The sequence below is a fragment of the Phascolarctos cinereus genome, unplaced genomic scaffold, assembly GCF_003287225.1.
Source record: "Phascolarctos cinereus isolate Bilbo 61053 unplaced genomic scaffold, phaCin_HiC Scaffold_4;HRSCAF=312, whole genome shotgun sequence".
Taxonomy (NCBI): Eukaryota; Metazoa; Chordata; class Mammalia; order Diprotodontia; family Phascolarctidae; genus Phascolarctos; species Phascolarctos cinereus.
Window position 1 is genome coordinate 326,346,318 of NW_027555847.1, and position 259,418 is coordinate 326,605,735.

The following is a 259,418-nucleotide window of genomic DNA, read 5'->3' on the forward strand; positions in this document are numbered from 1 at the left end:
GTTGCAGAGCTTTCTCTCATCAAGACAGAGGGAGAGGGGTGTCCTTGACCAGCCCAAGAACTCTTCCTCTTGCCAGACTTCAAAGATCCATCCCCCTCCCTGTCCTGTATACTCCCTGTACTTTCCCATCCATAGCCCCCAAAGACACCTGCATCTTTGGATTACCTCATCAGTGTTTCTCGCATTTCTTTCCCATGCTCTTTTCTATATAAACACCAGCTCGACCCCTGATGGGGGCTGCTTGATTTGGATGTAAATACCCCTGGCAGCCCCGTGCTAATAAATCCACATCTTAAATTATGCCTGGATCTCACTCGCTGATTTCTCGGTACAACACACGGGCCATAGAATGTATTAGGCCAAACCGCACAATGACCATGCTAAGGCATACAAGGCCTCTGACCCCTGGGAGTTTAAAGAAAAGTAGGGTTTCTGGGGAGGAAAGGTGAAGGAGCTGCAAAAGACTGTGGGCCCAGGCCACAAAACCAGGAAGAAACCCCATTCATGACCCCTTCCTTGGACCTCTCCATCTCTCTGATTGTGGAGGGTGGACTTCTGAGGGATCCCAGATGCTTTCTTTAAGGAGGGGCCCTAGGCAGACACCTCATAATATCCCACCTGGTTGGAGGACTTTATGGTGGGCTGAGCCTGGTGTCCTCTCTCCCCCTACTCCTCCCCAACCTCTCATCCCTTTTCAGCTTGTTTTTATGTGCTGTTTTCTCTTCAGATTATGAGCTGCTGGAGGGCAGGGACAATCTGGCCTTTTTTTGTATCCCCAGCGCTTAACACAGTGCCTGAACAGTAGGCCTTTAATAAAGATTTACTGACTTTCTATGGAAAGCCTTTCTCCTTAATTAGGCACCTTCCCTCTGTTGACATTTCCACATAATTTTGTGTATAACTTCGTAGTTGTTTGTATGTTGTCTCTACCATTAAATGACTGGGATTTTGCCTGGATTTTTTGCCTTTCTTTATATCCGCAGTGTTTAGCGTAGCAGGTGAGCTGCTTGTTGTTCAGTCCTGTCCAACTTCATGACCCTATTTGGGGTTTCCGTGGCAAAGACACTGGAGTGGTTTGCCATTTCCAGCTCATTTTACAGATGAGGAAACTGAGACAAACAGGGTGAAGTGACTTGCCCAGGGTCATACAGTGACAGAAGTGTCTGACACCAGATTTGAACTCAGGAAGATGAGTTTTCTTGACTCAAGGCCTGGCACCTTATCCACTCCGACACCCATCTGCCCTAGTTGTTGTTTGTCCTTCATGAGGAAGACCATGACATCAGGAAGGTGATGCCATGACCTGCAAGTGAATTAGATTCAAGTGAGGCAGGGCTATGCAAAGTCATCAGCCTCACTCTCTCCTCTGGAGCCATCTAGGTCCAGTGGCAAGATATAGATCAGGACATCTAGACCTTAGCCTTTTTAAGCTAAGGTCTTTCCCAGGTCTCAGTTTGACTGAGGCAAGACCCATTCATTGATTAAGGCTAGGCAAGAAATGTGGCAAAGAATAGCCTCTTTTATCTAGTCAAAAAAAAAATCAATCTGGGAGATGAAGACCCTCAGGGAAACCTTAGAGTTTCTGGCCAAACAATTTCTATTTAGAGTCACTCTGAGCCGTCAGGGCTGAAACAAAGACCAAGGGAGGCCTGGGCTGAGAACTATTATTGGCCAGTCAATGAGAGCTGGAGTGATTTGGCTTTAAGGCATGGTTCTTTGTTTTCTAGAGAGGCAATCCTGGCTAAGTGACTCCGGCAGAGTCACACAGCTAGTTAAGTGTCAAGTGTCTGAGGCTGGATTTGAACTCAGGTCCTGACTCCAGAACTGGTGCTCTGCCCATTGCACCACCTAGCTGCCCCCAAGGCATGGTTCTTAAGAAAGAAATCTAGCCTGTAGACCCCAAGATATCTTGCAAGGTTTCATCCATCAAAATTTACATTCCTTTGGGCAGAACATCAGCAGGTAAGGTTATGATACCCTATGTGGACAGAGGGAGAGGAAGGAAGGAAAAATGGTCAGATGGAAGAAGAAAGGAAGGAAGGAGCTGCGTTGCCCAACTAGAACTGGCCGGTTGGGTGCCCAGTAGGGCAGCTCCTGGTACTCAAAGGTTGTTGTTTGTCCTTTGTTCTCCGAGAGGACCATGACATCAGAAAGGGGATACCAAGACTTCCAAGTGAACTGAATTGAAGTGAGAGAGCTGTGCAACATCACCAGTCTCACTCTCTCCTATGGAGCCATCTAGCAGCTGCCCTAGTAGGTGCTTAATAAATGCTTGTTGACTGTGATTTCCTAGCACTATACTCAGCCTCTGGAGATACAAAGAAAGGCAAAAACAGTTCTTGCCTGCCCTCAAGTAACTTATAGTCTAATAAGGGAGACAACATGCAAACAACCTTGTGCAAACAACCTTGTACAAACAAGCTATATACAAGATAAGTTGGAGATCATCTCTGAGGAAAAGGCATCATCATTAAGTGGGATTGGGAAGTCCTCTTGCAGAAGATGAGATTTTAGCTAAGAATTTAATTTTTTTTTTTTTGCTTTTAGGCAATTGGGGTTAAGTGACTTGCCCAGGGTCACACAGCTAGTAAGTGTCAAGTGTTTGGTCTCAGGCCACATTTGAACTCAGGTCCTCCTGACTTCAGGGCCTGTGCTCTATCCACTGCGCCACCTAGCTGCCCCTTTAGCTAAGAATTTAAGAAAGATGAGTTGGAGATGAGAAAGAAGAGAATTCCAGGCGTGGGCAAGAGTCTACGATTTAAATCTTATGGGTTTTAAAACATCATTTTGAATAGGGATCCATAGGCTTCACTAGACTGCCAAAAGGGTGCAGGTCACACACACAAAGGTCACAAATTCCTTATATAGAAAGTACTAGAGTAGAATTTTTAAGGGAACAATAAAAGTAATAGCTAACATTTGTCAAGCAATTTTAGGTTTTTTCATCCTCACAATAACCCTGTGAGGGAGATGCTATTATTATCTCCAGGAAACTGAGAGTAAGAAATGCTCCTGGTCACGTAGACGATAAATATCTGCCTGATTCCAAGTTCAGCGCTCTATTCAATGTTCACCTAGCAGCCTGGGATATTAAAAGGTAGAGATGAGGAGAGAGTGCATTCCAGGCAGGAGGGAAATACTAGTACAAATCCATGAAGAGAAAGAGGGGTCTTGTGAGGAAAGTCAAGGGCAAGTGGATGAAGCTGGTGTGGGAATACTCTTAAGAATAGGCAAAGAAGGGGCAGCTAGGTGGTACAATGGATAGAGTACCAGCCCTGGAGTCAGGAGGACCTGAGTTCAAATGTGGCCTCAGATACATAATACTTCCTAGCTGTGTGACTCTTGGTAAGTCACTTAACTCCAATTGCCTCATTAAAAAAAAATAGGCAAAGAAGCATAGAAAGGATAACAACCAACCCTAGATCAGGAAAGGAGGAAACCTTTCTTCTTCCGATAAGGAAGAATTCCCAGGTCCTCAATTTCATATTACATAGACTTCTATTGGCTAGTCAAGCAATATAGCCACTATTTATTACATTTTTATGAGGATGTTTTTGAGGTCCAAACAACTGATTTAAAAATGAACTTTTGGAAAGTTGTGGGTTGTTTCTTTTTAAAGTGCTGGGCACTAACCAGTCCTTATCAAATAGCATTTAAAACAACCCTATTCACAGGGTACAAGGCTGGGTTGAGTACAAGGAAAATTAAAGTGACGGATCTTTATCTAGGACTTTACTGAATAAGACACTGTAACTCAAGTATCTTGTTTGGTGGGGTGGTACAGGAAGGAAGGTAAAAGATGTTCCAAATGACACTCCCCTGTGGCTGTTGTTTTTGGCTGCAGTGCTTAATTCCCAGACCTCAGCTTCAAATTCCACAGATAATTTCTAACAATCTATTAACATTCATGCATATAGTTCCTAGGGCAAGCAGAGCCAAAAAAAACCCATGGGCAGGCACAAGAGAAAAAAACAGAGGATAAGAAATAGTAAAAGGGACTAATGAACATGGGGAATTTGATTGGAGAAATACTACTCTGCTTGCAGGAACCTTTCCATTTCCTCTTTCCTACGTTCCTGGCAGGACTGCAATTTAGGCAGCTAACATTTTGTAGTGGAGGAAATCCATTTGTCCAGTATTAAAGGAAGAGAGGCAAAATTAAATGGATGTACTTGGCCAGGCAAGAAGAAGAAAAGGGATGTGGCTATGTAATCACCTGTGAGTGAAGCCAATGTTCAAAGAAAGAGATGCAGAGCACTCATTAAACTGATCCACCTGCATTAAAATTATCCCATTCTGGCTAGAGTAAGAGGCGCTACCCTTTGGGAGCTTTTGTTCTGCCTGCCACTGTGGAGCTGATGCAAGAATTGGACAGGGCAAAGGCTGAGAAGACACACTCAGTGCGATGATAACAAGCTGCTTTAATTTATTGCTGTTATTTGGATTAAAGCTCTGGTGAGTTAAGTTAATTGAGACAAAGTGGGTACAAGGCAAAAGGGGGCTATTTTCCCAAGCTATATGGTGACTGAGTCATGCTATTTGATTACATAGTCCAGACCTGTCATCTATGCTAACATAAGAACATCCATGTTAGGCACAGAGTGGAAGAGAAGGGTAATGAGCAGCTGTTCTCTCCAACAGCCTGAGAATGCCTACCCCCAGAGTACCCCCTGTGAATGGTGTGAATGACACAAGTGAGGCTGAGTGCTTGAGTGACTTCCACCATTCACTCAAGGCCCTGACTGCCATGCTGTATAAAACCAAACACCCACTGGCCCCAGCACTCTCTACCAGTCAGTTATCCCTTCTGTTACCTTCGGTCTCCCCTCATTGACACCTTCCCCTTTACTTTCAAACACAGGTATCTATGTTGATAAAGATTTGTATTTGATCTCTTCCTTCCCTTTCACTACCAAAAGCTTCTAACTCTTAACTGCTATGACTCTAATTAATTAAGCAAAATTAAAGGGTGTATTTTAAAGAATAAGAGAAAGAAAGTATTTAAATTATACAAACCGTTTTCCACTTATTTCAAAAAGACTATATATGACCAAGTCTTTGAAAGAAGGAGTAGGGAGAAGGGAGATTGCATGGCAAATTTAGGTGTCCAGTTTGTTTTTCACCTGAAGTTTTAAGGAAGCTGCTAAGTAGCAGCTGCTATAGAAAGAGCCAGTAAGGGTAAGTACTCTAATCTAAATGCTGGGTGTTTAAGTTCATACAAAAATATATGATATGTTTATTATAAAGGTAATAAAAATTATCAAATATGGGAGTCTGTCTTTAAGAGAACCCAACATACAAAAAAATCTTAACTACCAAACAGATAAGAGCAATTTTCATATAATAACAGGATGTTTCATTATACTATAGGATTCCTTTAAATTCTAAGCTTTTTTATGTGGAGTTAAAATGAAGTTTATTTGCAGATTACTTCTGTACAGTTATATGTAATTATATTTAAACTTTAATGATATAGCAGAAACAGGAGAACAATTTACATGATGTCCACAATAATGGAAAGGAAAACAGCTACAAAAAGATTGCGATTCTGTTCAATACAATGATCAACCATGACTTCAAAAGATGAAGGATGAAGCATACTATCTCTCTTCTGTCAGAGAAAAGGGACTAGCAGTATGTAGACTGAGACATACATTTTCAGACGTGACCAATGTGGGAGCTCTACTGGGGAAAAGCCATAATGCACAGCAAGAACTGAAAGCCATTAACTTAAACTCTCTGAAAGGTAGAAGCCCAAACATGGTGACCTGTTAAAAATTATAACTTAGAGACAAAAATCATAATTTGGACGCTAAGTCATAACTTAGGTAGTATGAGCTGTACATGACCGGTACCTGACCAGTTCCCAACCTTGAGTGCCTGAGCGTTTATCCAACCTGGATGGGTAAACACCTAGATGTCTGGGAACCAGGTTCAATACTAAGTATAAACTAAAATGTTAGCCAAAACATAACAGAAAAACCCAAAATATCCACCAGTTTGCAATGAAGCACTCTGTGGTTCTTCCTCCCTTTGTCTGATTTCTGTAATTACCACAGGGATTTTAGGGAGTCTTTGCAGGGATGTGCTGAATTGTCTGGCAGCTGCCCCAGATTGCCTCTGTTTGTAAGTATTCATAATGATTGATTAAACTCCTATAATCAATCTGGAGCTTCTTGGCCTCTTGCTTTGGTATCAGACTTACCCCGTGGTTATAGGGGAGGTACAAGATTCCCTAGTCAGGGTAATTCCAGACCTTACAACCAATGTGTTGACTTTTTTTCTTTTTTTGTCTGATTATATTTATTACAAGGTGGGACATCTATTTGGGGTGGTTAGTGGATAGTGATAGAAATGCAAAAGAAGAAAGAAAAGACCATCCATGAAACATTTAAAATTCACAGAAGAAAACTAAAAGTTCAAAAGGAGGGAACACAAGCACAGCAAATTTGTAATTTCTATGTTACTTTGAATAAGCACTCTGAGGGGCAGCTAGGTGGCACAATGGATAGAGCTCCAGCCTTGGAGTCAGGAGGACCTGAGTTCCAATCCTACCTCAGACAGTTGACAGTTATTAGCTGTGTGACCCTGGGCAAGTCATTTAACCCCATTGCCTAGCCAAAAAAAAAAACACTGGAAAAAGCAGTAACAGAAGTCCACAATTTCATTCATAATCTCCTTTTTTTTTTGGTTTTTATGTATTGAAATGTTCATTTAAAATTATTTCTTATAAATTCTTAGTAGAATTTATTTCAAAAACAAGAAAAATGTTTTTAGCAATATGTACATAGCAGGATGTGCTTTTGAATGAAGAATTATAGAATATTAGAGTTGAACTAGATCATATAAATCAGTCCCCTACCTGAACATTCCCTTCCCAGCATTCCTAGCAAATGGCCCATCCATTGATGGACCAGTTCTCATTCCATTTTCAGGTAGGTCCAATTGTTACAAAGTTCTTCCTTTGATAGTAATAATAATAACTAGTAGTTATATAATACTTGAAGTTTCACAAAAAGCTTTACAGAGGTCTCATTTTATCCTCACAATAAGTCTAGGAGATTGGTACTGTTATTATCCCCATTTTACAGATGAGTAAACTGAGATTGACAGAAGTGAATTGCCCAGGGTCACACAGAAGGTATCTGAGGCTGGACTTGAACTCAGATCTTCCTAAGTTCAGATAGAAATGTATGTGTTTCATTACCTAGCTTCCAAAAGCTCCTTAAAGTGAGCCTCCCTGAATTCTGTTTGTATAATTTCTACCCAGTGGTACTAGTTTTGCCCTCTGAAACTACACAGAAATGTAGTATATCTTTCATGTGACACCTTTTAAATTTTTGAAGGCAGCTATCAAACTCTGTCATTCCCCATCCCCCCCCAGTCTTCTCCAGAATTTGCATTCCCACTTCTTTCAACCATTGCTCTTAAAATTTTAAGTTTTTCAAAAGGCAAAAATGAAAAATAAATCTTGGTGAAAAAGAATTAAGCATTTTCGATTAAACTTTTCCCTTTATATTCTAAGAAGAGAAATTATTTTGTAAGTCTGTTTGCAATTCAGTTGACTAGATATTTATTAAGCATCTACTACATTGTGCAAGGAAGGCACTGTTCTGGATGATCACCAAGAGTACACTAACAACTGGAAGATTAGGAAAGACATCATAAAAAAGATAGCCCTTGGACTGAAACATGAAGACAAAGGAGGGAGGAAACAAGCATTTATTAAGCCCGTATATGTGCTACTCACAGTGCTAGGTTTAGCACTTTACAGTTATCTCACTTCTCAGGAAGAGAAGAAAGAAACAAAGTAAGGAAGGAGTGAATTCTATGTTGTGAGGACAATATTTGAAAATATTTTGCAGATATTAAAGTGTTATATGAATGCTTTGTATGAATATTCTGCAATGCTTCTAGGTAGGGGTGGTTGTACATTCAGAGAAGTGAGAAGATGAAGAAAAGAAAAAGAAGAAAAAGAAGGAGTGAAGAAGAAGAAAAAGAAGAAGGAGGGGCAGCTAGGTGGTGCAGTGGATACAGCACCAGCCCTGAAATCAGGACGACCTAAGTTCAAATCTGGCCTCAGATCAAACACTTGACATTTACTACCTGTGTGACCCTGGGTAAATCACTTAACCCTAATTGCCAAAAAAAATTTAAAAAAAGAAGATGATGATGATGGTGATGATACAAAAAGAGACTCGAGATTGTACTATGTCCAAGGAGAAGTTCCCACTGAAGGAAATGTGCTTGAAGTTGCCTGTCACTGTAGCAGCCTGAGATCCAGGACTTCCATGATTGTTCTCAGCATCAATAAAATCGTCATGTAACTTTGGCACAGGCCCACATAAAGGATCTTGGAAGAACAATGTCCACTGGAAGCAAGATTGCATAGTAGCAGCAAGGTGACAATACACGAGTGTGATGAAGGGTCAGAGCTGTTGAGATTCTGAGATGCATTAGGAAAGAAAGATCAGAAAGCCTGTGATTGCATGCTATAAGATCCTGCAAAGTTTAATTTTGTACCCTACCTGTTCATCCTCAGTAGTTCATCTGGAGATTTCTCAGCCACCTAATTCATGTATCCTGTCTGGGATCCTTCTCTGGTCAACTCCATGCCCTTCTTACAAGACCTATACAATGCCACATAACCAGAACTTTTCCTGATTGACAACTACCATGAAGTGTATCTTTGGCAAGGCTGGTGGCCAGTCGAGAACAAGATAACAGGCTTTGCCAGGATTCACTGCACCAGTGACCAAAAATGTGCCATGGAGATGGTGTTTCAGTACTACAAAGGAAAAAATGTCAAGAAACCCCCCCAAGTCCTACCTTCTTCATGCTGGTTTAGAACCTCTGACCTTCACCAATATGTTTCCTGGTTGGGAATGTAGAAAAGACATTGCTGAAATCACAGAAATGGATGTAGAAGTTTCTAATTGGCTAATCTTTGTGGAAGACGTGTTAGCCAAGCTTTGTAAAGCCATTTATTCACTGGCTGATCTCTTAGCCATTGCTCCTGAAGGAGTGGATCCTTTGAAGCTTGAATTTTACCTTAGTGATGAAGACTTTGAAGTTGCACTAGACATGATCAGAGAAGAATATAGCATGCTGCCATCATGGAAACAGGTAAATCTTAAGAAAGCAAAAGGGCTTTTCTAAGCATTACTGCTGCCAGTGGAAGATAAGGCCAGAAGAATCTCTATTGTCACTTTCAGTACCATTGGGATAGGAAGATGGACATCTATTTGGACTGGTCTTCAATTTTTTTTTTTTGGCTAGGCAATGGGGTTAAGTGACTTGTCCAGGGTCACACAGCTAGTAAGTGTTATGTGTCTGAGGCCGGATCTGAACTCAGGTTCTCCTGAATCCAGGGCCGGTGCTCTATCCATTGCACCACCTAGCTGCCCCCTGGTTTTCAACTTTTTAAAAGTCAAAGTGGAAATGATCTGGAGTTATAATATACTTCCTGAGCTGGAGTTGTGTTAATTTTGTAAATGTGTAAGAAAACTCTCTGAAAACTTTCTCCCTGCTGACTCTGAGGGTACTTCCTGTTTGTGAACTTGGTTCTCCTGCGCACTTAAAGTAGTAACACCTCACAGCCTCCACCCAGCCCTCCTCTGGCTCCGTCCAGGCTTTGCCTATTCATTTTTGAAGAAGCTGTCTTTGTAAAGTGTTATTTTGTTAGCTAGTAGATTATTTAAATATATATATATATATATATATATATATATATATATATATATATATATAATATTAATATTTCAAGTACATATTTAACAAAACAATATGTATTCACTTTAAAAAATATATTTTTTGGTGTCAGAGCAATACCAGGAAGTAGATGGAGTAGCTTCTACTGAATTATGTCTCCCACCAGTATATGCATCTTATACACATTTTGACATGTTTCCTTTGGCAAGGAGCTGTTCTAAGGACTGCTGCTGGTGCTGAAAGGTTCTGTTGAACCTTTGTACTTATGACTGGGACTCTTGAGAAACTCTATGACCTTCATACCTTAATATCAAAAAACAAAAAAAAAAAGTATAGTGCCTTGTTTTGTGTATAGTCTATATATAGAAAAGTTTGGGTCTGCATTTTTGAAAATGGTTTGGAATAGTATCTACAATTTTACTTCACAATGATAGAAGTTTTTTAAAAATCTCAGTTTATGAATATAAATAATAAAATACATAATATAAATATAAAGCTGGAAGGGTAGATTTCAGCAAGATTAAAGGTCAGACTGAAAGGGTTGTATTAAATTTGTATATGTGGTGCTTTTAATCTGGGATTTGTGGATTTGTTTTAGTTTTTTGATGTTTTAAATATATATGTTTATAATTGCATTATGTTGTAAATTATTTTCTTTGTACTCCTTTTTAAAAAATTTTATGAATTTAAAAACATTATGCTGAGAAGGTGTCTGTAGAGTTCACCAGATTGCCAAAGGAGCCCATTAAACAAAAAAAAAGTTAAGAACCCTGACCTAGAGATTATGGAGTACAGAAGAGAAGCAATCAGACCTGTATTTTAAGAATATTAATTTGGCATCTATGTGTAGGATGAATTGAAAAAGGTGAAGACAGGAAGAACAATTTGGAAAATATTATGGTCACTCCATTGGAAGATGAATAGAGCCTGAACTAAGTTTGCTGCAGTGTGAGTAAAGACAGAGGCAGAAGACATTGTGTTAATCAATAAGATTTAGCAACTGATCAAGCCATAAATCAACAAGCTCCTACTTAATAGGGAGGTCTATTAAATACTGGTACTTAATATGCCAGACACTATTACTGATTAGAAATGAGAGACAGTAGATAAATGGTCAAAGGATACAGATAGGCAGTTCTCAAAGGAAGAAATCTAAGCTAATAATGATATGAAAAGGGACTCCAAATAATTAATAAAGAAATTCAAATGAAAGCAACTCCGAGGTTCTACATCATAGCTATCAGACTGGCAAAGATGACAAAAAAGGAAATGGTCACTGATGGAGGCCCTGCAGGAAAACAGATAACACTAATGTACTGGAACAGTGAATTGGTCCAGTCATTCTGTAAACTAATTTGAAACTATGCCCCCAAAAGACACTAAACTGTTTATTCCCTTTGATAACACTTTGATACCACTTTGGTAGCCAGCCATAACTCTACGAGGTATGTACCCAAAAGATATCAAAGAGAGAGGAAAAGGACTCATATGCACAAAAATATTTATAGTAGCTCCTTTTGTAATATCAAAGAACAGGAAACTAAAGAAGTGCCTACATAGTGAAGAAGGGTTTTAAAAAATGTGGTATATGAATGTAGAATATTACTGCTCCATAAGAAATTATAGTTTCAGGGCAACTAGGTGGCACAGTGAATAGAGCTCTGGCCTTGCAGTCAGAAGGACCTGAGTTCAAATCCAGCCTCAGACACTTAACACTTACTAGCTGTGTGACCTTGGGCAAGTCACTTAACCCTGATTGCCTCACCAAAAAAAAAAAGGCAAAAAAAAAATTTTAGTTTCAGAGAGAACTAGGAAGACCTCTTATAAAGCAATACATAGTGAAGTGAGCAGAACTCAGAGAACAATTTATAGAATGATAGCAGTTATAAAGAAACAAAATCTTTGAAAGATTTAAGAATTCTGATCAATTCCAAAGGACTGAAAATGAAACACTACAGCCACTGTCTGATAAAGAGATGATGGATTTAAAATTCAGAATGAGTCATACATTTTTGGATATGATCAATGTGTGTTTTGTTTGTCAATGCATATTTGTTATGAGAGGTTTCTCTTTTTTTATTGTTCATGGGGGGGTAGGAAGAGAAAATAAATAACTGTTAATGGGGGGAAATTATAAGTTTAAATTTTTAAAAAGACATGAAAGAGAAGGAAAAGTCAAGGATGACTCCAAAGTTATGAACTTAGGTCACTGTGGGAGGACGGTGATGCCCTCAAGAGAAATAAAAAATTGGGGAGGAAAGGAGATTTTTAGAGGGTAAGATAATGTGTTCTGTTTGGGACATGATGAGTTTGAAATACTGATAGGACATCCAGATATCTCGTTGGTAGTTAAGGACAGAACTAAAGTCCCAAAGAAAGATCAGGGTTAGATCTACAGATTTGGACGTGTGTTCCTAGTCTTAAAGCTGGAAGGGACCTTCAGAATCCGCTAGTTAAACCCCCAAATTGTACACATGATGAAACTGAGGCCCAGACTTAGGCTTAGACTAACTTGTCTAAGGTCACATAGGTAGTAAGTAAGTGGAAGAGCTGAGATGTGAAACAAAGTCTTTTGACTTTAAATCCAGTACTTTTTTTACTATCCCCCTAAATGATTATTGAATCCATAACAGCTGGTGATGTCACCAAGCAATGACTATAGATCAGAAGTATCAAACTACCCATAAAAAGTTCCGGATCTCAGTGCCAGGGGCAGGGAAGAGTTCTTGTGCTTGTGACTGCAAGAGAGCAGAGGGCCTGGTCATAGTTCCAGGGCTAAAAGGAGTGCTAGCACTTGTGGCTACAGAGGACCAGGAGCCCTACTTAGATAAAAACCAGGAGAGCAGTGACCTCACCTCTTCCATTATCACACCATCTTGGAAGCACCAAAAACTTGTAGTCCCCCAGAACTAGCTCTGAAAATGGTAGCAGGAAAAAGCCTGAAACTTGGGACAGTGCCTCCCCACCTCAAGGGTAGCAGAGCCCAACTTGAACATGAAGTTCAAAGTCATGAAATAGGCTAGAAAAATGAGGGGAAAAAATCCACCATAAAAAGCTATTATAGTATAAAGGAAGACCAAAAAATAAACTCAGAAGAAGACAACAATGTGAAAACAAATACAAGCAAAGCCTCAAAGAAAGATGCTAATTGAGCCCAAGCTCAACAAGAATTCCTGCAAGAGTTAAAGAAAGAGTGATAAAGGGAAAATCAGGGAAAGAAATGAGAGTGATGCAAGAAAATTATGAAAAGAGAATTAATACCTTGGTAAAAGAGGCACAAAAATACTGAAGAAAATACCTTTAAAAACAGAATTGGTGGTGTCATGGATAGGACATTGACCGTGGAGTCAGGAGGACCTGAGTTCAAATCTGGCATGAGATACATGACACTGACTAACTGTTTGACTCTGAACAAGTCACTTTCCCTAATTGCCTTGCACCCCCCCAAAAAAAAAACAGAATTGGCATAATGATAAAAGAGATGCAAAAATTCACTGAAAAAAAAAAGAACTCCTTAAAAAGCAGAATTGGTCAAATAGAAAAAGAGATGCAGAAGCTCACTGAAGGAAAAAAATTCCTTAAAAATTGGAATTGGGCAAATGCAAGCTATTGACTCCATGAGACATCAAGAAACAATAAAGCAAAGTCAAAAGAATGAAATGAAATAGAAGAAAATGTGAAATACCTCATCAGAAAAGCAACTAACCTGGAAAATAGATTGAGGAGAGATAATTTAAAGATTGTTGGACTACCTGAAAGTGACTATCCAAAAAAAAGGTAAACATCATCTTTCAAGAAATTACAGTGGAAAACTGCCCCAACATCTAGGTAAAATAGAAATTGAAAGAATCCACCAATCACCTCTTAAAAGAGATCCCCAAATAAAAACTCCCAGGAATATTATAGCCAAATTCCAGAGCTCCTAGGTCAAAGAGAAAACACTGGAAGCCAGGAAGATTCAATTCCAATATTGTGGAGCCATAGTCAGAATCACATAAGATTTAGCAGCTTCCATGTTAAAGGATCAGAGGACTTGGAAAATGATACTCTTTAGGGCAAAGAAGGCTAGGATTATAACCAAAAATAACCTACCCAGCAAAAATGGGTATAGTCCTTCTGAGGGAAAATGGATATTTAATGAAACAGAGGACTGTCATGCATTACTGATTAAAAAAAAAAGACCAGAGCTGAATAGAAAATTTGACTCTCAAATACATGACTCAAGAGAGGCATAAAAAGGTAAACATGAAAGAGTAATCATTCCTATATGGGAAGATGACACATGTAACTCCTAAGAACTTTATCATTATCAGGATAGTTAGAAGGAGTCTACATAGACAGAGGGCACCAGTATGAGTCAATTATGTTGGGGTGATCTCAAAAAAAATGAGGTGGTGAGAAAAGAGATTCACTGAGAGAGAGTGAAGGGAGGGGTAAAATGGGGGAAATTTTCTCATAAAAAAGAGCCGTTGCAAGGAAAAGCTTTTATAATGGGGAGGGAAATGGGGGGATGGGCAATGCTTGAACCTCACTCTCATCAGAATTGGTTCAAGGGGGGAAGAATATTCATGTATTTAGTTGGGTATAGAAACCTATCTGACCCAACAGGGAAGTAGAGAGGAAGGGGATGTGAGAAAGGAGGGGGTGATAAAAGGTAGGGCAGCTAATCAGAAGCAAAACTGACTTTTCAGAAGGGACAGTATAAAAAGAGAGAGAGAAGGATAAACAGAAGAAAATCAGATGGAGTCATCATATCTGTGAATGTGAAAGGGATCAGCTCACCCACAAAACAGATGTAGATCACAGAATGGTTTAGAAACCAGAGTCCAACAAAATTTCATTTATAGGAGACATACTTAAAACAGAAAAACAAACAGTTAAAATAAAGGGCTGGAGCAGAATCTATTATGTTTCAGCTAAAGTAAAAAGGCAGGAGTAGCCATCGTAATCTCAGATAAAGCAAAAGCAAAAATAGACCTAATTAAAAGAATTAATTAGAGAAATTACATTTTGTTTAAAAAGTACAATAGACAATGAAGTAATAATAAAACTTTTAACTACAAGCTTCTCTAACAAAGGCCTCATTTCTCAAACACATAGGAACTGAGACAAATTTATAAAAAATAAGAGCCATTTCCCAACTAATAAATGGTTAAAAGACATGAACAGGCAATTTTCAGAAGAAATCAAAGCTATTTATAGTCATATGAAAAAATGCTCAAATTGCTATTGATTAGAGAAATGATAACAACTCTGAGGCACCACCTCACACATATCAGAAATCAGAAATGCTAGAAGGGGTGAGGAGAAATAGTTACATTGATAAACCATTGGTGGAGTAGTGAACTGTTCCACCATTCTGGAGAACAATTTGGAACTATGCCCTCTAAAGGGCTATAAAACTGTGCATACCTATTGACCCACCAATATCAGTACTAGGTCTGTGCCCTAAAGAGATCAAGGAAAAGGAGAAAAGAATCACATGTCCTAAAATATTTATAGCTGCTTTTTTTTATATTGTGGGGATGTTCATCATTTTGGAAATGGCTGAATAACTTGTGGCATACATTGTACTATAAGAAATGAAAATGGGAATTGTTTCCGAAAAAAAAAAAACACAAACAGATGCAAAGTGAAGTGAGAAGAACTGGGAGGTTATTGTGCATAGTAACAGCAATATTGTAATGATGATCAACTGTGAAAGATTTGACTACTCTGATCAACACAATGATCCAAGACAATTCCAAAGGACTCAGGATGAAAAAATGCTATCTACCTCTAGAGAAATAGCTAATGAACTCTGAGTGCAATTTGAAGTATAATTTTCTCATTTTTAAAAATTTTTTTGCTTTTATGTGATAAGGTTAATGAAAATAAGTTTTGCATGATTTCATATGTATGATTAATTGGTATCATTTTCCTTGCCTTAGTGAATGGGGAAGGGATAGGAGGGAGGGGAAGAATTTGGAAATCAAAATTTAAAAAGAAAAGGAATGTTAAAAAGAAATGTTTAAAAGGAAAAAAGTGGCATCAGAAGAATGATTTCTCTTTTTCTGGGGAGTGAGAATTTAATAATAATAATAACTAACATTAATAATAACTATGGGCCAAGTATTGTGCCAAGCATACAATTATCACCCCATTTGATGCCCACAACAACCCTGGGAGGTAGGTGCTGTTATTATCTTCATTTTACAGTTGAGGAAACTGAGGCAAACAGAGATTTAAGTGACTGGCCCAAGGTCACACAGCTATTATCTAAGCCCAGATTGGAATTCATGTCTTCTTGATTCTAGGCCTAGCACTTTATCAACTAGCTGCCCAAATTTATTTGAAACAAATGAAAGTATTCTAGGCCTGAAAATTATTAAGATCCAATTATTTTAATACAGTCCTGGAATTTTCCCATAGAATCAGCACTTAAAAGTTGGGGTCAGAAAGTAAAGGCCTCTTCAATTCTTCTGCTTTAATTTTCTTCCCCCACTTCTGAATGACTATAAATTGCCCTGAACCAAGCAGCAAAGCCTATCTCTTTTCTTTCTTTCCTCCTTTCCCAACAACCACCAAGCTTTACTAGGCCAATGAAGGACAAGAGCCATGTCTGGATTTGGTTTCCAGTGGAGGAAGGGGGAAATAATTCCACTTTCTTTTTATTTCTAACTTAAGCATGGCTCACAATGTATTCTGCAGCAGAAGTGTTGTTTGTCCTTCCTTCTCGAAGAGGACCAATGACATTAGGAAGGTGGTGTCTTGACTTGCATTGGATTTAAGTGAAGCAGGGCTATGCAGAGTTGCCAGTCTCACTCTCTACTCCAGAGCCATCTAGGTACCATGGCCAGATATAGATCAGGACAACTGGAGATGGTCCAGGATGCAGTGGGGAGGGAACCTTGGCCTTTTCAAGCTAAGGTCTTTAATAGATCTCAGTTTGACTGAGGCAAATCCTATTCAATGATTAGGACTAATAAGAAACTAGGCAAAGAATGGCCTCTTTAAAAAAAAAAAATAAGATCTGGGAGGGAAAGACCCTCAGGGCTTCTGGCCAAAACAGAAACAATTGCCATTTACATTCATTCTGAGCCAATGACTAGCCTGAGACCTATTATTGGCCAATTAATGAGAGCAAGAGTGATTTGAAGCGCCAAAGTGATTTGGGGTTAAGGCTGGTCTTTAAGGGAGAAGGAGGGGCAGCTAGGTGGCACAGTGGATAGAGCACTGGCCCTGAAGTCAGGAGGACCTGAGTTTAAAATCGACCTCAGACCAAACACTTGATACTTACTAGCTGTGTGACCCTGGGCAAGTCACTTAACCCCAATGTACATTCCCTTTGGGCAAAGCACCCACAAGTAAGGGTGTGAAGAAAGGAAAAGGAAGAAAAAAAGAAAGCCCCAATGTCAGAAAGAAAGAAAGCCATGTTGTCAGCTGGCCAGTTCCAGTTTGGTTCCCAGCAGGCATCTCCTTTTCTACTCAAAGAGGTTGCAAAGTCACTTTCACCTTTGGAGCCATCTGGGTCCAGTGGCCAGATAGATATTAGGACAAGGAACCTTGACCTTTTCAAGCTAAGGTCTTTAATAGGTCTCAGTTTGACTGAGGCAAAGCTTATTCAGTGATTAGGCTTAATAGGAAATGAGACAAAGAATGACCTCTTTTACCTAGTCAAAAAAAAATCAATCTGGGAGAGGAAGATCCTCAGGGTTTCTGTACAAAACAGAAACAATTGCTATTTACACTTACTCTGAGCCATCAAATCCCAAACAATGGGCAGATGGATCCTTTTCCCATTTTTATGACCTCTTTGGAATACAGACTGAGAAGTGGTATTGCTGGGTCAAAGGGTATACACATTTTTATTGTCCTTTGGGCATAGTTTCAAATTGCTCTCCAAAATGATTGGATCAGTTCACAACTCCACCAACAATGCATTGGTGTCCAAATTTTTCCACATCTTTTCCAACATTTATCATTTTCCTGTTTTGTCATGTTAGACAATCTGATAGGTGTGATGTGGTACCTCAGAGTTGTTTTGATTTGCGTAAAAGAACTTATTTGTACAAAAACATTTATAACAGCTCTTTCACTGGTGGCAAAGAATTGGAAGTTGAGGGGATGTCCATCAACTGAGGAATGGCTGAACAAGTTGTTGTATATAAATGTAATGAAATATTATTGTGCTATAAGAAATGATGAACAGGCAGATTTCAGAAAAAGCTGGAAAGACTTACATGAACTGATACAAAGTGAAATCAGCAAAACTAGGAGACTATTGTACACAGTAACAGCAACATTTTGCAATGATCAACTATATAACTTTCCTCTTCTCAGTGATACAATGACCCAAGATAATTCCAAAGGGCTCATGATGGAAAATGCTATCCACAGCCAGAGAAAGAACTGATAGAGTCTGAATGCAAATCAAGACATACTATTTTCATTTTATTTTCTCATGGTTTTTTTCCTTTTGGCTTATTTCTTTTTTTATGACATGACTAATATGGAAATGTGTTTAATATTATTTTACATGTATAATCTACATCAAATTGCTTACCATTTTGGGGAGGGAGTAAAGGGAAAAAATCTGGAACTCAAAAATGTTTTTAAAAAATGAATGTTAAAAATTGTCTTTACTTGCAACTGGAAAAAACTAAATACTATTAGAAATGTTTAGAGTTCCAAATTCTGCTCTTTCCCTCCCTTTTCCCCTTCCTGAGGTGGTAAGCAATCTCATATAGATTAAACATATGTAATTATGTAAAACATATTTTTCATTTTGTGGAAGAAAACTGGAAGAAAGAAAGAAAGAAAAAGTGAAAGTAGTATGTGTCAGTCTGTATTCAGATACTATCATTTCTTTCTCTGGAGGCATTTTTCATCATGAGTCCTTTGGGATTGTATTCGGTTCTTGTATTGCTGAGAAAAGCCAGTCATTCACAGTTGTTCATCATTACAATACTGCTGTTACTGTGTACAATGTTCTCTTGGTTCTGCTCACTCCACTTTGCATTAGTTTGTGTAAATCTTTCCAGGTTTTTCTGAAATTTGCCTGTTTGTCATTTCTTATAGCACAATAATAGTCCATTACAATCATTTCCACAACTTGTTCAGCCATTCACCAATTGTTGGGCATCCCCTCAATACCCAATTCTTTGCCACACTAAAAGAGCTGCTATCAATATTTTTGTAGGTTCTTTCCCCTTTTTAAAAAATCTCTTTGTCGATACAGACCTAGTAATGGTATTGCAGGATCAAAACATATGCAGTTTTATAGTCCTTTGGTCAAAGTTCCAAATTGCTTTCCAGAATGATTCAATCGGTTCACAACTCCATCAACGATGCATTGATGTCCCAGTTTTCCCACATCCCCTCCAACATTTGTAATTTTCTTTTTCTGTCATATTAGCCAATCTGATAGATATGAGGTAGTACCTCATAGTTGCTTTAATTTGCATTTCTCCAATCAATAGTGATTTAGAGCATTTATTCATATAATTATAGATAGCTCTCTGATTTTTTTCATCTTCATTTTCATCAATCAGAGACACTTGCTACAAAAAATTATTTCCCAGCTTTCTGCTTTCCTACTAATTTTGGTTGCACTGGTTTTATTTGTGCAAAACCTTTTTAATTTAATATAATTAAAATTATCCATTCTACATCTTGTAATGTCCTCTATCTCTTGTTTGGTCCTAAATTCTTCCCTTCTATTTCATGCTCTCCTACTTTTTTATGATATCATCTTTATGTCTAAAATTACATATCCATTTTGACCTTACCTTGGTATATGGTGTAAGATGTTAGTCTATACTAAGTCTATATTATACAGAGGAGGCTGAGGGAGATAGTATCAATGGAGCCTTGAGTTATCAGCCTGGTGGTGAGATTAGAAGTGAAGCATATCATGGAAGAGGTATCTTGTTCTGTGGAGTAAAAACAGGCAGAACAGGAGAAAGCAGAAGCAGATAAAGAGTAGAGTGAGTCCATAAAATCCAGTTTCTGCCCTCTATAATAGAAGGTATTAGGAGGAGTTTGGCATGGCACTCTCCATCCCTCCAATCAGAGGGGAGAGGAGGCTGAAGGAGTAGTGTTAGTCAAGGATCCAAAAAAAACAGTAATTAGGCTTTTAGAATTGTAGGTGTAGCTCTGGTATGGTGCCAACCCACTCATCCTGACAGTAGCGTATATGAAGGCATGGCACTAACTGCAACTCTCCTCAGGCTCTCTCTATTCCTGACCTGGAGCTGACTCACTTATTCCACCTGTACCTACAGGTCAGGGTGATGTCACCAGAGGAGCAGCCAAATAGCTAAAACTCAGAGTGCGGCAAATGACAGGCAGTCAGAGGGCTCAGTGTATAGAACAGAGGCCTGGAGTTGGGAAGCTCTGAATTCAAATTTGACCTCAGTTACTTACTAGTTGTGTGACCCTGGGTATGTCACTGAACCCCTATTTACCTCCGTTTCTCAACTGTAAAACAGGGAAACACTGGAGAAGGAAATGGTAAGCCGCTCTATATCTTTGCCAAGAAAATCTCGTGGCTTGTCCTTGGGATCACAGGGAATCCGAAAGACTGAACAGCAGCTGAAGATAACCCTGATGTGGGGGAATATACTCCTATTCCTTACCACTGTCACTTCCAAGCCTCTACTTGTCTGTTTCCTTTTTACAAAAATTCAGCCGCAGTTGATACCATCAACTTTTAAACATCAGACGTTTATTAAATGGGAAGTCAAAATCAATAACAATGATAGCATATTTATTCAATGGAGTAAGGAAATGGCAAACCATTCCAGGTTCTTTATCAAGAAAACTCCAAATGAGGTCACAAAGAGCCAGACACGACCGAACCAACTGAACAATAACAATTTACTCAATAGAAGGAAAAAGTAGGAATAATAAAATTATGAGTCTATACATAACCTGAATTACACACTCTCGCCAATGAGGCATATAGGTGAGCAAACCTGTGCGCCCGGGGCAACTCGTAACTCTGGAAGGCAGATTTGGAAGCCTGTGGTGGATCTTTGGGAACAGTACGCATCATGAGTCACCTTCTCCTCTTGTAAACCTCCCTGCTCTCCTTGTGGATGAATCTTCTTTTCTCTTTTCAGCTATTAGGGAGTTTCAAGATGCTGATCCATGATCTCTAGGGAGTCAGTCTGCAGACTCTCCTTTATTTGGGTGATTCTGGTTCATTGTCCTTCCTAGTATAAATGGATATGTTCACGTGCCTGACGGTTAGCCTTCCACTTATCTGATCTCCTATGGAGATGTGTGACCCTGAAACTTACAGTGTTGAGTCTGGACGGACATGCTAGCCCTTCCCATCTTCAGAGTTTGGGGGAGTGGAAGCCAAATGCCAGAAGAGCAGTAGCACTAAGAGGAGAGTATGCAGGAAAGGTAGAGGGCAGCAGTAACAAGAGGTAGAAAACCTGAAAAAAGAAACTTCAAGGAGCTGTGGAAAACAATCACAGGAGAACAAGAGCTGCAGTGATGACATCTCCAGCACTGGATTCTGGAGTTCCACAGCATAATTGGACAGATGCTGAGTTATTTTATTTTTAGGTAATCAGGGTTAAGTGACTTACCCAGGGTCACACAACTAGTAAGTATCTGAGGTCAGATTAGAACTCAGGTCCTCCTGACTCCAGGACTGGTGCTCTATCCATTGTCACCTAGTTGCCCCTAGGTCCTGATTCACTGAAGCTCATATCTGTTCCTTTTGTCTTTTAAGATGGCATTATGATAGATATGGTTAACTATTGTGTTATAAAACTATTTATGTCTTTGCTTAACTGAAATGGAGAGGTGCCACAAGGGAGTGTCTAAGATAGGAAAGAAGATTTGAGAATGCAGTATTTGGCCAGAGTGACTATTTGGATGGGAGCCAGGAGCTATAGAAATGAGGAGTATTGATTCATTTTCCAAGAAGAGTCCTATTTTTTTCCAGAGGTGGAAATCTTTCATGCCCACGCACCAGAAGTAGCAGCTATCTGATTTCATTCATGGAGGCGCAAGAAGAGAGCAAGGTGAGAATCTTCCCAGAACTTTTGGACTAAATAATCCCAGCATCACTTCACTCCTGTACGAGAACAGTCAACGTTCCTCTTAGTTTTCAGTGGTCTGATAGTCATTTGCAAGGGACTGATGTGAGGAATCATGTTCTGTGGAGTTGAAACCAAGCAGGGCCGCACATGCAAACTGGCATTGCCTTCATTACTCTTGATAGAAAACTCTCTAAAATATATTAGCCACTTCCTTGCCTTCTTAAAGAGAATTTAGGCATACTCAGCATACCCTATGTATTTGAGCCAACATTATTTTGCTTCAACGAAGCTGATGGATTGCAATTACATCCTTTAGTAACTTTGCACAACATCTTGCTATAATGACACTTTGGATGGTGACTTTCTCATTGAACAGTACAAAGGAAGTCTCTACCCTCTGATTGGTGGGATCTACTGAATCAGAAAACTATTCCTGTGCAAATCTCAAAGAGAACTTCCATTTTTCACTACATGGTGAAGAGAAAAGTGTTTCCAGCCTGATAACAGTCCAACTTTATCTCCACTATAGTCTCCTATTTTAAGTTTTTATATAGTTCACATTTTGACTGCCTAGGAAGTCATGTGCCATTTAGAACATTGTTCGTATGTTACTGACTGTGCTCTATAATGCTATGGGTTTTTTTTCTTTTTTTGTGTATGTTATTCTCTCTTTTTAATTTTTTTTGTTTTGTTTTTAAGATTCATTAATTTATTTTTCATTTTTGACATTCACATCCACAAGATTTTGAGTTCCAAATTTTCTCCCCATCTCGTCCCTCCCCCCATCCCAATATGGCATGCGTTCAGAATATCCTTTCCCCTAATCTGCTCTCCTTTCTATCTCCCCCCCCACCCTTTCTCCTATCCTTTCCCCTTCTGTTTTCCTGTAGGGCAGTATAGATCTCTGTACCCCATTGCCTGTATATCTTATTTCCCAGTTGCATGTGAAAACAATTTTTAACATTTGTTTTTAAAACTTTAGGTTCCAAATTTTCTCCCTTCCTCCCTCCCTACCCACTCTCATTGAGAAGGCAAGCAACTTGATACAGGTTATAGTTGTGTAGTCATGCAAAACACTTCCGTGGTAGTCATGCTGTGGAAAACTATATTTCCCTTCATCTTGTCCTGCCCCCCCCATTTATTCTATTCTCTCTTTTGACCCTGTCCCTCCTGAGAAGTGTTTGCTTCTGATTATGCCCCAATCTGCCGTCCCTTCTATCATCCCCCTGCTCTCTTAGCCGCTTCCCCCCCATTTTCCCGTATGGTAAGATAGCTTTCCATACCTAATTGAGTGTGTGTGGTATTCCCTCCTTAAGCCAGATCTTATGAGAATAAGATTCACTCATACCCTCTCACCTTCCCCCCATTTCCCCTCCACTGTAAAAGCCTCTTCTTGTCTGTTTTATGTGAGATAACTTACCCCATTCTACCTCTTCCTTTCTCCTTCTCCCAGTATAATCCTCTCTCACCCCTTAATTTTATTCTCCAGATATCACCCATTCATCTTCAACTCACCCTGTACCCTCTATCCACCAATCTATTTAGACATATAACTTTTTCCCCTCCAACTACCCTAATACTGAAAAAGGTCTCATGAGTTATAAATATCATCTTTCTGTGCAGGAAAGTAAATAGACAAACCTTAATAAGTCCTTTATGATTTCTCTTTCCTGTTTACCTCTTCAGGCTTCTCTTGAGTCTTGTATTTGAAAGTCAAATTTTCTATTCAGCTCTGGTCTTTTCATCAAGAATGCTTGAAAGTCCTCTATTTCACTGAATGACCATTTTTTCTACTGAAGGATTATACTCAGTTTTGCTGGGTAGGTGATTCTTGGATGTAATCCTATCTCCTTTGCCCTCTGGACTATTATATTCCAAGCCCTGTGTTCCCTTAGTGTAGAAGCTGCTAAATCCTATGTTATCCTGATTGTGTTTCCACAATACTTGAATTGTTTCTTTCTGGCTGCTTGCAATATTTTCTCCTTGACCTGGGAACTCTAGAATTTGGCTATAATATTCCTAGAAGTTTTCCTTTGGGGATCTCTTTCAGGAAGTGATCAGTGGATTCTTTCCATTTCTATTTTACCCTCTGCTTCTAGAATATCAGGGCAGTTTTCCTTGATACTTTCTTGAAAGATGATGTCTAGGTTCTTTTTTTGATCATGGCTTTCAGACAGTCCAATAAGTTTTAAATTATCTCTCCTGGACCTATTTTCCAGGTCAGTTGTTTTTCCAGTGAGATATTTCATATTGTCTTCTATTTTTTTCATTCTTTTGGTTTTGTTTTACGTCTTGATTTCTCATAAAGTCACTACCTTCCAATTGCTCCATTCTAATTTTTAAGGAAATATTTTCTTCAATGAGCTTTTGGATCTCCTTTTCCATTTGGCCAATTCTGCTTTTGAAGGCATTCTTCTCCTCATGGCTTTTTGGACCTCTTTTGCTATTTGGGTTAGGCTATTTTTTAAGGTGTTATTTTCTTCAGTATTTTTTGGGTCTCCTTTAGCAAGCTATTGACTCATCTTTCATCTTGCATCACTGTCATTTTTCTTCCCAGTTTTTCCTCTACTTCTCTTACTTGCTTCTCAAAATCCTTTTTGAGCTCTTTCATGGCCTGGGACTGACTGATTCCTATTTTTCTTGAAGGCTTTGGATGAAGGAGTTTTGACTTTGTTGTCTTCTTCTGGTTGTATGTTTTGATCTTTGTCATCCAAGAAAGATTCTATAGTCTGACTTTTTTGTGCTGTTTGCTCATGATCCCAGCCAATTACTTGAGTTTTAAACTCTTTGTTAAGGTAGGGGTCTGCTTCCAGTGTGGCGAATGTACTATCCCAAGTTTGGGGGGTTTTGTGCAGCTGGGTTTTTTTATAATTTTTTAATATATTTTTTTAAAATGTTACGTGCAGCTGTTTTTAGAGATACTTCTAGGGACCTGTAAATTTTCAGTTCTTCCAAGGTGGTATGATCAGGGGCGAGGTGTTTACTCCTTTCCTGGACTGTGCTCTGCTCTATGAGTGACCACAAGCACTCTTTTCTTTTTTTTTTCCTTTTTTTTTTTAAAGGCAATTGGGGTTAAGTGACTTACCCAGGGTCACACAGCTAGTAAGTGTCAAGTGTTTGGTCTGAGGACACATTTGAACTCAGGTCCTCCTGACTTCAGGGCCCATGCTCTATCCCCTGTGCCACCTAGCTGCCCCCCACAAGCACTCTTTTCTGCCTTGGAACTGTGAGGAGAATTCTCTCTCCACCGCCACCACGAGCTCTGCCATGCCCACACTCCTCCTTGCCCCAGGACTGCCACTTAGAACTGTGACCCAGATCCAAGCACAGGCAAAGCAAGAGAATCCTGCCTCAGAGCCAGCAAAGAGATCCCTGCAATCCCCCTCTCATCAGCCACTCAATTCCCCCTCAGTCTGTGGGCCAGAAGCTCCAGAAGCAACCTCCACCCCAGGGCCATGCGGGACTTGGGTTGGGACTAATCTTCTCTCTCACCGTGGTCACAGACTTTTCCTAATGACCTTCTAAGTTGTCTTTGGCATATCAAAACTACTGATCTATGTTTACTTTTTTAAATGCCTCCTTTTTTAACTGTAAAATCTTTTTTTCCTTAATAGTATTATATATTTTCTAATTATATGTAAAGATAGTTTTCATTGTTTTTTTGTAAGATTTTGAGTTCCAAATTTTTTCTCCCTCCCATCTCCCCTCTCCAACACAGTAAGCAATCTCATATAGATTATACATGTGCAATCATGTAAATGTATTTCCACATTACTCATGTTGTAAAAGAAGAAACAGAACAAAAGGGGAAAACCACGAGAAAGGAAAAAGCAAAAACAAAAAACAAAAAACAAATGAAAATAGTATGCTTTGATCTGTATTCAGACTCCATAGTTCTTTCTCTGGATGCGGATAGCATTTTCTATCGTGAGTCTTTTGGAATTATCTTGGATCATTGTATTACTGAGAAGAGCTAAGTCTATCATAGCTAATCACTGTACAATGTGGCTGTTACAGTGTACAGTTTTCTCCTGTCTGCTCACTTCACTCAATATCAGTTCATATAAGCCTTTCCAGGTTTTTCTGAAATCCACCTGCTCATCATTTCTTATACCACAATAGTATTCCATTACATTCATATATCATAACTTGTTCAGCATTCCCTCAATTTCCAATTCTTTGCCACCACAAAAAGAGCTGCTATAAATATTTTTATACTTGTGAGTCCTTTTCCCATTTTTATGATCTCTTTGGGATATAAACCTAGAAGTGGTATTGCTGGATCAAAGTGTATGCACAGTTTGATTTCCCTTTGGGCATATTTCCAAATTGCACTTCAGAATGGTTGGATCAGTTTACAAGTCCACCAACAATGCAATGTGTTCCAATTTTCCCATATCTTCTCCACCATTTATCATTTTCCTTTTCTGTCATATCAGCCAATATGATGGGTGTGCTATGACACCTCAGAGTTGTTTTTACATTTCTCTAATCAATAGTGATTTAGAGCATTTTTTCATATAACATGGATAGCTTTAATTTCTTCCTCTGAAAACTGCCTATTCATATCATTTGACCTTTTATCAATTGGGGAATGACTTGTATTCTTATAAATTTGACTTAGTTATCTATTTATTTGAGAAATGAGGCCTTTATCAGAAACATTGGCTGTAAAAATTGTTTCCCAGCTTTCTGCTTTCCTTCTAATCTTGATTGCATTGGTTTTGTTTTTGCAAAACCTTTTTAATTTAATGTAACCAAAATGATCCATTTTGCATTTCATAATGTTATCTATCTCTTGTTTGGTCACAAATTCCTCCCTTTTCTATAGATCTGACAGGTAAACTATTCCTTGCTCTCCTAATTTGCTTATATTATTATCCCTTATGTCTAAATCATGTACCCATTTTGAACTTATCTTGGTCTAGGGTATGAGATGTTGGTCTATGCCTAGTTTCTTCCTACTACTTTCTAGTTTTCCCATTAGCTTTTGTCAAACAGTGAGTTCTTATCCCAGAAGCTGGAGTCTTTGGGTTTATCAAACAGTAGATTACTATAGTCATTTACTACTGTGTCTTATATACCTAATCTATTCCACCACTCTATTTCTTAGCCAGTACCAAATAGTTTTGATGATTTTTGCTTTATAATATAGTTTTAGATCTGGTATGGCTAGACCACCTTCCTTTGCATTTTTTCCCCATTCATTCCCTTGATATTTTTGACCTTTTGTTTTCCAGATGAATTTTGTTATTATTTTTTCTAGCTCTATAATTTTTGGTAGTCAGATTGGTATGGCACTGAACATGTAAATTAATTTAAGTAGAATAGTAATTTTTATTATATTAGCTTGGCCTACCCATAAGCAACTGATTTTTTCCAGTTATTTAAATCTGACTTTATTTGTATGAAAAGTGTTTTGTAATTGTTTTCATATAGTTCCCAGGTTTGTCTTGGCAGGTAGACTCCCAAATACTTTATATTGTTTACAGTTATTTTCAATGGAATTTCTCTGTTGCTGCTGGGCTTTGTTAGTAATATATGTATAGAAATGCTGATGCTTTACCTGGGTTTATTTTATATCCTGCAGCTTTGTTAAAGTTGTTAATTTTTTCAAGTAGTTTTTTAGTTGATTCTCTAGGATTCTCTAAGTATACCATCATATCATTTGCAAAGAGTGATAGTTTTGTTTCCTCATTGCCTAGTCCAGTTCCTTCAGGTTCTTTTATTGCTAAAGCTAACATTTCTAGTTCAGTATTGAATAATAGTGGTGATAACATGCATTCTTGTTTCGCCCTGATCTTATTGGGAAACTTCTAGCTTAACTTTGTAAAATCTTTGGGAGAATTAGTTATGCATATGTCAAGCTTATCTTTATGAAAATGTAAGAAGGGAATAGGTAAATTTTTATTAGCAAAGCATATCTCTACAATCTTAAAAATGATAGCTTCATAGAATATGGATCACAGCTTTCTCCCTCACACGAAGGCCCACTTTCTTAACACCAATATTCTTTTGGTGGTTTTTTATGTCAGCCAGCCATTGTACTCTGGCAGCAGATGATAGCTCTGATGGTCTCCTGCCTCTCTACAGAGAGGAGGGATGTGTGTTTCATCCTCTGTTCTCCAGGACAAAGAGTGCTGTAGGTAATCTGAGTTTAGTTGCCCTTTCATATTGCTTTCATTTACACGGCTGCAGTCATTGCATACATTGTCTTTTTGGTTTTGTTTTGTTGTTTTGTTTTTTTGCCCCATTTCCCTTTCTCTAAATTTCTTCTGTTTGTTGTTTCTTGGGCATATTCATATTCCCCATTTTGCAGATGAGGAAACTGAGACCCAAAGAAGTAGATGACTTTCACACATTCAATTAGTTAAATTGTAGGATCAGGAAATGAATTCAGATATCCTGACTCTAAGTTAAGCCCTCTTTTCACTATACCATCTTGCCTGATTAACATTAACAAACGGGAAGAGTCTGTTTGCTGATTAATTTTGGACTCTATATTCTAAATTACCATATCTCTTAATGTAGCATATTTGAAAAGAATTGAACACAAATGTTTTTCACAGCAATTATACCATTAACTGAGATTATTTCTCAATATTCTATAAACCCCTTTCCAGAGATTTCCAGGGATAAATTTGTTGGCCTGTTTTGCTGCTGGCAAAAACGGAGTATTTGTCTCTCCAGTTGTTAAATCCAAATGCATGTGTATTTTATTTAGTCTTGCAGTTCACCAGAGACGTCCTTCTTTGATGACTTAATTGTTACACATAGGTGACCCTGGGTTCTTTACCCTTACACTAACAGAGAAAAAGCTCTGACAAGCTTGACCAACCTTTGAGCCCAGCCTGAAGACTGATAATTTAATTTCATGCATTTTTGGGGTAATTTCTTTGAATTTTTTAACAGATTATCCAAAGCAGCAGCACAGGGTTATGATTTAAAAAAAGAAACAAAATGATGTTACTTTTCTCTACAAAATCTTTTCTAAAACAATTTCTATAGAAAAGGTTTCTATATGCTCTGATTGCATACATACCAGTTTGATAGAAGTAGCAAGTGTTGCTTGCTAAACTAGCAAAACCTAGCTTATTTTAAGGTCTCAGACTGGGGGGGCCCCAAAGTAAAGATGTTTGCTCTTGTTGTAAAAAGATAATGAACATATAGTAGAACTGTGCAGAAACTCGGGGACGAGAACAGATGGGATTTTTGGCAAATGAGTGGGAAGTCTGACGGCTGGCAGCATGGGTTGGGCTGATGCCATGGCATATGGTGCTGATAATATTTCATTCAGTTAAAGGAAGTGCTGCTTAGTCATTGCCAGTCCGAAGATATCTTAACCACGTTAAAAAAAATGTAACCAGCCAAGGCAGCCATGTTGCCAAACATCTCTTCTGACAGTTTTCTGATGTCAATTTCTGATGTCCAAAGAGTATGTTCTTATCTGAAATCTTTGCTAATGTGAGATGTTGTTTTCTGTACTATTATATCTGGGCTCATAGAACACACACAATGCAAAGATGGTAATGTTGATGGTGAGCGTGATCTTCAGGTTTGTCTGTGGCCGAAAAGAAAATCGTGGGAACAAGTAGCTCTTTGTCACACTGAGCAGAGCATTCAGTCACTAACTATTATTCAGTACCTACTACGTGCCTAGCACAGTGCTAGGCACCATGAGAAACCCCACTTAAAATTGCCTTCCTAGAGCTTACCATCCAGTATCAGAGTAAAGATTAACATATATGAAACAGTAAACAACACATCTTGAATACTTCAAAAGACCCGTGATTTGACTGGTGTAGATACTCCCACTGTTGACTGCAACCTTTCTATACAGTTCCATGAGTTTCTGTGGCCAAAAATAAAAATCATGGCAGCTAACCTCCTTGCGTGAAACCTCTCTGACCTTAGGCTGATCCTCAGATGATAGACATACCATCTGTCACCTGGCCCATACCTGAAGTTTTTCCAATTGGGTAGGCCTAGCCAGAGCTTGGACTCAGAACTGCCTCTGAGAATCCAAGTCAACACCATGAGGCATCAAAATAGAACATTAGTGAGGAATACAAGCATATAATTATGTGCCAAGTCATGGCAAGGAGGTTGAAGGAAGAGAAAGAGAGAGTCAAAGTTAGGGTAAGGGGTTTTAGTTATAATGACAAAAAGGAAATAATTTAAAATTCATTTTCTTCTAAGTTAGGCTCCTGATTTCATTGTCTCCAGTTTTTAAAGAGCATTGATCATGTTCTTTCTTTTATATCATCCAGAGTGCCTCATGTAGTTTTTTTCCAGAAGCCAATTAGCCAAACATTTCAGAAGCAGGAGTTGAAGCCCAGTCTGCCTGTGTCCAAGGTGAGCTCTCTATCCACTATGCCTCACTTTTTGTATATTCTTCAAAAATGACAAATCTCTCAACACTGATTAGCTAAGACATGGTCAATGCCTGTAAGAAACTCAAGACAATTCAAACTTGAAAACATGGGACTTAAGTGACATAATCTCTCAGTGTCTCAGGATACTCTAAAACTATTTTATATGGACATTGTTCCCATGACCCTAAGTAATAGTGTTTAAAAGGTTGTCAGGGTCTATGTAGGCAAGAAATTTGCTATATATAGAATTAACAATACAGTCTTCACAGGAGACTGTACTGACATGACTCAATGCAAGCTAGCTTTTTCTTCTGAGATGAAGTGAGATAGTGGTAGTCAGAGTAGTCAATAACCAGTAAAACACTAGTCCATATATACGATCTTCTATCTAGGTATGGAAGGCCTTAAGAGATCATATAGTGCAACCCCCTCATTTTATAGTTGAGGCCCAATGAGCTTGAGTGACACAGATGAAGTAGAACAGCCAGAATTCAAATTCAAGTCCCATGATTCCAAGCTCAGCATTTCTTCCACTGGACTAACATCAAACTTAAACATGCAAAGTGCTGTGACTTCAGTACCTCACAGCTATATATTAAAAATCAACATGGTGGTTTGGGAATTATATTAGATATTGTGGAAAAATTAAGTGGCTTATTCACACATCTGTACAATATTGTTTTTGTCAGAGAAAAATAATATACGGTGACTTGATCCTAGGTTAACAAATATCAAACTGAAAGCTTTATTATTTCCAGCCACATGGCTACCTCATTAGATTTAACTGAGGAAACAAAAATTAAAAAAAAAAAAAGGAAAAGCTAGTTCTTGTATCCTACCACATAGTATCACAACAGGACCACAAGGCCTGATCTACCTTCTAATTTGGAGAGGCAACTTGGGCAACCGTTAGTGGCCCTCTTGTATGTTTCATTATATGCACCACTTCTTTTCTTTTTAAAATTATATTTTGCATTCACTTTTAAAAACTTTGAGTTCCAAATTCTCTCCCTCCCTTTAGCTCGCCTCCCACCCATTGAGAAAGCAAACAATATAGTATCAATTATACATAAGTCATGCAAACCATATTTCTTTTTTAAATTTTTTTAATATAAATTTATTTATTTTCAGTTTTCAATATTTACTTCCACAAGATTTTGAGTTCCAAATTTTCACCCCATCTCGCCCCCCCCCCACCTCAAGATGGCATGCATTCTGAATATCCCTTCCCCTAGTCTGCCCTCACTTCTATCTCTCCCCCCCTTCTCTTATCCTCTTCCCCTATTTTCCTGTAGAGCAGGATAGACTTCTGTACCCCATTTCCTGTATTTCTTATTTCCCAGTTGCATGTGAAAACATCTTTTTTAAATGTATGTTTTTAAAACTTTAGGTTTCAAATATTCTCCCTTCCTCCCTCCCCACCCACCCTCATTGAAAAGGCAAGCAACTCAATATAGGTTATACATGTGCAGTTATGCAAAACATTCCATAGTAGACATGTTGTGAAAAACTCTTACTTCCCTTAATCCTATCCTGCCCTACCATTTATTCTATTCTTTCTTTTGACCCTGTCCCTCCTCAGAAGTATTTGCTTCTGATTACCCCTTTCCCAATCTGCCCTCCTCTCTATCATCCCCCTGCTCTCTTGTCCCCTTCTCCCCCTATTTTCCTTAGGGTAAGACAGATTTCCATACCCAATTGAATGTGTATGTTATTCCCTCCTTAAGCCAAATCCTATGAGAATAAGATTCACTCATTCCCTCTCACCTTCCCCATTTCCCCTCCACTGTAAGAGATTTTCTTTTCTGTTTTTTTTGTGAGATAATTTACCCCATTCTACCTTTCCCTTTCTTCTTCTCCCAGTATAATCCTCTCTCATCCCTTAATTTTATTCTCCAGATATGACCCCTTAATCTTTCAACTCACCCTGTGCCCTCTCTCTCTCTCTCTTTCTCTCTCTCTCTCTCCCTATACATACATATAATTTTTTTCTTCCAACTATGCTAATACTGACAAAGGTCTCATGAGTTAAATATCATCTTTCCATGCAGGAATGTAAACAGTTCAACCTTAATAAGTCTCTTATGATTTCTCTTTCTTGTTTACCTCTTCATGTTCTACTTGAGTCTTGTATTTGAAAGTCAAATTTTCTATTCAGCTCTGGTCTTTTCATCATGCTTGAAAGTCCTCTATTTCACTGAATTACCACTTTTTCACCTGAAGGATTATACTCAGTTTTGCTGGGTAGGTGATTCTTGGTTGTAATCCTATCTCCTTTGCCCTCTGGAATATTATATTCCATGCCCTGTAGAAGCTGCTAAATCTTGTGTTATCCTGATTGTGTTTCCACAATACTTGAATTGTTTCTTTCTGGCAGCTTGTAATATTTTCTCCTTGACCTGGGAACTCTGGAATTTGGCTACAATATTCCTAGGAGTTTTCCTTTGGGGATCTCTTTCAGGGGGAGATTGGTGGGTTCTTTCAATTTCTATTTTGCTCTCTGGTTCTACTATATCAGGGCAGTTTTCCTTGATACTTTCTTGAAAGATGATGTCTAGGTTCTTTTTTTGATCATGGCTGTCAGGTAGTCCAATAATTTTAAAATTATCTCTCCTGGACCTATTTTCCAGGTCAGTTGTTTTTCCAGTGAGATATTTCACATTATCTTCTATTTTTTCATTCTTTTGGTTTTGTTTTACAATGTCTTGATTTCTCATAAAGTCACTAGCTTCCAATTGCTCTATTCTAATTTTTAAGGAAGTATTTTCTTCAGTAAGCTTTTGGACTTCCTTTTCCATTTCGCCAATTTTGCTTTTTAGGGCATTCTACTCCTCATTGGCTTTTTGGACCTCTTTTGCCATTTGGGTTAGGCTATTTTTCAAGGTGTTACTTTCTTCAGTATTTTTTTTGGGTCTCCTTTAGCAAGCTGTTGACTTGTTCTTCATGATTTTCTTGCATCACTCTCATTTCTCTTCCCAGTTTTTCCTTTACTTCCCTTACTTGCTTCTCAAAATCCCTTTTGAGCTCTTCCAAGGCCTGGGACTGATTCATATTTTTCTTGGAGGCTTTGGATGCACGAGCTTTGATTTTGTTATCTTCTTCTGGTTGTATATTTTGATCTTTTTTGTCTCCAAAGTAAGATAATATAGTCTGACTTTTTTGTGCTGCTTGCTCATGATCCCAGCCAATTACTTGAGTTATAAACTCTTTGTTAACGTAAGAGTCTGCTTCCAATGTGGAGAATGTATTGCCCCAAGCTTTGGGGGTTTATAAGTTTCAGAGATACTTCTAGGGACGTGTAAATTTTCAGTTCTTGCAAGGTGGTATAAGGGGCAATGTATTTACTCCTTTCCTGGCCTGTGCTGTGGTTTATTAGTGACCACAAGCACTCCTTTCTGTCCTGGAACTGTGAGGAAGGTTTCCTGTCCACAGCCACTACAAGTTCCACCACGCCAGCACTCCTTCTCACCCCAGTACCCCCGTCCAGAACTGTGACTCAGATCCAAGCACAGGCAAAGCAAGAGATTCCTGCCTCAGCACCAGCGGAGAGATCCCTGCAATCCCCCCTCTGATCAGCCACTCGATTCCCCCTGTCTGCGGGCCAGAAGCTCAGGAAGCAGCTGCCCACCCCAGGGCCGCGTTCTCAGGGAACTGGAGCTCAGACCCCACCTTCCTCTCTCAGCACTGCAGAAACAGACTTTTCCCACTGACCTTCTAAGTTGTCTTTGGCACTCGTGGATTGAGGAGTCTGGACACCGCCACAGCTGCCTGCGATTCAGTCCTCTGAGGCCTGCTCCAGGTTTGCCATGGCCTGTGCGCTCATGCTGCACTGCACTCTGCTCCCAGCCCAGAGTGATATACCTTTCTCTTGGGCTGGAAATTTGTTTCACTCTGTCTTTTTGTGGGTTCTGCTGCCTTAGAATTTGTTTAGACCCATTGTATAGGTATTTGGAGGGGTTTGGGGGAGAGCTCAAGCAAGTTCTGCTTTCACTCCACCATCTTGGCTCTGCCTAACTACCTCTTTTCATGCAAACCATATTTCCTTATCTGTGTTGCAAAAACATAAAAAGCAAGAAAAACCTTTTATTTTTTTAAAAGAAGTTCTTAGTTCTTAGTTGATAGCCATAGCTATCAATTAGCAACACTCAGGGTCAAAAGATTGATGACTGAATCTATGAATTTTTATTGCATGAGTTGAAATGTCCATAACCACATTGTACATGGTGTCTTGGTAGCATGAGAAAGGATTGTTGCAAGGAAAACCCTTTGTAAACTCTATAACCACCTTGAACATCAATCACCTTCCTTCAGACTCATGATGGAAGCAGTTCAGGACCTCTCCAGGACATTGTGAAAGGCAGCAACTTTTGTGGAGACTGGAACTAGCACTGCTTCTGCAGGTGCCGCAGTCCCACCCTACCCTGCCCCCTCCTAAGCAGCCAGTTTTTGAAGACCCAGAAAAATTTCTCCTCACTGCAGACCACTAATGGTTCAAGATTAGAAATGATTATGGATCTATTAATGGGAATGAAACTGAAGATGCATTATCATCTGCCTTGGTGCTGCACCCCAAGAACCGGGAGTCTTTCAACCTGACTTGAAGCTGAAATCTGTTATCTGTTGTTTGCACTATTAGCCTGAGTGTTCCTTGACAGCAGTGACTATCTTGTTTTTCTATTTGTATGCCCAGCACTTAGCACAAAGGAAGCATTACCTTCCACCCTTTCATCCATCCATGCATCCATCCAATCACCTCTTTAAAACATTGAAGTCTTTATGTAGAAGACCTCTCTAGTTCTCTTCCATAAGATGCAGAAACACAACCTTATTCAACTGGTCCTCAAGGTCTAGATTTCTCAAGTTCAAGACTCTCTTTTCCTCTGGAATTATCTTGAGACTTTTCCGTCTTGGAGGATCTGTTATTTTTTACATAGTGGTGGATCACATATGTTATCTACTTTCAAATATCTTCTACCCTTTTATATGCTCAAGGATTCAAATGATTTTTGATTTTCCCTTACCCATGTCCATTTCTCTAAAACCAAGGCTGAGGGCAGGTCTGTGGGCCACAAATAAGGGAATCTTTGCCTTCAGCATTAAAGCTCTATTTTTTTTTGGTCAATTCACAAATTAATATTATGCTCCCCCACAGTCAGGTTCAATGAAGCTGCTTTAATAAAACACTACCTTCAAATTAAAAAAAAACACATTATGTTCTAGTCACACATCCTAGAAATGTTATATCAAAAAATTTCTTGAGGTAGTGCTGCTGCTTCCCTGCTTCTCTTCTTTCTCCTCAGATTGCTTCATTTTGCCAAGAAATTCCACTTGTAGTTCTTTTGCTGAGTGGTGGCAGTGCTATGCAGATAGGACAAAAGCATAATACCTGTATTTAATGTTATACACAGGCTTCTTCTGTCATCTACTTTGTTTTTCTACCCTTCACATTCTGCACCTTCCCCACTGTTTATGGCTATTTGCATCCATATTATCAAGCATCTTAATAATTTGTACTTGTTGGTGCGTTGGTGGATCTAGAAAATAATGTTATAAAAAAAACTTACTCTTCAATCTTTTTTTCCCCTTACATTTTGATATATTTCATTGAAGACATGTAGGAAAAGAATTGAGTATTTAAATGCCAGCAACACGTGAACAAGGAGTTTATTTCTTAAATTTAACTTTTTTCTCTTAGTTGGTTCAGAAAAAAAAAACACACCCCAATTTGTAACTCAGCCAACTGCCCTTTTCCTTGCCATGAGGAAGACATATTTTGAAATTAAGGGCTCTGAATGTAAGAGAGAAAAAAATGCCATATTTCCTTTCTTCCTTGAGAATTCTACTAAGTTGATTCGGCTGACTCAGTATTAGGATATCGAATCAGGAGGATATATAAAACTTAAAACATAAACCACACAGCTTTAAAGATCATTAGTTTATTATCTATTCTTCAGGTGTTACCTCAGAAACAATCTAGTTATATACAAAAATTTGGAATGTTGAATAAATGCTGATCGATAAAAACATTACATAGCTGCTGACATGGGAAAATTTGGGGAAAAAATTACAGCAAATTAATATTAAAGGCTCAATTCTGTGTTGCTTATTGCTATGATTGTGTTCAGAAGATGCTTTCAAGTATATATAACATATATATATATATATATATATACACACACACACATACACATACATATACACACATCCCCACTCATTCTCATTCATATCCACACCCACACTTTTCAAAACTCCAGTCCAAATAGGTCAGAAAAATATTTACAAAATAAATACGAGGGTAATTTCAAATTTCTCTATATCATTCAAACCAATTCTTTAATGAGCTGTCACAAAATATGAAGATATCTTGTGTTTGTGGAAACAACTTCATATTGAATAAATTATTCTAGTTTCATTTTTATTAGTTTAAAAAATCCCAGATAAGAAACATGCTATTGAAAAATATTGATTCTGGCTTCAGATTTTCTACCATATATTCATTAAAATGAAATTAAGTATTGGGGGTGATGGTCCTTACATGGACTGGATTTTAAACTAAGAATGACTTTACAACTTTCCTAAAGCTACTCATACCTATAGGTTTCCTTTCCTTTCTCTTTCCAAATGGAAACAATCATCAAAACACTATAATTATATAAAAATCTATACTCCCTAAGCAAAATGACATTTGATGTTAAGATTTTTGATATTTTGGGAATGAGTTTCGGGTTGAACAATAAATAAGTAATGTGGAACCTGTGCAGTTTCATACCTTATTGCACATTCCTGATAACAAAAACTGGGGTACTCTATGAATTACTGGTTAAATTGAAATAAAAGGTCTAGAAACCATTAATTTAATACAGAATAATTTATAACTTGTTGCACTTGTGGTATTTAAATCAGTTATATGGTATATGGAAATTAAGTTAAGGCCAGCTCAGCAAAGAATCAGTTCTTTAGGACTTTTTTTCACTCTTTAAGATTATAGGCTGCGTAGATGATCAAATTAAATTAGCAGATACAGAAAAAAAAACCAAAACACACATATTCTGTGTAATCCCTTTTCAAAGGCAGAATGTGATTTAAAGCAATGAAATGTGAAGATTGTTGCAAATGTCAAAATAAAGTCAGAAAAGAAATCTGAGAATAAAGGGAACACTGAGGCTTATAATATAGAAGCTCTGTCATTCTTTTCTTTAGAGATTACAACACACATACAATAAGTGGATTTTATCAAAATACAGCACATTTCTTCTAATATATCCAAAAAAAAATTCCTATGTAAATATTACTGAAAATCAACTAAAATGAGTTAAAATATACAAAGAGTTGTTAAAGGGTTTCAATTAAATTTTTAAAACTATACAGTACAATAAGCCATAACAACTTGAAAGAAGTGCAATAATATTTGAGTTCATGTATTTAAAAAGTACTGCCTATTTACTTTATTTTGACTAGCAAAGAAGGAACGTTTCTTTCCAACTCACTTTTCCAAAAAAACAAAGTAGGTTGGTTTTTTTTTTCACTAGCCCTATATAAAAAGTCTTCATTACATTTGGGTTGAAGAACAATGTATATCAGTTAGTTTAAAATCATCAACTTACATTTCTTAATTAAAAATGAACTGCAATAACTGACTATTGCTCTCATGGAAGGCTAATGATTAGCCTTGATTAAAAACAGTTATTGGTCTTCTATGGCACTTTTCCCTGGTCCAAACAACCATGCATTATTTCTTACCACTGTACATTATTCAATCTCTACTCAATTACAAAGGAGAAATGATAAAACAAAATAGTTCTGGTGAACAAAATTAATAAACATATCATCAAGTATTTTATACAGTAATAAGGAACAAAGGCAGCCGGTGGTAAATTACAATTACATTAATAGTTAAGAAACCCTTTAATGACTCTGAAGTGTCTAGTTCACATTTAATGTTACCTGTAGGAACAGCCCTTAATCGAAGATCATTACAAACCGGTAGGTCTAACAGACCCATCCCCTTGCTAAATAACTTCCCACAGCAATTCTCCATCACTGTGCCACTATTTCACAAACTTGCTTTGGTTACCTAGCTCCATGCGTATTGTTTCTTTTTAATTTAACAAGGCAATGCAAGGCCAAACAAAATCAAGATGGCTTTCCTGACCCTTCCTGCATCATGCATTCCATGAGTGTTACAGGTAACACGTCTTAAAAACTGGCCATTTCAGTTTCATTTAAAAACAAAATGAAAAAAACATCTATAAATAAGCTTAAAATGGAGTACTGATTACAGATCAGATTAAAAAGTACCACCATTTGCACAAAATCAGGGGATTTTCATGGCAAAGAAAAATGTATGGGGATATAGACAATAAGAGGTAAAAAATTTTTTGTGACTAAAAAAATAAAACTTCAATCACCAATAGCAGATGAATAGTCAATGGCTACGGCAAAAACAGATCTTGTAGAGCTCATAAAATGTAATTATAGTCTTTTTATTTAAAAAAAAAGACATTACATGTTTTATTGCATTATTCTTTTGGTAGACAAGCATTTTTTTTCCCATTCTCTTTGCTTCCAGACTGTGATTGGAAATAACTTTTATCTAGCCTTGGAAATGAACGCAACCAACACCACCTTCATCTACCCATTCATCTATACAATGTGCACGTAGCAAAAACCAACATTTCAAATCTCTTGCCCACATTTATGTAAGTGGTTTCAGCAGAAAAGATTAATACCAGGTGAGGTGAATAAAAATAAAGGCATAAACAGCTACAGGACAGACAGCTCTGCCATCAGTCCAAAGCCTTGAACAAAGTTTAGTAACGTGTATGAGTTATCAAAAAATAAATCTACAATCTATACAAGAACAATACAGGTTTGTTCTTGTAACCTTGATTGTTATAATGTTTAAAAATCTAATGAGATTTATTCACCAGATGATTCTCCAAACAGTTTCCTGTATGTTCCATACAGTGGTTCTTGCCCTCTAACCACAAGTTCAGAATTTCATTAATGTACAAATTTTTCACATAATCTTTCAAGTTCCTTTTCATATATAAAAATAGTCTATTCAGTTTCCCCACAGATGTCTTGCAATAAACCTTGCTGACTTTTCCTTTAGTCCACAGTGCTTATGAAGAAATCTCTCGTATAATGATGAGTTCAACTGTGTTCTGGAAAGTTTTTAGCAAGGATACTGCTTGTCCATGATCAATATTGATAAAACTGTAGCCATTAGCCTAAAATGAGAAAGAAAATTTCTTTTTGAAAAACACTCCCACAGTAACTTATTTGCATGTATTCTTTTGCCAATAAATGCCTCTAGATGGCTTCTCCTATCAATAGATATTTTTAGATGGTTTATTACATGAGGAGAAATAATGAATAACAAGAGAGAAAACTCAGTCATTTTTCACAACACTGATTTTCTAAGGAATCATCTATTATCAGGACTCACTACAATATTCCCAGTTATCTTTTCAATAAAGATGTATAGTTTTTTTTTCCTGGTTCCTCCCATATTTCATTCAGAAGATTACAATTAGATTACACTTAGAATGCCTGTTCTTGGGACAAGGATGGGAAATACAAGAAGTAGTTTGCTTGTTTTTTTCCCTAGCAGGAAGCAAAAGGGGGTGATCCAGGTTGTATATTTTTTTCTCTGTGTTTCTTCTACAAATAGGGAACCTATTTGTAATCTCTACTCCTGCCTAATTGTGAGCCCCATTTCTGTTTCCAACCACCCAGAGGGGAGGAAGATGCCTTTCCACAGATGAAGAGAGATGCAGGACTTTCCAAGGTATGTGAGTCTACCTTTTTTTAAAAACTTTGCTCAGCTTTGATCGGACAATATGGACTTAACCCAGCCCTACTTGAACCCTAATCATCACTTCCTTTAGATGGTGTTCAGTCTTTACCCTTAGCAAAACCCCAGTAAAAAATTCCAAGCACCTGTTTGTTATACAACTTCTTACACATAATTTTCCAAGATAAGTGAAAGAATTTCAAATTTGAAAATATTAAATGAATCAATTAAAATGCCAGTAAATATAGGAAATACTTCTTTCCTGACTCTGCTTATTAACTATATTAAATTTTATTAAACTACTATATTCAGGCTGCTATATAACATGCAACTCAAGAATTTTAGGACAGAAACATGAAAAAAATTATAAAAAGATATACAACAATCACCTGAATAATTTTGTCTCCAGGTTGCAATAGTTTTGATGCTGGTCCTTCAGGCTGTACCCTGGTAACAAATATGCCCTTTAACCAAGAAAAAAAAAGAAAATGAAAATTTAACTGAAAACATAAATAACAAAGTAGTGAGGAGCACTCTTTTCTTTCTCTTGAGTTAACACAACATTTAATAACTTTTCTATTTCCACTTTAACATCCTATCCTCTTATAATTATGGTTGTTCATCCTTCTTTTTCTTTTTTTTTGGCTAGGCAATGGGGTTAAGAGACTTGCCCAGCTAGTTAAGTATTAAGTGTCTGAGGCTGGATTTGAACTCAGGTCCTCCTGAATCCAGGGCCGGTGCTCTATGCACTGCACCACCTAGCTGCCTCTCACCTTTGTTTTTCAATGAGGTCCAATGACATCACAGGGTGATGTCTTGACTCGTGCATGATTTAGATTTAAGTGAAGCAGAATTGCACAAAGTCATCAGCCTCACTCCTCCTCAGTCATCAAAATCTAGTGGCAGGATAAAAGTGAAGATGACTGGTGATGGCCCAGGATGAAGTGGATGACCTTGGCGGCTTCAATGTCTGACCAAGCTTTAAGCACTCCAGAGAGCCTGTCTCACCTGCCATCACGTCCATTTGGAGCTACAGATAAGAGTTGGGTGACAGGTGGACACCAAAGGCAGATGAACAGGCCTGAAAAGGGCTAAGCAAACCCTCATACCAGAGGGGCTAGTCCTCTACCCCTATCATTATTGTGACTGGGAAGCAGAGTGGATAGAAGACTGGCCTGAAGTGGCAAAAACTGAGTCCAAGACCTGTCTGTAACATACACTAGATCTGAGTGTTGCCACAGACCAAGTCACTTAATCTTTCTGTGTTCTAAGAAATTTTCTAAGACTATATGTTGCAGATGAATTTTGATCTGTGTAAATGGAGGAGTTTCACCACTAGGAGTTCCCTACACAAATTAAATCACTGTAGATTAAAAAGAGAGTGTTTGTGTCATTTATCTAACTAGAACAGATGTTTCTTTAGAAGGGGCTATACCTTATACGTTGTGGTATCTCATGGGGAACCTTGTACTCACAGGTGCTCCTTAAATACTTGTAGAGCTGAAATGAAGAACTGGGATTTCTGAGTCTAGAGAAGCCTTGGAGATCTCGGCAGCTGCCTACAAATCCCAGGCCTGACCAGCATCAGAAGCAAGGGGACCCCTGAAAGGCTAAACACCTCCTCGTCTTGTGAAAGTAGAGATGACTTGCCAAAGCCACGCACCTAATTATCAGCAGAACCAAGGTCTTTGGGCGCTAATTCACCATTTTTAAGGAAATGTTACAAATAAGACAGAACAGACCTGACTTTGTCTATTCCAGAAGGCAGAACTAAGACCAAAGGTTAGCAATTACAAGTGAGGTTGAAGAGTCTCAGGGCTATTCAGAAATTCTTTGATTGAGTTGAAATTAGCTCTTTATGAAGTTATCCATAGCAACTTTTTCACAGTCCTCCTTAGCTTTTCTTCCTATCAGCATATTATCTTTCAACTCCTACTTTACTGAGAAGATCAAGGCCTTCTAACATAAGTTCCTCAAAAACTCAAAATTTCTCTCCATTTTGATAAAGAATTTCCTTCCTTCCTTCCCTTTTGAGGTGTATCCCTCCCATTCCCCAAGGCTGACATTCTGCTTTTTCCTGTTCATGTTCAAATCTACCCCATGCAGCCCCTTGAATTACCACATTTTATTGCCAAACTTCTAATAAAAGTAGCCTCTACTCAATCAATCTATAAACATTTATTAAGTGCCTACTTCAGGGAGATGCTAAGGATACAAAGAATGGAATCATTTTCCTATGCAAGGGGCTACATGCTGTCAGTATACATAGAAAAATATGAACAGAAAAAGAAGTACTCTGGGAAGGAGGGCACTATCAATCAGAGAATCAGGAAAGCTTCATGTATCGGTGCAAACTCAAAGAGGTGAGGGTGAGCGAGGAGGGAGGGCATTATAGGCAGAGGGAATGGCAACTGCAAAGGCAGAAAGATGGGAGGAGAGTTGTAGTGAAGTACCATGAGAAAGTCAGTGGGGCTGGACTCCAGAATGTAGGAATAATGTGAAATGGGGATGGAGACGTTGGTTGGGGCCAGGTTGTGAAAACTTCAAAAATGAGATTATATTTGATATGAGAGGCCACAGGGAGCCACTGGAGTTTAATGAGTAGGGAAATGAAATGGTTAGATCTGTGCTTAAGGTAAATCAGGTCTGAACTAAGGTGGAGAGAAGGGGTCAGATTCCAGAGAGATGTTGTGGAGAGACAAGATGACTACATGTATAGGGTGAGGGAGCAAAGTCAAGGATAATTCTGAGGTTGGGGACCTGGGACACTGAAGCAATGGTGGGGCTTTCGAGAGAGATGTGGCAGTCAGGGAGAGAAATGCGTGTGAAGTATATGGGCAAGAAAATAAGTTCAGTTTTGCACATGCTGAATTTGGAATTTCTCCAGCATATCCAGTTTGAATTGGCCTTTATTCCTCATCCTTTTGGACTTCTCTGCAGTGTCTGGAATTACTGTTGTCATTTCTCACACCATAAGAGAAAGATTCTTTACCCTTGAGTCCTATTCTTAATTCTCCAAGTAATTAATGACTTGAGACAGGATGATGGATGAGATAATTTCTTAGGTCTTCTCCAGCTTAAAATTTCTAGGATTTTATGAATTATTTCTCCTAGTGACTACATTTCCAGTCTGCTTTCCTGGCTCTTTTTCTGTCCTTGACTTCCTTCTCTTCTTCATACTCTCTCCTTTGGTGATCCCATTGGCTTCAACCATCCAGACAATTCACCAACATGTTATACTAGCCCAACCATCATCCCAAGTTCCAGCTTTGAGCTAAAATCTTTCTGGATGTCATGTCGGCATCTGAATCTGAACATGTTTAATACTGAAGTTCTTATCCTTTCCCCCAAACCTGCTTACCTCTTGCACTTCAGAGTTTTATGTGGAATTTATTATTACACATTCAATCAATTATCAAGGCTCAAAATCTCAGAATTCAATCACTATTCCCTCTTCTTTAACCAACCCTCTCCCCAAATCCAGTCGCCAAATCCTGCCAGTTCTGCCCTGCAAAAATCTTTTACATTTAATTCTTCTTTTCCATTCCCATTGCCCTAGTCCATGAGCTTACTACCTCTTACCTACTGCAGTAACTTCCTAATTTGTTTCTCTGACTTTAGTCTCTCCCCTACCTAACCTGTCTGAGTCATCTTGTAAAAGCGTTATCATGTTAATCCCTTGTTCTAACAATCTTCAGTGTCTTTCCAAACTGCTAAGCATATTATTCAAGGTCTTCCATTATTTGGCACAAACCTCCTTTTCTAGTCTAATCTTCTACTACTCTTCTACTAATACTTCCACAATTTGCCCAGGAGTCCAATGATACATAATGACTCATCATTTCTCAAACACACCTCACATTTTCCCACTCTTGTATTTTTAGTCAAAAGTGTTTTTTGCCTAGAATGATCTTATCTATCAAAATTCCACCTATCCTTTTAAGGAACAGTTTTATTTGTACCTTTATGTATGAAACCTTCCCTGAGCCAATGAGCCAGGTATAGTCTCTCCTTTCTTGATGAACTTGCTGTTCCCCTCGTTGTACTTATTACAATCTGTATATCATTATAGTTATTACATGCATATCTTTTCTGCTCTAGTTTAAGCTTTTTGGTCATCTTCGTCTTTTCCACAGAGTCATACAATATAATCATTTGCACATAACAAGCATCCAGTAACTGTTTAAAAATTGAAACAATACGGGGGCAGCTAGGTGGTGCAGTGGATAGAGCACTGGCCCTGGAGTCAGAAGGACCTGAGTTCAAATCCAGCCTCAGACACATAACAATTACTAGCTGTGTGACTAGGCAAATCACTTAACCCCAAATTGCCTCACCAAAAAAAAAAAAGAAACAACATATAGGGCTATCTTAAAGGGATAATGAAACTCATCGTCACAGCAAAGGCCAGACTACCTGTCAGAGATGCTATAAGAAAGAGCCTTAAGACCCCTTTGAACTTGACCTTGAGAAAATCACTTTCCTTCTTTAAGACTTCAGTTTTTTCATCTAGAAAAGTGAGAGGGCTAAAATGGATACCCTTGAAGGTCCCTACTAGCCTTCAATCTATAAACTTTTTACTCTAAGACTTTATGATTCTAATAGACTACTCTTGTAGCCAATAGTATCAAAAGAACTTGTTATAATTCAATATCTGATACATGTAAATTTGGGGAAATTTTTAGAAATATTTTTAAAACTAAGATTTTCAATATTTTAAAATTCTCATTCCCTTAAAATTAACTTCCCACCAAAAATACCACCATTAATAATTATATTATTATATTAATATTATTACATATAATATTAATTATATTATAATAACATATTATTATTATTAAATATTATGTTGGTGGTCTTAAATTTAAAATGTTCTTTATACATAAAGATCTTATTTGAAATCAATTATCTAAATAAAACCATGGGTAATGCTGATAGAATCTAAAAGGTAAAACCTTCCCTGTTCATACCTCTGAGGCATGATGGTATAGTGGAAAGCTCATTAGATTTAATAACATAAGACCTGAGTTCAAGTGCTAGCTCTGTTATTAAATGTGTTCTTGTAAACAAGTTACTTAACCTGAGTTCCAATTTCCTCATCTGTAAAAAAGAATCACAATCACATACTTGTGAATGGAAAAGACACCTAATCTAGAAGTGGTCATCCAGTACGCAACTCCTGCATTTTATACATGAGGAAACCGAGACTCAGAGGATGTTAAATGACTTGCCTAAGGTCACAAACATAGTAATCAGCAGAACCAGGATACAATCTTAGATTTTCTGACTCCAGATTCAGGACTCACTCCATTATACAATGATAATAATAATAATAATAATACTTGCATAACTTAACTCATAAAGTTGTTATAAACTTTTAGAGATAAGTCATTTTTAAAAAGACATGTATGTAGCTGGTGAAAATTCACAGGACATTTTGAAAACAAATACACACAAAACTTACATCATCATCAGGTCTGAAAGGATTTCCTCTTCCCCCAACACCTCCTGATATGCTAAATCCAAGCTCAGGATCCTTTTCAACTCTTACTCGAATCTGAATTTATGAAAATAAAATGAACTATTATTGTTTTGCTTCAAAGAGACTCACAGTAAACTGAATACTTACCATCTAACATACCCTTAACTTCTCAAAATTCCAAATCTAAAATGTCTAAAAATGACAGTTATCTACAGATTCTTTTAAATTAAATAAGTAGGTCACTGACAATGTGAAACTAAGGCAGACAGTGAATTAAATAATACACTGTTAATTAGTTAGTGAGTTAATAGCATTGCTGGGATTATAAAGCATGGCTTCTAAATTTGTCTACTGCTTAGAGTTCATGAAAATATGCTAGAAATTAATAGTAGCCCTATTATATTTTTTACATTTAATGGACAGATTAAAAGCAATAGATTTGTATTAAATGAGCATTCAGGGTATCAGATAGAGAACATGGAAGTATACATGCACATGGCCATTCTCTATTTATTATGAAACTAATGTGTCATACTCTGTTTATTGCTTTGTGAAATGTCTGCTTAAAGATCCCTAGGTGATTTTTGAAAAGAAGAGTTCATTTTTTTGGATTTGACTATGTCCTTTCAAAGAGTTGGGTGTTTTAAACTTAATAAGCCAATAATTATCCCCATAAACTAGCTCTGTTAATAAGATACTGAGCTAAACTTTTATGCTACTAGAAAAGGATCAACCAAAAAGCCAATAGCATTTTTTTCTTTCCCTGAATTTCTAGTGATACTGATAGCTCACCATCACTCCAGGATCACACACAGAATGACTGAGAATATTTTTTAAAATTTCATTCTCAGGGAGGGTGTGGAAAACATAATGAAATTCTAAAATCTAAAAACCTAAGCTCTAATATCAATTTTTAAAAAATAGCCCATAATGCTCAATATTCTGCTAGTCAGCTAGTATTTATCAGGTCAAATCACTATTATAAGCAGGACAGAACTTGGGAAAACATTTGCTTTCTAAGACACAGTGATGCCTAAGACTCTAAATTCCCTGAGTTAATCAGAAAGTAACAAAGGGAAAACAGGAGAAAACTTATCTTCCTGAGAAACCTATGGATTCATGTACAAAACTTAACATATGAAAACATCTTAGCATACAGACAAAATTACAGTAACTATGCTAATGAGAATCCTATATGGATTCATTTACAATAACATTAAAAAGTTATCAATGTCTATAATTCCTAGGTGAAATACATTAAAGGCTCATTCTAATACTTGAAATTTTTAAAAATTGTTCTTACCTCTTGTTTTGCCAGTTCATGGACTTGTCTAGGAGAACATTGGGACTGTATATATGGAGGCTGGTGGGCCACTTTCAGCATCAAGTAATCAATTAGTTGTTCTCTAGAGGGATGCCTTGCCACAGATGCCTGAGGAGGGGGGTGATGGACTTGACTATAATTTGCCTGAGGCCTGGGAGGCTGGCACATCTGTCCATTACTCAAAGGCATCTAAGGAAAACATGGAAGTGTCTTCAAATGACCAATAATAATGTTTTAACACATTCTTGGAATTTCTTCTTAGAATAATGAAAATATTTGTGTTTAGCATTATGAAAACACAAGATGTCATTTAGTAACACTTTTAGTATAATTTTTAGCATTAAACTATTAAGAAAAAAAGCTAAACTATTTCCCCTAGTATCTTAACATAAAAATATCAACCCCTTTAGTTAAAACAAGCACTTGATAAATACTTGAGTGATTTCTGATTACAGAAAGATAAAATTTCTCCCCATATGTATGTAACTTCTTTTAGCTTCCCACTAACAATGATTAATTTTATAAAAACAGGTTTGCCTTAGAATCATTGTATTTTCCAATTCAATTAAGTAACATCTTTGAAACACCTCTATTTCTCCATCACAGAGAAATCTGTGATTCAGCCAACTAGGTAATTTGAAATTGATTTACTTTTCCCAAACACGATTAATTAGCGATTCTAAATTCCTTAAGTCTTTAACAGACAAAATAATCTCAAAGTGCTATTCTCTTTAAGTTGGTGAAGCTTTCAGGAGATCGCTTTATTTTACAAAATAAGATTGAAAAAAAAAAAAAAAAGAACTACCCTTACCATACAGCAATCCTTTCTTTGTGGACTAAATAAATTCTGTACTCAATTTTTAGAAATGATGACTGAAAACTGTCTTTGTAAGAAGTGTTAAAAATAACATCATCCATATATGCTTTGTTAAATACAATTAGTCTTTTCTATATGAGAGGGAAAAAATGGCCTGGGTAGTCTTAGAGGTTTAAGATTTTCTTAATGATCATGAACAACAGCAATACCCTCTTCCATATGAAAACAAAGCCAGAAAAAAAAACTCCCCCAAAACACAAAACCAACCACGAAGATAATATAATAAACCCCTTCCCTTTAAGTGAGTAGAGGTAGATAAAATTTATCATGCAAATCTCCAGAGTAGCATGTTCCTCAGAATTTCCTTCTCATCTAAAGGGCAAAAGTTAATTGGGAAGGACTGTGGAGGTTCAGGTATTGTGGAAGGACAGCTGTCAACTAATGTAAAGGAAGCCCTTTTTAAAGGTATTTTTCTATAAAGCTGTATTTATTGTACTATACTTAATCTATACTCAAGACTAGGGTTCTGAAAGAAAAATGGGTGTTTTTGTGAAAAAGGGCATAGAAAGAATAATACCCCCTTTCTTGACTCCTACCTTACGAGACAAAACCATACTGGCTGGTTCCAATATGCCTACTATAGATTTAATATAATTTATCTGTACTGGTACAACTTTGAGTTATCCTATTACCTTTCAGTGGATGACAATTACTTTCTAGCCAAGATTCTTCCTGTAAATATTAGATATTGATCCTATATTTCCTGTTGATATACTATTTTTTGCAAAATATATATATATCTCATATATATATACATATATATATGTATATATATATACATATATATATATGAATTCATTTGATCGTCACTAAATTTCTATGAAGTAGATGATAAAATCATTATTCCTTTTTTTTTTTTAAGAGATGAAGAAATTTGTGGTCAGAGAAGCTGAAGAGCAAACTCTCAAACCTAGGACTTAAATTTAGGTCCTACAACTACAAATTTTGGGTTCTGGCCACTGTACCACGCAGGGAAGAAGCTATGTTCACACAGGAAGGGAAAATTATCCCTGTAAAAGAAAGCATAGGTAATCACCAAATGAGTGGTCTAGAAAGAGCTGCAGGAGCTCACAGGAGGAAAGGATCACTGAAGTGATAAAGGATTGACATAAGTACAAGATAAACCCAGGGATCCCTCTGTCAGTAATGAAAGTGATCGTGGAAAATGAGAAGAGTCTGTAGATGGAGTTAGTTTCAGTTCATGGCAATATTCTACAATATGACAAAAGAACATTTAGAAAATGAACATCTAGAAAAGGAAGATACGATCACAGAGAGCATGGTTTCATCGAGAACAGGCCATGACAAACTAACCTAAAGTTCATTTTCTCTTGACAGGGTCATTATACTGATAGATGGAGGAATTCAACAGATTTAGGTAAACAGAGTTTACCTAAATTTCAGTGTAATGGAGAGGTCTGGCCAAAGAAGGATTTGTCCTTAAGAGTATGCTCAATATCCTTTGTATACTGCCAATTCACAAAGGCTTGGTAAATTAGCTTTCAGAAATGAGTGGTGGAGGGCACTTTTCTCTCCTATGTGTAGGTATTCTCTGTTTCCTGTTAACTTACTGTAGAAGATGAGAACACTCTCTCTAGGTGGTAAATGGAGCAACAATTGCTAAGCTCTACCCCTGTCACTCCAAGCTGACTCCCCCCCCCCCAGCTCCTGCTGCTGGCTGCCCGATCTCCCTACCCAGTGGCCGTGTGCCCTGAATGCATAATTATTGATTAGAGAAATGCAAATTAAAACAACTGAGATACCATCTCACACCTATCAGATTAGCTAAAATGATGTGAAGGGAAATGACAAATGCTGGAGGGGATGTGGGGAAAAATTGGGATGCTAATAATACATTGGTGGTGGAATTGTGAAATGATCCAACCATTTTGGAGAGCAATTTGGTGTTATGCACAAAATGTTATAAAAGTATATATACCTTTTGACCCAGCAATACCTATTAGGCCTGTTTTCCAAGGTGATCAGGAAAAAGGAAAAGAACTATATGTTCTAAAATATTTATAGTAGCTCTCCCTTTGCAGTGGCAAACAATTGGAAATTGAGGGGATGCTCATCAATTGGGGAATGGCTGAATAAGCTGTGGTATACGATTGTGATGGAATACTACAGTGCTGTCAGAAATGACAAGCAGGTTAGTTTTAGAAAGAAATGTTAAGACTTGCAAGAAATAATGCAGAGTGAAACGAGCAAAACCAAAAGAACATTGTATGCGGTTAAGAGCAATACTGTGGAAGAGTATTTGTGAATGACCAAGCTATTCTGAGTAATATGATCATTTATGCCAAATACGAAGGACTTATGATGGAAAATGCTATCCATCTCCAAAGAACTGATATATGGAAACATCAATTGTATGGTTCCACATGTATATCTAAATAAAATGTTGGCCTTCTGTGATGTGAGGCTTAGGAGGGAGAGAACTGAGAAATCAAAATATAATCAAAAAGAAAATAACCAAATAAACTTTAAATGAAAAACTGAGATGTGAAAGAAGACAGATGACAGAATTCAACTATTAACCAAGAACAATGGAGGTTAAGGGGTAAAAAAGCAGATAGAAAAATACACTTAAACACCTATACTAGGCGGGCTAGGGAACTATTCTCAAAATGAACACTACTGGTTTCACATTAAAATATCCCAGAAATTATTATGTGCGTACTAGCATTTCAGAAACATTGAATTTTTAAAATTCTTTTGGAACATAGTTAAGGAAAAACAACCAGACCATATACATTCTATGCTCAAGATCCTTCAGTGGTTTCTGAATTATTACCTAGAGAACAAAATGCAAACTCTAAGATCTTTCTACCTTGTATCCAAATCTATTTGTTTATCTTTCTCCCTTATTATATTGTAAACTCCTTGGAAGCAAGGACTTGGTCATTTTTCACCCCCAGTGCCTATCATAGGGCTTTGCAGAGGGTAGGTATTTAATAAATATTTTTTATTGATTAACAGAGGAGAAAAAAGAATAAGTGAATGATAAAGGAGGCTGTGTGTTATGTTATCTAAATGCACATGGCTTTTTAAAAAATCTCCAAGCAAGATTTACCCTAGAAAAACCCTAAAAAAAAAAAACCAAAACCAAAACCAAATCAATCCAGATACTTGAGGTATAATGAGTGAAAACCTCAAATTTACTGTCACTAATTACAAACAGCTTATAAATTAAGGTAACTTAATAATACTGAAATATCTTAAACCCAGTTTCATAAGATCAGAGATTCATCTACTCTAGCCCCTTCATTACATAGATGAGGGCTGCATCCCACAGAGATGAAGTGATTTGTTCAAGGTAACAAATCCAGTAAGGGGTAGAGAGTTAAGATTCAAACTCACCTCCTTGATTAAATATTAGGAGTCTTCCATTGTATGTTCAGCCTCAGGAACACCCATCTAATTAGGTATGTAAAATAGGACTCTATGCAAGGGCATTTAGCTACTTAAGTAGGAAAAGGACTTCATCAAGAGGACTCCAGCAATACCCAGGAGGCAGCCTCCAAAGAGGACATCACTTGTGTTATTATCTTAACACCTCAAATCTTTGAAGACACTGGGAAGCAACACTATAGTAAAATCAAAATCCTACTTTAACTTTTCAATTATGAAAGATATGTTCACTATTTAGAAAATCTCAAGTAATTTCAACGTCAAATTCTAGATTTGTTTTTATGACTTATAACCTAAAAAGTATAAGTTTACAGATACTATACTGTTTATTTCCTGAACACCTACTTTCTTCAAGCTGTCTGGAGGAACATCTTTGTGACTATGTGTAGCAGATGAGTAGTTCTGCTGTCCTGAAAGGAATACATCATCTTGGCATGGATCTCCAGGACTATCGCATGTCTGGGGATGCTTGAAATGAGGGGGGAAAATAAAAAAAAATTAAACAAATGTGCCTTTAAAATGTTAAAGCAATAAGATAATTCCGAAGAAAAAGTTAGGAAAGGGTAGGTGATTAATTAATAAGGTGATATGGATCCAAATCAAATACTCAATCACTTCTATACTGATAAAGTCATCACTACACTTCCAAAATTACATGGCAAGGTTTATTCTAACAAAGCATACCTGTACAGTGATCAGGTATATACACATGTAGACTAAAACAGACTTCTTTATAATATTATTTTTTGTTTGATTGGTTGGTTGAATGACTGGTTGAAAACAGCTTATATCCTGTTAAAGTAAGTAGTCTTATAAACTTTTTTTTGGGGGGGGTGTTCCCACAACAGTTTACTATTTACTATTATCTCATATTTTCATACAATACAACAATGACAACAAAACCTGTATGATAACAGAATTAAAAAAACATTATGACCTAGGTAGTTCTGAAAATAGGTAGCTATAAAATATATACATAAATACATATATGTGGTTTTAGATAAGTGAGCAGATTTTGATGTTCTTTCAAGAAAAGTATAAAACCAACTTTGTACAATTCAATATTACTGTTAAAGTTTTAGGAAATTCACTTCATCCTAAAATCTCACAGGTTATTTATAAACCCTTAGGTGTTTGGTTTGATTTAGAAATTAAATACTAGCCAGCCCTGCCCAGTGTGGCTGCTAGTTTAAACTCTGGCATTAATGTTCAAGTTGAAGTTTCAACCAGTTTTGACAGTCCTGGTTAATACTGCTTCTCCCTGTCCTGAGACTGTTTTTATAACAAACCTTACTGATTAATTTAAATCACGAGCATAAATTTCAAGTTCATTTGCAACTATTTTCTAACCCTTCAAACAGGCAGAGAGATCATATATTTGTTCACTAAAAGCAAAAGAAGAAATTGGGCTCAGAGCCCCAGAGTTAAAAAGTAAGGGAATAAATATGGCTGATGGGAGGTCATGGCTACTAGACACTTAGCCTGTGGTGGCAGAGATTCAGGAAATCTAAAACAGTGGTTTTAGAGTTTTTATTTCCCCCTCAATCTTTTTTCCCATATTTGAAAGGTCAAGGAAATTAAGAAAGAGTGAGTTCTATCCAAGACAGAATGAACCCAGGAACCAAGAGTTACTATTATGGAGGGTGGACATAGGAAGCCAACAGGAAACAGAAAATCAAAAAGGAAATGTTGGACTCATCCTAGCACAGGGGCTGAGTAGGTCAGTCCCTTAAAGAGAGATAAAGGTGAGATCACAAAGTCTCATTGCAGAATAGATTAAGAAAAGGTCACATCAGACTGGAGAGAAGTTCCTTCAGAAACTTTTGTTTGCAGACCTCAAATTCTTGCTATGCCACTAGCTGTTTGAAGGCTAAAGGTTGATATAAAGAGAACATGAAAATGGACCTTGGTTTACGTGCCTCTGCCCTTCCTCCAATTCAGGACAGCCAAGAATTATGGGTTAGAGATAATGAGAATGGGCATTGTGGACTATGATCTTTCCACAGTATGTAAGATTTATCTTAACCAGTCTCATATTTAACTATATTGAGAAACTTCTAAGAATTCATTCACTTATTAAATCTCAGAACCTCTGGGTATTAGGTTGTATTTTTAATTAGCTAATTCTTAATTATCTAAGTATGCCTCATCATTCTCGGATTATATATGACTTCTACCTTAAATTCTAGCAGGTTTTTCTTCACTGCTAAAGTGTATTCCTGGAAAGTACACAGGGAATGAAAACAAATTTTAAAATTAGAAGACAGAGAAATACTGCCAAAATAAAAAAATTTCCAAGTTAAAAAGAATTTTTAAAGAAACTTTACTACTCTTCACATATACGTGTGGATAACTGATAGCTTATCATATTACTTCTTTTATAACTGAAATTTAAAGCTAAGGAGTTTAAATAAACCTTGAATGTTTAGTGCTGAGCAGCAGCATAACTGGTAGGACATCAGGATTTCTAACTAAAAGAAGAGAAAGTCACTTTATTAGTGATGAACAGAACACTTTAAACTTCTTTTTCTTCTATGTAAAGAAAAGACTGATCTACCGTAGGTACTCACACGAAAAATGTGCCCACCAGAACCTCTTCCGTCTGCAACACTCAAGGCAAGACTGCCTTGGCTGCTGTGCAGATCCCTAGAGCTGCCATAGTGAAAGCTGCTTACTGCAGCAAAATTGGAATTAAAGGACCTAGACAGCATGCTCTGAATAAAGAGGGGACAGATTTAACAGAGATTAGTGCAGCATGCAAAAACCACAGGACATGTTATATACACAGACTTATACACAAGTATACTCAGTGTCATGCAGAAGTAATACCATGCAAAACAAGTCAACTGTCAATGCCACTGTGACATATAACTTTGATGCCTATTACAAATTAAGACATACAAAGTACACAGAAATTACATGTAAATAAAATCATTTACATATTTGAACATTAAGGGAGACAATACATGAATAATGCTTATTTATGTAATAATGATTATTTATTCCCAACATGTCTTATACAAAGAGTTAGGAAGCAGAAACTGAAGGCACTTCTAAAAGACATTCGTCCAGCCATATTTATAGCTATAAACATTTAAATATACAGTCCCCATCCCAGGGCACATAATATATTTTTGAAAGTTATCTGGTCTTTACTTATTTCAGTTAATTTAAAAAAACAGTTTCTACTCAAGAAAAATATCCTTAGGTGGAAATGAGTTTGACAAACATACTGTAATACGATGATTAAAATGAGATTTTCTGTACTTTGACCATCAAGGCTAAAAGAAATAGAAACCTGATATATAGGAATAATTTTTCCTTCTACATGAAAAACCATAATGATAAATAGCTTTGTCTTTTATATATCACACATTATTACCACTTAAAGAATCTGGGGGTCATTTTTTTTCTTAAAGGGACAAGAATAGCGTAGAAATAAAAGCTGATGAAAAAGAATAGATTTATGGGAATGAAGTAACCCGTTTCACAATCACAAATGGTTTTATCAATGTGAGAAGAGAACTAAAAGTATATTAATACAATGTACATGATTGCTTATTGTTTCTTTCTGATTAAAATTATGGTGTTCAAAAGAAAACTCATAAGCTAAGAAAAGATGAAAAGCTCTCAACACAATATGCAGTATTTATTATATAGGCTTTCTTGAAATGGAAATTTATTGCTGTATATTTTGAATCCTCTCACATTCTGCTGTGCACACGGTAATTTTTTTTTTCTTTTCTTATTTTGTATTATTTTAGTTTAAAATAAAATTTACAAAGAAAAAATAAAATAAAGTAAAATTAAGGTATTAAATAAGCTGTTATAGTTGCTTATTTAACTGGCCTTTCATATAGATTTGTCTAGAAGTCAAAGGAATGTTAAAGTAGGGGCAGCTAGGTGGCACAGCGGACAGAGCACTGGTGCTGGAGTCAGAAGGACTTGAGTTCAAATGCGGCCTGAGACACTCGAAGCTTACTAGCTGTGTGCCTAGCGCTCTGCGCCTCCCCCCCCCATGCTAAAATACTGTCTGTACTGGGCTTGGTTACTAAAGAGGGGGCAACCAGATTTGTGGCATATTTAATATATACAAATATCACTTCAAGAATGTAAAAAGTTAGTATGCAGTAACTTCTCAATTTAATGGGGGTATGCAACTTTTAGCATATTTTAATATCTAATTCAAGTACCATGAAAAATTAATCTTGACATTCCTCTCTTAGATTTTAGAAAAAAAATAGGTAAATTACCATTTGGCTTTAAAGAATAAATTAAAACATTTACATAAAAGACTAGCTCTATTTTATTCTCAGTTACTTGTCTGTCACTCTAATATTAAACCCCCAGGATAAACAAATGATTATTTTTGCTTTGAGGAAGCAAAAAAAAAAAGCAGTTTAACAGTAACACATCTTCTCTCATTCATTTAAGCCATGAAATATCATTCTGACCAATATAGCTAACCATGGAACCAGTATGTGGTTTAGAAGGGCTGTAAGGGCAGTTTACGCTACCAAAAAAACCACAAAAACCAAAACCCAAAAAAGTATTATTAAAAGTACTATTATATTATTGTACATATTTTAAACCTTTAAAATATTATATTTAAATTTGTGGGAACTTTTAGGCCAGTCAAAAGTATGTATTAAAGTTTTCCAAATCCTATTTATTAGCAGCCAAGAGGTCTTTCGAGAAATAAAATATGCCAATATTACATGTACATTATTAAGCATATTCCAATATGCTACAAATATATTGCTGATTGAAATCACTATTTCTTTTCAAAGTAGCTGGCAGGGTAGGGGGGAAATTAATCTCAGACACATATTCTACATCATTTTGAGGACAGAACTTTAAAATATAATATAAAAATCAAACTTTTTTTAAAGTAAAAAATATCACTATATTTAAAGTTTCTCTTTTATCTAATGCCCCTTTCTCTTCTCTCTATATACTTACTTTCATGCAGACTTCATCTAATATATGTATTCAACTGATATTTCTAGGTATCTGATTCTAACATCTATACTTGCACATGTACTCAAATCCTTTATTTCCAACTGGGCAAGTGATGTTCTACCTACCAACACCTTAAACAACGTATCTCCACAGTTACTTCATTATCCCTCCTACCGTTCTCTTCCTAATTTACATCTGCAGTGATACCAGTATCAACCCAATACTAGGCTGGAACATTTGGAATCATTCGTTCTTTTGCCCTTTAATCTCTATAACCATGTATCACCTCACTATTGTTTACATGGTTGTTTCCTAACCGATCTTTGAGTTTAGTCTTCCTATATACTAATCCAATTCCTACTGATTGCCAGCTAAATACTTCAAGAACATCATGTCATTCTTTATTCAAAAACCTATTACAGCTTTCCCCTGCCCATCACAAGTACCAAAGAACCTGTTATCTGATCCTATCCCAACCTATCAACATTATGACTGAGCCATAATTATGAATTGCTGTTAATCCTAAAGCACATGCCTGCCTGCTTTTCTTGAAAGCATATGCCTTAACATTCTCTCACTCCACAAAAGCCTCTGGCTTCAGCCATGCTTGTCACTTTTGTACATATGATGTGCCCCTGACCTGGAATTCTCTTATTTTTTCTCCATCTACACACATTCTACCTATTCTTACAGGCCCTGTTCAAGTTCAATCTCCTGAATGAAATATGCCTATCTCCAAGTACTCTATCCTACCTGCAATCACTCCCTTCTCTGAACATTTAGTGTCTATATTCCTATCACTTTTAGTACTTGATCTTAATTGGCCATTAATGCAAATCTAATAATTAGACAGAGATAAAACAATAAATCTGCTTCTTAAAAATTCTCACCTTTTGACTCATATGATTTTGAATCAATTTACAATTACAAATTTAAAGTGACAGCAATGCCTAGACCAACAGGTAAACAAGAATTTTGCTAAATGTTAGATGTTTAATTTCGACAAAGTTAAAAGTTTATTTGTATAGTTTTAGAGGTAGTAAAATTTCTGACAGCAGTTAACTTATCTACAATTTTTCTTTTCTGAATTTTACCTCAGGTAGCAAATATTAAAAAGTATAAAAACAGAGAAAAATGTGAAATGAATTAAAATTTCTATTACTGTAAACCATTGAGATAAATTTAAAGTGACTAACCAAGGATCACAACACTTCATAAGCTCCACATGAATCAAAAGTCAAATAAGGAGAAAACACATCAAGAAAACAGGCAACTAGTCCCCAGAATTGTTATTCTACAGTCAATGTGGACTGTTTACAACTATTGTCTAGATATATGTTGTTACTTACTCTATTAAATTTTACTCTGGGGTCGTTATTCCCCTTAAAACTGTAACTGTCTAAAAGCAGAAGCATTAGCAAGAAAAAAAAATAAGCAAATACTACATCTTGATATTCTTTTTACAAAATATACATTCTTTTACAATCCTTTTAACTTTAGTTTAAAATGTTGAGCTTTTTATAATTGATAAGCTCAGTTCAAGAAAACACACACATACCCGTGATCAAGTATTTTAGACAGTGTGTATGTGTGTAGATAGCTAGCTAGATAGATATGGATAGCCATTTTCTTTTTTTGCATTTTTGGTGAGGCAAATGTGACTTGTCCAGGGTCACACAGCTACTAAGTGTCAAGTGTCTGAGGCCAGATTTGAACTTAGGTCCTCCTGACTCCAAGGCCGGAGCTGAATCCACTGTGCCACCTAGCTGCCCCAGCCATTTTCACTACTATAGAGAAAGTTTAAGCTTTAAGACATTTCAGAGTACATAATATAATAATGCATAATGTAGTGTATCATAGGAGTGGAAAAACAGGTATATATGTATGTATATATGCACAACAGGGTCCTCTCTTCACAAGTTACAATTAAATCCACTCCAAAAGACAAAAATGAAAAGAACAGAAGTGGAGATTGCAGTACTTGGACAGTCTTCCTGAAGCAAAGAGCCAGATCACAGTATACTGAATATACCAGTAGTTCCTCACTTTCCAGCAGTCACAAAGAAGAAAGGGAGTTCGGGCATATATTAACAGAACTAATATTAACATTGATTGCTGAGGCTAAGTGTCCCCTTGAAAATCACATGCTTCCTGCTTTCAAAAGCTAGGAGGGCAGTAGAAACACAAACTCTCTCCTTGCAGTCTACAGCGTGCACAGTCTTTCTCTTCTCCAAGTTCCTACATCTTAACTCCAAGTCATCAATATTTATCAGCAGGATGTCAGGACAATTCTGCTCACATCTTATCTGGACACTTGAAATAGCCTCAGTTTTGGTCTCTTTGCTTCAAGTCTCTGCCCAGTGTAATCCATATTCCACACAGCTACCAAAGTGATTTTCCTAAAAAAAGGTCTGATCATGTCAAACAATCCCTCAAATATGAACTCGCCTATCTGTCATTAAAAACTGGCCCATTTCTACTCTTCCAGTCTCACACAATGCTACATCCTCTACCTCTATGCTGCTGAAAGTGGCTGCTCCCCATGCCTGAATGCCTTATTTCCTTATCTCCACCTCCTCAAATCCCTGCTTTCTTTCACTTAACTCAAGAAGCCTTTAATGGTCCCCCTATAGCAACAGTGCTCCCTCCTCAAATCTTATATTCATTCTATAACTATGCATGGGTATCTGTTGCCTTTCTCCATTACAATGAGTTTCTTGAGTGCTTAAAGCCACTGTGCCTTGCATATACTAAGCACTTAATAAATGCTTACTGACTGATCTTGAACCCTCCACGTAGTCTATGATAAATTTTAAAACTTCACAAACATGTCATTAGAATAAAAAATGTAGAACAACACTGTCCATAAAGAGTAACAGGATTGCTGTTGGCATTTTATTTACTAAAACCCAGTAGAATTCAAGCAAATTCTGGACAGAAAAGGTCTGGTTTTGCCTTAGTATCTCTTGATACATAGTTGGTGATTAATAAATGCTTGCAGACTGATTGACTTCCAAGAACATTTTTCTTTGACCAAAGAGTAGTGTCAACATCAGCTAAGCAAGATGGAAACTTAAATGGGCCCCAAAAGGAAAACATCAGTGTTTATAGAAAAAATCTTTTAGAATTTAGTCTGTTCACCAAGAGAGAGCATGGGCTTCATCCATAACACATAAGGTAAATAATGTATACATTGACCTTATGCAAAAAAAGTTAACTACTCCTTAAGTGACCTAAATAAGATTTTGAGTAGTCTCCATGAAAATGAACTGGTATTGCTTCTTATCTCATTACAAAGAATAAAAGCAGAAGTCTTACAGATATAGTTAGCACTTAACATATATATTTGCTGAATTTGCTGAAGAAGCATTGGGCCAAAAGAAATGCTGGGGGGGAAACCCTGTGCATTCTTCAAATAATCTGATTGTGGAATTATGTTTTTTTCTTACCACAATACATATTCTGATGAATATTTCATATACTGATGGACCAAACTTAAGTCTACAAGTGTAATGTCAAATTCTAATTGAGGCTGAACTACATGTGATAATATGTAATCTAAATTCATTTAGTAAACACCGTAAAAATGGAAAGCACATCTAACTTGTAATCCATGTATACTTCTTGACCTGTTTTAGGAAAATTACTTATCAGACTAATAGAACTAAAAGCAACACTAAACATTACATAAACACTTTCCAAATACTGATTCACAAGTAAATATAGACCAGGAAGTGCTGTTACTACCACCTGAATGTTCATATGTCATTATATGTGTATGAGATTCACCACATTAAAATATATAAAAATCATTTAAAAATACTGTTCAAGAAGCTGCCAATTATTTATAGATAAACTCAGTACACAAATGTTGCGAGTTTATACATGTACTTCCTTTGAGCTTTTTACAATGTTCCCTGGAAGAAAGGAGATAGATATGTGTGTGTGTGTGTGTGTGTGTGTGTGTGTATGTATACACACACACACACCACACACACACACACACACACATAAAAAAAACTTAAGCTATTTTCCCACTCCCTCTATCTCACTCCCAGGGAACTGATGCTACCATGCTAGAGGGATGACAGTGGCCTTCTAATGCTGGGGGTGAGGATGGCGATACAGCTTTTAGGATCATAGCTGTGGATCCCCACAGTCTCATAGGTTTGCAGTAGTAGCACAATGGAATGTATGGGAATAACATAAAATACAATTTATGACAATTGTATTGTACTATTTCTCTACTTCCTCTATAGCTCTCCTTTGATGCTTCACTGTGACATGAAAGTGATCCTCAATTCTTGAAGGCTGTAATGGCACAATTATAACAGGGGCACAGCTAGGTGGTGGAATGGATAGAGGTCTAGGCCTGGAGTTCAGAAGACCTGAGTTCAAATCTGGCCTCAAACACTTACTAGCTGTGTGACCCTGGACAAGTCACTTCACCCTGTTTGCCTCAGTTTCCTCATCTGTAAAATGAGCTGGAGAAGGCAATGGCAAATCACTTTAGTATCTTCGCCAAGAAAACCCCAAATGGGGTCTCAGAGAGTTGGACATGACAAATAATTCAACAACATTACAGCACAGTGTATACTTTGGCAAATCCTACTAAGCTAGAAACCCTTCAGATACACGTCTGGTGGTGCATTGTATGTTTGTTGTCTAAATATGGCCTAGGTAAGTGCAAAAAGGTCCATCACATTTTTCTGCCATAACAATTTTGAAATAACATCAATTAAGTCAATTAAGGAATTACGATCTGTGTCAATAGTATAACCACGCCAACAAAATCACAGATCTTCAAAGTATTTAGGTACTCTTCTGAATTGTTTCATGTGTATAAATCTTGTCTTCTGGACAAGATAGGAAAGATCCTTGAGGTGGGGAACTTGATACTATACTTCTTTTGTTTACCTCATAGTACTCAACTTACATTCTAAAGGGGGAGACAATATGTAAATATTTAGGATATATAGAGAATATATAAGAGCAATCAAAGACTTACTATGTTTTTTCAAAGCTGTCTTGAGTAGCTGGGTTTTGCACTTACCTTCATTTTGTCCTTTCCTCTGTGCTTCTGAAATGCTTTGATGAACTACTTTTTCTTTTTTTAAATTTTGGTATCCCCTTGCTCCTTTCAAACAGTCCCCTCCCCCTAATTCTTAAAACTTTATCCCCTTACTCTCACTTTGCCAAGGGTACTCATACCTTAAACTTGACTCAGACTTCTATTATCAAAATCCTAAACTCAGAACTTTCTCTCTGACCATAATCTCTTCTCCTTTCCCCACTTCATCTCTACATGTGCTCTTCAGTTTTATTGTGACTGCTGGTGCTGTTTTGATTCCTCCCTTTTCCCCCAGTTCATTAATGATGTTACAGTTTCACTTCCCTCTCATCGATGACATCATGACTCAATGATGAACCATTTCAACAATGATCAAATCTCCACCTTTGAATCATAAATCTCTAACCTTCAACCGCTGTCACTGTTTTCAACTCTACATAGCCCACACTCATCTGCACTGTTATTCTTGACCTGCCTATCAATGCTGGAGGATGTTATGAAACTATGTTGACTAGGTCAACTACAGAATTTATTCTTTCTCCTCATCTGGCTCCTCATAGCTTCATCTCTTAAAGTTCCACAATTGCATCCCTCACAGTTACTCCAAATTCACTATATTTTACTCAAATCTACAAACCAATCTGTCAGCATGAGTTTGCCTCTTATTTGATTGGAAAGATCTTTACATAAAAAATTAATGACTAACTTTTTTCTTTTTCTCTCCTATTGAGGAAAGTGAGGTGGTCCTCTTCCTTGTCAAAGCTGCCCTTGATTCCATCCATAATCAAATGTCTAATCTAGGATCATATTCCTTTAGTCATCCTCCCTCTTTCCTCTTTTTTCATCTTCAATCTCTCTACTGGCTCCTTCCCTTCTTATCTATCCTTTTTTTAAAATAAAAGCCTCCACTCCACACTTTATCATGTATCTTCAAGCTTTCATTTTTTCTCTTTCATCCCACTTCACTGACAAACCCCAATCATTCCTCAGCATCCTGCAATTATGCCTTTTTCTCTACCTCTAATGAAACTGCTCCAAGAATGACCTTCTTATCATCAAATACGACAGCCTCTCTTCTGATCACTCCCTCTGTTTGACCTATCCTTTCTAGAATTCCAAGTTCCTCAGCTGACAACTTTTCTTTCTTTTGTTTTGTAAATCTGAGCATTTTCCCCATCCCTCCCCCCAAATCTGTCCTTTCTCATTTCTCTAAATTCTTATACTTAGAAACCAATTCAACCACAGCTTTAATAATCACATCTATTCAGATGATTACTCAATCTAAATTTCCAGCTCTTTGTTGAATATTTTAGTGTCACCTCAAACTCAACATATACAAAACTGAAATCATCTTGCCTCCTTAACTCTATCCATCCCTTAACCTGACTTTTGCATGGACAGCTTTTGACTCTTTCCTTTCCCTTAACCGCCATATCTGTTTTGTGGCTAAGTCCCTTCATTTTTACCTTTACAATATCTTTTGCTTCTTCTTTTCCTTCCTTCACTTTCCTCCTCTCCTTTTTACTTCGCATTGTAGCCACTCTAGTTCAGGTCCTCATACCTCTTAAGTGATCTCCTTCCCTCTGGTTTTTCAATCTTTTCAACTTATTCTACATACAGCCGACAGGATAATTTTTCTAATGTGCAAATCTCACCACATCCCTTCTCTCTTCAAAAACTTCCAAAAAAACTTGGCTCCAAACTATCTTTCCAAGTTGATCACATCTTCCATACTCTACATCCCAGCCAAACTTGACTGCTTGCTAGGCCCGATCTCACCCTACCCCTTCTTGACTCTGTGCCTGTGTTCAAGCCATTACTCATTCTCTGCACATCTTTCCTCTTGAAATTCTTCCTAATCTAGGTGATTTCTCTCTGGATGTTCTCATTATGCCTGAATCCCTCCTATGCTCTTTAACATTGTATAAGCTGTATAACACTTACTCATGTATATGTTTCCTCTACGCTCTTCGACTACAAGCTCTAAGAGGACAGGTATTGTCCTTTATTTCAACTCTGAATAATTAAATGAATAAAACCGAGTAATTAATAAATGTTTGTTAAGCTGGAGGCACCAAGTGTAGCAGATGCTATGTGAAGAACAGTCCTCTGAGAAGAGACAGGACAAATGCTGTTGATGTTCACTTTTCAACTGCCATATGCTTAGTTAGTGATAAGCCACTTCCACAATGCCCTCTCCTTTCCCATTATGTGTACATCAACAATGCCACCTCCCCTTGACTTTCTATTACTTCCATTCTGTTAATGGTCAACCCTTCATAATCCTCCCCAACTTGCACTGTTACTCATAAGCGCCTGGGCAGTGCTGGAGGATGTCAAGATAACATGCTAAACAGGCTGAATACAAATGTATTGCTTCCAACCCTAATTGGACCATCACTGCTTCATCTTATAGATTCCTTATCTCACTCAGCACAGTGGCTACTCCAGATTTCTTCTCTTATTACTTGAATTTTCTATCACCTAAAGAAATCCCTGTCTTGATGAAACTCACGTTTATTGGAAGTACTCTCATCAAAGATGGAAAGAGGGAGGGTGCAGTTTGATTTTTCTATCAAAATGGTAATATACTTTTGAATGAGGAAAAGTACATAAAAAAGTTGAATACTTTTATTAGCAAAAATCCTTAGTTCACTCTCTTTTCAGAGTAGGGAAAAGAAGCAAGAGTTCTATGGAGGCCGAAAAGCTTTAAGGACATCCCTGTGCCTAACTCAAATAACCTGCAAAATGTGTATTAACTACTTTTGGCTAAGAGAGAAAGAAAGTGGCTTATGTTCAAAGATCAAAGATGCTTTGAAACTGAGTTAACCCCAAAGCTAAGGCCTTCTTAATGTGAAATTTTTGTTTTTAAGATAAGGCTTAAGCTAATAAAGGAAAAACTAATGATTAGTGAGAAATATATTCAATTGTACTATAGGCTTTTATAAAGTTTAGCTAAAATATAATTCTAAACATGATTAGTTAAGGTTACTTACACATTCAAATGCTTTCATAGTTTTATTTTTGATGGGTTAGGTATAGAAAATAAACAGTTTAAAATCAGTAGGTATTTGAATCAATTATAGGGAAAGTATATGATATTCTGCACTTTGGATTTTGTAATTGAAGCATTCCCTCCATGTGATGGCAGCATAGCAGAGTTGCATTTCTAGGGTTGTTTTCTAGGAAGTGAATAAATGTCTTTTAAAGACTGAACTCACAAATTCATAGATATAAATGTACACAAACATCCCACTGGCCACAAACTTAGGTGAAATAAAAAAAGCTAGGATTACAATCTAATGAATAGGTCCCTGCAAGTTTTTAATAGGCACAAAACCACTGAGGTGTAAGCAAGAGGATTAGTTTGTATAACATAAAGCAACATAAAAACAATTACAAAAGCTATTTGTATTTGCAATAATATGTTTTTCGTTTTGTTAAATGGTATTTATGACTTTCAGCAGTAAAATCTTACTTAATTTTATGTTATATATTGATCAAGTCCTCTTTATGTTCATTTTGAAGGAAAAACAGTAGGCAAATGTTCATGCAAAGCAAAAAATTCACAACTCCCTGACCCATTAGCATGTGGTAAGAATATGAGGGACAAAAGGACTAGGAAGGAAAACTTGTTCTGGAGCTACCTTAACAGATGTAACCCACATGAATGTGCCTTAATGGTCAAATGAATCAGCTGAAATCCTACTCTGATGGAATCAAAGATTTTGAAAGCTGAAGCAATCTCTGGGATAAATCCACACACTAAAGGAATCCCCAATGTTATATCTCAATCCAGAATAAAAAAGTTTAGCTCCGGTTTTACTTTGTCTTAACACACAGACACAAACATGTACACGCAGTGCAAAATCAACCTGATCAGGAGAAAACAAAAAAATAAATTCATGAAGAAAACAAACAACTAAGTTACCTTTTCTAGTTTTTTAGCCTCAATGTGTCGCAGTACTTGTTCTCTCCAATCATGAGGGACTTTACTTTTTCCTGGAGGTTCTAACAAAGAATGCTCAGAGCTAACTCTTGGATTTGGTCTTTTTGAAGGACTAGTCCGTGAATAATTAAAATCACTAATTGACATAGTTCTTTCTGGTATTTCATTAACAGAGGGTCGAGCACTTTGAGGCCGAGGTACATTTGGACCATCTATACTATAGGCTCTTGCAGAAAGGGGTCTCTGTGATCCTGACATCATCAGTGGAGCTCTTCCCACCGAATGCAATTCTCGATATGTTAAATAATCTCCTTCAGGAATCTGGGGTCTCCGAGTGGGACCTGGGTCACCAAGATTTACAGAGGCTGTAGAGGAGATGCTACTTTGTCTCTGAAGTGTATTTCGGCTTGCTCCAGGAACCAGTCTATCATTTGGTGGGACTGCCCACATCTCCATGTGCCTTGCTGGTCCCATCCTTTGATGTAAGTTGTATGAAGCATTAGCTCGAACATTGTTATGGTTAGAGAAATTCATGTTTGCAGAATGTTTAGCATAATTAGGGTTTTCTGTGCTTTCTGATCTAAGAAGACGTGGAGGAGGTAAATTGCCTTGATCAACTTGGGTATTCTGTTTGGAGTGCCACAAAGTATCCTTGACTGCAGCATTACTACTGTACTGGACGTTATATTGTGGGGGACCATACATTTGAGGTGCAAACTGTGTACCAGATGTTCCAGAACTCCTTCTTATATTAATGTCTTCTGGGTTGTGATTTGAATCAAACTTGTATATGGCTTTTGTACATGACATTAAGTCAGAAGATGAGGAGGAGCCGGCAAACACTTGCAAAGGCTGATCGTAGAGAAGTGTAGCCGACTTACTCCGGACTATGTTTTTTCCATCAATGCCAGACGAGACTGCTTTAACTGCTAAGTTTGGCTGCTGTGGACCATTATCACTCAAAATTTCATATATTTTCAGTCCTCCAGTCTCCATATTTGTTATACTATGAGATTTTATAACAGCTCCTACTGGTCCACTTCGTTGGGGGGACAAATCTTCAGTACTTTTGGAAACACATATATCCACAGAAGGTTCAGAATCAATGGCAGGGTCCTTTAGTTGTTCAGTCCTCTGAGGAGACTCTGCAATGTCTAGAGAATGTCCATTAAGTTTACTTATAGTATCTAAATTTGGATACTTATTTCCATTTTCCAAGTGCTCAGTTTCCTCTTTAGCATTATTAATTAAAAGGCCTTTTCCTGATCCTAGTTCTTGAGTTATCTTTGATCTTTCCATTGTATCTGATTGAAATGTATTATTAATTGTGAGTTTATTAAGATTTCTGTTGATTTCGTCTAATTCTTGAGAATCTTCAGTAGTGGTTTTTAGATCAACATCCTTCTCTAATAGAGCCAATCTTTCTTCAATGTTCAATTCATATTCGGTCAAATTGAAAATTTTTTTCTCATGGACTTTGCATTTTTCTTCTGTTGAGTTGCTTAAATCACTACCATTTTGCAAAAGGTTATTAAAATTTTCATCTTCTTGCCTAAAACAAAGAACAATTCTTTGAAATGAAAAACACAGCTTTTATAAATGTTGGCAATTAAGATCTAATTAGTCATTTGTCTTTAGTTTTTAAAAATCAAAAGTATAGAGTCAGATTAAAGCAATAGTAAAATCTAAGAGCTATTATCAATAAGATTAAAATTAAAAATAATAAAATCCTATGTATTATATTAATTACCACCAAGAAAACCAATATGAAGAAAAATCTAATATTCTTCAAATCTAATTTTTGCTAATAACCTCAAGCATCTGTCACATAAATCTGTGTGAAATGAGAAACAAAAAAGACTAAGTTTCCTCTGTTTTTACTATACTGGTGAATAAACTGAAGTCATGAAATGCTATAAAATGAGATAGTTTAAAGTAGAGAAAAAAGGGGTAAATGCCTTTATGAGGTTAAGAGACTGCCACCTCATATTTCTATCCTCAAATTATTCATATCAAATAGTTAATTATGCCAATATGTGGATGATGAAATTAGCAACTAACAGCCTAAATAATTTTCCAAAGACCTATAACAGAGAATAAAAGAGAACTTAAGTCTTTTAATTCCCTATTACTAGGCTGTACTTAATTGCCCACAAATGTTGTTACAAAATTATACAAGATATATACTTACATAAGCAAACAAATAAAATACCTATACAGTCTTAACATGAATATTCAAATTACTGATCTCCAAATCATTCTTTGGTAGCTAATCTTACTCTCAGGTAGCACAGAATAAAATAAATATTCTTTACTAATAAGCCACCAGGGAACTAGCACAATAAAAATATAGTAGTAAGCTCTCTTACTTAGTTTTTACTTCATTAAATGACTAACATGATTCGTAAAAGAGTATAAACATTTGCATGTCAAATAATAAATTTAACAGTTAAATTCATAGGTCAGTTACACTGTTGCTATTTTGTGGCAAATGAAATTAACAATTTCAATCCTTGCTTAAATAACATTGCAGGATGAGAGTCAATATGTGAAATGTGTACAGATATGCTTCCCCCTAGGTAAAGTGGACCTGGGGTCCACAGACAAAAAGGGGCTGTGGATGGGTTTTGGGGGGTTCTATCCCTATGCATAGGAAAATATTACATCTTTATTTTCATTAACTGCTTATGTCTCATTTAAAACTATTCAAATTGAAGGAATCAAAATAGTTTTCCTTCAAAATGCCTGAAAAAAGAATATAATTTAGTAGTAAAATACTATGTAATATTAACTCAATGTGAACTTTTAGTTTAAAAGTTACCAGGCTTTGGTGTTTAAATTAAACAGCTATTTCTCCCTTGCTTCAGTGTTTAAATGGCACCTTAATTAATGTGGCTTTAAAATTATTATCAATTATTTATTGTTACTAGGTCAAATTTATTTAATTTCCTCTGTGCTTTAGCTTGTTTTTATAAAGTCACATTTAATAAACACCAACATAAAGGAACTATTAATCACATATTAATCACTCTTTCAAGGAGGAGTTTGACTAACACATTCCCCCCCCCACCAATTATATTGATTACAAAGCTCAACAAGCAATGATGGCCAATCATGATGTGAATTTGATTTAGTAATCCATCATACTTCCCTTTCCCACAAATCTTTTTAAATTTGAAAATTAAAAAAAAAGTTTTTGGGTTAGAATTTGCCAGATTGGCTATTAATAGCACACCAGGCAGGTGCGTTGGCTAACTATTAAACTTTCTGTTTCATTTTGGCTATCTATAGGCCAAAATGGTCATAGGCCAAAAATCTGTTTTTAGTCTTTAGTCATATAAAAGGCACTAAGAAGACTAAAAACTTATATGTACAGTTAGTGATAAAATAAAGAAATCATACAAGTAATTGTTCAAAAAAGCATTTAGCAGTATTGGGCCTTCATTTTTGAGCATTACTTTTATTTGCTATCTTATGACATCTAAAGGCTACTGTTAGTTACAAATATAAGTCATTTTATTCTACAGAAGTTCACAGACCTTATTTGGGAAATAACAGCAATATGTGTTTCTTCCAATGGAGAGCACAATGAAATGTCTTGGCTACTATCAGTATTAAGAGAAACTGAATCTGACATTCGAGATGGAGAGGAGCAATTGCTGTTATTTTGGTTGCTGTTGTGTGTGGCTTCATCTGATAAAGAATCAGTATCCTTATCATCTGGAAGAAAAATTTATCAGATCAGTCCAACATACCACCATATGATTTTAGGCAGTGCATTTTATAGAAAAATGCAATTACATACATATGATTCTCTCATTTATAGGGAAAAAAATCTTCTTAGATAAAGGCAAATAGTTTATAAAAGGAAACCTTAAAAATTATATCTTATTCATACAAAGACTAAGAAATAAGTCACTGACCATACTTACTTGTTAAAGAAACCATTCTAATTGTTACTAATCAAATAATAAAGCTATTACATGTACACTTCTAAAATGTCATTAAATATATCATAACATCTATTACATATTCTTTCTAATTCTGCTTATAAATCATATTGAGGGAGAGAGAAAACTGTTAACATACAACTAATACAGAGGGTATCAAGTATGGCAGTAGAGAATAACAATGGAGATGATCAGTAAATCACAATACAGGGAACTGGGGCACTCATATGATAATAAATGATGTGAAATAGAGAACTTAACTCAAGGAGATAAAACAGACTTTAATATCACTGAGCTTTCAAACAAATAGGTATATTATCATCCTCCTAGTCACTCAGGTTCACAACCTTAGTATCATGCTCAATTCCTCACTCATATTCATCCCTACACATCTAAATCTGTTGTTAAATATTATCATGGCTATTTTTACATCTACTATTCCAGAGGCTCCGTTACTCTAATCATAGCTACTACCCAGAGTCAGGCCCCTTATCACTTTTCACCTGGAATTTTACAACAGCCTTCCCATTGGTTTCCCTACTTCAAGTCTGTCCCCACTAATTTTCCTAGAGCGTGGATCTGACCAAGTCATCTCATGCTGACCACTTACTAGACTCAACTGGTTCCTTCTTACCTCCAGGATCAAATATAAATCCTCTGGCTTCTGAAGGCTTTCACAACTTAACTTGGTCCCTTCCTACCTTTCTAGTCTTCCTATACATATGCTCCGATGCAGCTATACAGCCCACTTGATAGCGCACGCACGTGCGCGCACGCGCGTGCACACACACACACACACACACACACACACACACTCCCACTCTCACTCTCTCCCTCCCATCTATCTCTGCTCCCTCCCCACCCCTCATCTCCAATACCCTCCTCATCTGCTTTTTGTGGCTCCCTTCGACTTAGCAAGAAGACCTTTCCTGGTACTCTCTCCATGCCCCAGCCTAACCCAGTCCCATCCCTCTGAGATTACCTTTCATTTGCACTGTATATATCTTTTATGTACATAGATATTTATGTGTTTTTGCATTTCTTTGTACCCACATTACTTAGCACATTGCCTGGTGAACAGTAAATGCTTAATAACGACTTATTGACTTGAATGGAATCGTTAGTGCCAATGCTCTAATAATGTAAGATTACTGTGCTTTTTGAGTACATACGTCTCCCTCTTAGACTTTCTGTCTTCTTGTTGGACTACCACCTGCTACTTCTCACTGCTGTCAGGATTACTATAGCAATCCCATTACCTCTTTCTGTTTTACTGTTTCTGATTTGCAAGTGACCTGGTACCTCTGAGTATGACCAGGGCAGATCACTTAACCTCTAAGTGTCCCAGGCAACTCTCTCAAGAGTAAAAGTTGCAGAGCAAAGACAATCAGCATTGTACTGGCAACTTGTACACCAAGAGATCTTTAACAGGTTTAGTTCCTATTTTCTTCTTTTTATTTTTTTGGCTAAGCAATGGGAGTAAGTGACTTGCCCAGGGTCACACAGCTAGTTCGTGTCAAGTGTCTGAGCCCAGATTTGAACTCAGGTTCTTCTGACTCCACGGCCGGTGCTCTATCCACTGCACCACCTAGCTGCCCCTATTTTATTCTTTTTAAAATCCCATTATTTTCTGAGAAAGTAGAATACCGGGCTTGTTAAACTGTATGTAAATAGCAGGAGGCGGCTATGAAGTGCTCTTTAAAGAATAAATCTTAAGGGTTTTAAATGTATGAAACTAGTGACATCTATTTTGACTTCTAAAGTCTTTTCACCTTTCCTTTCATCCTTATTCTTGATTATATTTTGGATGGATGAAGCAGAGATTTACAGAATCTTTGTGAAATTTCTGTGTGTTTTCTGTACCTTTGTATCAACTGTATGATTGCAAATATGTGGCCTGCTATGGTAATTATTTGTAAAAGCTTTGCTGTTTTTTTCTGATATTTTCATCAAGAATGCCTTTGACACAAGTACATCCATAGAAAAGGTAATGAAACATACTTCCAACAGAGTAGAAGGGTAGAGAGATTATGTCATCTCTGAATTGAAGGTTTTTCTCTAATTGATTTTCTTTGTTAGAAGAGACAATTCAGTTGAGTTTACTGGTTAGGAATGTGTATGACTGGGTTGTAAAGACAAAAATTATCAATAAAGCATTTTTAAAAATAGAATTGAATCAAGGCAAGATTCTATCAGCACTTCTGCTTTTAGCAGAGAGACAGAGATAGAAATGGGGGAAGGGTAGAGGGAAGAGGTAGGAGATCAAAACACATTCAGATAGTTGAGGTCTATAATCAAGTTATATCAGGCCTCTGTGAGTGCTTTGTAATCTGGTTTATAAACTCATAATCCTTCCTACTAGGCAGTCTGTAGGTCACAGTATTACTTTTGTTCCTTCCTCAAATAATCTCAGCCACGTTTCCCCCTCAGGTTCATGGATTTCTACATTGGAGTATATATATTCTCAATATATTAGATCATTTCACTTCCTTTTTATCGGGTCTATTAGTTTAAATCAAGATAGATGCTTATATTTGCTATCTCAGCTATGAGTGAGGGGTGAGGAGGTCATGACCTCAGGCAGCAGCTATAAGTGGAGGAAAAGGACCATAGACAAGGGATGCTGCAGAAGTAGTAAACATAAGATATGACAACAGATCACATAGTGGGATAAGTGTGAGGAGCTGAACTGAAACCAAGACTTCAAGCCTAGGTGATAAACCTCCTAAGAGTATAACTATACTAGAGAGCTCAACTGATACTCAAAATAATTATTCTCAATTTATATAGTAAGGATTAAACTGTAAGCAATTGAAGATGCTGGGGAATTGTATATAAATATCTTTTATAAAGTTTCTATGTAAAGACTGTTAAAAATAAAAGCCTTGGCATTTAAAAGAGTAAACCCTCAACTACTGGGGAATAAAAAGAAAAAACTTACTGAAAAATGTCTACCAGGTAAGGGTTATCAATAATTCAAGTAATTTTTCTTTTAATATAATTAGAAATTTAAGTCAGGATGACTTACTCCTGGTAAGTATCCTAGTAAGATAGGATACTTTCTACCTATATATGCCACAGCTTTCTAGCTAGTGACTCTAGGTCAAGTCACTAAAACTCCCTATGTGCCACAGGCAACCCTCTAGGAATCATTTACTAAGTAATTATTTTTGGAGTTTCTTAACATGGTCTAAATTATAGGTCTTTCAAATATCTTTTTAAGAGGATGTGATATTGTTAATAGTTACAACATTAACTTACAAAAGAGATATAAGGAGAATTACTAGACATCATTTTAAAAAATTTTCTTCTTTATATATTCAATGAAACATATAAGAGAAAGGGTAGGAAGTTAAGAAAAACTTAGCTAAATGAATAAATTTCCTGGAGATGAATTGATATAACCTTTCTTTAAAGTGAGAAAGGCAAGGAATCAAAACTTTTAGAGAAGCAAATTATGAAATATTAAATCCCAACTAAATCAAGTTTTAAAAATAATGTTATTACTTTAAATTACATTATATTCATAAGATCTCAATGGTACATAACACCAACTATGTATTCTTGGTATTTTGTTTCAACATCTGACCTTTTTTGTTATTGCTAAGTGCCACCACTTTTGGCTGATTAATTGAAGTTTCAATTAATGGCGGTCGCATCTCTGCCATTTTCATCTCTTCATCAGAAGAAAGCTCTTCAGACTCCTGTTTAAAAAGGAAACATATTTACTTAAATTTCTACTTGAGTTTCTTAAGAATTTTTCAAATTAAATGTATGGTTGTAAAGGTAAAAGAACTACAAAAACAGAGAGGAAGAATGCCTATAACATGATTTGGGTTATTGAGATATACAATGATACAACTACAAGCATCAGTAACCTTTAGCACACGTGGCAAAAGGCACATTGGCTACCTCTCATTAGCATACCAAGCAGCTGGTGACAATAGGTCCCAAGCCAAATTAGGTGGTGAGTGAAATCTGTCTTTGGTGCTTTCTTACTTCTCCTATACCTGACCTTCCCACTTGTAAGAGGCCCCTTTTCTTCTAGCCCTCCCTTCTCCATCTTGCTCAATATTCTTTCCAGTTATTTATGGAACCTGAAGGTCCCCCTACAGACTTGCCTTTCCTCAAACTCTAAAATTGCCCTTTTCCTTATTCCTGTATGGATTATCAAAGCTACATGTTATGGATTCTAATTAGCTGATTAAAGTTGTTCATATTACAGGTCTATAACATATAAATATATATAATTTTTTTTTGGGGGGGGGAGCTAGGCAATGGAGTTAAGTGACTTGCCCACGGTCACATAGCTAGTTAGTGTCAAGTGTCCGAGGCCAGAGTTGAACTCTAGTCCTCCTGAGTCCAGGGCCAATGCTCTAGCCGCTGCATCACCCAGCTGCCCCTTAAACTGATATATTTTAAAGGCTTATTATTACCCCAAATGAATCTTTAATAGGGAGAATGTGTCACTGAGATACTTCTCATTAGGGCACAATTCTTCAGGTGACCCTTGTCTAGTCCAGTTAGTTCTAATCAATTATGCTATTAGTACTTGAGCATCTATACAGCATTATGAAATCTACCAATAATTTCAGATTTTTTGGTAGTTAAACTCATTCCAGATGTGGTCCAACTTCTCATTTTTGGTGATGTTTTAGTGTGAACCTAAATACCCCTAATCATCTAATAAACTCTTGACCAATGCAATATTTGGTATGCTCTGGAAACTCATCATCAAAACCCCTCATAAAATAAGTAATATTTTTCTTCTACCTAATGCACAAAGATTCATTCTATGAAGAAACTGAGGCCTAGAAAAGTTAAGTAATTTGCCCAAGGTCAAAAAAGAGTAGTAGGTGGTATGCAGGAAAACCAGAATTTGAACCCACATCCTCTGACTCTGATGTTGTTCTTTCCATTAGAGCTTGTTACCTTCCAAAAGCCTGAAGTAAAAGTGGGACTCACCAGAATGTCACCAGGTTGCTTTTCTATCAGGCCCAAAGTTTGTTTCCTTTGTTAGAGAAGTGCAAACCCTTTATCTAGTACTGTATGGGTAGAAGCTGTTCCTGGGGTGAAGGCAGGGCTAACCAGAAAGGGGAGAAAGCTGACTGTTTATGGGCTGCTCTGATTCTTTCTGCAAAAGGCTTTGCTGGTCCCCTGAGTTGGTAATGACTTTCCTCCTAAGATTTTATTGGTGTATTCTCTCTCTATATATACACACATGGTATGTTAGCAGTCATGTTAACTCTCATGTATTATCAGTTCTATATTATCAACACTTCTGTGCTTGAGGGAAACAAATGTAACATGACATTAAAGCAACTCTCCTTAAGATCACTACTGCAGAAAAGTCAACACAGTGTCATACCTCAAGCAAGTCCTCTTGGTTGACAATTTTCTTTGTGTTCTCAGAAGTTTTACCCTGGGGGATCATTTGTGGACTTCTAGCACTGTTCTCCCCTCAGGCTCACTGTTCTTTTGTATGCAGTTTCCCATTATATACTTTTCTCTATCTTCTGCTTTGCTTTTTATTGGAGTAGTTTCTGAAGTCTAATAATAAAGAAAGCAAAAACACAAACAATTTTGGTTCAAAATTAAGAATTAAAAAATTAACTTAATACCTCATTCTGGGGGGGAAATGTCATCAGTATTAAAAGTTTTCTTTATGTTTCAGTGAGCAAAAATATATTGTATGAAAACTAAAAAATTAATGGTCTAAGTTACTTGTTATGCATGATGCTTAGTAGCTCATGCTTTCTTCCAGGACATAAAAAAGGCTATATATAGGATTAGGTCTTGGTTTTTTGGGTTATCGTTTATCCTGAAATCAAACAACTTTTCTTTCTGTAATGTATATTCCCTGCAGGTAAATAATTTAGGTTTTATAATCTTTGCTGGCAAAGCTGATAAAGGATCTGATAATCTTATTATATAGTCAAAGGGCTCTGAATGTGTAGAACTGCACTGATTTCTGTCAAGAATGTTCGATCAAGAGTATATTTGACATGGTTGATTAGTAAGAATTAGGGCTAAATAACCAGCTTTTTGTAAAAATTTATACCCCACCTTCTTGAAAGGATATTAAATCTAATTTAAATGTATTAAAGGAATTTACAGTTTTAAAAGGAACGGAGAGACTGAAGAATTGCTCTTTAATTTGAATTTAAAAACAGGTATCAGGTTTGCTTAAAGTGAGGTAGCAACAAAATTTACTGTTATGAAATAAAATTTAAATTATTAAGTGCTGTGTTTTTACTTTTAAGCTCCTCAAAACAATACAGTTGTACTGAAACAATTAAACAAATAGTTGTATAGTACCTAGTGAGAATGGTATATGTCCAGGAAGATGGGAAAAGGTACATATGGATAGGTGAGTGAGAGATTTATATACTAGTGTGAGTAAAAACAACTACATCAAGACCGAATCAGATCTACCAAGAAAGCTGGGTTCCCAAAGGTCTCATAAGAGATTTTAAATGGCTACCTCTATCACATCAGGGAGTTCTTTACTTGAGGATGGCATCATTAAAACATTGACAAATTAAATTATTGAAATTTAGCACAACAGTGCACCCAATATATGTGCTTGAGATGGGTATTTCAGGATAAGCAGATAGCAATGTTACAAAAAAGCAACCACAGCAGGCATTAGCAATTAATAGAATGGGCGCTTATTACTATCACCTTTCCCTCTTCTTCACCTCAACATTCACTATTACTTATGACAATTTTTGTAGATCACCCCACTATCAGAGTGAGCTGCTTTACTCAGGCACACCAGTTAGCGCAACTTTGGCATATTTCTTTTCAAAAGTTATTAATTCCTGAAATGCTGTGTTTCTATAGGTTGTTGCTACAGTGCCTCTCCTCCAGAAGTCCCACCCTAACCCCAACAACATTCTCCTTCTCTGCACACACCCTTCTCTCAGATGAGCAGTTATAGGAGCAGAGTTGGGAGCCCTGAAATGTGGAAGTGAAATTTTGTTTGATGTGAAGGATAATTATACCAACTGTCATTTTCTTAAAAAAAAATTAAGCAGGTTTTTGTTTTTCTTTTAGAATTCCAAGGTGACTTATTTCTCTAACCTTCACACCGACATCTCTTATGGCATTTTGCTGATCATCAGGAGGCTGTGAATCTTTCCCAGAGCTCTCGGTCATTTCTTCCTCTTTTAATCTATGGACAATTGTTTGAACTGTTTTGACCATATTTTTAAGTTCATCGGGATATGGTGTTGGATATCTCTTCAGATTTCCCTCCTATATGTATAAGGAAATAAAAATGAAACCATGGAGAGTAAAAACACCAACAGTTTTACTGTGATAAAATGAAATTTATCTTTTGTGTGTTACAAAGATTATGCTTCAAAATGTTAAAGCTGAATTAGCTAGTACTCAAAAATTAATCTTATCAAAAAACAGTAAATCATTTCAACAGACATTAAAATGCAACTTCATAATTTCTTAAAAACAAAACAAAACAAAAACAAAAACAAAAAAACTAAACACCAAAGCATAATTGACTTTCAAATGTCCCTTTCTTTCTGGAGGGCAGTGAATGAAGTTATAGCTGACTCCAAGTTACATGCAGACAACATCACACTTCAAAGATTAATGTGGATATATTCTTTGTGCCAGTGCCCAAATACCTTCTGGCTTAGTTTTTATTATCATTGACTAGAAATCTGGGTTAGCTCATGATGGGCAAAAAATTAATTAATTTCCCTCTAAAATTTTAAAGCATATCAACAATGACTTTCGGTAATATCAATTCTATTACTTCTAATCCATTGCTCAACAACTAAAACAAGAGTATGGAAAAAGAAAACTCAGGGTGAAAATAACCACCTTACCTCATACTAATTTCTCTCTTCTTTTAACTCATAACATTTGTCTATACCACCCACTTTGGCACTTAATTTACCCACCATTTTGTATTGCTTTTCACTCATTCCAGTTGTGCAAGGGCTTATCTTTCCAGTGAGATTAGAAGTTCCTTGAGGGATTCTTTTTCAATCTCCTAACTACTCAGGGCAAAGCCAGGCACATAGTATTGAATAAATACTTGCTGATTTAACTTCACATTTGGAAAGAGAAGAGAAAATACTAACCCTGGGAGGTGCTTCCCTTTCATCTTTGTCTTCATCACATTCAAATGCCACTTGAGCCCGCTGCTTCCTTTGTTCCTCCCACAAAGAAGGATTAAAACTTTCATTATCTGATATGAACATAACTAAGGGGAAAGGGGGGAAGAGAGTAATTATTATTTACTACAATTATAGGAAATAATTTCTTACTCATTGCTTTGAGTAATTCATGTAAATCTGTGTCTAAGCCAATCAAAGCTAAGCCAGGCCAGAAGCCTTGGACTATCAGCACCTGTGCAGCACATTGTCTTTCACAACAATGACATGAATTCTAACTGAGGGAAAATCCTCCCTACAGCAGTGCTTGTCTCAGTGCTTTGTCATCATCTTCCTAAATGGAGATGGCCAACTCTAACACATTACATACGCTGCTTTTACACTGTAGCTTATTAAAGAGAGATATGGCAGCATCTAAATTCTTTCAGGTAAAATCTGAATATTAATTGTTACAAAAATGCATACAGTATGATACACAGAGAATACAAGTGTCACATAATATGTAGGAAAGTTTTATGAAGATGAGAAGTCATAGGATCATGCAATCACAGGTTTTGGAAATAACTTCAGAGATCAATGGATCATGTATTTAGAACTGGGATTCCTGAGAGATGAAAGAGGGTAGCACTTAGGGTCAGATGACCTGAAATGGATTCCTGACTTTGCCACCTACTACTTCGTGACCTTAGGCAAACCTCTGTTTCCTCAATCGTATAACAAGGAATGGAAGACCACCATGGGGCCCTCCCATTATAAATCGATGACTCTCAAAGGTCATGTTGTCTAGTTCCTTTGTTAAAGTACATAATAACATAAATATAAACAGATTATATTGTGTCTAATTACATCTTGAAATCATATACAAAGAATAAGGAAGATTTCAATTAATGCAGACTTCACAGCTTTCCATTTAAAATTTATTAGAATATTTTTCAGATTTGCTGTGTCCTAAGAATTCACCAGTCTGAAGCCAACCTGGTGATATATTTCTCTGAACTTAGTGACATTTGTCCATAGATAGTAGATATATTGTCTGTCACCAGACTCAAAGTTAAAGTAAGTAATTAATTCTATGATTCATATTAGCAGCTAAAGTACCCATTAAAAAAGTCAAGTAAAAAATAAAAATCAATACAAAATGTAAACATGCATAGGTTTTGTTATTTAACATGACACAGAGGACGCACAGAGCTAAATGATGGGATTTTTCTTGGTAAAAGCAAAGCAAAAAGATATGCTAAAAATTTGGAAAGAAAAAAAGGGAAGAGGAATTCCTAAGGATTAATTAACATAATTAATTAACATCACTGTTATAGTTCACCTCCTACTAGTACAAAGGGCACTGTAAAATTAGGTCCTGGCTTGTCTTTCAAATACAAAACAAATTATTCACGCAGTCTAAAACTAAAAGATGTTATTGTACCAGAAAGAAGTGAATATAAAATCTTTAATTCCCTTCTTGTTAAACACAGTCAAGTTCAATCTAAATTATTATTGTCAATAGTTTAAAGAATCCAAATCATCAGATAATACAATTGGTTGCATATTTTGGACAAACATTCATCTTTTTCTTCCCTTCTTCTTTCCAAATCCATACCAAGAGGGGCCTTCTGACAAAGTATTGGAAAGGCTATAGAATTGGGGGGAGGAGAGAATTAGTTCTAATTATTTTGCTTAAAGTTGTTTTCGTCTTTTCAGTTATTTTATATTCTTGGTTTCTTTCTCACGTTATACCTTTGCAGTAGTGGAAATGCCTTTAAAGGTGAGAACCTTTTCATGTACCTTACTGATACCACTTTTAAAACTTAGATACACACACACACACACACACACACACACACACACACACACACACGTGTCATGTACCTTACTGATAGCAGTTTAAAACTTGGACACACACACAGTGTGTGTGTAGGTATTATCAACTTCTTTCACCCCGATGCACTATGCCAGTCTAAGAACTGTCCATTTAATAATTCAAGTATTTCTAAGATACACTGGGAAGCATGTTCAGGATTAAAGTGTTTGGGATTTAAAGGGCTCTTTTAAGAGTTGAAAAGAACATCTTTGTTGCATTGGAATTTAACAAGAAATAAAGAGCCAACATTTACCTCAGATGTTAATAATAAAAGATGGTATTTATAGCAGGATTGATACACTTTCCCATACATTGTGCTTTTCATCATCAGACAATCAATTATGCTGGTAGGTTATCATCATTTTACATGTGAAGAAACTGAGACTATGGATTGGTTACGTGCCTTGCCTAAGATCACACAGCTGAGGTCAGGCTTGAACCCAAGTTTTCTAACTAGAAAACCAACGAATGCTTTTTTCCCACTATACTACCCACCCCAGCATGACAGCTGTGGTCAACTACATGAAGGGCTGTCAAAAGGAAAAGGGATTAAAAGGATTAAATGTACTATGCCTGGCCTTACAGGGCAGAACTAAGAGTAACAGGAAGAAGTGGCAAAGAAAAAATTTAGGCTTGGCCTGCTGTCTTGGAAGATAGTAGTAGATTTCCTCTCATTGGAAGTATTCAAGTACGAATTGTCAACAGGCAATCATGATGTCATGAGACTTATGTAAAACCAGGTTTATTACAAGAGAAATGAACATGCATATGGAACCCAAAGGGTTCCCAGTCTTTACTGAACTTTACATTTTTATAATAGCAGGACAAAGGGAGGAGGGGATACCAAGAAGGAGTGTGACATGGGAGGGGGAACTGTACAGCAAAAGTGAGAAAAAAAGATAAAACCACTCTCCATGGGAAGGAACAAGGTGATGGCAAAAGCCTCATTCTCTTCTCTTGGGAACTACTAGACTCTGAAGATAGGAGGGTCTGCTCATCTGCAAAGGACCCCAGCTGCACAAGCATTATCCTAACCTAGCACAGACTGGCTGTCACCTGTCTTGCCCCGCCGAGGACAGACAGGGAGTCCAGCTTAGGGTGCAACAACAAATTATGTCAGCTTAGGGAGAGCTTCATCCTTGACATATTCAAGGCCTCCTGCATGCTCTGGGTCCAGTGTTTGTGGAAAATATAGTACTCAAAAAGACAAGTTCAGGGGACCCCAGGGGACCCCTTAACAGAATCATTTCATTCTTTGTACTTGTAACACTTCATCCAGGGGATACATGTGCCAGGGACTGACATATGTAAGACACTTAAACATACGCTTCCTGATTATGTTGCAGAGGGCATTTTTTGGTGCATGTACAAGTTATGGATTCTGAAGGTATTTCCAGTTGTGAAATTCTGTGATTTTAACTAGCTTGCTAAGCATAGGCTTGCTAAGCAAAAAAATCACAGGGAAAAAGAAAATCAAGCTGTACAGGATAGATCCACAGCATGATATGCAAAACTATTTCATTCTTGATATATGTAAATATTTGTGTTTGTTTATGATGGTCAAGTTGGTAATTTTAAAACATATATTTAAATTTTTTTAAAGAAAGATCAATGCTAATTACTCCTGATATTATGAGATGGCTAGATAGGGGAATATTAATTTAATATACCCAACTTTTAAGAAGGCTTCTCACAAGATCCTGGTAAATAAGATGGAGAGGTAGAATGGGACAAGAGGAAAGTCATCTGTATTTGGTATTCACTCAATTATCAAGCTGAAAGACAACTACTAACTTCAATGTGGATTTTTCTTTGGTTTCAGTTCTGTTCGTTATTTTCATTAATGCTTTGGATGACATAGATATGGCATGCTTATAAAAATTTCTAATTACATAAATCTGGGAAAGATGGAGAAAAAATTGGATTATTCAGAATCCAAAAAGAATTTGAGGGTGACATTACTGTTTTAGGATATCTGAAGGGTTATAATACATTAGAGGGACTGGATTTTTACTGTTAGTAACAGAGGGAAAACTAAGACCAGAAGGGACATGTTAACAAGAATGGATATTTCAAATAAAGTTAAGAAAATTTCCTAAAAATCGGAGCTGACTAAATACGTAACCTGCAACCTAGACAAATGGGGATCTTCAAGTCAAGGCTGACCAAATTAAGCACTGATCTACAGGATGCTCTCTCAGTCAGTCAGTCAATAAGCATCAATTAAGCATTAGCCAAGTACTGTGCTAAGTGCCAGGGGATCCAAAGAAAGGCAGACACAGTTCTTGCCCTCAAGAAGCTCACCCTCTAACAGGTAAGACAGGGATGCTAGACCCATGGTTTCACTGGCACAGGGAGCTCTCAGGTAAGGAATCCCTTTCTATTAAGGTAGGTCTGTGATGTCTCTTCCTCTAGAGAGGGGTTGGGGGAGTCCAACTCAAACAGAAAGAGAGGCCATTAAATGTACATAAGATCTCTGGGGACACATATGGACTTAGAAAATCACATATTAATATTACCTATGTTCTATGGTATTTGTATTTTTTTTAAACATTTCCCAATTGCACTTTAATCTGTGCTGAGCTGAAGCACTAAGGAGTATTGTAGACCACACATGTGTTTGATACCTCTGATCTAGAGCCATGACAGGTTAAGCGACTTGCCAAGGTGATGAAGTCAATGTGTGTCAAAGGCAGAAACTGAACATAGGTCTCCCTGGCTTCAAGGCTGGATTTACCTATCTAACAATTGTCAACTTTCAGTGAGAGAGACAACACATAAATGAATTTGTAGAAAATTTGTAAATAATTAATGGAAGGTAACCCTAGAGTGAAAGGACCCAACAGTCAGAGAGAGAACCTGGAGAAGGTGGGAAAATTTTGAAAATTTCAGAGATTTCTGAGTTGGGGTGAGGGACAGAACATTTCAGGCATGGGCGAACACACAGGGACAAAACATGGATTGCTGTGTGCAAGTAACAGCAAGGAGGCCTGTGTAGGCAGCAGGAAGCAACTCAAAGGGCTTTAAATGCTAAACAGAGGAAAGAGAATTTATTGCAATCATATCAATGAGACTTTTAAATCCACAGGGACAGAAAAATAGTTTTGTTATTTAGATACCTTTGTTTAGAATGGAATTTTATCCATACTCAACCCTCTCTAGTGCCTTTGCATTTTAAACCTGAAACTTCGGTGTCAAGTTACTTTCACATTATTTAGCCAGGCATTTCTGATGAACTCCCCAAATTCCCTTCAAAAGATCTTAGGTCTTAAACTGAACAACAACAACAACAAAAACTCTATAAGCTTCCTTGTAAATGGTCAAGCATGTAAAAAAAATTAAACTCCTACCATCCTCAGTCCTCGGCTGCTGAGGGAACATGTAGTTTGTAAGCACCATTTTCTGTGTTTCTGGATCAGTCTCTTTTTGAAGAGGTATTAGGGGTTTGGACTAGAAAAAGAAAACAGGGGATTAAATATTAATTTTCCAATAATGTTCCTACCCGGATTTTTCCAAGTAACCATTTCTCCCAGGGTGTCCACATATGCTACCTTTTAGTAACTTTTTTTAAACAACAATATCTACAAAAATCTGTTAGATAAAATCTAAATTAGTCTTCTGAAAAGGCAAGCTCACATTATTTTATCATCTTTAATGAAATAATAATATATTTATAGCTAATATTCATTCAGCAAATGTTAAGCATATAGTATTATTACTAAATCCTGGATAAAATAAAAGGTTTAGATAAAGACATGATTCCTACCCTCACATAGCTTGTAGTCTAATAGAGGAAATTTAATAGTAAGAAAAATAATAGCAGCTTTATGGTTCAAAGCACTTTCAGATATATTGTATCATCTGTGATACAAAACAAGCCTGTGGGAAAGACAGTGCATTATCCTTATTTTATAGATAAGAAAACTGATGCTCAAAAGTGAGGATAGTCAATAATCTCTCAAGTCCCTTTAACTATGAATTCTACAACCTATCAGTAACAATGAGTGGGAGGTGATCTCACCAATTAACAACAGAAAATTATACCATTTCCAAGATCCAAATTTTATACTCCAAACTCAATCTTTTCTATTTTTTGCCTCACTCACTTTCTCATTAACACTAAAATTGCTTTTTCTCCTCACTAGGATGTCAAAAACCACTGTCCTTATTACCCTGATCCATCTCCCTAGTCTCCCTTCATCCCCCATGCCCAGGCTGCCATGTGGACATTTCACTGGAAACTGCCCTGGAATTTCAAACCCTGAATATTCCCATGCACATCCCTGGGCAACTCCTTCCATGAGATTTCTCTATTTCTACTGTAGGGCTACTGAACATTGCTAGATAAAGTCAGGCTGCTCTTCATCTGAATATGGATCAATAAGAAGATGACTTTATTCATATAAATCCCCATACCAACCACTGCAAACCTTTCTTTCCAAGCTTGAACTTATCCTTCCCCACCCAACCCATGAGAGAAGATGACTGAGCTTCCTACTTGACTGACAAGTCTTAAGAAATTTAATTAAGAAATTAACTCTCCTCCTCCAATCTTCAGAATTTCTCAGATCCATCACCTACTCTCTCTTCCTCTGTTATTTCAGAGGAAGAACTTCCCCTACTGCTTAAGAAGGCTAATAATCCCTCTAACCTATACCCTTGATACTCATTCACCTGAAGATCTTGCTTCAGCATTGTCTCCTTGCACTCACACACCCTCTACAAAGAAGCCCAGGTCTGCCTAATCCTTAAAAAGAAAACTGCCAGTGACTTTTCTACTCATTAATCTACCATCCTCCTTTCTCTTTCCTTTCCAAAATACTAGGAAAAATTTTCAACATTTAGTCTTAACTTTTTACCATCTCTCTTCTCCTCAACTCCTTGCAATTCTTCCACCACCATTCTATGGAAATGGCTCCATACAGATCATCAATAACCACTAATGACCAAATTCAAAATGAACTTTTGTTTTTCAGTAGTTAACAGAAGTTTATGTTTATAAACCACTCCAGTGTCTTTGCCAAGAAAAGTCCAAACAGGGTCACAAAGAGGGGGACACTACTGAAAATGACTGAACAATAAAACATGAATAATAACTATAAAAAATTTACTTTCCAGTTTCATGACTGGGAAAGTGTATATTCTAGACATTATGCAGTATCAAATTAATATGCTAGTAAAATGAAAGAAATGCATTAACATTTACCAAAGAGAAATATTCTAGTAATATGCTAGTAAAATGAAAGAAATGCATTAACATTTACCAAAGAGAAATATTCTATGTGTAGCTTAGCTTTTTTTGTATCTCACATGTTGATAAGTAAACTAAGAATAACAGTAGTGTGAATTATAAGAAAAAAATTAATGCCTGTAATCCACCTTAAATATATAAATGTTAATAGTATCATTAATTTAGATAACTGAAATGAATCATCATATTAAAATTATACATATTATTATCAGCCCCCTGGAGATTAATTCCATTCTGTAGTTGGGAAATCTAAATATACTACATTTAACTGATGTATCTAAGGTACAGAATGAATCAGAAAGGTGAAAAAAAAAATTAAATTTAAAATTGACTTCCAAGATTATATTTGGTCAAAATATATGATGTTTCTCACAAGTTTAAAAAAAAAACCGAAATTTTAGTTTATCAAAAGTGACATTCTAAAGAAATGAACAGTAAGAAGATACGTAATTATACAAATTAAAATCTAGCTAGAAGAGCATAGGTATTTTTAGCTATAGAAAAACTATGACAGGACTTTAAGAGATTGAATTCTGCCAAAGTTGGCTGCCATAAAAGTATACTGTATCCCAACATAAACCAACATTCTGACAAAAATCTAACTTAATTTTGTCTCTCAAAATAAAAATGATATTGGCAATCACTAATGTATCTTTTTCAGTATGAAGATCTCTGCCACTTATTATTTCTGTGACTTTGATAGGTTAATTTCACTGCTGTGACCCTCAGTTTCCTCATCTGTAAAATGAGGATCTTGGACTGGATGATATTTAAGGTTTCTCTTCTGGCTCTAAATCTCAAGATATGATTGCCCTAAATTTGCCATTATGGCAAAGACTTTGCCAGCTTAATTTATAAGTTATATAAGAAGATGGTTCACTTCTGAAAACTTTTATCATTCAAATGTAATAAGGTGAATAATAGCATATTGATCTGTACTTCTGATCTCTTTTCCTCTTGCAATATGGCTTGTATGAAACCTGAGTATAACCTACAATAATGTTCTAAGGACAAGATACAGCTTAAGCCTCTCTTGTCTCTGTAGCTTCCCAACTGAACCTCATACATATAATAAGTATCTCTGTCAAATGTCCCCCTTGATACCGGACAAGGTCCTTCCCACCTACCAACTACAAGTGGTTACCTGTATCTCTGATCCAAGTCTCTTAAAGATAAGGGTGTCACTCATCAGCATCACTCTTCCCTCTTACACTCTTAAGGCTAGAGAGGACTGCTAAGAATACATTACTAGGATCATCACCTTCCCAAAGGGTTTACATTTTGTGCATCGGTCTTTGCTACCACTCCCTAATAAATAACTTCAGAGATACTACTTGATGATGCAAAGATGGCTCCATGGAGCTCTGTGTCAGAGTGGAAAAGTAGACAGAGGAGTGGCTCCCTCAGAAAAAAATAGATCTAATATCTCATCCCACTCTAGTCCCACATTTTCTTTTTCTTTTTCTTTTTCTTTTTTTTTGCTTCTTGGTGAGGGCTGAGTGGCTTGGCCAGGGTCACACAGCTAGTAAGTGTCAAGTGTCTGAGGCTGATTTGAACTCAGGTCCTCCTGACTCGAAGGCCAAAGCTCTATCCACTGCGCCACCTAGCTGCTCCACTAGTCCCACATTTTCAAGAAGAGAAACTGAGGCCTGAGGAAGTTAAATGGCTTGCCCAAAGTCACACAGGATTGGAATAGCACCGCAGGGATACAAACCCAAGTATTCTGAACTCCATATCCACTGCTATTTCCACTCCATCATATTTCAATTGAGCAACAGACTGTCCTGAGAGTACTGTGAGAAAAAGGCATGTGGGAAGGACCCATTTGTGTCTGGTCTTGGTTGAAAAAACATCAAGTTCAGAGCTCCAAGTACTCTGTCTCAAAAACTAGAGAGTTGTAGAAAGTAATAATGTTTTGTATATGTCTGTGGGTTCTTTTTTTTCTATCTAAGAGACTTTATTTTAGGGTAACAGCCTATTTTTAGACCAATGTGGATATTAATTGCCACAAAATCATAGGGCCAAAATGGTTTCCTAGTATTAAGCCTACTGCAGATAGTTTAAAAAGACGCCAAGCCTGCTATAAGACATCACAAACAAGAGTATTATATATCTGCATGGTGACTTGAGATACTATTTGTAAAGCATTTAGCAGAATGCCTGGCACATAGCAGGCATTTAATGCTTATTCCCTTCTGCTCTCCTCTGTCCTCCATTATCAGAAGCCAGACTGCTCAACAATATAGGTTCAGACTAAAAGTGCAATACAGGGAACCCTCACCTTAATTCTCTTGCAAGAAGAACAGTTTTCTTAAAAGTTCTGCACCTACCCTGGTAAAATAACTTAAACCACATGTTCTCAATTTCTTGAGGGGTAGGAAGATCAAAATTAGAACCTCAGTAAAGACCCAGCATTTCCCTCACAATCCATGTATCAGATCATTCTTAAAGAAAAGACTTAGGTTATTCTAATATGTGCCTTTCATAAAGCCCTGTACCCTTTTAATTTATGCTACAGCAAAACTATTTCTAAATATCTTCTTTATAAAATAATTAAGATAATAATATACCAGTGAAGTAGCAAAACTGGTTTTCCTACCTGGTTATCTGAGAGCCACATAGCAGTCAGCTGCTGTAGCTTTGTAAAACTAAAGGGCAAATTCTTCATCCTGTCAAAGAAAAAGAAGAAAATTGAACAAAAATGTGGGAATGTTCTAATACACAACAATGCGGCACTTGTAATATATAAAAAGCTTGGAAAACATTTTAAAAACAGGATCTTATAATAACAGCTGACATCTGTCTACTGCTTTAAAGGTGTGCAAAGTACTTTACATATATTTTCTCATTTGAGCATATTTACAACCTTGTGAAATAAACTCAATAGATATTACTATCTTCATTTTACAAACAAAAACACAGTGGCTCAATGAGATTAAATGATTTGACAAGAGTCACACCACTAATAAGGGTAAGGAACATGATTAAAACCCAGATTTCTTCTGACTCCAAAGTTAGGAATCTTTCCATTACACCAATGTTTTAAAGTACTAATTACATTGGAATGTTTAACACACATATGAACCACAAACAGCCAGCTTATAACATAACTATGGATAGCACCTAGACAAAATAGTATCCGATGTCTGAGGGTCTTTTTATGGTTTAAAAAGCTACTATTTTTTTCCAGTTGAACTAACTCAAGTATAGCTAAGAAAGCTGTTGTGTTGTTTTATAAAGTTAGTCAATGCTAATTTAGAAAGAAGCCAAACAAAATATTACATGGAGTAACATAAAAAAATACAATGGAAGATTTTTTAAAAAAATCAAATCTTTTTTGCTTAGAGATGTCCATACTTTCTGTTGAGCACTCTCTAAAAGAGTTATTTACATTTCTTTATATCATAGAACTGTACAAAAGTCACATTGTTTAGGTGAATAGGTATTTTATACTTATGACTATTTTCCAGACTGATAACAAACCAGAGAAAACGGAAAGGTTCAATAAAATCTCCTAAGCTAAAATGTCAACACCTAAGCATTCTTAGAAATATTTTTATCTAATGAGTGTGATATTAAGTCAAAGTTCTAGTTCTTACACAGGAAATCTGGATTATAGTTGGACAGAAATGAAATGACTATTACGGGTATACAATATTCCTTTACTAATCTCCATCATTCTATCTGGTAAATCTGTTGTCACCGCTATACAGGGAAATGCCGAATCTCATTTATGGCCAAAAATATCTCGCGTTCAAAAGCAGTACTGTTTAATACAGTAACAATGTGACATTTTCTGCCACAATATGTCACAAAAGTAACTTCATATAGACAATGAAATTTCTACAACACGTTTGAGGAAACAGTGGCAAGTAAAACTGCTTGTAATATGATAAATAACCAATATCAGATAAACCAGGATAATTTTTTCATATGAAAACCAAATCTGCCAAGCAAAGCATTCAGGAAAGTACAAGGATTACATTTCATATGTTTTAATAAATTTTAAAAACAAAAAAATGGATAGTAACACTTATTTCTATTCAGTATCTATACCACAAGACATATAGAACCACAAACCTGTTGTCACTCAAATTGATGACTTTTAATTTTTGCATATCACCCATTTCTTCTGGAAGAGTCTCAAGTTTATTAGAATGGAGAAAAAGCACGGTAACATATTTCCAGCTGCCAATCTGAAATAGCAAAATGATGAGTTTCTCAATTGTAGAGATAAAGAATTTAGAATATTTGAAAAGAAGATTTATATTTTATATTCAATAATTTTAATTAATGATAATTTAATGATTTTAAAATTAAAATAGTACTATCTAGTTTCATAAAAAAACATGTTTCCTTTTCAATTTTTATTTTGTTTATGAAGAAAACATTTTTATCTTTCTACTAAATAACTCATGGTTAATTAGTTGAGAAGACAAACTAATAAAGTTTTATTAAAATATTTATGAATCATTCACATTTCAGTATATATCCTTTTGGGATGAGCAGCGAAAGAAGTAATTTCTCTAAACAAAGAGTGAAATAAAAATTACAAGCTGACCAAAATTGCGTTTTTGTAGTTAAATATTAAACACAAGGTATTAGAAAAAGGCAAATAAGCTCTAAAATACATAAATCTAATTTAAATACATAAATCTAATTTAGTACCTCTGGTGGTAACTGCTGTAAGTAATTGTGATCTGCTGCAAACGTTCTTATGTTAGAAAGCTGCCCAATGGAGGAGGGCAAAGCTTCTATTTCATTGAAACTACAGTCTAATTCTTCTATTGATACGAGTCTGCAATGAGAAAATTTTAAGTTTACATTTTTCAAGTATGCATAATCCAAAATCTTCTAATATTCTTATATATATAAGAATCCTTTAATTCTTTATCTTGTTCTTAACCAAACATATGTCAATCCTGTATTTCAAATTATAGGCCAGCCCAATATTGACAAAAAAGCTTCAATGACTTCACTACCCACGTCCACTTATCTTGATAATTCTTATACTTCAACAGCTCTACAATTTTATCAGTCCACCACAGATTCAGATTGTAACCTCTCCATTTCATCTTATCCTATGCAATTTCTTTTCTGATTTTCCATGAATCCTCCATACAGAATTTACCTCATACCTTAGAGATCTCTTATCTCCACTGTACTCATGTTGTTTAGTTTCTTTGATGTTTCCCAAAGTAAATCTCTTGCTATTGGTACTTTGTCTTTACATCACAGTCACTTCCAAACATAACTGACCAACTGAAGTCTCTTTGAGACAAAGAAAAACAATGTAGCAAAAGACTGATGGAGAAACCTTTGTATGACAGCATATACAATATTGTTTTCTGGTAGTCTTTCCACCTTTACGCTTGTGAATGAGGAGTATTACACTATCTCTTCTCCAGGACGTTGTTGGTTTTTAATTACTCAAAGTTAAACTTCTTTTTAATAATGTTACAGTTACATTAATTATAGTATATATTGGGGTTTTTTTGCTTCTACTCATTTTGTTGTGCATCATTCTGAATACATGTCATTTCTTAAAACACAATAATATTTTATTATTCATTCACTATAGTTTTTTTTCAGTCATTCCCACACATTTTATTTCCAATGCTTTGCTATCACAAAGAATGCTGCAATAAGTGTGTGTGCTTACACACCCTTTTCTATATTTGATTTCCTTGGGGCAGTGGGATACCTAAGTCAAAAAGTAAAGGGAGTTTAGTCACTGTCCTTGTAGAATTCCAAATTCAAAGCTCTAATGGTTGTACTATGCAAACTTAACAAACAATAGAACTCCAAGACAAAGACAAGGCATGGGGGAACAGAAGCTCTTGGGAAACATCTTTTTTTGCATTTAATGCTAGATGGCCCACAGACAGGGATTCTAAGTGTCTAGTGATGAGAAAGGGAGCTCTAGGATAGGGTCTAGACAATATGTATCCCTAAAGACCAGAGGTATCAAATTCATATGTAGCCTGAAGCAGATGAAAATGTAACTGGGAAATGTTCAACAAAAGCAAAAATATAATATATGGATAATGTTAATTTGTGGTTTTCTAAATCACTATGTGACCACAACTCTTATCTGAATTTGACAGCACTGCTGGAGACCACAGAGATTTGTGGTGGAGGGATGGGCCAAATGACTACTGTGGACTCATCTTTGCACAGCTAATTTTGCACGCCACCAGACTAGGGTCCGAAGAAGTTCCCTGCTATAGAAAAAAGGCTTCTCCATTTGTATCTACACACTGCTGTTAAGAAGGAACCCAGCCTAGATCTTTCTAGTTTCCCCAAAGAAGGTAGTTCCAAGGTATCAAGGTGAGCGATATGAGGTCTCATATCTCATGACCTAAGAGATCATTAAAAAAAGGCAGAATTAAAAAAAAAAAAGGCAGAGGGAGAGGGGGGCTGATGTTTTAACTGATATGTTCTTTCTTCCTCCTATTCATTTCTCATTTAGTTTCTAACAGAATTATACCACCTGGATGCCCATTAGTAACTTCAACACAGGGCCAGATCCTACCAATCATTCTATTCTCAAATCATCAACTACTCACAAAGTAAGATGATGAGCTGGAATATGCTATCTCATGAAAAAATGACATTGGTAGCATGGCTTAGAAGAGCATCAGAGCATCCAAATCCATACCCAGTGTGCCTGTTAATTAGCAACCCCACTTAAGTCTCTTCAGGAACTCAGAGTTAAGGGTCCAATGGAATGGAAAAGGAATGCTTATGGAATCCACATGAGAAATAATTGCTCTGGAGGATAATGGCTAAGAGAACAGGGTTCAGTGTCTATGTCAATGTAATCTTTCTCTTTAACCTGATGCTCCTCACTCTTCAGAAGTATTTTTACTTACACACACACACACACACACACACACACGAGTTGTTGGTCAGTCATTTCAGTCACGTCTGACTCCCATTTGGGGTTTTCTTGGCAAAGACACTGGAGTGGTTTGCCATTTCCTTCTCCAGCTCGTTTTACAGGTAAGGAAACTAAGGCAAAGTTAGGTGACTTGCACAGGGTCACACAGCTATTAAGTGTCTGAGGCCACATTCGAACTCAGGAAGTTGAGTCCTCCTGACTCTAGGACTGGTTCTCTATCCAATGTGCCATCCAGCTGACCCCTCCCACATACACACTGCAAAAAGTCATGTTATCTATTTTGTGACTAATGATATTTGTACAGTATGAAATTATTTTGTAGAAAGCAATTTTTTTTACTTTAAATTTTTCCCATTGAGTAAATTGAAAAACAAAACAAAAAAATAAAGTATTTAATACACAGATGTATTTTACCACAAAATAAATTCCCACAGTGGCCATGTGCGAAAACATGTCTCTTTCTGCATTTTAAATTTGTCACTTCTTTGGCAGGAGGTGATGTTGATGTCATCTCATTCATTTGAATTCATGGTTTATCACTGCACTGATCAGTGTTCTTAAGTCTTTCTAAGTTCTTTTTCTCTATGATGCTGTCCTCATTGTATAAAGTGATCTACTTCTGCTCACTTAACTCTGATCAGTTCAGAGATCTTCACTGTTCCCTCTTAAATTTCATGTTGTCATTTCTTATGGCACAATAATATTCCATTACACTGACATGCCTAAGTTTTTTCGGCCATTCCCAACAGAGGACACCATCTTGGTCTTAAGCTTTTGGCTACAATGAAAATAGCTGCTATAAGTATTTTTGTACACAGAAATCTTTTTCCTCTGTTTGATTTCTTGGTAGCATAGGCGTAAGGAGCAATATATGCTGAGTGAGCTAAATTGCTTTACAAAATTGCTGGACGAGACTTGTGCCCATCCAATGTTTCATCATTTTTGTCTTTTGTCTTCTTTGCCAGTCTGGTGGTAGAATATAAAAACTCCTTGAATTTGCATTTCTCTATTAGTTACTTAGAGCATTTTTGCATAAGATTCTTGATAGCTTGGATTTATTTCTTTGAAAACTTCCTATTCATAGCCTTTGATAATTTTATCTATTTGGGAATGGCTCATGAATTTGAATCAGCACCTCATACATTCTGAATGGCTGATCTAGAGATATGAAACTAGCTGTAAAGATTTTTTTCCTCAATTACCTCTTTCCCTTCTAATTTTAACTACATTTCTTTGCGCAAAAGCTTTTAAACTGTTTGTAATAATCAAAGTGTCCATTTTATTTTATGTGATTCCTTCTGTCACTTGTTTAGTCATGATCCACAGATGTGAAATTTGCTAATATTACAATATTCAATTAAGTTAATGGGAAAAGGTGAACAGTTCAACTCAATTCAGGAAACTTTGATTAAACACTTATGACTGTCTTAGGTGTGGAGGGCTAGGAAGACAAAAATGAAACCCTCCCTATCCTTGGGGAATTTATATTCTACTTTCATGTTTTTATGCTTAAACAGAGATCTCCAGCATCAAATTTATTAGAATTTCATGTAATTTTTAACATATGCATGGAGTCATGTTTTTTTTTCTTTGTGTCATTTTTTTTTTAAGGAAAATCTTCAAAGGCTGCATTTTGCTATACTGAATCAAATGCTTTTTTTTTTAAAACAATAGTTAAGATTTATAAAGCACTTCAACTTTTGCAAAGCGCTTTACATAGATTATCTCAACTTTGTAAGGTAGGTGGTATTATTATCCCTATTTTACAGATGAGGAAACTGAGGCTTAGAAAAATGACTACCCAGAATCACATAGATAGTAAAGTATCAGAGGCAAGATTCAAATTGGTCTCAATTGACTTCAAAATCAAATGCTCTATTCAATTCATTTAAAAATAGTAACTAAAAAACTAGCAAACATAAATAACATTTTATTAATATATTTTAAAAACACATAACTATATATACTTTTAAAAATACTGAGAATAGTGGCATTGTTTTACATGCTTCTGTCAATCTCCACATTCAATCTGTTGCAATGACACTCTGCTGTTGTTTTGGTTGAAAACGCAGCCTGACACAGATATAGAGTTGGAAAAGAAGTGAATGTTTTAATAGACAGATAACATCTTAGAATTACTATGAAGTATATTTTGACATCTTTAACCCTCTTGAAAGGCTCCTTGAGAGCTCCCAGGGGTATATGGGTCATGCTTTAAGAACCAGTGCAACAGCTAATAGACGTAATGGGATCATATTTTTTTCCACTAATTCAGTCAGATACCCAGAATGATGTGGTTTGCTGTAGAAAATCACCTACCAAATTCTACCTGTTCCCTTCTCATGTTTTCATCAAGTATATTCATAAAGCAGGCCTATAAAATTCTCAAAGATTTTAGAGATGAGAACACAAGAATATGGGGTCAGCAATTGCTGATATCACCTTTTTCCTCCCAGTGACAACTTTATCTGTCAACTTTTCCATTCTTTTGAAATCCTCCACTTAGAAATGCCTTGAAAATCAATCTCTAAAGGCTTTTTAATTTGTGTCTCCTTCAGCATAGACTGTCAGGTTGAACTACTATTCCTGATTACATCTTTTCAAATGTTGCTTTCACTACTTTACACAAAGTATCAGGAAATTATTTCAGTGTTGAATATCATGAAAGCTAATATTGACTATAATCATTTTAAGACCAGATTAGAAGATGAAAAACTTCATCCAATACAAGAAAGCTTAAAGTGTTTTAAAAAACCCAACCAAACAAAAGAACAATAATTAAAAAAAAACCCAAAAAACAGGGTCAGCTATCTATTTTCTAAATGTAAGAGCATGGCATACAAAGGCAATACTGCTTTTGAGTATTTATTTATATGCAAAATATATGTGAGATGAGGGTGTTAGACTATGAACATGAAAACTTCTCATGAAACATGGAAAAGCAATTAGGAAGAAAATAAGCCTGAAAAGAGCTAAAGAATACAGCTAAGCTAGCTCATCCTGAAGTCATTTGCAAATGAAAACATAAGCAAAATAAACAGATATGAAATGGAAAAGACCTACTGGCTTTTTTATACTAATTTATTTTCATCAGAGAATTAGAACCAATGTCTTTATCCAATGTGCTACATATGAAGAAAAGTCTACAGCATTCAAGAAGGTGAAGCACACCCATCAATCAATCAATCATTTTAACACATATGGAATCTCCTTTGATGATTCTTTATAAAAACAAATGCTGATTGGGCCTGCTGGATTGAATTAAACTTTTTTCTAACCTTGATATTTCATGAAAAACTTACCCTCCTATTGAGTCTGGTAAATACATTAACTGGTTTTCATCTATTTTAAGTGTTGTTAATTTCTTTAATGATCCTGTTGAAAAAAGACAGAGAATACTATATAAAATGAAGTTAAATGTGCTTTCTTTGTATAAAAAGCACCGTCTAGAAATCAATAATTATTTTATATTGGATTTCTATTAACTTGGTCAAAACAGGCAGCTAGAACTAAAAATATTCTTCTACTAGCATTAAGTTCTAACATTCAACACTAAAATAAAAATATCTGTGGTACATCTCTATAGAAAGTAGGGCAATTCATAGACAACATGTGTGAAAGAAGTTATTAACATTTTATTTACCAATAAGTGATAAGCATTAGGCAGTAAACGGGAAATAATAAAGTTTTCCAACTGGGAATGAATGAAATCTAATTCATGGAGAGAATGAAAAAAGTCAGGTGCTGAGAACAGTAAATAATGACATCGCCAAAGAAAGTTAAAATTGATACTCTCAAACTCTCATTTTGAACTCTATGCACACCAAGAATAAAATTTTAAAAATGGATTTTTAGTGAGAAGATAAGTGTGTTTATTAGATTGGATTAGAAGAAAATTCTCAATAAAACTATACTTGTATGCTATCAGGAAAGAGGAAAAGACTTAAATTACAAAATTCAAAATGAGAAATTGCTAATTTTTTTTGCTTTTGTTAAAGAAAGATGAAATTAATGATGCTTTAGATTTTGATCATTTCACTGACATAATTCAGTCTAAGAAATCAAATTTAATTCAGCTATATTATAAGAATAACTATTGTATCCAAGATAAATTCTCCATCTGCCATATTTATAAGTTACCTGATTGGGTTATGTTTTCTTACCACAATTCTTTGTTAAACTGAGGTTTTAAAAATGAGCTATGAAATAAAAGGGAATTAAACTTTATACCAAAGTCCTTAGAAATTACTCTCTACAGGAGAAAACTATATTTACTATAACTTGGATACAAAAACAATTTACTTATATTACATACTTTCCTTTGATTAGAGTAAAAACATTTTATTTCAAGAAAGTGTAGAAAAAATAGGTTTCACTGAAAGAGGCATTAGAATCAAGGAGCACAATTTAATTTGGTACACTATGTTTTAAATTTTGGAATGTAATAGCAATGGAAATTTGTACTATCATAATTCAAAACAAGGTAACAAAAAGATGAAAGATAATAAAATCATATTCCACCTTAAATATATCTTGTATTTAGATTTTTATACAGATATATTTTATATTCTAAGAATCAACAACACTTTTAAATAATTAAATGATGCTGTTAAGATCATTTTGAAGAAGAACTAATAAGTTTGCCAGACTTCATCAGAATTCACTACCCTCCATTTCTATTCTGGGGAGGAAGAGACAGCTCTCTTAAGAGAGATGGCAAAGCATTAAATGCTAAAAAGATTAATGGAGATAATGTGTGTAAAGTGCTTTGGAAAATTTAAAGTGCTATACGAATACTAATAATTGCTATTTTTATTAATAACACTCTTCTCTTAGATTGTGATTCCTGCCCTGGTTTGCCTAGTAAACTCCTTTCCTTGGGAATGGGAAAGGCCATTATATGATCTGGTTTTCAGTCATTTTCATGGTAACCAAACAAGGAAAGTGAGGAAACATGGCCTAAATCCCCCCCCCCCCTCCTCCCAGTTCCTAAAGGAATGATACCACCACAGAAAGTAAAACTACCATGGAAAGTAAAGGAAACCAGTGATGGTAATGTCAACAAAGGAGTTAAATAATGAATGGAAGTGAAAATGTCACCAAAAAGAAAAAAAAAAGCAAAATTTCCTGCTGTGAAATATAAATAATTTGCCTTAAAAAACAATGAGATTTTAGATTTAGTACAGGTATGGCAGCTAAATGTATATGTTTTTTAGTAAAAGATGAATATATTAATTAGTAGGCAATACAAACCAATAGACTCTGGCAGCTGTTGAAGTGAATTGCTAGACAGTAACAAGTCTTCAAGGCTTTCACATCCTGAAATTCCTTCTTCAACCATTTCAATGTTGTTCTTTGAAACATCCAAGTAAGTTAACTGCTTCAAACTACCAATCAACTATGAGTGAAAAAGAATTGATTAACCTGAAATAACTTGATCCACAAAAAAAGCAGTAAGAAAAGTTTAGGTATCAAAATGAACACTAACTTAAAACCCAAAATTAAGTTTAAAAGAGAAATTTAAATAATTTTTAAACATACAACTGTTACAGTCTAGGGGTGCTAGGAACCCCAAAATTCAAGGGCAGAAGATGCGAGTACTGCCTCAAATGAATTTGACTCAAGCATTCTTTCAGTCAGAGACAAGGTTTATTAAAACACTGATTGAGGAGGGCAAGATTTTAAGAATCTACACTACTGGCCAAATTTTAAGAATCTGAGCCTTTGTAATGAGAATACAAACAGACCTGACTCTTAAGGAATCTGAACACCTTAATGGAGACAAGATGGATCTTTTACAAAGTAAGACTGTAGGAAGAACTGGATGGGAGTGCACAGTGCGCTGGGGTGACTGGGACATAACAGAGAGGTGGTTTAGATGGAATCAAGGAGTGGCGATATAGAGTGGGGCCAGGTACAGATAATGAGGGCCACTATGAAATGGCAGTTGAATGGATTAACTGGGAAGGTCAAAGGCCAGGGACCTAAGCCAGGTGTCCGCCTAAGTCCAGGGCTTTTTAGGGGTCCATAATTAATGCCCCATCACGACCATAAGAGACATATTGACATTGCTTTTAAAACAGCCAAAATAATATACAAAGAAGGACAAAAAAGAGGACTATATATCAAATTGTGAATCTATTCTATCAACTTGTATTTAAATACAAACACACATATCCTCTTATCTGGCTCCTTTTAATCTTCCTACTCTTTTCTGTGTATTTTTAATGTTTCATTGATAGTGTTATTTCTTTGTTTTTCCTACATCACTATCCCACAATCTTCCCCCACAAATTTTCCCCTTCCTTCCTGCTGCTCCAATAAAGTCCTTCCCTGTGAAAAATAAATGCCAATTATCACCATTTCAAAGAACAGTCAGGAAGACTTAAAATTTTCAGCCAATGTTATGCAGGCAAATCTTTGTCCAGAAATTAGGCAAAGGGCACCTGTTACTGTCAGTGCATTTATGGACAAAGAATGTACTCTTTTGAACCTTCTGCAAAAATTAGGCTTTGGGCAGGCAGGCTGCTGCATACTTGGGAAAAAAGATGTATGTGGTCTTTGGGGCTCTGTGAACTAATTAGCTTGTCAATTGAGAAGCAGCACAACGAGAAACATGAAAACTTAAGCAGTCCAGGGCAAATGCCCTTACGACCAGGTTTGAGTCATCTTGAGTGCATCCTTTTAGCAGTCTGGAAAATGGTGAGACTCAGAGATACTGATAGTACCCATCTTATTCCCTGGAAAATGGATAGGGGACATGGCACGGCTACTGCACTCTATGTAGGCTGGCTTCAATATTTGGAAACCAGAAATACTATTTGAAACATCCCACCAATGAGAAAATTAGGAAAAAATATGCAAGTGTTATTAATTACACATCAAACCAGTACAGTTTACATGGAAAGAAGTGACTAGAAGAAAAAACATCTGAATTCTAGTTCCAATTTGGCATAACCATAGTCACTTAAAGCAAGTCATTTTAATTTTCTGTGTTTCAATTAAAACTCATCTGTAAAACAAAAAGGTTGTACTAGAGGATGCCAGAGATCTCTTCCAGCTCTAAGATTCTATGACGTAATTATTAATATTAATTCTTAAACTATACATACACTATGTGAATTATAAAATCAATAGGGCTTAACAGTTGTTATTACAGAAAAAGACTAGCACTAAAAACTACCATGTCATTTATAAGGCTTATTTTGGGTAATGAAAGATATTATTACTCTACAAAGTAAAATTATTTTCTAACAGATAAAGTAACTGACAATTGACTAAAAATTTCTAATTATGTGAAGGAAAAATTCCCAGTGTACTAGAAACATTTTCTAAGAAGAATTTATAGTAATGCATCCACATAGGATAAGAAAGTCTGGAGGAACTGTGATCTGTGTTGTCAGAGGGAATATCTCCATTGGGAAAATCAAAGATCACTTAAAGTATAATGATAATAACCACAAAAGAGTAGAGGAAGAACATTTATAGAAACAAGTAGAGAAAGATAAAATAAAAAGTTGATTGAATAGATTAGGACAAGTATGAAATATTAAACTTATCTTATTTAACTATTTTATAACTTGCCCTTTTATGTCTTTAAAATTTTTATTCATTCATTTATTTTAAAAATTTTTGAGTTCCAAATTTTCTCTCTCTGTATCATTACACTCCCATCCATTGAAAGACAAGCAATATACCAATTGCACATGTAAAGTCATACAAAACATATTTCCATACTGGCCATGTTGCAAAAAACAAACCATCCTTTCCCCCACTTCCTATACAAAGGTGAAAAATAATGAAAGAAAAAAGTATGCTTCAATCTGCAGTGAGTTCATCAGTTCTCTCTATGGGTGGACAGATTCTTCAACATGGGTCCTCTAGAATTGTCTTGAATCTTTGTGCAAGGTTATATCTTTCTCAGTTGGTTGTCATTACAATATTACTATTACTGTGTACAATGTTCTTCTGGTTCTGCTTACTTCACTTTGCATCAGTTTATATAAATCTTTCCAGGTTTTATTTGAAACCATCCTGCTCATCATTTCTAACAGCACAATAGTATCCCATCACAATCACATACAACAACTTGTTCAGCCATTCCCCAACTGATAGGCATCCTTTAATTTAGCAAGTTTTATATTCAAAGAATTTATTAAAGACAAATGCAGGGTGATGTACCTGGAAAGGTAAGCTAATCACAAAAGGGGAAGCAAATTGATCAGTGTTCAACAATGAAATGAGAGAATCACTGTCTTGGGTTATATACATGGAAGTATATCTCCTAACATGGGTATAATTTGCTTTTGATACACAGCCCATATAATTGGTAAAAATAACTAGTACAAAATGGACATTTATAACTTCAGATACATACCCCTGGAATAAAAGTCAGTCTATTACCATCCATCCAAAATTCTTTCAACCCATTAAGTTGTTCAAGTACTTCAGGCTGTTTGGAAAGAAAAGGATAATAATATAGCCAAATAAACACGAGAAATATTTGAAAAACTTTGTTTAGAACATTTCAGGGGCAATGTGGCATAGTAGATAGAGAATTAGCACTATAGCCAGTAATACTGGTCCTTCACTGGAAAGATGGACGGGAGGGCATTCCCAAGAGGGAATAATGTACACCAAAATTTGGGCACAGGGTGCAAGCATGTGTCATGTTCAATTTGGCTCAATATAAGGTAAATACGGGGAAAGGGTTGATAAGGTTACAATGGGGAGATTTGGATCAGATTGTAGACCATGCTGATGGTTAAGCTAAGGATTTTGAATTTTAGTATCTATCCCAGAGAAATCAAACATGAACATGACACACCCAAGCATGAACTAGAATAAAATATAATTTGGCAATATTTTATGAAATAAACAAAAATACAACAAAACACAGATACTCTTAATGTGTGCTTTCTGAAGTCAGTTAGTGGCCCCCTTTTCTGAGTTTGACCCTGCTGCTCTACAGAGTCGACAGCCATTAAACTAAGTTTTTGAGCCCACACATGATGGGAACAGAGCTATTCTTTAGGAAATTATTCTGACAACATTAACAAGGAAAGGTTGGAGGGGGCAGAGACTAGAGGAAGGAATATAAATTAGAAGATTACTGCCATAGTCAAGTAAGAGGAAATGAGAGTTCAAATTAAGGTAGTAGGAATGAAATAAAATAGATGGGGTACTGGAAAGAACATTGGATTAGCAATCAGGGAATCTAGTTCAAATACTAACCCTACTACTTACCAGTAAAACCATGGGAAAATCATTTTATCCCTGTTGGCCTTGATTTCCTCATCTGCGAAATGAATGTGTTAGACTAGGATCATGTCTCTAAACCTATGATCTTATGAAGAATTATTGGATATGAAAGCCACTGCTGAATTAGAACTGGAAGGATTTGGCAAATGATTGGATGTAAGGATCAAGGGAGTGGCAGCAAAGGATTCTGAGATTTTGAGCCTCAGTGATTTGAAGGATAGTGACACCATTGATAAAATTAGGGAAGTCAGGATAATTAGCTGATTCAAGGATGAAAATGATGAAATCAATTTTGCATATATTGAGTTGCGAAATGGACATACTTATAGATCATAAGATCACAGATTTAGAACTTGAAGGCACAGGCCCTCTAGTCCAACTTATCATTTTACAGATGAGGTAACAGAGGTGCTAAGGTTCAGTGGCTTGCCCAAGATCAGAAATGTAGTAAGTAAATGGAATATAATTACAAATCTTAAATCTTAGATCAGTGAGAATCTGAATCCAGGTCCTCTGCTTCCAAATCTAGCCTTCTTTCCACTGCAATATGGTAGGAATGTTGCTGCAATATGGCAGGGAAATGGACTTATATTTGACCATGACGTTGATGCCTCTTGTTTACAGTGTGGGAAATATTGTGCATGTTGTTCTAATGCCTAAGGCAGATCTGATACAACAGAAAGAAGCTGTGGCAGATTGAAGAATTACATATAGAGGGTGAACAATAGATCTTTGGAGAAAACCTACGGCCAGGAGGTGGATTCTACAAAACTGATTTACACTCACTAATTTTGCTTAAGGTAACATTAAATTTAATGTAATTGCTGGAGAATTTATTAAATAATGGCCTGAGTTTTTTGGCTCAGAGGGCCTGCTATATGGCAGAGAAACCAGTCTAGGATTTTAAACTTGCACTGAGTAGGTATTCAAGTGTTATTTTTTCAACAAAAACGTCAAATGCCTAAAATCAGATTGTGCACTACACTTAAGAATTTTCTTTTTTTAATTACTGCTACTTGTTCTTCAAGATTTCTTTTTCTAAATAATGCTAAGTTGATTTTCGTAGCACCCAGTGTCCAGTTTTTCTGTCGTCCTCTGGCCAAATACTACATCACACTCTGTTAAACTGAAAGGTCTCAATATGTAACTCAGAGCTGCATTCCTTATTGACCCATTCCTTATGTATCTTCTCATATTCCTATGGCGCACATACTTTCTTATCGTTGAATGAAATTAAAAGAGTAGAGAGGGCAAAGCAGGAACAATTTAGGTTTGTAAGTGTGCTGTACCAACATGCTGAATTAGACATACATTTGAATGCTTCAACTTTCACAATCTTTTCCCAAATCTTCCTTCTTTTAATTTCTAAATAATAAAGTTTTTAGCTCCTGGTCATCTTTAAAATGAAATTTCCTTTTTTATTTTAATTTTTAGATCCTAGAACCTTGTTCATAGTTTTCCATTTTCTCTATAAGATACTTTATCTTTGGCCCTTTGACAACCTTATGAATACATTTATCTAAATTTGCTAGTCCTATTTAGGCTAAAAGCTTTATAATAGGGAAAGGGGGAACAAAGGAAAAAACATAAATATTTTAAAGATATCTTGAAAAACTTTACAAACAACATTTATTTTAGCAAGTATTTGCTTATAGGGTGATTTTAATATCTTATCTTTTTATTATAAATACATTTCAGGTACTACTTAGCTTAACTTACCACTTCTGTGAATTCATTACTTCCCAAATCCAATCTTTCCAGCTGAGTAAGTCTATTCATGGTTCTGTGTGACCAGATTAAAAAGGAATTATTATAAAAATAATAACATTTAAACGTTCAGCATTCTAGTGGATTATTAAAGTCAGCAGTGTTCTGTAAGGATCAGGGATATTTTCAGAGCCAGAGAATCTGGGTTCAAGACTATTTCTAACACCTAATGGGCAAATCACTTCACTTGTCAATTTCCTAGGCCATTCATCAAGACTAAAAGAAATAGGATCCTAATATTCAGTTTATATAATGATAAGTTGGTTCAAAGTCTTTCAAAAATGAAATTAAAATAAATTTAGTACTATTGTCTCCAATTTTGGTCTTTTTGAATTTCTCTCAAATGAAATCAAGTAATAATAAGAAAAAACTAGCCACAGCCATTATACTTGAATAAATTCAAAATGAAATTTTACAGAGAACGATTGTTTTAATTCTGTAGATCAGCCAATAGATGTTCAAAAGTTTGAGGTAAATATTAGCCCTTTTCAAGGTTGCTAATATGTTGTTAATCATCTTTTATACATGTACATTCCTCTGAAAATCCATAATCTCAACAAAAAGAAGTGATTGTCTCCCTTAAAATTATAGGCTGTGTGGTACAATGCACAGGATATGTTGACAAAGGATTTAGAACTGAATCCTATCTCTTTCACTCACTATACCTTTATACTGGGGTAAAATATTTCATCTCTCTAGCTTCAGTTTCCTCATCTGCAAAAAACGAGGAAGTAGGTACCCTCTAAGGTTCTTCTAAGCTCTAAATCTAAATGCTCTGAAATTCTAAAGTATTATCCAATAATTTTTTAAATCACTCAAAAGAAAACTTTTAAAAATCAAGTATGTTTAGCTGACAATAAGGTCTAACCAATTTAAAACTATAAAGAGTACATCTTTCTTTCCTCCAACTTAACACCCACATTTTCTCTGTAGCTACCTGAATTTGAACAATGCAAAAATATCCAAATGGTTTCATAATAGAATAATTCAACAGTTGTACTTTAATATCTCCTTATTTCTAAGGCATCTAGTTCATCTAAAGTCACTTAAATAAGTTGCCTGTTTATGCTATTGAGATACTATTCTATGTAAAAACTATATTATGTAACATATTGACTATATTAAAAACCACTTGCCAATAGTAGGGCTATTTAAAAAAAACTTTTTTACTCTATTTTCTAGAATGTATCAAACTGATAACTTTATAGGCAATATAAATACTTCGCAGTAACACCACACTAATACAAATAACATAAAAATATCAACGAGACTTATCTATTGAGTTGTCATGTAGACAAAGTTTATGAATTGGAATTCATAAACTAAACTAAAAGATTCACTAAAAATTATTTTAGAATTTTGAGGGGTTAAGTATGAGAAAATAAAACATAACAAAATACGTTATAACCCTACAGATGCAAATGAACCTACTTTCCTCCCTAACCTTTTACTTTTATCCATACCGTTTTATATTATCCCTCTTTTCCAAATTAAATTTCCTTATCATTCTTGTGCTTAATTCTTTTTCTATTTTTTTTTTCTGTAGAAAATGACAAGATGACTAGAAGAATGTTGATGCTAGTAACTGAAACAGGGGAGTCAGAAATACCAACTTGACAGAGGGCAATTTGTAAACAAACATTTACAAAGCACCCATCATGTGCTAAGCTAAGTGTTGAGGATACAATGACATGCAAAATATTCCCTGCTCCCAAGGAACTCACATTCTAATGGGAAAGACAATATGTACATATATGCATATATACAAGATACATACAAAGTAGATACAAGGTAACATTAAAGAAGAAAGGCATTAGTAAAAGACCTCATGAAGATACTGTATTATCTGAGACCTGAAGAAAACCAGGGATTATTGTCAGATTTTAAGATTTTTGTAAACCCTAACGCATCTTATAAACATGAATTATCAAAAGGTGTTGACCAAATGGGAGAGACATGATTTCATGAGAGCCTTTGCAAGGATGAAGGAGGGGGAACTAATACTGGTATAACGAGCAAAAACAAGTAGGATATATTACTTCTACTCTGCTGTTTGGAGGTAGAAGAGAAATGAAGCAGTAAACCAGAAATTCCTCAGCTATACTCTTTGAAAAAGCCTTTTGCCCTTGGTGCTTCTAACTTAGTCATGCTCCTCATTATCTTCTAAAATGGCTTCCAAGCTCAGCAACTAAACCCTCCTGTCTCCAAAATTACCAGCCCTCTCTTAATTGGCAAATCTTACAGCCTTTTCTTAATCCTCATCCTGTCTGATCTTCCTTTCAGCATTTATACTACCCAGGGTTTGATTATTACCTGGATGCAGTTCCCAGAACTGCACATTGAACCCTTGTCTTTCTTCTGAACTCCAGTCCAACATTCTGAACTGTCTATATCTCATAAGTATTTTTTCAAATCAACATGTCAAAGATAGAACTCAGCTTCCCTCAAACCTACCCCATCTCCAAAATTCTCTTTTCTTTTGCATGCACTACCATGCTTCTAGTCATTCAGGTTTGCGACCTTGGTTTCATCATCAACTCATAATTCACACTCACCCCACATAACCAATCAGTTGTCAAATTTTATCTCCACAACACCTTTCATCTGTTCCTTTTTCCCTATTCACATAGCAACCACTCTAGTTTAAGCCCTCATCACCAATAACCTGGATTACCTCAATAATCTTTCCAATTGTTCTTTCTGCCTTATCTCTATCCAGACTAGGCTATCTCCCACCCAGCTACCACAATGATTTTTCAATGGCACAGGTCTGATGATGTCCCTCACTTCTCTACTACTTCAGAGACAACTAGCTAATGCAGTATATGAGGGTGCTAAGCCTGGAGTAAGATCTGAATTCAAATATGGCCTCAGATTCTTAACCAACTATAACCCTGGACAGGTCAATGAACTCCTATATGCCTCAGTTTCCTCAACTGTAAAAAGGTGAAAGTAACAGCACATACCCTCAACAGGGCTTTTGTTAGGATCAACAAGATAAAAAAAGTGCACAGCACAATGCCTGGCACATGGTAGATCCTTAATAAATGTTAGCTGACTATTATGGCCTCCATCCCAATTTCATGTTATACAAAATCTGGAGATCATTATTCATGACTTTGGGGTTTCAGTTATATCATCATTTCACTGTGCAAATTGACATCAATAAAATAATGAAATATTTATTAATCATGGAAGCAAAAGATAAAAATACAGTAAATCTGATAAAAATCAAAGGTGAGATAACAGATAACTGCAACAGTCAGAGCAACTAAAAATTCTTCTTATACTGAAACTTACAATTTACTGCTCTGTAATACAATTATACATACAGTGGACCTTACCTCTGGACTACAGAGTAAACTCCTTTAGAGTAAGGGCTCTATGTCTTTAAATCCACGTGCAAAATAAGCACTAAAAATATGTGAAGAATGAATGAAAATTAAGTTCTATCCAGGTTAAAAAAGAGTAGGTACTGAGAAGCAGAAGTATAGATTGCAGACAATTGGGGATGCAAATACACTGAAGTGAAAGAAAATCTGGAATTAGAGAAGCAAAAAGCAATAATGTTAAAAGATAATATGATCTCCATATAAGCTAAACATATTGACCCTGAAGACAGGATGCATAGAGACAACTTAAGGATTACAAAACTCCCAGAAGAACATAACAAATCAAAAAACCTGAATACCATGATACAAGAAAAGAAAACTGCCCCAAACTTCTAAGCACAATAAACAAAGTATCAACCAAAAGAATACACTGGTAACCTCCAGAAAAACATTCTTATGCCGCAAATTCCAAGATGGTTAAATTCCAAATTCCAATGGTTAAATTTAATAAGTCCAGTGAGGAGCAAAAAAATTCTGCAAGCAACCAGGAAAAAACCTTCAAATATAAAAGAAAGAAAATTCAAATAACACAAAACTTTTCTCTCCCCACCAGAAACCATATGAGGGAGTGGAATGTGCTCCAAGGAGGAAAGGAGCTCAAAATACAATCCAAGGTGACCTACCCTGCTTAACCATTAATGAAAAGAAATGGACATTCATCAGTAAAAGAGATATTTGAAACATTTCTAGAAAGAAAATCAGACCTGAAGAAATTATTTGCTTCCCAAATGCCTCAGAAAAAATAAACATAAGAAAGACAAATAAAAACAGTAACTTTCTTTTAAATGTACACCAGGAGACAAGGGTGAAAACAGTAAAACTGAAGTGACAGTAGAGAAACAGGCTTGAAACATTATGGATAAACCTCATGACAAACTGCCTACAAGCAAAATCAATAATTTTTGGTGGGAATAAATTACAGCACGGGAAAGGTACATAAAAGGAGGATCAGGAGTGAGATGATAGACAAAAATATGAGAGAAACTCTAATCAAGGAAAAACCTAATGATAAAGGGAAAATAATTCCTATAGTCTCTCAGGACAAAGGGAAAGGTGTGAGGGAGCAAAGCAAAGAATAAAAAAGGTGGGGGAAGAAATGGAGTGAGATCTTGTTTCAGTGTTGAGAGTATATACCACTGACAAATGCTCCCATGGGAGATATTCTAGAAAGTGAGATCACAGCTTTACGATGGCTATAATCTATAGGGATTTGGTGCTTAAAGAGACTGCTTAGCCTACCTTAGGAAAGGAGGAATCAGAGCTCTGTGATACATATGTGTATGCACACCCTGAGTACGCATATATAAACGACATCCAGACAAGTGGGAAGACTTGTATGCAAGGAGCAGATTGCAAGGCAAATGAAGTAAAATGCCTATGGAGAGGGGAATAATGAACTGTACAATCAAGGGACATAGGACAATTCCTACCATGCGAAAACATCCTTTCTATCACCTGGAAGAATTGGCATTTCTAAAAAGGAGACTTAGAGACAAGATCTACAAGGTAAAAACACGGAAACAGTTAAGAAGAAGGAACTCAAAATGGGCACCTTAGAAGTTTTAATTACATGATGCATACTAAGACTAAAGGACTAAATAAATATAAATGTCATGAATCAAAAAACAAAAGTTTAGATTTAACAGAAAGGGAAGAGAAATAATGAAGAGAATGAGGGAAAGATGCTTTTTGGAAAAAGAAGCAGAAAATTAAAGTTTAAAGGCTAATTAAACAAGTTGAAGAGGAGGAGAGGAAATGAAGATTTTACTTGACTACTTAATTGCGAAGGAGAAAAAAAGAGGAAAAATTAAATAACTACATGAAATCAAGAACGAAAAAGGAACTAGAAAGCAAAACTGAAAAACTAGAGAAAGAAATAACAAGAGGGAGAGGATAGGAGACTTGAGAGTAAGGGGAAGAGAGATAGTGGAAGTAGGGTTTCCTTACGAGAGCTTAAACCAGAATAAATAAAGAGACACAGAAGTGTGTACGCAGAGGTATAGGGATAAGAATATAAAGGATGAAATAATTCCAACTTGCAAGAAGCTTCCATTTCAATATGAGCGACAAGATATACATGTATCACATACACACATACATAGCATTTAAGTATAAGGTAATTTGGGAGGGGAGCAGTAGGAGTTGGGGGGCAACAGGGAAGATTAGTGTCCTTTCACTTAGGAAGAGTTCAAGCAAAGGTCTTCAAGGAGAGGATGGATGGTCAACTAATGGTACCATTGGAGTGAGGAGTGATTCTTTGGTTAAGATCTAGATTATATGACTTTTGATGTACTCTGTAATTCTATGATCTGATTATATCTGTATAGCAGTGCCATTCCTCCCTTTTAATTTTTTGCTTCTGACCTGCTGTAGGACTGGAAGTCAAATAGTTAACTTCTTTGAAAAACTGTATACATAAAAGAGTGACTACTAAATGAAATTGATGAGAAAAAGGTATATAAGATTTGGGGCATGGAATCTGTAACCTTAAGTTGCTTGGAAATCTTTTTTGCTTCCTTCCTGGTTCACATTTGTTATGGATGGATCAGGTTTCTGGTAGCTGACGTACAAATAATATTATATACATAATGTAGCATGTACTATTCATACTGAAGCATGAATGTTTAAATATAACATCACTAGTGACCACAAAAAATATATTAACTAATATTCTCTGAAATACATATTATTTATTTAAATAATTCATATTTCTGCTTGGATAAAAAGCCATAATCTCATAACATGACCAAATATAACCACAAACATAATCTAAAAATTTTTAAGGGAATCACACATTAAGTATCAAATTACCAAAGGATTACTTTATGGAAGTAGAAAAAATAATAACTAAATTCATCTAGAGGAAAAGGACAAGACTCTTAAGAGAAATAATGAAAAAAAAAAGTAGGAAGGAAACCAGATGGCAAATATACTACAAACAGCAAGAAGAAAAACAATTTGGTACTGGTTAAAAAACAAGAGAGTTCAATCAACCTAACAGATTAAGTAAGTACACACCTACAGAAACAAACAAATCTAATGGACTAGTGTTTGACAAACTTAAAGACCCCAGCTACTAGGACAAAAATATAGTATTTGAAAAAAACTGCTAGAAAACCCAGACCACATTTGGAAAGAAACTAGATTTAGAATAATGCCTCATACCATATAGAAAGATAATCTCCAAATTGATACATGATCTAGATAAAAGAGGTCACACTATAAAAAAATTAAAGGAACAGGGATGAATTTACCTTTTGGATGTATGGATAGGAGAACAGTTCGTGACCAAATAAATAATAGAGAAGATAACAGAATATAAAGTGGACAATTTTGATCATGTAAAATTTAAAAGTTTTTGCACAAACAGATTCAATGTAATTAAGAGAACAAGTAAAAGGGGAAAAAATTTGCAGCAAATTTCTCTGAAAAATGTCTCATTTCAAAGATATAAGGAACTAGGGGCAGCTAGGTGGTGCAGTAGATAGAGTACTGGCTCTGGAGTCAAGAGTACCTGAGTTCAAATCCAGCCTCAGACACATAACACTCACTAGCTGGGTGACTCTGGGCAAGTCACTTAACCCCAATTGCCTCAGCAAAAACAAAAACACAAAGATATAGGGAACTGATTCAAATTTACGAAAATAAAAATCATTTGCCAATTGATAAATGATCAAAGAATATGAAGTTCTTAAGGAATTATATTATCAAAGCTATATATAGCTGTTAGTAAAAATGTTTCAAATCATTAATAATTACAGAAATACACATTAAACAACTCTGAGGTTCTACTTAAACTAATAAGATTAACAAAGTAGACAAAAAAGGAAAACGAAAATTGTTGGGAGAGGCATTCCTGGTAGAGACGCAAACTGATCCAGCCATTCTAAAAAGCAATTTGAAACTATGCTCCCAAAGTTACTAATATATGCATACTCTTTGACCCAGAGATACAACTACTATGCTTATCAAACACCAAAGAAAGAAGGAAAAATTCTACAAAATCTCGTATAAAAATCACAAACAAAAATTTTAATGGCTGCTCTTTTTATAACAGCAAATAACTGGAAATTAAGGGGAGGCATATTGATTAGGGAATTACAGTATGAACTGTAAGAATGTGATGGAATACTAATGTGCTGGAATGGAGAAACTTTCAGAGGAATCTGCAAAGATTTGTATAAACTGATGCATTATGAGGTGAACAGAAATAGGGAAAAAATTTATACTATAATACAAAAAAGAACAATTCTGAAAGATTTAAGAACTCTGACCAATGAAAATTAATCATGATTCCAAAGAAATCAAAGATGAAGCTCAATATTCAGAATGTGACACACTTTGGGTTATGGCCAATAAGAGCTGCTTTGCTTGACGATGTTTGTTACAAATGTTCTCTTTTACTTTGCTTTGCCCATACCATAACAGGGGGATGGTGGGAATGGGAACAGAAAAAAAAAAGTTTTATAACTGAAAAAAAAAGTTAATTAAAAAAAGAAATCACACAAACTTAATGGTATATCTTTACTTACTTTGGCAACATTTTTAACTGGTTTTCTCTAAGTTCCAAAATCTGAAGTTTTGTTAACCTGTTAAATTAAAAAGAGAGAGAGATTAAAACCAAAATCTGATTACTTTTTATAGAACAATGGCCAACAAAGTGACCACATTAAGGCTGTACTATAATATAAATATAAATAAGGCATTTATTATATGTTCACTAAGTACCATACACTTACTAAGTAAAAAAATTTTATTGTGTAATTACAATGAGGCATATATATTATATATATATATATATGTTATACATATATATAATATATATATATATAAATAAAATACATAGACAAGGAACAAAAAGATAATAGAAACTTATAAAAGCTTGAGGAGCAAAAATATACTTAATATAATTAAGAATACTTTCAAGGCTATCTTTTTGAGGGCCTCCTTTTCTCACTGTTTGTTCATGTTTAACTTTTTGTTTTTCTTTCACTCCTTTGTTTGAATTTCAAAGTTTGTACACAGTTCTGGTCTTTTCATCAGGAATGCTAGGAAGTCTTCTATCTCATTAAAGATCCATTTTTCCTCCTGTAGTATTACACTCAATTTTGATAGGTAAGTTATTTTTGACCATTAAGTTCTCTGCTCCTTTAAAGTGGTGACTGCTAAATTGTGTATGATCTTGTCTGTGTCTCCTTGGTACTTGAATTTCTTTTTCTGACTGTTCACAGTATTTTTGTCTGAACAGGATGATTTGGCTTTCAACTACAGTGTTCTTGGCACTTTCCATTTGGAAATTTCTTTCAGGAGGTGACTGGTGGATTCTACTCCTACATTCCCACTGGTTCTAAAAGATTTCTTGATATATGATGCCTAGGCTCTTTTATTTTGCTCATGACAATCAGATAATCCACTGATTTTTTTTCTCTTCAATCTGTTTTCCAGGTCAGTTGTTTCTGCTGTGAAATCTTCTATTTTCAGCCTTTTTGCTTTGTTTTAATGTTTTTTGTTGCTTCATGGATTGACAATTTGTGTTTTGAGATAAGTCTCCTCTTTGGAAATGAGACAACTGAACCAGAGATATCCTTTGAAATACCTTTTAACTCAGGTTCTAAGAATTCTACTCTAATCAACTGTAAATAACAATCTCACACCAAAAGAACTGATAAAAAAAACATTGCTTCTTCCTTTTAGAAGAGGAGTAAGAGCCTATGTAAGTATAATATGGTATAAATTGTCAGATCTAGTCTCCATGTGGGGTGGTTTGTCTTTAAAAAGATGTTAGCTATTACAAAGTAATTTATAAATACAAGGAAGGGTTAAAGGAAAACGACTAGTAGAAAAACAAAACGTAACTATAACACTTAAAAATATGCTGACTAGAAATAACTGATTAATAATACAGAAGTCATTTCCAAATCAGCTGTCTTTGTACACTCAACTTATTAAAGTAAAGTCAAAATCAATACCAAATTAGAATAATAAAAATGAGATAAATATAAAATATGTGCAATTGAGGCAACTTCAAACTGAACTATTTAAACAAAATAGACTCAAAATGGGCAGAAAAAAGAATAGACTACACACATGTTATCATAATTTGTTTAGGAAATTTAACTTATACAAGTCAATGGAAACAATGAGGGCAATTAAAGAACCTAGAAAATGTCTTAGTCAGCAAACATTTTTTACGTCACTGCCAAGTAGAGAAACATGAATTTAAACACCTTTGTAAAATGTTACAAAGAAGAATGACATAAGATTACACATTGCAGTAACTTACAAAATAGCACAAAATAGTGAAGGGAATAAATAAGTTTACAGAAAGAAAGCTGGGCAGGTCATCCAATTAAGCCAGCTCATGAGCATCCAAAACCAGAAAATGAAAAACAAAAGAAAATCTGTCAAGATTTACATAACTATATTCTGAAACAATGATAGCAGAGTCAACATATTTGAAAGAAGAGGAAGCAGAAATTCATTCAAGCATGTGGAGAATAAGAGAAGTTCTAAAAGAACCAAAACACAAAGAGTTCCATGATGATAGGACAATTTTAGGTTGTTGAGAAATCAATTAACTAATAATTATTTATTAATCATCTATTATGTGCCAAGCAAGACATCTGAAAGAGAGAAGAATTTTAAATACTTGGGGGAAAACACAGAACTTATTAACAGCAACAACAAAACAACTGAGAAAACATCCAATTTTTCCCTTGATATAGAGTTAAATATAATACCAGGCAAAATAAAGAGAAAGATAACTGAATGTAGGGGGTTGGGGACAAGTTTTCAAGGAAGTATCATTTGAACCAAATTGTAAAGGAAGACACAAACTGAGAGGCACAGAAAAGCTAAGAAGGCATTGAAGTCAATCAGTCCACATTCTACGGGGAGGAGACAACATGTAAATAACCAGGTATATGAAAGATGCACATGGTAGAGGGAAGATAATCTCAGAAAGGAAGGTACTAACTGGGGGACTGGGAAAAGCCTCCTGAAGGTGAGATTTGAGGTGAGTCTTAAGGAAGCTAAAGAAACTACAAGTTGGCAGTGAGGCAGTAGACCACCCCAGGAATGGAGGGGCAGCCAGTGCAAGGGAAGGAAAGAGGAAATGGAGTGTTCTGTCTGAGTAACATGAAGCAGGCCAGTATGGATGGAATGCCAATGAAATAAAGGGGAGGCAGGAATAAAAGGCAGGAAGAGGCCAGGTAATGAAGAGCTTTAAATGCCAAAGATAGCTTATATTTGACTCTGGTGCTAACAGAGAGCCAACTCGGTTTTCAAATGTATTCAGTTACTGAATGGAAGGAAGTAACATGGTTAGACTCATGCTTTATAAAGAACACATTGGCAGCTAGCTGTGTGGAGAGTGGATTAGAGAAGGGAGAGACATGAGGCACAGAGACCAATTAAAAAGGGACAGAAAGTTTATTATCCAGGAGAGAAATAATCAGGGCTTCAACTGTGTTAAGCAGAGACAAGGTAAGTGATGGTGTGTACATAACAAGATTTGACAAAAGACACAATGCAAGCCTGGGTGATTAAAGAACCTTTGACAGGAAAGTTAGGAAGAAGTGGGAGGCTTGGGTGTGGGGAAGAGATAATGAGCTCTGTTTTAGCTATTTTGATTATAAAATGCCTACAAGGCTATCCAACTAGAGATGTACAAACGACAACTGTTAATGCAGGGTGGAACTAAGGAGAAAAATTAGAAGGCTCAATACGGATCTGGGAAACATCAGCAAAGAAATAATAACTAAACCCACAAGAGCTAATGTATATAGTACAAAAACAGAAGAGGGCCCAACAAAGAAGACTGACTGACACACACCTAAAGTTAGCGGGACTGGCATGAAAAACCAACAAAGGATACTAGGAAGGAGTACCTGCAAGAGTAGTGTCACAAGAACCTCAAGAAGAGAGAGTATATTAGATAAGCAAATTATCATCAGTGTCAAATGCTGAACAGAGGTCAAGAAGGGGGAAAACTGAGGAAAAGCCATGAGATACAATAATTAAAAGTTGATTGGCAAATCAACTTTTTTATTGGAGACAATAGTTTCAGCTGAAAGATGAGGGCAGAAGCCCAACTACAGGGCATTTAAAAGAGTAAGAAGAAGTAGAAATACAGGGAACCATCTTTCTTTTTTTTTCTTTTCTTTTTTTCCCAGGCAATTGGGGGTTAAGTGACTTGCCTAGGGTCACACAGCTAGTAAGTGTCAGGTGTTTGGTCTGAGGCCGGATTTGAACTCAGGTCCTCCTGACTTCAGGGCCGGTGCTCTATCCACTGTGCCACCTAGCTGCCCCCAGGGAACCATCTTTCTTAAGGAGTTTAGGCAAAATGGAGGAATAGCATGATCAAATAAGGGTTTCTTAAAGATAGGGTAGATACATAAATGTTTGCAGGCATCTGGGAATAGCCCGAGCAGGGGAGAGACTGAAGAGGAAAAAATAGGGAATCCAGTGGGGGCAATATGTGGAAAAAGAGGGGAGAGGTTTGAATCTATAGTGCATATAGAGGGGTGGGCCTTTGCAAGGAGAATAGCCTGAGACCAGAAAGAAAAGAGAGATAGCAGGGGAAAATGTCTGAGTAATGTAAGATGATAAAACAGAAGAGGGAGCCCTTAGCAAATAGCCTCAATTTTCTATGAGGCAAAGTTCTCAGCAAAAACTAAAGGGAGTGGTGATATTGGAACCCTGGGGACAGAAATTTGGGTACAGTACTTCTCCAGGAGAGAAGTAATGAGGACTTGAACTATCATGGTAACTGTGTTAAGCAGAGACAAGGTAAGTGATGGAGTATATATAACAAGATTTGACAAAAGACACAATGCAAGCCTGGTTGATTAGAGGACCCTGTGGAGTGGAACAATGATTCAATTAAGGAGAAGTCGAATATCTAGTAAGGGCCTAGCTATGATTAGATAACATAAATTTGTAGCGGAGTTAATGAACTCGGTTTCATTTCTTCCAGGTCCATTTAAAATACAAATATGATAGGTTTGAAGCTGAAAGAAATCCAGGTTTGGATTTTGGCAGGGTGTGTTCAGTGATAAGACAAGAAAGCAAGGGATTCCACAGTAGATGACTGTACAACTGAATGGTTTGACCAAGTTTCCAGGATAATGAAAAGATAATGGTATGGCCAATGTTAGAATGAAGACCTAAAAAAGAACTATTGGCTAGAAGGAAATGAAGTCATGTTGCTGGGGAAGAACAAGGCCAGTCATTATAGAAAGTATGCTAACCACCATGCAATGAGTCCAGGCAGAACACCGGTGGTTGAAAAGAAATCTATTGACTGCAACATGTAATGTATAAGGATCTTCCTCAAAATTTAACCTCGTGGCAGGTGGTAATGCCTGAGTCCCCCAGGAGGCCGGCCTCATAAGAGGTGAGAATGGAAGGGGTTAGTCATGCAGGGTTAAGTGGATGGAAACCAGCAATCAGGTCTTCTCTGAGACAAGACCTCAGGGGCCAACCAATGAAGAAGATTCAAGACAGAGCCAACTGAAGCAGGGAACTTGCTTGGGGGATGGCTGCAAGGACCAAGTTCCGCAGAAAGTCCTAACAAAGAGCCTAACAAAACTAAGAAGTAAGATCTAGTAGTCCTGTGCAAATACACAGAAATAAGAGGTGGTGAGTTAAGTTTAAGAAATAGTAAGTTGTCTAGTTCGCCAGCATATAGAAATAAGAATGTAGAGGCAGAAGTCAGACTGAGACAAAAGACTGAAGTATTTGTATTTTAATCTAAAAACAACATGGAGACACTGAAAGGTTCTGAGCAGAGAAGTGAAGGAACACTCAAACTTCTATATTAGGAAGAAGAAAACATTTTCCACTAATGATCAATTTTTATTTTACATTCAATTACAAATTTGCTGGAGGCCAGGTGGGGAGAGCTCTCATTGTTTCCATTTCTTGGTTTTTGGGGGTTTTGGTAGTTTCATCTTGTTGTGGAAGAAGGACAGGCAGAGTAAAAAGAAAGACATTCACATTTCTTGTCACTTAAGCAATATGGTTTAGTACAGAACCCTCGTTCCTAGTCCCAACTTGATTCCTGATTCAATAAGCAAACCTCACTGCCTCCTTAGGACTCAGTTTTCCTATCTCTGAAATAAGAACAAGAGGATAAAATGAGAATAAATGGCAAATTGTAATGATTATAATGGAATAAGAACCAATGAGAATCACAAACAATAGCTGTGTTAGGATGACTGTTGGGGAGGTGAAAAACAATGTGCAAAGAAATGATTACAAAAATACAGTTTCTGAGGGGCAGCTAGGTGGCACAATGGATAGAGTGCCAGCCCTGAAGTCAGGAGGACCTGAGTTCAATTCCGGCCTCAGACCAAACACCTGACACTTACTAGCTGTGTGACCCTGGGCAAGTCACTTAACCCCAATTGCAAAAAAAAAAAAAATATCTGCTATCTGAAAAAACACTTTGTGGGGAGTCTGATAACACCCTTTGGTATAGGCATGAAATTAAATTTACCAGGTTTTTTTTAAAAAATTCTAAATATTATCACAATCAAAAAGCAAGATGATACAGTGGAAAGAGCACTGAAATTGGAGTACGTAACCTCTTCAATCCAGGTCCTGCCCACCTAAAAGCTTTGTGAGCTTGGATAAGTCATTTCCATCCTATAGGTCTCAGTTTGTCCATCTGTGAAAGGATGATGTAGTTGGATCTTACAATCTATGAAGTCCCTTTTCAACTCTAAAATCCCACAATCTTACTATTCAGAGTATACAGTATACATATTAAAAATAACCACTATGCTGTTTTTTTTTCCCCATTACAATTTACTTAGGAAAATGTACAGTGCAGGCAAACTAAAGGAAAAAAAATTGGAAAAAATATAACTGGAAAAATGACATTAATTTTAATAAACTAAAAATTCTGAAAAGTTAATTAAAAGAACTAAGAAAGGTACTTGTGTTATTATATGTACTTGAAAAAATTAAATGTATATATATCAATACCACTTACCTGCCAAAATTGGCTGGCAAGAACTCAAGGAAAGCATCATTCAGATACAGCTGAGTTAGGTTTAAAAGTTGAGAAAATCCATCCGGAAGTCTGTACGAAAAACAACATCTTCAATTTAATTCATGTGCAGCATTTTAACGTGAACTTTTTTCGGTATTAAAGTCATCAAGATTTTTTAAAGAACACATGATACTGGTATGCATCTCTTTAATTCTTCTATCTGTGCTTCTCCAATTGAGATTCCTTTTTGTTGTGATTTAATAATAAAACATATACATTTAAACAACATTTGAAAGTTTATGACAAACTTTCTTGTTGATCTTTATAATACAAAAAATTATACCAAGTAGCCATCTATGTCAATTCAGGGTAAGTCAGGGTAAGACAAAACCCACAAATAATCTCCAAACTTCTTACTTCTTTCAAGGGTCAATGACTTACTTCATTGGTATAGGTACCTCCTTCTACCAATGCAGATAAGAGTCATTCCATAATTTGACAGGTGGCTAAACAAAAATAATTACCCAGGTAGGGCAAATACAATTTAGATGAAAAGCAGTGTGGCATGGCAGATAAAGGTGCAGCCTTCCTGGAGTAAGGAAGACTTGCATTCAAAGTCCTCCAACTGATATATACTAGCTATGTGTCACCTAGTAATTTTTTATAACATTTCAGTGTCCCTTCAGCTATCGACTGAACAATATGTATTTATTAAGCACCTTTATACACCAAGTGCTAGAAATAAAAATGAAAAGAAGAAAAGAATCCCTGCTTACGAGAAACTTATAATTTGGTGAAGGGGGAGGGGAGACAAATAGATACAAAACTTATAGGCAACAAATAAAAGGTGGTTAGAGAAGGAAGGCCTAAGTAGTTGTGGGGATAGGGAATGGGTTCACATGCAGAACGTGTTACATGAACTGTGTCCTGAAGAAAGAGAGGTGTTCGATAAGGTGGATTTGAGGAGGGAGAACCTTCCAAACAAAGGGGACAGGAAATGAAGTTGTATGTGAGAGGTACAGAGATAAGGCCAATGTGGCTGGTTCATAGAGTACAGAAAGTAGAATAGTGTACAACGAAATTGGAAAGATATATTGTGAATAACATTAAAAGCCAAAAAGAATTCTTCTTTTAACCTAGAAACAATAGGAAGCCACTGGAGAGTGTTAAATAGGGTAATAATATGGTTAAAATCTGCTCTTAAGGAAAATAACTTTAGCAGAAGTATAGAAGAAATATGGAAGTGGAGAGACTTGAAGCAGGGAAACCAACATAGAAGCCATTGCAGTAATCTAGGCATGAGGTGATGAGGACCAGAACTAAGGCAGAGCTGTGTGAGTAGAATTGGGGGTGGGAGTGGGGAGAATGGGAAGGAGAGAGGGAGAGGGAGAGAGAGAGAGAGAGAGAGAGAGAGAGAGAGAGAGAGAGAGAGAGAGAGAGAGAGAGAGAGAGAGAGAGAGAGAGAGCGCGAGCAAGCAAAATCTGAGAAATGATTAGACATGCAGGGTGAGTGGAAGAGGAGACAAAAAAGAAAGCTAAAGTTGAAAACCTTGGGGACTGGAAGGATGGTAGTGTCCTCAACAGAAAGAGGAAACTTTGGAAGAGAGGTACATTTCAAGAGGAAGGAGTTTTGTATTGGAGATATTAACCTTGAAATGTCTCTTAGACATCCACTTTGAAATAGCCAGTAGGTAGTTGGTGACTGCTGAACTTGAGGGGAGAAACTGGAGTTGGATATATAGATCTTTTAGTTGATCTTTACTTGCTCTTTAGTTGTCTGGAGATAATAATTAAACCATAAAAGATGATAAAGTCACCAAGAGAGTGTGTACAGGGACAGAAGAGGGTAATATCCATACTCAGAGGGCATGATATAAATAATAAGCCAGCAAAGGATACTAAGCAGTTGTATAGGGAGAAGGAAAATCAAGAGAGAGTAGTAGTGCCATGAAAACCCAGAAAGAGAGAGTATCTAGGAGAAGGTAATCAATAGTGTTAAATGGGGCAAAGCAATCAAAAAGAATGAGGACTGAGAAAAAACAACCAGATTTGGTAATTAAAAGATCACTGACAACCTTGAAGAAAATAATTTCAGCTGGGCAATGGGTAAGAGCCAGGTAAGAGAGAAGTAGAGGCAATGAGTACAGACAATTTCAAAGAGTTTAGAAAAGAAAGTCTGAAAGATACACAATGATAGCTTAAGGAGATGATGGAGTCTAAGGATAAAATTTGGGAATATCTAAAGGCAGTTGAGAAAGAATCAATAGATAGATGGTTGAAAATTAAGAGTGGAGGGAGGATGTGGGAATGACTTCAGAGGAAATCAACTGAAGAAGACAGGATGGTTTTAGATAAATCGCCCAGGTGTATGAGCGGAAGAAGTTTGTCAGAATTCCTCATCCTGAGGAATTACCACATGTTTTTTATTACCACATGGATTGCCCCCTAAATTCCTTCCCCAAAACTTGGTAATATGTCCCAAATACAAAGAAAAATTATCAAGAAACAGACTCAATACCCAATGATTAAAAAAAATCTAACTAGATAGGAAAAATTTTTAAATGTACAGGTTTAGCAACTAATTTTAATGTAAAATTGATTGGTGCTAGTCAAAAAACTGTAACTGATAAACCATACTATAAAATTAACATTCATTATAATATTTAAAATTATATTTAATTGGACTTAAGGGCACAAATTTTATTGGTTTTCAATAATTATTTTTGGTGCTATATAAAAACCAGAGAAGCAGGATGGTACAGAGGCTAGAGAGTCAGTATCATGAGTCAGAAATGAATGAAAATGAATGAAAAAGTAATCATTAAATTGTGCAAAGCACTGTGCTAAGCACTGGGAATATAAATAGAAAAACAGATGCCTCTAATATATGCAAGCTATGACACTGGGCAAACTTTTCAATATGCCCTAAGGCAATGCTCTAAGAGAGAACACTTTGCAAAAATAAATGAAGTACAATGGAAGATGGAAGTTTCTTGGTCACCAGCTCCCTTATACCCAGGAAATAACAAGTCTAGTCCAACAAATAAAAATGCTAATGCTTGCAGCCTATAAGTTAGTTACTAAGAAGACAAGGTAACAATCACATAATAGCTAAACAGTTAAAAAACAGTCCGTTAAAAATTCTGCAGATGAATTCTGATAAAGATAAATTGAATACTAAGTAATTTTATCAGTACAAATACTCAAAAACTGTTGTTAAAAGTAAAAGATAAAGTCCTATGTAAAAAATCCTAAGTTGTATCATAATTCTTATTTAAAATAGTACTATCTGAAATACGAATATTCATAACCTAACATGCAATGTCCTGTAGATATCTCAAACTCAGCACAGTCAAAAAAGAACTAGTTATCTTTCCCCATAAACCTCTATCCTCTACTGACCTTCCCTATTTTTACTGAAGGCAACACCAGACTTCCAGTCATTCAGGTTCATAATCTTGCCATCACTCTTAACCCCACAGAAATTTCTAGCTGTATCTATCTATTCTTTCTTCTCTATTGACAAGGTCATAACTCTAACTTTCAAGCTTTCATTATCTCTAGCCCAAACAATTTCAAAGGTTAGCTCTATAACTCAAATCTATACTCACTCAAATGATCCTCCACATAGCTGCTAAAATGATTTTCAAATGTTGGACTGCCCAGGCCACTTTCCTTCTCAAACTCCAAGGGTTCCCTGTTGCCTTTAAGATCAAATCTGAATTATGGTTTGGCTTTCAAACCCCTTCACAACCCGGTCCTAATCTACCTTTCCAACTTTCCTACACTTGTTGGTCAAGTCGGACTTGGCCTTTTTTTGCTATTATTCCTCACATGTTCTACCCTATCTCCCATCGTTGTGCCTTCGCTCAGTGGTTTTTCTCTATGCCTAGAACGCAGTCCCAGCTAATCTCTGCCTTTCAAAGCCCTTGCTTCCTTCAAAACTAAGATCAATTACCATTTCCATATGAAGCTCCTTCCCTGATCTCCTGCAGATGCTATAGCCACCCTTGTTATACTTTTATGTACGTTTGCCTACTCCTACAGAATGTAAGCTTCTTGGGGGCAGTGAGGTGGTGCAGTAGATAGAGCACCAGCCCTGGATTCAGGAGGGCCTGAGTTCAAATTGGACCTCAGACAAATAACACTTACTAGCTGTGTGACCCTGGGCAAGTCATATAACCCCACTGCCTAGCAAAAAAAAAAAAAAAAGAACGTAAGCTTCTTGAGGGCAGTGTCAATTTCACTTCTGTGTTTGTATACCCTCTGTCCTGGCACATAATAAGCATTTAATAAATGCTTATTTGTGCACATACAAATATCCCTCTGTTTAGACACACAGACAAACATTTATAAACATAATACTTCTGACTATATAGTAAATGAACCAGAATGACTACACAGCTACTGTGGAGTTTCGATAAAATGTTTAAAATGGGGGTGGGGAGTTTTATATTCAATTTTGATCCCAATGGATAAGGATTTGATTACTAAAACTCAGAGTAAATGAGCTTTGTCTTCCTTTCACATTTTTACTGACACTTTCATCTATATATATATAATTAGTTGGTAACAAAAAAAAAATCATTTTCCATTCTCCAACCCAGTAGGAGTACCAGACGAACTTTTAAGTGAAAACAATTCTGAAGATAAAAGCCTATACATTTATAAAGAAAGGGTAGAGTTCTGCTATTCTTTTATATCATTTGGAGAGGTGAGGCAATCTATTCTCCTCATGAAGTGGACAACCAAAGCAGACTGTAAAAGAGGGAGAGGAAAAGACACAGACCACAGGCAAGTGGATCAAGACCTTCACTACTTTAATTAAATGCAATTCCATTCCATCTAAACATTTATAAAACAACTACATTATGTGAAGGGAACCATACTAGCCAAAAAACAACAAATACTACTACTACAACAACTACTACCACCATTAACATAATATTTTAAGGTCTGTAAAGGTCTTCACATTATTATATGTTTATATTAGTATTACCTCATTTGTTCCTCAAAACAAACCTGTAAATAGTTTTTATTATTATCTCCATTTACAAGAAGAAACTGAAGCTGAAAGAGTGTAAGTGAATTGACCAGTGTCACACAGTCTTTTCTGAGGTAGCATTTGAACTTCATTCTTCTCGACTTCCTAGTCTAGCACCTTATCCACCAAAACTCATACACACAGGTAACCTCAGACAGTTTCTGAATTCAAGAATCTAACAATGCAGAAAGGGGTAGGGAAGAGGATCACATTTATTCGGTTTGCCCCCAGAACACAAACCTAGGAACAATTTTAAGAGTTGGAAAGGGGTAAACTTAAGATTGATTTTAGGGGAAATTCTGTAACAATTAGATATCCAAAACCAAAATGGGTTGCTGGAAGAGGTAACAGGCTCCCCACCTCAATGTATGTCAATCAAGCAGGCACTACATAACCACTTAAGTTGAGGTGAGTATACATTTTTGGGTATAATTTAGACTAGCTAGTCACTCAGGTCCCTTCCTACTCTGAAATTTTGTTATGTGAAACATATATGCAAAATAACTATAACAAAAATTAGGAAAGTGTACAAAACAGATATTCATACATGCTATAATAAATTTGAGGAGAAACAGCTCACATTTCAAAATGGAATACGTCAGGACAGCTTCACAGTGAAAAATGAGACCTAGGTTGTGCCTTAAAGGAAGGGAAAAATTTCAAAAAGCAGGAATGAGTAGGTGTCCTTTGCAAGTAGGGGAGAATATGAGCAAAAGCACCAACATATCATATGGCAAGAGAACAGAGGAAAATTGAGTTCAGCTAGAACATAGAGGAACAAATGGTAAGAGTATTAAAAAATGCTTGACAGGTATGCTAGAGATAAACCATTGAGGGTTTTGAATGTAAGACAATGGAATTTGGAATCTTCTCAGTAGGCAAAAGGGAGGCATGAATGGTATAACAGGCAGTGATGTGATTGATCACAGCATTAGCATGTTTATGAAGAATGGGTGATACAGATAGACAGAGGACCCACCAATGGAAACTGTGAAGTTAGGAGGATGGGGAAGCTTTGAGGGGTAATAAGATGAATTCACTTTTGGCCATAGTGAAACTTGTGTATCAAAGGGATATATAAACTGACTGTAGAATATATATCTCCCAGGAGAACAGAAGATTGGGGGTGGGGAGGACAAGACTTAGAACTTGAGAGCTAACTCTTAGTACATGAAAAGTTGTCATGTAGAAGAGTGATCAATCAGCCATCTGCTTTGCCCTAGAAGGCAAAACTAGGAGCAATGAGTAAAAGTTGCAGAGGAGCTAATTTAACCAATTTAGTTAGCAAAACCTTCCTAACACTTGGCACTACCCGAAAGTGGAATGGAAACCTCAGGACATCTTCAACCTAGGGCTGAATGACTACATCTGAGGGATATTGTAAAAGTATACTTTAGAGGAGATATATTTGATAATACAAATTCAACTGACTGTCCCTATTTTGGTGCTACACAAAATCAGTCAAAGTTTACAGTGATTGACTCTGGAGTCCTTGCAGTACTAAGACTGCTTTGTGATCCCACAGAAATGGGTAACTCTTGATGTTGGTGGAAGTTACAATTCATAAGCTGTCTATTACTGTGTGATTTTTGTCCATAGAGCCTTTCTTGAGGGGGATCTATCCAATGAGCTCAAATCTTCTTTAAAGATTTTGGAGATAGCAATATAAGATACAAAGTATCTATTGTCCTTTGTTCTTGCAACTTGACTAGCCTACTTTCTTTTCTAGTTATATGTTTTTTATGCCATCTCCTGTGCATTAGTCATAACTGGTAACAGGCTACCAGCTATTTATACCCACCACAGACTTCTATTTACTGCCCTCTGGGTCTTCTGCAATTACCAAAATGTTCAGAGATACTGAAATTTCATTACTTGTGGCTATATAACAACAGCAGGAGAATACAAGGGTCGAAAAGATCCCTAGGTGCCAGAGTGGCTTAGGGTGACTACAATGCCTTGTGTTTTTAGACCTTAAACACTTCAAATGCAAATCAGTCCTGCCTCCTCTTCCTATCAACAGATTGAATCAAATGGCTAACTGTAAATCACTATAAAAATGTTAAGTATGGCTACAGCAAATTTTTTATTCTCTGATTCTTATAGACTGGCAAAAACTAAGAGATGCTGTATGTCTCAAAGTTCAGCAGCTTAGAGGTCATTTTGTAACAAAAATGGGAAGAAAAAAGCATTTAAAGGAAAAATAATGAATTGGTAACATATTTTAAAATAAAGATAATTTCATCAGCAAATCAAGTTATAACATAATTGCATTTTTAAATTTATTTTGAATTAATTTTAATTTTTTATACTATAAAGAAAAAAATACATTTAAAAAAAAGAAAACTTACTTTGAAATGGGATTTACGCTGGCCTCAACAATCGTCAGAACCTTACAGTTCTTTATATTTTCTGGAAACTCCTGAATTCCTAGAAAATGAACAAAAAAAACCAAAACAACACCACCAACAACAAAACAAAACCGAAAACTAAATTTACACGGAAAATCATACCCCTCACCCCAATTATTCCACTGTTAGGAACATACTCTGAAAGTGTTATTAAGAACAAAAACGTTATCTGTACAAATATTTTCATTAATATTTTCAACATTATATATATTTTTTCAAATAAGCAACCTAATGTCCAATAAAGAGGGATGAGTTAAATAAATTTTGGTAATGTAATGAAACCAAGAGGCATAAAAAATACAAGGAAATCCGGGGAAATCAAATATTAAACAATGCAAAAGGGAAAAGGAAGATAAACAGCAAGGAATGATGGATAGAAAACTGGTCTTAGAACCAGGAATAACTAGAGTCAAGTCTCATTGTTGACACATACTTATTGTGTGATCCTGGGCAAGTCACCTAACTCCCCGGTGGTCCAGGTCAGAGGTGCCTAACTCACAGGTCCATCAAAACTCTTGGGTCAGGACAGTCAGGTGGCGCAGTGGATAGAGCGCTGGCCCTGGATTCAGGAGGACCTGAGTTCAAATCTGGCCTCAGACACATAACACTTACTAGCTGTGTGACCCTGGGCAAATAACGTAATCCTACTGTCCAGCCAAAAACAACCCCCCCCCCGCCAAAAAAAGGAAACTCTCGGGTGCAGTGGAACTAGATTAAAATGTAACTGAGAAATGTTTAACAAAATAAATAAAAATATAACATGATGCAGATAATATTAATTTGGGTTTTTCTTTCTGTTTTTTAAGTCAATATGCGGCCTGCAGGGATCCATTTCTATTTAACACCATTGGTTTAGGGAGCTTTCTAAGACTCTAAGGTGCAAAGGAGCTATAGATCTGCTTTGGTAGAAAAAATTATTTTAGAGGAAGTTCACCATACCAACAAAATCACAGGCCCAGTACTTAAGAATAGTATTAGGGACACTTAAAAGTTAACATCACATCTAATGTGTATATGGCACTTGAAGGTTTATTTACATGTATTATCTCATTTAATCATTGAAGTAACTTTGTAAGGTAGTAGTTTCTAGCATTCTGGGCATGGAGAAAAGCCACTGAGTAAAGACACAATGATGGGAGATAGGGTACAACATGTGAGGAATGAAGAAAAAAAAAAAAGCCAGTCCTACTTTATTAATGAGTGTAGGAAAGTTAGAAAGGCAGATTAGGACCAGGTTGTGAAGGACTTTAAAAGCCAAACCATAATTTAGATTTGATTTTGAAGGCAACAGGGAATACTTGGAATTTGAGGAGAGTGGTCTGGCAGTCCAACATTAGAAAATCACCTTAGCAGCTATGTGGAGGATCATTTGAGCGGGTACAGATTACAGAGGTAAATTAAAAGGCCAATGAAAATATCCCCAGAGGAACCACCTTCTGACAGAAATATGACAGACTCCAGCTACAGAAAAAAATATATATTTATAGGTATGATAAAAATATATTTATAAATTATTTATATGATGAACCTATTTCTAGATATTACCACTATGTGGATTGATTTAATTTCACTATGCTCACTTATGAGTATTTGCTTTTCTTTATCGCTATTTTTAATTGGGGGTAGAGACTGAAGAAGAAAAGTGAAACAGCAAAAGTGATTCAAAACAGAAAGTCTAAAATATTTTTTAAAATATAGAAGATAATAGAAGGAGGTTGAGGAGGAGGCACAAACACAAGCCAAATTTAAAAGTAATGTGTGGAATTATTATATATTTCTCTAAAAAAAGCAAATGTATGAAATACTGAAATACAGTTTCACGTAGAATCCTATTTTTGCATCTTGCTGTGAATGTGGAATTTTTTTTTAATTTAAGCTTAGGATTTTAAATATGTATATTTATATACATTTTTACATATTATATATTGAAATTATATATATACACATACATACATACATACACACACACACACACACACACACACACACACACACACACACACACATATAAAAATAAAAGGAGGGCCAAAGATGTATGTCTATGTGGAAGGTATCTATGGTACAGTAGGAAGACTTTCCCTATGTGAACTAGAAGGAAACAAAACTACATCGGTAACGATGGTTTACTGGGGAAGAAGTGTTTGGGTAGTATGTTCTTACTCCATGATCACTTTTATTCTTAGAAGCTTACATTTATATAATATTTTGCAGTTTAAGATACTATCTCAGGTTGAGGCAGGTTGCACAAGTATTGTCATTCACAATTTAAAGATAAGGGTAAAGAAGTGAGATTATTGCTTGCTTTAAGCTAAACAACTAGTCAAATGAAAGAGCAAAGACCCAAAATTAGGTCTCCTGATACAAAGTCCAGTTATCTTAAAGGATAGTCCTAACATCCTACTCTGAACACACATGTGTTCACACAAAAAGGTCTGTCAGTCTAAAATAGACCATAAGAATTTATCGTTAAAATGGGAAGTTGAGGGGCAGCTAGGTGGTGCAGTGGATAGAGCACTGGCCCTGAAGTCAGAAGTTCAAATCCAGCCTCAGACCAAACACTTGACACTTATTAGCTGTGAGACCCTGGGCAAGTCACTTAACCCCAACTGCCTAAATATACAAATAAATAAAAATAAAATAAAATGGGAAGTTGACTGTATTTCTAAGGCTCATTACAAGCTGAAGAACTCACAATTTTAAATGCAATGGCTGACTATACTTCTTACTGACTTAAAAGATAATGGCTTTTATATGCATAATGAAGGACTATTTATAAGTTTATAAGAAAATTTGTAAGAAAAGCTGTCACTCTCCAACAGACAAATGAGCATAGAATATGAACAGGTAGTTCTCAAAGGAAGAAATTCAAATAATCAATAACCACAGAAATGATCTAAATAATTAATAATTAGAGAAATACAAATTAAAACAACTCTGAGGTTCCTCCTCACTCATCAGACTGGCAAAGATGACAAGAAAGGAAAAATGCCAATTTCTGGAGGTGCCTTGGAAAGACAGGAACACAACTGCATTGCTAGTCTAGCTTGTTAGAAAGTAATTTGGAACTATAGCACACAAGTCACTAAAGTGTGCACACAAAACAGCAATATTATGCCTAACCTCTCAAAGAGATCAAAGAAAGACTAAAAGGACACATAGATATAAACCACTCTTTTTGTAGTGGCAGAGAAAATGGAAATTAAAGGGTGATGGTCAACTTAGAAATAAACAAATTATGGTCTTTGAATGTAATAGAATATCATTTGATTGTAAGAAATGATGAAAGGAAAGTTTCAAAGAAAGCTAGGAAGACTTATATGATCTGATGAAAAGTAAAATGAGTAGAACCAAAAGAATACTTTCTGCAGTTATCAACAAGCCTGTTGAGAAAAAACCAAGTAAGAAGAATTTAAGAACTCTATAATCAATGCAAAGACTGACCATTATTCCACAGGAATGATGATGAAACATAATGATGAAATGCTTCACCATTATCCCCCTGCCCCAACCCTCTGACTGAGGGTGATGTACTTATAGTATAAAATAAGACATACATTTTCAGAATGGCCAAAACGTGGATTATTATTATTTTGCTGTACAATGTTATTGGGGTTGTTGGGTTTTTTTAAGCCTATAGGTGTCTTTCTTTTTCTAGTATATTTTTCCTATTTTTAAAGGGGAATTTATTAGGTTTCCTTTTATTACTTGGCTGCTCTGTTTTTTAGGGTATCTGGCAAAGCAATTAATCTGCTCAAATATGGTGTTTGAGGGATAGGAATGCTACAAATATCTCTCTTTAGATGAATTGTTCATTGATGATTAGCCTCAGGATTGCAGCTGCTTTGTTATTATTATATTAACATATTATTCTATTCCCTTCTATGATTTCTGGTGGTGCAAAGTAGACTTGTGATGTCTGAAATTCCTTTAATTATATTTTAAGTTCTTTCTCCTGATCACTTAGGGATTTGTTGTTTGTCACTGGAATTGTTAAATTTAATTATTATGGAAGGAGGAGCTAAGATGGTGAAGAAAAAGCAGTGACTTGCCTGAGTTCTCCCCAACCCCCCTCGAACACCTTTAAATAATGCCATAAAACAATCCCTAAAGGGGCAGAACCCACAAAAAGACAGGGTGAAATAATTTTTTAGCCAAAGACAATTTAGAAGATTGGCAGGATAAGTCTGTTGCACCTAGCTGAGAGTGGAGCATGGTCCAGCTCAGCACAGACTGAGTCTCAGCAAACCAGGAACAAGACTTCGGAGTGACTGAATCAGCAGCAGCTGCTTTTGGAGGTCTCAGCCCATGGAAGTAAGAGGTCAAGATTACAAGGGCCTCTTTGCTGGCTCTGGGAGCAAGACTCTGTTGCTTTGGAGGCAATCAGTAGATTTTTTCTATTTCACCTGAGTTTTTTTTATAATACACCATACTATGGTTTTGTGCATTCTGACAACTTTTCTTTCTTAGCATTACTATGACTACAATTATCCCATTCAATTACAAAATATTTTTGTTCTAGTATAACACACCTTTTCTTTTTTCCCCCCACTGGCAGTGTTTCCAGCTTAAGTACTGTTTCTCTTATCTGTTTTGTTAAAGAATCTTTTAAAAAAATTAACAGAATTGTTTGTAATAAGTAGACAGCAGCACATCCCATCCACATGCAATGACAACAAGCACATAATAATGTGTTAAAACCTTTGACTAGCTTGCAATTGAATTTTGGCTCACATTAAATGTGACCTGGTATCATTTTATAATTTGCACTAGCTAAAATTTTGCATTACTTGAATTCACATTAACTATGACCTAACTGGAGTTCTAGAAATTCCAGCAATAATAAGACAAGAGAAAGAAATTAAAGGTGGAAAGGAAGGCAAAGGAAATAAACTATCTCTATTTGCTGTTAGAATGATGGTTTACTTAGAAAATCCTAGAGAATCAGCAAAGATATCAATTGAAACAAGTAAAAGACTCAGCAAAGTTGGAGGCTAGAAAAGAAACCCTCAAATATCAACAGCATTTCTACATACTAATAACAAAATTCAAGAGGCAATAAGATATAGGGAAACATCATTAAAATAATAACTACAAAATGTACAAAATTGGGGATTGGTTTTTTATTTTAAATTTTACTTTCAGTTCTGAATTCTCTCCTTCTACCCCACCCCCACCTTGAGAAAGCAAGAAAAATGAAACTTATTACAAATACATGTGATCATACAAAACAAATTCCTGGGTTAGCCAAAGAGGGGGAGGAAAGCAGAGTAGAGAGGGAGGGGAAGAAAGAGAGGAGGGAAGAGAAGAGGGAGAGAAGGGAAGGCAGAGAAGAGGGAAAGGAAGGAGAGGGGAGAGAAAGTAGAGAGGAAGGGAAGGGGAGAGGGTAAAAAAGGAGAGAGGGAAGGAAAAAATGGGGAGGGGAAATAGAGAGAAAGGAGATCAGAGGACAGGGAAAGGGAAATGGTGGAGGAATAGTGGGGAAGGAAGAGAGGGAAAGAGGAAGGGGAAGGGGAAAAGAAGGGAAGAAAGATGGCAGGTGGAAGGGAGAAGAGACTATACTCTGGGTATATAAATTCTCTACATAGAGTTGTATAGCATGCTTCATCATGAATCCTTTGGAATTATGGTTTGATCATTGTGTTAATCAGAATTTCTAAGTCTTTAAAAGTTGATTATCTATAATGTTATATCAATCAATTTATCAGAAGAATACTTCACAGAATTTGATTAGATAAACTTATTTCTATGAAATTCATGTGTAGAAACAAAAGATCTAAAATATCAATACAAATAATGAAAATCGACATGGATGAAGAAGAATGGACACTTTAAAACCTCAAACAATATTATAAAATAGCAGTCAACAAAACTATTTGGCATTGGTTAAAAAATAATGTAAACAAGTGGAACAAAGTATAAAATAGACAATCAAAGACAATGTGAATCAATAACATACAATTTAACACAAAACATAAATTGCTTAAAAATTTCCTATTTGCTGGGTCCAAGTGTATGTACAGTTTTATAGCCCTTTGGGCACAGTTCTAAATTGCTCTCCAGAATGGTTAGATCAGTTCACAACTCCATCAACAATGCATTTTGGAACTATGCCCAAAGGGCTATAAAAACTGTACATATCCTTTGACCTAGCAATACCACTTCTAGGGCTGTATCCCAAACAGATCATAAAAATGGGAAAAGGACCCACATGTACAAAAATATTAATAGCAGCTCTTTCTGTGAGGGCAAAGAATTAGAAATTGAGGGGATGCCCATCACTTGGGGAATGGCTGAACAAGTTACGGCATATTAATGTGATAGAATACTATTGTTCCATAAGAAATGATGAGCAGGCAGACTTCAGAAAAACCTGCAAAGACTTACATGAATGGATACTGAGTGAAGTGATGCAGGAGAACACTGTACACAGTTAACAGCAACACTGTGCAGTGACTAACTCTGATAGACTTAGTTCTTTTCAGCAATGCAAGGATCTAAGACATCTCCAAAAAACTCATGATGGAAAAGGCTATTTACAACCAGAGAAAGAACTATGAAGTTTGAATATGGATCAAAGCATACTATTTGCTCTTTTTGTTGTTGGTATTTCTTCTTTCTCATGGTTCCTCCCATTGGTTCTAATTCTTCTTTACAACATGACCAATGTAAAAATGTTTAATATGAATGTATTTTATATTAGATTGCATGCTGTCTTAAGGCGGGGGGGAGAAAATTTAGAACTCAAAATCTTATGGAAATGAATGCTGAAAACTAAAATTAATTAATTAAATAATTTCATATTTGGTAAAAATTGCAGGGAAAACAGTAAAGCTGTTTGAAAGTTTCTGGCTTAGACAACAGCTTATGCACATTCCACAATATATTCAAAACAGATGCATGACCTTAATATTAAATCACACTATAAAAAATACTAGAAGAGAAACAAATCATATGCTTCTCATAGTTAGGGGTAGGAGATACAGTCTTAACTGAACGAGGGATAGATGCAATTATGAAAGATAAAAGAGAATTTGATTACATCAAACTTAAAAGCTTCTGCACAAAAAAAAAATTAGTGCATCTAGGATAAGAGAAGCAGTCACATCGGGGAAAAAATCTTCACATAAAATTTCCCCAAAAAGGATTTGGTATCTAAATATACACAACTAACACATATACAGGGTGTTTCAAAGGTCTTCAGGACCTTTTACTTCATACCCTGAAAATTGGCAAAGAGGACAAAAGATAGTCCATCTTGCAGGGGTTACGAGAAGACACTTGTGACTGCTGATGGAGCTGAGAATCGGCATCCATTTGGAAAGCAATTTGGAATTATGTATATAAATCAACTAAAATGTACATAACCAATGACCCAGAGAGTCCACTACTCAAGTCAGTAATAAGAAGAAAAGTCCCAATATGTAGCAGCAAAGAACTAGAGAATTGCTAAATGAACTGTGGTATGTGAAAGCAATGAAATATTGCTATGTATAACTGATGAATACAGAAGTATGAAAAGATTTATATGAACTGACAGAGTAAAATAAGCAAAGGAAATAAAACACATATAAGTGGAATATAACAGTGTTAAGTGGAAAGAACCAAAAAAAACAAGCAAAAGTAAGTGTTACAAAATTACAAAGAAGAAGCCTGCCCCCAACAAAGAAATGAGAAGACACTCTCATCTGTTCTTTGTAGACATAGGTATGACATATTGCATATTTTAAGGCTCTTGCAATATATTGATTAGTTTTGCTGTTCCCTCTTTTCATTTAAAAAACAGTGTTTATTATATAAAATTGCTCTCTGGGAGGGGGAAAAGGGCAGTGGGAGAAATTCTGGTGATACAAAAAATAAAATATATAAAAATTAATTTTAAAAATAATTTGCAATTCTTTAAGGATTGTTTCTTTATATCTTTTGACCACTTATCTAAAAGGGAATAGCTGATGGTTTTATATACTTTATTCATTCTCTATATTATTTAGGATATCAGACCTGTATCATGGATTTTAAAGCTTTTTTTTCCCAAATGAGATTTTTTTCATTGTCACCTGAATTTTGTTTTTGCAAAAAAAAAAAAGTTTTGGTTTTTCTTTTTTTTTTTTTAATTTCATGGAATAAAGCTTTTCTCTTAGCTTTTGAGACTTCTATCCCTTGTATGGTCAGGAACTGTCCTGCTAGCCACTAACTGAGAAAGCTACATCTATCTCTTTTGTTTCAAAAAAATTTTTTTAATGAAGTGACCTTTTTACATTTAGGATTGTATCTTATAATTTTATTGGAGCATATGGTATAACATGCCTGTCTAAACCTACTTTTTTTCAACCAAACTTTTCAAGTTTCCAAAACTTATTCGTTAAGAAAAAAGTAAATGATGGCTTTTGTCTTTATATCAGTTATTTCAATTGCTCCTAACTTACAGACTGAACCCTCCTTTGTGATAAAGAAAAACAACTAAGCAAAAGTGTGTGACAGAATAACTTAATCTGATAATGTATACAATATACTACAGTTCATTCTTTGTATTTATAACCCCAGTGCCTAGCACATGGTAGACACTTAATAAATACTGATTGATTGCTATTCTCTTCTACAAAATATTCTGATTGTGAAGATGGAGATAAGCGTCATCATCTGTCTCAATTTTCCATTTAGATGAGTTTGGCTTCTTTTAAAAAGTTTTTCATTTACATTTTTTGAGTCATTTTGCATATTAGTCTCTTGCTTTTTGTTCATTTTATTCTGTCCCAGCTCATAAAAAATTTCCTATGTTTCTTTAAATTCCTAATATTTATCAATTTGCCAATTACATATATATTCCACTACATTTTGTTACACAGATTTTTCATCCATTTCCCAAACAATAGGCAAAACTTTGTTTCTAGTTTTTTGCTACTACAGAGTACTGCTATGAATATTTTTGTATATATATTGGACTTTGTTTCTATCTTTGTCTTCCTAGGGGAACATGCCTTGTAATAGGATGATCCATTAAATTTTTAACCACATTTACCTGAAACCAAATAGTAAATTTTTAAAAAATGTAATGAGCTTGAAATCTCAGATATATGCAATCTCTCTCTGAAGATGCCAAAGCAAACAAACAACAACAACAACAAAAAAACACCCAACCTTCAGTTGGCATAATATTGAAAAATAATTATATACAGACAAGTATTAGGCTGTTTAAAAATGTTAGACTACATTTACTTCTCTTTTAGATATGAAAGAGATATGAAACACATGCTCACATTGATGACCAAGAATGATAAGGCCACACATTAGTTATGTTAAGGGTTAGCCTGATGTGGACAGGAATGCATTAGAGGTGTTAGGTCAGAGCAGCAATGTGGTTATCTGGGACCAATGAAAGTGTTACAGGCTGCATCAGAGGAGATGGAAAGGAAAAAAAAGGTTCTCAAATAAGTGAGGAAAAACAATACATTCAAAGAGCAAAGTTGCCTCAAACCACAAGTTTCACACTAAATTAAAAGAACTCCCATTTAGTGATTTTATTTGTTATTATAGTCAGAACACCTGAAAAGAATGAAGATGAAAACTTAGCTACTGAGAATCAGGAATTACATGTTCTACATTTCTGTACTCTAAATTTCAAGAGAAGATATGAGAGGACGTCTTCTTGTCAATGACTTCTGCTTCCTATTCTGTGTTTTTTCATTCAAGCTAGAGCCAAAGAGTGAAGTCGGAGCAAGAAAACGTATGGACACAGAACCTGTTATCTCTTAGTAAATTAACAGAGTGCTCACATCAATAGGAAATAGGAGTATGGACATAGGGAAAATAGAAATTTTGTTACACAGAGAGAGATAAGTGAATAATGCTATAGACTTTAATCATCTGTGTAAAAAAGTCTTTATAAAAACCCTTTTATAAAATAAAAGGTCAATTCTCTTACACATTATCTTTTTCACTTAAGCTGAATAATTCTCAACTACTAAGATTTATGTAATTTTGAAGCAAAGTTTCTTGGAAGCTACATATTACTCTATTTGCTTTTCAATTCAGTCGCTATTAAAAAAAAAAAGCTTATATTTCACCAGCACCTAGCTATTATAATTGACAAGAATTAGATGGTATTTATCATTAAAACATTTCCTGTATCAATTTAAAGCAACCATTTAAAATGTATTATTTTACTGAAATCAATAAGCCTGTCATGTCATTCAATAATATTTAATCCATTTGAGGGAAAGATTATATGCTACCAAAAAAATTGCATAATTTGTTGTGGTTTGATTAATTCATTTTTGCCCATACCTTTTCAAATGTAATTTGATTTCCAAGTAGTTCTTTTTTTATTTATACATAGATGTAGAGCATAATCTACTCATATCCCTATTGAGCTTTACAAATGCCATGGGTTAACCAGTTAATTTATTGTATAACCCAAAGAGGCAAGAAGCAACATAGTATGGCAAACACCTAGCCTCATACTGAGGAAATTCTGAGATTAAGTCTGACCTCTGACACACAATTCACTACACGAACCTGAGAACATTATACACAGTAACATCAATATTGTATGACAAACTGTGAATGACTCAGCTATTCTCAGCAATACAATGATTCAAGACAATCCCACAGAATTGATGATTAAATACGCTATTCTGCCTCCAGAGAAAGAACTGATATTATCTGAATAAAGACTGAAGCATACTATTTTTCTCATTCTTACTTTCTTTTTTTGGCTTTGAGTCTTCTTGTACAACATGACTAATATGGAAATGTTTTACAAGCTGAACATGTGTAGCCTATATCAGATTCCTTACCATCTCAGAGAGAGGAAAGAAAGGGAAGAACAGAATTTGGAACTCAAAACTTAAAAAAAAAACCCAAATGCTAAAAATTGTTTTAACACATAATTGGGGAAAAATAAAATATTATTTTAAAAATAAAGTAGGTAGAAAAAAATTTTATTTAGGGAATAAATTCTTGTAAGCTTATCATATAATAATTTCAAAGATTGTAGTGAAGAGCTTTTTTTGAACCTTATAACAAAGAGTCTATTTATAAAGTATTTTTCTTTCTTGGCATACCAGTGTTTTATGAAGGTCACCTAATTAACACTTGTAAAATCAGTAATTTCTATTCTCCACTTAATAGATAATGGTCATAAATTCATGCTATATAAAAATGAATCATAAGTACAAAACGTGAAGTGTGGTCCTGTAGATCATTTTTGGTTAATTTGAATCCAATTACAAATTGCTGAAATTAATAAGTGGCTCAACTAACACTTAACATCTACCATATACAAGGAACCATGCTAGGTGCTTAATACAGGAACTATATTTCTGTAAAGTGTGATTTAGAAGGAAAACATAATAGGAAGACAGGATTAAAAATCAGAAAAGGACCTTAGGGACTATCTTGTCTAACCTAGCATCTTACACATGGCCCAGAGAAATTAAGTGAGTTGTCCTAGCTCACAGTGATAATTAGTAACATAACTGGAATACATTAGAGAAGGAAGGAAATACAATGCATAGTCCACTGTTGATCTATCAGTATACATATATTGGCATATTTGAGAGAAACATGAGAAAGGAAATGTAAAATGACCTGCAAATTTTGACATAAGATATTCTTTCCTTTAAAGCTTTCTTCATAGAGATATAAATTAACTCAGATAAATTTCAACTACACGTCCTGTTTCTGCCAGTAAAGAAAAACTGGGTAGGTACTGCAGATCCAACATCCTTCCATACAGTTGGAGGTACATAAAAACAGCTTACTCAAAATTTGGCCAAGCATTGCACCTTCAGCTGAAGACTGCTGTTACTGCTATGATGATTTTGGTTTCCTTCAACTGTCATACAACTCAGATAAGAGAAAGAATAAAGGTAAAGGAGAAGCCAGGTAGAAGTAAAAAGAAGCAAAAAAAGAAGCTCTCATATTACTCCAAGTAGGTAGAAACAGCTAGGAACTATGTGACGCTCTTTTAACCTCAATACACAAGACTGTCAAGTACTTGAGGGCAAGGTCAGGGTCATATCTATCTATTTATCCTTGTATACAAAAATTATGCCCTAACAGAAAAAATACATGATAGAGGATAGAACCAAGATGAAGGACTAGAGGAAGCTCTTTATACCCAGGCTCTTTCAACATTCCCCTCCAAACAACTTTAAAATAACGCCTCAAACTAAATTCTGGAGTGGTATAATCAGCAAAAGGGTGAAACATTTTTCCAGTGCAAGACCTATATGAACTAATCCAAAACAAAGTGACCACAACCAGGAAAATACTGTACATGCTAACAGCAATACTGCAATGATGACCAACTATGAAAGACTTAGCTATTCTGATCAGTACAAAGATCCAAGACAACTTCAAAGGAACCACGATGAAAAATGCTATCAACTTCCACAGAGAGAGAACTGATGAACTCTGAGCAGAGACTAAAGCATTCATTGTTTACTTTCTTTATTTTTCGTGCCGGGGGGGGGGAGGTACCGGTGGCAATATATGAATATAGAAATATTTTGCATGACTTCACATGTATAATGGGTATCATATTGCTTGCCTTCTCAGTGGGTGAGGGATGGGCTGCAGAGAGGGAGATAATCTGGGAACTAAAAAAGGTTTTAAAATAAATGTTAAAATAGATATCAATTAATAAATTTAAGAAAAAGCACAAAGATAATCCCTGCCCTCAAGAAACTTACATTCTTGGGGGAGGCAGGGTATTAAATAGAGAAGTAAATAAAAATTAATATAAAGTAATTTCAAGAGGGCAAAAAAAAAAAGGTAGGAGGAGGGAGAGATCTACATAAGTGTCATGTAAAGGTCCACCAGAGCAGCCTTCTAAAGAAGGAAGGGCTTCTCTGCAATAAACATGAAAATGGACAACAGCAAAGAGGCAGCAGATGGAACAATGTGTATGGGTGTCATGGCCAACATTTAGTATCCCATTCTGTCTACAGGAGAGAGATTAGAATGGAGAAAAAGTTAGAGGGAACCAAATTATGGAGAATTTTAATTAACAGACTCATGATTTTGTATTTGAGTGGCAGTAGGAAGGCATTACAGATTTTTCATGTGGAGAGGGGAGAAGTCAGTTGGATATGTCTTAGGCACATAATGTCAGTTGCGTAGAGGAGTGACTGGAGAAGGGACAAATAGAAAGCTAAAAGACTGACTAGAGAGTTCCTACAATAGTCTGGTCAAAAGGTGAATAAAGAACTGAACTGGGAAAAAGCCTGGGTTAGTGAAGAGAAGAAGGGAAGGACTTTAAACACAGAAGTTATCAGAAAGACTTGTTAGCAAATTAGATAAGAGGGTGAGTAAAAGGAAAGAGAGTCAAAATTGACTCCAATGTGTGAATGAGGCTGACCTAAAAGATAGTGACCACTTTCAGTAAGTTTGGAGGAAGGTTGAGTTTTGGAGAAAATATAATTTTTGCATTTTAAAAAAATTTTTGGATAAAGTACCATAAATTTAGAGCTAGGGAAAAATAATTAACAATCCTCAAGTCCAATATTCTTTACATAAGAAAAAACTGAAGGCTAGATGTTAAGGGATTTGCCCAGTCACATAGCTAGGAAGAGTCTGAGGAAGGATTTGAATCCAGCTCTTCAAAACTTCCTGAGGATTAGATGAAGAATAGAAATTTTCCTTGTTGGGTCTTTCAATTTTGGAGGATGAAAGGCACATTAAAGCAAGTCAGTGACATGCTTTTAAAATATTTTCTTAAAAGGTTACAGAAGTATACAGTTTTAAATATTACTCAGCAAACAGAATGCCAATATGGCGATATGGTAAACACCAGAGCTATTTTAAACTTTCTGTTTTGTTTACACAGTATTTTAGCCAATAATCTTATGTAAAAAAGCAAAACTTTAAAAAGTTCACATACTCTGGTCCTTCAAGAGTTTTTCATTTTTTAATGTATTCAGGTACAAAAAATTAAGTAACTTACCATTTTTGCTGACATCTAGTTCCCTGAGATTTATGAGATTTGCAATGGATGCTGGCAATGTTGTTAAATCATTGTCTGGCAAACTCAGTTTGTGTAGAGACTGACAGTTAAAAAGTTGCTGATAAAAAAAAAAGAAAGAAAGAAAATTATTATGTTTTCTTCCGGAATTTTTGAAATACACATACACAATCATTTTTTTTAAAACTCTCTTTCACCCTCCCACACAGTGAATATTATTAGTCTCACTGAGTGAGGGAGAGAGGGAGGGAGGGAGACCTAGGACTTTGCCTTCTCAACTCAGTGGGTGGCAGAAGGAGAGACCAGCAACCCTTATTGCCACAAAAGAGAACCATAGCCTTTTCACTTCCCAAAGGCCAAGTTCCCACCAGGTGCAGGAGACAACTTCCAGTTGGATGTTGATCCCATGATCCCTCCTAGAAAGAAACCAGAGCCCATCTAACCTTTGAACCCCTTACGTGCCGGGTAGGGGCACATTATGTCCCACGATTCTCAAGGTCTTGCCATCTGCCCTGATACTTTCCCTACATACCTGGGTTTTCCATCTATCATGAACTGAATATAAATGTTAACTTTCTTTTATATGCTGTCTCCTCCAATTAGAATGTGAGCTTCCTGAGAGTGATGACTGTCTCAATTTTATATTTGTATAATCAACACTTAGATTAATGCTTGGCACAGAGTAGTTGCTGAATAAAGGCTTTTTTATTAACTTCATTCTAATTCTCTATTGAGGATAAGCAACCTATGGCCAGCACCAATCTGTCTTTTTTATGTATGACTTAAAAGCCAAGAGTGGTTTTTACATTTATAAATACAATAAAACATTTTAAAATGCCCAAAAATTATTTAGAGCTTGCAGGCCAAAGAAAAGCAGATATAGTGTCAAGCTTCTGAATTATTTTGCTGATCTTACTCTATACTCTGTTCCCATTAGTTACGGGCTTTCTAACTTCCTTTCACTCTTCTAAGGTGGAAAATCAGGAATAATTATCATTTCCATAAGATAAATGAGCATATATATAGGAGTAAAATAATGCAGGCAATTATAATAAGAGTGATATGGGGCTTTATGCATTAAACATCAAGTCTTTCCTTTCCAAACGAATAGTCTGTGAAACAAATTAATTTGTAAGTCCCTCCTATAATCCATGTCAGATTTGGGGAACTAGTAGTCTTACATGATTAGACTATATGGTGAGTAAGGGGAGTAATATGAAATAAGGGTAGATAGGCCAATTTTTAAAAAAGGAAAGGAAACAGATTATGTTTTCCATTAAATGTTAGGAAAAGGAGTAGCTACAGTACCGTACACTGGAAAGAATCAGAACAACTGAATTTAAATCCTGTTTCTTACAGCCTGTGTAATCTAGGTTCTAGGACAAGTCACTTAATCTCCTGGGCCTCATTTTCTTAAATCTATAAAATTAGGATGTCAAACCCAATTGTTTCTAAGGTCCCTTGCAGCTTTAAACTTATGATTCTATGGGTAGATGGCTATTATGTCCCATTCTGCTTTAGGTCTATGATACCATTTTACTGGTAGCAGAAAGCAATATAAGGTTTTTGAGAAGAAGAGTAATGATCAGAACTACAACTAGGTACCTCTGTGGGCAGAGTGCCAGGCCTAAAGTCAGTTAGACCAGAGTTTAAATAATGGCCTCAGACACTTTCTAGCTGTGTGACCCTGGGCAAGTCATTCAAATCTGTTAGCCACAGTTTCTTCATCTGTAAAATAGAGATAACAATAGTACCTAAATCCCAGGATTTTTGTGAGGATGAGGTATTTATAAAATGTCACTTTTTTTTCCAATTGTGCCTGTCACATAGTAGGCACTATGTAAATGTTAGCTGCTTTCATTATTATTGTTGCTGTTATTAAAGAGATTATCTTGGCACCTTTGTGAAGGATGGAGAGGAAAATCCTGGAAAGATGGAGAGGTTAAGAATTGATTACAGCTTACATAAGAAACAATGAGAGCCAGAAATGACGTGGCAGTGTGAGTAGAGAGAAAGCAATGAATGAAAGATGTTACAGCAGTTTTCCAAATGTGATCCAAAGAAGACAGAGGAAAGCAAGACTATCAATCCCCTTGGTTTGGCTTACATTTCTATTATTACAGATGAATAACCTATTATCTATTTTGGCATCTGCATAACATTACACATGGAAGCCATTGAGGAGTAGAGGCATACTTCATTTTATTGTGCTTTGCTTTGTTGCACTTCACAGATAATTGTGTTGTTTTTCACAAATTGAAGGTTTGTGGCAATGCTGTATCAAGCAAGTCTATTGGTGTTTTTTTTTTCAACAGCATTTTTTCAACAGCACATGCTTACATGATGTCTCTGTCACATTTTGGTCATATCTGTGACCAGTCATCTTTGATGTTACTACTATATTGTTTTGGGGTACCATAAACCACACCCATATAAAGCAGAAAACTCAATCAATAAATGCTTTGTGTTTTGACTGCTCCACTGACCATCTGTTCTGTCTTTCCCTTTCCTACAGCCTCTCTATACCCTGATATTCAATACCTAATTGAAATTAGGCCAATTTATAACCCTACAATGGCCCCTAAGTGTTCTAGTGAAAGGAAGACTCAATCAATGGGACAAACTTCATTGCTGTCTTATTTTAAGAAATTGCCACAGCCACCTCAACCATCAGCAACCACCGCACTGATCAGTCAGAAGCCATCAGCATCGAAGCAAAATCCTCCGCCAGCAAAAAGATTAAGACTTGCTGAAGGCTCAGATGATGGCTAGCATTTTTTAGCAATAGAGTATTTTTAATTAAGATATGTATACTTTTTAGACATATAGCACACTTAATAGACTGCAATATAGCATAACTATAACCTTCAGATGTACTAGAAAACAAAAAAAATTCATTTAACTTTTTTGGTGTGATATTTGTTTTACTGCAGTAGTCTGGAACTGAGCCCATACTATCTCTGAGGTATGTCTGTATATCACAAAAATTAGAAAGGAGACATGAGAAAAAGGAACTATATTTCTTAAGTTATTTCACCTTCTTCTGTTCTCCACTGTACACTCCCCCCTCAATATCTTATGCAGCTTTAACATTTATATTCTATTGGGGAGCAAACTAAATGAACAGATAAGTAAATCCAAGGAAAATTAAAGAGAGAGATCTAAGGATAGGAGGGTAAAGGTAGGGTTAGCAGTGAAAGAAGAGACATAAATCTGGAAGGAAACAAAGGATTCTAATAGGCAAAGTTGAGGAGATGCATAAAAGACAATATATGCAAAGACAAGGAGGTAGAAGATTATCAGCTGGTGAAAACTAGCTGACTGGCACAGCCCTAACCCCCCATTTCAGTACCATTAGGGTTAACTTTCCTTCTTTGTTACTCTTTATTCCTGTCTTGCTGCACATTCCAATCTCTTTATTAGGAGGTAATTAGAAAATATCTTCATTTTACTATCCTATAAATAACAGAGCACTCTCCCAATGGTATCCTATTGGCACGTCGTATAAAACGATATATAAGATCAAGTCCTCAAAGTCTCTGTGCCTTCAACTGGAACATGGATAACCTGCCTCTGTTCTGCAATGTGCTGCCAACTGTACACATGGAATACCACATAAAGACAGTCCATGACAGCAGCTTTTTCCTTCTTTCCTTTGTTAGTAGCAATAAAGTTTGTTAAAGTTATCTCTGTGAGGGATGATGCTTTTCATCTGAACTCACCTGCACTACAAAAATGGAATGCTAAGTTTGGGAACAGCAAGTTTCAATGTAGGTAGAATACAGACACTGTCAAGGAGAGCAATATGAAAAAAGTAAGCAAATATAGGCTGGAGCCACAATATAAAGGGCTCTAAAAGCTAAAATGAGAATTTTGTACTTTATCCTAGAGGCAGCAAGAGAATAAGACAGCAAGAGCTGAGCCCTGAAAAGATTATTTTGGCAATTGTGTGGAAGATGAATTGGAAAGGAGAGAGACTGGAGACAGAGAGGACAATAAGGAGGTTATGGTAATTGTATTTATTTGTTTTTATTTATTTTTAATTTTTTTTTTCCTGAGGCAATTGGGGTTAAGTGACTTGCCCAGAGTCACACAGCTAGTGAGTGTTATGTGTCTGAGGCTGGATTTGAACTCAAGTCCTCCTTACTCCAGAGCCAGTGTTCTATCCACTGTGCCACCTAGCTGCCCTGAGGTTATGGTAATTGTAAAGGCCAAAGGTGATGACAGTCTAAACAGGAGAGATGGACTTGTTAATAGAGAAAAGATGTGGCTATAAAATTGACAAGAGTCAAAGAAAATAATGAGGTCATGAACAAAGGTGAGTAGATGAAAGTGGGTACCTGTAACAGAAATAAGTATTAAGGAAGAACAGGTTTGGGGGAGATCTTTTGGGGAGTATTATTTTAGACACAATTTTGGACTGTCTGGGGTGCCTATTGGATGCCCAGATGAAGCGGTGTAGCAGGCACTTGGCAATGCTACACTTGGATTTAAAGAGATGGATGAGAACTGAACTTTTAAGTCATGAGCAGAGGAATAATTAAACACATGGGAGCTGATGAGATCATCAAAAGAGAGGATGCAGAGAGAAAAGAACAGAGGGTCCAGGACAGTATCATGCGGACCCACCCAGGTGGGGCAGGAAATGGATTATAATGGCAGCAGCTCAAGAGACTAAGAGGGATCAGGCAGGCAGGATAAAAATCAAGAGAGAATGGTGTCACAGAAGTTGGGGTGGAAGCAGGGAGAGAGGAGCACTGGTTACTCAACAGTGTCAAAAGCTACTTAGAAGTCAAAAGGGTTGAATAAGAAAAGGTCAGATTTCAGCAATGAAATAATGAGTGGAAATGAAAGATTTTGTGGAAAGTGGAAAAGAAAATTTGCAGTGAAAATATGTGTAAGAGCAGCATCCTATCAATATTAAAATTAAATATCCATCATGCTGACTATTCAACATCCAGAAACAATACATTCCCATAATGACCACAAAAAAATGATTATAAACTGCAGATTTCTAGGTCATTTGTAAGGTAAGCTAAATGTCTCCAAAACAACAAAAAAATAGTAACTCTAACATCTTTTGGTGTACTATAAGACATAAAAAAAAATGAAAGAAAGTAAACTCCGAACTCAAATGGTAATTAATTACAGCATATGGGTGTTACTGTATTGTTATTCTCAAACAGGCATAAAGTAACCTGAGTAAAATCAATAAACAAAATACATGCATACCTTAGGAAGCTCTTCAATCTGATTAGCATCTAAATAAAGTTCTTCCAAGGTTTTTTCAAAAGTGAAAATTTCCTTGGGCACCTGTTCCAAACTACAATGAGAGTAATCGAGGGTGGTGACTGGTTCTTCTTCTCCTCGAAGACAACGACATGGGACCAACCGCACAAACAAATTTCGCTTTGTAGTCATTTTCAGGCACTGCAAAATCCAAAACAAAAATAAATTTTAAAATAAGACTGAAAATATCTTCTACCAAAACCTTATACCAGTGCCTCATTAGGGTGAAGTGCCACACAATGGGTGGCAATGTGGCAAATCCTATAACAAACTAAAAATAACTGCAAAGCATGGGCCAAAGCACATACTATGTATCCCTTGTCTGAGAACAAGCATTACTAAATGCAAAAAAGATAATCACCAGAAGGCTGGGTCTCAAATGAGGCTTTTTTTTTAATCTACCCAAGGGGTTCATCAAATCAAGTGAAGTCAAGAAGCATTATTTCCAGGCAAGTGTCTTAACCTTTTTGTGTATCATGAATCCCTTTATCAGTCTGGTGAAATCTGTGAATCCCTTCAAAGAATGTTTTCAAATAAAAATAAAATAAACAGGATTACCAAGGAACTAGTTATTATCAATATAGTTATCTATATTTTTTAAAATTAAAAATGTATTATGTAGAGAGACCTCCTGATATCAATTTGTGGATCCCTTAGAAATCTGTAGACTCCAAGTTAAGAACCCACCGTATAATTGAGATTTATTACAAAATTGTATTTTACATGAAGGAGAGGCATTGTGGAGTAAGAAACTAGCTTTTGAATTTGGAAGACATGAGTTGAAAATCTTGCCTCTGATACATGCTAGCTATATGATCACAGGCCTAGCTAGTCACGACCTCTCAGAGCCTCAGATAACTCTCTCTCTCTCTCTCTCTCTCTCTCTCTCTCTCTCTCTCTCTCTCGGGGGAGGGGGGAGTGGGGCTAGGCAATGGGGTTAAGTGACTTGCCCAGGGTCACACAGCTCTAAGTGTCAAGGATCTGAGGCCGGTTTGAATTCAGGTCCTCCTGACTCCAGGGCTGGAGCTCTATCCACTGCCCCTTCAGGTAACTCTCTAAGCTTACAAGTTTGTACATGACTTGCCAATTTGCACCAGTGTGTGAAAAGTTTCTATACTAGGACACTGAAAAAAAAAAAATCAGGTGAGGAGATATAATAAAAAACTTTACAAATTTATGTCAATAGATAGATTTGTGGCAAAATGACATACTTTTAAAAAAAATACAACCAATATGAAAGTTTATTTGGTTAGACTATGTATATGTGTCATATATGTTTTATTGTTTTTAATGAATGAAGTGGAAGAGAAAATTAATGCTCATTAACTAACAAAAAGTAAAATTAAAGTTTTTTAAAAAAAGAGGTAATAACTGAATGCGGGGAGACTATTAGGAAGTTATTACAACAATTCAGGAAAAAGATTAAGTCCTATACTAGAGTAGTGACCATATGAATGGACAGAAGCAATGCAAGAAATATGGAAATGGAATCAACTGTAGGCAACCGATTAAATAGTGAGGAGATGGGAGACAGAAGATGCCAAGTTGATTTGAAGGCTGCAAACTTCAACAGAAATAGCAAAGTCTGGAGGAAAAATAAGGTGTGCGGGTTAATGTGAGTTCTGTTTCAAACATGTTAAGTTTGAGATTCCTACATGACATCCAGATGGATATGTCCTGTGAGCAGTCAGGACTACAGGACTGGAGTTGAAGATTACAGCAATATCCAAGATGGTACCCCTTATCTCCTCCACTAAATAAAATTCTTCCTTAACAATCAATAATCAAAAAGTACAATTATTCCTTTAAGTCATCCATCTGACTTTTTTAAAAAATGCAGTTTCCTGTGGAATATCACCAGTGAAAGGCTGACACCCTCTTACACCTTCATCAAAAATGCCCTCAAGATGTATATAGATTATTATCTTACAGATTTTGGAGAGATAGGAAAGAAGGAATATAAGTTCATACTAATTGCTTTTTTTGATCACCCTCTGGCAATAGAGTAAAATGAGTGATTTCCCACAGATTCCTAGTATTTTCCTCTCCTTTACATACCCTAAAAATTGACTTTCTATGTGTCCCAAACTATGTCAACTTCAGTATACATCCCTCCATCCACATGTGGACAAGTCCAACTCTTTCTCATCTGATCTCTAAGTGTCTGGTTTTTGGTTTCCTCATTACATACATAGATGGATTTATATTAATTCAATTTTCTTAGAAATGGTAATAATGTTTATTGATGTTTGTTTTTTTAATTCAGATTCCATTTTTGGTACCAACAGTATGTTTAAATAGGTCAGCTTAAAACTGTTTTTATTAAAAATGACATTTTCTCATTCGAAAAAATTTGCATGAATGGGTATTATAAAGGCAAGGAAAAATAAACCATTTTTCATATCCAAGAACTAATATACCTTACTTTTATAAGCACATTGTAACTAAAATATAAGCTTTGAGGTCAGTAAGGACTGGATTCAAATCCTAACTTTGACACTAGCTGTCAGATTGTGGGCAAGTCACTTAACCTCTGTGAGCCTCAGGTCTCTCATCTGTAATAAAAAAAAAATTGTTCAGTTGTTTCAGTCATATTAGACTCTTTGTAACTCCATTTGGGCTTTCTTGGCAAAAATATTGGAGTGGTTTGCCATTTCCTTCAGCTCATTTTACAGATGAGGAAACTGAGGCAAACAAAGTTAAATGACTTCACCAGGATCACATAGCTAGTAAGTGTCTGAGGCCACATTCCAACTCAGGTCTTCCTGACTGCAGGCCTGGCACTCTAACCACTATGCAACCAAGCTGTAAAATAACACCTGTAATAGTTATATGTCTAAACACACACACAAACAAGAAAAATTTTAAATCTTATATAAAGTCAGCCATCATTATAATCTAGCACTAGACACCTTCATATGCTTTATCTCATTCAATTTGGTCCCCACAACAGCCTCATTGCATATTCGTAGAACTAGTGTATTTACAATGTATAGTTTGTACTCATAGAGATACTTTCATAATTTAATAAAGATTATATGCCTAAACACAAGAAAGGTGTGATATTAACACACACAAAAAAGAAAAGGCTATAAACCCAAACATATTTCTTTAAAGGAAAATCTGGTTTTTACTTCCCCCCAGTGGCAAGAGACAGCTAGACAGAGCAACATTAAGTGGGAGCCAAGCTTAAGGGCTGTGGGATTGCAAGTTATATTTCCTTTAAAAAAAAAAAAACAAAACACCTTGCTCAAACAGCAACAGTTTATCAGTTGCTCAAGTTGAAGAGAATATCATGTGTTTTCTTTAGTACTGGAATATTTGTCTGTGTGTGTATGGCTGATGAAAATGAGATGTGGTGAAATAATCTTTTCTCATTACAGAGAAGTGCCTCATTCCTCATTCTTGTCTACCAGACAGATATCTTAACAGCAATATATTTAGTTACACAATTTTACCTAAGTTGTACTTCTAGAAATTTCACCATCTTTATACTAACTGTGTTTGTTCCACTTCTGTTCAGCAAATACAAGTACTGAGGTAGCGTGCAACTCATTTCATATGCAGGTCTAGCCCAGGGAAAACACATACTTTCAGATGAACACTGGTTCTCAGTTGGTAGATTAGCTACCATAGAGAACCACTTCATTAGCGATGCTATGCTTCTCCTTAATGTTCAATCATAGCAGATTGTCTACTGTTCTTCAAATAACTTACATTCCTGTAAGAATACAGGTGCACAAAACCCTTTCCTAATAACAATTCTGTAAGGAAAGTATTAAAATCATTATTATTACCCTCATTTTACAGATGATACAAAAAAAGGATCAAATAGGATAACTTTATGAAAGTCACATATAGCTAGCAATAATATATTATAAAGAAATATATAAACACCTAAAAACTACCTGGCAATCTATAAACTGCAATATGGGGTCATGAAAAATCACATGATTAGGATGGGTACTACAGCTAGCTGTCATTAAAGAGTTGTTTGAACGTGGGTAAATTATTTAAGACCATCTGTAAAATTAAGAGGTTGAATTAAAACTAGAATAGATTAGAAATTATCTAACATTCTATAATCTCTCAGTTAATTGCCACTATTAAAATTATATGAGTGGTAGAGTGCTCTTCAGAGCCTTAAAGCTATAGCTCCACCTTAGCACTGAACCAATCAGACTTCTTTTACGTCTTACGCCAACTCTGTGAATAAGGACACCAAAATACTGACAGTTCAGAAATTCTGAGGGGAGGAGAAGCGAGGAAAGAAATGAACTAGATTTTTGGATTTTCAAAGGTTTCCATTAATTGTGCTTAAAGGGGTTTAATTTGCTTACTCCTAAAGTTGAACATTATGGAATTTTAATTTTCCTTCAGGAAATATTTCTGAAATAGTTAATATGCTATACTTTAAATAACATTTTCTAAAGTTAACTTTTACAATAAAGGCTTTTTTCTACTGCATATTTTCTCAAATAAAAAAGCATAATCCAACTTGCAAACATTCATCTACAACTTGAACACTCAACATTTTTTAACTTTAGAATCTTTAAGGGAAAATGTTACACAGAAACAGCATTGGGAGAGAAGTCGTAAAAATTCTTAAGGCACTGAACTTCATCAGATGAATTGAAACAGCTAAGTTTTTGAAGTCTGAGTAGCAACAGGTGCATCAAGATTGTTTTCTGTACTAGTTGTTATGAATCCATATGCTTATGAAATATAAAATGTTCTTTCAAATTTATATATTCATTACAATTAACTATGATATTTCAATCAAATGAAATTCAAGTTACTCACCACTGGATTGCGGTTATCTCCCTGATGTTACTTCCCTGAGCTCTAAAAGCCAACATTCTATAAAGAGCAAAGAAAGATAAGTTTAGCTTGGCAGTCCCAAATTGAAACTAAGCAATAATCATCAAAATTATTTGATACTGGTTAAAAACTAGAGAAGTTACCAGTGGAACATATTAGGTATACAACAAACAAAAGCAAACAAAGTAGCATTTCGTTCAATATACTCAAAGACCCCAGCTACTAAGACAAGAACTCACTATTCTACAAAAATTACTGGAAAAACTAGAAAGCAGGAATTAGGTATACCATTCACATGATGTATAGGCTTCTCTAAACCAGGTCTGCCTGCACAACGTGTAGCCCACCAAAGGATTTCGGGCAGCCTGCAAAAAAACGCAGAGGATATAAATACAGGCCTGCACAACATATCGCCGGTGGGCCGCTTTGGCAGGCTGCAAGAGGTCTCTGAGCCACATATTGTGCAGGCCCGGTCTAAACAGTGTTCTTTGACCAAGTGATATCACTATTTGGTCTATACCTCAAAGAGAACAAAGACCCCATCAAAGAGCTCATATGCACACAAATACTTATAGCAGTTCTTTCTGTACTGACAAAGAACTGAAAAATATGGGAGTGCCGATTAACTGCGGAATGCATGAATATACTATGGTACATGAATTAATGAATTATGGTATATGAAATTTTGATAGACCAATTTAATCCCCAACCATGATTCCAGAGGATGGATGATAATCTATGTTATCTACCTCCTTACAGACAGGTAATAGATTCAAGAAGAATGAAAACAAAAAGGTAATAAGGAACCAACGTAATATAATTAGTAGGAAAGTGACACAGTCAGACCTGAGCTTTAGGAATATCATCTAGGCAGCAGAACAGAGGAGAAATATGGGGAAGAAAGATCAATTAGGTGGCTACTACAATAGTTTAGGCGAGAGGGGATAAGACCCTAAACTAGGGTGGTAGCTATGCGCATAGTGAGACAGATGTGATATGTATTATTCAGGTAAGATTACCAAGATTTGGCAATTGCCTACTGATGTGGGTTGAAGGTGAGTGAAAAGTCAAAGATGGTTCTAAGGCTATGAAAAACCTTGGTATCCAGAAGGATGGTGCTACTTATCCTCCAGAAAACTAGAGAAGTCTTGGAAAAGGGAAAGTTTATGGGGTAAGGGTTGTTAAAAAAAATTAATTCTGTTAGCATATTAATGTACTGTCCAACATAAATTTCAAGTATACAAAAAGATCCAATCATGGTAGCATATGCACGTTAACACCTGATAAACAGGAAGGCTAAGGTTGGTAGATGACCTGAATGAAGGAGTTCTGTACTGTAGCGGACTGAGATAATTGGGGGCACCCCCACAAAGTTAAGCACCAATATGGTTAGCCCCTTGAGAGCAGGAGACACCAGTCTGCATAAGGAAGGATGCCCCAGCCCAAGTTGGAAACCAAGTAGGTCAAATGTAGATGGTTAGATTAGGTTGTGAGAAGCCCCTATACATCCAGCCTAAGTGAGCTAGGGAGACCTATTCTCAAAAAACCAAAAATACTAAAAGAGTATTCATTTCTCTCTCTCTCTCTCTCTCTCTCTCTCTCTCTCTCTCACACACACACACACACACACACACACACACAGTCACACACAGCCCAATAAATAATTTTTGAGAGCAGGAATGTATAGGGCATAGAATTACAGAATACAAACACTATAAAGTAGTAATTATTAAAAATATTTGGCACTGCTTAAAAAACAGAAAATGTATCAATAAAATAAACTCATAAACAAAATATAGAATTGAGTGAAATACAGTAGGTAAAAACAGGGACAATGCCTACTAGAGTAAAGATTATTATTCAACAAAAACTACTCAGAAAACTAGAAAACAATCTTAAGAAATGAAGATTTAGACTATTTTTTGTCATAGACTCCTTTGTCAGTCTGGAATAATATTTGTGTGTGTGTGTGTGTGTGTGTGTGTGTGTGTGTGTGTGTGTGTGTCTGTGTGTTGTATAGTTATCAGCATATATTTTTTAAGTATGTGGATCCCAAGTTAAGAACACTTGCTAAGGTCAACAATTTACACCATATGGGATAATAAGCTCCAAACGGATATATCTTGATAAATACTAAAAAATATATAAAAATTGGAAGAAAATGGAAGGCGATAACTTACTCAACTATGGCTAATGAAACAAAGAGCTGGCATGTATAGCTAGTCATGTATATATATGGCTTTAAGGTTTCCAAAGTGCTTTCTATACATTATCTCATGTGATTCAAGAAAACCCTGTGAGGTTGATGCTATTATTAACCCCTAAATGAGAAAACTGAGATCAAAAGAAGAAAAATGATTTAGCCAAGATCACACAGCTATAGTCACCTCATGCCTAGACAATTTGCAACAGCCTTCTTAGTTAGTCTACTTGCTTCCAGTCTATCCTGCCAAAAATGATCATCCTTTCAATAAACTCCAGTGACTCTCTATTATTTCTAGTATCAAATATAAAATCCTCTATTTTGCATACAAAGCTCTTCATAACCTGGCCCCTGGTCTTCTTACACCTTACTTCCCCTATCAACGTGTTCTACAATCTAGTGTCAGGGGCCTCTTTGAAGTTCCTTGAACAAAACACTCCATATTTTCATACTCCATACGTTTTCAGTGCCTGTCCCCCATGCCTCAAATGTTTGGCACTCTCATTTCCCAACTTCCCTGGCTTCTTCAAATCTTAGCAAAATAATTTTTGACTTAACAATATTGTCATATTTTAGTTGAAGAGAAGTATTTTGGCAATGCAATGACCAGTGCAGTATAGGAATAGACAAATTTTTTCTCAAAAATGAGTCACATACTACCCTTCACAAACTCTATAGTTCAGCCACCGGCCTTCTCCCTATTCCACACATATACAACACTCCACCTCTCATCTTTATGTCTTTCCACTGTGACTCCTCCTCACCTTTATCTCATAGAAGCCAAAATGTCCTTCAAAATTTAACTAAAATATGGTGTCCTACTTGATGTCTTTCCTGATAACCCTCAAACTGCTAGTGCTCTTTCTCACCTTCTTGTTTTTATTTTGAATTTATCTCATACATATATGTGTGTGTGTGTGTGTATATATGTATATGTATAGGTATGTATACACACACACACACACTCAGCAGTTAAATATGTACATTTCTCCCTTGACAGAATCTAAGCTCCATGAGAACACTGATTGTTTTACATTTTGTCTTTATATTTCTAGAAGGCAGTATAGTACTTGGCACAAGATAAACACTTAAGAACTGTGTGTTGATTAAGAAACATCCACAGCATCATGATAAAGTCATCAAAATACTGAATGATTATCAAACAGGTGAATAGATTTTTTATCTTTAGGTACCTTAAGTGGTATATTGCCCCCTTAAGCCACAAATTCTAAATTCCACCTTCACAAGTCCAAGACAGTCTAGCTAATACAAGTAAAATCCCATTGCAATGAATATCATTACCTCCACACAGTCAGTACATTTCCAGATTTCACTGAAAGTTTCAAGGTTCTCTTCATTCGATTACAAAAATAGTTTTGTACAATGAATAATCTTACATAGCAAACAATTTCTTCTGCTCTTAACTCTTTGACAGTCATGCTCTCTAACAAACATAAATGATATAGGTTACTTTTATTACAGGTTAGAAAAAGGGAAGAAACCTAGGTTGTTGCAATAATACCCTGTGATTCTGCCACCAAGAGGCAATTTCCCAACTCTACTTCACAATTACTCTCTAATAAGAATAAAGAAAAAACAAACTCACCTATACAGACAAAAGACAAAAAACAGAATCAGGAAATTTTTAAAATGTGGTTTGTATACAACACTTCTCACTTCCAAGCACTGAATTCAGACCCAGCAGTTACTTACCTGCATTTCCAAAATAAATGGGTGAATAAATGAAATGAACAACCAGAAAAGCATTTAAGCCCTTACTTTGCGCCAAGCATTGTGTTAAGAGATAAGAATACAAACAGAAAACTGAAACAATCCTTTTTCTCAAGGAGATCCCATTTTAATTGGGCAAAGGACATAAAAAGTAGGCTTCAGCTTCAGAGCAGGAAAAAAAGGACAGATGGTCTTTGGAAGGCCATGAAAGGGGAAAGAGAAAGGCCTAGGCAAACTTATGTTTACTGTCAGCTCACATGACAATGAAATGTCTGAGGTTATAGCAAATACGGGTAGACAGATAAGGCCTAGTGATCCTCCATCTTACCAGAAAAAGATGGTAACTCCCTGCCCATTCATGTAACATGTGCATTCATGTCCATCCCAAAGGGGAGGGAGGGAGGATCAAGGGCTCCAGCTCAATACACAATAGGAAGTGGGGAGGAGGGTGCTGAAGATCAAGTTGATGGGGATGATTAACTATTAGCAAATCAGTCCATAGGAGGATGAGTTAGAATTGAAAAGGCCCTTAAAGATCATCTGAGCAATTTTTTCCCAAGAAAATAATTGTTTAAACGGTAAATTGTCCAGGCCAATCCAAAAAATCTTTAATACCTGAAATATTTTGCACAATTACAATGAAAATTAATACAAGTTACAATACTAATTAAAAATAACAAGATAAAATAAAATATAAAATAATTTATAAACATAATATATTTATAACATATAAAACTAGAAAAATATATAAAAAATTAATGGATGACTTTAAGAATCACTTGTATGCCAGAAGAAAAACAGGTTTAACTAGCTAGAATAGGAAGGCTAGGAGACTTATAAAGGTTTGAAATGGTGCTTCTGTAAATTTTCCTGGGCTTTCAACTAAACTCTAAGGATAGTTGCTTTTTTCCCCTATAACAGCTAATTTTAGTTTCAGACTTATGGCTTTCCTTTTCTTTCTGATTCAGATGAACAGTATCGTGGCATAAATTTTGAATCAAAAAGCCTGAGGTTCAAATCCTGACTCTACCATATACCACTATGACTTTAGGCAAATCTGTTAACCTTTCTATGAGGACAAATTTCCTCAAGCTATTGTGAGGATTGAATGAGATAGGAGATAGTAAAATATGGAAAGCACCTCATGATGATAGATTAATATGGGCTATGACTCTTATTAGCTATGACTAGCTCACAAATACCAGTGGGAAGTCGCGATAGGGATATAAATTTTTCTGAATTAACCGAGAAAGAGCTGAGAGTGGAAGGAAGAATACATACCCAGAACTAAGAAAAAGAGATTGACTTAAACAGAATTAAGCAATACGGCTGGTGACAGAAGAGAGTGTCAAACAGTTCACCACTTTGGCCACAAGGTGGGTGTGTGTGCCCAAGAACAAATGGGCTGTTTATTTCGACAGTTTTTAGAAGAGGTTGAGATGTAGACAATGAAAAATTTGGGTGCAAGGGAAGAAAAAGGGAAAAAAGCAGCCAAGAAGTAGGTACAATACATTCACAAGTAAACTCTTCATAATTTTTAAGTGCCTATATTCATTTTCACTTTGCTAATTTCCAGACAAACTGGGTATCAGTTATTTTGTTTCTAGAGATGTCACATTAAGGTATAGTGGAAAGAGGAATCCTAGCTCTGCTACTTATCATCTCTTATGACCTTGGGCAAATAATTTAACCTCTCAAGCCTCAGTCCTCTCAGCTATAAATAAGACTGTATTAGATAATCTAGTACAGTGCCCTACATGGTCACTTTATGTCGGTTAATAGGTTTGTCAATTATCTCTATGATCCTTTCTAATGTCAAAATCTATTATCCCAGAAGTATTAGCAAAAATTCCTCTATAACAACAAAGAAATGCCCTGTAGAGTACACCATACGCTTACTGACAATATTTCCCCAGCAAATTATTGCAGAAACCTGAGTATTTCTTTTTTTTAAAATAATCTTCAGTCTAGGCACAAAACACATTCTCTTTTGTAAGACATTACTATTTATTTCATGCTTTCTACTTTAAATTGTTGCAAGATCTCATTATTGTCTCTGACAAGAGACACTGTTTTGAATGTTAAATATAAAAGAGGGTATTTCACTATCTGACAATTGCTTCCTGGTCACATACACTCTTAGACAGTCAAACATCTATTAAAGCATTGTTTTAAATACAGGAAAAGAAGTAACAGCAACTACTTAATTTCTTATTTGTTTTTGCTGAAAATAAAACAAACTGTCCAAGTATCAAAATCTTCTTCCTTGCATAGTATACATTTCTAAGCCTCATATCATAGCCAAAAGATATTAACAGAAAAGTGGCTCATTAAAAAATATTTAGCCATTTATTCTTAAATTATTTCTATCAGCATAGTCACAGTCATTCAGTCTCTGGTATACAGGTAGCTACGTGGCAGTAGATAAAGTACTAGAAATATCAGGAAAACCTAAGTGCAAATTCTGCCTTTGACACTAGCTGTGTGGCTCTGAGCAAATCACTTCACTGCTATCTGCCTCAGTTTCCCCATTTATAAAATGGGAATAACACCTACTTCCCAGGGTTGTTGGGAGGATAAAAGCAGGTAATAACTGTAAAGCACCCTGCAAAACCTAAAGCACTATATAAATACAATTATTATCATCCTCATCATCTTCTATCTAAAGTCCCTATGAGGCCAAGTAATAATCATCATCTTTATGACAACTCCTTTCTTTAGATCTCCAAAGAGGATCCACAACCCAATATACCCTAGCATCTTCCTTCTACTTTTTCTTACCTTCATAGGGTCCCAATGGAGCACTTGTGCTATGAAACAGATACGGATCCATGTGCAAAAAAGTAGAAAATACTGTCTAGTAGTTTCTCTCACTTTCACTAGAATCCTGCTGCTATCATTCCTACTACTCTTCTCTGCTCCCTTCCACAACTTCCACTGTCACTGCCCCGTCAGACACAGCCATACCACAATGGTCTTCCTGCTGTTTTTCACATAGGACTCTCTACTTCCCATTTCCATGCCACTCAATACACTGACTTATTCCCCAACATGGAATGCCTTACTTCTCCTCCATTCTGCCTCTTCACATGCCTAATATACTTCAAAAATCAGCTCAAGCCCTACTTTCTACATGAAGTTTTCCCCAATCACTGAGTTCCCTCTGCCACAAAATTATCTTTCATTTAATTTTCTTTATGTTCTGTGCAGGTATTTTTGTTCTTTTATCCTCCAGTGCCTAACAAAGTGCCTGATACACAGTATGTTCTTAATACATGCTTGTTGATTGACTGAAATGGACAAGGGCAATAGAATGAGGTAGAAATGTGTCTTCGGAAATGATGAAGCACAATACATAGTTTTAAGTACAGAGATCAGGAGTACATAGTACAAGAGATGTCCCAAGGGTAGAAAGGGGTATAGTTCTTACAATTTTATTCAGCTACAAAAATTCTGTTTCTCCCTTCAAAGATCAATGAGCACATTTCAAAGTCAAGGTGTTAGAGATACAAAAAAATAAATAGTCTTTCCCCTTGAGGAGCTTAAAATGAGTCCCTTGTTAGTTTCTTCTCCCCTACCTGATACCATAAAGTGCTATTTTGTTCCATTTTCTCTTTCATTGCTCTGATCTTTCTTTGTACAAGATCCAACAAGATCCTTGCCAAAGCCAACACCCCTCCTTGAATTTTTGATCCCATCTTCTCCTATCTTCTCTGGGATGTAGTCCCTTTAAACATTCCCCTTCTTTCATTTTCAGTTTCTCCTTACTCTTTCCTCAAGGCCTGTAAGGCAGAGACCTGCCCCAGCCATTAAAAACAAAAACAAAACAAATAAAAATCTTCTGCATTTCATCCTATAAATTTTTTAAACTATTGCCTTTTCACCCCTAACAGTCAAATTATTTAAGAGTCTCCTACAATTGCAGTCTCTATTCTGACTCACTTAAACCCCTTGCAATCAAGGCTCCTGATCAACTCTACTGAATCTGTTCTCTCAATGATAAACAAGAAATTCTTTAATTATCCTATGGCCTTTTATCATCCTACCTAACTCCGATATCAAAACTATCAACCACATTCCCCTCCTCCATAATTTCTCCTCTCTGAGTTTTTGTGATACTCCTATCTCTTCTGTCTTCTCTTACCTATCATGTCAAGGACCTTCTCTGATGGATTCATCATTTTTTTCTTACCCCCTAACTGATAGTCAACCATCAACAAGGTGCTTACAAAGTGTCAAGCATTGTATTAAGTCCTGGGGATATGAAGAAAGGCTAAAACATTCACTGACCTCAAGGAGCTCAAATTCTAATGAGGAAGACAACATGCAATCAACTATGATATAGATATAATCAATACTGATATAATCAAGTAAATAAAAGAGAAAGTACTAGTGGAACCAGGAACTTTGCCTTTCTGTAGCCTTTGCAGAAGGTGGAACTTTGGCTGAGATTTGAAAGACAAGAAAGCCAGGAGTAAGGAAAGAGAATTTCTGAATTAACCAGGAAGAAAGGATTAAGAGTGGATGGAAGGATAGCTATTTTAAGAAAAAGAGATTGCTTCAATTGGAATTAAGCAATATGGATGGTGAAAGAGGTAGTGTTAGGATCATAGAGACATTTATTAGAGATATTTATTGACTTAACCTGTAAGACACTGTGCTAGGTCATCTAGTACCATATCTCTTATTTATAGATGAGAAAGCATCTGAGGCATGAGGGACAGCCAGTGAAAAAACATGATAGAGTCTGAAGATGGAATGCTTTGTTTGAGGAACAACAAGGAGGCCATTATCAGTGGATTGCAGAGGGGACATGAGGCGGGGAGGAGACATGGTCAGACCTATACTTTAGGACGATCACATAGGTAGCTGAGAACTGGAGTAGAGAGACCTGAGACAGGAAGATTAGCCAGAAGGCTACTGCAGTAGCCCAGGCATGATGTGTTGGGGAGCCTACACCAGAGTCTTGGAAGTGTCAGAAGTGAAAAAGATGTATAAGCAATATTGTAAATGTAGGAGAATCAAGAAGACCTGGCAATCAATTGGATTGGGGCGAGAAGGGGCACCATGGTGGCGAAAGTAAGAAGTCACAGATGGCATAGAGGTTATGAGCCCAGATGACTGAGAAAATGGCAGTGTCATCTACAATAATAGGGAAGTTTGGAAGAGGGAAGAGTTTGAGGAGAAAGATAATGAGTTCTGGTTTGGAAACATTGAGTGCAAGATGTCTACTAGATATCCAGTTCAAGATGTCCAATAAGTAGCTGGAGATGTAAGATTGAAGAGCAGGAGGGAGGTTAATTCTGAATTAAATGGTCTGAAAAGATATGTCTCCGAAGTTTTGTCCCAGGTACTCTTTTTTTTCTACCTTAAAGAGGTCATCCACTACTATGGGTTCAAAATATCTCTGTGCGGATAACTTCCAAATCAATATATTCAACCATAATGTCTCAACTCTAGTCCTGCATTGCCACGTACTTGCTGGACATCTCCAACTGTATTTCCCACCAGCATCTTAAATGTGACAGCTTTGAAAAACAGAAGTCATTATCTTCCTTCCCCTCCTCATTTGTATCTTACTTTCTGAATTTCTGTTTATAACATCAGGATGTTTTGGTCATTCATCTTTACAACCTTTTACTCAAACTAGATTCTTCCTTCTCCTTCACTTCCCATATACAAAAAGTTGCCAATCTTTTCAATTCTGCCTACACAAAATTTCATACCTGTTTCCTTCCCTGCACTCCCAAGGTTCAGGTTCTCATCATATCACCAGTATCTGTGTATCCCAGTGCCTCCTAATTGGTATTTCTCTTTCTAGTATCTCCCTTCTCCTCCCCACCCAGCTGCCAAAATAATCTTCTTAAGAGAGGTTTAACCACACAAATCCCATAATTCAAGAAGCTTTGGTGGCTCTCTATTTTATCTAAGGTAAAATATTAACTGCTTGAACTAGCATTTAAAGACTTTCAAAGTCTGGTTTTCAACTACTTTTTCAGACATTTCATATTCCTCCATTTTACACAGTAATGTTTCAGTCAAACTGTATGACTAACTAACTTTTCTCTGAACCTGGCATTGTATCTCCCATCTCTGTGACTATGGCACCAGCTCTCCTTCGGGGCATGGATTAGACTCCCTCTTTACCTCTACTTCCTAAAAATCCTTCTCTAGGGGGCAGCTAGGTGGCACAGTAGATAGAGCTCTGGCCTTGGAATCAGGAGGACCTGAGTTCAAATTTGGCCTCAGACACTTGATGCTAACTAGTTACGTGACCCTGGGCAAGTCACTTAACCCCAATTGCCTTACCCAAAACAAAACAAAAAAATCCTTCTCTAGGCTTAAAGTTTCTTAAACTGAAAAATGAAGGCCTGGGGAAGAGGAGGGGCATTCTGGCTCAAAGTAGATTTATATAGAAAGTGAAAAAATCAACTACTTATCATAACCCTGGAAGAAAAATGACTTTTAAAATATAAAATTAGAATTATTAGGACAATATTGATATGTTTGCCTATACATATACACACACACACACACACACACACACACACATATACATTAAAGGAAGAGTAAGATTTGTGAAAATATACATACCCATCAAATTGACAAAGACGTTAAAAAACTGAAACAAGTCAATGTTAGAGAAGGTATAGGAAGATAGTTACACTAATGAGCTGTTGGAAAAGCTGTGATTTTCAACCTTCTAAAAAAAACTCAGAATTATTCAATAAAAGTTGATAACCTTTGTCCCCACAACCCCATTAATAGGCATCTATCTTAGGAGTTATCAATGGCAAAAAGATCCCACATATCAAAAAATGTTTACATTAATATCGTTTGTGGCAGCAAGAAGTTGAAAACAAAATAGGTACTCAAAGATTGGGAACAGCTAATCTTTAGAGTACCACTTTTTTATGATACTATGATAATTATTAATTAATTCCATAATTATCTATGAAATAAACTTTTAAAGTTGATCTGAGCACATCATCATGTGCTCTTTGTGGTAAAAATCGCCTGATATGCTCATCTTAACCTTACAGATACAGGTCTTAATTTTTTAAACACAGTAACATTCCAGAACATAACTTTTTCTATCACTGTGTTTCACACAAACATGTACCATCTGCTACTGTGGAATTATCCTCTATGATCTTCTATGTGGAATTATCTCTTTTGCTTGAGAAGAATAATGCTATAGTTTAATCCCATTACTATAGCTAATTCACAAACATCAATCCTTGGCTCTACTCCAAAATTCCTAGTTATGTGACCCATAAACAATTCAATGAGTGAAACAGTTGCCTTTTACCACACAATTTCCAGCAATTTTAGAGTAGAATAATAATAATATTCAATCAAGATAGAAAGTTCCATTTTTTTTAAAACAGTATATGAAAATAATTTATGGCCAATATAAACAAATCCTATGCCTCTGATTTTTACAAAGTAAGTTCTGTGAAGTCTTTCTCATTTCATGAGTTATATTCAAATAAAGAAAACAACTTTATAATAGGCAGTGATACAAAGAAACATATTGACTTTCAGCCAATTTGTATCAAAATTAAAATTAAATCAAGGATATTAAATTGCCTAAGATATAAACCATCAATATTCTGCTAACATTGTAGCTAAGGCCAATTTCTATTAGCTGCATGGGACAGACCACCCCATACTTCCCCAGACTATAAACCTGGTCTGGATAGCAAGACACTTTCAATATTCAAAGAGTAGACTCTCAATTAATGGAGCAAGGCTAAACTTTCTATAATCTTGGGGAAATAAAATCAAAGGATGAAAGACTCATAAACAAAACAATAGGAGATCTGATACAAAAATAACTAGAGCAAAAAGTTGACAGTAATGAATCTATAGAACTATTCATGAAATTAAAGGATACTGTATTAAGCACCTACGATGCACCAAGCACTATGCTAAACTTTAAGGAAACAAGTCCCTATTTTCAAAGAGTTTACAATCTAATCCAACTTTCAAAGAAAGAAACAGTACTAACAGATAATAGATTATCAAAATCGTATAAGCAAGTAAAATAAGTCTTTCATTTCTTAGGGGAAAAAAGAGGACTTACTAAGCATCTATATGCCAGGTACTATTCTAGATACTTTATAAATATTATCTCATATGATTCTCACACAAACAGAAAGTAGGTGTCATTATTACCTCCATTTAACAATTGAGGAAACTGAGACAAACAAGTCAAATGACATGATTAGAATCAGGTAACCAGTAATTGTCTGATCCTGGATTTGAACTAAGGCCCAGTCCTCTATCAACAAAATCACCTACTTGTCTGTAAGCAAAAAGGTTTCCCTTAGCTTCTTCAGGCAAGATTAATATTGTTCAGCAGTTCCCAACTTTTTGGTCTTAAGATCCATTTATACTCTTACATATTATTGAGGATTCTCCCCCCACTCCAGCAAAGAGCTTTTGTTTTATGGGTTATATTTATCGGTATTTATTGTATTAGAAATTAAAACACTTTAGTATTATTATGAAAATAGTTTTGATCTTGCAGACCCCCTGAAAGGGTCTTTGGAAGCCCCAAGGGTACCTGGACTCTGAGAAGCATTCAGTCTAACCATAGACCTTTATGGCAATAACAAGCTCTCTAGAAGCATGACAGAAAAGGGAGTCCTTGAGCCTCGATTTCATTACTGTGTGATAGTTAAAGTGCTTTTAAAACTAATATTTAAAAACTTCAAAACTTACAGCAATTTTTTAAAAATTATCAAAATAAAAAAAATTTTAAGTTATATGATGCTTTATTTAACAATTTATTGTGTCACTATTCAAGTATTATTTCATTTTCAAATGGTAATTATTTTCCAGAAAGAACATTTAATGATATAATAATTACATGTTAAGACACCAGTAACCAATCAAGCTTTATAAAACATTTAATTGCCAAGCACTATACTAAATGATGAGGGTATAAATAGAAAATAAAAACAGTCTCTGTCCTCAAGGACCTTATATCCTAATGGATGAGATAACATATATATAAATCAGTATCTACAAGATAAACATGACATAGATGGAAGATAAGCAACAAATGTAAAATGTTATACTAAGACATTTAGCATTACTATAAGAAAACGAACATCCCCCCATCCTATGTGTAAAAATTGTCAGTTGATTCAACAAAATGTCTGTAGTTTACCTTAAGAATGGTATCATTGTAAGGGAAGAATCTGTGACCAAACAAGAATTAGAGAGCATTGTGAGTTGTAAAATGATTAAGTTTGATTATATTAAACTAAAAAGGTTCTACACAAACAAAATCAGTGCAACCAAGATTAGAAGGCAGAAAGCTGAGAGGAAAATTTTTTACAGCCAAGTATCTCTGATAAAGTCCTCATTTCCCATAGAGATAGAGATGTGAGTTAAATTTATAAGAGTACAAGTCATTCCCTAATTGATAAATTGTCAAAGGATATGAACAGGCAGTTTTCAGATGAAGAAATCAAAGCTATCTATAGTCATCTCTAAATCACTACTGACTAGAGAAATATAAAGTAAAATGATTATGAGGTGCCACACACCTATCAGATGGGAAATAATAGATATTGGAGGAGATGTGGGAAAATTGGGACATTGCTGGTAGAATTGTGAACTGATCCAACCATTCTGGAGAGTAATCTGAAGCTATGCCCAAAGGGTAATAAAACTGCATACCCTTCGATCCAGCAACATCACTACTAGGTCTGTATCCCAAAGAGATTTTTTAAAAAGTGTAAAGGACTTATATGTACAAAAATATTTGTGGCACTCTTTTTGTGGTGGCAAAGAACTGGAAATTGAGGGGACACTCATCCACTGGAAAACAGCTGAACAAGTTGTGGTATATGACTGTGATGGAATACTACTGCACTATGAGAAATGACAAGCAGATCCACATTCAGAGAAAGAACTACAGAGTCTAAATGCAGATCGAAGCATACTATTTGTTCTTTTTTGTTGTTTTGTTTTGTTTCTACTTTCTCGTGGTTCCTCCTATTCATTTTAATTCTTCTTTACAACATGACTAATGTGAAAATATAATTAATAAGAATGTATATGTAAGGCCTATATCAGATTGCACGCCATCTTGGGGAGGAGGAAAAGGAGGGAGGTGGAGAAAATTTAAAATTCAAAAGCTTATGGAAGTGATTGTTGAAAACTAAAAATAAATTTAAAAAATGAATGACAAGCAGGATGATTTCAGAAACACCTGGACTTACATGAAGTGATGCAAAGTGAAATGAGCAGAACCAAGAGACCATTCTACACAATACTGAACAATGATCAACTGTGAATGACTTGCCTATTCTCAATAATAGAAAGATCCAAGACAATTCCAAAGTACTCATGATGAAAAATGCTATCCCCCTCCTGAGAAAAAAACTGATAAAGCCTGAATGCCAGTTGGGCATACTATTTTTTATTTTATTTTCTGTGAGGGTTTTTTGGGGGATGGTCTGTGTTTTCTTTCACAACATGACTAATATAGAAATATGTTTTGCATGGCTGCACATGTATAACCTATATCAAATTGCTTACATCTCAAGGAGGGGTGAGGGAAAGAATTTGAAACTTAAAATTTTAAAAACAGATGTTAAAATTTTTTTTCACATGTAATTGGGGGGGAAATCGTAAATTCTTATTTTTTTTAAAAATAATTTTATCATCACCCACGAGAAGCAGAATGTGATCCTTTAATAAATAACCAAAATTGAAGGAAATACAGGTAATACCTAATTCTATTCAGCAAACATCTGGCCATGTATGTGCTAGTCATGTATGGCTAGTGCTGGCCACGTATCAGGCTCGGTGCTGGGAACACAGAGACCAAAACAAAACAAAAACCCATTCTCTATCTTCAAACATTTTACGTTCTACAATGAGGATATATAACTTAAACACTAATAATAGATATAGGGACTAGACACTTGTAGTTTTGCCAGTAAAAGGAACCCCTACAAATGTAGGTAGGCGTCTTCTCTTTGTTGCATTGAGTAACTTGTACAGGGTTGCTCACAAAGTGCAGGTCAGAGACTTGAACACAGGTGGTCATGCTGGCAGGTTTTTTACGCACTCTACCATATTATCTACTAAACTACTAATAATCCCTTAAAGACCAAACTGTAGGACCTATTGCGGGGAAATGGGAACTCACAATAGCTAAGTAAAGGAACAATGCCAGTGATGCACAAAAAGGACTCTGTGTACCTTGAGTCTACTACAGCATCTGTGAAGGATGAGAAGGACCTTAGTTGAGCTCTGGTCATACCACTGACTAGGTTAACACCCTGCCCAGTAAGATGTCATTGTTATTATAAATCTTTAAAAAAAAAAAATAGGACAGTAGGAATTTGAAAAACAGCCCTATTAGAAACTGTCCTGATGATCAACTTGGCCCAAAAGTAAGAGTGGTACTTTGTGTTATGGTATCTGAAGATGGCAAAAAATACACGAGAACAAAACAGAAATAACCTCACCCACTAGAAAATGCTACAGGGCAAATGATGCTGACAACTTAAACAGGCAAACTACAAAAAACTGAAGACATGAATTCTTTCCTTAGGTGTCAGTATTATAACAAAGATGAAAATAAATCTAATTATAGGGAAAGGCTTCACGCTATTTTTTTGGTCCATGATACATACCCTCAGGTATAAATCACACAATGTATTGCTGACAAATGCAAGGCAATCCTATTTTAAGTATCCCTAAGTCTGAAAAGAAGTTGAGAAGCTACTAAAAATTTTGAGAGGGTAAAAAGCTGAGATCACTGAAAATCTTCACTTATTATACCTAATAATGACATAATAAAAACATCACTGATGTCCCAAATGATCTTGAAAAGGAAATGGGCAAACTTTGATTGGAATTCAGAAAAGCCTATTTTAAGTTTGATGGTATGAATTAAACTATCAGATCAATTATCCCAAAACTTAGTAATCTTTAAAAGTTGTCAAGTGCAATAAACATAATAAAGATATTTTCTCATAGTATTTGACTTGAGCATAAAAGCATTTTAGAACCTGAACACAACAGCATATGTATTAGCTGCTTCCCAGTGAGAAATGTAGGGCAAAAGGCTAGAGTTATTAAGGAATACCCCAAGGACAGGCATAAAACACCACCAGGGCAAAAGAGACTTTCAAAAACCTACCAAAAGGAACTGGAAGATTACATCAATATTTAGCTGGTATATGCAACAGTAGATAATGTGAATGCCATACTGTCCCATAAAAAGCAAAATAAGAAACATACAGAAAGATCTGAAAACCAAAAGCATATCAGAAATCTTAACCACCCTTAATCAGAAACTGAAAGCAAAAATCAAAAAGCTAAGATGATAAGAGACAATATCACATATCTATAACACCCACGCAACCCATCCGAGATAGGGCAATCTCATGCTTATGTACTTTATACAGAACATTCACAGGTAGTAGAACTAAATACATAAATGCTTAAAAGAAAACAATCTGTTGGATTAAGAGCAAAAAGGGTGCATCATAAGTCAAAAGTGTATTAAAGGCAACTCAGTACCTATGCAGTAATTAATGAACAAGCTATCCAACCTTTGGACTCAACTGCATCTCATGGCTTATTCAAGTAGTGCAAGTAAATGTTAAAAGACCAAGTTTAGTGAGAACATTAAAAGTTCAATGTCTGCTTAGAAAACTTTTCTCTATTTAAAACATGACATTAACATATAATGTCATGAACAATTCAAGTAAAATTGGTATTTTTCAGGGAGACAATGTAAACCCACTATAGTTCTATCTGGCCTTAAATCCATTATCATTTCTTCTAAATAGAACTAAGCACTGGCTTCCAAATTAAAGAGGAAGCCAAACCAAAAACATCTTATTAATCACTTGATTTTTCACATGGATAACATCAAACTAAATGGCTCCACAAACATATTAACCAGCTCCTTCATCTCACAGAATCTTCTTCCAATATCAAAATATCAAAAATGATATCAAAATATCACTTGGACTCAGTAAGTAAGAAATTTGGAACCTACACAAAGAAAAGATTGAACCAATCAATAAAAGGAATGCCTACAAATGTCTTGGTCTCCTCTAGTCAAGACATACTAAGCATAAACACAGTATGAAAGAGTAGTCTGTCGATAAATCCATTAAGAGACTCATTGGCATACTAAAACCAAAATCGAATTGGAAGAAATAATCTTAAGCAGCTCTAAAATGGACATTAATACAGCTAAAATTATTCTAACAACCCATTCCTCATTAACAAAACCTAGCACTCTCCATGCTAAGGCAGTAACAGAAAACAACAAATAACACTTCCTCACCAAAAAAGAAAAAAGAATTGATAAAGACTTCTAAAAGTAATAATAAACAGCAATATTTTTAGAATAAGCAGACATCATTTCACCAAGAAATAGTAAAAGGTGATAAACTGGGATATATAACTGTATGTCTAATACAACTGAAAGTGGCTAAGATACAATAACAGAACCAAAAGGACCTGCAAGGGCAACATCCACATAAACTTAGCCAAGAAGCATTCACCAAATGGCTGGATCATGAGGATCTGTTTGTGGAAAACTCAAGGGTTGATATGACAATTCAGGATAAGGACACTGCCACCAGAAATTATATAAATGTTAGTTACCCTTAAAGAATCCTTGGAATTACTGATCAATGTAGACTGTGTAACTGCTTAGCACATCACTGCAGACTATAAAAATTTAGCATCTGCCAAATATCTAGCAAGATGTGACCTACTGGCTAGAATTATACATCAGAGGCTTGCTATTAGTCATAGATTAACAAATACCAAATCCCCATGATACAAATGCAAATTTCAAAATATCCTGGAGAACCCAACCAATAAACCAGACAAGAACAGAACCATTACTACACACTGAAACCATGGGCCAAAACTTCCCAGACATAACAATCTACAAAGCTTTCAAGAACAATGTTTTAAATAAATATTGACATACCAGTTTCCTATAAAATAATATAAATATAGAGACTTAGCAAAAGAAATCAAAACCATGGAATAAAAGAATGAGTGATATGATCCCTACTGTTCTGTCTACTACTAGAGTAGTATACCAAGGAGGATTTCAGTGAGCCCACAGAGGATAAGCTGACACCCTACTACTTTTATTCAGCTATAAAAAGCAGTTATTTTATCCACCAGCATAAAAGCTCAGTGAACATTAAACATAAAATAAAAGAATAGCAATTTGTTTCTATCTGTATACATTAGAAAAAGATAAGAGGCAATAACAATTGTATCTTATATTTACAAGGTTTCAAGGTACTTTACATACATTATTTTATTAATTCTCAAAACAACACAAGGCTGTATACCATTATCATGCCCATTTTACAGATGAAGGAATGAAGGCTCAGAAATTAAACTGACTTGCCACAACTAAAAAGAGTTTGAGACATTTTTTCCTGACTCCAGGTCCAGTTTTCTACACACACACACACACACACACACACACACAAAACAAGGTAATCTGAGGAGGGAGAGACCACTAACACTGAGGAATGGGAGGAAATTTAGGAGATAGTACCTGAGCTAAACCTGGAAGAAAGTGAAAGATTTGAGCCCATGAGAACAATAATATTTAACTAAATTATGGAATTTTGTCATGGTTGGAAAAGGCCTCAGATCACGCAGTCCTACTTCTACAGTCATTCATATCAGAAAATCAAGATCAAACAAGTTTTTGCCTTTCTGCTATGAAGGCAGCTGCTGACTTCTTCCTCCTATACTATGCAATAAATGTTAAGAGAAACTATATTTGAGATCTCCATTCAGAAGGAACCCATCACTTTCTTTATGGTAGCCCATTCTACTAATTCTGGAGACTAAGCAGGCTTTAAGGATTAAAATAAGCCAGAAGATTAAGCAGTCCAGGACCGTGCATTTGAGCCACGTCAGAACATTTTCCTTATTCTTCAAATATAATGAAAATTCTTCAGTCCTGTCCCTGTAGTACCATTCCAATCCTCAAGACTCATGAGAGGCTCTAATGTAGGTCAATACCAACAAGCAGTTGAGAGCCCAGACAAGGAGGCAGAAAGGATATTAAGTAGTCAACATAGTTGTTTCTGCCCCTCTGACTGGAGGGCTGAAGAACAGAGCAAAAACCTCCTCTCCCATAGCCTCCTTTTTTGGAGGGCTCAGAAGTTCCAGTAACCTCTTCTACTAGCTGTTCTGTTTGGTTTCAACTACACAAACATCATGTCCGATTAAGTATAGTGGGTACCCTTTGGAACCTCTCTACACCATTCAGCCTTTTCAGCTCTCTTTTGTGTATTGTCTCCTTCCTTTAGATTGACAGCTCCATAAGGGCAAAGAGGGCCATTTTTTTTTATTTCCCCACCCCCAACCCCCAGGCTTAAGCACAGTAGAGCTAGCAGACAGCAGACAATAAGAGCTTATGCAAAGTGCTTTACAATGCACACACACAAACTGTAACCTCATAACAACCTTGGGAAATAACATATATTATTAGCATCCTCATTTCTCAGATGAGAAAACTGAGGTAGGCCAGTTAAAAGACTAGCCTGGAATTACACAGCTAGTAACTATCTTAAGCCAGATTTAAACTCAGGTTTTCATAATTCCAGGTTTCATACTCTATCCAATGCAACACCTACCTGCCTCATATACCTGGCAACAAGAAGGCTTAGATGGATTAGCTATGGCAATGTCTGTTCTGTATTTAATGAATTTTTTAAAGGTTGGCTATATATGGCAGCTGTTGGAGCAGTGGGGAGAGCCTGGGCCTGGAGTCCAGAAGACCTGAGTTCAAAAGCATCCTCAGACATTTAACAGCTGTGTGACTCTAGGCAGGTAATTAAACCTCCACACATCTCAGTTTTCTCATCTGCAAAATGAGGATAATACTATCAGCTACTGCCAGGGTCCTTGTAAAGATAAAATGAGATATTTGTATGTAAAGTGCTTAGCACAATGGAGGGCACAAAGTTGCTGTTGTTGTTGTTTGTCCTTCATTCTGGGAAAGGACCATGACATCAGGAAGGTGACGCCATGACTTGCAAATGAATTTTATTTAAGTGAGGCAGGGCTGTGCAAAGTCACCAGCCCCACTTTCTCGTCCAGAGCCATATGGGTCCACTGGCAAGATATAGATCAGGACTGACTGGAGATGGTCCCAGATGCCGTAGGAGGCCTTGGCCTTTTTAAGTTAAAGTCCTTCCCAAGTCTCAGTTTGACTGAGGCAACACCCATTCAGTGATTAAGGCTAGGCAAAGAATGGCCTCTTTTACCTAGTCCCCCCCCCCAAAAAAAAATCTGAGAGAGGAAGACCATCAGGGTTACTGTACAAGACAGAAACAACTGTTATTTATACTCACTCTGAGTCATCACATCCTAATGACCAAGTGAGGCTAGGGTTGGAACATCCTCATTCAGTTGTATCCTACTCTTCGTGACCCCATTTGGGGTTTTCTTGACAGAGATACTGGTGTGATTTGTCATTTCCTTTTCCAGTTCACCCTTGAGATGAGGAACTGAAGCAGAGTTAAGTGACTTGCTCAGGGTCACACAGCTAGTAAGTGTCTGAGGCCAGATTTGAACTCGTGAAGATGAGTCTTCCTTACTCCAAGCCCGTAACTCTATTTGCTTTGCCACCTAGCTATATGCCCATATAGGGTACTATAGCATACTGTTTTTTAAATGCCATCTTCTATTTTAAATGCTTTAACATACATTACTGGGAGGTTCTCAGGGCTATTTATTTCAGTGGCATGGCAGACATTTACCATTACCCTTTTCATCTTGAGGGAGCTTAATACACAGACATCATGACTACAAATTCTAGTCATCTAGCTATCCTTTATTTTTTTAAATTGCATTTCATTTTTCCCCCATTACATGTAAAAGCAATTTTTAACATTTTTTTTTTAAGTTTTGAGTTCCAATACTGCATACCAAGGTAAGGTCAAAATGGGACATGATTTAGAAATAAAAGGTGATACCGTAAAAAAATTAGGAGAGCAAGGAACAGTTTATCTGTCAGATCTATAGAGAAGGGAAGAATTTATGACCACACTAGAGATGGAGAGCACTATAAAATGTAAAATGGGTAATTTTGATTATATTAAATTAAAAAGGTTTTACACAATCAAAATCAATACAACCAAGATTAGTAGGAAAGCAGAGAGCTGGAAAACAATTTTTATAGCAAGTGTCTTGGATAAAGGCCTCATTTCTCAAATACATAGAGAACTGAGTCAAATTTATAAAGATGCAAGTCATTCCCCAACTGACAAATGGTCAAAAAATATGAACGGGCAGTTTTCAGATGAAGAAATCAAAGCTATCTATAATTATATGAAAAAATACTCAAAATCACTATTGCTTATAGAAGTGCAAATAAAAACAACTCTGAGGTACTATCTCATACCTATCAGATTGGTCAATATGACAGAAAAGCAAAATGACAAATGTTGGAGGGGACGTGTGAAAACTGAGACACTAATACACTGTTGGTGGAGCTGTGAACTGATTGAAACATTCTGGAGAGTAATTTGGAACTATGCCCAAAGGGCTATAAAACTGCTTCCCTCTTGATGCAGCAGACAGATAGAGATTGCCGAGAAGTGAGAATTGAGACGACAGAAGCAGCAATTTGCTGAAGAAGCAAGGATGGAAGTGAATCAATATGCAGGTACAGGGATTTGTGTTGGCAAGCAATAAGAGCCAGTGTATGACACAAGGGTGAAGGAGAAGACAGTGACAGAAGGCATCATCTGAAGGATACGAGATGAAAAGAGGGAGCTCTCAGCAAATGGCCTCCATTTTTTTTCCCAATAAAATATGAGGCAGACTTCTCAGTTGAGAGGGTGGCAGGAATGGGAGCTATAGTAGCTTTAAGGAAGGATGAAAAGTTTTGGAAAAGCAGTGAGTGGGAGAATCAGGAAGGTATAAAAAAAGACTGTCTTGATGCAGTAAAGATCCAGAAGGGGATTGTGTAATATAAATATGAAGTGAGCCCAATCAGCATGATTTTATGATTTTCTCCACCTTTATTCAGCAGTACTCATGCAAAAGCAAAAGCAGTGGATACAGAAGTGATTCAAGTCTAAGACCTGGCAGGGAAAGTTCATCAAGATGAGAAGGGCCTGGCAAGGGACTCAATAGTACAAGACAGGGTAGAGCTGAACTGGCTCACCAAAGGGCCAGGATGGGGAAAGGCGGAGAGTATAATTAATATAAGGGTGATAGCTTAGGAAAGAACTGAGGGGTCAAGGGATTGAAAGTCATGGTATAGATGAAGAACAAGATGGAAAAGGTTGATTCCTAATTGTGAGATCACTGAGAGTGAAGTCAGGTTGCTTTTATCTAGGAAGAGGACTATTTCTTCCAGTCAGCATTAGAAATACCCTGTGCCTCAGCATTCCTCCAATGGTCACCACCTGATCAATGTGCTGATGATCTTCTTTAAATTAATTACTGAATAATAATGCCCTGAAATCTATTATGCTTCAGGTCATCAAGAAATTCCTTCACACTCTTAATCAAGTTATTCAGCAGAACTCTCTGACTTGAACAGGAACTTCCTTTGATTAAAAAAAAAATCACCTTTATATTACTTTTATTTTTTTTACCCCCCCCAAAATGTTACCTATCTTCATTACCCACCTCATTCATCAAATTTGCATCCAAATTACTTTTAGCCACTTCTAAAAACCCAAGGTCACTCTCCAATATTTGCTATCACTGAGGTTATATCTTAGTTGAAGGTAATTTCTTTTAAAAAAAAAGATATTCTGAAAATATTTTGAACAATTGTAAGCTTTATAAAGTGTAAAGCCTCCTAAACTGATAAATGACACAATGTTCATTTGGACTTCTGGCATGAATTCTGTTATGTTTTAAAAACCCAATTTAAAACTTCAAATTTATTCCAATTAAATTTCATCTTATTAGATTCAGTCTATTATTCTAGCCTGTCAAGATATTTTTGGAGGCTAGGTTAATCACCTAACATGGTAGCTATCCTTTCCAGATTTGTGTCATCTGTAAATGACAAGCATGCCTTTATTCAAGATATTAATATAAATTTTGTACAGTAAAGGGCCAAGCATATCCCTAGGGAACTCCACGAGAGACCTCCACGTTGACACTGATTCATTAATGACTACTCTGGAATCATTCAACCAGTACTGAATCCATATAATAAACTATAATCTAGTCTATATCTCTCCGACTTTCCATAAGGTTAGAATAAGGTACTAAATACATTCTAAAATCTAGACAATCTGCATTTACAGAACTCCCCCCATCTAAGAACTAAAAAGAAATGAAGTTTAATCTGAACACTAGCCCTTGGTTACCAATTCTTCCCTTTTAAATGTTCATGAACCATCACCTCTAAAAACAGGACCTAAAATTTTGTCAGGAATCAAATTCAAGTTCATTAGCACATAGTTTGTAGGCTCCACTCTCTTCTACCACGGTCGAGTGAGGTGTAGAAGTCAGGATATTTACATTGCTCTCCAGTCCTGTGGAACTTCTCCCCTTCACAATTATCTTTCAAATGTTGTTAACGATAGCTCGGCAATTACTCCAACCTGTTATTTCAGTACCCTGCAGTGTAGTTGGTACAAGCCTGAAGACTTGAGGTCATAAAGCTAAGTTCTCTTTTACTATCTCTTTACTCATCTTACAATAAACTTTCTTTTTCTTTACCAGTCTAAAGATCAGTTTCCAAGGTAGAGAAAGTTGAAGCACAATAAGAGATATAAAGTTTCTTTCCCTCATATATCAATCTTGCTTGTTTCATCACTCTCTTTCCCCAACATCAGCTGATTTAATGATCTTGCCACTGTATTTATCTTTTTGTTTTCTCACAGGGAAAGGCTTCCAAGCTTGACGGGTGAATACTGTGGGGAAGATTTATAGGAGAACATGAACAAGAATTATGTAAGATGAGAAAGTGTAGCTGGATTACAATCTGCACATCCAAAGGAATATCCCTGAAGTACTGAAATGGCCATGGCATTTTTTGCTATCAGTCATCCACAAAAGTACCATAAATGAAGAAAGAAAAAAATAAGGCAATTTATGTGTACCTTGTGCTTGAGAAGCAAAATATTTCAAAAAGCTTAAAACGTTTTTTTCAAAGTCTCTAGTAATAATAAATCACATTTACATACCATCCTAAGGTTTATTAAGTTATTCATATCAGCCCTGCCAGGTAGGTGGGAGAGATATTACTTTCCCCATTTTGTAGCTAATAGATATGAGCTTAAGAGTAGCGAAATCAATTCACTAAACCTTTTCCCTCAAAGCCAAGTACAACTGAAGATTTTTAACAAACCTAAATACAAATTTTAACAAAACAAAATATAAATTAATGATTAATGTATTAACAAACAAATGCACTAAGAAAACAGGAAGGGAGCAATAGCATGGTGAAAAGGATGACAAAACCTGAGCTCAAGTGATGCTTTCTACATAGATGCACATGTATATATGTGAGCGTACGGACACACACATACATACTTTTAAAAACTGAATCCAAGGAATTTCATCTCTAATTATAAAAACAGTTAAGATCATGCTAGAATTTAATGAGACTTTTAAAAATAATGCTACTTCTTTTCTCTTGCTCTAATATTTTGAAAAACCTGCCAAGGCTACTATTAAAATAAGAAATTCCAGACACTTTCAGACTTTAGCTCTGGAAGTCCCTGCTCTGTTTTTATGTCTTCCAATTCTTCAAGCCTTTAAAATCACATAAAGTAAATTAAATTGAGAATTATTTTTGTCACCACAAAATGTTTGCTTTGTCTTAACATTTTCAAAAATAAAAGTAGCACCTCCACAACACAATAGCTTCTTTGTAAACGTTACAGTTTACAAAGTGTTTTCCTCCTAACAACTATACAGTGTAAGCAACACAGCTGTTCACCTCATTTCACAAATGAAGGAACTGAGGCTTGGGTCACAGAACAAGGTCAGTGTGGAAGGCAGGTCAAAGGAAAGAAAAAATAACTTTAAACTTGAAAACTTTAAATACTTAAGAACTACGATGATTTCAATGACCAAATGAAATTCCAGAATCAGTCGGTCAACAAGCACTTATCATTAAAGTGCTTACTGTGTGCCAGACACTCTGCTAAGGTGCAGAGATACAAAGAAAGGCTTAAAAAAAAAAAGTCCCTGTGTTCTCCGGAGCTCACAGTCAATGGAGAAGGTAGAACACAACTACATGCAAACAAGACATTTATATACACACACATACATACATACATAATCTCAGAAGGAATCACATAGAGGAGAGCTTTGAAAGTAACATGCTAGGGGAAGCTAGGTGAAGCAGGGGATACAGCCCTGGAGTTAGAAGGACCTGAGTTCAAATCCAGTCTCCGACTCATAACACTCCCTAGCTGGGTGACTCTGGGCAAGTCACTTAACCCCAAATGCCTCACCAAAGAAAGAAAGAAAAAGAAAGTAACATGCCAAAATTTGTTATGAAGTACTTAAAAATAAAAGCAAATTATACATAATACTTATGTACAACCCTTAGAATAAGGTATTAAATACATTCTAAAATCTAGGCAATCTGCATTTACAGAACTCCCCCCATCTAAGAATTAAAAAGAAATGAAGCTTCCTCTCCTCCTCTCTCAGTTATAAAAGCAAACAATTCTGGTCTCCTGCATACAACATAGCTAGGTGTTAAGAGAACCATCAGAATGGCCTTAATTTAAACTAAAATATGACACATCTGTATCACATCTAGGGTCTCTCACATTGTATATTGATTAATCTAAACAAATCTTTAATTGATGGAATTTCAGAAAGTTTTTGGGCTGAAATGGCCTTCCTTTAATCTATGCCACATAATCTATGCTGCCTATGTAAAATATATACCTTGAGAATAAGATGAGAAAAAAGCAAAAAGAAGCTCTGAAATTTCCCTTAAAATTCCCTGAATAAGCAATTCCAGGGGTTTGGGCAAAGACCTTGGAATAGGAACAGAAAGAAAATTCATGGCTCCTAGTCCCTTCCTTGAGAGGAAGCACAGTAGGATAATCTGCCATTTCTATCTCTATGAAGTCCAAACCCCAGTTTTAAATATTTCTTCATCCCTCTATGAATAACTTGAATAAGACACAAAACCTATCACACAAGTGAGATGCTATGCCACATTAATGGAGGCAGACTCTCTACTCTTAAACATCTTCCCTATTCTAGATGACAAAAAAAAAAAGGTAAAGGGAGAAACTGGAGAGGCCCCCTGAAGAGCTTTCTCCTCCACTTATGTCTCTGTTCTCCTTAATGATGCAAGAAGAGCTTTTAGTTTGACTGTATAAAAGTCATTACAATTCTTTTAATAGAGAAGCTTATCATGCCTAGTTACTATGCAACCCAGTAAGGATTAAGTGTTTTATGTTCTATTTGATTATAATATCAAAGCTGATCATCCTCTGAAAAGTTTGTTGTGTCATGCTCCTCCATTTATGATTCAGAGGCTACATTGGTTCTGACCCCCTTTTGCCTAATATCCTTACCCTACTTTCTTATTACTGCTGACTACTCTACCTTCCACTTTGTTTCTGTGATGCAGCCCTACCCTGACCCCAACCCAGTTCACGAGGCCCCTACTTTCTGACCATGTTTCTGGATTATTATTATTGTTATTATTATACCTTCCTGACCCTATGACATTTTGTCTACAGCTGGCCTCAATTCCTTTGTGACCCTATAAAAAACTGGTTGCCTGTAGCAATATTGCATAAATGTATATTAATAATATAAATAATATGCCAGAAGTATTCTAAATTTCTGAAAATTTCTAGGTTCTTAGGCTCAAATTCCATATCAACTCTATTTTAGAACACCTTGGATCCACTCAAACATGATTTTGGACCTTTAGGTTTCAAATTAATAAGACTCCTTAGATTCACCCTGAAACAAATTAGAATAAAAATCAAAACCTTAGAACAAGGTAGGCAGAATAACATGAACCAGATCCCTCCTCATCAATATAGACTCATGTCCCTAAGGCTACAAAATAATCTGGAACACTGGAGGATAAGAATAGGGAATAAAGATTTCTTTCAACTTAAAGTCTACTTGAATTCTTTGCACTAGGATATCAAATTATCCCTCTAAAACATCTTCCTGTTTAAGTCAGTGAAGAAAAGATATCTACTTTCCCACATTTTTTTAATAAAGTGTAAACATTAAATAAATCAAATCTATTGCATCAAACACATGATTAAATTATCACCATTTTCAAATGACTACACAGGCAAGTCTTACCCGATTGTTCCACTTCCTCTTGTTCACAACCAAGGATTCAGAGTCAATTTGGGATCTTAGACCTCAGACCTCCCATTCATCATAATATTGGAGATGTTCATATAACTCTCCACTGACAGCTGTTCCTGGTTCCTGCATTAAAAAAAAGAAACAAGTATAAATGCTTCTGATTATATATAACCATATTAGCAGCCCTCCATCACTAAAAAAGGAATGATATGGGATCCTAAAGTCAACCTAGCTTAACAGTAACATAAGTGATAAGAGATAAATTCAAATGTCCATGAGATCAGAGCACTAGCATCAACCCATGAGGCCTTAGAAATTTAGCTCTACCTTTGCCACTAAAGAGAGCTAAGCTCTCCGGACCATAGTTTCTTCATATGTATTCCAATATTGGCAAATTTTTACTACTAATACATCTGTGACTTGCAGAATCTACATTTTCTTTTTCTTTTTCCTACCTGGATCCTGCTTCTCCCTATCCCTGTTTTACAGGCTGAGGCTGCAGAGGGTAGAATGGTCCACAGTAGTAAATTTAGGTACTCTACCATTCCAGGGTATAGCTTAGGTCAGGAAACACAGAGAGACTCAGAAGTCCTTTTAGCTCTTTATAATAACTGAACAAATTCTTTCTCCAAGAGTCAAAGTGTAATTTCTACTACTGCCATCTTCCATCTCTAGCATTCATGCTCCCTTTAACTCCATCTCAGAGAGTCCCTCTCTTTCTTTAAGATGCAGTTCAGGCACTATTCTTCTGCATTAAGCTTTTCCTGATCTCTTCAACTGCTATTGCCCTCCCCCCTTCCAAACTACCTTTATTTAATTACTCTGTGTATGTGTGTATAGGTGTGCATGTCTATAGTATTAACTTTATATTTATGCTATATGTATACGTATGTATGTTTCCCAGTTAGCATGTAAGTTCATCATGTAAAAGGAATGTTTCATTTTTTTATACTTGTATCCCCTGGTACATAATGGCTTCCTAATAAAGACCTGTTCTTTGATAGATAATAAATTAAACCTCATGGTACAGGGAACATAGGGATTGGAGAAATGGAGTAGCAATTCCCCTACATTCTCAAAATGATTCAAGTTGTAAATGAGTGTACTTCCCAGATATAAACCATGAGTTATTGAAGGCCTGGGTGAAAATACCCAGTTGCAACAGCATCACAAAATAGAACCTTTAGTGAAAACTTCAAACATTTCAAATCCTATTAAAGAAAAGACTTTTATAACAAAAATCCAGTTGATACCTCATTTGTTTTGGGCAATATAATACAAAAAAATATAATTAAAATAGTATTTATATACCAAAATTTAATTATCACCTGTACATAATATGTAAATAACCACTAGTTTCACATTAATCTTTTCTCTCATACCCATACACCAAGATCCTAATATAGATATTTACTGAATTCTATAATACCGAGCAGGATCAAGCCCCAAGCTCTAGTGTTTTCAAGTCCTTTCCTACTGAACCCTCTCAGTTTGCAGATTTCTCAGAACCTTTTTAGACCACTAAAGCACTAAAACATTATATTTATATATTTAATTTTTTGAAAAGAAAAAAATTTGCCTTTATTTCATTCATTCTGACACAGCAGGACACAAAACAGAAATGAGGGGTGTGGAATGGGGGATGGAAGAAGAGCTAAGGGAGAAAGAAGTATGGACATGAAGACAGGTCAACTATTCCAAACAGAGAAAGGTCTAGCTCAAGGGTTCTTAACTTTTTTTGTGTCACGGACACCTTTGACAATCCGATGAAACCTATAGATCCATTCTCAAAATAATATTTTCAAATAACTGAAAGAAATGCTAAGTTTCAGTTTAGGGTTTAGTGGAAATAAATATTTAACCCCATCCAAATTCATAGACTCCTCTTCAATCTATCCAAAGATGAATTGGTGGGTTGATAGCAATAAATTCACACCAAGAAAACTATTTTTTAATTAAAATTTGCCATTCCAAATATTTTAAATCTGTCAAGTTCTATTACTTTCCTCTCAAACTCCCAATATACAAAATATTAAACCATCAATAAAACTCTAAAGGTTTTTTTGTTTGTTTGTTTGTTTTTGTTGGGCAATGGGGGTTAAGTGACTTGCCCAAGGTCACACAGCTAGTAAGTGCTATGTGTCTAAGGACGGATTTGAACTCAGGTCCTCCCGGATCCATTGTGCCACCTAGATGTCCCCTCGAGTTCTTTTCTAATGCAACTTATGTCAACATAGTGTGTTGGTGATAAACTGAGTGGTTATGTGTGCATGTATATGTGTATGCGTGTATGTATATCATTACTGATTAAATGCATCAACAAACCAAAGAATCAAAGAAGGGCAGAATGGGAAGAAACCACAGAACATTTTATAATGGCAGCTGCAAAATTCACTTGACTAAGAAAAACGGCAATTCCCTTTCAGCCTGACCTTTTTTCCCTATATGCAGCTCAAAACCCCTTGACGTTACTTTATTGAGTCCCTCAGGAAGATGTGACCCATCTTACTAGGTCAACTCCCCTTTGATTCCATCCTCTTGTCTTTTCCAATAGTTTGTCCCTATAATTATCCCTTCTTCCTAAAAATCTCTCTTTTCTACTGCTTTCTTCCTTGCCACCTACAAATACACACAGGTCACCCCCATACTTAGAAAAACCTTCATGACCTTTCCATCATTTCAAGTTATCATCCCATCTTTCTACTACTTTTTTTCCAAAATCCTAGGAAAAAATTGTCTATGCTCATTGCCTCCAATTCCTCTCTTTTCACTCACTTCTCTACCCTTTGTAATTTGGCAAGATCATCATTCAAATGAAACTGCTCTCTCCAAAATTGACAATAATTTCAACGGCCAAATCTGAAGCCCTTTTTCTGTCCTCAATCTTCTTGACTATTCTACACCGTATGATGTTGTTTACCACCCTTCTGTACAACTGTCTTCTCTGAATTTTCTAGACATTGCTCTCTCCTACATCTCTTTTCACCTGTCCGACTACTCCTCAGTTTTCTTTCCTGGACTATCATCCATATCATGCCCCTAACTGTGTGTTTATGCCAGTCTCAGATGGACCACTTCGCAGATGACTCCCATATCAACTATATACATCCCACCCCAGCCTCTCTCCTGAGTTCAAGTCTTACACTACCAGCTGCCTATTAAACATTTTGAACTGAATGTCTTATAGGCATCTCAAACTCAGGAAAGAACTCATCATTCTCTCTTCTCCTAAGCCTACTACAAAGATGTGGTCCCCAGGCACAAAGAAGGAAACCCCTGCACCACATGATACCCTCAGATGAGACTTTCTCCTGGACTTCAGGTCTTCGAAGAACTTATATTTCCCCCACCTTGTGCTAGACTCTGTGGCCAAGGACCTTGGAGAACTGTGTGCCTTTTCCTTGAGCCTTTTTTCTTTTTAATGACCTTCTCTATATGTCTCGAGATGATTTCTTCCCCATGATTTCACACTTATTGCTCCAATCCCTGTCCATCTATGACACCCATTTTCTCTATCTATCCTGCTTGATTTGTCAATAGCAAATTTCAAATAAACTGTAAGGACAGAGTCAGCCTTTTGTGGCAAAACTGCCTAGTACTTACTGATCTAGGCTGGTTGCTAGACCTTTAAAGTCATGAGATTTGATTCTTTATGATTCTCACTTCAGAGCCTGGTGTTCCCAAAGTTTCTTCCAGCACACTGTTTCCTCCCAGACAGACTACCATCCTTCTCTCTACTCTCCTTTTCCACTATCCACCTTCCCATAATTCTAACCTTGCCATCCAATCTGCTCTCAATCCCAGCTCACTGGCAGAACTTAAATGACAGCCCATCATAGAGTCAACAAATCACAAATACCACTGCCTAAATCAATTTGGTTAACATCTAATAATTTCCCCCTGTGCTCACGCTGTTGTGTTATGGCTCACAGGGAAAGCAGTTTACATCTCACTACTTAAGTAGTTTACTAAAATACGGATTCACAATTAGAAAAACTCTTTCAAAATTTAGTTACACAAACTTCCCTCCATAAATCATGCCATGAATATCAATACTTTCTCTTTACTAAAATTCAATTAGTGTTCCATGAGATATTTCTCCTAAAAATGAACACTTTTCTAGTATTTCTTCCTTTTGAGGAAATTCAATTCCACTTTCAGTAGGGAAAAACTATTATATTGGTCACAAGTCCTTAATTTGTGTTTCTCAATATTTTCTTTGCCCACTATGATGAAAGGAAAAAAACAGCTTAAAATAAGTTACTAAAACATAAAATCTATAGCCATGAAACATTATATTCACTTCCATTATAAGTAATCTAAGACTTCCCTCCCAGGAAACAGTATGATTCTCACACTTAGTCCCTGGAAGAGGTTATCTGAAGTCTTTCCTTAACTGGCTTAATATAGAATCTCTATGCTAGTTTTATACAGAACATGCCTTTCTACTTCTTAGACTTTAAGCATAATACAAGCAAAGAATGACTTCCTAAAGTGGAAATGAGTCATCAACCTCTGGCAGGAAGTACAACATAATCAAAATAACCCTTCTCATCCTGGGTAAAGGGCAATTAAGGGTAGATGTCTATAAAATTAAGCTTCTAGTCACTGAAGAATCTTTTTTTAAAAAGGTAACATTTTTTAAGTGGAAATCAAGCTAAAAGTTAAGCATCTCTTTGCATGATGATAAAACATGCCCCCAAACTGGCTGATTTCCCTTAAGAATTTCAGAGAATTAAGAGCTAAGAACACCAGAGATAAAAATGAGCTAGAGTTTAACACAATGTTTACGTGAAAAAACAAAAAGACATTTACATGATGTAAGGAGAAGCATGGAGAAGTCAGGAGACCTAAATTTTAAGTCCTCACTACTCTCTGACTGTTTTGCCATGTGAGGAAGAGTAAGTCAAAGTCTCTGACACTAATCTATAAAATAAACTGTAAAAAATCTACCTTTTCTACCTGATCTATGGCTCACAGAAATATCTTAAGGATAAAATAAGGTACATTAAAGTACTGAAACAAAAATTAAAGCACTACAGAAACATGAAGTGGTACTATTAGCAGAAAAATTACTAACTCGATTGTATCCTTAGGAACTCATATCTATTAGTCCTAACCTTGCATAGCTTCTTGTCAATCACTTATTGCCTCTTTTCCAAAAGTTTAACCTAATATAATGCCAATAAAATTAAAATCCAGACATGAAATCAGTCCATCAAAAACATTTATTAAACATATACTATATGCCAGGCACTGTGCTAAGTGCTGGGAATATAAAAGAAAGCCAGTCCTACCCACCTCCCCACACCCCCAAAATCCCTACTCTTAAGAAGCTCACATTTTAATGGGGGAGATAACATGCAAATAATAACTGTGTACAACACACACACACACACACACAGACACACACACACTCTCTCAATGAATTGGAGATATCCTTTGAAGGAAGGGACTATGACTAAGGAGAAACAGAAGAGGCTTCCGAAAGAAAGGAAGACTTGAAAGTCAAGAGGTAAAGAAGAGGAAGAGAGTGTTCCACGCTTGAGGGACAGCAACTAAAATAGGAAATGGGAGTGTCGTGTTTGAGGCCATCATCTCTGGATCACAGAGTCAGTAGAGAGGAATAAAGTGTTAAGAAGACTGGAAATGGGGCCAGGAGTGGCACAGTTTATAAAGGACTTGGAATGGTAAGCAGTTTATTTAATTCCTGATTAAACAAAGGTAATGGGAGATACACAGGTACAAATCACCCAATTATATTAAACATTTATTATATATGTACTATGTTCAAGGCACTGAAAATACTCAAATACTCAAATGGTAACTTTCTCTTCTTAATCTCTGCATCTTCCAGTTATTTCAATCCTTAAAACAACCAGATACACAAAGATTTTTTTTTAAAAATTGTCCTTAACTTCCAAAAAAGTTACAATGTAATAGGAAGAATCAGACACAGAAAAACAAGGATGACACAAAATAGAATGTTATAGGGTCAAAAGAGCTATAAAAAAAATAGCTCTAGGAAAATTTCAGGAATCACTTTCATTTCGCAGAAAATCTGGGTAAAGTTTCATGGATGATGTCGCACCTAAGTTAAGAGAAGGATTTCAAGTGGAGGGACTGAGAGTAAGTATGATCAAGTAATGAAGATCAAAGCAAATGACTTAAAAAGCAAGGGAGTACCAAATGTGATCACGGAATAGCCAGAAATCCAGTTCACATAATATAACAATTCTACAAAGTAAATAAAGGGAAATAATATAAAATAAGGCTAGAAAGGTAACTAGTGGCCTGAATGAAACAAAGTTTAGCAGCAGAAGGACCAAGCAGATCAACTGACAAAAAATATTTTTAGACACCTGAAACTTGGTAAGTCTTAGGTATTTCTATACTTCATACTTTTATGACTTTTTCTATGTCTTTGTTATCAGTATACCTTAGCATTTTTAAGACTTTTTGAATAATGAAAGAAGGACCATGTTGTTCTACCTAAAGACCAGATGTGTCAAACGACAAGATTATTCGTTTGGGCTATTCTTAAATTCTAGTTCTTCTAGTGTACTTAGGTTAAGAAAAGCATTTCATCTCCACCTTCACAAGTTTGTCTCCAGGACCTAGAATGCACTTCCCTTCTATTAGAATCCATAGCTTCCTTTAATGATCAGCTTTCTCAGAACCCATTCCTGATCCCTCTAGTTACTCACTCTCTCTCTCTCTCTCTCTCTCTCTCTCTCTCTCTCTCTCTCTCTCTCTCTCTCTCTCTCTCTCTCTCTCTCTCTCTGCATGTGTGTCTATCCCCCGCCCCCCCAGATTTTAGAAGGGGGTAGATTTAGGGTAAAAGATACTGGGCTCTATCTTAGACATGTTGAGTTTGAGATATTTCCAGGACATCCAGTTTGAAATGTCAAAAGTGAAGTGGTAACACAGGATTAAAGCTTAGTGGGGAAACTGGGGCAGGATATTATAGATGTGAGAGTCATCAGAAATGACAATAAACCTATTGGATCTGATAAGATCAGCAAGACAGAGTGTAGGTATATAGTTAAAGACTGAGTACAGGTGGGAGAAAGGACTGAAAAGAGGAAGTGGAGGCACTGATCACACAGAGGGCTTTTCCAAGTAGCCTGGATATTACAGTGTTGAATAAAGAAACTAAATTTCATCCAGACAAATTTATTTGGCAAGGCATACAACTGCAGAAACAAATTGGGTCCAAGGCTCTCAGTAGGCAAGGACCCCTAACCATTGGTTTCTACACAATTAACATATGATTTTGAAGGAGTGAAAAACAGCAAAAACAGAATCAAAGGGATTGCGGTACTTAGTTTCTTATTGGTGGAGGGTATGGGGAGACACTAAGGTGAGGATAGTTTTGTGATATTCCTTAAGTCAGGTGACCTTTGGGAGGGGGAGTAATCTTGTGACTTCTAAAAAATCATGTGACTTAAAAGCAGCTGAAATTTAGCTTCACAAAAGAGTGGATAAAGGCAAAATGGAGTCACTAACGCTATTTTTTATTAGATATTGTATGATAGATTGTGGGGATAGAAAAATCTAGTTAAGGTTTTTTGTTGTTTTTAAAGAGGAGAGGCTTGGGGAAGTTTGAATGGAATAGAGAACGAAGAAGCTGAAAATTTGAGAGAAGAGGAATGACTGACTGAAGTTTCAATATGCTGGAAAACATGGAAAGGTCCACATGGGATCAAAGGCACATTCAGAGAAAGGGCTTGGTCTCGGCAAGAAAAAAGCCAAGTCATTGTCAGACATGGAGGAAAGGAAAAGGGAGAAGGGAGGATAATGCCATGGGGAAGTTGAGATTAAAAAAATAAAAGGGAGAAAAGAGTTGATTTCAAATGGCCTCATTCCTCTCATTAAAGTAAGAGGTTAGATCCCCAAAAGAGCAGGGAGGGGGAGGTGGGGAAGAAGGTGTGGGAGGCTCAAGTACAGAAAAAAAGATTTGGAAAAGTTTCAGTGGGGAGTGAGATGGGGGATAAATTAAGAAGGAATAAAAGGACTTGCCTTCAGGAAATGAGAACCCAGCTGAATAACATCAACTTATAACGTACCCAGTCTAATGGTTCTAACTTTCTCCAATTCCATGAACAGAAGTGATAAATGGTGGGAATAATTTAGGGCTGAGATTTGGCAAGGAATTAGCAGACAGGGCAAGTGGACACCAACTTCAAAAGCAAAAGAGAGTGCAGAGGGTAATTACCGAGCTTGGGTTTTGGGTTTGGGGAACATGAAAACACCCTCCAACAACGCTTCAACAATTTACTGGTGTTCCTCAGACTGAATGCAGACAGTAGGAGGGGTGAGGGTGGAACACCTCTTTTTCCTATTTCAGGGAACTGCACCTGTTTACTCTCCCACTTCCAACCTAGAAAGTCTCTAATCTTTTCTCCAATTAGAAATTAGAAATCAGATTGCCTAATCTTATATACTGGTTTATATCCTGTTAATTATTTTTTTTTAATGCAAAAATCTTATCTTCCCTCCCTCTTCCCTACTCCCCATTCCCCATTTGGGGTCCACTGCCTAGCTGAGAGGGCCCAGTCCTGATTCATTGTGCAATTATACCCTGCCAATAAATTGACATGCTCAGAAGCTTGAAACAAAAACAAAACAAAACAATCTATTTGTTACTGATAGTTGCAGAGATTTGCTTATGCCACTAATAGACTAAATAAATAGTTTGTGGACCTAAAAGCTAATATAAATCAAAGCAGTCTCCTTGTCAGTCTAAACAATGGACACTTGATTTAGCTGAGTTTTTTCCTATGGAGACTATTCGATTTCTTTATTTATTTGCATGCTTGTTAATGCTTTTCAACTATCCCCAAATATTTGTATTTAATTATCTCCATACATATATCCTCAAAGTACAACACAACATGCTTGAAAACAGCATCTTTTGTTTTTGTTTTTATATCTGTCTAACAAACTGATTGGCACATAATATGCATTTAATAAATGGTCACTGAATTTAAATGAATTGTGGTAATGACACAACACACAGTGTTGTCCACATACTGGGAAACCTGTGCAGCTCAACATTTATACGGCATTCCTCTTCAATCTGGACTCTGTATGGCACATTCACAAGTGGCAAACACTTCTGGCAAGCATATGTCTCGCTTTTTTTTATATCTTGCTGATGTTAGTAAATAGTATCAGTAAACCAAGTTATCTCTGGAGTTGCCATTATCAGGGATGTTTGTATGATATAAACATAGGAATAGGAGACATCTTGTGGGAGGAAAGCTTTAGAAGCTGTGCTCTGGTTTACCAAGTCAAATGCTTCTTAAAAATAATCATCACAGCAAGATCTTTACACAGGAAGGCACTAAAGTTTATATAGTGAAAAGGTGACATGATTAGATATATGCTTTAGAAAAATCACTTTGGCAGCTATGTAGAAGACAGAGACAAAAAAGAATTACGAGGCTATTATTCTGGTAAAGTAATGAGAGCCTGAGTTTAGGTGCTGACTGTGTAACTAGAGAGAAACCAAAAGATACAAGTGATCTTCTGGAGGCAGAAACAACAACATTTGGGAACTGGTAGGATATGTAGGGTAAGGAAGACTGAGTAAGGCAGGAATCTCTTGCTTTGCCCCTGTTTGGATCTGGGTCACAGTTCTGGGCTGCGGTGCTGGGGTGAGGAGAAATGCTGGCGTGGTGGAGCTTGGAGTGGCTGTGGAGAGGAACCCTTCCTCACAGTTACAGGACAGAAAGGAATACTTGTGGTCACAGGCCAGGAAAGGAGTAAACACCTCACCCCTTATCATACCACCTTGGAAGAACTGAAAATTTACAGGTCCCTACAAGTATCTCTGAAAACAGCTATACAAACCCCTGAAGCTTGGGACAATACATTCTCTACATTGGAAGCAGACTCTTACCTTAACACAGAGTTTAAAACTCAAGTAATTGGCTGGGATCATGAGCAAGCAGAGCAAAAAGAGTCAGACCATAGAATCTTACTTTGGTGAAAAAGAAGATCAAAATATACAACCAGAAGAAGACAACAAAGTCAAAGCTCCTACATCCAAAGCCTCCAAGAAAAATATGAATCAGTCCCAGGCCTTGGAAGAGCTCAAAAGGGATCTTGAGAAGCAAGTAAGGGAAGTAGAGGAAAAACTGAGAGTGATGCAAGAAAATCATGAAAAACAAGTCAACAGCTTGCTAAAGGAGACCCAAAAAAATACTGAAGAAAATAACACCTTAAAAAATAGCCTAACCCAAATGGCAAAAGAGGTCCAAAAAGCCAATGAGGAGAAAAATGCCCTAAAAAGCAAAATTGGCCAAATGGAAAAGGAAGTCCAAAAGATTACTGAAGAAAATACTTCCTTAAAAATTAGAATAGAGCAATTGGAAGATAGTGACTTTATGAGAAATCAGACACAGTAGAACAAATCCAAAAGAATGAAAAATTAGAAAACAATGTGAAATATCTCATTGGAAAAACAACTGACCTGGAAAATAGATCCAGGAGAGAGAATTTAAAAATTATTGGACTATCTGAAAGCCATGATCAAAAAAAGAGCCTAGACATCATCTTTCAAGAAATTATCAAGGAAAACTGCCCTGATATTTAGAACCAGAGGGCAAAATAGAAATTGAAAGAATCCACAGATCCTGAAAGAGATCCCCAAAGGAAAACTCCTAGGAATATTGTAGCCAAATTCCAGAGTTCCCAGGTCAAGGAGAAAATATTACAAGCTGCCAGAAGGAAACATTCAAGTACTGTGGAAACACAATCAGGATAACACAAGATTTAGCAGCTTCTACATTAAAGGACCGCAGGGCATGGAATATAATATTCCGGAGGGCAAAGGAGATAGGATTACAACCAAGAATCACCTACCCAGCAAAACTGAGTATAATCCTTCAGGGAAAAAATGGTCATTCAGTGAAATAGAGGACTTTCAAGCATTTTGATGAAAAGACCAGAGCTGAATAGAAAATCTGACTTTCAAATACAGGATTCAAGTGGAACATGAAGAGGTAAACAGTAAAGAGAAATCATAAGAGACTTATTAAGATTGAACTGTTTACATTCCTGCATGGAAAGATGATATTTATAACTCATGAGACCTTTGTCAGTATTAGGGTAGTTGGAGGAAAAAAATTATATGTATTATAGTAGATAGATAGATAGAGGGCACAGGGTGAGTTGAAGATTAAGGGGTCATATCTGGAGAATAAAATTAAGGGATGAGAGAGGATTATACTGGAGAAGAAGAAAGAGAATGGCAGAATGGGGTAAATTATCTCACAAAAAAAAACAGAAAAGAAAAGTCTCTTACAGTGGAGGGGAAATGGGGAAGGTGAGAGGGAATAAGTGAATCTTATTCTCATAGGATTTGGCTTAAGGAGGGAATAACATACACATTCAATTGGGTATGGAAATCTGTCTTACCCTACAGGAAAATAGGGGGAGAAGGGGACAAGAGAGCAGGGGATGATAGAGAGGAGGGCAGATTGGGAAAGGGGTAATCAGAAGAAATACTTCTGAGGAGGGACAGGGTCAAAAGAAAGAATAGAATAAATGGAGGGCAGGATAGGATTAAGGGAAATAGAGTTAGTTTTTCACAACATGTCTACTATGGAAGTGTTTTGCATAACTGCACATGTACAACCTATATTGAGTTGCTTGCCTTTTCAATGAGGGTGGGTGGGGAGGGAGGAAGAGAGAAAATTTGAAACCTAAAGTTTTAAAAACATATGTTTAAAAAAATATTTTCACATGCTACTGGGAAATAAGAAATACAGGAAAGGGGGTACAGAAGTCTATCCTGCCCTACAGGAAAACAGAAGGGGAAGGGTATAAGAGAAGGGGAGAGAGATAGAAGAGAGGACGGACTAGGGGAAGGGATATTAAGAATGCATGCCATCTTGAGGTGGGGGAAGGGGGGAGATGGGATGAAATTTCGGAACTTGTGGGAGTGAATGTTGAAAACTAAAAATAAATAAATTTATATTAAACTGCAAAAATAAAATAAAATAAAAAAAAAAAAAATAAAATGGGGGGGGGGGAGAAAGGAAGACTGAGAAGCCAAAGATCATCTCAAAGCTCTAAACCAGAGTGACTGGAAGGATAGTAATGCCTTAAACAAAAATAGAGCAGATTTGAAGGGAAAGATAATGTAATAAGATCTCCCATTTTTGCTACAAGCCCATCTATCCTAGTTCATCCTGAGTGAGTCATTCTGTCCCACCCAAAATGAAAATGGGCGAGTAGGGATCTTACAAGTCACTGAGCCAAAGTCAGAGCCTGCCCTCTAAGGATATTTTGCTGCATTCACAGGGTAACCTAAGGGACTGTGGGTAGGTAATTGGGAAGATAATGGGGGATTTTTCCAATGGCACCTGCTCAGTTGTTGCTGTAAGCATACCCAGTAGTGGCTGCAAAGAGATTAGGAATTCACACAGTGAAAGGATTGGGGGTGGGGGTGAGGAGAAGGAAAGAAAGGGGGAGGGAAGAGGTACTGGTTAGGGAATAAGGGTAGGTGTAGTAGACTAGGCTAAGTCCCATATAGGCTAGGGTAGTTTCCCACAACTTCAAAATCAAGTGGTCAACTCTAGAAGAAATGATGACACAGGATAGAACAGAAAACTAAATCTAAGACAGCTAGACACAGACATCAAGATCATAAAAACTGGCATTGTCATGGTGAATACCAGCAGTCACTTATTCAAGTCTAATCCTTCCCTCCAGATCCTACAGAGGAGTTGCTGCCTAAGTAAACAGTCTCCCCTCCTTAGAGTCAACTATGTCAAACCCAGGAGATAAAGCTGAGGCTGCACTGACCTCAGATATGGAACAAGTCAAATGAATAATTGATGCACCACACATCTGGCTTTTTGCCAGTGAGCATCATACAATAAACTCTGTAGATATATCAATGATCACAAAAAAGGGCAATGCCCTCTGAAATACTAGCCTGTGACATTAACTTTGCTTTGTGTTTTAGATATATTCTATTGATATCAAACTTAAGCAAGCCAAAAGGTTTTGAAGGGTACTTTAGTATCTGTAGCAACTTGAATAAGCATCTTCATGCAAGATAATGTGTTTTTGTACTGCCTAAAGTTATACTTAATTATGTAATTTCACATGATAAATTAAAATGTTCTATCACTGATTTGATTAGATTTTTGGAACACTGGAAGAAATTATTTTACTCCCAATATAATGACCTTGTTTAAAATATTTCATATTAAATTAAGTATCTTTTAAAGTAAATGCTTCAAAGTGTTTCTCCAAAGATGGTTAACTATTCCTATCAGATAATTAAAGAGTCTCCCCTGCCCTTAACAACACTGGGGGGCCTATAACCATATAATTTATGCTCTCCAAGGGCATAAAATTTTGGGCCAAATGGGATAACTTCCACTGGAAAGAGAAGAGAGTGACAGTATAACATTCCCCCTAATCCTGTCCAAGGGTTGGACTTACCATGGATTAGAGATGAATCAATCAGTCACTCATGGTACAGGGAATAGGTAAAAGCCATAATCAGTTGATCCCCTGGTTACGAAGATAATATAGTATAACATCCATATCATAAGTGGGCCACTTGTCCACAAGATTCTTTATTCAGAAAAGTACTTTCAAATATGCTAGCTTAATTGCGCGTTTCAGATATCTTGCTTCTTGTCATGTGTGATTTGCCTTTTTTTTTCTTTTGGGGGTAGAATCTGAAAGTAGTTGTATTTTTTTTTAATTGTTGGAGAACTTATTTTCAGAGTACCCTTAAGAAGGGAGCAAATATTTTCCATTTACCCCATGAAGACTTATGCTGTCTATAAAATAATTTAAAAATTAATACATTTTATAGATATTAATTTGAGTCAAAGGGGAAAAAAACCTTCTAGACTTTCTTCATGTTCTTTCTCAAGTTTAGGAAAAGAAGTGTGAAAAGGTATTACAGGATGTGGTCTGACTAACTGAAAGACACCCATCCTAAGGAAGTGCAGAGTACACATTTAAAACAAGAGAAAGAATGATTTTTACTACTGAAAGAAAAATTGTTTGTTTTTTAATGGGCAAATTTCTTACCCCATTTGCTAACTTACTAGGCTAAAAACAATGGGAAATTAAAAATACAAATAAAAAACTTATGAAACTTTTGAAGGTAACAACTATGTTATGTATTAACTACATCATGAATTTAATGTACATAATAATATTTTAAGAAATAATATTTTAGCTCATAGAGGCAAGAGGATATAATAGATAAGAGGGCTGGTCTCTTACTTAGCCTGAATGTCCCAGCACAGATAGTTATTCTGCCCATCCACATGAAGACAGCAAAGTGAAGGAGCTGAAGATGTGGGTAGGTAGCTGAATGGATAACAGCACACTAGAGAGAAAGAACTTCCACCTTCTAAAGGGAAAAGAGACAGAAGGGACAGAAGTTCTGGAATCAGTACTCTTTCCTAAGAGAGTTTATTATGAGCAGCATAGTCTATACTTCAGTAAAAAGGCTAAGGATACTCAGCACAGGGATCTATGTAGCCTGAAGATAGAGGGCCCAAAGAGCAGACAGAAAATTTCTCTAAATTGGTATAGGAGAGAGGAGGAAAAACTGAAAGGCCAAGGAACAAAGCCTTAGCAAAAATCTAGCTCACACAAAGATAAAACAGAGGCTAAAAAAACAAAAGGAAAGATTAGGGAAACTAGAAAGGGAGCCAGAACACTGTAAGCAAATATTATATCACAAAGGAAAAGGAGCCAAAAATCTTCAATCAAGAAAAGAATTCTGTGGACTGCTTAAAGATCACTGAACAGGGGCAGAGCCAAGATAGTGGAATAAAAGTGTTGACTTGCTTGAGCTCTCCCAAAACCCCTCCAAATACCTGTAAAATGGCTCTAAACAAAATCTAGAGCAACAGAACCCACAAAAAGACAGAGAGAAACAAATTTCTAGCCCAAGACAACCTGGATGGTTAACTGGAAAGGTATATTGCACCGGGCTGGGAGAGAAGGGCAGTTCACTATGGGCCATGCAGGCTGCACAGGAAAAGACCAGGCCTCAGCGAACCTGGAGCAGGCCTCAGGGGACTGAATCACAGGCAGCTGTGGTGGTTTCCAGACTTCTCAACCCACAAACACCAAAGACAACTTAGAAGGTCAGAAAGAAAAGTCTTTTAGACCTCAGTGAGAGAGAAGCTCAGTCCCAGCCCCACTCCTGGCGCATCCCCAGGGTGGTGGCTGCTTCCAGAGCCTGCAGACTGAGGGGGAATGTAGTGGCTGATCAGAAGGGGATTGCAGGGATCTCTTTGCTGGTGCTGAGGCAGGAATCCCTTGCTTTGCCCATGCCTGGATCTGGGTCACAGTTCTGGGTGCTGATCCTGGGGCAAGGAGAAGTGCTGGAGCTTGTGGTGGCAGTACAGAGGGAATTCTCCTCACAATTCCAAGACAGATAAGAGTGCTTGTGGTCTCTCATAGACCAGAGTACAGGACAGGAAAGGACTGAACACCTCACCCTTGATCATATTACCTTGGAAGAACTGAAAATTTACAGGTCTCTAGAAGTATCTCTGAAAATAGCTGCACAAAACCCCTGAAGCTTGGGACAGTACATTCTCCACACTGGAAACAGACCCCTACCTTAACAAAGAGTCTATAACTCAAGTAATTGGCCAGGAACATGAGCAAGCAGGGCAAAAAGAGTCAGACCACAGAATGACAAAGAAGATCAAAACATACAACCAGAAGAAGACAACAAAGTCAAAGCTCCTACATTCAAAGCCCACAAGAAAAATATGAATCAGTCCCAGGCCATGAAAGGGCTCAAAAAGGATTTTGAGAAGCAAGTGAGAGAAGCAGAGGAAAAACTGGGAAGAGATATGAGAGTGATACAAAAAAATCATGAAATACAAGTCAACAGCTTGCTAAAGGAGACCCAAAAAAGTACTGAAGAAAATAACCTTAAAAAATATCCTAACCCAAATGGCAAAAGAGGTCCAAAAAGCCAATGAGGAGAAGAATGCCCTAAAAAGCAGAATTGGCCAAATGGAAAAGGAGGTCCAAAAGCTCACTGAAGAAAATACTTCCTTAAAAATTAGAATGGAGCAATTGGAAGCTAGTGACTTTATGAGAAATCACGACATTGTAAAACCAAACCAAAAGAATGAAAAAAATAAAAGAGAAAGTGAAATATCTCCCTGGAAAAACAACTGACCTGGAAAATAGATCCAGGAGAGATCATTTTAAAATTATTAGACTACCTGACAGCCATGATTAAAAAAAAAAAAGAGCCTACACATCATCTTTCAAGAAAAGGAAAACTGCCCCTGATATTCTAGAAGCAGAGGGTAAAATAAAAATTGAAAGAATCCACTGATCACCTCCTGAAAGAAATCTCCAAAAGAAAACTCCTAGGAATATTGTAGCCAAATTCCAGAGGTCCCAGGTCAAGGAGCAAGCAGCCAGAAAGAAACAATTAAAGTATTGTGGAAACACAATCAGGATAACACAAGATTTAGCAGCTTCTACATTAACGGACCACAGGGCATGGAACATGATATTCCAGAGGGCAAAGAAGATAGGATTACAGCCAAGTAGCACCTACCCAGCAAAACTGAGTATAATCCCTTCAGCAGAAAAAAACAGACAGGCAGTGAAATAGAGGACTTTCAAGCATTCTTGATGAAAAGACCAGAGCTAAATAGAAAATTCAACTTTCAAATATAAGACTCAAGAGAAGCATGAAGAGGTAAACAGGAAAGAGAAATCATAAGGAACTTATTAAGGTTGATCTGTTTACATTCCTGTATGGAAAGATGATATTTGCAACTCATGAGACTTTTGTCAGTATTAGGGTAGTTGGAGGGAAAAAATTATATGGAGAGATAGACAGACAGACAGACAGAGGGCATAAGGTGAGTTGAAGATGAAGGGGTGATGTCTGGAGAATAAAATTAAGGGGTGAGAGAGGATTACACTGGGAGAAGGAGAAAGGGAGAAGTAGAATGAGGTAAATTATCTCACATAAAGCAGAAAAGAAAAGGTTTTTACAGTGGAGGGGAAGTGGGGAAGGTAAGAGGGAATGAGTGACTCTTATTCTCATTGAATTTGGCTTCAAGAGGAAATGACACACACTCAATTGGGTATAGAAATCTATCTTGCCCTATAGGAAAATAGGGGGGAAGGAGATGAGAGCTGGGGGATGATAGAGGGGAGGGCAGATTGGGGGGAGGGGATAATCAGAAGCAAACACTTCTCAGGAGGGACAGGGTCAAAAGAAAGAATAGAATAAATGGGGGGGGAATAGGATGACAGGAAATATAGTTAGCTCTTCACAAGATGACTACTGTGGAAGTGTCTTGCATGACTACACATGAATAACCTGTATTGAGTTGCTTGCCTTCTCAATGGGGGGGGAGAAAATTTGAAACCAAAGTTTTGACAACAAATGTTAAAAATTGTTTTCACATGCAACTAGGAAATACAATAAACAGGCAATGGAGTATAGAAATCTATCCTGCCCTACAGGAAAATAAAAGGAGAAGGGGATAAGAGAAGGGGAGGGGGAAATAGAAGGGAGGGCAGATTACTGGAAGGGGTATTCAGAACGCATGCCATCTTGGGGTGGGGGAGGGATGAGATGAGGAGAACATTTGGAACTCAAACTCTTATGGAAGTGAATGCTGAAAACTAAAAAAATAAATAAATCATATAGACTTAAATAAATAAATAAATGAATGAATGAATGAATGACAGTCGCCGAGCAGTAAATTCCAGAATGGTTCCAAAAGAGAAATACAACTGTAGGAAGAAAATATCAGAAATCAAATCAGGTCAGAAACAACAACAAACCAACAGCAGAATACAAATCCTGGAATACACAATGACACTCTCTCTAAGGAAGGAGAAGATAAAAGATAAAATAAATCTGGAAGAAAATTTGGCTGAGGAAAAACAAAAAGCCACAACATTAAAAGTACAAGAATTAAAGACAAGCCAAAGCAAGGGCCATTAAAGACAATGATGGGGGGGGGGAATACTACATTGAAGGAAATAATACAGGAAAATTGTCCAGAACTTCTTAAAATAAACCAAGTACTGACTGATCAAACAGATAAGACTGCCACTAGCAAAACCAAACAAAAACAGAACCCATATTTCAAACTCCAAGACACAAAGTAGCTAAAACTCTCAATTTAAGTAACAAGACAATTGGCAAGCGGCCAGGAGGAGAAAAGACCCTTACATACAAAGGACAACAAATCTGAATAACCTTGGATTACCCTTCAGTCATGGAAGCTCAAGCTGTATGGCTAGATAGATACGAAATTCTTCTTTCTCCCTTTCTCTTTCCCTCACCCCCAATTCCTGCCCTCAAAGTAAGGATCTTCAAACATACATATTGATACTACTTCAAATACTCCTACCTAACTCTTTTTCAGTCTCTTCTGCTAGGCTAGACCCTGTTCTCTTTCCTCTCTCTAATCTATCATTTGGTGATCTCATCAAGTACCCATGGCTTCAATTATCATCTCTACACTGATGATTCTCAGATTTAAGTATTCAACCAGAGTCTCTCTCCTGAACTATCCAAACCCCAGTGGTTCCCTGTTACCCCTAGGATCAAATATAAAATCCTCTTTTAGGCATGCAAAGCCCTTCACAGCCTGGCCCCTTCCTACCTTTCTAGTCTTCTCACACTGTGTTCCTATCCACACACTCTGTGATCCAGACACACTGGTCTACTTGCTGCTATATCTTGTTCTTCAATTCCCACCTCCATCCTTTGAACTGGCTGTCCCATTTGGCTTCCTGTCCTGGTTTCCTTCAAGTGTCATCCCAAATCCCACCTTCCACATAAGACCCCTTCTGATCTCGCAGCTACTAGTATCAAGTCCTCTGTGATTACTTTATACAAGTAATCTACTTTATACAAGGTATTCCAAAGTCTCAGTGCAGTTCTAAGCTAAGAACTGCACTAAGACTTTTCAAACATTTTCTATATCTTGTTTGTGCCTAGCTGAGTTAGAGTCATAAAAAATGAACATTTATTAAGTGCCTACTATGCATGTGCTAAGCACTGAGGATACAAAGAAAGGCATAAGACAGAAGCAGGGCCTGTGAGTGAGTGGCTGAGGCATTTCTAGACTACAATTATAGACTACTAACTATGATCGTAGGACAAGAGGATGAGACATGTATAGGAAAAGCTCTCTCTCTGAAAACATTTATTATCAAAACAAGAAAAGAGTCGATTAATTAGATGAACATAAATTGGGGGGGTTGGGGGGGAAGAATGTCTCCTTATCTCACCCAGAGTAATTCACCAATTACTGGGACCTTAAGCAGACTGTAAGCATGACCAGGTAGGAGTTAACAGGATACAATAAGAAAGCTTTGAAGGCAACATTATGTGAAGATATAAAGAATGGATCCACTACTCCATTTAAGTGGTCTTTCCCATAGGAATGATGCACTCCAAGTAAACTTCTTATCTGAATTAAGATGCATGAAATACCTAAGACAGAACTCATTAGTGGTTCAAAATAGGAAGATGACAGCAGTAGGTAGGCAGAAATATGAAAAGAAATAGCAACTGCTTTTTAAAAAGATGTTCATTGAAACAGAAGGTTGAAAAGACAAAAAAAAAGAAAGAAAGAAAAACACAAAGTTTTGTTATCACTGCAGGAAGCAAGGCTACAGAAATACACACTGCCCAGCTATCCTTGAAAGTGAAGAAGATATAGGCATTGAAATATTTTATCAGTTTGAGTCTAATGAACATGAAACTACCCAATGTAAATTCAAAGTAGATACAGGTATGGAGGAATTTTCTTTTACACAATGTTCCCTTTGTAGAGAGATAAGGTGCCTATTTAGATTTTGTTCTGACAATCCAAAAGGTGATTGTTGTAGATTTTGTAGTTCTGCTGAATATTTTAAGAATACCCTGAAAATCAGAATTCATATAAAATAGTCACAAGTGATTGATCTCTTGAATGAGGAGATGACAGTAGATTACAAAGAAATTTGGGCTGCTAACAAACTACAAAAACCCAAAATATTAGTAGCCAGGATTGTTCATTTTTCATAGCAGAACTATCTTTTTTGTTACCACCTTATACTGGGCTCCATAGTCCAAACTAGGACTTCTGTGAAGGATTAGAACCAAGTTGAACAATTAAGGATAAATTACTGAACATCTACTCCAAGAGAAAACTTAAAAGTACGGTCCTGCAAGCAATCAGAATGTTGCCAAAAGGCATATTCTACTGCCACCAGCATGAAACCCTTAAATATAAATATACTGGATACTGAAACTGGAATTTCTGGGGGAGGTACAGTTCTTAAAAGGACCTGCAAAGCATCAGTGATACCAATTGATAACAATCTTATTGCAGTAATTTGAACAATTCAAAAAGCAAGACCTATGTATTAAGGTAAGTGCTTTAAAAGTTTCATTTCTTTATGTAATTTATTTCAATACAATGGTATTTTAAAAGGTCAAGTTTTTCCAGCACCTTAAAATTTATCCTCCTTTTGAATTTAATAAAAGTGACCTTGCCAACAAAGAAAAAAGGAACCCAAAAAAGCACATGATCACATCAACAAATGCAGAAAAGGCCCTTGTCTGACAAAGTACAACTAACATATTTTTTAAAGGGGGGGAGGGGGAGGAGCCAAGACAGCAGAGTAAAAGCAGTGACTTGCTTGAGTTCTCCCCCAAACCCCCCCAAATACCTGTAAAAAGTGGCTCTAAACAAATTCTAAAGCAGCAGAACCCACAAAAAGATAAAGTGAAACAAATTTCCAGCCCAAGACAGCCTGGATGGTTGATCAGAAAGGTGTATCACACCAGGCTGGGAGAGAAGGGCAGTTCAGTGCGGTCTCGAAAGCCACAGCAAATCTGAGGCTGGCCTCAGAGGACTGAATCACAGGCAGCTGTAGCGGTTTCCAGACTTCTCAACCCACAAACACCAAAGACAACTTAGAAGGTCAGTAAGAAAAGTCTGTTTCTGTGGTGAGAGAGAAGCGGGGGTCCCAGGCCCATTCCCTGAACTCGGCCCCAGGGCAGCAGTTGCCTCCTGAGCTTCCAGCCCACACACTGAGGGGGAATCCAGAGGCTGATCCAGAGGCTGATCAGATGGGGATTGCAGGGATCTCTCTGCTGGTGCAGGAATCTCTTGCTTTGCCCATGCTTGGATCTGGGTCACAGTTCTGGGTGGCAGTCCTGGGGCGAGGAGGAATGCTGGTGTGGTGGAGCCTGTAGTGGCTGTGCCTGCTGTGCCCAGAGAATCCTCCTCACAATTCCAAGACAGATAAGAGTTCTTGTGGTCACTCATAAAGCAGAGCACAGGACAGGAAAGGACTAAACACTTCGCCCTTGATCATAGCACCTTGGAAGAACTGAAAATTTACAGGTCCCTAGAAGTATCTCTGAAAAACAGCTACACAAAACCCCTGAAGCCTGGGACAGTATATTCTCCATACTGGAAACAGACCCCTACCTTAACAAAGAGTTTAAAACTCAAGTAATTGACTGGGATCATAAGTAAGCAGAGCAAAAAGAGTCAGACCATAGAATCTTACTTTGGTGAAAAAGAAGATCAAAATATACAACCAGAAGAAGACAACAAAGCCAAAGCTTCTACATCCAAAGCCTCCAAGAAAAATATGAATTGGTCCCAGGCCAAGGAAGAGCTCACAAAGGATTCTGAGAAGCAAGAGAGGTAGAGGAAAAACTGAGAATAATGCTAAAGGAGACTCAAAAAAATACTGAAAAAAATAACACCCTAAAAAATAGCCTAACCCAAATGGCAAAAGAGGTCCAAAAAGCCAATGAGGACAAGAATGCCCTAAAAAGCAAAACTGACCAAAAGAAAAAGGAGGTCCAAAAGCTCACTGAAGAAAATAATTCCTTAAAAATTAGAATGCAGCAATTGGAAACTAGCAACTATATAAGAAATCAAAGCACTGTAAAACTAATCCAAAAGAATGAAAAAATACAAGAGAATGTGAAATATCTCACTGGAAAAACAAATGACCTGGAAAACAGATCCAGGAGAGAGAACTTAAAAATTATTGGACTATCTAAAAGCCATTTTCAAAAAAAGAGCCTTGACATCATCTTTCAAAGGAAAACTGCCCTGATATTTTAGAACCAGAGGGCAAAATAGAAATGGAAAGAATCCACCAAAGAGATCCTGAAATAGATCTTCAAAGGAAAACTCCTAGGAATACTGTAGCCAAATTCCAGAATTCCCAGGTCAAGGAGAAAATATTGCAGGCAGTCATAAAGAAACAATTCAAGTATTGTGGAAACACAATCAGTATAATACAAGATTTAGCAGAGTCTACATTAAGGGACCGGAGGGCATAGAGTATGATATTCCAGAAGGCAAAGGAGGTAGGATTACAACCAAGAATCACCTACCCAGCAAAACTGAGTATAATCCTTCAGGGTAAAAAATGGTCATTCAATGAAATTGGGGACTTTCAAGCATTCCTGAAGAAAAGACCAGAGCCGAATACAAAACCTGACTTTCAAATACAAGACTCAAGTGAAAACATGGAAGAGGTAAACAGGAAAGAGAAATCATAAGAGACTTATTAAGGTTGAACTGTTTACATTCCTGCATGGAAAGATGACATTTGTAACTCATGAGTCCTTTGTCAATATTAGGGTAGTGGGAGGGAAAAAAATTATAGATGAGTTGTAGATGAAGGGGGTGATATCTGGAAAATAAAATTAAGGGGTGAGAGAGGATTATACTGGGAGAAGGAGAAAGGGAGAAGTAGAATGGGGTAAATTATCTCACATGAAACAGACAAGAAAAGGCTTTTACAGTGGAGGGGAAGTGGGGGAAGGTGAGAGGGAATGAGTGAATCTTATTCTCAGGATTTGGCTTAAGGAGGGAATAACATACACAATGGAGTATGGAAATCTATCTTACCCTACAGGAAAATAAGGGGGGAAGGAGACAGGAGAGCAGTGGGTTGATAGAGGGAAGAGCAGATTGGGGGTGGGGATAATCAGAAGCAAACACTTCTGAGGAGGGACAAGGTCAAAAGAGAATAGAATAAAGGGGGGTGGGATAGGATGAAGGGAAATATACTTAGTTTTTCACAACATGGTTACTATGGAAGTGTTTTGCATGACTACATATCCATAACCTGTAGTGAGATGCTTGCCTTTTCAATGAGGGTGGGTGGGGAGGGAGGAAGGGAGAAAATTTGTAACTCAAAGTTTTAAAAACATATTAAAAAAAGAAAAAGAAAAATAAATTTTTTAAAAAAGGAAAAAAAGCTTAAAAAAAAGTAGAGCCATAGAAAGGTCATTTTTAATATAATAAAAAGGATCTATCTAAAACCAAAAGTCAAGTCATTGTCTACAATGGGAAAACACTATAAGCTCTCTAAATAAAAACAGGCATAAAGCAAGAATGACTCTTCTCCCTACTATTATCTGGCACAGTTCTAGAAATGTGATAGCACTAAGAATAAACAATGGCAAAGAGGAGACAAAAACCACATATAGTTTTACTAGTACTATTATAAGTACTATTAAAAATAATTACAACACGGATAAATATCTGGGAGTCCATTTACAAAGAAACATTCAAAACCTCTATAAATAAAATTACAAATTGCTTTTTAAAAATGACTTAATTGAAGAATTATTCTTTAATCATTAACACAGTATTCAGATTTGGTGCCATACCAAACTAGTTTACAGAGCTAGCACAACAAAAATAAAAATTAATTTGAAGGAACAACAAAAGGTCTACAATCTCAAGTAAAATAATTTTTAAAAGCAGAAATTTTAAAAAATCTGCTTCAGAAAGCTGAAAAGGGGAAATGGCACTTCTAGACTTTACACTACAAAACAATAATCAAAACTACTTGGCAGTAAGTAAAGTTACTCAGTAATGAAACATTTACACAGGAAATGAGATTTACCATAGGTAAGAATCTGAAACAATTAAATTAAATAACCCAGTGTTTGATAAACTAGGCAATACAGACTACTTAGGGAACAGTTCCATATCTGGAATGTGCTGAAAAAAAACTTGAAAGCAGGCAGAAATCAGGTTTAGATCAAACTCTTATACCATGTGTCACAATAAGCTCAAAACAAATATAAGACTTGAATATAAATGATCACATCATTAAAAAATTAGAAGAGAATGAGAACAGATATTTTTCACAACCAATGACTAGGGAGATAATTTTTCTATGAGATCATAAAAGAAAAAATTTTGATTACATGATATTGAAAAGCTTTTGCAATAACAAAATCAATGTAACAGGGGTAAAAAGAAAAACTATTGACTAGAGGGGAAGATCTTTGTTTCAAATATCTCTGATAGGAGTTTGACAGAGGCCTAAGACATCTAGAAAATTAGCACAAGTACATAAGATCAAGAATCATTTTCAATGTGTAAATGGTCAAAGATAAACTATTCTAAAAAGAATTATGTTATTAACAACTACATGAAATTGCTCCAAATCACTAATAATAAGAAAAATACAATAAAAACAACTCTGAAATATCACTCTCTCACCCAGCAAGTTGGCAAAGATGATCCAAAAAAAAAAGGGGAATAATCAGTGTTGGAGAAGCTACAATAACATGGTTACAATAATACATTGTTAGTGGAGCTATGAATTTGTCCAATCATTTTAGAAAGCAATTTGGAATTATGCTAAAAAAATTTTTTTTAATTAAAATGTCTATACTCAGAGATCCCACACTAAGGCATATACCAAAAGGAAGCCAAAGACATAAAAAGAAAGTTTCTATACACTCCAAAATATTCACTGCATCACTTTTTGAGTAATAAAGAACTGAATACAAAGTTAGGTATGCATCAGTTAGTGGGAGATGACAAACAAATAGTGGTAAAAAAATGCTATCAATGGAATATTACTGTACTGTAAGAAATAATAAACATGAAGACTTCATAGAAGCATGGGAAGACGTGAATGGATGCAGAGTGGAATGAAATAAATAAGCAGATAACAAGACCTCAGAGAGAGCTTCTCTGGCCACTTTTGCCCTTCCTCCTCTACTGTCTCTGCTGGCTGCAGGATACGAGAGCTGAAGACATATCCGACTCCTTAGCAGAGCCTTGGGGCTGCCCCATCAGGTCCTTGAGTCAGGAGTACCCAGGAAGAACATCAGCATTTTCCTGCCCAGTCACACGGACCATGCAAGCAGCATTCCCGAACCTCAGTTAGACCCAGCCAGAGAAGTTGCTCCCCACTTCTTTTCCCTGCACAGGGTCATGTATCTGTTTTAAAGGAGACACAGTACAAAGTCTTTGAATATACAGTTAAGAGCCCCAGTGAGCCCACGAGTCCCAGGGTATTGCTGTTCACTAGGACATTTGGCTCTGCCCATTTTCTGCCTCAGACAGTCAATGGCTGCCCAAAAGGATCAGAAGCAGTGGGGCTCCCTTCAAACTGTCATGGCAATACAAAGTACACAGTGTCTTTTTGCAAAGGAAATGTCTGTCCCTGTGTCAACATTTAAGTAACAAGAAAATCTCTGTGTGTGCATGTGCGTGCATGATCATATAGCTCTGCTCAGAGATATGCGTCCTCCCAGAGAGAACAGCAATAAGCTCCTCTCCCCAACCCTTCCCCAGACTCCATGTCTCTGACAGGACCATGGTAAAGCCATTGTGATAAGGGGCCAAGTGATCTTGTTGCTCATGAAGTGGAGGCTGCCATGAGTGGGATTGGTAGCCATGCAGCCTGCCCCCTGGATAGGGAAAGATGGTCTCTTTTGCCTTACAGCATGAGTGCATTTGTCAGGGTTTCTATGTTTTTTAAATAAACTTGAAAAAAGAAAAGAAAAAGAAAAGAAATAAATAAGCAGAGCAAGAAAACAAAATCTATGACAACAAAATGAATTTTCACCTCAGCTCCTAAAAATGGTCCTCTAATTGGGTTTCTTATACTGTCTCACTTCTTATTCACTTTATCACCCCCACCATTCAAGCTTACCACCCCACCAATCAAGAGAATTGGCCCTTTTCAAGGTTACAAAACCTATTTTAATTGCCAAACCCAATGACCTTTTCTCAGTCCTCAATCTCCTAGAACTTTGAACAGCTTTTGATACTGGCAACCACACCCTTCTCTCAGGACTTCCACAACATAGCCCAGTCTCCATTCTACTCAGAGACTTCCCAGTTTCTTCTGCCTGAATCAATCATTTACCTCTACTCCTGTAAGCATTATTGTTGTACAAGGAGTTTTCTTGGCAAAGATACCAAAGCAGTTTGCCATTTCCTTCTGTAGCTCATTTTACAAATGAGGAACTGGGGCAAACAGGGTTCAGTGAGTTGCCCAGGGTCATTCAGCTAGTAAGTGTCTGAGGCCAGATTTAAACTCAGGGTTTTCTGACTCCAGGACCAGCACTCTATACAGTGAGCTCCATATTCCCTCTATACTAGTTCCCAGATAATTACAAAATCTCAGGTCTCTCTTCTCTTCCTCCCCTCCCACCACTACTGCCATCCACCCCCAACTCCAATTGCATACAGCTAACAAGCTACCGGAACTCACCACATAATGTCCCGTCAACAGTTCAAATTCAATAGATTTAAAATGTAACAAAATCTATTCCTACTCCCCAAAAAAATTATCTCCCCCAAATTTCATTATTTCATGTACTGTGTACAAAGTAACAGCAATATTGTAAGATGATCAACTGTGAATGGCTTAGCTATTCTGAGCAATACAATGATCCAAGACAACTCTGAAGGACTTATGATGAAAAATGCTATCCATCCCCAGAGAAAGACAGCTGATGGTGTCTGAATACAAATTGAAGCAAACTTTTTTTTTGATAGGTTTTTTTTGTTTGTTTGTTTTTGGTTAGGCAATGGGGTTAAGTGTCTTGCCCAGGGTCACACAGCTAGTAAGTGTTATGTGTCTGAGGTCACATTTGAACTCAGGTACTCCTGAATCCAGGGCCGGTGCTCTATCCACTGCACTACCTACCTGCCCCCCAAACTTTTTTTACTTTAATTTTCTTGAGGTTGGTTTTTTTAATCTATGTTTTCTTCCACAACATGACTATTATGGAAATGTTTTGTTTGTATGACTACACATGTATAACCTATATCGAATTGCTTGCCTTCTCAATGAGTAGAAGTGGAGGGATGGAAGGGACAGAAATTGGAACTCAAAGTTTTAAAAATTAATGTTAAAAATTGCTTTTACATGTAAATGGTGAAAAAATACTAAATAAACAAAAACATTTCATTATTTCATTTAATAATGTTCTATTCACTATTCTTCTAATCACCCAGATTCACAATCTTAGAATCATCTTCAATTCTTCCCTCTCATCCCAAATTCAATCATTTTCTAGCTTTTATTAATTCTATACCCACAATGTATCTCCCATCCATCCTCTTCTCTTCACTCACACTTCCATCATCTAACCTACCCTCATCACATCTTGCTCCCAGTCTCTCTTCCCTTCCAAGCAACTCTCCACACAGCTGTCAAATTGACATTTCTAAATCACAGGTCTGACCATTTCACTTGCCTGTTTAAGAATTTTCAGTAGTTTAGGGTAAAAAACGTACTCCTCTGCCTCTCATTTAAGGCCTTCCAAAATTTACCTCTCTAGAATTCTTCCATATTTTTCATATGCTCTGAATTCTAGCCAAAATAATCCTACTAGTTGTTTGTGATGGAGGAGAGTTGAAAGTGTGTTGAATTTAGAGTGAAAGAATTTGGGTTCCAAAACCTTTCTGTACCACTTAGTAGAAAGTAAGAAGGGTCAAATCATTTAACAATTTCAAGGCCTCCTTCCTCATCTGTAAAATGAGGGGACTGGACTAAATGCCTTCTATGATCTTAAACTCAACATCCTATCTCTGGCCTTAGTGTCTTCACACAAGCCACCTCACATACTGAATGTACTCCCTAAGAATACATTAAGAATCCCTAGCTTGTCATACTATATGCTGACAGAGAAAGAACTGGTTTTGTTTGAATATAGACTGAAGCATGCTATTTTTCCCTTTCTTTCTTTTTCTTTCTTTCTTTTCCTTTTGAATCTTCTTTTACAAAATGACTAATATGGAAATGTTTTACATGATTGCACATTTATAACCTACCTCTGATTTCTTACCATCTCAGGAAGGGGGGTGGAAGGTATAGAATTTGGAACCCAAAACTTTTTTTTAAATTATTTGACATGCAATTTGGGAAAAAATATACATTAAAGAAAAAAAAATAATTCCTAGCTTTCTTCAAGTCTCATCTGAAATCTTTTCTGCTTCTGCCAATTGTTAGTGTTCTCTCCGCTAAAACTGCCATTTTGGATATGTTATATTTTTTTCCCAGTAGAATATAACATGCTTGAGGGCAAGAAATTATTTGTTTATGTAAGTGTATTCACAGCACCTACTACAGGGCCATTCGAAGATAACTTAATAGTGATAATTTGAAAAATTATTTGACATAAAGAACAGAAAACCTTGTTTAATGAGCCTCTCCTTTAATTATTAATATCAAGACATGTCTGTCATCCTAATAGAGGACATCCAATAAAGAATATAAATGGAAGAGGATTTACCTATCTAATGAAGTCTTCTAGATGTACCTGTTTAAAGGTAACATTTAAATGATTACACCAAGCCCTCAGAGCACAGAAGGAGCCTATTAAATGAGGTTCATAATCATTTACAGAGGTATAGAAGAACTATAAAGAACTTAAGAGTTCCAGCCCAATTTCAAAGAGGAAACAAAGATTTTGGCCCAACTATCTACAAAGTAAAAACCAAATCGATGTTAACATACCTATTGTTCAGTCTACGATATCCACTCGGGCAAAGAATGCATAATGTTGGTCCAACATACATATTTTGGGAAAGGCACTGAAGACAGATTAACAAACTAGAATTAGAACTGAATAGAAGGAAAAGTGGCTTTTATTGCATTTTGGGAAAATGTTCAGCACCTTCAGTGCTAGCAAGTTTCTCCCTAAAACAAAATCTCATTTCTTAAGGTGAATATTCTTTCAATAATGATATGAGGCTCCAGATCATTACATACTAGTCTCTAAGGAATCAAGATTGCACACCACCAAAAGGTACATGATAGATAGAAAAAACCTCCAACATATAATTGACAATGATTTTTGCACACACGAAGTAGTATAAAAAAATATCAGAACTATATGATCAGAAAAAGTAGTGAGCCAGTCACGGGCAGAAATGAAAGATAACAGATGAGCGCTAGTGTATAAATAAGCACTACATTGGCACCCATGAGGTGTAAAAAGATCTAAAGAATAGTTCCCAATATACCACACAGGTGGACTACCTGTGGAGGACATGGTGAGAGTCAGATGAGAAGACATTAATAAAGTTGTAATCTGTACCTTTGAAAGCAATACTCACAATAATGTGAACTCAGATCCCCTGAAATACTATTAAGTATTATTCAGGAATCTTCCTTTGGAGACAGGTAAATGGGATTGTTGCTGGCCATCCAATTTGTCACTAAGACAATCAGCCAACTGACACAAGTTTCTATAATATACAGTGCCTGTAGATCATAGCTGGTCATACCAAGCTAAAAAGCTTCAAAAACAGGACAACGTGATGAATGAAGAATGTACATTATATCAAAGCACCTACTCAGAGGGGCTCATCTACTTAGAGTGGCCATGGGGTAATTACTTTTTTCAGCAATTTTTTTAGCCATAGCAATTCTAAGACTCTAACACCAGTCAGAGGAATTGTAATCTACACTAAAGGAAAAAACTTCTATGCACATGAAACCATAGATCTTTGAAGTACTGAAGAATTATCTCTAATCTTAAGGTAAGTGACATAAGGGTGGTAACTGTAAAGTACAAGCTTTAAGATGATTATATATACTGTTATAACATGTTCAATATGGTATAGCAGAAAGAGCAACATGTACAAATTGTTTTTACATGCAAGTGGGAAATAAGATATAAGACAATGGGGAATAGAAATCTATCCTTCCCTACAGGAAAATAGAAAGGGAAAGGGACAAGAGAAGGGGGGAGGGGTGATAGAAAAAAAGGACAGATTGGGAGAAAGTGTATTCAAAATGCACATTGTCTTGGGGTAGGGGAGGGTAGAGATGGGGAGAATATTTGAAACTCAAAAATCTTGTGGAGGTGAATGCTGAAAACGAAAAATCAATCAATTAATTAAAAAATATATGTATATAAAAAAAAGAAACCAATATGGTGTGGTAAATAGGGTGAATGATTTGGGGAGTCAGAAGATCTGGAATTGAATTGAATCACCTGGCTCTTAAACTTACTAGCATGTATTAGTTTTTCCTCACAAGTCAAATGGAAGTGATATAAACTGTATCAGTCATATTTGACATATTAGATCATAGAATCAACCTCAGAGTCAAATTCCATCTCTTAATCTAAGACAGGGGGTTCTTAACCTCTTCTATGTCATGTAAACTAATGATACTATACCACCATCAAAGTATACAACCTTGAGTTGCTTTTCCTAGTAGGAAAAATATTTGTATGTTTTGAGTCATCTCTTGAGTAGTCTTCCTTTTAACCAAAGATATACATTTCTAAGAGAACTGGTCAGTATATGGACTCTGTGACCACTGAACAAATTAAAGCTAGTGGGCCTATATGGTGGAAAATAGAAACTGGGAAGAATACACAAAACATATACAATTAAAATAGACGCTAGAAGGCTAAAATTCACTATATACAAATTTAATTCTCTGCAAAATGACTTTAAAATTCCAGGCCTACAACAGAAGCACTTACTATTTCTTATAACTAATTCCTTTGCATCTTAATATGTTTCCAGAGGAGAAAATAATTGATGGTGTATTAAAGGAATATTAACACTTAAAAAGAATAGTTTAGGAGGGAATATGACAGCTATCTTCACATATTTGAAGGACTAGAATGTGGAAGAGGGGTTAAACTTATTCTATGCAAGTCCCAAAGTGTAAAAGTAGTAAGCCATTTTATTATTCTAATCCACAGAGAAACACAAAGTTCTTCCTTAGAAATAACAAAGTATTCTACCAATACCAAGGCTTGTTCCAGGAATCAGTGAATTCCTTATCCTAAAAGATCATGGAAGAGATAGTTGCATTGTGTGGGTAGATAAGATAAATCATTCAGCATCTAGTAAGCATTTACCATCTGCCAGCACTGTGCTAAGCATTTGGGATACAAACAAAGGCAAAAAACTATTAGGCAACACCATAACTATATATAAACTATATACATACAAATATCTTATATTTATAAAAATACAACTATATAAACAACTATAAACGATAAAGACAAAGCAGTGCTGGACCACTGGAATAATTAGGTACACAATACACTGTAGTAAATGACCATAGTAACCCAGTGTTTGATAAACCCAAAGATCCAAGCTTTTGAGACAAAGACTGCTGGGAAAAATGGAAAACAGTATGGCAGAAACTAGGTATAGACCAACATCTCACAACATATACCAACGTAAGGTCAAAACGGGTGATTTACAACTAAAGAGTGATGCCATAAGCAAATTAGGAGAGCACAGAATAGTTTATCTATCAGATCTATGTAGAAAGGAAGAATTTAGGACAAGAAACAGAGAGCATCCAAAGGCCTCATGATGGAAAATGCTATCCACATACGAAGAAAGAACTATGGACTTTGAATGCAGATTGAAGCATACCATCTGCTATTTTTTTTCTTTTGTTGTGTTTTGTTTCCTCTTTCTGATGGTTCCTCCTATTGGTTCTAATTATTACTTACAACACCACTAATGTGAAAATGTTTAATAAGAATATATATGCATAGCCTTTGTCAGATTGCGCACAGTCTTGGGGAGGGAGGAGGAGAAAAATTTAAAACTCAAAAGCTCATGGAAGTGATGGTTGATAATTCAAAATAAATTAATTAATAAAAAAAGAAATAGAGAGTGTTACAAGATACAAAATGGGTAATTTTGATAATATTAAAGTTTTTACACAAACAGAACTAATGCAACCAAAATTAGAAGGAAAGTAGAAAACTGGAGGAAAAATTTTTACAGCAAGTCTCTCTGAAAAAGGCCTCATTTCTCAAACATATAGAGAACTGAGCCAAATTTATAAGAATGCAGTCATTCCCCAATTGATCAAAGTCTAAGGATATGAAGAGGAGCTTTTCAAAAGAAATGAAAGCAATCTATAGTCATATGAAAAATGCTCTAAATCACTATTGATTAGAGAAACACAAATTAAAATAACTCTGAGGTACCATCTCACACCTATCAGATTGCCTAATATGACAAAAGAAAGGAAAATGATAAATATAGAAGGGACATAGGAAAACTGGGATACTAATGCATTGTTGGTGGAACTGTGAACTGATCCAACCATTCTGGAGAACAATCTGGAACTATACCCAAAGGACTACAAAACTGTGTCTACCCTTTGATCCAGCAGTACCACTTCTAGGTGTGTATCCCAAAGAGATTTTTTTTAAAAGAGAAAGACAAAAGGGAAAAGGACCCATTTGTACAAAATTATTTATAGTAGCTCTTTTTGTGGTAGAGAAGAATTGGACACTGAAGGGATGCCCATCAACTGGGGAATGGCTGAACAAGTTGTGGCATGTGATTGTAATGAAATATTATTGTGCTCTGAGAAATGACAAATAAGATGATTTCAGAAAAACCTAGAAAGACTTTGTTATAGCTGATAACAAAGTAAAATGAACAGAACCAAAAGTACATTGTACACAGTAACAGCACTATTTTATGATAAAGGACTGTGAATGACTTGCTTATTCTCAGCAATACAGTGATCCAAACAATCCCAAAGAATTTCATCAATCCTATGATGAAGTATGCTATCCGCCTCCAGAAAAAGAACTGATGTCTGAATATAGACTGGGGCATACTATTTTTCATTTTTCTTTTTCTTCCTTTCTTTTTTTGTTCAAATCTTCTTGCACAGAATGACTAATATGAAAATGTTTTACACGATTGTACATGTGTAACCTATATCAGATTGCTTACAGGGAGGGGGAAATAGAATTTGGAACTCAAAACTTTTTTTAAAATGCTAAAAATTGTTTTTACATGTAATTGGGGAGAAAATAAATATTATTTTTTAAAAAACACTCTCAAGAAGCTCATGGTTTCAACTGAGGAGATAGCATGCAAACAACTACAATTATCCCTTCCACACCTCAATTTTCCCCACTGCAATTTTGACATATTGCAGGTTGGCATAAGAAATTAAATGGGGGGAAAAAAGAAATTAAATGGGAATTTTGGGGGAGTTTTGTGGAATCCACAGACAGATACAAGAAGGTCAGCAGATGACAAAGAAAAAGTTTGGAAACTCAGAAATGCATAAAATATATGTACAGTAATGTATAATACAGCCTACGACCAAACACTTAATCCAAATTTTACAACATGTATTATAACATCCCACAAAAGAAAAAGAAAAAAATTTCAAATTTCTCCCCAGTACAAAGGGAGGGCCAAAAAAATTTTATGCAGGTTTTCCAGATCACAGGGGCTCTGTACTCCCTAACCCCCATGATGTAGAAGGGATAAGTATATACAAACAAATATATACAGTATAAATAGGAAATCATCATCAGCAAAGGCACAAGCATTAAAGGGGATCAGCAAAGGTTTTCTGCATAAGGTAGGATTTTATCTGGGTCCTAAAAGAAGCCAGAGAAGCCAGAAAATAGATATGAGGAGAGACGGGGAGTTCTAGGCATGGGGGGGACAGCCAGGGAAAAATGCCTGGAGTAGGGAGATGAAGTGTCTTGCACAACAGTAATGAAGTGTCACTGGATTGAAGAATACCTGGGGAGAGTAACCCATAAGTCTGAAAGGTAGGAAATGGCTAGGTTATACAGATGGCTTTAAAAGCCAAACAGGATTTTATATTTTGTCCTGGAGGTGATAGGAAGCCACTATCACTGGAATTTACTGAATAGTGGACAAATACTTGAGGCAGGGACACCAACCAGAAAGCTACTGGAAGATGATATTAGATAAACGTTTCCTCCTTCAACCAAGAGCCTTGTTAATTTAATGAACTTTGCTTCTTCAAAATGCAATTTAAAACTATACAATCAACCGATTGTTATTATGGATAAGAGCAGCTATATATATCATATTATCTTTTCTATGGTAAAAGATATGAATTCACTTCCTGCCCCCTCCCACCCTCTCCAACTATTCCCTTTCTTGCTTTCTATGAACTCTTTCAAGAGTTTAGCGATTAAATGACAAAATAACCAATATTAACACATTCTAACACTCATCAAACACTAGAAAAACCCTTTGAATTCCTCAATTATGGACAGCTACTAATTTTGACAGATCGATTAGACAGATATAGATATCAGAGGTATATAAGATAATAATGAGAGAGAAAGAGAGAGATATGGATGTGTATATGAGACAGACAGACTCACACTGTAAGAACTGACAGGACTACTCAAATAGCTATTAACAATAATCCATAGCTTGGAAACTTAAAACACAGAGAACAATCTTAATAATAACACTACCACAAAAGACAGTAACTCTTCTTCCTACAAAGCACAGCATCATTATTCCTTTAATTGGTGTATTCTAAGACAAAGCTGGCCAAAGACAATTCTATTCCTATAGACAAACAAAATAAAGTCAGAGGCTATAGTGATTCCCTCAAGAAAAATCAATTCCAAATACTGTCACCATTTGAATTATACTTCTTTGAATACAAAAGCAAACACAGAACCAGGCAAAGAGTAATGAAGTTTAACATTTCTAACTCTGCAAGGCCTTGACAGAAATAAAGTTCCTAAATGTTTTCCATTTTTTTACATAATTGTTCCTTTCAAATGCACTGTTAACCCTACTTTGTCCTTTTATTCAAATTTCTATTAGGAATTATTTGTACTGAAAGACTATGTATTACCAACATATCTTCTGATTCCATTAATTCCATATTTAGTTGAGTGGTATGTAGGAATTTCCTGCTGAACCTATTTCAGGTTCCATTTTAACAGTTCCATCACTGGTCAATTGCCAATTTCACAAATCATATTCTGAGAAGTCTATAAAAGCTGTCCAATTTTCCTACATACTCAAACTGTAATTAAAAAATAATATGGGGGTGGGGGATGGAGCTTTCAGATTCCTGTTTTTGCCCAAGAGTTTTGAACAAGATTAAGAAAAACAAGTTAAACAACATTCATTTATTTCACAGGCATTTACTGAGTATCAAAGTGCAAAGTATTGTGCTAAGTAGGCACTAGGGGAAATACAAAATTATTTAAAACAGGGCCCCTTCCCCAGTGCAACTTAACAGCAGAGGAGCAGTTTATTTCAAATGAATGTAGAGTAGAAGAATGTAATCTAGACTTCTTAATTTACTTTTAAGTTATAGTGAAATGGTGATTTTGGAATTATGCAAATACAGTGATTAAATGTACATACCTTGTAACAATGGTCCCAATACTGGGCCTATGCCCCAAGGAGGCCACTGATAAGAAGAAAGTCCCCATATACACCAAAAAAATATTTATAGCTGCACTTTTTGTGAAAACAAAGAATTGGAGGCAAAGTAGATGTCCAGGATTTGGAGAATGGTGAAACTAATTGTGGCATGAGAACGTAATGGAATATTAAATATGCTGAAAGAAATGATGAAAGTGATGAAGACAAAGCAGCATGAAAAGATCTACATGAACTGATACACAGTGAAATAAGCAGAGCCAAGAAAACAATATATACAATAACTACAACAATATAAAAGTTAAGAATGACCAAACAGCACACAAAAAAAATGAAAGTAAATATTGCAAAAGTATAAAGAACAAGCATAGCTAGAAAGAAGACAAATGAGAAGACACTCCCAACCCACCCCTCTGCAGAAGGAGGAGGTCTGTAAGTGTTGAACACTGCACATAGTTATAGACTTTTTCAATATACTGATCAGTTATGCTGATTTTTTCTCCTTTTTTCTTATCTTTAAAAAATATTATCTGTTAAATGAGATGGGTCTCTGGGAGACAGGAATACTGGGGGAATATGGAGATTTAAAAAAATAAAAGACATCAATAAAAACTTTTTTTTTAATGAAAGTGATTCAAACACTGGAAAAGGTCCCTCAATTTAAACATGAACAATTGAGCGGCTGAGGGGGATGGGAGGCGATGACAGAGAGTCAATCCAGCAAAATCAAAGTCAGGATTACCAGTAGAGTCCAAGTACAAAACATAAACCAGATAGGAAATTCTGGATAATCCAGGAAGATGCCTTTGGATGCTAAAGGAGACGGGTTGCAAAAGAAATATATGAAGCAGAGGATATACCCTTCTACACACTACACACTGAGAACTCTTCAATTTGTCTTCAGTTCTGAGGTGGCAAGTAGTTCAGTGGCAAGCAACTGAAAAAAGTTTCTACTACAAGCTGTATTGCATGATTGAAGTGTGTGTGTGTGTGTGTGTGTGTGTGTGTGTGTGTGTGTGTGTGTAAAAAGGTATAGGACATCAGGAAAAAGAAGGTGGGCTATCAGTTATTTTGATTCTGAATATAAGTTAAGCCTACAGAACAATTTAAAAAAGTTAAATGTTTATTAAATACTATGAACCCAATACCATATAAGAGTGACATGGGGAACACAAAATAGGGAGTCATGATCTTTGCCCTCCATGGGCCTACAATCTAGCTCTTCAGTTGACATGACAATGATAAAAAAATACAATTCACTACAAGTAATCTCTAATGTAAAAATAATTTTATTCCAAAGTTATGTAAAATTTAAAAGGAGAATGAATTTTTCCAAAAATCAATGCCATATGTGGTGATTAGGCCAATCCAAAAAGTCTTATTGAAATACAAAAATAATCTAAGGCTTAGCCTTCCCCACTTCAGCTACTGAACAAGTTAGGTCTATCTATCCAGTACAATGTAAACTCCTTGAGAGCAGACCTTCTGCCTGGGTACCCTCAGCTCCCAGCCAAGTGAAATGCACATAAGCATGCACTTAATGTTTGTATAGTATGAGAACCATTGTTTCCTTTCTGAGCAACTGGAACAGGACTTTATAAAGTCCAAATCACTGGTGGTAGCTCCTATGATCTGAGGCAGGAGCTTCAACTAAAAAAGGAAGGGAGAAAGTGGACCAAAAGGCTCTTAATCAGGAATAAGAAGAACCTATGACTTCTGCCAGTGTCAATCCCTGAGAGTACTTCTCAGTTATCCCTTTCTGTCTCTCTTAAGGCCCCAGAAATGAGCTCTCTCCCATTTTCAATAATACCATTTATTGCTGACCATGGTTTCTACTCTTTCCTAAACTGGAAGACAGAAAATCTCGAAACTTAATTTATTAAGGGCCTACTATATGCAAGGAAATGTAGATGCAACTTTTTAAATCCCCTAACCTCAAGAAGATTACATTCTACTGGGGAAAAGGTGTTACAAGTCAAACACATGTGTATGTTACAAGGAAAACCGAGGAGAGAGAAAGCACTAATATGTGGGTGTGAGGGTAAAGATAATGAAAGACAACACCTGAGGCCTGAAGGAAGACAAGGATTCTAAGGGGTAGAAATGAAAAACAGAGTACTTTCCAGACTTAGTAAATGACTTACAAAGGGGGCAGGAGATGGAATTTAAAGTTCAGGGAACCAGTGGGACACAGATTTCATAAAGGGCAGTAATGTGAAATAGGCTAGGAAGTGAGGCAAGCTAAACTATGGTAGGATTTCAAAATGCCAAGCCATATAAGAAGTTTGTATTTTATCCTAAGGCTACAAGAAACTACTGATGGACATGAAGCTGGAGCATGTCGAGAGTTAGGTCTCTCATCCAAAAAGAGGCCTCTCCTATTACCCTTCTACCTGAATAATTCTAGTAATAGTGAAGTCATTATTTTGCAACATAGCCCATTCCATTTTCGACAGTTCTAATTTTAATGACTTTCTTCCCCTGCATTGACTTGAAATCTGTCTCTTCCTAACTTGGACCTACTGGTACTAATTTTGTCATGTGGAACCATACAAGCTAAGTCTTGTTCCTCTTCCACTTAACTACCTTTAAATATGAGAAAGGCAGTTATAAAATCTAAATATCTATTTCTCTGGGCTAAATATTACAGATTATTCACCCCTTTCTTCACGTAGGTGTTAGGATATTAGATAATTGGAGTAATTTAAAGTAAACTGTCATCCTATGGTGTTTGCAATTCAAAAAACAATAGTAAATCCAAATAAATTTCCAGAGGAAGCTATTAGTGAGCAAGTCCAATCCTTCTGGTTCTCATCTGCTACAACATATAACACATGAAATCTGAATCCACCACACTTCTATCTACCCAACTTCATCAATTCTGCAAGAAAAGAGGTGGCTGTATAACGTTGGACATATGCACTGTTTTTATTTCCTTAGATCTCTGGTGCCCTCTTTCCTTTGGCTGAGAAAGTCGAGCAGTTGCTTAAGGCAACAATGAAGAATAACCTAACTTCCCAAGAATTACCTGTGGCCCTCCCACACTTCAAAGCCACACACTTCAGAGCTATTAGGAATTTCCAATCAGGAATGTTCCACCAGGACCTGAAAGTCAACAAGTCTTAAAAAGAACTTTATATTCTGTCCCATTCCCCAAAGCATTCTTCTTTACAACTCCTACACAATTTCACATATGGTTCAAAACCATGTGGGTAAACTTGGTCTCTTCCCTCTTACTCACAGTGTGGTACAGTACAAAAAGTTCTGGAGTCAGAGGACCTGACTCCAGAGGACCTGAGGTCAAAGCCCACAAATGATATTTGCTGCTACTGCCTATGGAACTGCTGAACAATTCACAAGCTCTATTTCTTCATCTACAGAAATGAAAGGGTTAATATAGAGAGCCAAGTAAAAAATTAATTGAAATAAAAACTTCAGCAAAGTTGCAAGACATAAAGTAAAACCCACAAAAATCATCAGTATTTCTATATATTACCAATAGTAACAGATAGATAAAAATTACAACACAAATTTATTTATTCGGTAGAATACCAAACTACCAAAATAATACTTTAAAAAAGCAACTAAAAATAACAAAATCAATCTGGAAGAACAAAACATCAAGAATCTGAAGGGAAATAATAAAGAGGAAAGAAGCCTAGAAGTACTAGACTTCAAACTATATACCACAAAGCAGTTATCATCAAAACAATCTGGCACTGGTTAAGAAATAGAGAGATCAGGGGCAGCTAGGTGGCGAAGTAGATAGAGCACCAGCCCTGGAGTCAGGAGTACCTGAGTTCAAATCTGACCTCAGACACATAACATTTACTAGCTGTGTGACCCTGGGCAAGTCACTTAACCCCACAGCCTAGCCCAAAAAAGAAAAAAAAGTGTAAAAAAAAAAAGAAATAAATAGAGAGGTCAATCATTTGAACAAATTAGGCATACAAGCTTGCAGGTCCCCAGCACATCAGTGAGATCCTGGAATAACACAATAGTCAATAATTCAAGAAGTAACAGAACTAGCCAAGAACTTCCTTCTAAAAATGCACAGAGCTCAAATCCAAGGTCAGGAAGTAGCATAGAAGAACAAGCAAACAAAAAAAGCAAACTGAACTGAGAGTGCTTGGGGGAAAAACTGGAAAATAAATGAGAATTATGGAAGGAGAAAGAATTGGAATGGGAATTAATAGATTAGTCCAAATGGTACAAAAAACCCTGCTCAAGCAACAAACTCCTTGAAAATTAGAATGGACCAAAGAGAAGCCAATGACTCCATGAGACAACTAGAAATATTACAACAAATTTAAAAAGCTAAAAAGAGAGAGAGAGAGAGAGAAGACAAAGAAGAAAATGTAAGGTATCACATAACAAGAACAACAACAGTGGCCAAAACAGAGATTTCCTGATTCTTATTTTAGTATTCATATAAAGACAGCCTTTTTTAAAAAAAGAGGTTATTAAGATAACATTCTGGTTGAAAAAATATGAACTTAACGTGAAGGATGTATCCCTTAACCCAGGGGCCACAACAGATAAACTAGTTACATTTGATAACTATAGGTACCATCTTATTGGCCAAGCATTTCTTCTACAATCTTGTTCTAATTTGTATATTTGCTGGCAGAAAATCACTAAGTATTATATATCTTAGTTACTTGGCAGATAATTTTTTCTTGGTATCCAAATGCGGAATAGATTGTTTTTCCTTTTCAACACCAAATTCAGTTCACCAACAATGTCATACTTATAATATCTCCCCTATTGCCTATTAAGATCCTTCAGGCCAGCAACTATTTTTCACTTTTGTATCTCAACCATATTTCACATATGGGGTGTTCAGGGAGAGCAAGCACCTCTGGTGCAAGGGCTTGCTGAACCCTTTTCAGTGCTGCTCCACCTCACTCAACTCTCACCTGTGGCCCCAAGAAGCTGTAGCATGTGCAGCAGCTACACTCTGAGAAAACTGTCTCAGCAGAAGGGCTAAACCAGGTTGAGGATAACTGACAGGCCTCAAATATGGGGGATGTTTATCCCAAGCATGTGAAGACATCCCCCCAGCAGAATGGATGGATGAGAACAATTTGTTCCAATGGCTAGGAAGGCAGCCAAAGCAGGTGCTGTGGAACACTCAGCTTGGTCAGACACCGAAGAAGCCAAAGTCATCCACTTCATCCCAGGCCATCACCCACCATCTTGACTTTGTCTTGCCACTGGACTTCAATGACTGGAAAAGAGAGGCTGACAACTTTGTGCAACTCTGCTTCACTTAAATCCAATTCATGCTGGAGTCAAGACTTCACCCTGTAATGTTACTGGTCCCCTTCCAAAACAAAGGACAGGCAACAATAACAACAAATGGTCAAAGGATATGAATAGGCAGTTTTCAGAGGAAAATTAACAATCATACAAAAAAAATGCTCCAAATCACTAACAGAGGAAAGCAAATTAAAACAACTCTGAGTTCCTAGTTCATGCCTATCAGATTGGCTAAATTGGCAAAAAAAAAAAAAAAGGAAAATGACAAATGCTAGAGGGACTGTGGAAAAATAGGTACATGTAATGCACTGTTGGTGGAGCTGTGAACTGGTCCAGCCATTCTGAAAAGCAATTTGGAACAATGCCCAAAATATTATTAAACTATGCATAACCTTTGCCCCAATGATGCTGCATACTAGAGCTACACCCCAAAGAGAACAAAGAAAGAGGAAAATGACTCAGGTACAAAATTAATTTATAGTAGTTCTTGTAGGGGCAAATAACTGGAAACTAAGGGAAGACCCATCAATTAAGGAATGGCTTGAAAAAGTTATGGCATAAGAATATGATGGAGTACTATTGTACTTTAAGAAATAATAAATGAAATGGTTTCAAAGAAACCTGTATGAATTGATGCAAAGTGAACCAAGCAGAACCAGAACAATTCATAAATACAAATACTGTAAAGACAACTTTGAAAAACTTGGAAACTCTAATCAACACAATGACCAACCACAATTCTGCTATTTACCTCCAGGTAAGATAGCTGATACACTCAAACTCAGATTGAGGCTTATCGTTTTGGTGTTGTGTTTGGTTTTGGACATGGCCAAAGCAGGAATCTGTTTTGCTCGAAAACACATGCTCTATACAGGTTTTGCTTTTCCTGCTTTCTCAATGGGGGTGAAGGGGGGAGGAGGGAAGAGGAGGAAGGTGGGAAGAAACAATTTTGGACCTGAAAACAATTTAATGTTTTTAAAAAATTATGCCCAAAAAGTTACAAAACTGTACAAATTCTTTGACTCAGAGATACCACTGCTAGGCCTATATTCCAGAGAGATCAAGAGATGGGGAAAAGATCTTACATATTAAAAAAGTATTTAAAGTAGCTCTTTTTTGTAGTGGCAAAGAACAGGAAACTGATGGGATACCTATCAATTGAAAAAAGGATAAATAAATTACAGCATATGAATATAACAGAATACTGTACTATAATAAGTAAAGAAGGTGACAGTTTCAGAGAAACCTGGGAAGACTTCTATGAACTGATGCCAAGTGAAGTGAGCTGAACTAAGAGAACAATTAAAGACAACTTTGAAAGACTCAGGAATGCTGATCAATATAGCAATCAACCGCAACTCCATAGGACTCATGAAATAAAACATGCTACCTACCTCCTAACAGAATTGATAGACTACTGACTGAAACTTTTTTTTTGTCATGACCAATGTGAAAATTTGTTTTGCATGATTACACATGTTTATAAAGGTGGTTCTGTTTTTCTTGTTTTACCAAAGGGGGTAAGACAGGGGAAATGCGGGAGAAAAAATATATGAATCTGAAAAGAAAATAGAATCCAATAAAAAAAAAAGGGGCCCCCAAAGGATCCATTTCCAACTATGCTGCCTTATAGAACCTTTTGCAAACATGAGCTAGTTATGAATATTCTGGGAGACTCCCTTGCAAGTGGGTGTTTTTAAAGCTTCTCTTTGACTCAGAAGCCATAGGAAAGACCGAAAAATAAAATCTGCTTCCAGGATGCTGAGGCTGGGCTAGAACAAGTCCACAGCAAGCTTTCTTTGGAGGGGCAGCCTTTTTTGACTGATCTTCATCATCATATGAATCACCAGTGATCTTCCAAAGAGTTTTCAGTAGTAGAGAGAAATCAAATACTCCATTATAGGAGAGGATCATTCCCTTTAAACCTGTTCCTAGCAGAGGAAGAACACAGTTAACTGTCAGAGCCATTCTCACTCACATAAAACTAGAACTCAAAGGCTATCTTCTCCAATATGTAAGCCCATAAAAGGCAAGAAGTGGAGGTTTTTCCTATATACTTTTAAAATACATGTTTATTTCACTAAGATTCAATAAATGATCAAATTAGAAAGAACCTGAAACCATCTAGTCCAACCCTTAAACGTGAGAAAACTGAGATCCCAAGAAACTAAATACCTATACAATGTCACACAGCTAATTTGTGGATACCCTGTAACAAAAACCAAGATCTCAAGACTCCCCGCTGAATATTATACCAAAAAGATTTCACTGTTGGTGAATGAAGTATTTCACAATCCCAAACAAATCTTCCAGATAACTAAAGTTTACCCTCTAGGGTAAAATTTTTTTAAAAATTTAACCAAGTGTATTATGTATTCCCATGTCTTCTTAGAGTACAATGAATACAATTTAAGCTTTTCTTAATGACCAAAGGTCATTATAAATTAACTATTATATTGAGATATAATGCAATGATGGCCCCAGGGACTCTTTAGCCCAACTAAGTGGGCAAAGTCAACAATGTTGTTTCATTTGTCTACTTTTCTATAATTTTTCTCCCTCTTCTCCCAGCATCTCCTGTCATTTCTTGCTGAAGTCTGTTTGCTTCTCCCAAACACCTCAATTTTCCTTTTAATTTGCTACTTCTAATCTGATATGAACTAGGAAGCCAGAAAAGCCAGCTTATCAGAATTCTTTGTAAAGTCAAAATTAAATAGACTGAGTTTTAAAAGTTCTCTTATAAAGTATAAGCTTTATTTTACCATAATGGTGTGTCTACTATTTGGGCTGCTCAGATCGTTTTTAACTTATCCCTAGATTTCTCCACTGTCTCCTGGATAATTCAAATCACTGAATAAGTGATCTCTGGATAAATATAAAATTACTGTGCTTATTTATCATCACTATATATCTATATAGTCTAGATAACTCTTTAAGACTCTAAGTTGAAGAACTGCCAAACCACATTGGTAGATGGAATTTCCTCATCCTGGAGTCCCCTAGATCAATAAAATTATAGTTTCAGTCTCAGAACCAACTTGTTTATAGCACCTATTTTAGATTACAAGACATGAAGTGGCCTGTATCTTCTGTTATATTCCTGATCCCTCTGTCCTGCAATAATGTCTGGTATAATGTTTTGAGATCTTCTAGATGAGGGCTACTTAGCCTGAGGTAACTGAACTTGCTTGCTTTATAATATTTTAATGTGTATTTCAACACAATTGGTTTCCTTTATAATCCTATGTTTGTTACTACATGCATTTAAAAACATTACTCTGAGATGGTCCATAGGCTTCACCAGACTGCCAAGGGGGTCCACAACACAAAAAAGGTTGAGAACCCCTAATCTAGTCAAACTCCTTCATTTTATAGGGGAGGAAACTGAAGCCCAGTGAAGTTCAGTAACTTGCCCAGCATCACCCTAGTAGTTGAAATTCTTAAGGTAAGAATAATAATGATTTGACATAGAGACAAACAATGTTATCTTGGAAGTAATAATGATTTTTTTAAAAAGACATTTTAAAAAGACCTGAGGAAAGAGAGATCAAAATATAAGGCGACCTGATGTCACACTATTCCTGACTTTCCAGGAGTTTACAATCTAGATAGGAAAACAAAACACATGCCAAAATGATGGCAAGTTACTATGGTAAATCATAAAGGAGGTATTTAAATGAAGAGAAGATACAAAATCAGATTAGTTTGGGAATCGAAGCCTCCCTAGAAGAATTTAACAGAACTTTGAACACAGCAAAGGACATGGAACAGCGAAGAAGAGGTAGGTAAGCAGCAATTCAGGTGGAGAAACAAGACAGTTCACAGAGAAAGCAAGCTGGTGATATTCAGAACACTGAGCAGAGAAAGGGAAATGAAAATGACTGTCAGATAAGGCAGTCAGAGGAAGAAGAGGGAAAGGAACTAGGTAGGGTAACAACTGAAGTTTCTTATGTTACAGAAAGGGAAAAAAAGTCAAATGATCAATTTGAGTGACAGAAGGAATGGACCTGATAACATGATTCTTAGGATAGCAACCTAGGATGAAACAGAAGATAAATACATGGCATATGCCTAGAAAGAGGAAACGTCTAAGGAGAAACAAAATTCTCTCGGAATAAGCTTGGAATTTGAACTTATAAAAACCTTTATTAAAAAGCAAAAGGTATATCAATTATACTTTCTTCTTGGTACCTAGCATATTACGAGCATTAAGTAATTAAATTATGTTCCAGATTAAGAAGTCACATGCCATACCAAATATTGTCACTCATGTTAAGAAAATGTAAAAATGCATCTGAAAGAGTAAGCATTCTAGGGGTTTATGTGTATCAAAGGGTGTTCCAGGAGAAAAAGAAAAAGTGGCAGAGAAGGGTTAAAGTGCAAGGAACAGAAATGAAATAACAAAAAGCAAGGTGGAAATGGATTGAAGTTCATTAGGAAAATCATTTCAGTTTCAATGGCAAATTGGGTTAATAATTCTTGTTCAAATCTTTTCATTCTTGCATAGGAGAAACATACACAGTTTACACTTATCACAAGGAGTTAAATGAAATAATTAAGATCATAGATTCAAAGCTGGAAAGGACCTTAGAGGTCTTCTAGTACAACCCCCCTCATTTTAAAGATGAGGAAATAGAAGACCAAAGAGTTTGGAAAATTTGCCAACAATCATACAAGTTGCGAAGTGACAGAGCCCAAGTCCTCCTACTCCAAATACAGCGATCATTCCCCCACAGTATGGTGCTTCCATCTTCATTACTAAACCCAAAACAACTAAAACCACAAAATCAAAATTTGGCTTCCACACTTTGGAATAAGGTTTTTCATGCACTCAAATGTTAGGATGACATATCTAAAACTGCAAACTCTTCTTTATTACTTAACACTCAAATCACATTAACTAGCAAGTGGAAATAAATCAACATTTAAATTTTATATTTTCAGTAAACCAAATAAAAATCACTGACTGTATTCTGTGCATCTTAAGCAAAATTTTCAGGGATGTCTATCACTGATCAAATACTCCAAAAGAATTCAAGGATGTCTGTCACTGATCAAATACTCCAAAAAATCTAAGTATTTATATACATTTATATACATTTGCATTAAGCTTTGAGACCATTTTAAAACATTTGAGCCACTGCATATAACTGGTAACAGTATTTAGGACAAATGTAATTTTTGTAAATATGCTCACACAAAAAAAGGAAGAATCACAAAATGCTAGAAAGTAAAGATGGAAGGGGACTCAGAAATGTCAGGCTCCTTTATTTTACAAGTGAGGAAACAAGCCTAGGAAAGTTAAGTGAATTGAGATTGTGTCTACTTTCTACGTCCAGGCTGTCAGAAGAAGAAAATAGTCTCATAAACTCATCAAGCTAGAATCCAACAAGCTTAATGGACCTGTGGAGATCTAAGACCTATAGTTACTGAGTGAACTATGCTTTTATTAAAGGGGAAAAAAAGGAAAATAGGAAACATGACTACAGAGCTGGTCTCTAGGTAAGACCTGTAATTCAAGCCAACTCTTGGACACACACCTGGCTAAGTGACTTGGAACAAATCATCAGTGGCCTAGGAAATTCTACAGTTTATAAACTGCAAAGTAATGGAGGTTCTGCAATGATACATGGAGTTTCCTACCAGAAAAGGGGAGAGGGGAGGGAAGGAGGTAAGGAACATTTATTCAAATAACAGGAATAACACTTGGTTTGAAAAGTTCTTGACTCAAAACCTTGACTCTTTATTTGTGGCTCCCCCAAAAGGAGATAAACAAAAATTACATTAAAAAAAAAACAAAAACTGGTTCACAGACTTACTGCTTGATATAATGATTTTCTTCTGTAAGTCACCAGGACAGAGAAACAAAACTTTGCAAAGTACTCTTTCTTTGTAAGAGAACTGCTGCTCTATTTAGGCTTTGTTGCTTTTGTGCCAAGGATGTGCCATATAAGGAATCCAAGTTCAATGTCATTTATTTTGTTGGGCTTTTTCAGATGTCCAGGAATAACCTCTTTGGTTAGCTAATAATACATTCAAAAATCATAAAGAAGATCAGTTGTGCATTTTATACTGCTTGAAAAGGTAGTTTGATTTAATACTTACTTACTTGCCCAAGTAACTAGCAACAAAATAACTATCTAGAAAGAAAAGGCTCTGATAAAGGCCAACCTTAACATGTAGCAGTAAAATTTTAACATTTGTCTTTTTGCATTTACTACAGATTAAAGCTATTGGGAAAAAGTAATAATACATTTGATCAACATATTTTAAACTTGGACTTTCTTCTTTCCCTAAGGAAGCTACCATCTTTTTCCTCAACTGACACAAATTATTTGAGATTTGATAAATAAACTAAATATCAAGTGATATTTTAAAGGGTAATTACCTACAGATTTTTCCTTGTATTCAAAAAGACAATCTCTTTGCTCCTTAGCCCTCTAAGTACTACTGAGACAAGTTTAACTAACTACCCTTTCACATTAACAAATTCGGATCTGCTGAAACCCAAGAACCAACTGATAGAATCTATTAAGTCTACTAATTGTTTTGAACACTTAGACTGAACTAGGTAGCCTCTGACATCCCTTCCAACTCAGATTTTGTGACTTTAAATCAGTCTACAATAATTTTTGCCATGCTTTTTATTAGTCCAGACTGCAAAATTAAATTTGATAACTCTCACTAGAAAGAAATCCATTTTGTAATATATTTATGCCAAAATGGTACAATCCTCAAAAAGTCAATCTTAATAAATACCAGAAAAGTTGTGTATAAACGTGTACTGCGGCTGTCATACAGATAAATAGTATCAGAGGCTTATCAACCTAGTTGCAGGTGTTTTTCAAAACTTACACTTCCCTCTTTACTCGGAAGAACAAGGAATCATATCCCTTATTTCCACTCCTTTCTAAACTGGGCACTAACAAGAAAAATCCGATTAAGGTAACTGTCTTTTAACAAACTCGTGAAGTAATTCTTTATCATATGGTTCTTCAAAGGGCCCAAATAAATGCCCTCTCCTGCAGAGAAGAAAACGCTGGCTAAATTTTACTAAAATCTCTTTAAATCTCATCCGTACCCCATAAATAAACAAGGAGTTTTTGTAGTTGTCACTGTGTTAAAAAGCCAGCAGGCGCACGCACGGCGACTGTCAGGAGACCTAAACTCCCCGAGAACTTAACTTGAACGCCCTCGAATAGTTAACAGTGTAAACAAACGTGGCAGACAATCTCTTCGGCAAACCACCGAGGAGCGACATCTTCCTAACTAATTGGCAAATCCAAAGTTGCTAGATTCAGCCCACTAAAAACAAAAATCTTCGGAGAACGCATTTTAGGAGCGACCAAATTACCTACTTCGGGACTTTGGGCAGAACAAAGGAACCCTAAGTCTTCAAGAGCTTAAAACACACACACACAAACACACACACACACACACACACACACACTTTGTGTTCCCCCCTTTCCCCGGATTCCTCCAACCTCTCCCCTAATAATGCGACACCAGAAGGTGAACAAGAGGCAGCCCCGATATTTTACAGATCCAGGGCGGTCGGAATTCCAAAGGGGACGAGGAGAGAAAAACCCTCCTCTAGCTCGGGCTCCTGCTCCCCTCCCCACGTCGCCCTCTAATTACCTCTCCGGAGTTCTCGGCCTCTTCTTCAGGCTCCCAATGGGAGCATGATGGGGGGCCCCTTCTCCCCAAGACGCTGCTCCCCCTCTAGCCCCCGCGGGGTCTTTTCTCTCGGTGAGGGCGGATGTGAATGGGGATGCGGGGGCGGCCTCTCGCAAGAGGAAGAGGAGACTGGCGGCTTCTGGGGTAGAAAGGGGGTGTCGCAGGCCGGTTTCCTGGTCTCAAGTTTTGACACGAGTTTCCCAGCCGCCCCAACAAAGATCCCCCGAGGAAAAGGGGAAGGCCAAAAAAAAAAAAGTTTTCTCTCGTGACACCGCCCGGAATTACTGCATGAAACTCACTTCCTGCCCGGGCACAGAAGCTGAATCCAGGTCCACGCACGGGAACCCGGAAAACCAGCTCGACCAAAGCCGGGGAGCAGAAGGCGGGCGGGGGGGGGGAGGTGTCTGTCTCTCCCGCCGCCGAGGACCGTCCGAGCCCCGGCCACAGAGATGGACGATCGGAATCCAGTCGCGCGAAGCTGCCGAGTGCGCTCGCGGTGCGACCAAGCCGACGACGCACCCCACTGCGGGCTCCTCCCGGTCCGGCGAGCGCGGCTACACCGCGCCCCTTCCTCTGCCGCCGCGGCCCTCGCTAGGCCAGCTCCCGCAGCCGCAGCCGCAGCCGCAGCCGCCGCCGGGGTTATTGTCTCGACCGCGCCTGCCGCGCCCTTCGCCCGCGCCGCCACCGCCACCGCCACCGGGGTCCCGAGTCCTGGGAGAAAGAGGGAGGGGGCAGGCACGCGGGCCGGCCCCCGCCCCCGGCCGTCAGTCCGCCCGGCCCGGGTCTCCGTCCCCTCCTCCTCCCCACCCCCTGCCCTCGCCTAGGGCTCGCGGCTTCCCGCCCGTGCCCCGCTCCCGCAGCCCCGGACCGCTGTGGCGGAGGAGGAGGCTCCGCGATTGCGGACGGGGTGCGAGGCAGAGCGCAGAGGGAGAGAGACGGACGCCGCCGCCGAGGGTAACGCCGGGGCCGCGGCCGGCCGCGCTACATTCACTAGACACCGACCCGAGGGGAGGGGAAGAAGGCGGAGGAGGGGGGAGGGACCGGGCTGGGGCCGAAGCAGGAGGGAGCGCGGCCTCTCCGGCTGAGGCTGGCGGGGAGCAAGCAGCAACAGCGCCCCCCGACCAGGACGGGGGGGAAGGCTCTGCGCGCGGCGGCGGAGGGGGAGGGGAAGAGGGCGGGGCCGCGGCGGGAAGCGGCCTCCAGCCGGCTCTCACCCCAACTGCCAGGCCCGGCGGGGCGGCGGGAGGCCGGCGCGAGCCAGTCAGCTCGCGGGGGCGGCGAGACGGCCCAATGGCTCGCCTCGGTCTCTGGGGAGGGGAAAGGAATGAAAGGAGCTGGGGAGGGGGGCAAGCCGAGCGCGGGGTGGGGGAGGGGCCGCCCGCGGCAGGTTCGAGGGAGAAGTGCACCGAGGTGGAGCCGCTAAGCGTGTCGGGGCCGCCTCCCCCGGCCGCGCCCCCGCCGGGTCCCCGCGTGGCCCCCCGGGGAGCCGATAAGTGGTAACTTTTTTTCTTTTTTGCATAAACCTAGTTTCCTTCCGAGGGCTCCTCCGGGCCCCCGGCTGCAGCGTGCATCCGAAGGCCGAAATAGCGAAAGGGCCCGGGGGCGCCCGACGGGCTCCTCCTGGAGCCGAGCCAAGTGCTCGTATTTTTCCCGAGTCTCGCCCGCCTGGTCCCTCTGGTCCTCCAGCCCCGAGTGGTGGGGGTGGCATCTGCAAGGTGTGAAGGGGCAGTAGAGGCTTCCTTGCAGCCGAGATTTCCAGCCGGCAGGTATCCCTTTCAGCTGGAGCATTCCCGACTGCCGGGAATTACACACCCAGGCTGCATGGATCCCGTCCCGCGCTGGGCCCACTTTGCTGCTTGTCTGCCTTCAGAGCAGTTCAATTCAGTCGCTTCCGGGCCTCTGATTCCGACCGACAGCCAGACAAAAGTTAAGCTAGGGTGGGGGGAAGGAGGCCCCCCAAAATTGCTTTTGTTATTACATAGTGCCCTCATTAGAAGAAGGATTTGACGAACCGCAAACAGCTTCTTTCTGCGCTGCAGCTGTTGGATTATGTCTAGCCATAATCATTCACTTGCGTAAAGCATCTGCATTTTTTATTATTAAGGGAGATATTAAAACGCTCAGTTTCCTTGCATGTGGAAAAACCGAAAAAGCCTCAACCATAGCAGTGGAGTAGTATAGCTTTTTGCATTGTTTGGCTCTTGCTTTTGACATGTTAACAGACTCAAAGATGATCTTGTTTCGCTATTGAAGAGGAACAGAAAAAGGAGATACGGTGCACATTTTATCTCCAGCCTTCAACGAAGCTGCATTATTTCTATGCTGGTAACTAATTTCTGGGCCACTGAAATCATTTATCTAACCCAAACCCTGCATATGACAGGGAATTATTTATTAAATAGTCTGAATAAAAAGTCCTATATACTGTGTTATCTAATAAATGGCTTTAAGCTTTTATCCAGAAAGAACTACACATAAATTATCCCCAACAGCTAATTTACCAAAGTGAATGTTTACTATTGAAAATGCCCTGGAATAAATTCATCTTCTATATATGTCCAAAACATAATTAGAGTGAGGGCTGTTATAATTTCTGGATTAACAGATTATTTTACTGGTCTAGAGCTGATTTTAGAGGGGTTTACAGAAAAATTCATCAAATCTCTGGTCCCTGGGGGAGTGTGTGTGCCTTTAAGGGTTACAACTAAAACAATTTTACAACTAGATGGCATCTTAGATGTCATCCAACTTCCTCATTATACATGTGGGGAAACTGAGGCCCTGAGATTTGCCCGATTCACATAATACATGTTTGAGGCCAGCAAAATCCCTGGTCCCCTGATTGCAAATCCAGCCTTTTCCCCCACAATATACCTTATCATTTGTTTAAGATCACATGGGGAACATCATCCCTGCAAATCAGAGATCCAGGTTCCAATTGTTTCTCTGGCATTTACTATCCATGTGACCACGGGCAAGTCACTGGATTTCAGCTTCTGCTTCTATAAAATGGAGATAGTAGCCTTTGCACTACTTACTTTATAGAGGGCTATTAAGAAAAATATTTTTAAAGCTGTTATATAAATGTGAATTATTGTGGCATACCAGGAACTAGAACCTGTATCTTTTTTTGTCATTTTTATTTATTTCCTTAGATATTTTCCAATTACATGTAAAAAAATTTAACAATCATTTTTTAAAATTTTAAGTTCCAAATTCTCTCCTTCCTTCCTAACCTTCCCCCCTTCCTGAGAAGGCAAACAATTTGATTTTAATTATACATGTGAGGCTATACAAAACATTTCCATATTAACCATGTTGCAAAAGAAAACAATACAAATAAAGATAGTAAAAAGAATTATGCCTCAATCTATATTCAGAGTTCATCAGTTTCTCTCCCTGGAGGTGGATAGCACTTTACATCGTGGGTCCTTTGGAATTGTCTCTGATCATTATCTTGATCAGTGTAAGCTAAGTCTCTCACAGTTGATCATTCTTATAATATTGCTGTTACTGTGTACAGTCTTCTGGTTCTGCTTACTTCACTTTACATGAGTTCTTAAAAGCTTCCCAGGTTTTTTTGAAACCATCCTGCTCATCATTTCTTATAGCACAGTAGTATTCCATCACCTGTATCTCTTTTCAAAGAGCTTTCAAGTCAAGAAAGTAGCTGATGCCTACCATTAACCTAAAGCTAGATTCCCAGCATATCATGATTATGTCAATGGACATAATATAAAGTCCCCGTAATAATATTTATGAAGTGCTTTAAAGGTTTTCAAAGGGCATTTCTGTCTTCACCCTTACAAGGTAGTGTAAATATCCCAACTTTACATATGAGCAAACAAATTCAGGTAAAATGGCTTGCTCAGTCATACATGTTTCAGAGCCAAGATTTGAACCTAAGATTGGGCTGACTCTTCAAGTCCAACTCAGTTAAAATATTTCCTAGAATGGTAAATATTTATTTAATTAAGCTTTAGCTCTTCCTGGACCTCTAAAGACCGATGAAATTCTGACCCAAACTTAATAATGTTGATTAGAATTATAGTGGGTCCTATGAGTTCCAGCTCTGCTCTACATCATCCCCATTTCAAAGGCTCTACTCTTTCTGAAGAAGACCCACTGGATTTAGAATCTCCTACATCATCCCCATTTCAAAGGCTTTACTCTTTCCAAAGAAGATCCACCTGATTTAGAATCTCTAAACTTTGGATCTCTTCTTTAGTAGATCTAACAGTCTCATTCATCCTACACCCAATACCACCATCCCTTACTGCATCCCTGTGTCTGCACCTATGGGAAGCATGAAGGCCCTGTAGTTGCAGTCCTTGAAACAAGACTAGAGAGTAAAATTGACAGCATTCGAGAATTCACAAGCCCATAAGTGGCAGGGCAGGAACTTAAAAACCAAATATTCTGACTTTAGTGTCCTTTACCACAATGTGGGGTGCAGTGCCTTAACCTGAGACTGAAAGAACTGACTTCCTACTGAGGATGCAGATTTAATTCCCAGAGTAAAGAGACCTGCAGAGATGAGAGACATTTCATTTAATTGAGTGTCCCAATTCTCATTCCACATGCACAAGACAAGCTCTTAAAAGTGGATGTGATGATGGACTTAGAATGCAGACCAAAACATATTTTTGGGAGATGACCCATGAAAGAATTGTTTTGCAGATTTGTAAGAAGAGTTGTGTTTTATTTTTCGGTGGGCTGGAGTTAGGAAGAAAAGGAAGATTTTCATTAATTAAAAAATTGAACTTTAAAAAATTTAAAGGAAAAAAAATTGGATTGCCCAGGGATCAGGAGAACACCCTTAGAGGAAAGACATTTGACTTAACAGGATTTCTGCTTCAAATTGTTTCAATACCCAGAAATGTCAGGGCCCCATGAGGCTCTGAGTCAACTCTATGTCGTCAGTGATTGAGGCCAGAGAACTCCACAAAGAAACAAATCCTAGAAATACTGATATTGGAGCAATATCCGACTATTTTCCTGAGAGATATGAAGACTTACGTAAATCCACAACTTCCAGAAAACAATGGGGAGGTGGTGACATAACTGCTTGAGGAGGGGGAATCTTCCTTTTGTGGAGTCTAAACTTTCTCAAGGGAAGGACAGAGAGAAGGTGGGAATGGTTTTTGTTTTCCAGACTGTTAGGTCCCAACCAAACTTGCCCATTCATTGTTTCCTGGAATGAGACATTCCATCTCCTGTCTTTGTACAAGCTGTCTTGCATACCTAGAATGCATTCTTCCTTTACCTCCAACTCAGTATTTGCAGCTTCTTTCAAGACTCACCTCAAATGCTACCTCCTATATGAGGTAAATTCTGGTCTTTTCCCATTCCCATCCCTCTTGCTAGAGACCTCTACCCTGAAATTACTTTTTGTTTACATTTAAATTTTCTTATATGTCTACTGTTGTTCCCTTCCCTACCCTCTCAACCCCCCCCAACATACACACACACACACACACACACACACACACACACACACACGAATATAAGTTCCTTAATGACAGGAACTTTCAATTTCATCTTGTCAAGCCCATGCAGCACCTAGAATTATATCTGGTACCTAATAAATTCTTATTGAATGAATGAATCAACCTAAATGTCAAAAACCCTTTAGTAGCCTAAATGAATAGCTCTGGCTAAGTCATCCAGGCCTCTTCCTTCCCCATCCTTCATGGGGCCTCTTCATTTCTGGAACTACGCTTATGGCTTGCCCACGTGTCTTCCTGCATAATATAATTTCAGAGACTAGAAAAATTTTCTGGTCCCCAAAATACCTCTCACACCTGTTGGGTCTATATTAGATGATAACTAAAACTTTACTTCATTCTTTAGCTTTTTTGTCTTCTTTTAAAATCCAAACTCAGACACTTACTAGCTGTGTGACCCTGAGCAAGTCACTTAACCTTGTTTACCTCAGTTTCCTCATCTGTAAAATGAGCTGGAGAAAGAAATGGCAAACCACTCCAGTATCGTTGCCAAGAAAACCCCAAATGGGGTCATGAAGAATCGGACGTGACTGAAACAACTGAACAGCAACAACAAAAATACAAATAGCCCTTGGAGCTATCTTATCAGTCACATTATACTTTTTAACTTGAATTAATTTGTCAGATCCTTCCATGAAAATAAGTTTGATTGAGAGGTGCCTCCTCCCAATTCCCATTAACAGATGAAGAAACAGATTCAGAGATGATTGTAGGCGCTAGGAATATGATACTAAGTATCTGGCTAGTGTAGAAAGAGAAGGCTGAGGGGGTAACAGTGATACATTTCACATACTTTGCAATTTTGATCAAGGTTTGCTCTTTTCTACATTCCAAGAATAATCCCCAAACTAGAATGACCTTTAGAAGTTGAAAGATAAGATCCATTTGCCTTAAGCCTTCTACTACTTGGTCAGTTTTTATATTGTCTTATTAATCTCATCCTACATTAAATGATCAATTCTGATCAAACTTTATATTGACAGAAATTTATTATCTGCACACTTCAAGAAAATAAATGTGTATCACAAGTGGGAACTACACAGATTGATAGCCAAGTTATAAATGTATTGAATTAAAAATACTTGATTTAGTAATTAATTACTGAGACTACTTGCTTCTAACTTACAGGAATGGCAAAATAGTAAATTAGATCCTAGCCTTACACACTTATATTTTAGAGATATTAGGTTATTGTGAATGGCTTTCTCCAGGACTTTAAAATGGATTTCGATTTTAGATTATGCAGTGCCCTAACTAGAAAGCCAGATGCTATAAAAATAGATAATATACAGATGTATTGTATGATTGACTGAATCATAGTAATCCCTAATAAAGTAATGTTTGAAAAAGATCTGGGAGTTTTAGTGGAATGAAAGCTCGAGAAGAGTCAACAGTATGATTCTGGCAGTAAAAAAAGCTCGTGGGATCATGGAATCATTAAGAGAAACATGGCTTCCAGGAATTAGAAAGTGATAGTTTACACCAGGGCTTCTTAAACTTTTTCTGCTTGAAACCCCTTTTCTCCTTTTGGCAGCTTTTGTTGGCATTGCATGGCCTGAGGACATGCGCAGTGCGATGTGTGAATGCTTTGTGTTTAGAACCAAAGCTGCACTGAAGTTGCTCTATGGAACAGGGCAAGTGCTGCCAGAAATACCTTGGATTCATTATGAATTTAATTTTTAATTAATTTTTGGTGTTGTGCATTCAGAAATTTTTTACTGTTGCCCATATAGTGTTGTGACCCACAGTTTATGAAGTCCTGATCTACACCCCATTGATCAGACCACATCTGAAATAGTGTTCAGTTGAAAGTACTACATTTTAGGGAGGACATTGGCTGGCTGAATGGAGATCAGACACTAAAAGGCAACATTTAAAATGGAGAAAGTCCTTGAGTCCATGCCATATAAGAATCAGTTGAAGGAGCTAGGTATGTTTAGCCTAGAAAAAAAGAAACAGAAAAGAAAAAGGAATGACGTGACCAGATCTGTTCATTAGGAATATTACCCTAGTAGCAATATGAAGCATGGATTGGAGGAAATGGAAGAGAGGAGAGAATAAAAGAGCTTTTAGGAGACTGTGACAGTAAGCCCTGCAGTTGGTGAGGATTATACCATGGTAATGAGAATGGGGATAGGGAAAAGAAGATGAATGCAAGAGATAGTGTGAAGGTATGATCATTTAGACTGTGTAACTGACCATATAAGAGAAGAGAGAGGAGAAGAATCAAAAATAGCACCAATGTTTTGAAAAATGGCAGATTGCGTGAATGATGGTATCACTGACAGAAATAAACTAAAAATAGTATCAGGGCTTGGGGAAAAGGCAATAAACATGTTTGAGACAAGTTGAATTTGAAATGCTAGTTAGCACAAGATTAAGGTGGAAATGTACTATAGGCACTTAAATGTGTGAGTCTAGTGACGAGAAAGATCAGAGAAGGAAGTACATATTTCAGAGTGAAAGAAGTACAGAATCTAGGAATTGAAAGGTCACCTAGTCCAACCAATACCTGAAAGAATCCTCTTAAACTGAGGACTGTTTGCAGATGGCCTGTGAAGAAGAATGCACTAATTCCTGGGACAGCCCATTCCACTTTTGAATATTTCTAATTGTTAGGAAAAAATTTTCTTTTCTTTGAGTCCTGCCTCTCTCAGCTTCCACCCCTCACTTCCAGTTCTGCTCTCTAGGACCAAATGGAAGAAGTTGAATATGTCTTCCATGTGACAGCCCCTTAGACAGTTGACATGCCACCCTCCCTGTCCCATTTTCTCTTCTAAAGGCTAACCATCATCAGTTGTTTCCAACTATCTTTGTAAGACTTTTTCACCATACTAGTTGTTTTCTCTTTGGATACTCTCCAGCTTATCAATATCCTCCCTAAAATACAGAATTAAAAAGATTGTCACAGATGTAGGATAACCAGCACAGAGTAAGAAAGAGTAACACATTCTCTCAGGCTGGCCACTAGGCCTCTCTTAATACTGTCTAAAATTACTTGAGCTTTTTTTGACTTCTGTAGTTCACATCACACAGCTACACTCATATCAAACTTGAAATCCACTAAACCCCCCAATTTTTTCCAGACAAAACAGCTGTCTGGCCAAACTTCCTTCATATGGTATTTGCGAAGTTGATATTTTGAACTTAAGTGTATGACTTTAGATTTATTCCTATTACATCGTGTCTTACTAGATTCAGTCTAGACTGACCCTGTGAACCAATATTTTACTTATTCCTCCCAGATTTGTTTTATTTGCAAACTTAATAAGCATTGCCACCTATACCTTTAACCAGATCTACTAAAAATGTTAAATAGCACAAGTCCAAGGGCAGAACCCAGAGCACTCCACTAGAGTCCTCCCTGTGATTCTGATGACTCTCAAATATTACTGATTTTCAGTCCAAACATTCTGAAACAATTCAGCAATACAAATTTAAGCCATCATCCCTCCATCTTATCCAAAAGAATAGCATGAGAGATTCTGTCAAATGTTATGCTAAAATGCAGATAAACTATATAATTCTTTGGACTAATCTGCCTATCTAGTAAACCTGTGAAAAAGGGAACATGCTTAGTCTGTCTTGATCAGATGAAGCCCAACTGGCCTTTTATGAGCAACACTCCCTTTTCTAGTTATTCCATACCTTTAATAGTATATACTGGGGAATTGGCCAATGAGGGCCCAGTTCTGAGAGCATGAACAATGTGCTTTACCTTGGTGAGCCTTCTACAGGGATATGGATTGGACAGACACTTTCTCCAACTTAGAGGATGCACAAGTATCCTAATTGTTTCTTGCTTACTGTTCCAAGACAAAAAAAAAAAGGCTTTTAATTGGCTGCTGAGCCAGAACCTAGTATGCATACAAAAGACTCAAATGGGGATCTCTCCTTTCTGGAAGGTGTAAAGAGAAAACAAAGAACTGCTGTGGATCTCTGGTTGGTGAAAGGGTCTCAGACCCTCTCTCTCACCATCTCTATGTAATTATGAGTATATAGGGGTAGTGTTTGTTTTTGTTTTTATTCTCTGTCACGTTTATTTTTACCTGATGACAGGTCAACAAGTACTAGAGACTAAATGGACCAGATCACAACCTTATGAGCTTTTGAACCATCAGAAGAGCTATCAGACATTCAGCAACTGAAGTCCATAGAAGAGTCTTCTGATAGCTATGCCATCTAAGCATGGAGAGGACCGAGACCTGAGAACTGATCTTTTTGACCAAGTCTTTTTGACCATAGCTGAGATGCCGCACCCTGAAAGCCAAGGAATGATTAGTCCAATAACTGCCACACATTCAGAAGTGAACTAGATGGGGAGAATGTTGATAGTCGCCACTATAAGCTTCAGTCCACTCTCCCCAGGGACCAAATTAGTACAAGAGAGCATCTGGTCTTAGAGGTATCTGTACTTCAGTTCTTGGCTATGTCTTTCCAATAAATTTCCTTTGTGAAAGCTAATTGACCTTAATTGATAGAATGATAATAGGGAAATATTAGATGGTAAGGGATATTGGGGGAACATACTGGATAAGGGCTTGTGAGTGATAGTACTAGAAAACAGCCTCAATCCCTCTAGGTTACCTCTTGAACCTTAAGAGGAGAATGTAGCCACATCCTGGGAACCCAACCTCCCACTGGACTAGGGTTAGACTAGTAGCCCCAGAACTGATATGCAATAGAAATACATTGTAGAATTTTGTCAGGCATCAAAATCAAGCTCACTGGCCTATAGTTTGCAGACTTTACTCTTTCTTTCTTTCCTTTTTTTTTAAAGAAGGATAGACAACCTTGTTCTGTCCTTCCAGCACGTCTTCTGTTCCCCCGATCTTTCAAATATCACTGACTGTTGTTGCTCAGCAAACACACTCATGAGTTCTTTAAGTTCCTCAGAATAAAGTTTATCTGAGCCCAGTTGACTTGAACTCATTAAGAATAGGTAGGTGCTCTCTTTCTATCTGCCAAGTTGTTTTGTGTTTCAGCTCTCCATTGACCATTTGTGTTTTGTATGGATAAAAAAAAATTATTTGCCTTGCATGATGAAAAATGGTATCTACCTCCAGAAGGAAAGAACTGTTGAACTCTGAGTGCAGATTGAAACATACTTTTTTTACTTTATTTTTCTTTTTGTCTGTGTTTTCTTTTGCAATATGGCTAATGTGGCAATATGTTTTACATGACTTCACAGGTATAGTTGATATCAAATTGCTGGCCTTCTCAAGGAGAGAGGGAGGAAGGTGGGGAGAATTTTGAACTCAATTAAAAAATTATTGTTAAAATTTTTCACATGTAATTGTTAAATATTTTTTAAAATGAATAATTTTTTTAAAAATTATTCATCTTGGCAGAGGAAAGAGAAGCAAAATGAGAGGTAAATAGTTCTGCTTTGATGCCATTGTCTCTTCCCAACATTACATCCACTCTGAGTAGCAGTGCTACTCCTTCTCTGATTCTCCTTTTTTTCTTGTTTGGTGATCTCTAGTTCCTTAGCATTCTTTGCCAGCCTCAACTTAATAATTTATGGATCATGAAACTATTATTACAGAACCATGTCACATTTTCATATTTATCCATCATTACCTATCCCTACTTTAACTTTCTTTGCATGTCTTTTTAAAATCTAAGTTGGTTGAAATTAGCTGGGGGCAGCTAGATGTCAAAGTGAATAGCGCACTGGGCCTAGAGTCAGGAAGACACTGATTCTGAATATGGCCTCAAACACCTACTAGCTGTGTGAACCTAGGAAAATCATTTAACTTCTGTTTCCCTAGTTTCCTCATCTGTAAAATAGGGATAATAATAGCATTTACCTCCCAGAGTTATTATGAGTCTCAAATGAAATAACAATTTTCAGGGCAGCTAGTTGCTGCAGTGGATAAATCTCCGGCCTTGGAGTCAGGAGGACCTAGCTGTGTGACTCTGGGCAAGTCACTTAACCCTGATTGCCTCACAAAAAAAAAAAGAAAGAAAAAGAAATAACAATTTTAAAGCACTTAGCACAGTGCCTGGAACATGGTAAGTGCTATATAAATGTTAGCTATTATTATTATCATCAATAATAATAATAATAATAATAATAATACATTCCCTTGCATTCCTATCAATTATATTAGTAAATTCCTTCTCTTACCTCCTCATCAAAATTATTTCTCTTTGTCTCTTCAAAATTTTCATTTCTGAAAGTTTCCCAAACCTCATGAGCTGACCTCCCCCGTAGAATTTTAGTTCATGGTATCCCTTTCCTAACTCTTAAACCCTTTGAAATATGTTCTAGGATGCACATCATATTATACCTAGCTTTTCTTTCCTCTATCACAAATTCTAAAAGGGAATGGTCACTTAATGCCAAGGTTCCCATGATTTTGCATCAGTAACCCATTCCTCTTTGTTGGTAAGGATCAGCTCTATAATGGCAGTTTCCCTTATTGCTTCCTCTACCTTTTGAAGGATAAAACCATGGTTAAGAAAAGGCAATAAATTATTAGCTGCTCTATTTTTGCTTGAGAATGCTCCAGCATATGTCCAGAAAGTTAAAATGCTGCCATTGCTACTACATCATGCTTCTATGCTAGGCCTGACTTGTGATCTATTTCACCAACACCTCATCTATTTCCTCTTTCTGTGTGGGTAGTCTGTAGTATATAAACAATATTGCTTCTGTTTCTGCCTACGTTCATCTTCACCCAACTGTTCTATACACCATGCTTCTCTCCTCGGGTTCCTGGATATCTTCACATGTGTGTATTTCTTTAATATACAGTGTTGTTTTTACTTTTTACTTGAACATTTCTTTTGAATAAAGTATATCCTTCCAGAGCCATATTACATCTTGCATCCCATTCCACTAAGCTGAGTGATATCAATGAAATCCAATTTGCTTCTTTCTATTATGATCTCTCATCCACTGTGCTTGTGGTCTTTTTTCATTTGGGCATAACATCTGAAGTTATGGGCCTTATTTATTCTTCCTCTTTTATTTAGTCTCCTGTGAATTTCTGGATGTTTCCATGACTACTCTTTTCCCTATATTACTGTTGTTTAAGCTTTTTTCAGACCTGTCTGATCCTTTGCGACCCCTTTTGGGGTTTTCTTAGCAAAGATACTGGAGTGGTTTGTCATTTCTTCTCCAGCTCATTTTACAGATGAGGAAACTGAGGCAAACAGGATTAAGTGATTTGCCCAGGGTCACACAGCTAGCAATATCTGAGGCTGGATTTGAACTCAGGTCTTCCTGACTGTAGACCTGGCACTCTATCCACTGAGCCACCTAGCTGCCCTAGCAACATTTTCTGGGTGTTTGTGTGGCTACTCTTTCCCCCATATTGTAGTTATCTTTTAGGGTATGTAGCTTGATAAATATAAGTAGGTAGTTTTCTCCCTCCTTTCTTTTCAACTAATAGTCCTTTTGATTAGATTTCCATGACTCCATGCAGATGCATTTTTACCATTTGTTGTTAGATATACTTCATCCCAGTATGCTTCCACTTTAAACCATGATCCAAAAATCTAACTCCAATTCTCAGACACCATCTTCCCAACCAGATGATCATGTACCAAATCTGCCTTTCTCTTCTGAAGCCCTTGCCTTCAACTGGCAACAGAGATGACAGCAGCACCTATGCCCCTAAGGCCTTCAGTTTCTTGCCCAAGACTTCCTAATCCTTAGCAATGCTAAGTGAGAAGTTGTCACCAGGTTTAACAAATCTTAAGCAGTTCTTCACGTCCTGAGTACATGCTTAGGAGAGACAGCAGACCTCTCTGTTGTTACTGTCAGGATGACAAAGAGTTGCTTCACTAACCCTTTAGTATGGAAAACATCCTAACTGGACTTTCTGACTCTTCTTTTTCTGATCCTTAAGTAGAAGTGATATTAGATGTGGGAGTGATTAAGATCACCAAGGGAGAAGGTGTAAAAAGAGATAAGTAACCGGGACAGGAAGCATACCAATTAAGGATAAGGAAAATGAAACAGCCAGAAAACAAAACAGAGACAGAGGGATTAGAAAGGGTAAGAAAGTTCTAAAGTCAAGGGAGGAAAATGCATCCATGAAGAGAGAGTAATCAACGATCAATATCAAATGCTGAAGACAAGTCAATTAAGATGAAAACTGGAAAAAAAATAAGCATTGGTTTTGTCAGTTAAAGGGCCATTGGTGTTCTTTAAAAAAGCAATTTAAACAGATTGGTCTGGACTGAAGGCAGAAAGCAAGGGCTAGAGATAAGTCAATATTGAAGAGAGGAAACATAGGGCGCATATAACTTTTTTTTTCAATTAGCAGGCATTTATTTGTCTCCCATTAACCCCACACTGCTGAGAAAAGAAAAACAAAACAAAACCTATATGATATATACATAATTGCATGTTTTACATAAAACAAGTTCCCACACTGTCTATGTCCAAAAATGTATGTCTCATTCTGCATATTGAGCCCACTGTTTCTCTGTCAGGAAGTGAGTAGCACGCTTTATCAATGGTCCTCTGGAAATGTGGTTGATTACTCATTGTGTTATTCATGTGTGTTCTTAGGTCTTTAAAGTAGTTTGTCTTCATAATGCTATTGTCATTATAGAAATCATTCTTCTGGTTCTGATCACTTCATTCTGCATCAGTTCACACAAATATTCCCAGATCTCTCTGAAACCATCCCTTTGGTCATTTCTTAGGACACAATATATTGATACTCCATAATTTATTCAACCACTCTCCCAAATGGTTGAATATCCATGATGGTCATCCTCTTAGTTTCCAATTATTGTTTCCCATTATGAAAAGAGTCACTGTAGATATTTTTAAATGTATAGATCCTTTTTCTCTTTTTTTGATCCCATAGGGGTATCACTAGTACTGATATCACTACTATACTAGTAGGCCTAACATGGTATTCTTGGGTCAGTGGACAAGCACAGTTCAATGACTTTGGGAACATAGTTCCAAATGTACAGACAACTTTTTTCAAGAAAAGATTAAAGATACATGAAAGAAGGGAGATGATAGTTGGAGGTGCTGGGTGAAGTTGGAGGGAATGGGATCAAGGGTGTAGATAGTAGACTTAGTATTAGCAAAGAATGGAAATAGAGAGAGACAGAGCTTTTTCTCTGAGGCAGAAGGGAAGGAGGAAAGAATGGGTGATAATACTGAAAATTGTGAGAATTAGAGGAGGGAAGTTATGATAACTCTGGTTGGATGCCCTTGATTTTCTTTGTTAAGTAGACTAGGGGCAGCAAGGTGGTGAAGTGGATAGAGCTCCAGCCTTGGAGTCAGGAGGACCTGAGTTCAAATCCAACCTCAGACACTTGACACTTACTAGCTGTGTGACCCTGGGCAAGTCATATAACTCTAATTGACTCACCAAAAGAAAAAAAAATCAGAGGCTGTTATTGTAAGTGTAATGGATAAGGATGTTATTTGAGGAGAGAGGAAAAAATGTGGAACAGTCGCTGTGAAAAACAAGATAAGATGTTAATAAGAGTAGAACAAAAAGATTGAAGGACAACAGGAATAGGCCTAGTTGAGGTTGTCTCAATATTTCAAGAATTTGTGTTACATCAACTCATATCATTACATCTCTGTTACTTGGTCCATAGTCGCAAGTATTGCTGAACATGGGGAAAAAAACCTATCATCCTACACCAGTCTCTTCAAATTTAGGTAGATTGGCTCTCAGACAATAACAGATGACACTCTATCACTAGATCCCAGTGAAATTCTTCACTATAAATTTGTAATGAGTAAAATCAATTCTATTATATGATTTTTTCTAGTATTGCTCAACAACCTAGGAATAAGGGTAGAGAGCAGAGGATTACCCAGGGTTGTTTATTTGAAAGTTAGTAAACTTTCAAGGGGTTGAGGTATTCTAGGATGCTCATTTGTAAATTATTTAAGTGGTAGACCATAATGTCAATGCTGGGTCTGTTGTCACCTGAAGCCAGAGTAGAGAAGATAGACTGGTAAATATAAGGATTCAAGGAACTGTGAAGCACATGAGGAAGACAAAGAACAAGTTTAATATGAGTTAAGAAGTAGGAGAGTTGAGAAGATAGTAGGTAATCATCAAAGGGTATAATTTGGAAGACAAGGATTTTGGAGGCTGTGTAGTTCTGTAAGATGATAAGACAATTATGGTACATGGTTGAAGTGGGGTTGTTAGGAAGCGGAGCAGCAGATTTAGCGTAAAGATAATATGCAAATGTACTAAAATTAATTAGAAATGTGACAAAAGGAAAGAAACTGATTATTAGGTATTAAGAGTAGAAGAGGGGGGGCGGAGCCAAAATGTCAGAATGAAAGCAGTGACTTGCTTGAGCTCTCCCCTAAACCCCTCCAAATACCTATAAAAAATGGCTCTAAACAAATTCTAAAGCAGCAGAACTCACAAAAAGACAGAGTGAAGCAAATGTCCAGCCCAAGACAACCTGGATGGTTGATCAGAAAGGTATATTGCACATGGCAGAGGGAAGAGTACAGTTCGGCATGGGCATGTAGTCCGCAGCAAACCTGGAGCAGGTCTTGGAGGATTGAATCTCAGGCAGCTGTGGTGGTTTTCATACCTCTCAACCCATGAACACCAAAGACAACTTAGAAGGTCAGTGGGAAAAGTCTGTTTCTGCGGTGCTGAAAAAGAAGCAAGGTGGTCTCAGCTCCATTTCCCAAGAACAGCCCAGGGCAGGGGCTGTCTCCTGAGCTTCCTGCCCATAGACTGACAGGGAAATTAAGTGGCTAATCAGAGGGAGATTGCAGGGATCTCTTTGCCAGTGCTGAGGCAGGAATTTCTTGCTTTGCCCATGCTGGGATCTGGGTCACAGTTCTGGGCGGCGGTCCTGGGGTGAGGAGGAGTGCTGGCTTGGTGGAGCTTGTAGTGGCTGTAGAGAAGAAACCCTCCTCACAGTTCCAGGACGGAAAGGAGTACTTGTGGTCACTGATAGACCAGAGCCCAGGCCAGGAAAGGAGTAAACACCTCACCCCTTATCATACCACCTTGGAAGAACTGAAAATTTACAGGTCCCCACAAGTATCTCTGAAAATAGCTGTACAAACCCTTGAAGCTTGGAACAGTACATTCTCCACATTGGAAGCAGACTCTTACCTTAACAAAGAGTTTAAAACTCAAGTAATTGGTTGGGATCATGTGCAAGCAGAGAAAAAAGAGTCAGACTATATTATCTTACTTTGGTGACAAAGAAGATCAAAACATACAACCAAAAGAAGGCAACAAAGTCAAAGCTCCTACATCCAAAGCCTCCAAGAAAAATATGAATCAGTCCAGGCCTTGGAAGAGCTCCAAAGGGATTTTGAGAAGCAAGTAAGAGAAGTAGAGGAAAAACTGGGAAGAGAAATGAGAGTGCTGCAAGAAAATCATGAAAAACAAGTCAACAGCTTGCTAAAGGAGACCCAAAAAATACTGAAGAAAATAACACCTTAAAAAATAGCCTAACCCAAATGGCAAAAGAGGTTCAAAAAGCCAATGAGGAGAAGAATGCCCTAAAAAGAAAATTGGCAAATGGAAAAGGAAGTGCAAAACATTACTGAAGAAAACACTTCCTTAAAAATTAGAATAGAGCAATTGGAAGCTAGTGACTTTATGAGAAATCAAGACACTGTAAAACAAATCCAAAAGAATGAAAAATAGAGGACAATGTGAAATATCTCATTGGAAAAACAACTGACCTGGAAAATAGATCCAGGAGAGAGAATTTAAAAATTATTGGACTATCTGAAAGCCATGATCAAAAAAAGAGCCTAGACATCATCTTTCAAGAAATTATCAAGGAAAACTGCCCTGATATAGTAGAACCAGAGGGCAAAATAGAAATTGAAAGAATCCGTGATCTCCTCCTGAAAGAGATCCCAAAAGAAAACTCCTAGGAATATTGTAGCCAAATTCCAGAGTTCCCAGGTCAAGGAGAAAATATTACAAGCTGCCAGAAAGAAACAATTCAAGTATTGTGGAAACACAATCAGGATAACACAAGATTTAGCAGCTTCTATGTTAAAGGACTGCAGGGCATGGAATATAATATTCCGGAGGGCAAAGGCAAAACTAAGTATAATCCTTCAGGGGAAATAATGGTCATTCAGTGAAATAGAGGATTTTCAAGCATTCTTGATGAAAAGACCAGAGCTGAATAGAAAATTTGACTTTCAGGAGTAGAAGATAATTGGGCAAAAATTTAAAAAAACAATTCTCAGAGTAAATATTCATCCTTTCTTAGTTTCTCTGCAAAATAATTGCTTTCTTTTGTTGGTTTTTTTTTGCTTTATTTTTTTCTGTTTCCCTTTATTTTGATTTATAATGTCCTTTTCACATTTTCCTTAGAACTACCTGTTCACTTTCTCATGTTTCTTTTCAGGTAGTTGCTATTCTTTCTTTAATTCATTCCTTCTTCCACATGTCCAGTTCTAGAGGCTTCTGAATATAAATTTTATCATCATGCTTTCCTCCATGATAGGGGCCCTTTTGCATTCTTGTGATATATATTTATAATAATAATGCTAACAATAGCTCACATCTATGTATCACTTATTTGTGCCACTGTGCTACGCACTTTACAATTATTATCTCATTTGATTCTCAAACAACTCTGTAAGGTAAGTGCTATTATTATCCCTTTTTACAGATGAGGAAACTGAGACAAACAGAGGTTAAGTGATACCCAGGGTTACCCAGCTAGTGAGTATCTGAGGGCAGATTGGATTCAGGTCTTCCTGACTGTAGGCCTGGTGCCTTTCACAAATACTTTCACACATATACACACACACACACAATATAGTTTGCTATTTTTCAATGAGTTTATAAGAAAACTATGCTTTTCTGTATTCATACTTCTTGTATTGATATTGTATAATACCACCTGATGGATGCCAGCTTGATCTCATCAGTGTCTTTGAATGCACTCCCAGTTCCAGGCTCTACAGTAAAGCCGGTTACAAACTAAACCAGTTACAGAATATCTGGGCATGCTCTAAATCTGAGAGCAGGGCTCTTCCATTATCTGTCATTGTGTTCTCCCAGAAGGCTCCCCAGTCTCTTCAAACTGGGGATTGCATCAACCAAGTGCATGTTCATTAACCCCTCCTGCATTAGAAATGGAAGGCCTTTTCTTCTTCTTGAGCAAAAGATAATTTAAATCTACAAATTATCTTTTAAACTGAAATTTTCAAAAGATTTTGTGGAGTAACAGAAATTTATAATAGGTCATCTCTTGCTTTTAAAACTATCATTATAATGAAAAATTCTACATAGTGACAAATATTATGCAAAGTTCCAGTTGATAGTTAATGCCTTCAAATACAAGGAATTCAAACATCTTATTGACTGTATAGTTTTGGGGGGAAGGACAGAGGAAAGAAATAATCATGAGGAAGAGAATAAAGCGTAAGTCTTTTCACTAGATCAAATATAGGGATTTTAGTTTTATTATAAGAAGTAAAGGTTCTTAACCAGTTCTGAAAGATGAGAATAAAACACTATTGTTATAAATAATTTTATGAAAGTATTTTGAAAGTATTTTCTCTTGTTTCTTGATAATTCCCTGTATTTAAATGGCTTTTGTGTCTTTAGTGGAGTGAATATTCCTCTCACCCTCTTTACACCTTTCATCTTGGGTAATTCTTAGCCAAGTATTTTCTCCAAGAATCTACCCAACATTGTGATGACCTTCCCCATGTTCTTTTAGTATCTTTTAGTACCAATGTACCACTAAAGCCATCCATATGTTGCATCTCATTTTTGCTACATGAAAAGCACACTTCTTCTGGTCACTTACATTCTCAATAATGTCTTTTATGCAGTCTTCATGGATAATAGGTCACAGCTTACTTAATGTTCACCATGAGTCGTTCCATTACCCTTTGCATTATTTTTCATTTTGACTCCAACATTTTGCAGGTACTTGATTTGCAGCTATATATAGCACCACCAAGAGAATATTTATAGAGTGAGTTTTAAAATTATATGATATTGCATTTATATGCACTGAATAGTATGTATCAGGAACTTGGCCATGTTTCTATTATTTCTATTTACTTATCCATTTATCCCTCTCTCAACCATCTCCCTAGTATGAAGCACTAGTTATTTTTATCATTTCATAATATTCTTCTTTCCAAATCACAGCTGTGCTCAATGAACAAATAAGGTTTTAATACTGATCTTTGTGGCATTTCAGACTCCTACATAACAGTATCATCTTCTTTTGGATACCAACACTGCAATTTCTCTACTCAGTGCAAGCCCACATCTACCAACTTCATAAGTTATTTTTATGAAGTACCTTACTTGCTCATCATATAAACTCCTTTCTTTTCATTTCAGCCTCCCCCCATTCCTTCCCACTTAACAATATCCACCTAGATATACTATGTAGGTGGAGTTAAGTGAAAGTTGTGAGTTTGACAGATTAAGAAAGACTTTCTAGAGGAAATGGATTTTAAGGTAAAGATATTTAGAGAATGTCCTGGAGGAGGTCCAATTTATCTTTTACCAGTCCAGACTTGAATGTAAGCTAAGAATTAAAAACAAGGGAAAAGTTTATGTTTGGTAGATTTTAGAAGAGAGATCTCATTGCTTACAAATGGACTTGAAGACATGTAAAATCTCTAGTAGCCATCTGTCATAGCTCTGCAACTATCTAAATTCCATGAACTTGAATTGTTCATTAAATTGAAGGCACCATTTGTGGACATTTTCAATACAATACAAGTCCAATTATTGCCACAACAAATCAATGTATATTCTCCACCAAAAAACCTGATGCTAGTCATCACAGCCTTACTATCTCTAATTTCTGATGAGCAGTTCCCCCATGACCTTCATTTCCCCCTCATACCTCCTTTCATCATTCTGTATAGTGATTTAAAAAGAGAGTCTGCAACCACCCACTCTCCTTCCACTATGTATGAGTTTCACATTTTATTCCTCATTTCTTATGTGGCTGCACCACCCCGGGCCTTCTCTGGCTTCTCTGCCATGCCCCAGTATAAGCTCATTATTGGGAAAATCTCATCATCCTGCTAGATCCCATCACTGCTATTCCACTTCCTCACTACCCTCTGCTCTTCTGATTGGAGGGTAGGGTGATAAATGCAACCCTCCATTTAAAGGGGAGCTCAGCTCAGAATATCTCATTTCCCACCTGACTGTTCTACTTTGATGGTGGCTGGGGGACAGACTGAGAAGGAATAAAGAAGAGTGCTCAGAAAATCTGTGTTGGCTAGAAAATAGAAAAGCTAAAACACAGAAATCCATTGTTTACCATGACCTCTTGCCTCTTGCCTCTTGCCAAGGATGCAAAGGTGAGGTGGGAAGGAGCAGAAGACAACAAGAATGAAGAGGCCAGCCTGAGCCTGAGAGTCTGACCATACATGGAGGATGACAATGTCAAGTCAAGCAGTGAGCCCTCCCTCACTTAAATCCAATTCACTTGCTAGTCATGGCATCAACTTCCTGATGTCATGATCCTCTTTGAGAACAAAAGACAAACAGCAACAGCAACCAGAAGAGGTAAAGTACAGGTGGACTGAGACCAGACTAGGGCACTGAGATTAGCTTGAGTATATGGGAATCATTGAGATATGTGAACTTGGTCCACAACACCTTTCTTCCCTGCTTCATCCCAGGATCTTGGGGTGGGGGTGGGCAGAGGCAGAGGAAGAGAGGCTGCAGTGGAGAGGAAAAGGAAGCTTTTCGTTTACCTGTCCATCAATGGCTTCCTATTTCTCCTCTCATCTGATGGTAGGAGGGATGTTGGGGGCAGAAAAGCTTTTTGGATCATCTCAACTGTAATCAAAGCAGTCAGCAGTTGGAAGTTTTATCTCTTTAATTGCTTCCTTCCATTTCTATGCTATTTGAAGCTCATTGATTGAGAGAGAAGAATCCAAAACCTAAACAAGGAAAGGAGATTTTTTTCCCCCTCAGCACAGGCTGGATAGGGGCAGAGATAGTTCATTTTCATTTATTGATTAATAGTTATCCGGTGTGTGTGTGTGTGTGTGTGTGTGTGGTGTGTGTGTGTGTGTGTGTGTATGTGTGTGTGTGTGTAATATCTTAGACCTTTTGCTTTTGATCCTAGAATAATAGAGAAATTAATAAGGAAATGAGTCCAAGAGCCACATTGTGGGAGTTTATATCATTTTTGCCAGAGGACACTTTGGCAATGTGGCTAATAATGCTGCTGAGCTGTTGCCACCATCCTTGCCAGGTATTGGGGTTCTTTGCCACACAAGTGTGTTCATGTACATACATATGGGCACATGCTTGCACACATATACATACATATCATGTAGTTACTCTTTTTCAGGGCTCCACCTAGGGCTTAGGGTCATAAGAGTAAATAAAGAAAACTGAGGATAGTATGGTCCAATTCATGGTGTAGATAAGACCCTACAATGCTAATAACGATAACACCATGATTTTTTTTTATTTTAATTTTTTTTCACTTAACAAAAATCTATTTTCTCTCCCTCCCTTTTATCCCTTATTGAAAAAAACTCTTGAACCAAACATGCATAGTCAAACAAAACCCCACTATACCACATTCATAACTTTGTATCAGCTTCATTTTCACACGCCACTGACTCAACCAGTCCCACTACAGTTTATTGCCTAAGTAAGGAGAAAAAACATGAAAATAGAATTTGCAACACCCTACACAAAGTCACAACTTAAACTTTCAAAAATACTCTCTTCACATCAGAAGCAAAGAAAAATATAGCATTATCTTGGTGAAGGCAGGAACCAGGGTAGGACAAGTATGCTTGAACAGTAATTTCTTGGAAAACCTGTTAGTCTTAAGAAAGTTTACCCCATTCCATTTAATTCAGGACTGTTGAAAGGCAAGAGAGGCACTAGTTAAGGTGTAACACAGAAGGGCAGATTAGGAGAGAAACAGAGGCTGTCTCTGTTCTTCAAACATGGCACCCTTTGTATTTGTCATCTATACCTATTCCTGGGATATATTCCCGCCTTACCTCCTACTCATAGAAAACTTCACTTCTTTTAAGACACATATGTCTCAAGCATGATACCCTTTCAATTCCCCACCTGTGAGTGTCCTTTCTCATTAACAGCCTTGTATTTAAATACCTTGCATTTATTATGTGCATATTTATTTTGCATATACATGTATTTAAGTATTATCTCTTTTATAGAATGTAAGCTTCTTAAAAGCACGAGTTTTTGCATACCCAGCACCAAGCACAGTGCCTACTTGGCATTAATAGGTACTTAATAAATGCCTGTTGATTGATTCCATAGCATTTACGTTTGGATATACTCTACCTATCCATAGGCTCATAACTCTGTTATTTTCTTTCCTAAATACGTTGGTGGTGCATTTGGAACATTTGTAATCTATCTAGTGAACACTTATTTTTGTGAAGACTAGGAAAAAGAGTATTTTACATGTTTTTCTTTTCTAAATCTCCTTATTTTCATCAACTATTTCTGATTAAATCCTGACATGCAAGATATATAGGGAATTAACATATGAAGATGATTAAGAGACATTCTTCAATAAAATAATCGTCAAAGAATGTGAAAATTTTTCAAAAGAAGAATCACAAACTATCAGTAAAGATTACTCTAAATAACTAATAAGAAGAAAAATGCAAATTGAACTCTGAGGGTTTGGGATAAACCCATCAAATTGATAAAGATGACAAAAAATAAAAATAGTCAATGTTGGAGGGACTTTTGGAAAACAAACCTACTAATTCACCACAGGTAGAACTCTGTATCAGACTGACCATTCAGTAAAATAATTTAGAATTGTGCTTTAAGAAAAAAAGTCACTAAAGTGTTCACAGTCCTTGAACTAGAGATCTTACTACTTGGCATAAGTGTTTCAATAATTTTAAGAGAAAAAGATCCTAAACATACCAAAATATTCATAGTAGCACCTTTTGTGAGTAAGGAAGGAAAAAAAAGACAACAAAATGAATCTCAATCAAGTGGGAAATGGCTAAACAGATGTTCATACAATTTGTAGTGTAATGAAATGTTATCTTTCAGTAAGACAATGAATATGAGGAATTCTGAGAAACATGGGAAGACTTACACGAACTGGTGCAAAGTGAAGTAAGCTGAACCAAGAAAACAATTTAAACAATAATTGCAATAATATAAGTGAAAAGAAAACTAAAATAAAAAAATGAATTCTATGTAATTATAATGACCAATCTTGTTTGGAGAGGAGATCAGGAATGAACTTCTTTCTGTTGGGAGAGCTGGGTAGCTCCAGGTAAAGAATGGCACATATGTTGTCAAAGACTGTGTTGGCTGGTTTTATTTAACTGTTTTTTGGTTATAGGGGAGGGCTGGATAGATGGGAGTTGGATATATATCCAGGAATGATATAAAAACAATTAATAAAACATTTTTTAAAAAATCCTTAGCAGGAATTTAAACACTTTTTAAAAAAAAAACCAAAGCTAATCTTAAAGGATCTTGAGAGAAAAAAACAACTCATGAAGTGTTTTTTTTAACAATGTAATTAACAAGGCAGTAAAGTAATATTTGTGTAAATAATTGCCTTCTTGAAATTTTGCTGATTATGAAAAAGACTCCTTGATATGTCTTCTGAAGCAAAGGAGAATAAAACTGCTTTGAATCTGAGTTTAATATCTCAAGTCCAAGTCTTAATTGCTCATAATTTCATGAATACTTTTTTTATTTTAATTTTTTGCTTTTTGCTAGCCAATTGGGGTTAAGTGACTTGCCCAGGGTCACACAGCTAGTAAGTGTTGTGTATTGTGTGCCTGAAACCGGATTTGAACTCAGGTCCTCCTGACTCCAAGGTCAGACCTCTATTCACTGCACCACCTAGCTGTCCCTCATTAATACTTTTTTTAAAGCAGAATTTTAACCAGGAATATTTGTTCCCAAAGCAAGTACCACCAACCTTGAATGGGGTAAAGGGTACAAAGTGTACCTCTGTTGAGGATAAGGCAGGTCTGAAAGGGCACAAGATTAATTGAGATCCGAGCATCTTGGCTCAAGGCTTTCCTGAGGAATCTACATCTTGTAGTTGAGGGAGATGAAGACAGGGCAAGGCAGGAGCTTCCTAATTAATTATTCTTGCCATCTAAATGGTAAATTCTCTTGTTTCTGCATGCTGAAATCAACCAATCAACAAATATTATTAACTCTTCACAATGTGCAAGACCAGAGGTGTGAAACTCAAGACCCAACTGCATAAAGTACCAAACAGCACTTCCAAGCAGCCCCAATCAGATTAAAATATAATTGGGAAATGTTTAACTAAATAAACAAAAACACAATACAACATAGATAATATTCATTTGCAGTTTTCTGAGTCAATATACAATAGGGATCCATCTCTATTTGAATATGACATCACCGTACTAAATCTCAAGTGCAGTCAATGACTTCTAAATTTGGTGTCCAATGGAAAACTCCAGTCACTCTTCCTTAGTTATGACTCTGTAGCTTTGGGGCATCTAGATTAATTTGAAGATTAATTTTAGAAAACTTCACTTTGAAGATGTAAGTTATATTATTTATGTGAAAGTATTAATACATATTTTAAAATATCTATTATGAACACAACTTTACATAAAATGTATTAAACATTAAACAAATTATTTACAATGAAGAATATATTTAAACATAAAATAACATTGGCAACACCTTATAAGCCACTTTCCAATCTCTATGATTATATGCTCATGTTGCAAGTGTATGTAAGAATATAATTTTTTAAAAAAATTATATAAGGTCAATGCATATATTGTTTTAGTTCTCATTCTTTGAAGGGCAGGAAGTTGGGTTGTTGTTTTTCTTTTTTGCTTTTATTTGCATTATTTAATATGTGTTTTTACACATTTTTATAGTCCTTACTTGTAATGGCAATATAATACTCCACTATGCTGATATACCACAATTTATTCAGCCATTCTCCAACTGTTGAACATTTAGTTTATTTCCCATTGTTCACAATTACCAAAAAATGCAGCTATAAACATCTTTGTATAGATAGTTCTTTATTTCTGTTTAATTGCTTCCTTAGCATCATTTCCCAAAGAAGGATTAAAGGATTAAGGGGATATCATGAATTTTATGACTCTTGTTCTGTCATCAAATTCCTTGTACACTTGTTTATTCTCCTGGGCTAAGATTGTAATTAGCAGAATATTTAAGCAATTAGGATAAAAGGAATGGTTCCTGGCATTTTTAAACTAGCTCTTATAATTCTTCGGACAAGAAGAAATTGAGTGTAATAGAGAAAGAGTCAGATAGGATCTTTGTTGCAGTAGAGCAAAATGGCTCTGATGATCAGGTGTCACTTGGTGTATTCCTTTACATGTATGACAGTGTGTTTTGATGGTTCTATGACAGAACCATGAGAAAGTTTCCTTGTGTGCATGTCCCTAGAGGTGTCTTAAGTGTCTGTGGCTCTACTGAACAACTTCTCTGAGATTCAGGTATCTACAAATAGAACCACTGAGGAGTCAATCTATGAGTATTTCATGCCTCCTGCTCCCCAGAAGCTACATGCTTAATAGCATCTGAGACCATTCACTTTTCCTGAGGGCATATCGTTAGGACTGTCACACCCCAAAGAGAATATATCTATCAATAACAACATAGACCTATTTCTACAAACTCCTTTGGGCAAATAAAAGATAAAGTTGTTAGTGAGAAGTTCAAACTGGTAAATATAAAAGAAACCTATGAATCAGATATAACACCTTTATGGAAATACTACATAATGGTACGTGTGAAAATAAAAGCCCAAACTATTCCTAATCAACATACAAAAAATATTAAGCAGGCATTAGCCAATAGCAGTCTAGAACTATTGAATGAGCCAACTCTTTTTTTTTCTTCTTTAATGCTACCTTTTGTTTTTTCATCATCATCATTTCCAAATATATCCATCCATTCCTCTCCTATCCAATGTACAATCTCTTATAACAAAGATTTTTTAACAAAAGGAAGAAAAATGTAGTTTATCAAAATTAACCAATGCATCAACCAAGTCTTAAAGTATACATAATGTTCTACACTCATGGTACTTTACCTCTGTAATGAAGGAGAGGAGGTACATTTTCTCAATTCTTTTCTAGAGGCAAGGTATAATATGTCATAACTATATAGCATTCAGTTGTCATTTTATTATTCTCTAATTGTTCTAATAATTGTACGTATTGTTTTCCTGATTCAGCTTACTTCACTCTGTATCAGTTCATATAAGTCTTCCTATATTTCTCTGAATTCTTCATCTTCATCTGATCGTACAGTAAGGAAAAGTCAAAGCTTAAGCTATATCATAAAATACAACCTTCTCAGAAGAAACAACTAAATATTTTTAAAAGGAGTATTTCTAGTAAGAGAAATATAATTATAGACTGAGTTCAAAGGGTAAACCAACACTTCAAGCATATTCCTTATTGATTTACTGCCTTGTTTTTCACATTATGTTCCCAAAGTCTTCCTCTATTTTCAAGACCCCAGCCCACACATATATGCACATATATTCCAGCAAATGATCCAGTAGATAACTTGACTTAAAAGATTGAAGCCATTTGAATGGAACTCCCTTAACTTTCTCATTTCCTTGAAATTGTATAGGAGAAGTCAAACATAGGCCTTGGAGTAGAGCTTCCCAGTGCAGCCAGAACCAGATTAAAATGTAATTGGGAAATATTTAACAAAATAAATACAATTACAATAGAATATAGATAATGTTAATATGTAGTTTTCTAAGTCAATATGCAGCCTGCAGGTTTTGCCATTTCTATTTGAGTTTGAAACTATCACTTTAAAGCATCATTACCTACCTTCATTACCTACCTTGTTCGGTGGCAAACATCTCAAAAGGTGATATTCCTGCCCTTTGCTAAGATTAATGGTTCTAACTGCATCCATGATCCCATTCCCCACCCCCCAATCTCCTCCATGACAACTTATTTCAGCAATCATCTCTTTGCTCTTGTGTCTTCAATCTTTTTCCTCTCTATCATCTTGCCCATCTACCCACAAATTTGTTCAGGTCTCCCCCAAACTGAAAAAACCCCAACCTTTTTCCTTCCTTCCTTTTCTTCCTCCCTTCCTTTCTTTCTCTTTCTTTCTTTCTTTCTTTCTTTCTTTCCTTCCTTCTTTCCTTCTTTCTTTCTTCCTTCCTTCCTTTCTTTCTTTTTCTTTCTTTCTTTCTTTCTTTCTTTCTTTCTTTCTTTCTTTCTTTCTTTCTTTCTTTCTTTCTTTCTTTCTTTCTTTCTTTCTCTCTTTGTTTCTTTCTTTCCTCTAATCCAGCTACTATCTCATCTCTTTCCTTCCCTTAATTGCCAGATTTTTTGGAAAAAAGGTACTCTACCCAATGCCTATACCATTTCAACACCCACTTCAGATATAACTTTTCTGAAACTGCTTTATCAAAGGTTAGAAAAGACCTCTTAATCACCAAGTCTAATGACACTTTTTCAGTCCTTATCCTCTCTGATCAATTGTAGCCTTTGGCAGTGCTCAGTGAAATATTCTCCTGGCTGTCCTGCTACCTCTTGAACAGCTCCTGGTCTGTCTCTGTTGTTTTCTCATCCTATTCTTAACCGTTAAGGTTAATGCTCCCTAAGGTTCTGTCTTTGGCCCTCTTCTCTTCTAACTTTACATTCTCTCCACCTGCAATCTCATTTACTCCTACACTTTCAGCTTCACCCCATTTCTCTCAAATCTTTATCTTCAGCCTTGCTATCTCTTCTGAATTCCCACACATTGCCAATTGCCAACAAAGTATCTCCATTTAAATGCCTGACAGTCCCTCCAACTCAGTATAACAAATGGGCGGAGTAAAAGAAGGCAAGGATGTATAACAGAGATTTATAGATGGATCTGGAATGTCTTATATCTTTATGGAGATTAGAAAGATGACTATGACTAGGTGGTCACTCCCTCATTCTCCTATCTTCAAATGGAGATTCAGAATTATATCTTACCCACATCAGATATTTGCAATCTAGGAATTCAGTTCTCTTGGGGACTCAATATAAAGCCACTTTCCCAAATTGCATGGAGTAGAAAGATAATTCCACTTCAACTTGGAGGGTTACAGCATAATTTTGTCCAGCTTAAATTCCCCTCCCCACCATATCCTTATTACACCAAAGACAATCATGTATAGTAAGTAAATATACTCCCCACCATATGCTTATTACACCAAAGACAATCATGCATAGTAAGTAAATATACTTGTCGATGCAAACAGGATCCAGGAAAGCCATACAAATTAGTTTAAGTGACAACATACACAAAAGTAAAATGGGATATAAAACTCAAGAGAAAGATGAAATTACAGCTCAGCCAGGAAGACAACAACCTCATCTATATAGTCCACTTTTAGCCATCCCTGGAGGTGTGGATATTGGGAAGGAAAGAACTTGTTTCAGTGATAGCTCTTCCCCACATACCTATAATGCCAGAGGCCTCTGACTCCCCATGTCTGCATCTTGCCCCCTCTCTTACTCCATCTCCTCTTATTTTTCTCTTTTGCATCATTCTTAGAAGTCTCTCAACCAATGAGGAGTCAGAGGATAGGTTTCTAAAATCTGAGTTCTGAGAAAACTTCCCAGACACTGGAAAATCAACAGTAGGCCCTTTCCTCATCACTCAGGTGGTTAAGTCCTATCAGCTATCAGGATTATTCTCCTCACTATATATGCCACCTTCAATGCCCCTACTCTCTGGTGCTTGCTATGACAGATCAACCTCAATCCTAAATTATATCCATTTATTCCTTGTATGCTCTTAATAATTGTGGAAGGACAGTAAGGATGCATAGCCCAGTATCAACTATACCCACTGTTGTAGTGGGGCTGCCTCCAGACTGGTAGAATTATTTTACCCTAAAGAGAAAACATAGAAATCAATACATAAATATTTTATTCCAACCTCCTCCTCTACAGATGGGGAAAGTAGTTCAGATAAAGTTAAGTTTGTCACCCAAGGTCCACAGAACTGGAATTTGAACCCAGACCTTCTGACTCCAAATCTAATACTCTTTCCACTACACCAGATTACTAATGTTGCTTCTAACTCAGACTCTGATAAATATGACTCAGGGACTTAGGCTTGATAGAGGTGTTTCACCAATATTTTCCCACCAAGTCATGTCTTTAAGTTTCAGGAAGGTATTCTATTTATTTATTTATTTTAATATAAATTTATTTATTTTTAGTTTTCAATATTCACTTCCACAAGTTTTTGAGTTCCAAATTTATCACCCCTCCCCCCACCCCAAGATGGCATGCATCCTGAATACCCCTTCCCCTGGTCTGCCTTCTCTTCTATCTCTCCCCCCTCCCTTCTCTTATCCCCTTTCCCTTCTATTTTCCTGTAGAGCAGGATAGACTTCCGTACCCCATTCAGGAAGGTATTCTAGGGTAAGGGTCAATGTCAAGGCTCCTAGTAGTGATGACGCAGCTGAGTAAGAAGAGGGCATGGCTAGCATACTGCCCACCATAAAAGAATGTTTTCTTAGGTGGAGATGTTTTGTTATTTGTCAAAGCCTTACACAAGTTCCTCCATAATATTACTCCCTCTGTCCCAATTGGTTTTGACTGCTGCTCCAACCTCCATTTCACAACTGCTCCCTAACCTTCTGCTTTTGTTGATACTTGTGAACTCTGTAGCTACAGTCTGGTTACTGTAAGGTAATTATGTGGACCATCCCCCCATGTGTATGCTCTCCTTCAGGGCCTGTTAATTGCTCTCCATCCCAAAATGATGTGTACTCAGTTTGGTAAAAAAAAAAATCCAACCACTCCTTCAAAAGTTATTGTAAAATAAATACACAGCCAGCCAAAACAAAATGCTGAATAGCCAAATTGCAACAGAGACCACAATTCATTCAGTCAGTGTAGTTATTATCCAGTAAATCGGAGGAAAAATAAAATACATTATGCATAATTGTCATTTGCATAGAAAGAAAAAAGTTTTTTTCTTCTTTTTCTTCCTCTTCTTTAAATTAGAAAATAGTGTTCTTGGTGTTGCCATTCTTAATATATGAGCATGACTGAAAAAAACTATGAAAAACTATGAGTGATCTTGAATCCTTTTATGGTACATGGTTCATGGTCCTCTGATGAGCAGCTGCGAGTTCTAATTGCAGGACCCATAACTATTTCCTTCATAGGCCTGCACGCAAAACAAGTCACCACATTGTTGATTGCTACACAGAAGAGAGCTAATGCAAATTTATTTCAAGGGATGATTCAGTGTGCTCTGGCAGAATTTTTTTTCTGTTAATCTTGTTTATAGTTACTCCATTTCAGTTGAAACAGTTGTAGAGAAATCTTGCTGTCAACCTTTCTCCAATATGTTTAATGGAGTATAGCAAAGCTTAACTGATCCGGGTTTCAGTGTTCTTCCGCTGCCTGGTTTCCACAGTCTTCTTGTTCTTATCACACCTTGATGTATGTAGGATGTTATTGATCAACAAAGTAGGGAAAGTGGTCCAAAGATTATGACTATACTGTCAGTCACAGGCTTCATCTCATGTTCTTTCTCCCCACCTTGTCTGAAAGCTTCTGTGTTAAAATGCATATGCTAGTCCACTAAAATATTATATGCCTTTTCTGTGCTTCAATAAAAGCAAAAAACTAGATTATTAACCTGCTGTGCAATCCCTGCATAAACGACAAGGCCTTTCAGGAGGAAGTCAGGCTGTGCCAAGAGCACTAAGGATTGCAGTTTCAGCATTTCAGGGTCAAGTTCAACATTTGTTCCATTCACAGAACTCCCACTGACATCAATGGGAGTTCTGTGCAGAGGAGAATTTCTCCCTCAGTAAAATGATTTCTATAATGCTTTTTATTTTGCCAGACTATTTTCAACACTAAATGAAGTGAAGAAAATGTATATGCTGTAGTTAAATTTTTTCCTAACATATTATGAATACACTGTCCTGGATTATAATAAAATGTAATCTACAGAAAGGCTTTTTAAAAAAAAATTTATGGCATAATTTAGAATGTGAACAAACTACATAGAATTAGATTTTTAACAGGCTTCTTTATCACATTGCCTCACTGGGTCAGTTTTCACATTTTTCAAGAAATTCAACCATCTAAGAAATTTTATGATATATGATCTTTCAAAACTGACTTATTGGGAACATTGATTTCTTAAGTTTATTAGGCCTAGGTATAGGAAGCTAAATTCCAATTTCACAATTCATAACAAAAGCATATATTTTTTAAACGTCGAAGATTTTTTTAAAGTGCCCTTTGAATTTGCTAATGTAGAGGCCTCCCCCCTTTAAATAGCAATCCTTGTTTTCTGATTAACATTTTCTGTGTTAGGGATTCTGCACTGATTTATATTATCTCTTCTAGCACAATTTCTAGAACAACATCTGTGACCTCCAAAATCAAGCTTTCTTCCTGCCAGGGGGAAAAAACAGTAGATTCTTAAACAAATGGAGTTATATTCATTTGGCATAGTTCTTTAAAGACTGATTGGATTATAAAAATGATTATTTCTCTATAAAAAGTTCCGGTACGATGCATTTATACTTCATATAGGGAGACATTCCTACTTTTCTCTGTTTTCAAAAAGTAGTTTTTGTTTTTGTTTTAAAATAAGGTCAGAAGCAAAGGAAAGAAAAATGTAGAGCAAAAAATTGAGATGAAATAGAGCTCAAACCAGCACTCTGAGCTTCCTTAATTCTGTGTTGGGAAATTTTAGATGCTTTTAATAGCATGGCATCATTGCAGTGCAAGTTTTTATAATGAAGTATATTCAAAAGAATGATGCCATTCATCTTTCCATATTGAATCTCTCATGTTTGTCAGGAAATCCTGGGGTCACTGACCCTTACTAGTTTATGCTGGATTTCGCAATACTTTTTTTTTTGAGAATTAAAGTTACCCTGCAGAAACTAGGTTACTAAGACTTAAGATAAACCATTAAGATGTATTGCAACTTCTGTTTATCTCATGATCCTAAGGGCCAGGAGAAACGTAGGCAGTGCAATCCTGGGTGCACGCTGCCAATTCTTTCATGGTCCTGGGAGGTGGTCCTGCTGGTAGTTTTAGGATAATGGCTCTGTGGGTTAGTAGGGATTAATAGTAAATTATGGATGGTTTAATATATATATGTGTGTGTGTGTGTGTGTGTGTGTGTGTGTGTGTGCGTGCGTGCACATATGTATGAGCATTTATTTTTATTTTAAGAGTATAGGAGGAATTGTATTCAGCAGAAACATTTTTGTTTCAGACTAAGATGCTGAGGAGAAATTATCAGCCATGAGGGTAACTTAAAAGGTGCCTATGACTCTATGTGTTTGTTCCCTGTCAAACATTTCTCTCATGCCAATCAGTTGATCAATCAATCAACAAGCATTTATTAATTGGTCACTATGCATCAGATCCTGTTCTGGAGGCTGATGGTACAAAGACAAAAAGGGGCAGCCTCTGTCCTAAAGGATCCCATTCTATCTGAGAAACCCCATTTGTATATGTGGGCACATACAAAATGAATACAAAGTAAGTTTTTTAGGGGTAAGGGCTCTAGCAGCTGTGGGGATGACTATAGCTACTGACTATCTCCATTATGACATAAAACAAAGCTCAAAATTGTTCTTCACAATTTTTGCCATTTCAGCTGTGTTCTTTCGGCAGAAGCTCAAACCACTGTTGCTTTCTGGATGCATAATTTAGTTTTTTATGTGCCACATTGGTATGTTTGGTTTTATTGAATGGCATCTGATAGTTTTTAAAACTTCAATTCAATCCAATCCAATAAGCATTTATTAAGTGCTTGCAATGTACTAGAGGAACACAAAGGAAAAAATGATAAGTTCCTTCTCACCTTGCCAACCTTATTTTTACTTAAGAATTCTTCAATTTCTCTTTTAACTTTTGCTTAATACCTATGGGCAATTTCATGTGGCCAATCCCCCAAAACTATCCTAAGTTCAAAATACCCTGAGGGTCTGTGTTTAATCAAAATCTTAGTTCGTGAGCACTTATCAATGTTTACTTTTATTAGCCAGAAGAAACAATTATTTCAAAGAAAATGCATGTAGTAAAATAGCACAGTGAGGAAAATGTCACTAGGTAACATTCTTTCCTTGTAATCCTGGGATACATTCTTCCACAAAGACATATACCATTGGAAAGACATACACAGGAAAAATCTTGAGTGACTTCAGGTGGGCATCATAGAAACCATCCACATGATTACTTTTCTTATAGACTATTCAGCCATGTTGAATAAGATGTTTTTCAGTTAGTTTTGTTCTTCCATGTTGATGAGAGTGCCAATAAGGTAAACAAAAGGGTGTACCAAATACCTTGACATTTTTTCTTTGCAGGTTTGACAGGTTCCTAGTTTTGTGCCTTTTCCTAACTGGCAATCTTGAGCTCAAGAACTTCCCAGCTCTCACTGAGTCCAAGGATGCTCTGAAATCTACAGGGTCTTACTGCAGCATCCCCCAGAGTTTAAGTCAGCATGAATGCAAAGCTGATTAGTCCAAAGTTACTTCAGGAAGTCTGTTTCTTACTGTCAATGGTTGTTATTCATCCTTCATTTTCAAAGAACATGATGAGGTCTTGACTCCAGTGTGAATTGGATTTAACTGAGACAGAATTGCACAAAGTCATCAGCCTCACTCTCTCTTCTAGAGTCACTGAAGCCCATTGGCAAGACAAAAGTCAAGATGACTGGAGTGGTCTGGGGTGCAGTGGATGGCCTTGGAGTCTTTGATTTCTGATCAAACTCTAAGAGCTCCATGGAACTTGCTTCAGCCACCTTCGTGGCCATTGGAAGAAATTGTTTTCATCTATCCATTCTACTGGGGGATGTTTTCACATGCTTGGGGTAGACACCCCCCTTACTCACCAACTGGTTTGAGGCCTGTCAGTTACCCTTTTACTAGGGTGTGGCTGCTGCACACACTATAGCTTCTTGGAGCCACAGGTGAGAGTTGGGTGGTAGGTGGAACCAAAAGTAAATGAGGAGCCCTGAAAAGGGCTCTACAAGCCCTCACACTAGAGGTACTAGTCCTCCCTGAATATCTATACACTTCATTAGTCAATGGTATTGTTAAGGAAATAGATTTTTTCCTAGACCCTCCTTCAGAAGCTCCCTTGAAATGTTCTCAGCCAATCTCCTAGGGATTTGTGTTCAGCTTTTTTTCCCTCAAGAATCTTCTAAAATAATTTGAAATTCCTGAAAGGAACCTGAAATTCTCCTCTGAGTATCTTTAGAGTTTTAGTGCTGAGCCAAAACTAATTTGATGGTAGGCATGCCAACAAGTTCCTTAGGTCATCCTGACCTGAATTTTTAGGCAGAGGGCCTTGGTTTAATCACAGAAAGCCACTTGAGTGTCAGTAAGGTTTATGGGAAAGAACAGTGCACAGTGGCCCTGACTTAAACAGTTACTAGCTATGTGATCTTGGTCAGGTCATTTTATTCTCTCTGAGCTTCAGCTTCCTCACCTGTAACACGTAGATAACAGCATTTATGGTAAAGAGAAAAATGCTTTGTAAACCTCAAAATGCTATAAAAATAAGAGTTATCAGTATTAATGATGATGATAATTATCTGAGACTTGAAGTACAAAACTGTTATGCTTTTGTTGTTCAGTAGTGTCAACCCTTCATGAACCCATTTGGGATTTTCTTGACAATGATACTGGAGTGATTTGCCATTTCCTTCTCCAGTGAATCTAGTGGATCCATTTTGTCAGGCAACCAAAGGTTAAGTAAGTTGTCCTGGGTCACATAGCTAGGAAGTGTTTAAGGCTAGATTTGAACTCAGATCTTCCTTCAGGGGTGGAGAACCTGCAGCCTTGAGGCCACATGTAGTCTTCGGTATCTAGAAGGCCACATGTGGCCTCTATCCACTGAGCCACCATCTGCCTCATTATGCCTTTTATGCTTAGTTGCCTGAAGTACCTACAGTGGCAGAAAATGCTAACAGTGAACCACCTTGCTGTCTTTCTTTTTTCCCTGCAGTTTGCATCTTGGCTCAACATTTCAATATATACGGTGTCCCAAAAATCTTAGTGCTGGTTAAATCACTTTAAAGCTTAAATAGCTTAAAACAGGGCTAAGACTTTTAGAAAACCCTGCAAAATATCATTAGGAGGCCATTTTGAACAAATGACCAATACTTCCAGAGATCCTATTTAGAAAAA

General features: G+C 36.6%; 1 protein-coding gene, 1 long non-coding RNA gene and 1 pseudogene across 2 annotated transcripts; 2 read left to right on the forward strand and 1 right to left on the reverse strand.

Annotated features, from left to right (window-relative positions):
* Window positions 1-4,648: 4,648 nt before the first annotated feature.
* On the forward strand, window positions 4,649-9,159 carry LOC110222331 (supervillin pseudogene; annotated as a pseudogene).
* An 11,389-nt stretch (window positions 9,160-20,548) lies between these two features.
* On the forward strand, window positions 20,549-41,492 carry LOC110222320 (uncharacterized). Its single transcript, XR_002328349.2, has 5 exons — window positions 20,549-20,659; window positions 21,656-21,734; window positions 30,023-30,107; window positions 39,804-39,920; window positions 41,404-41,492. It is a non-coding gene; the product is annotated as an uncharacterized LOC110222320 (long non-coding RNA).
* ERBIN (erbb2 interacting protein) lies at window positions 38,595-224,022 on the reverse strand. The gene is given in 30 exon segments (XM_021007253.2): window positions 38,595-39,360; window positions 40,316-40,390; window positions 45,391-45,483; window positions 46,712-46,921; window positions 51,369-51,491; window positions 53,594-53,737; window positions 64,988-66,557; window positions 68,545-68,725; window positions 72,545-72,659; window positions 74,324-74,415; window positions 74,418-74,505; window positions 76,042-76,215; window positions 77,067-77,188; window positions 82,308-82,407; window positions 86,808-86,877; window positions 88,289-88,404; window positions 88,877-89,006; window positions 94,415-94,487; window positions 96,366-96,510; window positions 99,490-99,564; window positions 102,093-102,156; window positions 110,065-110,121; window positions 116,532-116,621; window positions 123,927-124,005; window positions 137,932-138,049; window positions 143,182-143,379; window positions 148,042-148,098; window positions 148,348-148,424; window positions 175,313-175,444; window positions 223,714-224,022. Coding segments are annotated over 26 exon segments (4,401 nt in total). The 5' UTR covers window positions 143,371-143,379; window positions 148,042-148,098; window positions 148,348-148,424; window positions 175,313-175,444; window positions 223,714-224,022; the 3' UTR covers window positions 38,595-39,252.
* Window positions 224,023-259,418: the final 35,396 nt, after the last annotated feature.